The 243,793-nt window shown below is 39.6% G+C and overlaps 2 protein-coding genes across 3 annotated transcripts; one reads left to right on the top strand and one right to left on the bottom strand.

The window, feature by feature from the left end:
* Window positions 1-3,084: 3,084 nt before the first annotated feature.
* Window positions 3,085-73,490, top strand: dnah7 (dynein, axonemal, heavy chain 7). Its single transcript, XM_088353582.1, has 59 exons — window positions 3,085-3,224; window positions 3,284-3,463; window positions 5,060-5,323; window positions 5,427-5,554; window positions 5,797-5,875; window positions 7,462-7,686; window positions 7,758-7,904; window positions 9,145-9,324; window positions 9,391-9,531; window positions 11,148-11,518; window positions 11,580-11,766; window positions 13,425-13,618; window positions 14,055-14,253; window positions 14,328-14,468; window positions 14,604-14,816; window positions 15,158-15,267; window positions 15,410-15,578; window positions 15,669-15,771; window positions 15,873-16,000; window positions 18,655-18,867; window positions 20,063-20,161; window positions 20,270-20,518; window positions 24,180-24,329; window positions 26,216-26,398; window positions 26,883-27,059; window positions 27,143-27,274; window positions 29,821-30,042; window positions 30,121-30,318; window positions 30,382-30,537; window positions 30,606-30,774; window positions 30,857-30,983; window positions 31,156-31,375; window positions 31,461-32,087; window positions 32,372-32,617; window positions 32,685-32,914; window positions 33,360-33,510; window positions 33,617-33,796; window positions 35,876-36,219; window positions 37,522-37,702; window positions 37,781-37,966; window positions 38,584-38,747; window positions 38,859-39,013; window positions 41,825-42,015; window positions 42,773-42,906; window positions 42,989-43,324; window positions 43,390-43,516; window positions 45,243-45,437; window positions 50,679-50,771; window positions 50,870-51,046; window positions 51,189-51,350; window positions 51,429-51,629; window positions 53,248-53,409; window positions 54,791-54,976; window positions 59,938-60,075; window positions 66,780-67,010; window positions 67,928-68,080; window positions 69,182-69,359; window positions 69,448-69,551; window positions 72,279-73,490. The coding sequence occupies exons 1-59, from the start codon at window positions 3,111-3,113 to the stop codon at window positions 72,483-72,485; spliced, it is 11,007 nt and encodes a 3,668-aa protein (XP_088209708.1). The 5' UTR covers window positions 3,085-3,110; the 3' UTR covers window positions 72,486-73,490.
* Window positions 73,491-75,643: 2,153 nt separating this feature from the next.
* Window positions 75,644-123,661, bottom strand: slc39a10 (solute carrier family 39 member 10). 2 transcript variants are annotated; one of them, XM_088352953.1, is made up of 11 exons: window positions 123,607-123,661; window positions 111,766-111,847; window positions 106,512-107,791; window positions 105,804-105,981; window positions 98,905-99,080; window positions 95,879-96,049; window positions 93,318-93,426; window positions 91,230-91,481; window positions 89,294-89,374; window positions 81,333-81,523; window positions 75,644-80,262 (listed from the first exon to the last, which is right to left on the bottom strand). In XM_088352953.1, the coding sequence occupies exons 3-11, from the start codon at window positions 107,769-107,771 to the stop codon at window positions 80,116-80,118; spliced, it is 2,565 nt and encodes an 854-aa protein (XP_088209079.1). In that variant the 5' UTR covers window positions 107,772-107,791; window positions 111,766-111,847; window positions 123,607-123,661; the 3' UTR covers window positions 75,644-80,115. The 2 variants fall into 2 exon arrangements, with proteins under 2 accessions (XP_088209079.1, XP_088209080.1); XM_088352954.1 differs by lacking the exon at window positions 123,607-123,661 and adding an exon at window positions 115,472-115,510.
* Between the last annotated feature and the right edge of the window lie 120,132 nt (window positions 123,662-243,793).

Genomic DNA, 243,793 nt, shown 5'->3' with positions numbered 1-243,793 from the left:
CCTCTACAGCAACTCCGTGTTGTTGGAGGTCGCCCGCAACGACGTCGAGCCATCGAGTGCGGGGTTTCCCTCGTGGTCGTCTCCAGCCTGCGGCCTTTGGGTCAAACTGGAGAATGGCTCGTGTCGGATGGTCTGGTGGTAGACGAAGGACATGGCCAAACCAGCGGGTGCGGCGTTGTGCGACCAAGGAAGATGCTTGGGGCTGGCACGTGCGGGCTCTGAGCTCTTTATTGGAGACTCGCTGGGGCCACCTGATGTTCTCGATGGTTCTGAGAGCCCTGCTATCAAAACCATCGATTCTTGTGGCCAGGGTGTCGTTCAGGGGCCATGTTTCTGAGCCATAAAGCAGGATAGGGAGTACGACGAGGTTGTAAATGCGGAGCTTCGTCTTGCGTGCGATGGTCTGGTGCCGCCAGAGTGGTTTCCAGAGAGACTGCAGAGCAGATGCTGCCAGGGCTCTTCTGCGGAGAATCTCTGGTTTTAGGTCCCCATTGTCTGTCACCATGGACCCCAGATATACAAAGCTCTTGACAGGCTCTACGATGTCGCTACCAATTTGGATGGGAGGTGGATCTGGTCCATCACCGACATACATGAACTTGGTGCTATGATGACGAGACCATAAAATATAATGCAGGCACACAAGCTCTAACCGAACAAAACATGAAAGTAACAAAATTGAATACATTTGGACACAAACAAGCTCTAACTGAACAAAAAATAAAAGTGGATGACACAGGACTATATCCGAACACTAACTAAACAACATGTGAAATAACAGGACAAAACACAACACAGAATATATTGGACACTTAAATTGCTAATGATGTTTCATGTTAATTGATGACACTTTTATTAAATGTTGATTTTATTTTGAAAAATTGGTACAGGTTTTTTAATGGTTCTAAGAGCATGAACATAACATGTACTAGGAGGAACAAAACTCATCACAATGCCCAAATGTTGTTTTTTTTTTTTTAAATTGCGAAACTACGAGTTGGTCACAAAATCCATTTTCTGGTATTGCAGTGAAATATACGTTCAGTGACCAGGTGGAAACAGATGAAGACTCTGTGAAAGAACTTCCTCTTCACAGACTTGAGTACGTTCCCCTTAATCATCTATTTTGAAATCGTAACTGACTAAGAATCGAATGTCATTTTTGTTTTTCGACAAAGGTTGGTTTGGGTCCCCAAAGCATGGACCGATTCCTTTTTGTGGGCGCGAAAGAGGATCAATAAATGGCTGCATGCTTTTAACCCCACCATGCAACAGGTGCTTTATCTGTGGAACACCACCTACAGGTTGGTTGTCTCGGACATCACGATGACATCGAAAAACGACACGTTTTAAAAGTTTTCTTTTGCAGGGATTTGCGTTTGTTCGATACGTCCGAAATCCGGGAAAGAATTGAGTCCATGGAGTTGTCGGCGTTCCAGCAAAACGCCAACGGTCAGATCGGGAACGTTCGAGCGACGCTTCTGAACAAGTGAGCGACATATCCCAAACTTTAACGCTGCCAAACATGGAGCTAAAATGAGATTCAGTTCTAGTTACTTTCAGATTTTTTATTTTTTTTGGGGGGGGAAACTCGAGCTTTCTGGATCCAAATTTTTAATGCGGGCAATTTGGTACTAAAATGAGGTTCTGCTGTATGTACTTTTATAGTGGAAAACCCCCTTCGATGATTTCACATTATTCCTTTTAGAATGCAATTTTTTTAAGTCTCCAATGGATTGGAAATGCTCTACGGATCCTAAACTATAATGCTTTTGTGAGGGAAATTATAGTTTGAATGTGCTTTTGTATGATTTTATCCTTAAAAGTGCCTTTACAAGGACAAAGATTATATTCAGGTGCTGTTTGTCTTCTTGCAACAATTTTATCCTCTTGGGGCCCGCTAACAATTAATCAAGATGGCCTTTGCTTTGGTGCTGGGAAGTGCGTGGCAGAGTTTGCCTCCCTTTGTCATTGCTTTGATTTATCAGATAGGCATTGCACCTTTAGTGTTACAAAGTTTCACTATCCTTATTGTTCATTTATCATGCTCACACGCCACCTAGCGACCAGCATTATTCACTTCATTTAAACACGTGTTTTCTGTCTAAACCAAACAGATTTATTTCTTGCATTCATGTGACCTTGCTTAAGCCAATCAGATGTGTTGTTCTATGCTTGAGTTTTTCAATATACGAGTCTCTAGCCATAGGCGGAGCGTGATTCCTTCCTGAGCCGATCTTGGAAGCACGCGCCTCCGATTGAAGACCTAATTTCTGACTCAGAGTGTGCTCTTTTCTTCATCCTAATACAATCTCAAGGTTTAACCTTGACAGCTTCCAAATCAGAAACAAAAAAGAGCTTCTGCTGTAATTACTCTCCGATTGAAATATTCAATTCACAAGTGGAGTGGTAATGATCCCAAACTTTAAATCCGGACTTGGCAGCATTAAAAGTAGGTTCTCTTGTAATTACGTTTATATTGTAATTTTTCAATTCTCAAATCGAATGGGAATGCTTTCCGGATTACGAAACCTAAATGTCCAAACGACTTACCATTCCCGCCTGTCTTCATCCGACATGGAAGTGTCACAACCGCCTCGCTCGCTCCCGTTTTCCGTCAGTCCTCGGATCAAGCAAGCAAGCCTTACTCTCACTCTCTTTTCAATAAAAACTGAGACACGTATGCAATTGAGTCCTGTGTCCGTTCTGGTCGGTGACAAAATGCTGCCAAATCCAGAACTAAAACAAGTTTCTGCTGTAATTACTTCCAGATTACATTTTTCAACTCTCACAGTTTACTGGAAAAAAATCTAGATAGTTTTTTCTCACGTGACCTTTTTTGCATTTTGTTCCATTTTTTTTTTTTACTTTTTGAAAATTCCATAAATGCCAAAAATACAAGGAGTACAGACAAAAAAAATCATTGCGGTCCTGTGAAAAATAGTTCTCAATATTTAGACAAATATTTTTTTTTTTTTATGGGGACTGATGAGTTGCAGATGTGTGCCAGATCCTGACTAGTTTTCAATTTTTTATCTAGATGGCTTCCTGAAGTGCACAACATCTTCTACCATGGCAGCCGACGTAAACTGGTGCCTCCTCAAAATCAGATGGACAAGCTGCAGTCGTTTTTCAACTGCGCCGCCACACTCATGTCCATCCAGCTCCAGAACCTGGTTTTGGACTCCATGAGTGACTACACCAGGCTGGTCTGCCCCAATCCCGTAAGACCCATGAAATCTGTCAGTCTCTCGGCAGTTTCTGATGGACTCTTTTCTGACAGGACTCAGAGGACACCTTCGGCCACTCTGGATTTGTGCTGTTCCTGATCCTGGATGATCGGGATATCGTGTTGGAGCCGGATCTGAAATCCTTTGAGGATGTTTTGCTTAATGTGTATGAGTTCATGCTCAGGTCCGTCACCCTGTTGCCACGCGTGGAAACCAAGCTCTACGCCGAATGGGTCAGTGGGTTTTCCTTTTGTGTGCTATATGACGTGGGTCTCAAAGTGAAAGTACTCAAGGTAGCCAGGGTTAGTTTCTGGGTAAAGTTATCCTCAAGAAAAGACCTGATAAACACAGTCCAATGTTCTCAAATAAATATTTATTATTCTTCTTCTTCATAAATGTTGCCATGTTAAAAAAAACAATATTAAGAATTAGTGGGGCAAAAAATTATAAATCCATAATAAATAAATCAAACAATCATTTAGGAAATAAAGAATTAAGAAACTCATATTTGTGTAACACATTTAGGTTATTAATTATTCAAATTTAAATGTAAGTATTTACAATATTTAACCATCAGAAGACAAACTGTTCTGAACATGTTTTTTTGCCAATCATCCGTTGGAAGATTAAAATGAATAATTATGATTAAATGTTATCTGCAGACTTCTGTGACACATGACAACATGACTGAACCAAATTTTGTAAATGTGGTCACGCCGATAAAACACACTTGGCTCAAAGGCAGAAAACTCACGCAAAGTTAGGTGCAAGGTGAATCTACTGCCCTTTAAGCTTCAGTTCAATATCGATGATGGATGACGAAGCAAGTACGACCAACCTTTGTTTTTAAAAACGTGGTCAGCTGATGAAAAACTTTTAACATACTTGGCTTAAAGCAGAAACTGACGTCAAGTTACATGCAAGTTGAAATCACTGTTGTTCCATGTTTAGTTCAACATCGGTGATATATGACGACACGACTGTAACAAAAACAGCCATCTTGTGAACTATGACCAAAGTGCAACGGAAAAAACATTTAAAACACTTCATTCAGGTGTAGAAATACACATAACATTACAGACAAGTTCAATCCACTATCCTTTAAGCTTCAGTTCTACAGCGGTATACATCAATGCTGTGTTTCAGAACCGAAATCACGCAGACAACATCTTTCACACTTTTCTATGAGGTAGAAACTCATGTAAAGTTATGTATAGGTAAATTATCTGTCCTTTAAGCTAAGTTCAACAGCAGTGATGTAAAACAACACGATTAGCAAATATTAACGAGCATATAAAACATATTTAACAAACATGGCTCAGGGGCAGAAACTCATGTAAAGTTATGTGCAAGGTGCATCCACTGTCCATTTAAGCTTCAGTTCATAAGTGGTGACTATTTTTCTCCCCACCCAGTGGCCCTTTGTTCTGCGTTTTGACCAAAATGAATGGTTTAGGTATTGCACTGAAAAAAAGGAATTCGTTAATTTATCGAATCACCTAAGTTGTTGGATTCTATAGTCTGTGATGTGTAGTTGTGCATTCACATTATTCCCTGGGCAAACCAGAAAGTAGCTAGCCGATGTTGCTGCAGGCCAGACATAAACCGAACCAAAACGTTATTTCTCATCCTGTTTTTTGTGTTTGGCGATCCGAAACTGGATTGGTCCCAATTTCGAGCCCTACCTTCTCAACTATCACCGAGCTAGCATCCATATGAAAGGCTTCCATACTGTGCAGACTGCTACCAATGATTTTCTGGACTCTGTTGATGATTCTGTAAGGTTTCCCAAATAACTCCTCGTCATACTCTTCTCTTTTTTTTCTCAGGCAAGTAGTGATACTCTGAAACCAGTTATCCTACCGGAGATCATTAAGGTCCAGGAGGAGGAGGTCCGCAAGGTGGTCAACAACCAATATGTAAAACCTGTAGAATACATCCATGAGTACGACAAGTACACAACGTTAATAAACAAGGAGGCTGAGGAGGCCATGGAGCGTTTCCTGGGGGAGGAACACACCTTTCAGGAGCTCCTGGCGGAGGTGATCAACTACCAGCAGCTGATTGACCAGATCCAGTACACATCGCGTAAGGTGAGTTATAGACCATGATTGAGATTTTTTTCCAATGACGTGTAATACAGGGGTTCTAATGTACTGTACTTGATTACTTCACACCACCAATGTTCCGTTTTAGGTGGTGAAGCTGGGCATGTTTGAGGTCCAGGCTCACAAGCTGATCCAGGCTCTGGTGAAGCGTGCCACAGACTTGCAGCAAAAACTGGTCTCAAAGATGCTGGAGGGACATCAAGAGATCAATATTGCGTCAGTTGGTTTGGCAAAATTTAATCGAGCTGAGTCGTAGCCATTAGCTTTAGCATGCATACAATATGCTCAGATATGGTTTTTTTCACCAGGCAGCGACAATTTGATAGCTTTTTTAGTTACAAGTTATTTCACTAAGTAATTCTTATTTGTCTAGCCAGATACAAAACGTGAATATATGACTTAGAAAGTATAGTTTTTCATACTAAGTACAGGTACTGTGTGTTTTCTCGATTCCAAAGGCTATGCAATGAATTTGAGAAGATAGCAGATAGGGCCTTGAGCACCCCACCTGACACACATTCGCTGATGGAGTTGAAGGTATTTACAATAAAAAGCCTATATTATTATATTAGGGGTGCATGATAATGATATATATATATTCTATAAAACCAATAGGCCCAATAGGAAAAAAACGATAATCACTTATCACATATAATCAATCAACTGACAGTAAATGTTAAAAAGATTCTGTCAGGACCAGAACGGAAACATGACCCAATTGCGTAGCGTTTTATTGAAGGAAAGAGGAAGAGCTGCGCCCACGATCTGGTGTTCGCTGGACACGGGAAGCAAGTCGCTCTCGTACTCAGATAGTGATCCAAACACGGAAGTGGATCTTCTGTAGCGAGCGTTGGCGGTGTCAGGGATGGAAAAACTGGTCGGTAGCTGGGACCGGGAGAGCAAGTTGAGGTTGGGGTCGGAAACGAGTCGTAAGCCAGAACGGGAGAGTAGACGTAGTCGGGGACAAAAAGTGGTCGTCAGCCGGGATGGCAGGGCAGACGTGGTCAGGATCAAAACAGGTCGTAGCCGGAGACAGACGGGAGCAAAAAAACGGGACAGGTGGGAATCACGGTCGAAAAAGGCTTGCCTAGTATACACTGAGGTTCGCAGACGGACTGACAACAGGGGACAGACAGGACTGGGTACAAATAGTGACAGGGAGCCAATCAGAACCCGCAGCGGTTGCCGCCAAATGAGAGGGCACAGCTGAGTCACATCAGTAATCATGACGGATTCAAAGCATTACATTCCTTGTTTGAATATATTATAATTTCTAAAGAACTAGTTGCACAACTTGGTCGTGTCTCTTCTCTACCCCTTCGTAATCCACACGAAGCACCTGAGAGCTATTTGTTAAAAAGATTCAAAGGACAAATGTTCCTCATCAGTATTTATTTTGGTTTTCTGTAAAAGTAGCACAAGTTGGTTGTTTCTCATCTTGACCTCTTTATAATGTGCGAGAGGTACTGGAGAGCTCCGCCAAAACCAGTTGTGCGACTTGTAAGAAATATCCCTAGCATTATGTTCCATATTAGATTTTGATTTTCTATAGAAGTAATATGCAACTTGGTTTTGCCTCCTCTGAAGCGCTTCATAATGTGCGCAAGGCACTGGAGACTCATAATCAGTCGCATGGCTCAGAATTGTATGGGCTTCTGAACTTTAGCGAGTATTATATAGAAAAGTAGCGGCACAACTTGGTAGTGTCACCACTCTGCTTCTTCATAATGTGCACAAAGTACTGGAGAGCTTGGACATAATTAGTCGCATGGATTTGGAGGTGTTTGGGCTTTTGAAATTTTGCCAGTACATTGAGTTTAGTTTTTCTGGAATGTTGTTTCTTTTTTGTTGCACTCTTGTGTGTGTTTGTGCCGCTAATTGAATAAGATTGAGAGTTGATTAAAAATGACAAAGTACGTATGGATTGAGTCTCTCAAACACAAGTTTTGGAGACGTTTACAGGCGCATCTAAATGTAGCATGCAATTATCCGGTATCGGTCTCCAGAAGCAGGATTTTGTCCATTATCTTTAGGAATAAACAGTTATCGTGCACCCCCAATATATATTATACATAACTTATAATATCAACGCGTATCAACAAAAGTTATGGTCTTATTCCAAGGCTTTTGTGAATAAAGTGAAGACCACGGATCTGCCCCAGCTGGAGCAACGCTTATCAAACTCCAACATGCAACTCTGCTCTCTCATCGATTTTGTGTCACTCTCCACCTCCGACATGGACCTGAACCGAAAAACCATCCAGTGGCTTCGACGTCTTCCCAATATTTTCGAGGAGCACGAGCAGATCGTGGCCGAAAAGACAACACAATATCAGAACAGTCTCAAGGTGCCTTGCTTTCCGTTTGAACTACAAACAAAAATGAATTGTAAATATGTCAAAATATTTGACGGTTGCAGTTGTTTCGCGAGCTCTTCGAGGAGGAACTGGAGACCTACAGCGTCCAAGTAGAAGAGTTTGTGACTTTCGGTGATCTTGAAGATCTCAGCAAGTACCTGAAAAAGGCCCAAGCGCTCAATGGCAAACTGGATGCTGGGATTGAACGGGTAATTTAGGGTAGAACAAATTCCACGCCCACCTAATGATCAATTGCATCTAATTGAACTTGATAAATGTCAAGCAAATTGCTTGGAAGTTCAGAATTCAAGGCTGCAGTACACAAAAACCCTCAAGAGGGCAGCATTGGTTCGTCAATAAGTTCACTTGCGTGTGCTCCTTGTAGAGAACTTTGATTTATTTATTATTAGAAAATATGACATAAGATGTCTTCAGAAGTAAAAAATAGTTTTTATTTTATTTTTATGGTGTTGATACAATCAATTATCATGCACTCACGAATTCCTTTGCTTACCTTTGTCAGTTGAAAGGAAAGCCATTACTTATCTATTTATTTTAATTTACTAAAATAATATTACATTAGATAAAATATTGAAAATATTTTAAAAAAGGGAAGGCAAAACTATCATTCAGAGAATATTCATTATTATTGTTCAAACTCTGACAGCAACACACCCTTTATGCATCCTTCTCCAAATTCCTCTTTTGTCTCTCTGTCTGACTGTCTGACTGTCTGTGTCCGTCTGTGTGTCTGTCTCTGTGTCTGTCTGTGTTTCTGTCTGTGTCTGTCTGTGTGTCTGTCTGCCTGTCTGTCTGTCTGCCTGTCTGTCTGTCTGTTTGCCTGCCTGCCTGTAAGTCCTGTCTTTCCCGCTCTCTTTCTCACCCTCTCTCGCTCTCCCTTTCCCTTTTTTGCTCTCTTTCTCTTTCTTGCTCTTTTTCTCCCTCTCTTTCTCACTTTCTCTTCACTCTTTTACTTGTTCTTTCTAGCTGTCTTTTTTTCTCTCTCACTCTTTCTTTCTTGCTCTCTGTATCCATAAATGTATTCATCCATAAATCCTTTACGAATCCATCCATCTTTTAATCTATTTATCACCTTATCTATCCAAAAATGCTCAGTCAATTAATCTATCTATGAATAATATATCTATGAATTTATACGTTCATTGAACGTCCCTTCATTCACCTATCAATCCATGAACCCATCCCTCCATCTATGTAAACACAAACTAGATCTAAAAAAAACAAATCATGAAAGGAGAAAAACTCAGGATATGGTAGAATACCAACAAGTTATAACTGAAAAAAAAGAGGACACAGGGATAGAAAAACTACATCCCACTCTGCATTCTGGCAGCAGAAAGTGGATTTCATGAATGTTTCATCCATCCATCCATCCATGAATCAATGTATTTATCACTCCGTCCAACCATTTTCTTGCGCTTCAATCAGATCAACGAATTCAACCTGGAAGAAGAAGCCTTCGACTGGCCGTCCTCTCAGTACCCGCTTCGCAAAAAGACTCAGGACAAACTCACACCCTTCCTGCGTCTCTACGAGACCGCCAACGACTTCCTGACCAACTACGATCTGTGGCTCAACGGCCCGCTTTCTGGCGTCAATCCGGACAAGGTAAGCGACTTCTTCTTCTCGGTGGCACGGCACTCGAATCATTTCACAAAATTTTGTTTGTTTCAGATCGAAGGCGACGTCAGCAACTACTGGCGCTCTTTGTATAAACTGGAGAAAGGGTTCGGGGACGTGCCCAATGCTCTCAACATGGCGACCATCATGAAGGACAAAGTGGAGGTCTTTAAAAAGGACGTGCCCATGGTGCAGGTGAGGATAACCGAGGACAAGACCTTTAGAAAATGCCTTTGTTATTACCTTTTTAATGGATTTAGTTTCATAAATTCAAAGCACTCCTTTTATGCGAAACTGTAGAACCCCACGATACAACATGAATCCTTTCTTAAGTGGGTATTGCCAAGTGAAATTACCACATAGCGGGAATGGAAACCTATGCTAATTAGCTCTGAACCTCAGATAAAAACATTCAAATAACAAAATAGTATATGATAAATACTACTTATGTGTAATATATGTGTATCTGATCGAATAAGACAATAAATAAATATAAATGCAAAGGAAAAATGACATTGGATTTACCTTTGGTGTGGCGTGACTCCATCTGGTATAAAAGAGTAGGTGGGTGGATGCAGGGGGGGGCAGGAAAAGTAAGTTTTAAATTAAACTGAATTTACAATTAAAACTGCTCATAAACAATTTATTTACTTTAGTTGTCCCAATCATCATTTTTTACGGCCATATTTTTTAGCCAGGGTAACCATTTTCATAATTCTTGATAATCACAGTGCTCCCAAATCCTAAGAGTCTTCCGTAGTTTACTATGCCAGTCAAAATACTAAATAAGCATTTTCTTTGAAATCTAGATAGATAGATACTTTATTCATCCCCGCAGGGAAATTCACATTTCCAGCAGCATCCCTTCGCTGAGAACAATACAATAATAAAGCAAAAGGAATACAATATACAAATACCCAATGTGACGTGCTAATACCCACTGTAGCGTGTCGTATAGAGTATTTAAATAGTGCTACATAAAATACACACTGCAATAAAAGTACGGTAATATGCAATGTAGGGGGTGTGGTTTAATGTGAGCCTTTACTCCTCCGGGTGGAGTTAAAGAGCCTCATGGCATGAGGAAGAAAAGATCTTTTCAGTCTGTCCGTGGTACAAGTCAGTGGAATAAAGTAATTTTCATTTTTAGATTGAAAATGTGGAATTTTAAAAATATCTTGATTGGTTGAAAATTTGAAAGAGGAATGTTCATAAAAGAAAATTGTACAATAAAAGTATTAATTATTGCTACTATTTTGTTTTTAGTATTTTAAGTGATAAACACTATCTAGGATCTACTTTTAACTTGACCTCTTTATCTAATTTGAATTACGATTCTACTTGGCAGCTCTCGTCAAAAGCTTTGTTTCCATGGTTTTCATGATTTTGCTTCTTCTTTTAGCATCACTGTCGTGGGACCTATAGACAATATTGTATCAGTGACTTGCAAAGTCATATGAAGCGCAAAAGATTCTGAAACGAATGAAGAAAGAGAATGCATTGTAGGAGGTTGTTCAGCCAATATCATATCAGGTTGTTTATGATGCTGTGACACAAACCAATAGCAGACCAGCATTTCATTTGACGTCGAACAATAGCAGACAGGCATCTGAGAAATGTAACTTTACATACGCACAAACACTGCAAAGTTTTTGATCATGCAAAATACAGTGTTGAAAGAGAAAGCCACAGATTCTTTGTATAAGCGGCATGGTTTAAAAAAAACTAAGAAAAATGTAGCTCCTCATAGTGCACAATCGGGTAGCCTTGTTCTGGAGTCTAATGTACAAGAGTTGATGCGTTTGGTACAGGTTCTCTGCAATCCAGGTCTTCGTCCGCGCCATTGGGAGATCCTGAGTGAAATCTCAGGCAAAAACCTCTGCACGACAGACGAAGAATCCGCCTGCATGTCCCACTTCCTCTCGCTGAATATGGAGGAGCACCTGGCCGAGTTTGAAATGGTCAGCGAGGCCGCCAGCAAGGAGTATTCCCTGGAGAAGGCCTTGGAGAAAATGACCACCGAGTGGGCCGACATCACCTTTAAGCTCCTCCCTTACCGCGAGACAGGAACCTGCATCCTGTCTTCGGTAGACGAGATCCAGATGCTGCTGGATGACCACATCGTTAAGACACAGACGATGAAAGGCTCGCCCTACATCAAACCTTTCGAGACGGAGATCCGGTAAGTTTTTTCTTATCTTCTGGATCAGGGATGTTAAATGAACTTAATGCTGTCCTCGCAGAGAATGGGAGGGGACGTTGGTGCTCCTCCAGGAGATATTGGATGAGTGGTTGAAAGTTCAGGCTACATGGCTTTACCTGGAGCCCATCTTTAGCTCACCTGACATTATGGCTCAAATGCCCGAGGAGGGTAGGCGTTTCACCAACGTAGATAAAACCTGGAAGGACACCATGAAGCAAGTTGCCACGGTAGGTACTTGTGTCAGGATCGAGCTCTTTTTTTAGATCACAATCTTGTTCTATTCCCTTTTCGTGTTCTATGCTGATAATAAAATTAAGAAAAAACCTTTCGCATTGATCTGCTTTTTGTAACCTTAACGATAACTTCATCATTTAGTCCTTCGAGCCGGATTTCACACATTAGAGAATTGAAAAGAATTGTCTGATTACAAAATTGTCTACGTTGTTTACAAAATTAGATGTGTCACTCTAGGATAAACATATAACTTTCTCTGAAACTGTTCATCTTGTTTTATGGGACCGCTTGGGTCTGCCAGATGGCAGCAGGTCAAAGAGGTGGTAGCCGGGGTTAAAGGAGTCATTAATAATGTAGGGTTGTAACCAAAGATCTCTCCCTTTCACAGTGACCGCCGTGTCTCTTAGAAATAGGTCAAAAACCTGGGTCAATCGCTAGGGACTCAGTCCAGAACCAATGCTCCTCCGCCTTGACAGAATCCAGCCAAAGTGGCTCAGGCATCTGTCAAGAATGCCTTCTGGACCCTCTGGAGGTGTTTCAGGACAAAGTTGCTCGGGATAAGGAGGTTTTCCGTGCATGTTCCACTGGCAGGAGGCCATATTAATTCAAACTTGTGTTATTTTATTCATAACAATACAAATCTGATTCTTTTGTATGCATGGTCCGATGTAAGCACCATAATTACAATTTTTTTGCCGTTAGGAGATAGACAAAGTTCCCTGCTGATAAAGCGGCTCGGCAATTTCATTGTGCTTCACATCACACATTATCGTCCACGTGCGAACAGCGAGTGGAAAACCGGCAATTCATCACGGGCTCTATTGAGAGAGCCCCTATCAGTCTTTTAACAAACAATATGGCAGTCGGCAACTCATTAGGGTGTGGGGGAGCGGCGGAGCAAAATGACGGGCCACATTGTTAAAGCTAAACAGGTTCACGGTGAAAAAAATGGGATGTGCTCCCTATTATTACTTTGAATTGTCTATTCAGCGCTAGATAAATTGCACATTAGGAAAATGCAAAATGCTTTGTTATTGTATTCGCGCTAGTGTTAAGACATTGGAACAATGATTGACGATTATGTCTTGTTTAGTGTGACCTCATCTGACCACATGTTTCTTTTAAATTATTGTATTTACATTATTTTTGTCATTTGTAGTTTGCATCTTGGAAGTCACTTCTTAAGTCATCTTGAGTAAATAAAAAGAAAAAACAACCACCATAACAATTGTTTAAGGCAGGATTGGGCAAACTAATGGCTGAGGGCCATATATATTTTAATAACAGGAGACAGACAGACTCTTAGAGAAAGTCATTTACACTGCTCGTAAAATCATGGGCTGCTCTCTGCCCAGTCTGTAGGACATTGCTGAAAACATTATTTATGACTCCTCTCAACCTGGTCGGCACCTCTTCGATCTGCTGCTCTCTGGCAGATATTACAGTTCCCCTAAAACAAAGACTAAAAGGCTTAGGGACAGTTTTTCCCCTGGATCATCTCCAACGTAAACAAGCCTACAAAACTGTATAGAAAGATTTATATTCATCTTTTATTTCTTTATTCTTACTTTTGCACATTGATGTTGCTAATGCAATTGCACAATTTTCATTGCTGCCATGTCAAAATCATTTGGTGTTTTTCATCTGGTAGGACAAGCATGTGTTGGCCGTTATCCAAATCAATCAAATGCTGGATAGACAAAAGAAGTCCAATGAACATCTGGAGATGATACTCAAAGGGCTCAACAACTACCTGGAGAAGAAACGTCTCTACTTCCCTCGTTTTTTCTTCCTGTCCAACGAAGAGCTGCTGGAAATCCTTTCAGAGACCAAAGACCCCACCAGGTGAGCAAGGATTACACAGTTCTTTGGCAGTTTTTTTGTGCTTTTTAAGGGTGGTGATGACTGGGGAAGAAACTGGGTCAGGGCTTGTTAGTCTGTGTTCTAAAAGACCTTTAGCATCTGCCAGAGGGCAGCATTTTCTGGGCTATGTTGATGACTCTCTGTAAGGCTCTCCTGTCTGTTGCCGTGCACCCAGCCTACCACGCTGTGATGTCGTATGCACGTAGTCTGCAGCAATGTTATACAGACTGGGTAGAGTGCAGCTCATGATTTTCTGGGCTGTGTTGATATGTTTTTATAAAGTGATCCAGTCAGTGCCCTGCACCCAATATACCTCACCGTAATACTGTATGCCAATGGCTCTTTATAGCTTCTGAATTTGACATCTTCGATAAGATTATCATCACCTGGTAGTTGATGCTTTTCGGATTCTTTTCAGGGTCCAGCCTTTCTTGAAAAAGTGTTTTGAAGGCATCGCCAAGGTGACCTTCACTGAAGACCTGGACATCACTCACATGAGGAGCAGCGAGGGTGAAGAAGTCCAACTTGTAGACATCATTTGTACCCCCAACGCCCGAGGACAGGTGGAAAAGTGGCTTCTGGAACTGGAGAACGATATGCTTGCTTCCCTGCATAAGGTGCTGCATCGTTTCAAGTACTGTACTGATTTTTTCGTTGTCCAACTGAAGTCCATCCTGGGGTTCTTCTGCAGGTAGTCGGAGAAGCTATCATAGCATACCCCAAAGCCTTGAGGATCGATTGGGTGCGTTCATGGCCTGGGCAGGCGGTACTTTGCGTCTCACAAGTGTATTGGACTAAGGATATCCACGACGCCATTAAATCAGGACAAAAGGTAGTCATCTGGATGAGGTTTTAGGTTTTAGTGATCTTCGAAACCAGTAGTTTGTCTTTTTACATTTTGTCTTGAGTGTTCAGCGAACTTTTGGTAGATGTTTCGTCAAGTGACTGTCATTTGACGACTCCCCAGGCCCTGGACGCCTACTTGGCTCAAAACAACCGCCAGATTGATGACATCGTGGAGCTTGTGCGGGGTAAGTTGTCCAAACAGAACCGAGTCACCCTGGGAGCTCTGGTGGTACTGGATGTCCATGCCCGAGACGTGCTGGCCTTGCTGGTGCAAAAGGGAATCAGCGATGAGCACGACTTTTTGTGGCAAAGTCAGCTGCGCTACTACTGGGTGGTACGCAACGTACATGGGCAACGTCCGACTTAAGACTGGGATCAGTTCTGACCAACCGATTGTAAATCCAAGCCAATGACGCCATCAGCTTCAGAGACTGTATCTAGTTACCTCACTGAGTAACGTGGCGGATCGCTATGCCTGCTGGTCGCCAAAATTGCCGTATGTGTTGCCGGGCTATTATGAGCTATTTCCAGACATCACGTTTAGAAAAAAGTGCATTTTCTAGATGAAGTAAGCGCATTTCCTGGCCATGTCGTAAGTCGGACGTTACCTGTTTTGATGTCTTTATCCTGGATGTAATGAAATAGACCGTGGTTTAAATTGCATTGTGTCGGCAGGATAATGACCTCCAGACAAAGATGATCAATGCAGGTTTACCATATGGTTATGAGTACCTGGGCAACACCCCCCGTTTGGTCATTACCCCACTGACTGACCGCTGTTACCGGTAAGGGCACCTTTTACGGTTTTATTGGCTTAGCAGCGCTACCTCTTAGAAAATAGCCCAAGATACCGGTTTAATCAACTTGAAGTTAGTGGTTTGAACCATAAATGGTTCCTATTATTCATTATGACACATTATTTTTCAGCACCTTGTTTGGTGCCCTTCATCTCCATTTGGGCGGAGCCCCAGAAGGCCCGGCAGGCACAGGAAAAACAGAAACCACCAAAGATTTAGCCAAGGCAGTGGCCAAGCAGTGTGTGGTCTTCAACTGCTCCGATGGACTCGACTACATCGCCCTGGGGAAATTCTTCAAAGTGTGTCAGAGTTTCTGAGGGTTTCTTAGCGTATTCGAAGAGGACATTGTTTTGTCTAACGGGAATCATTTTGACTGAATATGTGATCAGGGTCTCTTGTCTTGTGGAGCCTGGGCCTGCTTTGATGAATTTAACAGAATTGACTTGGAAGTACTGTCCGTGGTGGCTCAACAAATTCTCACCATACAGAGAGGTGGATTTCTTTCATTCCATGTTATAGTTTTTCCAGCAACTAGACTTTGATTTGGAAATCATTCACTCTGTAATCACTGCTTTGTGTCATTACTATTTCAGGAATCGCAGCCCACGCTAAGCTGCTGATGTTTGAAGGAACCGAACTGTCCCTTGACCCATCTTGCGCCGTGTTCATTACCATGAACCCTGGTTACGCTGGCCGTTCCGAGCTCCCGGACAACCTTAAGGTATCTGGAGCTATTCTGATTGGCAAGTTACTAGTTTCAAGTCAAGTCAAGTCATTTTTATTTGTATAGCCCTAAATCACGAAGAGTCTCAAAGGGCTTCACAGATTATTACACTATATTACACAGACTATTTTTCAGCCGACAAGAAGAGTAGGTTATTATTCATATGCAATGGAGTAGAAGTGAGTTTTAAGTTTAGATTTAAACATTTCCACTGAGGTTGCAGATCGGATCTCAGGGGGAAGAGCATTCCACAGCACCGGTGCCCGGATGGAGAACGCTCTCGAACCAGCAGAACACTTCTTTGCTCTCGGGATCACCAGAAGACCGGCACTCTCAGATCGTAGGCTTCGTACCGGGACATAGGGGCAGATCAGATCTGAAAGATAAGAGGGAACAAGTCCATGTATGATTTTGTACAATACTAAGAGAACCTTGAAGTCACATCTTTGGCTAACTGGGAGCCAATGCAGGTGCCAAAATCGGTGTTATGTGATCGTACTTTTTTGTCCTAGTTAAAAGCCTCGCTGCGGCATTTTGTACTAGCTGAAGAGACTTGATTCTGGACTTCGGGAGACCGGAGAGTAGTGCATTACAGTAATCGAGACGGGAGGTAACAAATGCATGAATTATAGTTTCCGCATCAGACTGAGACAGTATTGAACGGATTTTAGCAATGTTACGAAGATGGAAGAAAGCGGTTCTAGTAATTTTCTTTACATGCATCTCAAAGGATAGATCAGGGTCAAATATGACACCTACATTTTTAATTGAGTCACTCTGTGTGATGTGACATTTGTCAATGTTCACAGCAGTTTTTGAGAATAAGTCACGGCATTTAGATGGACCAGTGACTAACATTTCGGTCTTTTCAGAGTTAAGACGCAAGAAATTGAGTGACATCCACTCTTTTATCTCAGTGAGGCAGGCCTCCAAATTTCCACAGTTTAGTGTGGAAGATTCCTCCAACGGAAGATATAGTTGAGTGTCGTCTGCGTAGCAGTGGAAGCTGATATTGTATTTGCGAATAATATCACCTAATGGAAGCATGTAAATGTTGAAAAGAAGGGGGCCAAGCACTGAACCCTGCGGAACACCGCAGGTAACATTAAAGGGCTCAGATGTCATTTCACCATATTTAACACAGTGCGTCCTATCTGAGAGGTAGGATCTGAACCACGAGAGGACGGTTCCTGAGAGACCAATCCATTTTTCCAACCGTTCTAGTAGGATATTGTGGTGCACTGTGTCAAAAGCAGCACTAAGATCCAGCAGCAGCAAAAGTGATGAAGCGCCAGAATCCATTGACATTAGGAGATCATTTGTTACCTTGATCAGAGCTGTCTCAGTAGAGTGGTTAGCCCTGAATCCTGATTGCATGGATTCAAAAAGGTTATTCTCGGATATGAAAGCATTCAGCTGCTGTGCCACTACTTTTTCGAGTACTTTAGAGAGGAAAGGTAGGTTTGACACAGGTCTGTAATTACTTAAGATTTCTGAATCAAGGTTGAGTCGTTTCAGTGTGGGTTTAATAACGGCGGACTTAAAAGCTGCTGGAACTACACCTGAGGAGAGTGATCTGTTCATAATATTTAGAACTGAAGGCCCAAGGACGCTAAAAAGACTTTTAATAAGTGAACCTGGGAGCGGGTCGAACTGGCAAGTTGTCGGTTTGGCCGCATTCACCACCTGTTTGAGATCATCAAGTGACAGTTCAGTAAAACCGGCCATTTTCCCAGGGCAGCCACCCTGTCTTGCATCTGTAAATTTCAGTCCTTTAATATGTGTGGTATTAATAATTTCTTTAGCAATTTCTTCCTGTATGCATTGAATCTTCTTAGTAAAGAAGACCATTAAGTCCTGAGCAGAGTGTGTCGAACTATCTGCGATAGTCTGTTGCCTAGTAAGCGATGCTACAGTGTCAAAAAGGGCTTTGGGGTTGTTCTTTTGAGACGCAATCACCTTCGAAAGGTAGGCCGATTTTGCAGAGGCAAGGGCCGCTTTATACTTTAACAGGCTGTCACACCAGGTTTGATGGAAAACCTCAAGCTTGGTAGCGCGCCATTTTCTTTCCAATTTCCTGCATTCTTGTTTAAGGGTTCTAGTTTCGTCAGTAAACCAAGGCGTGCGTCTTTTAGGACGTGATTTTAGTTTTATGGGCGCTATTGAATCCAGCACACTAGTCAGGGTGGTATTGAACTCATTCATGAGTGAGTCAATCGAGCCATTGTATGTAGGAAAGGACGCAACTGCTCCAGGAAGGAGTTCAAAGAGCTCAGAAACTGTGCCAGTGCTTATATTGCGTCCGCTAAATCCTTCAGCTTTTTTAACACTACATTTAGCTAGCACCTCAAATGTAACTAAATAATGATCCGAGATAACGGTAGTACACGGTAACACCATAATGTTTGAGGTTAAAACTCCTCGAGTCATAATCAAGTCTAGCGTGTTCCCATTTTTATGGGTTGGCAAATCAACCAGTTGATTAAAACCAAATGCATCAATTAGAGACCTAAAAGTTTAATTAAAGTTTTTTGAATGTTTCAACAGGAAATTCCACAGAAACAGTTTCTTCCCCGGAACGTTTGCAACCCTAAACAAGCATGAAATAACTATTTCATTCTAACACGTCACTGTCTTGCCCCTTATCGCAGGCACTCTTCAGGACGGTGGCTATGATGGTGCCAGACTACGCCTTGATTGCGGAGATCGTACTGTACTCATGTGGTTTTGTGACGGCTCGACCCCTCTCGGTAAAGATCGTGGCAACATATCGACTGTGCTCCGAACAGCTTTCCATGCAGCATCACTATGACTACGGGATGAGGGCCGTCAAATCTGTGCTGACTGCCGCCGGGAATCTCAAGGTACGGTTGTTTTGATCATGAACAATGTATGTTGTAGTAAAAACAACTTTTTATTCCATCTGGAATCTCAGATTTAATATTGTGTGACCAAAAGCTTGGTAATTTAGCATTTCCCTCTTATCCAAGAACTGATTTTGGCTAGTATCAGCAAAGGAATACTTTTTGCTTGATTACAAATCGAGCACTGTATTTCCCGGACTATAAGCGACACATAAAAACTCAAGCAATGCCAGAAATTCGAAAGTGCACCTTATATTCCAGTGCACCTAATAGACCAGTCAATACAATTGAAATGCATGATAACAATACAATTTTGGGAGGAAAGAACAAATCCAGACGGGCACACATGACACAAATTTGATCTCTCGGCCCACGGTCTTAGTAATAGTCGACTGGAGATAGTTGACTGCGGTCAACAAAGTGCAGTTCATTTTCTGTGACCGGAACCAAAAAAAAAGCACTCTAACGGCCTCTGCTCTCAGCAATGGTCTACTGGGGATAATGGATCGCTGCAACAACAGTGCAATGAATTTTAGCCAGGCCTTAATAATAATAATAATAATAATTTCCTTGTATTGTCATTCTGTGTAACAATGTACACAGAACGAAATGTCGATTGCACCTGACCCGTTGTAGCGAGCCGATGCAGCCGCAGCCAACAGAGGGCGCCGCCGACCACTTTTTAAGTCTTAGGAATGACTCGGCCGGGGCGCGAACCACCGACCTCCCAGTCTCAAAGCGGGCGCCTTACCATCTAGGCTACTGAGCTGGTATAATGGCACGCTAACCAACAAGAGTGTCTTCTGCCGGTCCGCAGCATAATGGGATTGGGGAATAATGGATTTTGGCTGTACTTGTGGTTCATTTTAGGAGACTATAACTTAAAAAAGAGCCTTCTGGCTCGATAAAAGTGCATAGGAAAATTGGATCGCTGCCCCACGAGTCCAGTCTACTATTTGCTGGACAGAACAGCAAAAATGAGCTGCCGAGCTGATAAAAATGAGTTGTGCTGGTCCCTGCTCACAGCAACCTGTGAACATATAGCTGAACACCTTTCAACCTACGATGCACTGAGGCTGAGGAGTAACAAAGTTTTAGAGTATTTATTGCCCATTATGTATATTTATATAGTCCTTTTGCTTGTATATTTCAAATTTATCATGATCTCTCTGTTGTTTTATTCCATTTTTTGCAGCTTGCTTTTCCTGATGAAAACGAAGACACGTTGCTACTAAGGTCCATTATTGATGTGAATTTGCCAAAGTTTCTGGCCCAGGACTTGCAACTGTTTGCGGTACATATGGAAAAAACTGGGATATTACTGGGATGTTATTTTCAATGTGCCAAAGCAGTTACAATAAAAGCATTCGTACAGTTATTATAGTTATATAATCCCATTTAGGGTATAACGTCGGATCTTTTCCCTGGCGTCACTCTCCCCAAACGAGACTATACCACGTTACTTGAGGCCGTCAAGGAGAACTGCGACGAGATGAACCTGCAGGTGACGGACTTCTTCATCGAGAAGATCCTTCAAGTGTACGAGATGATGATCGTCAGGCACGGATTCATGTTGGTGGGGGAACCCTTTGGAGGCAAGACCTGCGCCTACCGCGTACTCTCGGCAGCACTTCACGATGTCTGTGTCAAGGTAGGCACCACGTAAAAAAAAACATGATATTTTAGGGATGCACGATAATGATAAAATCCTGCTTCTGTATACCTATACCGATATGATTATGATTATGGGTCTATTCATGATGGCAAACTATGTCACCTCTAATCATTATACAAGTGCTCCTATCTTAAAGGGCACATATCCTTGGCTAAGAAAAATACATGACCCATTACTTTCTCATCTTAGCTGTACACAGTAGAAGATATTATAAGTAAAAATGGATTTACAAATGTTGATGCAGAGACTGGATAGTCAGGTCATGTTTATTTGGGCAAATGTTTACAGTGCCATGAAAAAGTATTTGCACTCTTTCTGAATTCTGTGTTTTTTGCATATTCATTTACAAAGGTTTTGGATGATCAAACTAGTTTTAATATCACACAGAGACAACCAAAGGCTAAGAAAATACAGTTTTGAAATGTTGATTCAATTCATTAAGGCACAAAAAATATATATGCCCATTTGGCCCTATGTGAAAAACTATTTTACACCCCCCCGTGTCAAATCACAAAGTAACTGTGACTAACCACTGATTTTGGAAAGCTGAGTTTAATTCCACAGGCCACACCCAAGACTGACTTCCAACACCTGTGTTGAAACAATTATTCACTTAAATTGAAGTAAATCTCAAGAACACAATTAACATGCCACGATCCAAAGAAAATCCAGAAGGAATTAGAAAAAAGTAATTCAAACTTTTTAGTCCAGAAAAGGTCACAAAGCCATTTTCAAGGCTGTTGGGCTTCAGTGAACCACTGTTAAGCTGTTATCCACAAATGGAGAAGATTGGGGACAGTGGCAAACCTTCCCTGGTGGTGATCAACCAATATTACTTCAAGAGTGCGACGACGGCTCACCCAGGTGGTTACAAAATAAAATCAAAAAACATCCAAGGAATTGCAGGCCTTGCTGGCCTCAGTTAAGGTCAGTGCTCATGACTCCACTTTAAAAATGACATGGGCCAAAAATGGCCTCCATGCGAGCGTTCCAAGGCAAACACCACTGCTGTCACTAAAGAACACTAAGAGTCGTCATATATTTGCCAAAAAGTGACTTGATTATCCTCAAAACTTTTGGAGAAACATTCTGTGGACTGGTGAGTCCAAAATATAACTTTTTGGAAGGTGTGCACTCCGTTACATCTGGTGTAGAAATAGCACAGCATTTGACAAAAATAAAGTGGTGGCAGTGTGATGGTCTGGGGATGCTTTTGCTGCGTCAGGACTAGGACAACTTGCTTTGCCTGATGGAATAATACATTCTGGTGTTTACCAGAAGATCCTGAAGGAGAACGTCTGTTTGTCAGTTTGTGCCCTCAAACTCAAGCGCTCTTGGATTCTGCAGCGGGAGAATATTCCAAAACACACCGGCAAGTCCACAAAATGAAGGTTCTGGAGTGGCCAAGTCAAAGTCCACATTTAAATCCTATTGAGATGCTTTGGTGTGACCTTAAACCCGCAGCTCATGTTACATATAGCAGATTTGAAAAAAAATTGCGAAGAATTGTGGACCAAAATTCCTCCACGGCGTTGTGAAAGACTCATTACCAAGTTCAGGTGACAATTACTTTTTCACATAGGGCCAGAAAGGTTTTATTTTTTGTGCCCTATTAAACGGAATTAACATTTCAAAACTGAAATTTGTATTTCTTTGGGCTTTCTCCATGTTTTATTAAAAATTGGTTTGATCATCTGAAACTTTTGTGAGTGATCAATATGCAAAAAACAGAAATCGGGAAAGGGGGCTGATACTTTTTCAATGCACTTCAATTATTTATTTTCTTTCTTGCTACAGTATGATGTTTTTGATATACCATCATTAATTATGCAATACAACTTTTTCTCACTGATAAGCAATAAATGAATAAAATCAGTTTTTTAACTGCTTTATATATTTACAAAAAAATAACACTTTATCAATTGATCGATCAAAACGTTGGCACGAATTACTATAATGACAAAAGGAAATCAACACATATTCTAATGACAAGCATGTTTAGAGTCTTTCTAACAGGTAGAGTCGAATGATAATGGACGAGCACTGCGGTGCCTCGCATGCATTAGGAAGAGTAAGAGAGGAATATTTTTCCAACGGACCAAAAGCTGAGATGTTTTATTTATCTGTTAACACCCCGATAATTATTGTACATCCCAAGTATATTTACACATAAATTGTGTCACAAACCACACACGCCTGGCCGGTGATTTATCGAATTTTTAGTTGAGAAGCGCTAGCAGCAGGTAGCGGGGGCAGGTTATTACTGCTTTTTCCCAGCGAGAAGACATGTGAAGGCCTGCTGATAGAACATCGGGAAAAGCCGAATTCATCACTGTCTTCCCCTTTACCGAACGTCCACTCATCATGTCAAAAACTAGCTTAGTTTTTCTTCCCTTGGAGAAACCTGTTCCGTCATGGTTTTGAGTTATTGTCTTGAAATCTTTCTTCTGGTTTCTTTTATCCTGACTTTTGATTTCAGTAGAGCGTACGTACTACCAGCGTATATATTTTTATAAGATGTCCCATTATAACTTTTTTCAAACAATACGATATAAACTGGAGATCTAAATTAGGGAACAGCTTATAAAAAATGGAATCGTTTTGAAATAACACTATCTTCACTGTTACTCCTCTACCTTTCAATGACTTTTTTAAACACTTTAGGTTTTGTCTTTTTCCAGTGTGTTGCCGAATATAATGGTTTCCATCAGACCCTAATAAATTAAATTTGCTTTCACAGCTGAACTTCTCCTCTTTCCACATAACATGCTCCTAAGCAAAGCTCATTTTAGCTTTTTATTATTATTATTTTCTTGCTAATGATAACTCTGGTCACTGCAGTGTGGGTCTTCAGTCCAAACGCTCTTTTGGACGGCGAGTCATTGTATAGCAGGACAGATCTTTACTATGTTCATCACGGAACTGTCGAGCAATTCCAGCTGCTTAAATGAGTTTGTAATTCGGTAAAGATACATTATGCTTGAAATCACAGATTTGAAACGATCAACTTGTCTTGCGATGGCTGACCCCTTTCGTTTTCATTGAGGCGACCTGGCGCCAGAGCCTTTCAGTTGCTTTGGAACAGCCCACCATTTTGCAAAGTCAATGAACTGGCAGTTAGAATGCCAAATAGATAAGGGTTGACAGAAATCAGCACCATGTGCTATATAGGCAACATTAAGTTGGAGGCACCTGAAAGTATTCTCTAATTTTGATCAGTGCATTTCTTGCAAAATACGTTTTTTTTTGGGAAATTCTTGATCAATTTTGTGAACATTTGTTGTAGTAGCATTGTATAGTCAACACAACATGACCTCAAACGGTTTTGCTGTGAACATGGCATTTGTTTTTGAGAATTATTCAATTTTGTATAAGTTGTTCCCTAATTTTGATCTCCATTGTAGATATCGTAGCCCACAGAGTTGTCTGATCCGGATACAATCCAAATTTATGTCGGTTACATATGTGCTGATGTTAGTTGTAATGATGGTGAATGTTTCCCATTTTTTATCATTATATGTTAATGACACTTAGGTCTTATATGTAACTATTTTTACAGGATTTTAGTTCTCTGGAATGCCTCCAGTTTGTTCTAAGCGTACATGTCTTTTTTATATTCTTTTGTGTATGACACTAGGGCCTGATGGAGGAAAACGAAGTGCAGATCACAGTCATCAATCCAAAATCCATCACCATGGGACAGCTCTATGGTCAATTCGACCCGGTTTCCCACGAATGGTCTGACGGCATCCTAGCTGTCAGCTATAGAAATTTTGCCTCTTCTCAGGTGAGACGATTCTACTGATCGATAACCAATCCATTCAACACGATCATGATTTACTCTTTCAACTGTAGATTTGGAAAGTATGACTAAAGTACTGGGAAGTTTGAACTTTAGTAAACACTCAAAATAAGAAGACAACACTTCAATGGATTTTGAACTTGCAAGGAGAACAGGGAGAGAAGTCTTCAGATAAAAACAACATACAACCTGTTCTAAAATCCCTCTCCTGAGCCCTTTCTTTTTATTGAATCCCCTAGGTTACAAATGCAGATCTGCCTTTAAACGGTATGGAATCAAAGAACAGCAACTATAGTGACAACGGTGTAATAGTCAAAATAATGAACAACAGTGCGCAATGATAGTCAGAATAGCAATCTGGCATCCTATAAAATCTGCTTTACAGGCGTATAATATCATAAGCAGAATAAACTTATTAAGTACCTATCGCCAAATATTTGCATACTACTACTGTGTTAACGCAGCTTTGGGTTTCCTCAAAGCTTCTTCCGCCACCTCAATTGTGCAACTCTGTCTTGTCTTGGTGACCTTCAAACAATGAAAAGACTTTGAGTCAATAGGGGCGTAGGGATTAAGGGATTTGGTCGAAAATACAGTTGGCTCCTCTTGAGCTCTTGAGTCTCTTTCTGTCTCATAGAGTCAACGCTCAAACATGGGTGGAAACAAAAGCAGGCAGCCGGTCCTTCTGTTCAGGCCTTGTTCAATCCAGAAAGAAAGACAACAAGCTTGATTTATTCATGCGGAAAGAGCAGCATCTCGCACTTACACTCACCCTCTGATTGCTGATTTCTCTGCATTTTATTGACAAAGTTTGAAGCACATTAAAATGATCATGAAATGTTTAGGGTCCACTCCTTTGTAGGGATTTGTCAAGTCATATTCCTGCTACTCTCTGAAAAGCACATTTTCCGTACATTATTAACCAAGTAACAAAATAAATTAGATTAGCTGACACAAGAAAGGGGTAAAAAATAATGAGGTCCATGGTAATGCTAGTACATGGAAGTGAGTGAATAAATGATATGTATATGTGTCACAAGACCCTGTATTATTCTGACACCAAAAGCCGACCCAAAAATAATGAAGTACATAGTGAAAATACGTTGTTTCCAAAGAATTTTAGCTTTTAAATATTAATAATTAATTATTATAATACATGTATGTATTTCCCTGTACTAACTCAGGACCAGATCATTTGTATGAAACAAATCACAAAAAAAGTAAATCTGCCAGAAGCTGTTACCCAAGCTATACTTTAACATGTTTGGCAGGAGCTGGATTACCGGATTGCACGTATACTGTCTCTCAGGTTGTGTACATATTGAACATTTGTCAAATAGTTTACATAATCATCTTGCTTGTGAATTTCTTGGTCAGATTTAGGAGATTAAAATCTTACGATCTTCACCATGAATACTTTATAATTTTATTTGCTTTAGCCATTTACTTGCTGTGATATTTACATCTTAATGGATATCCTTTGAAACACCCTATACACTATGTGTCATGCGCCATGCATGCCATGTGACACCAGAAGAAGGCCAACAAAATTAAGCCCCTAGTAATACTTGTAAATGAGTAAATATATAGCTATTACATGTGTAATGCACCCTGCTCATCTTGTGACACCACGAGGTGGCCAAAAAGAATCAAGCCCATAGTAATACTAAATGAGTAAATTTATAGCTACCTTCATCACATACTCTGCATGTCCTGTGACATCAGGAAGAAGCCAAAAATACTTCTTCTACCTATCAAAATTCAATAAAAATTACACTTTTATTCTTACAAATTAAGCAACATTTTTGTCAAGTCAGGTCATATTTACCCTTTAATATAAAAAATCTCAAAGGGCTGCATTTATTCTTCAGACCCCGGACAGAAAGTGGCTGATCTTTGACGGACCGGTAGACGCCGTCTGGATCGAGAACATGAACACGGTTCTGGACGACAATAAGAAACTGTGTCTGATGAGTGGCGAGATCATTCAGATGTCCCCTCAGATGAGTCTCATTTTCGAACCCATGGACTTGGAGGTGGCGTCTCCTGCAACAGTAAGTATTGAGTTTGTACTTCACCGGTGGATAGTAATGCACTGTATAAGGACTGTACACAATCTTGAGGTGCAGAATTTGTCATGCCTGTTCTAAAGGTTCTAAAGGTATTTATTCAAATTGCCATCAATTAAAAAAACTTGCAAAGTAATGTGGAAATATGTGGGTGGAAATTGAAAAAAATGAAAACTGGAGAGGATAATGCTTATCCTACCTGGGTGTATTTATCTAGACATGCTTAACTTCTCACACCCGACATTGTAAACCCACGCAAGCACGGGGAGAACATGCAAACTACACAGAGGAAGGTTCGATCTCATGACCTCAGCACTGTGCCGCACACGCGCTAACCACTGCATCACCGTGCTTCCCTCTGGCTGTAATTGATATGATAATTCTCAAGGCCACATCTCACTTCTGAATGAATTGAAAAATATTCCTGCTTAATTTCAAAATCACAACAACATGTAACAATTGTTTTCAGGTGTCCCGTTGCGGTATGATCTACATGGAGCCGCACATGCTAGGATGGCATCCCCTCATGTTGTCCTGGTTCAATGAACTGCCCGCCACGGTCACGGCAGCTCACAAAGAACTCATTGGGGGTCTTTTCGAACGCATCTTGCCGGCCACTCTGGAGCTCATTCGCAAAGCCACTACGGTATGGTAAAACCCGGTCTAATTTGTGTTGTGTTTTATCCAGATTCGGGTGAATCTGAAACACTTATTTCTAATTTTTTCCAGGAGTTGTCACCGACCTCTGACAGTAATTTGGTGAAGTCCCTGATGAATTTGATGGACTGCATGATGGAAGAGTTTCACGAAGCCAGCGTGATGAAGCGCATGAATGACAACGACGTCTGCTCTTGGTTGGAGGTTTGTATAAACAGCTTTTTTTGCGCCAATTGAAGGTCCAGTATTCATTATATAGCGAGCTTTAGTGGTGTAAAACACTTCAATAATTCCAATAAAACCCTGTTGATTCAAATAATGAGCAAAAACAAATGTACTATCTCATGAAAATGTTCTTATGTTCAGAAATTTTCAATGACACTACATAACTTGGAGAAACTGATATGTTTGTAATACTGAAGCCTGAAATGACCATTTTGCCAGGGTAGCTTGTCCCAATGTTGCTTTTGGCACACAACCTAGCCCTGCATCTAATATTTGCAGAGTCACGGGATTCAGACATCTGGTGCTTTTCCCCACTGTTTCTTTTTCTAGCCACTCATGCAAGCCACCTGTCTGCGGATTTTAGGGCTCGCCATTAGTCGCTATTTTTACCAACTCATGCTTTGTCCTTCAGTGTCACTCACCCTCCACTGCCGGTCTTGCAAGCGAACATCACAGAGTCCCGTGATTCATATATGTCTCTTCTTTTCCCAGTGTCTCGTTCTCTAGCCACTCATTAGCCTGTTGACTGCAAGGTATGGCTTGTCCCCTATTGTCATTGTTAGCCGCTCCTGCTTCGTCCTTCATGGACATTTGCCTACCACAGCTGCTCATGCAAGTGAACAATGCTGAGTCCTATTTTTCAGGCATTGGGCGTTTACACTCTTTTCCTGGCTATTTTAGGAAATTCTCCCACTGTCAAAAACTGTTTGCTGCTTACACCACCTCTGAAAAACTTCAGCTATTGAGCCTTTTCAGCTGCCTCAGATGTGTCTAGCTCGATTGGTCTTTTGTTGTCAGTCCAACAGCAGGGTTCACGCAAGAAAATCAGGAAGTAAATGTTCCGAATTGTGCCAAATTGTAATTTTGGGGCTTCTGTAGTCAGTCTTCTTGCGATGAACACGCTTAAGCTCCATTATAAGCTACAACAGGCTCTAGTGGTAAATTATTACACTGTATCACTTTAAAAAAAGACATGGTTCTTATTTTTCTAAGCACTCTATAAAGATGATATGTCTTGAAGCAGGTTTCCGGAAAATGAGCTGAATTTCTATTTGAAAAAAAGCATATTTTTAAGTTCAGCCACACTCCGAGTTACTATATTGGTAGCGCAATACAGAATTATATAATTTTTTTGTGGGGGTGGGATCCCACTATCATGTCTTTCAACCACTGCCGCTGGCCCCCACGGAGCCCGTCAGCGTAAAAAGCCAATCAGCGTTCTTCCCCCGGCTCCCCAGCTGGTCATTGTCATTAGAAGCATTCAATTAATCAACCTTTTAACAGCAGGAACTAACCCGGGACTCCAAAGTCATTTGCAATTCACGCAGAATTCCCGCTGTTTTTTTTCCCTCTGCACAACAAAGTCGTTTCTGCCGCTCGTAGGTTTTAATGACTGTGTACCGCTTGGAGCATTTATTCTACGTAGTACTGCAGTATACTCATTTGCACGGGGATAGTCCATTTTTACTGTATTGCAGCACTTAAGAAGTTTTGTGGTAGCTCGTTTGTGGATTTGTCTAAAATGTGACATTAAAACTACAGTAATTGTACTGTTTCATTTATCTGGAATGGTTTTTAGGAGTTACGATTGGTGGATGTGGACCTAGGGGAAGACACAAGTTTATAACGAGAATTTATTTAGAAGAACAGGAACAAAAAGTTAACTGGAAGGGGGAAAAAAACTATGAAAAAAAGTCCGGAGAAGTCCATAAACACAACTTACTGAATACAACTAATCCTGCCCAACCAAATAAAAATGTTGAAATTATAACAATTAATATAATGGTAAATAATGTCCGACTAATAAAAAAAATGTTCTTGCCCTTGTGTCCAGTTTCACTTTCTGTGCCTAATTATCTTTTCTGATTTGAGACCCTGCATCAAAAAAATCAATTATTTTTACTCCTGGCCACACTCTTCTGCTATTTTTTTTTCAACTCAATGTGGGGCAGGACTCAAAAGTTTGCCCATATCTGTTCTTGGGCGTGCCAAATTGGGGCTATTTTTTTCATGAAGGACCTTCGTAAATACCTAAAAAGGAGTGTAAGATGTAAATTTTCCTGTAATTTTCACGTACAATAGAATAGAATTGACAATAAAGTCATTCATATGATATAGTTTTTCACAGTTTTGTGTGCTTGTTTAGGTTGGTGATGGCTCTAGGAAAAACAATCTATGAGCCTGATAGTCTCTGTTTTAAGGTACCTGTAGCGTCTGCCAAAGGGCAGCAGGTCCAAGGGCCATCTGGGCAGGCCACGGGCATGCTGGATGGTGATGGAAGAAGGCTCAGTTACTCAGCGTAGTCCGATTGGAAGAATATATTATTAAAGATCAAGATTACGAACTTCTCAGAGCTTTTATATCTATCCTTCAGACTGGGAAAGAGCAGTCCTTGGTTTTCTGGACTGTGTTCATTACACTTTAAGATAGTCCTGTATGATAGTCCTGTCTGCTGGCATGCACCCAGCATAGTAGTAGGTTTGTGTTCAGGGTTATCGAGTTTTATTTTTTCACATCTCCTCCAGGGAATATTCCTCTTTTCCCTGGTGTGGTCGTTGGGTGCCAGCTGCAATGATGCAGGCCGCCTGAAATTTGACCACATGGTCCGAGAAATTCTGAGTGGTCCGCTTAGTGAAGAGACCCGCTCATCCCACGCCATCCTGACCAAGGTGGGACCACCAACAAAGCAGTTGACTGTGCCACCACCGGCCGAGGACACTCTCTATCAGTACCGGTTTGTTAAAGAGGTTTGTCTCTATCAGTAACGGTTTTGTCTCGTTTGGGTGGGTCATGACAGAATAACTAAACCGTCTTAAATTAATCAGGGTCCTGGGAGATGGGAACCATGGACAGAAGCGCTGAAGGCCGCTCCGCCTCTTTCCAAGGACATGCAGTTTAATGAGATCATTGTGCCCACTGAGAACACAGTGCGCTACATGACGCTAATGAAGCTCCTGGTCACCAACCAGAAACCCACCATCTTCATTGGCCCCACAGGGACTGGAAAAAGTGTTTACATTACTGTAAGTTCTGTCTCAACTTTGTGCTAATAGAACAATAATCATCTTACACCTCTCTCAACACAGGACTTTCTGCTGAATCACGTCGATAAGGAGGTGTACAACCCATTGTTTGTCAATTTCTCAGCCCAGACCACAGCTGCTCAGACTCAAAATATTATCATGTCAAAATTGGACAAGCGACGCAAAGGAGTCTTTGGTCCTCCTATGGGGCAGAAAATGGTGCAATTTAAAACAATTCTAATGCAATAAAATCACACATGTTCATTTTAATAATTGTGTTCGATCAGGTGGTATTTGTGGATGATGTGAACATGCCTGCTCGGGAAGTTTATGGTGCCCAACCTCCGGTGGAACTACTCCGCCAATGGCTTGACCACTGGAACTGGTACGATCTGAAGGACTGCTCCATGATAAAACTGGTGGACATTCAGGTCATGTGTGCCATGGGGCCACCTGGTGCGTAGTACTTTTAAACCAATCTGCAATTTGAATGTTTCATGTAGAAGCTTTGAATCTTTTTAAACTTGGTGATCTGCAGGTGGAGGACGAAACCCGGTCACCCCGCGTTACTTACGTCACTTCAACATGCTCACCATAAACGATTTTGACGAGAAAACCATGTATACCATCTTCTCCAGGATCATACACTGGCATTTTGCCATACGGTAAACAAACAATTTCGTTTTTCTGAGTAGTACAGGTAACATGATTGGAGTGTCTGAGCAGCACACGATACACGATTGGAGTGTCTTCTGATGTCTTGCTTTTTGATCCTAACTTGAACCAAGATGAAACAGTCCAGAAAAACATCATTTAAAGCAATATTTTCCTTTCCAGGTTTCCTTTCCCAAAGCCGTTTGCAAGCCTGACTAACCAAATTGTAAAAGGCACCATGTCTGTGTACATGGAGGCCACCAAAAACCTCTTGCCCACCCCACAAAAGTCCCACTACTTGTTTAACCTTCGTGACATTTCCCGCGTCATCCAGGGCGTCTGCTTGTCGCGCCCCGAAACTGCCGAAGACCCTTCCAGCATCAAACGACTGTGGGTCCATGAGGTAAGACCTGACTAGAAAACCAAAGATATAAAGTGAGTTGGTCTGGTCAGGTTTGGCTTATATTTACCTCTTTATTATCTCTCAGGTTTTGAGGGTGTACTATGATCGACTGGTCCAAGACGCAGACCGCTCCTGGCTTGTGGGCTATCTGCAAGAGGTGTTCAAAGTTTACATGGAAGTGAACTTCCATCAACTGTTCCAGAATCTAGACCAAGACCAGGACGGTGTGGTCACTGAGGACGATCTTCGCAGCCTGCTGTTTTGCGACTTCCACGACCCCAAAGGCGATGACCGCAGCTACCGTGAAGTTCTTGAGTTGGACCAACTTCGCCAGGTGGTAGAGTCCCACCTGGACGAGTACAACACCATCAGCAAAGCCCCAATGAAGCTGGTGCTGTTCCGCTTTGCCATCGAGCATGTTTCCCGAATCTCCAGAATCCTCAAGCAGCCTAGTGGACACGCCCTTCTGGTGGGCGTGGGCGGGAGCGGGCGGCAGTCCCTGACCCGCTTGGCAGCCCACATGGCAGAGGCAGAGCTCTTCCAAGTGGAGATCTCCAAGACCTATGGAATGGTGGAGTGGCACGATGATCTGAAGCTGATCATGACAAGGTCCACGTCAGGCGAAGCCCATGGCGTCTTCCTTTTCACTGACACCCAGATTAAAATGGAGTCCTTCTTGGAGGACATCGGAAACATGCTGAACACGGGCGAGGTAAATGGAAGTCTGCAGGATACCCGTTTGCTGTATACTATACAGTATTTGCAAGACTGTGTTCAAATGGATTGTTCTGATCCATTTGTTTGATTCTACCAGGTTCCCAATCTCTTTCTACAAAAGTATTGAACTAGCCTATTTAAACCAAGAGTGCCATCTGGAGACATAATTTCGTAATTTGTCATAAACTGTCCTACTAAACTACGAAAGATTCTTAGGAATTGCTAGCTCTGCAAATGTGGTTACTTGCAAAAAGTCCTGATCCCTTCTGTTGGTTCTAGGTGCCGAACCTGTTTGCAGTGGACGAGAAGCAAGAAGTGATCGAGAAAATGCGAGTTCTAGACCGCCAGCGCGAACGCGACAAACAAACAGATGGCAGCAACCTGGCTCTCTTTAACATGTTTGTGGAGCGTTGCCGCTCACAGATGCACATCGTTTTGGCCATGAGTCCGATCGGGGATGCCTTCAGGAACCGGCTCAGGCGCTTCCCTGCCCTCATCAACTGCTGCACCATTAACTGGTTCCAGGTAGGTGGGCGACAGGAAAGTAATCCTCTGTTTCGGATGTAAAAACCCTTGGTGTCTTGTGAACCAGACCTGGCCGGAGGACGCTCTTCAAGCGGTGGCCTGTCGGTTTTTGGAGGACGTGGAAATGTCAGATGAGCACCGGGAAGGTTGCATCGACATGTGCAAGACTTTCCACACCTCCACCATTGATCTGTCGTCTCGCTTTATGGACGAGCTGCAACGTCATAACTATGTCACCCCCACTTCTTACTTGGAGCTCATCTCCACCTTCAAGACTCTCTTGCAGGCCAAACGCGCGTGAGTCAGAAAATTTTGAGCGCATCCCAGGATACTTTTATTGAATGCAGTAGTCCCCTAGGATGTGACATGATTCTGAGGTGCTGAGTGCAAAGTAAAATTTCCCCGCTGTGCCTGATATTGAATTAAAAAAATAGACATCTGCCAGAAAAAAACAAGCATCTACTGTCTGTGGTTTAGGTCATGAAGTGGGGAAGGTGCGGGTAAAACAAGCTGAAAAAAAAAGTTTATTCCACACCATAAAGTGAAAATGTCTTAAGCCGCTGCATCCTGGGGGTCTACTGAACAATGGTGCCATCTGCTGCCGAGATTTTCTCTAGCTGTAGATGGCCGTGCTAGCTGGCAGTCAAACTTTTCGTGTGCGTTGCTGGGTTGCTACACATGGTGGTGCCAGATATCATTTCCTGAGGGTCTACATTTCAACATTTCCCATTTGACTCTCCAGTGAAGTGATGACTCAGAAAAGCCGCTACGTGGTTGGCTTGGAGAAACTGGAGTCGGCGGCGTCCCAGGTGGCCACCATGCAGGTAGAGCTGGAAGCGTTGCAACCTGAGTTGATCGAGACATGCAAGAGGGTGGATGAGATGGTGATCCAGGTATCTTTCTGATTTGTTTTACTTGCACTGAAAGGACAGGCCTCTCCAATTTTGTTCTACTGTTGTATAATGACAGTAAAGGCCATTCAATCATTCATTCATTCAGGTGGAGCGCGAGTCAGCGGAAGCAGCCGAGACAGAGAAGATTGTGATGATTGATGAGGCTATCACCAACGAGCAGGCCATGGCCGCCAAGGCCATCAAAGACGAATGCGAGAATGACCTCGCCGTCGCCATGCCCATCTTGGAGGCCGCGCTGTCGGCTCTGGATACGCTCACGCAGAACGTAAGCGATGACAAAAAAAAATATATTCGAATTATTATTCATCATTCAATGCAGAAATCTTAAACTCCATTCTCACGGGTGCTGGATTAGTACCATATTTTACAGACTTTCAGGTGCACCTAAAACACCAAATTGTCCAGATATTTAAGGTGCGCCTTATAACCCGGTCCGCCTTATATACAGCAAAAGACTGAATCTAAATTTGGAAATGCATACACTTTCTATACACTTGCGTTACTACACAAAGTTTCACAGTGCATAACGGTATTTGTGCAATGATTGATCTGTCGAAAATCATTGCTGACCAAAATCGTATGAGATTGTATGCAACGAGAATTAAACCTGGATCGCTGCGGTGACACCACTGACTCTAAACCACTAGACCACACTGATACGGGGGACCTGCGAAAAGTCATTAGATTTTGTCATTATCACACTATTTTTATGGTGCCAGAAACGAATGTTAGAGAATGGAGAAGACTGAAAATTGTCCTGAATTATACAAATGAACCGGTAGTGGTCAAGTCAAGTCAAGTCAAGTCATTTTTATTTGTATAGCCCTTAATCACAATTAGTCTCTAAGGGCTTCACAAGTTATTACATATAAGAAGATTAGGTTACTCGTATGCTATAGAGTAGAAGTGAGTTTTAAGCCTAGATTTAAACATTTCCACCGAGGTTGCAGATCGGATCTCAGGGGGAAGAGCATTCCACAACACCGGTGCCCGGATGGAGAACGCTCTCGAACCAGCGGAACACTTCTTGGCTCTTGGGATCACCAGGAGACCGGCGCTCTCGGAACGAAGGCTTCGGGCCGGGACATAAGGGCAGATCAGATCTGAAAGATATGAGGGGGAAAGTCCATGTATGATTTTGTATAGTAGTAGGAGAACCTTAAAATCGCATCTTAGGCTAACAGGGAGCCAATGCAGGTTAGCCAAAATTGGGGTGATGTGATCATACTTTTTTGTCCTTGTTAAAAGCCTCGCTGCAGCATTTTGTACCAGCTGAAGACTCTTGAGTCTGGTCATCGGAAGACCGGAAAGTAGTGCATTACAGTAGTCGAGACGGGAGGTAACAAACGCATGAATTATGATTTCCGCATCCGACTGAGAAGGTATAGGACGAATTTTAGCAATGTTACGGAGATGGAAGAAAGCGGTTCTAGTAATTTTCTTCACATGTGTTTGAAAGGACAGATCAGGGTCGAAAATGACACCTAAATTTTTAAGTGAGTCACTCTGTGTGATGTGGCAATTGTCCAAGTTCACTGCGGTTTTAGAGAATAAGTCACGGGACTTAGAAGGACCAATTACTAACATTTCAATCTTTTCAGGGTTAAGACGCAGGAAATTGAGTGACATCCAGTGGTATTCATAATCAAATACACCTAAGAGTTATTTTCCTTGTGCTTTTTTGCATCTTATTAAAAAAAAGCACAAATTCACGTTTGAAATAGTGAGACCATCTTTCAACTTAAGCAGTTAGCTATTATTTTCGTTATTCATCATATCTAGTGTTTTCTTTTGGGCTCTACTAGCACAACATTTGTACTAGAGTTGTTCAAGCAGCTAACATCTCAGACCCTCACACTATCTTTAGGGGTGGTTACCTACGACTAGAACAGTTTAGCAGCTAGCATTAGCTACTAGTATTTGCATCTTATTCAATTTAATGTTCATTTTATGGGGATCTTTAAATAAAAAAATGTGCATTTTGTGCCTATTGAAAATTAAAAATTACAGACCGAGCCATAAGAAAAAATGCTTTATTTATCTGATCATGTTGGAATATGTTTGTTTGGTTTTCAGTAAATTAAATTAGGTTCCCTTGACTATAAGCGTCTTTTGAAAGATTTTTAACTTCTTAAGTCTGGCCCTTGCTTTGATGCCCTTCTTCCATTAGTCTTCTACACCCCCTGTTTTGAAAACTCAAGTCATTTACAGACCAGCAGCAGATAAATTAACTCTTTTAGACCATGTCCCAATCAACTTATTTTGGATGTAAGTCCAGTCTGAACCTTTGCAGAGCCTTGGCTCCTAGATCCTAAACCCAAAAATATAATTCATTTGTCTTCAGGACATCACTTTGGTCAAGTCCATGAAAAGCCCGCCCAGCGGCGTCAAGCTAGTAATGGAGGCCATCTGCATTCTGAAAAAGATCAAAGCCGACCGTGTCACCGACCCCGGAAGTGGCAAAAAAGTAGAGGACTACTGGGGTCCAGCTAAGAAGCTGCTGGGTGACCTCAAGTTCCTGCAGAGCTTACGTGACTATGATAGGGACAATATCCCCTCCAACATCATGGCCGTCATTCGAGAAAGGTACATCAGCAACCCGGATTTCGTACCTGAGAAGATCCGGACGGCGTCCACTGCCGCCGAGGGCTTGTGCAAGTGGGTTTGCGCCATGGACAAGTATGACGGGTATGTTTAATGACACTTAACAGATCTGGTAGGAGAAACTTGTTTTACACTCAACAGGGTATTAATACAGGAGAACTGCCAGCTTTAGAAATTCTTGAATTAAACACACAATGTGAGACAAGACTCTTCAGATACATACCCCTGTACACAATCTGGCTCTGCTTCTAGACACCTCCTTTTTTATTCTTAGCATTTCAGACACACTATATGTTTCAAGGGAAAACACTCATAAATGAGTACAACAACAAACATACTTCAGGACCATATTATTAGGAAAATACAGCTGGTTTCTTCAGGCAAAGGTTGGGCGGTTGAGAGTGGCACTCCCCCAAAGGGTGATAACCTTATCTGGAGCAAGGACAATACTTTATTCAACTGTAGGGTCACTTGATGGTCAATAGGTTTCAGATCAGGTGATTATGTAACTGTGGCCTGTGCAGTCCTTAAAGACATTTTGTGATCAAGGGCTTAATTATTTTACTAAATGGGTGTTCCATAAGATGATTGTTAATCTATTATGCATTTACTAGAAAGTTAAGCATTAAACATTATAGGGATTTCACTGTTGAATAGAACATTATCCTATTGGAGGTGGCATTGTGATCATAGTGCTTGAAAACAAATTATAATAGTGCAACGAAAAATATTGCATCGTAACAATAGTGCAATGAAAAGTAGTGCAATACCATTTAGCAGCAACAAAAGATCCCAAATAAGACTGTGTTTGAGGTGTTTTTAATAAAGCAGGGGAGGTGTTGAAACGTTGGCCGGATGAGATTCAGGACTTGTTCTGATCTCTCATTGTGTATTCTATTCAAAAAAGTAAGGTGATAGTCCTAACAACTGTGTCCAAGGCCATTCTTACAACAAAATTAAACACAACTTAATTTACATCATTACAACAAAATAGATAACGAACATTTAAATAGAATAGAATAGAATATGCCTTTATTGTCATTGTTACAACATGGGATATGCTGTGACAACGAAATTGGACGACTCCAGGACCACATTTACAGTGAGGATAAGGAAATGACTGAAATAATAATGAAGAAGTTACAATGTAACAATTCTGACTAAATATCGTCCTGACATATTACAACAATTATGGGAACAGGATAGATCTGAGTTGGTTCAAATCAGGTCTCCCACCTCTTGGTGTGTTGCTGATTTTAAATATTTAATTTCTATGATTATGCTCCTCTCATCGGTACTTTTTTTTCACAGTTTTCTCCCCCTTTTTTTCTAGTCTTAGTATTACAGACTTGACATTTTAATCGAGACTCTTCACTTCTTTAATAGTGTGGCTAAAGTGGTAGCACCCAAGAAGGAGAAGTTGGCTCAGGCCGAATCAGAGCTGAAGGTGGCTATGGCAGTCCTCCAGAAAAAGCAAGCCGCCCTCAAAGAAGTCCAAGATGAAGTCTTTAACCTCAATCAGATCCTCAACGAACAAAAGAAGAAGAAAGTGGAACTGGAGGATCAGGTTCCTCGTATTTCTATACCAAATAGAAATCACATGCACATCTTAGGTACATAACCTAACTGTTCCTTTTTTATTCAGGTTGATCAATGCAAAAAGAAACTTGAGCGTGCCACGCAATTGATTGGCGGCCTTGGTGGCGAGAAAACCCGCTGGAACGAAATGGCGCTAAATCTCGGGAAACTGTACAACAACTTGACGGGAGATATTTTGATCTCGGCTGGGATTGTGGCCTACCTCGGAGCCTTCACCTCCAGCTTCAGACAGGTCAGTGGGCTTGCATATAACTTTTTGTGTGTGTGTGTGTGTGTATCCATTTATCTGCACCACTTATCCTCAGCTTTGAATAGATTAGTTAATTAACAACATCTTTCCTGTCCACTGGAGTCAAGCCAAATGTCTTCCTCTTTTCATTAACATTTAAGATACAATATTTTGCAATATTTGCCGTTTTTGGTAGGATTTAAACAGACTTTAAAACTTGAGTGGTCTAAACTTGTGACTTCAGAAAGACTTTGGTTGATGATTTAAATCATCAAAGAAGAGACTGTTGTAGAAAACACAGACTCATCTTTGTACAAACTTTGCAAAAGGTATTTGGAAAGGATGTTGTAATATAAAACAACTGAAGAAACTGTAACTCATTGATGTCTTGAAACCTTGATAGTCCAAATTTAGTTTGGTTGAAATATCCTCCTGCTGAAATGCCTATACAACCAGAGCTTGTATAGATTTGCTTTCTGCCAATAAAAAACGAGTTTGCTAATCACCCCAGCCAAGCCAACAGTATCTTCATGTGTTTCTTCTCATCAGCATTTAAGATACAATATTCTACAACACAGTGTGTTATAAAATGTGGTGCTCACATTTTATTTTTTGTCCAGGAGCAGACCAAAGAATGGACAGACCAGTGCAGGGACAAGGAGATCCCTTCCTCAGCCACCATATCTCTAACTACATCTCTGGGGGAACAAGTGAAAATTCGGGCCTGGACGATCGCCGGCCTCCCAACAGACGGCTTCTCCATTGATAACGGCATCATTATCTCGTGAGTATCAAAATGGGCTCCCCAATTAGGAGACAGGTCGCCTATTTTGAGAGAAGTTCATTTTTTGTTCTGTATCCATTATTTTACTATTCCACACATGTTTGTGTAAAGGAATGCCAGGCGGTGGCCTCTGATGATCGATCCGCAAGGCCAGGCCAACAAATGGGTGAAGAACATGGAGAAGGTCAACAGCCTGGCCATCATTAAGCTGAGCGATCCCGGCTTTGTTCGCACCCTGGAGAACTGCATTCAGTTTGGAACACCGGGTGAGCCAGCGTGACGGACGCCCTTAACCACTTTTGTGCTTCCGCTCTAGCTGTCATTGAAATGTATTATTTTTCTTTGCACATACAGTATTCCCTCAATTTTTGCAGTTAATCTGTCCATAACCACGTGTAAGTTCATTTCTGCAAGGTAGAAACTACATAATAGTCATACCGCTGTCTCGACCATAATCCTTTCGCGATCGGTGTTAGACTGCCGAATTGGTTGAGTACCTAAACTTTTTTCCCTTAGAAGGTTTTTATACTTTCCAACACATTCCAAAATACTTGAAATATGAATAAAAAGTGTGCCTGAACAACCATAAATACCCAAAATATGAATAAAACGTGTAACAAAAACTATAAATACCCCAAATATTAATAAAACATGTACTTAAATATGATTACTAATATAAACTGTTCATAAAAGATTTAACATAATAAAGATAGATATATAAAATCATTTTAAACCTTTTAATCTTACACTATTCTTGTATTTGGCAACCATATTCTTCTTCAACTCAGTTGTTATTCTCATCAGTTTTCTCTTTTACTTCCTCCTATCACTAACTTCTTGGAACTCTATAATATTGGCAAAAACAGGCATAAAAAACCTGAATTATAATGAGTTAACATGTGTTGTCGGACAAAACATCTTCCAAATGATGCTGGCCAACCTGGCAAGCGTCGCCAAGATGGCTGCTTATTTCTCCTTGGCTATGTTCAATTTCGGATGTTTTGTCTGAACACCGCAGCACAAATACAACGTACAGTATGTCCCTCCTCTGGGATATTTTTGGTTGATTTTTAAAGGGGCATTTCTGTTTTATTCTCTGCCCCACGGCGAAAATGCCATAGTTATATCCATCCAATGATAGTGTAAATCCATGATTCTGGCAAGTTACTGCAAGCACACATTGTAAACAATTGGAATGCAGCAATGAGGCACCCTTTTGAAACTCGCGAAAAAAGCCCTATGTGTATTTAGTAATTTCTCAGGGACATTTGTTTATCCCCCATGGTGAACATGCTACAGTTGTATCCATCCATTTAAGTCAATGCTTCTAGCAAGCATAGTACAAGCACACCTCGTAAACAAGACAGGATGGAGCAATGGAGCCCACTTTTGGAGCAAACAAGCACGGTACTTTGTTTTTTTTTTTATTTAATTTTTTAATCAACGTCTACTTGTGTCATGTGTTCACTTGTGCAAGCTTGGTTTGCTCTTGAACAGCACGTGTAAGCTGTTATTTGTTTGTCAGTGGTCTTGAAAACGATATTCTGATCGCTTCAGAGCGGCCAGGAAACAAAGGCAGTTCTCAGATTTGTTTGCGTATAAAAGTGCTTGTCAATTGATGCCGTAATTATGCAAATGTAAATCTAAATGTGATGAGTGTGGTGCATTAACATTGCAATAAAATGTATTTTGTTATTTGCATTGCAAAAGATACCGGATGAGGAATTTAACTCTGACAAATCTATGATGGAAAATTCACCTATATCCCTCTCCGCAATAGGCAGCCACAGACATCAAAGATCAATTTTAGCTAGGCTAGTAAATGAGTTACAAAAACAGAACAATGTGCTGACCTGTATTAAAAAAACAAAACAATCCAAGACTCATAAACTGTCCCGAAACCGCTTACGCCACACATATTTTCAGTTTTATGATTCACGGCCTTTTCTCTTACCGCTGATGAATCTTTATTTATTTTTTCAATATCTCCCGGTATTGCGGCTTTATAAGCAAGTTTATTAAACACACAAATGAAATATTAAAGACTGCTGCGCCAACTTGACTCTAGCCTTTGAATGCCACTTAAAAAGCTCGGCATTCCACCTTCAGGCATCTCAACGATTATAGAACGTCTTAATGTTCCCAACATGAGAACAGCATTATCATTTTTAATGGGGATGCGCATGAATATTCATGGAATGGGAAGCATTTGTAATAATTTATTTTCCCTAGCTGGTTTCTCATTACTGTGCCAGAATTTGAACGCAGGCAACAGAGACATGGCAGGCTAGACATCGTTGTTATGAGTTACGTAATTAAGACAAAAGAGGATGAAGTTTGATTTTGTTGGCCGGGTGACTCTAAACTAGAGAGAAAATATGCTATAGATGTATGTTTTGTTTCGTACCTTATCCTTGTCCATATGTGACTGGATCGTTTGAATGGTAAATGTTTATAGTTTTTAGGAGAGAACACACTAATTCATTTTGAACTTGCAAGGAGAACAAGGGAGAACTGTACAAAAGCCTCATGATCTACAATATCTGCCACTTCTAATATAGATATATTTGTATTAACAATGTTCTAGGTCACATAAAGTAATCCAACCATATTGGGTGTAGAAATACAAGAACAGCTATATGGTGCTATTATGGGTAGAGATCCACCTCAATGACAAACAGTGACCACAAGTAAAACAACCAATGGCATTGCAAGCATTCGACATGGCAAGAATTCAATGATCAAAATTGAATAACCATGGCGTGACATGTATTATTCGGGAATCCAAAGCACTGCTTTATTGCAAGCTTTTAATGTATAAAGTAAAACAACCATTTCATTCGAAGTACTGCCTGGGATTGCAAAGCACTTCTTCATTGCAAGCGTTTGATGATAAGGTTAAAAGAACCCTGGAATTACGAGCATTCTAGTCCCAGGCTGTTTAATGATTAAAATAAAACAACATTGGTATAAAAATTACCGTCCGGAAATGTAAAGCATTTCTTCATTGCAAGCGTTCTATAATAACAGCAACAAGTGGTACACTGATTTCGACAAATGTATAACATCTTTTGTAGTCCTGCTGGAGAATGTTGGAGAAGAATTGGACCCTATCTTGGAGCCTTTGCTGCTGCGGCAGACTTTTAAACAAGGTGGTGCCATCTGCATCCGACTGGGGGACAGCACCTTCGAGTATGCGCCCAACTTTCGCTTTTACATCACCACCAAGCTTCGCAACCCGCACTATTTGCCTGAGACCTCTGTCAAGGTGAACCGAGAATGTCTTGGATTGTTAAAAATTATCTTCTTGGTTTTGGAAAACATTGTCCTTGGAAGGAGGGACATTGATTCAAAATACATTTCTACGTCTGCCATTGAAACACAGTTTTGTGTGCTGATTTAGGAGGGTGATGGGTTTGTGTAAGATTTGGTGGCCATGTTGTTGGCTTTGCACTCCAAACTGGGAAGTTATCAGCCGACGATTTTCTGGGCCTGGTCTATGAATTCTTGTAAGTTCTGATGTGTATTGTCGGTAAGCGTGAGGAGCTGGTAGGCTGGCTATGATGTCGGAAGGATTAGTCAGATTGAAAGATGTTTTTGAAAATCAAGAATACAGGTGAAGCCATACTGAGGTCACTCACAAGGAAGCAGAGGAATGATTAGCTGTGAAGAAATTCTCAGGGTTTATGTATATTTTAGGACCACCCTCTTTTTGGGTCTTAGATTTTATTTAGGTACCTTCTCTCTTAGAGTTTTAAGATTGATTATTATCACCTTAGAAGTCAAGCAAAAGGTCCACACTTGTCAGTAGTAGCACCCAAGATTCTGATTGCCCACTTGATACGAAACTTTTAGTGAGGTAAAGTCAGCTCCGTAACAGCCATGTCATGTATTTTTATCTTCGCCTTAAACCATCCATTTGGATTTATAGCTATATACCTCGGATTCTTATGTATGCTGCTGTTCTCACAGGATACCACACTTTGATAGCACCAAATTGATCTTGGTTCTTCTTTACCGTGTAGGTGACCCTGCTAAACTTCATGATAACTCCAGAAGGCATTCAGGACCAGTTGCTGGGTATTGTGGTGGCCCGAGAAAGGCCTGACCTGGAGGAAGAGAAGCAGGCTCTGATCCTTCAAGGAGCTGAGAACAAAAGGTAGACCAACCAAAATTGCTCGCTTATTTTCTAATAGAAAATATAATTGGTTATTGTCTTCTTCCTTGCTATTTTTCTTTAGGCAACTTAAGGAAATTGAGGACAAAATCCTGCAGGTGCTGTCCTCTTCAGAGGGAAACATCCTAGAGGATGAAACCGCAGTGACCATCCTGTCCCAGTCCAAAGTCTTGGCCAACGAAATCACAGAGAAGCAAGCAGTGGCCGAGGTGACTGAAGTGAAGATCGACGAGACCCGTTTGGGCTACAAGCCCATAGCCATCCACTCGGCTATCCTGTTCTTTGCCATTGCCGACCTGGCCAATATAGAGCCCATGTACCAATACTCACTCACTTGGTTCATCAACCTCTTCATCCTCTCCATCGACAACTCGGACAAGAGCGACGACTTGGACGAGAGGTGAAGACCTGTCTTACTTAAAGTCGCGCCAAAAACTCAACGTTCTTGTTTCCCATTCATTCCAGGCTCATCATTCTTCGAGATCACTTTACCTACTCGCTCTACGTTAACGTGTGTCGCTCACTTTTTGAGAAAGACAAGCTGCTCTTCTCCTTCTGCCTCTGCGTCAGTCTGCTCATGCACAGGAAGCTCGTAAGAAAACGCCAATGATTTTATAACGTAAAATACACTTCTACACTTCTGCAACTTAAAAAGTTTCAATTACTGTATAAACTTGCACATAAACCTACATCACCTGTAAGCCGACCCCCTAAAGCTGCTTTAGAAATACGTACCTGAATCATTAATAAGAAGTGTACATCAACAACTATAATTATTCAAATTGGTATATGATAAAGATAAATATAAAGGTAATAAATATGGAAATAAACGAGTTTTTGACCATTTACTGTACCTTTAAGCAGTGCTTCAATGGCAGACCCTCGTACACCATTTTCGTATTTGATTGTTATTGCAACTGTTTCCATTTTTCTTTCTTGGGACCCATTATTATCAGCACAAAAAAGAAATAAAACACACTAGATCCAAATGAAATGAGATGCTGTCTCCTCAAACATAATCGGGATGCATCGACTGACTGAACAGAATAGATTGGTCGAGGGGCAGCATGAAGTCACCTCAACGCCGTGGTCCTCCAAGTGGCTATGCCTGTCTTGCACCTCCTTGTGTTAATCTTATTTAATGCACACATAAGCCGACCCCTTGGTTTCAATACTGTATTTTTTTTAATTTGCTTTATTTGGTAAGTATATGATACGCAATCGTTGATGTAACAAGCTAGAATCAGATTTTTTATCTTCTATTTAAACGCTGTACAATAGACCCCTTCTGTGGTGGGGAATCGCAAAGTAAAATTACGGAATAGTGGGGGAAAGAATAATGAGTGTGCCTTCTTCGTATCTTTTGATAATCGCAAGCTTTGTTTCCATGCTTATGATGTTTTTGATTCCCCCTTTGGCATCACTGCAAGTATGACGACCAATGAGAAAAAAATACAAAATTGTATTGCCGATTCGCTGAGTCTTTACGAAGCACACAATAGTCTAAAGTGAATAAATAGAAAATGACATTGTGGGAGATAGTTTAGCCAAAAGCATATTGGCATTTTCATGATGCAGGTAGACCGCGATCTAACGGTAGATCGCACATGTATTACTGGAGGATCACTGCATGACATTAAAACAAATATTGGGCTATTATTTTCATCCTGTCACCCAGCCAGTATAATAACAACCAAATTTGACATTCAAGTCTAACAAACAACGATTTTATGATGTTAGTCAATGAGCAATCCCAGTACTTGATTGGCTTACCAGTCAGATGGGGCAGAACTTTGACCTTTGAATCACCAATCATGCGCAAACAACAACACTAAGCTAATCTGCATAGGAGTTGAATCAATTGAACATTGTAAGCAATTCAAAAACGTTTCCTACATTTTAAGACCTGAAACACAAAAATGACAAAAAAAAATACCCTTTGCCACTTCAAAAATGCCATAAAACACATTCATTTCTTGTCGAAGCATCATAGTGAACTTTCTGTTGTCTTGCGATATCTTACTTTAAACTACGACAAACCAAAAATAATTACTTCCAAAATAATAGCATTTATGTAAAGACTACCAGCTTGGTTGCCTTGGGGCTCGTGTGCCTGCCCCGAGATCTGGAGATTGCTGGTTCAAGACTCGGCCGGGTCATACCTAAGACTTACAAAATTGGTACCGAAAATGTCACAAGGCTGCGGTCTACTGTACTCACCTCAAATGCAACTATTGTAACATCAACAGGAGTTGTTTCACAATCACAATTCAAAAGGTGGTTATGGGCAATTATTTCATAACAACCCGACGTTGCAGGTGAACGAGGAAGACTGGCACTTCCTGTTGACGGGCGGCGTGGGCTTGGACAACCCCTTTTCCAACCCTTGTACGTGGCTCCCCAAGAAGTCCTGGGACGAGTTTTGCCGTCTGGATGCTATGGAACCCTTTAAAGGCTTGCGAAGGGACATGGCCCAGAACAGGAATATGTGGAAGGAGGTTTACGATAGCACGGTGAGTGGGGGCAATACCTAACTTGAATTTGCAGGTTTTGTCCCACACTGATCGGCGTGCTAACAAACGCAGGAGTGTGATATAAAAAAAAAAAAGAAGAAGCTTAAGTTCAGAATCATGTACAATCAGAACAGTCTGAGCTATGCGCCTGAATCAGGCAAAATTCTCCAGTGCTTCAAGCACGTTATGAAGAAGTCGAGAGGATAAATGACCAAGTTGTACGATTACTTCTATCGAAAAGTAAAATATATTCTAATGAGGAACATAAATGCTTATAATCGTTCTAACAAGTAATATTGACTGATTATGGCTAAGCTCTCCGCTGCCTCGCGCACATTATTCAGGGGTAAAGAGAAGAGACAACCAAGTTGTGCAACTACTATAAAAAAATCCAGATACGGTATATTCTAATGAGGAACCTAAATGCTTTAAATCTTTCTTAAAAGTCATGTAGACTAATTATGTATAAGCTGTCCAGTGCCTTGCACACATTATGAAGAGGTAGAGAGGATAAACGACCAAGTTGTGCTACCTCTTCTATAATTTTTTTTAATCTATTCTAATGAAAAAAATGAAGGCTTCTAAAAGTTTTTCAGAAATGATGTCGACTAATTGTGGCCAAGCTCTCCAGTGCCTCACGTACATTATGAAGAGGTAGAGGGAATAAATGACCAATTTGTGCTGCTACTCCTATAGAAAATCAAAAAAAATTCTAATGAGGAACATAGCTAAGAATGTTTCTAACAAGTCGTGTCGACTGATTATGGCCAAGCTCTCTGGCGCCTTGCGCACGTTATGCAAAAGTAGAGAGGTGACACAATCAAGTTGTGCCACTACATCTCTATAAAATCAAACTATATATAATTATAACAAACATAAATGCTTAGAGTCTTTCTAACAAATCTTTTTGAATGCTTATTTCCGAGCTCTCCAGTGCTTCACGCAAACTATGAAGAGGTAGAGAAGATAGATAGATAGATACTTTATTCATCCCCGTTGGGAAATTCACACTTCCAGCAGTCTCCTTTGTTGTTTATTAACAGATTAAAAGGGATGCCCTCGGGGTGCTTGTTGTAGTTTAGCGGAGTGGATGATGTCACACGCTAGTCCAAAAGTTCGACATCCCTGCGGCAGATGGAAATCTTTGTGCCCAGGGATACACCACCTTGTGTTAGCGAGTCCACCTCCCCTCCGCTTCTCGCAGGCTTTCACGTCTCTGTCTAACAGAGCTGAAGCCGGGTAGCCGGATGGCTCCGGTCCAGGTAGCTCCGGGTGGCTCCACCTTGGCGTCCGGGATGCTGGACGTGAGCCACGTTTCCGTAAAACACAGCAAACTGCACTCCCTGTGCGCTTTGATGTTTTTCACCAGCATAGCCAGTTCGTCGGTCTTATTTGGTAGAGAGTTTACATTTACCATGATTACGGACGGTACCGAAGACTTATAACGCTGCTAGCCGCTTAGCTACCTCCGGCTCTCCATCCACCATAGGGCATCACGCCAGCACGAGAATTCTTCAGGGCAAGGAGTTGATTCCTCGAATAAACATATTTTTGTGCGTTAAAACCCATGTCCATAGGATAGAAAGTAGGCCAAATTGTAGTTGTCAAATGGGACGAAAAACACCAAAGATAGAAGCAGACAATAAAAACAATAAATCAATAAATCATACGGAGCTGCTGGAAAGGCTTCCGCTTGGGGCGGGATGACCAAGTTGTGTCACTTTTTCTATGGAAAATCCAATAAATTCTATTGAGGAATATCAATGCTTAGTCTTTCAAACAAGTCGTGTTGACTGATTATAGCCAAGCTTTCTGGTGGCTCGCGCACACTATGTAGGGATAACACAACCAAGTTGTGGTACAATTTTTAAATACAGTAATATACCAGCTCAGTACCCTAGATGGTAGTGTGCCCGCTTTGAGACTGGGAGTTCGCTGGTTCGCGCCTCGGCCGAGACATACCTAATTGGTATAATGGCGGCGCCCTCTGTTGGCTGCGGCTGCATCGACTCGCTACAACGGGTCAGGTGTATCGACATTTCGTTCTGTGTACATTGTTACAAAGAATGACAATACAAAGGAAATTATTATTATTATATTATTATTATCAAACTGTATTATGATGACAAATGTCAATGCCTAGAATCTTTCTGACAACTTGTTCAAAATGATTATGGCCAAGCTCTCCAGTGCCCCATGACCATTATGAAGAGGTCGAGAGGATAAATGACCAAAAATTTTGCGACTACTTCTATAGAAAATCAAAATATATTCTAAAGAAGAACTAAAATACATCAAATTCTTCCGACAAGTAGTATATGCTGATTGAATACAGCGTGGCGTCAAGTGACTAATTATCTTGTCTGTTTTCCGAAAAACCGATGTCATATTTGGCCATTATCAGTTCAATAACTACCAACTTGATAATTATGGCGCATTCCCAACAAACCTTGAAGAATAATCCAGACAATGGACGAAAAAACTTTTAAATCGGGTCGGCAACCTGTGGTTTGCGAGCAATATACTGTATGGCTCTTTTCATGAGTATCTATGGCTCGGAGACAACTTGGGCAATCACTTAATATGTTAATACGAATCGCGCCAGTCTACTTAAAATGAAGGCCAAGACTGTGCCTTCGGTCTAGTATACGGTGGAACCTCGGTTCTCGACCATAATCCATTCCCGAACCCTGTTCGAAAACCGATTTGTTCGATCACCGAAATCATTTTTCCCATTTAAAATAATTTAAATCGTTTTAATCCGTTCCAACACCCTGAATGTTTACCTTGAATGTTTAACGTAAACTTAAAGCTAACCCAGGCTAATCGTACGTTTGCGTTATTGTAATCTTCCGTACGAAAGATTACGCTAACATGAACGTGTAAAAATTAAAAAAATCAGGTCGTTTACAAGTCATTTAGCACCCGGGTCTCCACAACAAGTGGTTAGCGGTTCATTGCAAAGGGGGCTCCGTTCCAACACCCTCAATGTTGGTCTCCGTTCCAACACCCTGAATGTTTACTGAATGTTTAACGTAAACTTAAAGCTAACCCAAGCTAATCGTACGTTCGCGTTATCGCAAACTTCTGTACGAAAGATTACGCTAACACAAACGCGTAAAAATAAAAAAATAAAAATGATAAAGAAAAGAATTATGAACAGGATTTCTTACCTTTGTGGTGGTCAGCAGAAGGCACAGGTGGATGGTGGGGTAATCCCTTGCAAGATCAGCTCACCTTTTTCATATTTTGCTATTATTTCTTTCTTAAATGCAATAGTTGTACGCAATCCTTTGCTTTTTTCACCTGTAGCAACTTTGCTGCTTGCACTGACTTTCTTCAGAGGCATAATTAGGGGCTAAAAAACTTGTTACACCTATATTTAAAGCAAAAGCAAAACGAAGCACGTCCGCACGCGATAACAGTTGGTCACGAAAAGAGCGATCCACACCCGTACGCCGCTCAGCATCGCACCCTAGCGTACGCACTCACGCATTACCGGCGTTCGAACTCCGATTTTTTGACCGAACAGCGAAGCAAGAATTTCTTGAAATTTTTGGTCGGAATCCGATTTGTTTGAACTGAGAGGCGTTCGAAAACCGAGGTTCCACTGTATATCGGACACAATATTAACTACAGTTTACAGTAAAGTTGTCACACCAACAGACCCCTTCGTGACTGTAAATCGCTGAATAATCCTTAACATGGAAGCTCATTAAACAATCTATATTTATTGTTGAGACATTTTATAATGAAAAGCCACAAAACAAACTTCAAACCAAAACTAACTTTTTACCCAGAAGCGCTCTCAAAGCACTTAGAGCAATTTCATTGGGTGAGCAGTAGGAATGAGCAGAGCTATGCAGTATTTTGTGACATTATTACAAAAGAACTGTTTTGAAACCATTATTTAGGACAAATATGACAGTCAAAATGAGCCTTAACATTCTTAAGTAACTACGGGAGGGAGACACATTTTAAGTTGTATATTTATATCAATATAGATTTTATAGATTCTATCAAATCATCAAACATCATACAGTGAAAGAACATGGGCTAAAGAATGCACTCTTGTCTGAAGAGCGGTTTTGTGGTTTTATTGAATTTTGTCTTATAATATTTGATGCGGCTCTCAAGAAAAAAATTAAAATATTTTTGCTTTTATGGCTCTTTGGGTTAAAAAGGTTCCCTACCCCTGTTTCACCTAATTCTTTGTAAAGAAATAAGTTTAAAAAAACAGCAACACAGTGGCTTTTTCCAAAAAGAAAAGAAGTGCAATTCCATCTAATGAAATGTTTTTATTCCCCAGTTTGCTGGAAGCGTCTGTGCTATCTGGATGCACAAACAGCTGTTAAATAGATATGTGGTGCAAACACACATGCTGATTTCTAATCAACACACTCATCTGCTACACTTATAATTAAATGTAGTTTGTACCTACGAACCCCTAGAATCCCAGATAAAAACATTTAAATAACAAAACTATACATAGTGTAGTGAATATGGGTGGTCAATAGATAATTTGGACAAACAAACGATTGACCAATTGAATTGATGAGGAGAGTTTCAAACTTTTAGTTTGCACAGAAAATATCAATTTATGGTAACAACTGATATTCTTCATGTACAGTATTGTCTTTAGTTGCAGCCATACAGCATAGCGAGGCAGCAATTGTCCCTTCTTCATATTATGATGATCGCAAGCTTCCTATCTACAGTTGCTTCTCCCTTTAGCATCACTACAAGCCTTGGGACCCATAGCAAAAAAATGAATGCAGTACAAAAAATACAGCATAGTATCACCAACGTGATTTTTTTTTATAAAGGGCATGATATTTTGAACTGGATGAGGGGAAAGGCATTGTGGGAGGTAGTTCAGCCAGCAGCATATCCACATTTTTATGATGACATGACACGAACCAATAGTAGATCAGCATTTGATGACGTCAATCAGTGACACAAAGGCATGTAAAGATGGGACTTGTCACACAGAAAAACTGCAAAGTTCAAAATTGATATGTTTTGGGGTCAAGCAAAATACTTTTTTATTGATGTCATATAGTGGGGAAAATGCTGTAATGAGGTGTTTAAAAAACATGCTATTCCACACCGCAATGAGAAAATGTCTTAAGACAGTGTCGCCATGTCCCTGGGGTCGACTTACATGCAAAAAGGTTCCCATTTGATGTTTCTAAATGGACACACGCCTTGTTATTGTGGTCCTCTGTGCTTTCCCATCAGGACCCCCACCAGACTCCCCTCCCCAACGATTGGCAGGAGAAGCTGACTCAGTTTCAGAGAATGCTGGTGATTCGATGTCTCCGACCAGATAAGGTTTTGTTCTCCTTGAAATAAAATATGACTCAGATTTACTTGAGAAAAAACCAAATGGGACAAAAGGATTAAATGTTACGCGTCTCCATTACTTTCAGATTATTCCGATGGTGCAGGAATTTGTCTCTGACAGTCTGGGCCGGCCGTTTATCGAGGCCCCGCCCTTCAATCTGAGCAATGCTTTTGGCGATAGCAACTGTTGCGCACCTCTCATCTTTATCTTGTCTCCGGGCTCGGACCCCATGGCGGCTTTGCTTAAGTTTGGTCACGAAAAGGTATTGAAAATGACAAGAGCATGCAAAAAAACCTTTCAAACGTTGTCTTTCTACATTGTATGGCCCCTGTTTTTTTACCTGTTGGTGCTCAGTTCCTAGGTTCTCAAATCAGATGTTATAGATTATCTCGTTTTTCTTTCAGGGCTTTACAGGGGACAAGCTGACGTCCCTTTCTCTGGGCCAAGGCCAAGGTCCCATCGCCATGAAAATGATTGAAACTGGGATTGCGGACGGCACCTGGGTGGTCCTACAGAACTGTCACTTGGCCACGTCATGGATGTCCACCTTGGAGAGAGTCTGCGAGGTTAGATCTATATCAAAAATTGTTACTTCCACATCTATGGGACTTTGAACCATTTTGTGTCTTGGGTCCGATGATTAGGAACTTAACCCAGAGTCCACCCACCCTGAATTCCGTCTGTGGCTCACGAGCTACCCGTCTCCAACCTTCCCGGTAGCCGTGCTGCAGAACGGCGTCAAGATGACCAACGAAGCTCCCAAAGGTCTCCGGCCCAATATTGTGCGCTGCTTCTTGATGGACCCTATCTCAGACCCTAATTGGTTCGATGCCTCCAGCAAGCCGGTGGGTTACACAGGAAGGGCCTGAATGGGTCTTTGTCTTTGAATCGAAGCACGGATTTTGTTTGAAACAGAACAATCGCAGAAAAGACTATGACCCATAATTCATTGAAATATTTATCTCCAGCACATAGTTGAACCCCAGAATATAGCAACCCAGCCAAACTATGTGTTCACTTTAAATTTGTATTTATTATTTTTTATTCTCAGCAACAGATGATTTCATAATCCAGTAGATTCCCGTGATATGGCGTGCCCACCCTAAAGTTATTTTGCTGTGTCGGTGCTTATGACAACTCTCAGATGCCGATTTGTTATTGGTTTGTGTCACCACAACACAAAGATGCTGATATGCTATTGGCTGAACTCGCTCAATGCTTTTTTCTGTTCATTTTGGACAGGGGGCTTGACTAGGAAATGAATGGCATAAAAGGTGTGCCTTAACTCTGGTTGGGAATCTACCAGAGGCTCACAATGAAATCACAACCTTGATTCAGGGGTGTAAGACTCAAATTTAAAATGATTATGGAAGGGTTTTTTTTTCCTTCACTAAAATGGAATCACTTGCAGTGTTTTTTAACTGTGGATTTGTATAAAAACCGGAAACAACATTAGAATTCATTTTCACTACTGTTCATTTGAAGCCCCCAGTGTGTAATACCGTATTTGATTTTATTTGTCTATATTGTCTAACGCGAACAAAAACAAGTGCCAAACAGCAAAGCGTAGCAGCAATTTGCCAGACAAACAGGGTGGCGACCTTACTGAATTAAAGTTTTTGGACCATTGAGAGGCACTAAATATTACACACTGTCCCTTTAACTCAATGTTTACCGGTACATTAAAATGGTAACTTCGATGTTTGATTTATTTTTTTTTATATAAAGGAGCTACATATTTTTTTGAATTCTGCAAAGACACCCAGGTGCTATTTTTAAAAATAAATAAATGTGTATCTTTAATCCAGGTGCTAACCAATAATTTCCAGTCACTTGGAATAAAAAGCATAGTTGGTGGCAAATGTTGCGGTTAAGAGAGAAATCCACGCGAGAGTGCAATCGCCTTGCCTTAAAATGCTTGTCCGTGACCTTTGAAGTAAATTAACACCTGGACGGACGTTTCCTCAAATATTCTCTGGTTGATAAATGGTAGTAAGCAGAACGGCTACAGTGGGTTGTTTGTAGTGGAACTGGGATTTGGCGAAATCCAGCGGACATATTAAAAACTACAGGTCATTGTTTGTCTCATTTTTCTCCAGTGCTTCTCTGAGCATTGTCACGTGGGCGCGATTTTATCTGTTGGTGGGCCTCATGTTTGGCATTCTGTGCTGAAGAGGGAAGCAAAAACATGATTACCATCAAAACAAAACTTGGGATTACAAAACACTACGAAGAAGGCATCATGACTATTGCGGATTGCAAATAAATGCAGTGTGTTTAATCATTTCTTTCTCACTTTGTTACTGTATACACAAAAATCCAAGTGCTGCTGTCCTGGGGGCGTTTTATGCTATTCCAACCCTCTTTATGTAACTTCTGTTGTCATCTTCAGCTGTGGAAATATTAAAGCCGATTGATCTACATCCACACCTTATTCCTGACCGTTGTTTTGTTTTTTTGCAGGCTGTGTTCAAGAAACTGCTGTACGGCTTATGTTTCTTCCACGCCCTGACCCAGGAGAGGAGAAAGTTTGGGCCTCTGGGGTGGAACATACCGTACGAGTTCAATGAGACTGACCTTCGGATCTCCGTGCAGCAGTTGCAGATGTTTCTTGACCAACATCAGGTACATTTGTGGAAAAAGATTTATGTATTTTCACTCTCAAAAGCGGCACTTCAGAACATTAGATGTTTCTGTTGCTTTTTTTTTGGGCTACCCTTATCCTCACACTTGGTATGCTAATTTATTTACATGAGAAATATCCCCAAAAACCTTTTGACATTTTTGTACACTTCCGTCTCAAGGCCTCCCTTGTTACTATGGTGACATAAATGTATTATTTTAATGAGGTGACATTTCCATTCTCAAGTGCTCCCGAATTTTGAAGAGCCCGCTTCCAGAAAATGCCAAACGTGCAGCCTTTTCTTTACCCTTTTCTTATGTAAAGTAGACTTGAGAATACTCTGTACTCTGTCTAAAGCTCATCATTTTCCATATACCAGAAGATTATGGGGCTTATGAGTACAGTAGAGCCCCAGGATACGACTACAATCTGTTCTGAAGTGGGATCACAAAGTGAAATTGTTGTATAGTGAGGGATAGAAATCTGTTCTAATGAGCTAATTCCTTCCAAACCCCTGGTACTCCAGATAAAAACATCAAAAACAAAAAAATATTACATAGTGAGTATTACTTGTGTGTAAGTTACATATTTAGGGTTTAATTACATTATAGATAAATATACATTTAAAGAAAAATGTGAATTTTCTTTACCTTTGGTGTGAATTGACTTGAGCTGGTAGAGTGGAATTACTGGGTGGATGCAGAATGGGGAGGAGACGTTGGATTCAAATTCAAATTATTTTTGAAAACTTGTGAGGATTTTCATGCCTTCAAAAAATGTCTTTGCTTCAATGGCTTCCATTTGTGTGTCTTCTTCAGATTTCTTGATCATCATAAGCTTTGTTTGCATGGTTATCATTTTTTTGACTATCTCTTTATCATCACTGTACCCTTGGGACCAATAGCTATTAAATGCCATACAAATAATACAGTATCGCATTGCCGAAAATCTTTACGAAGCACACAAAATTCTGAAATAAATAAAGCATTTTATTTGACGTGGGCCAATAGCAGACAGGCATCTTGGAACTGTACTTACGTAGAAACACCACAAAGTTTGAATTTTCCAAGTTTTGGGGCGAAATAAATAATAAGTTGGGGGGAATAGCCTAAAGAAGGTCCGAAAAGGCAGGGTCACCACTCTACACGTACATAAAACAGCTTGTTGAATTTATGTTATGTACGTGTACATTAGGTTATCTAAGTTTCTCTAAAACCCATTATGGAACAATGATTGTAAAAAAATCATGGGTTTTTTCACTTCTGGGATTTCTATCGTGGGTTCTTTTTGGGTTCACAATACATCAGTTCCAATACTGTGTTCCTCAAAGAGCATTTTGTACGGATATCCAATATATCTCCAAACATGATCAAACCCCATCAGGAAGTTCCTTTCGACGCCCTCCGTTACATGACGGGCGAATGCAACTACGGCGGTCGCGTGACAGACGACTGGGACAGACGGACGCTACGTACAATCCTCGCCATCTTCTATGATCAGAAACTAGTGGAAGACCCCAACTACAAGTTCGATCCCAGCGGGCTCTACTTCGCACCGGTGGAAGGAGACGTAAGAGTTTTGCAAACAGTTGTTTTGAAAATGTGGTGTTACTTGTGATTGCACGTTGTTTAACACATAAAACATAAACCACTACCGCAACTTACACCACAAAATCATATTATTGAGGAATAAAAGACAACATATTACTCCGAAGCCACTGTAGACACAATTAGCCTAGCGTCCGCTCGGTGTTATCTTGGCATTGGCTGCGTACCCTTGCATACATTAAACATGAACAACTAGCTCAAACTACGACCATGTATGTATTGCTGGAAAAGAAACAAAATATCACTCAAAACTTTAACTGTTGTGTATTTGAAAGCCACCATAGTTAGCTTGGCGCTAGCTTAGAATTAGCTTAGCGTTAGCCGTGAACATTTACGTATATTAAACATAAACAACTAGCACAAACTAACACGGCGCAAATTGTATTATCGTAAAAGAATGAAACATAACAAATCACTCCTGTGTACATCACACCTTCGCCTACATTAAACATTGACCAGAAGCACAGACTAACAACATCCAGGTGTATTTATTACTGCAAAAGAAACAAAATACAACACTAACTGCATTGTACATGGAAGACACAGGTACCGTAGTTTTAGCCGCGCACGTTCGCGTACATCCAACATAAACCAATAAAAACACGCAAATGTTTTACTGAAAAAGAAAGAAACAAAAAGAGAACATTTCACTAACTGTTGTGTACGTCAAAGCCCCCATAGACACAATTAGCTTAGCGTTAGCATAACCACTAACTTTGCGCACTTTTGCATACATCAAAATTAAACCACTGACGTAAACTAAAACCAAGAAAGCGGTCTCTATACTTATGGGCAATCCAAGTTAAATTCAAATAAATTAATGAATAAAAATATGCTAGGTTTGCGAATAAAGCGCAGTCACAAAGGCAAACAATAAGTTTGAGCCTGAGTGTGTCTTTAGCAGTTTTAATGGCAGGCATTAGCACATTATCGACTAATGAGTAATCCAAGCTAAAAAATAGTACATATATAAAAGTAATTTAAAGTGGAACGCAATTTCTAAGGCTAATATTAGGTCTCACCTTGAATGTTTATTTGGCTTTTTAAACATTTAGCATTAGCTTTTAATCAACTTATAAGTACTCCAAGCTAAATCTAAACGGTAAACGATAAGTGAGACAGTGTGTCTTTGTTTTTTTTTAATTATTATTATTAATCTGTCAAGAGTAATCTAAGCTAAACCTAGATAAATATATATCACAAACTAAAACCACAGAAAACCTTTCTTTACTCTAATTGTTTTAAAGAAATGAATGAATAAAAAAATACGCTACGCTTGTGAGTAAAAAACAAAGGCTACCAATAAGTGTCAACAAGAGTGTCTCTGGCTCCTGCAATAGTTAGCAATAGCATGCTTTGGACTAATTGATCAATCTAGTCTTAATTTAATACATAAATGCATAAAACACAATTCAGAAAGGCAAATAATTAAGTGTGAGCCCGAGCGTGTCTTTGGCTTTTTTAAGGGTTAACATTAGCAAGTCATCGACTAATGAGAACCCAAGCTAAAAATAAATAAATAGATGCATCGAAATATACTACACTTGTAAATAAAACGCATTCTCAAAGGCTAATGATAAGTATCAGCTTGAGTGTGTCAGTATTTTCAAATGTTTAGCATTTGCATGTCTTAGACTAATTGAGCAATCTGGGTTAAATTTAATAAATAATTACATTAAACAAATGCTAAGCGTGGATGAATCACAATCAAAGGCAAACAATGAGTGTCAGGCTGTTTGTGTCTTTGGATTTTCAAAGAGTTAGCATTAGCATGTTATTATCTAAGGACCAATCCAAGCTAAAAATAAATTAATCCATAAAAATACTCGTGGCGTGGTAATAAATCGCAATCACAAAAGCAAACAATAAGCGTCAGGCTCATTGTGTCTGGCTTCTCAAATGTTTAGCATTAGCCCGTCATAGACTAATGAGCAAATCATGCTAAAAATGAAAAAATAACTATAAATACACAAAGTATGAGAATAAAACACATTCACACAAGCTAACGAGTGTCATTTTACAGTGTGTCTGGCTTTCCAAATCGTTAGCATTAGAATAATGAGTAATCCAGGCTAACAATAAATAAGTAGGTATAAGATTGGCTGCACTTGTGAATAAAACGCAATAACAACGTCTAACGATAAGTGTCAGCCTCAGTATGGGTTCGGCTTTTTTAAAGGTTAGCATTAGCCCGTATTCAAATAGTGAGTAATCCAATCTAAATATACTACATTTTTATGACCATAGGGTACACCATGTGAAAAGGCGCAGTGTCCATAGTTGGTTCTATTTCTGTTTTTAACAAATACATGGGGCGCACCTGACTATTGGGTGTGGGTGCCCAAACATACAAGTGTGCGTATTTAAAAATACAGTGGGAGAAAAACTTAGTTTGGTTGTGGTTTATGTGAGTATTCATTACAAAGTAAAATACACGGATACAAGAACATTTTAAAAAAGAGAACCGTAGCGATTCACACAATGGGGTCCGAAAAGTCTTCTTTTACTGTTGTGCTTTCCTCCATGATCCACTGCTTGTGTCTTTACTCCAACTCGGGCCACCTCACCTTATTTCCGCTTATCTGCGTATTGTTGACTTCAAAGCTTGTTTTTTAGCTTCCTCCTCTTGCAAACCATCGATTCATTATTCTTCAGTTCTCTCGCAGCTGCTCGGTTTCCATGTTCTTTCGCGTAGCGTCGAAATCAACAGACCGTGGCGGCCGAAAACAAGGAAAGCATTCAATGGAGGGAAAGTGAGGCTTTCGATTTAATTTATATTTGGGGGGACAACTCTGTTCAGCCTCCAATAGCACAATAAATTTCAAATGGCGAAGTATGCCACAGTCTTAGCATCCGGGAGTAATTTCTGCAAACAATTTGCGCATTGCGTGCAACATCGTGTGTCCTCTTCTATGCATGCTGGACTTTCATGCTATCCTCAGCTCCATCCGCCGCCTTACATCAACACACACTCAGGGCGCACTGCTCGATAGCCGCACAATTTTACGAAATTCTCAGAATTTTATGTGCGCCGTATGGTCATAGAAATACTGCAATTAAATGAATTAAAAATATGCTACACATGTGAATAAAACGCAATCTCAAAGGCTAGCAATAAGTATCAGCCAGATTGAGTTTGGCTTTTCCAACAGTTAGCATTAGCACATCAATTGAGCAATCCAAGCTTAATTTTATATACAAATATATAAATACATTAAATAGAATACAATAAATAAAAGGTTTTGTGTGTGGATTGTGAAATAAATATATTAAAAATGTGCCGTTAACTAAATTGTTCGAATTAGTTATCTGACTCCGTTAACCAAACACAACCTTCATTCACCTAACAATGCGTGCTCGTTTCTTGATGTGAAAAGACGGACAAGAGACCGGGATTTCCACACGGGGGCAGATTTAATTTTCTTAAATAATTTAACTAAGTGAACTCCATCGAATTAGCCGAATTAGTGTCGCTCGAGTCTCTGTCAAGCCTCCTCTCTCGATTCCCCCCCTCGATCTTCTTAATCTTCTGAAGTTCTTTTCTCGACCAACGTCTTTCCGCCAGCTGGTGTGCCGGCTCCTCCCATAGACGTGCCAGGAAAACCCCACGTGGGGTCCACCCCCTCGCCTCGATGTCTGAAAAACTCATAACAGCAGAAAGCTTATCAAAATAACTTCTCCAAACAATGCCTGCCTTCCTGCGTCAGAGTTGTTATCAACAGAACTAAACAAAACATTCTGCATTCGGATCAGCGTGACCTGTCATTGAACTTGAGCCTTCTCTGTGAAAATCTTCATTGCATTCAATAAATGTAACTTGTATTCAATCGTATTAACTCCCTTATAGTCAAATGTATAAAATCCTTTAGGATGAAATACAATCACAAAGGCAAACGATAATTGTCAGGCTGAATGTGTTTTGGGATTTTCAAACTGTTAGCATTAGCCCATTACTAAGGATAAATTATGGTAAAAATAAATAAATACATTAAAATACACTTGGCTAGTTAATGAAACTCTATTCTATAGGCTAACGATAAGTGTCAGCATGAGTGTGTCTGGCTTTTCCAACATTTAGCATTAGCACGTCTTTGAGTAATTGAGCAATCCAAGCTTAATTTTTATATACAATTATATAAGTACATTAAATAGAATAAAGTAAATTAAAAGTTATGTGTGTGGATAAAATACAATCACAAAGGCAAACAATAAGTGTCAGGCTAAATGTGTTTTTGGATTTTCAAACAGTTAGCATTAGCCCGTTACTCTTGACAAATTATGGTAAAAATAAATAAATAGGTATATTAAAATACACTTGGTTAGTTAATGAAACTCAATTCTAAAGGCTAATGATAAGTGTCAGCATGAGTGTGTCTGGCCTTTACAACATTTAGCATTAGCACGTCTTTGACTAATGGAGCAATTCGAGCTAAATTTAACGCAAAAATACGTTAAACAAAGCTACACATGTGGATAAAACACAATCACAAAGGCAAATAAGTGTGAACCTGAGTGTGTCTTTGGCTTTTATTAAATATTAGCATTAGAACATCATCAATAAATGATTAATCCAAGCTAAAACTAAAATAAATCAAATACATTTCGCGTGTTGATTGAATGCTATCACAAAGGCTAATGATAAGCGTCAGCTCAAGTGTGTCAAGCCTTATAACAGTTTAGCACTAGCCTGTCATTGACTAATGAGCGATCCAAGCTAAAGCTAAATCAACAACCGAATAAAAATGTGATACGCTTGTGCATAAAAGGCAATCACAAAGGCAAACAATAATTGTGTCGCGATCCTTTTGGTGCCGGCTTCCCGAGTGTGTCGGCCCCCGGCAGAGCACATCTTTTATTCATGGTGTCACATTAACATAGTCATTAGAACAAATGTCAGCCGTCTTATTTTTTTCTTGGTTTCAGTATGAAAGTTACATCGAATACACCAAGACGCTGCCCCTCAACCCTTCGCCGGAAATCTTCGGCATGAACTCCAACGCAGATATCACCAAGGACCAGTCCGAGACGCAATTGCTGTTTGATAGCATCTTGCTAACCCAGGTTAGCCAATAACACTACTTGAGTTTTTTTCGTTGTTCAAAATCCGCAATGTCTGACTTTTTCATGTTTTTTTTTTTGACTGGGCTGTTGGTTTTGTGTCCTATAGAGGCTTCTAAGGGTCACATGACTTTTTGAGTGGCAGCCATATTGGATTACAAGCGACAAGGGAAAAAGATGCAACTACAAATCAATTGGCGTACTTTATCAATTTAGTTAGGGTTTCGAGGACTATATATGAGAAAAGGTTGAGGGTAAATAAGGACATAGACGTTTATTTTATGAAAAGAAAGATAAGTTGTCATTGTATCGTGAAATTTTACCTTTGATTTCATACCCGAACATCGTAATCAACAACATAGACCATTACTTAAGATTCAGATTCAGATTCAGATCTACTTTATTGTCATTCTAGTACACGTGTATACAGAACGAAATGTCGATACATCTGACCCGCACAGTTTCCTTGAATGTACAGATATAAGTAAAAGTTGTATTGTATTATGGCTACGTATAGTATTTTACCATAGTGCCGATAGTGCAAGAGGAGTAGCTAACCGGATGTGCAAAATGGGCAGTCAGGTTAACAAGTCAGGTAAACAGTAACATTAACACTGTAACAATAACGCTGTAAGTACAATAGTGCAGAGAGCAAATGTGCAAGGAGTGGCAAGCTATAAAGAACTGCCAGTAGTGCAAAAAGTCAGATTAGCAGCCTTTTAGATTTAGGTTAACTATATGTTAGATTGACCATTTAACAGTCTAATGGCCAGGGGGACTAGACTACTGCGGAACCTGGTGGTCCTGCACCGCACACTGCAGTACCTCTTCCCAGAGGCTAGCAGAGTGAACAGTCCATGATGGGGGTGAGAGGGGTCCCCGATAACGTTCTTAGCATGGGATAGGCAGCGCTTCTGGCCAATGTCCTGAATGGAGGGAAGTGTAGTCCCGATTATTTTCTCTGCTGTCCTCGTTACCCTCCTCACACTACCCCAGTCGGTAGCGCTGCAGCCTCTGCTGTGCCCTCTTATCCAGTGATGCAGTGTTCACGGACCAGGTGAGTTTGTTTGTAATGTGCACCCCTAGGAACTTGATACTGCTGACGACCTCCACAGCCTTGTTGTTGATGCAAAGTGGGGCATGGTTGGGCTGGTTTTTCCTAAAGTCGACAATGATCTCTTTAGTTTTGTCAACATTCAGGACCAGGCTGTTGTCCCTGCACCAGTCCACCAAATGCTCCACCTCCTCTCTGTAGGCCAGGTCGTTGTCGTCCCTGATGAGGCCCACCACTGTTGTGTCGTCAGCATACTTCACGATGTGGTTTGTGGCGGACCTAGGGACGCAGTCGTGTGTCATCAAGGTGAACAGCAAGGGGCTCAGGACACAGCCTTGGGGGGAGCCCGTGCTGAGGTAGATGACATCTGAGATGTTCTGACCTATCCGCACTGATTGGGGTCTGTCACTGAGGAAGTCCAGCAGCCAGTTCCGCAGGGGGGTGTTGAAACCCAGGAGTCTCATTTTGTCTACCAGATGTTGTGGGATGATGGTGTTGAATGCTGAACTGAAGTCCAGGAACAGCATCCGCACATGGGTGTTCTTCTCCTCTAGGTGTGTCAGGCTCAGGTGAAGCGCAGAGGAGATGGCATCCCTGGTGGAGCGGTTTGTCCGGTAGGCAAACTGAAAGGGGTCGAATGAGGAGGGGAGACTGGAGGTGATGTGCCCTTTAACCAGTCTCTCAAAGCACTTCATTATGATAGGAGTCAGTGCAACGGGCCGGTAATCGTTGAATGATAAGATCTGGGGTTTCTTTGGCACAGGGATGATGTTGGCAATTTTGAAGCATGATGGTACTTTGGCTTGGTCTAGCGAGGTGTTGAAAATGTCTGTTAGTACACAAGCCAGCTGATCGGCGCACTCCCTAAGTATCCGCCCCGGAATGTTGTCCGGGCCTGGAGCCTTCCTTGTGGGGAAGGAAAGGAAAAAGAACCAATTGTTTTGCGATCCCGGAGTGTTATCTACTGTAAATAACTTCTTGAAGGAATAAGTTATTTATGTCAAATTAAGATAGGTGTGTATCTGTAAAGAAAATAAATACTTTTTTCATACTCGGACATCGTAAGTAATAACATACACCCGTTTGTCGTTAATCTTCAAACTAATCTTCCGTAATTATTTCTTCAACCTATGCACAAAAGGCAACGTCTTATGGTGGGGAAAATACCATAACAAGGTGCCAAAAAGGGTTCGTATTTCACACTATATCGTGAAAACATTGTAAATTATAGACACCATAACCCGGGGTGTACTGTAATTAAGTCTACTAATTTAAAGATTTAGTAATGCACAGTATTATCGAATTAGGATAAGAGAAACTACTTGCTGTTTATTTTTCCATTTTTGAATTGATATTCTGTACGCTCTGTGGACATATAAAGAAAACGATTACGAAGTTACACGTGTCAATTCCGGTTTTATAATTATCAACTTAAAACTCATTCACTTCTTTGTGTGGGTTCAATGATGAAGGAGTAAGGATTCCAAAATACATTAAAACCCCAGGATATTATGTTCATCGGTATGAGGTGCTGGAAAGATAGTGTGTTCCACATCATATTGCGAAAACATTGTAAACCATGGATGCCATAACCCAGAGTCTACTGTACTTAATTAGTCTGGCTCAAAGGACTAAGTCAGGTATGTCGAATTGAGATAAGTGTTTATCTGTAAAGAAAAAAAGTACTTATTTGTTCTTTTTTTGTTGTTCCTGAATTGATTTTATGTTTTGTCTGGTAATTCTGCTGGATGGTTAATCGAGATTATTTCCCTAATTAATCTCCAATAATTGATCCTTCAACCCATGCAGCACTAATGTTCAAAAAGATCAGATTCAACATCGTAAGGGGAAAGCATCGTAAGCTATGCATGCCATAACCTTGAGTCTACTGTTAATTCTGGCTCAAATGATGTTTTTATCAGTAAAGACAAAATGACTTTTTACTGTTTCCTTCAATTCACTGAGCATCGTTTTTTAAACTGCTCAAGAAACATTGTATTTCACATCCAAAAGTGAAAACACCGTAAGTTAGGTACACCCTAACACGGGGGTCTACTGTAATTAAGTCTGGCTCGAAAGACTAAATCCAGCGTGTCAAATTAGGATAAGTGTTTATCAATAAAGAGAAAACCACTTTTGCCGTTTTTCCCTTTTTGATTTGATACTTTTTACGTTTTGTACGGAAAACATCATATTGCACATCATGACATAAAAACATCATTAAGTAGGGACACCCTAACCTCGGGGTCTACTGTCGTTAATTTTTCTGGTTCAAAGTACAAAGTGTCAAATTTATCAGTGAAGAGAAAACCACTTTTCCTGTTTCCATCCATTCGCTGGGCACTGTTTTTGTATATATATTTTGTACAGAAAACATTGTATACTATATCGTAATGTGAAGGAACACCGTAACCCCTGGGGTCTACTTTAAGTAATTCCACCTTGAAGTAATAAAACAGGTTTGCCAAATTTAAATAAATGTTTATCAGTGAAGAGAAAACTACTTTTCCTGTGGTTTCCTTCCTTTTGCCAAGCATGGTTTTTGAACTGATACTAACTGATACTTTGTACGTTTCATATGAAAAATAATGTATCCCACATCGTAACGTGAAAATTTCGTAGGGTAGGGGCAGCATAACCCAGGGGTCGACTGTAATTAATTCTTCTGGCTCAAAGGACTAAGTATCAACCTAAGTGTTTATCAGTAAAGAGGAAACAATGTTTCCTGTTTCCTTCCATTCGCCAAACACAGTTTTTGATTTGATATTTATAAAAGTTTTGTACGAGTAAACATCGTATTCCACATCGGAACACAAGCAAGGTAACCTGGGGATCATATTGTTCATATCTCTTTTTGATTCTAATTAGAGCGCCCCTAGTTGTGGGAGAAATCCACAAAATAGCCGCATCTTTGTAAAAAAACGCACGGTTGAAAAAGTAGCGACAAATTTGAGGGTATTGCCAAACTTTCTTGGACGGCGTCCCGCTCCTTTCTTTTTTCAGGAAAAACTGGCATACAAAAAAGTCACAATCATCCACCGGAAGGTTCCCCGCCGTCTTTTTTTTATATCTTAACTTGCCAGGCCTGAATTTTTGATTACGCTGCATGCAAGATTGATTAAAAGCCAAAAGTAGGAATACATTTTTTAACGGTTTGTTGAAGGAGCTCCAAAAAGTCGATCTGGATTCTCCTTTGACGACAAGACCCCCGTCGTTAGCTGCCAAAATGAAAGCTTCGCCCCGTCAGATTATGTCTTATTCTGTCAGATTTAGAGCGAGACTCGTATACGTATTTTTCGTAAACATAGATTTCTTTTCGTTCTGGCTCAAAAGACTTATTGCGTCAATCGCAAGATTTTTGGGGGCCTTGAAAATATATGGAAACTCAGGCTACTCTTTTCCAATATAACTTTTACAATCCTGACTTTCTCGTCTCTTAATTTCATCACACGAAATCCTGGTTATAAATGTTTTTGTTGTTTTTTTGCTGTCAATTTTTAACATACGTCCACTGATGCAACTTGGACGTATCATCAGTGATGTTACCTGGGGCCACACACAGTTTCAGCTCTTTGAAAAATCATAAATTCTCACCCAGGCGGCCCAGCAGGGGTAGATCAGACCCCAATTTGTGTCCAGTTACATCACCCTTAATTCACCTCTCCTTAACTATAGCCACCTTGAGGCAACCTCTGCTGCCTCTTTGATGCCACTTTGTTTACCGGGCCCTGTGATACCCAGGATGTTACGCGCCCTGCAGAGACTGGCCAGCAAACTCTGCATCTGTCACGGTTGCCATGGCGCCCAGTTGGTCCCAGCCGGGTGGCGCCGGGTTCTGTCACGGTTGCCGCGGCGCCCAATTGGCCCTGCTCATGGACACCGGTTGAGACGCAGGGACTGATTGCTCCTTGGGAGTACTTAAACGCGGTCCTTTGAGCCGTTAGTTGTCTGAACGTTTGTGAGACTTCTGCAAGACTCCTGTTAAACTCTGTGTTAAATGCCTAGTTCTGTGAATCTGCCTGTGTTTGATCCTGTTTTATTTTTGGCCTGATTCGTTTGTTTTTGACAACTTTTCCTGTTCGGATTTGAATCCACTTCCGGGACCATCGATCCCCAGATCGAGTGTGCGCGCATTTTTCCTCTCCCTAATAAACTGTGAGTACGTTATGCTAATGGGTTCTAAATTCTGTTTCCTGCCCTGGTCCGTGACAGCATCCCAACTTAATAGGCTCGCACTGTGCTTTTCCACCCGTTGCTCCAGCACTCCTCTGCTAGCTCAGTTCTCTTCCTCTACGGTCCTCCCACAGTGAGTTCCAGGAGAACGATCTGCTTGGAGATAAGCAACAAGTCAGGTTACAGTGTTGTGGTGGCAATTGATTTGGGGAATTTCAGTTGCTTACCCAGGTCAAATTTCATCTCCCAGTCTAGTGCTGTTGCTAGCAAGCCAGGTGAGGTAACTCTAGCAGCTGATGGTGGCTTCTCCTGAGCCCAAAACTTCGCTCTGAAAATGCTGGTCTATTAGTGATCCCAAGAGCCAAGAAGAGATCCGCAAGTTCGAGAGTGTTCTCCATTCGGGTCCTGGTACTGTGGAATGCTCTGCTCCCAGAGATTCGATCTTCAATCTTGGTGGAACTGTTTAAATCCAAGCTTAAAACACACTTCTATTCCATACCTTATGAAGGACCTACATTTCATGTTGACAATATCTGTATATTATTGTTATTGCAACATCAGTTGCGGCCTCCTCATCCTGGAAGGGGGATGACCTCATGTGCGGTCCCTTCTCAAGTGTCCTTCATTTTCCTCATGTTGAGGTTTTTGAGTTTTTCCGTGCCCTCATGTTGGTTTAACATCAGGGGTACTGTAATAATAGTTTGTGGTTTGCAATAGTCTGTGGTCTGTGCAGCCCTTTTAGACTACTTGTGATTAAGGGCTATCCAAATAAACATGACTTGACGTGCAGACACAGGCAGAAAAGGGGTGGGGCGACTGTTTATCCAATCAGAATGCAGAACACTGCATGATACAAATCTCTGAAGAAGCAAAACAGGGAAAAGTAAACCACAATACAACGGGGTATCACTGTATACCAATTATCTGCTCATGAGCTAGTATGGTATGTGTCATAGCTTTTTGGTTGATTAAGCTGTTGAAAATAGCACTGAAAAATAAATCAAATAAAGTAATAATCTTGAATCTTGAATCTCGTGGATTTGTTCCATGTTTTAACCATGGTTTATATTTTTGGCATCTTGGTGTGATTTACTTGTTTTGATGCCCCTTTTCTGAAAACACATGTAGGGGGTGATGACGTTTTACATGACATCATACAAAGCACTAAAATCGCAGCATCCGTGTTGGCGTCATTTTTAAGCCGACTTTATCGTTTCATTTTTCTTTGTTTAATGTGTGGTCAGAGAAACATGGCAATAATTTCAAGCATTTTCAAGCACTTCACACAAAATTCTAGCAATTTTCTGACCGAGAAAACACAACATTACAATTTTAGCATTTTTCCGGATTTCAAGCACCAGGACGAACCCTGAATATAATATAATACTTTATCCAATCAAAATGCAGAACACAAATCTGGATGAAAATCGGCTAAGTGGCGAAACCGTGAAAAGTTTCTCTCGTTTCTGTCCCTGCCCAGTCTCGCTCGTCGGGTGGCGACGCCAAATCGTCGGACGACATGGTTTTTGAGGTGGCGGCCGACATCCTCAGCAAGCTTCCTCCCGACTTCGACTTGGAACTGGTCATGCTCAACTTCCCTACTAGCTACAACGAGAGCATGAACACCGTCCTGGTGCAGGAAATGGGGCGCTTCAATAACCTGCTCTCCATCATCCGAGACTCCTGCATCGACTTACAGAAGGCCATCAAGGTACTCTTGAAGCATTTAGACCAGGGGTGTCAAACAGGCGGCCCGTGGGCCAGACCAGGCCTGCTAGGGGATTGAGTCCGGCCCGCAAGACAACGCTCAGAAAACGCAAGAGAAAACGAGCTTAAGGTTGAAATATGTCCACTTGATGTTGCCAAAACCAGGTGCCTCTCACAAAGACGTTGTACTTGTATTTATCTCTCTCTCTTTCTTCCTCCTTTTTTCTCTCACTCTGTCTCTCTTTCACTCTCTGTGTTTTTCTCTTTCTTTCTTTGTTCCTCCTTGTCTCTACCCTTCTGTCTTTTTTTTCTCCTTCTCTCTTTCTATTTCTCTTTGGATTTCTTTCTTTCTCTCTTTCATTTCCCCCTCTCTCACTATTTCTCTTTTTATCTCTTTTGATTCTCACGTTTTGTCTCTCTCTCTCTCGCTTTCTACCTTTCTCTCTTTTGTTGTCCCACCCTCTCTACTTTTCTCTCCCTCTCTTTCTCTTAGTTCTTTCTCTCTTCTTTCTTTCTGTCTAATCTAGTAGTCTGCCCCCCGAGAGAATGCTTTGTCTATAGTGTGGCCCCCGAGTTAAAATGGGTTTAACACTATACTAACGAGAGCTGAGAGATCAAATCAGAATTTATTTGCATAGTACTTTTCAGGCAACTCAAAGGTATACATTTAATGTCCCAAAAATATCTTCCTCTAATGAGCAGTTCCTTTGAAATTAGGCACATTACGGAAGAACACTAGTTAGTTACAGTTACTCGTTACTTTGTCTAAACGTAATTCTGTTAACTCCTCGTCGTTTCCAATCTTTAATTCGATAACTTTCCTTCGTTCTAGCCAGATTCAAACAAACCCGCTGAGAACCGGTCAAATCAGTGTCTCATTCCTCAAAATAAAACATGGCCGTCATTGTGTGGTGAGCGCAGGGGCTGGTGGTGATGTCATCGGAGCTGGAGGAGGTGGTTAGCAGCATCCTTAAGGGGAAGATCCCTGGCATGTGGATGAAAAGGTCCTACCCCAGCCTCAAACCGCTGGGGAGCTACATCAACGACTTCTTGGAACGCCTTCAGTTCTTGCAGGTACTGAAAACGGAGATTTCTGGGCCATAAGGAACACCTGATCAAAAGCCTCAGGCCCCTAGACTGTAGAATAAGATAGATACCAAGAAAGAAGGTCCACAGAAAGAGTTTCCAAGAGTTTAATACCATACTGCACGTTTCGAAGGTGTGTCGTAACATGGAAGTTACACAGCACTAAAAGCCTTATGTTATGAAGGCTCGAATGAATAAAATTATGACTCACAACGCGTGGTAAGCTTTCTCTCCTGGCTTTGATCTCCGGCAAAACTAACATAAAATGCGACAGAAACAAAATGAAAATAAATCCAAACAGCTTGCCAACATCATTTTTGCCGTTCCATGTATTCCGTTACTCCCCAAGCCTGCACAAAATTGAGTCATTTTATTCATATCTAGTTTCTTTTGTTTTTTATTAGCATAATTGGTATTGGAGTAATCCAAAAGTAATTGAAAGTAATCAAGTTAAAGTAACCCTACCCAACCCTGGCTGTAAAGTATCAGTAACACGCCACTAAAAGCTCTGTGCAAAAATGTTTGTGAAGTTGTGCGCCCTCTGGTGGTCGATTTCTTGGGAACATTCCATCCGTAATAGGCATTTTTCCTAGCAGTTTTCAAGGTTTCGATTAGAAACGGTAGGTTTCCAAACGGTGCCTGAAACTTGGCAGTAACATGGCACTAGAAACTTGTTGGTCAAGTTATGTTTATTTGTAAAGCGCAAGTCTCAAGTGCTGTTGGCGTCCCATTTTAAACAGGCATGTTTTTGGCCACTTTTCGAAGTTTTAATCATATACCTGACCCTTCCAAACAGTGCCTGTGAGCTAGCACTTAAAGCCCTGTTATAAAAATATTTATATAGTTTAAGCCTCCTTGTGTGGTCAAGTTGATTGTTGTGTTCCATTTGTTACAGGCATGTTTTTGGCCACCTATAAATGTTTATTAAGCCCTACTTGATACCTAAAATGGCCACATAATCATATGATTAACGAAATGTACGATTTATAGTCCGGAAAATACGGTCAATAAAAAAACTCTGTTATTTAGATTCCATGACCGACCCTTGTAAGCTACGCTAACAACATTTTTTTGCGTTCCGACCGTCAGGATTGGTTCGACCTGGGCACGCCGGCTGTGTTTTGGGTGTCTGGCTTCTTTTTCACTCAGGCCTTCCTGACGGGCAGCCAGCAGAACTACGCCAGGAAGCATACCGTCCCCATCGACTTGCTGGGCTTCGATTTCGAGGTCCTGGAGGATGTCAAGTACAAGCGAGCTCCTGATGACGGTAAGAACGCGGCGTCGTAATAGGAAGTACTAAAAGAAGTAATAAATGAAGAAAGTACGAAGATAACGAGTATTTCTTCTACTTTCAGGCGTGTACATTCGCGGACTGTTCCTGGACGGCGCCCGCTGGTGCCGGAAGACCAAACTGCTGGCCGAATCCTACCCTAAAGTTCTTCATGACACCATGCCGGTGGTAGGTCTCGCAGGACTTCTGCCGAACTCTGTCAAAGATGTTTGTCTCAGAAGCATTCATTTAGCGTTAAAACCAAATCTTCATTGCGCAATTAAAGATTACCTGCTCGCTATTCTAACATTAATACATCAATAAGCGTGCCAAGAAATTAAAAATACACACTCACCGGATCATACCTGTCAAGCTCCACGACTCCATGCCCTTACAAAATGTTGTATTTTCCCTTACAAAATACAAAATAATCTTACACCATATTTTTTTTCAATCGTGTTTATTTATGTAGTTCAACATGTTATATTGTACATGTGTTTCATTATATCATATATATTGTTAATTAACATCTTGTTGTGAGATACTGAGTTGCTTTCACTACACAACTACCACGGAATGATGCTTGATGGGAAATCCCCAGGCGGCAGACACATACGCACAGTAGCATCAAACCGCTCGCTTCGTTTACAACAAAAAAAAAACGATACCGAGATAGAGGCTACCGAGGCGAACTCCTTTGACTTGATTGATTTGCCGTTTCGTGATAGTCGGTGTATACCGGATGGTACCCATCATTGACAAACTTGCGTTTTTCCGTACGGATTTTCTCGTACGTCGTACACGTTTTAAAATGCATAACAAACTTACTTTGTACGGCCAAAACATACAGGTTGACAGGTATGCCGGATAAATCAAAAGGTGGGTTGGCGTTAGCAATTAGCATCCTTCGAGATTGTTCACTTTCTAATCTATGTCTCGTGACGTATGGGGTCCATTTTCTAGCGTGAATGGCTAGGAACGGAAGAAGTTCGGTTTGATTCGTTCTTGTATCTTCCACGGACGGTGATGTTAAAGTAACAGTTGCATCGCGCAAACTACACTGATTTGAATTCAAGCGCACCACATCAAACAACCCATTAACTCCCCAATAAGAGCGAGGACATCACCAGTAGCTCAGCTGGTATGATACGCACACAGGCTTGTGGGTTTGATCCCTAATCAAGACTGCAAATTATTTGGGGTAAAGTTGGAGCCGTGGTTAGTAGGTTTTTGAGCTATGGTTAGGGATTTGGTTGAAGGTCGGGTTAGGCTTTGACAAGTCAGCCATTACTGGTAGCTAAACTGGTGAGTTGCCTGAATTCCCCACACAGGGTTATGAGTTTGATCCCCAGTCAAGCCAGTACAAATTCTAAGGTTATGGGTTTAGTGTTAGCGCTAGCATTTTGGTTGGAGCTAATCTTAGGGTTTTAGTTGAGCATTCTACATAACCAGTAGCTCACCAGTTAAGATGCTTGCTTTCCACACACATAAGTCAAGCGAACATAAATTTTGGGAGCCTAAGCTTAGTTTTGGAGCTATGTTTAGTGGGTTTGTGTTAGAGCAAGGTTTAGGGTCATGGTTGAAGCTTGGGTTAGTGTTTTGGTTGGAGTTACGCCAAGCGGTCGGAGCTAGGGTTAGGTTTGTGTTAGGGATAGGTTTAGGTTTGTGACCGAGCAAGGTTGACAGTTCCGGTTTTGAGCTTGGGTTAGTGTTTGTTGGAGCTAGGGTTAGGTTTGTGTCGGAGCGAGGTTGACAGTTCTGGTCTGAGCTTGGGTTAGTGTTTGTTGGAGCTAGTGTTAGGGTTTTGGTTGGAGCTAGGGTTAGGGTTGTAAGCATTCCACAATACTGTTAGTTCGACTGGTAAGATTCATGCTTTTCTTATACAGGGCGGCGGGTTTTTTGTCCGACTCAATCCAACACAAACCCTAGGGGTAGGGGCTTAGTTTTGTAGCCATGGTTATTGGGTTGGTGTTAGAACGAGGTTTAGGGTTATGGTTGAAGCTAGGGTTAGCGTTTCGATTGGAGCTAAGCTAAGCGTTTTGGTTGGAGCTTGGGTTAGGTTTGTGTTGTGACTTACCATTGCTCCGACCCTAGTTACAGCAAAAACCTTGACTTTAACCCTGTTTTTGTTTCTGAAAAGCCCAGTTAGCATGACATCATTTTTTTAAACCGGTGTTTGTTGAATTTTTTTTGTTTTGTTTTATTATGTAACACTTTGCTCTATTTTCGCTTCTGAATTAGCCTCACAAGTATTATGTGTTTTTCAATGTCTTTTCAAGCACTTTTCAATGCAGTTTACTCCTTTTTTCTTTCCGAATTAGCTAAGCTAAAGTTAAGTAGTAACATATTTTCAACCAGTTTTTGCTGGGTGTGGAATACAGTATAGTTTTTCGGATCATCAGTGTATTTTCCCATTTGTTTATTTAGAAGTTTCAACGTTTTCGTTTCCAAATTAGCTTAGCTTGCCCGATGCTTTTTTTAACATCTTTTCAACTCAATTTTGCTCGCTGTGTGGGATCCTTTTTCAGAACATCTGTTTTTATTTTGGTGATGTAGCTTTTACGCCGTTTTGCTTTCTGAATTAACTTAGCTGTCACGACATAGTCTTTTCAATTTCTTTTCAAGCAGTTTTCGCACGGTGTTCTTATTTATTACATAGCAGTTCGCGCCGCTTTTGTTTCCAAATTAGCCGAGCGAACGCGACGTAAACTCAAGAGAATTCAAAGTGCCGGCAGCGACTCCTCCGCAATTTCGGTGGCTTGTTTTTTCCACCTGCCGGTCGCCCCGAGTGCTCGTGAATAATGCAGGTGACATCATTAAAAAGGAGTTTATTATTATTTGCGACGAGCGCTAAACACAACAGAGACGTCTTTGAAATGCAAAAGAGGACCACGGCTTTCCTTTTTTCCCCCCCAGATGTGGCTGAAGCCGATAAAACGCATGGACATCCCCGAGCGTTTGTGCTATGTGTCGCCCGTCTACAAGACCAGCGAACGACGAGGCACTCTATCCACGACCGGCCACTCTACCAATTACGTCATCGCTATGATGCTCAGCACCGACATCAACCCCGAACACTGGATCCGCAGGGGAGTCGCCCTTCTTTGTCAACTCAGCTCATAGAAAGGAAACCTTTATGGCAGGGGTGTCAAACTCAGAGTATCATTGGGTTTCTCCAACGAAATTAAGGCTGCACTCCAGTTGGTAAAGTATACAATATAAAAAATATATACATAGAAAAGTGTAAAGTGTTCACATCTAATATAAAAACTATAGCTCAGGGTCCACTTGCTCAGAAACCCATTCTCATGGAACTGGACTAATAGATTGGAGAGAAAGAACGAGATAGGAAGATATCAAAAAGAGAAAGAAGAAAACGGAAAAAAGGGAAAGAAATACAGAAAGAGAGAAGGAAAGTCAGGAAGATATGAAAAAAAGAGAGAAAAAATGATAAATAGAACAAAAGAGAACAAAGAAAGAAGAAAAAATACAGAGAGAAGGAAAGCTAAGAAAGATATGAATAGAGAGAGAAAAGGGTGAGAAAGAGAGAGAATGAGAAAGAGACAAAGATAGAGAGGGAGATGAAGAGAGGGAAAGAAAGAAAAAGAAAGATAAAGTTAAAGAAAGGGGAAGTAAGAGAAAAGAGAGTGAAATAGATAAAGAAAAAGAGAGATAAAAAAGAAAGTGAGTCAGTGAAAAGGGGAAATAAAGTGAGAAAACGAAAACAAATGCAAGCGGAAGAGAGAAGACGAGAGACCCCCAGAAGGGGAAAGAGAAAGAAAGTGGCAGATAGAAGGAGTAAGAAAGAGAAAGAAAATGAGAGAAATAAAAGAGAAAAGGAAAAAAGAAAAGGAAAATGAGAGGAAAGATAGAGAATGAAAGAAAGTGATAAAAAAGAGGAATAAATACATCTCCGGTTTTGCGCTTCTCTCAGTGTTATCTCACAGGGGGTGCTAAAAACCATTGCCCATTTTACACCCCTGCTTTATAAGGTTTAATTGCATCTGAGGTTGTTTTTTGTTTCTTGTTTCGTTTGGGGGAGGGGCTTTTACAATTTGACAATTGAAATGTTTAACTTTTTGTAATGTCTAGTCGAATAAATTAAAACACGATGACGTTTCTAAAAAAGTCCCTTTTTATTTCAATGTCGTTTTATGGAAGAATGACTTGAGCTGTCAATCAAATCACAGGAGGCGGGGCCAAAAGTGAATTCTTTAAATATTGATTACATCATCCATTTTGGGTATTTTAGGAAGTGTCAACTTTCTTACCATGTTCCTTCATTTTAGAGCAGGGGTGTCAAACTCATTTTAACTCGGAGGCCACACAATAGAACAAACATTCTGTTGAGGGCCGGACTAGCAGATTAAAGAGAAATAAAAAGAGATAGAAATGAATAAGAGAAAGAGGGAGTGAAAGAGAGGGAGAGAGTGTGAGAAACAAAAGATAAAAAGTCGTGAGAGGGGGAAAAGAAAGGGAGAGGAGGAAAGGAATCCAAAGAGAAATAGAAAGACAGAAGGAGAGAAAAGAGAAAAGAAAGCGCGATGGGTATGGAGAAAGAGAAAAGAGAGGAAAGGAAAAAAGGAAGTTAGAGCAAAAGAGGTTAAAAGACACAAAGAGAGAGAGACAAAGAGCAACAAAGGAATAGAATAAGAGAGACACAGATGGTGAAAGAGACAGAGGGAGAAAAGGGGTGGAAAAGAAAGAGAAGGAGAGAGAGAGAGAGAGGAATAAATACAAGTACAGTGTCTTTGTGAGAGGCACCTGGGTTTGGCAACATCAAGTTGAGATATTTCAACCTGCAGCTTGTTTTTCTCTTGCGCTTCTCTGAGTGTTGTCTCGCGGGCCGGATTCAATCCCTTAGCGGGCCTGATCTGGCCCGTGGGCCGCCCGTTTGACACCTGTGTTTTAGAGTGTTTTTTTACAGAAAGAACGACTCGAGCTGTCAATCAAACCACAGGAGGCGGGGCTTCAGGAAAGACATGATCAATGTCCAGGAAAACCAAGCTATCCTAAAGATCCCTTGATTGACAGCTCAAGTCATTCTTCCGTTAAACGGATTTTTAAAATAAAATCAACATTAAAAAAAAAAATAAAAAAAAAAAATAAGAAAATTAACCCCTTAACGTTCCGAAGGCTAGTCGGACTTTTGATGAACAAATTCGTACGATGTCACCGGTCACTGAAATACGTCATGCCACATATCAGTCGAAAATGCAAACTCTTAGGATACAAGATATGATAACCATTTCAAAATGTACTCTTCAGAGAAACAACACCATCAGTCTGAAACAAGATACCCGAAAAGCTGGCGTAACACTCCAGTACGTCCCCTGGCCGTTTTAGTTGCAGTACATCTAAGACAATCCATAGAATCCGACCGTGTAAAATATTAACCCCAAAACACACGATATTGCCAGCAGATAAAAAAAAAAAAAAATCCGCCAAAAAGCATGTCTGCTTCTTGCATGTTTATTTTTAAAAGGTGGTTTTGGAGCAAAACAAACAAACTCGAAAAATGATTCCAGATATGGTAGTTACTTTCTTTCCATTGTTACCTTTCCAATAGCAGGCTTTTTTCACGGTCCACAGGACTGTTTGATAAAAGGGATATCGCCTCCAATAGGTCTGAATATCTTTAGCCAGTAGTAGGCAAATTGAATGATGATTGACACATTGGACGGCCAAGGACATTTCAAAAATAATTTGATGCCATTTTCCAGGTGTCGTGTTCAAATTAGAGCTGGAAATAACGTGCGCAAGGGGCACCATTGGTACGGGCAAGTGTGCACAATCATTGAATGATTTCTGTAAAGAGAAATCAAACATTTACAACTCTTTCACAATGTCTAAAAAATAAAATACTCAGTTGCAGAGGTTTTAGTGTTAAAATGTCTTTAAATGGACCCTTTTTGGAAACGCCTAAACCTACCCTTAGAAAAAAAGTACAATGTTTCGTTTTTAGATAGTGATCAAATTTGAAAAGGTACCAGGTAAGGCATCAGGCTGTTGTCTGAGCTAAGATGTCCATGCTACACTCATCTGCACTCATTTCATTGCAGAAACAAATTAAAGCGAGAATAAAAACCTTTTGTTTCTGCGTGTTCCAACTGAGATGACCCAATGTTAGTAGCATAGCAGTGATGACATTTGGAGTCTTACCTCTCAAAAGAGACCAAAACTGTCCATATTCTCCTAATCGTTCAAACACAGTATTCAAAACACCAACAGACTTGGTTGTCTTCCGGAGGGGGCATCTTTAGAAGTGAGAGACGGTCTAATCTTGTTGAAAAATCTTTTATTTTTTTGCCGCCCGTTTTTAAGGACGGCACAACAGCAAAGACATAAAGACATAGCGAAACAAAATGGCCGCCGTTCAATTATCTTTCCGTACAAACGATCGACTGAAAATTGGATTTCCGAAAATACAAGACAAAACGAGTACAGTAGTTGTGATGGAGACACTCGGTGGAGTGGAACGGTACATTAAATGTACTGTTTTTCTTCTGCTAGCAAGTTTTTAGGTCACATGGGAAGCTTTTCAAAAACAAAAACTTTTTTTGTTCAACCCTTCTGCTAGCATGTATTGATATTGTAGGTCACGGCACAAAAAAAACGTTAGCTTTCATGTTCGTTGAACTATTCTTTTGTTAGCTTCAATGCTAAATGCTATCGAAAGTCTGCTGGTATTAGAAATGGACTACAACACAAAACTAGGCACTCTAACGGATGAGATTCTGCAGTGGAACGTCGGTTACCATGGCGATAGCCATTCACGTAATAATGCTAACAAAAAAAGTAAAAAATTGGATTTCGGTTACAAAAACATAAAAAAATAAAATCTTGGCCTGCCCAAAAATGATCCAAATGACAAATGGAAGACTTGTGATTTTTCTTTCGGAAAAGAGCAACACGAGGGACTTTTTGGTATTTTTTGGGTCGTCATAGTAACGTTCAGACATGCGACAACAAGCTAATGTCGACACACTCGACGAGACGTGTGAAACGGACGAGACGTTAACGTGCGGTAGATGACTTCATAAATTTAAGAGGAAATAAACCTCGGCAAGTTCGCCTCAATGCTAACAGGGAAACAAGCCAAAGGTAGCACTTGGTGGAAAATAGAATCGACACAAAAACAAGACACTTCTAGAGGTTTCGGCCAAAAATGGCTCTTTTTGAGCGCTAACTTTTGTTGCGCAAATGCAGGATAAACCCGGGGGAACCCTTGTGAACATGCAAGCTTATGTCGACACACTCGAGACACGTAATAAGAAGAGACATTGACTTCTAAAAATAAACTCCAGCGAGTTAGCCTGAATGCTAACGTAGAAATGAGGCTCAAGTGGCAGGGACTAAAACAACATAGAAACGAGACCATTTTTTGTAGGGGGTTCTTGTCTCACGAGACATGCAACAAGAAAAGGATATGTTGTGCACTAAGCTGATTTACAAATATAATCTTCAACGAGTTAGCCTGAAAGTTAATGTGAAAATTAGCATTTGGTGAAGAATAAAACGACGCAGACACGGGACATGTTTTTGTAGAGGGTTCTTGTCTAATGATACAACAAGACACGCGTTTTCTAAAAATAAACTTTGAGTTAGCCCCACCGCTAGTTGCTAAATGGCTGCAACCTTTTGTAGCGCTTAAATCTTAGGGAATGGTTGTAAACATGCTACATCAAACTCATGTCGACACACACGAGACACGTAATAAGACGAGACTTCCTAGAAGAATGTTTGATGAATTAGCCTGAACGCTACGGTAAAAACGAAGCAAACGTAGCACTTGGCGAAAGCGAAAAATGACACAGAAGAGAGACAAAAGGTTTTTCTAGAGGTTTCTTGTTGCGGGTACCAAGACAAACTCTTTGGCGAGTTAGCCTAAATGCTAATGCAAAACCAAGCCGAAATTAGCACTTCTTGGAAATTAAATTGACACAGAAACGAGAGAAAGGGGTTTTTTTTGTCTCGATGATTTTCTGACTGCTAAATGGCTACTGTCTTGTAAACATGCCACATCGAGGCTATTTCAACGCACTTGACAAGACATGCGATACAACGAAACTTTATGACTTTACAAGTTAGCTTGAACGCTAACATAAAAATTAGGCTAAAGTAGCACTCGGTGGAAACGAAAAATGACACAGAATCAAGAGGGTTTTAGTGGGGGGTTCTTGTCTCGATCACGAAAATGGATAAGGCACAAAGCCCCTAAAAATAAACTAGTTAGTTGTTGGGTGGGGTTTCAAACGTTTTCACTGAAAAACTGAAAAAAATTAACTCTTTTTTTCCGCTAAATGCGTGCTAACTTTTGTCGCACAAAAACAAGATAAATTGAGGGGAATTTGTATAAACGTGCTAGCTCAAACTGATGTGGACACACTTGCGAGACATGCAAACGGACGAGACTTTATGATGTGCTCTCAGACGGTTTTCAAAAAATTAATTTTCAACCTGTGACAGGTTAGCCTTGATGCTAACATAAAAGTTGCTTGAAATTAGCGCTTGACAGGAACGTAATCGACAAACGAGACAAATTTTTTCTAGGGGTTTTATTGTCCAAATGATAAATAAGTTTGTCGAAAGTAACTTCTTATACTTTGTCAGAAAAAAAAAAAATCCCGAAAATGGATTTAACGGATAAACCTGGGGCAACGGTTGTAAACATGCCACATCAAGCTTGTGTCGACACACTCGACGAGACATGGTGAAATGTTGATGTTCGCTGAGTTAACTAATGAAAAGAAAATCACAATTTTAGAGGAAATACACTTTGGCGAGTTAGCTGCAGCGTTAGCATCACAAAAGTAACACTGAAACAGAAACAAGACAAAAAGTCTTCCTTCAAAGTTTTTCGAGGGATTTTTTGTTGCGATCACCGAGACCCAACATTCACAATCGTAAGACAAAATAATCTTTAACGAGTTAGCCTCAAAGCTAACGTGAAAATAGGGAAAATTAGCACTTAGCGGACACGAAAAACGACACGGAAATGAGACAAAGTTTTGCTAGGAGTCTCAAAGAGACACAAAATCTTTGACGAGTTAGCCTCAACTGTAATGTACCAACTAGGCTAAAGTAGCACATGGAGGAAATTGACATAAAACGAAACAAAAGGATTTTGTATTTTTTTGTCTCAATCACCGAGATGCCAAGCAAAATGTTACCACCAAAATTTGGAAAAGTTTGCTCTTTTTTGACTGCTAACTGGTTGCTAACTTTGTTGTTAACATGCTACAACCAGCTTATGTCGACACACATAACGAGACCTATAGCAAAGGAAAACATCGACTTCCAAAAATAAAATGCCTATGCTAAAGTAGCATTGGTGGAAACAAAGCTCGACAGAAACGGGACAAAAGGTCTTTTTTTATGGAGGTCTTGAAACAAGACTGAGGTGTGCACAGCCCGCTTCCAAAAATAATCTTCGACGAGTTAGCCTGAATGCTAACGTCAAAATGAGGCTAAAGTAACACTTGGTGGAAGCCAAACCGACACGATGCAACTAAAGGCTTTTTAGGTGGTCTTGTGTTGATCACGAAGACCCTAAACATAATTAAGTTTGTTTGAGGAGGGGCCTTCAAAACATTTTCACGAAAAAAACTGGAATGGTTGTAAACATGCTAGCTCAAGCTTATGTCGACACGCTTGCAAAAAGACCAGTGAGCATGCATGCTAATGTAAAAATGAGGCTAAAATAGCACTTCATGACACAGCAACGAAACAGTTTTCTTCAAAGGTTTCTAGTCGCAATCACCGACACACTGAATCCACAATTGTACGACAAAATATTCTTCGATGAGTTAGCCTCAATGCTAATGTAAAAATGAGGCTAAAGTAGCACTTGGCGGAAACGAGACAAAAGCATTTCATGGGGTTCTTGTCTTGATCACAAACATAAATAAGGCACCAAGACCCTAAAAATAAATACACTTTCTCACCAAAATGCTGAACTTTTTTTTTTTTGCTCGTGGCGGTTAACTTTTGTAGCGCAATTACAGACTAAACCTTAGGGAATAGTTGAAAACATCAAGCTACATTAAACTTATGTCGACACATTGGACGAAACATTGACAAGAGATGTTTACTTCCCCCCAAAAACTGACAAGGTTAGCCTCAATGCTAACATAAAAATGAGGCTTACGTAGCATCGGCGGATATGAAAATCGACTAAAAAACCGAGACAATACGTTTTTGTAAGGGTTTTCTTGTTTCACGAGACGCGCAACAAGAAAATTCACAGACGGATGCCAAGCCGACCTCCCGGAAAAATCATCTTTGACACGTTAGCCTGAACGCTAACGTGAAAATCAGGCTAAAGCAGCACTTGTTGGGAACTAAAACGACACAGAAACGAGACAAAAAGTTCTTCGCGGGGTTTTTGTTGCAATCACCAAGACTCTAAACCCAAATTTGTTGGACAAAATAATCTTCATTGAAGTTAGCCTCAAGGCTAACGTCAAAATGAGTATCACCAAGACTCTAAACATAAATAAGGCACGAAAAATAAATACCTTCGTGGATGGGGAGGGGGCTTCAAATACTTGACCACCAAAAATCCAAAATCTACTCGTGGCGGTTAACTTTTGTAGCGCAAATACAGGGAAAACCCATCGTAATTGTCGTAAACTTGACAACCGGGTCAGAAGAATACTGAAAAATCCACCTCTTATTTGGCTGAAGGGCGTGGCCTTGGAAATCAAAGAGGAGGGGCGTGGCTTCACAATCAAAGATAAGGGGCGTGGCCTCAGAAATCAAAGACGATTCTGTCCTCGAAGATAGCGATGAGCAGCATGATGGCGAAGCCGGTCAGCATTCCGAAGTTTTGCAGGACGAAATGTCCGACCTGGCAATGCTTGTGCGCCTCGCTGTCGCCGTGGAGCAACTCTGGCAACTGCCAATCAAAAAAGAGTAAATGTCGCTAATTGAACTTTTTGTGGGCGGGGCCCGACTCTTCATGTCCATTACGGGTGTCAAACTCAATTTAGCTCGCGGGCTACAAAGTAGATAAAACATTCTCATGAGGCCGGACTTGTAGATTTAAGAAAAAGGAAAAAAAAGACAGGGGGCGGGGGGGCAGTGGAGAAAGAAAGGGATAGAGAGAGAAAGAGTGAGAGAAAAAGAGAGAGGGAAACAGAAAGAAAGTGAGAAAGAGAAAGAAACTGAGAAATAAAGAAAGGAAAATAGAAAGAGGGAAATAACTAGATAAAGAGTGGGAGAAAAAGAAAAATCAAAAAAAGAAAAAGGAACAGAGAAAGAGAGACAGAGAAAAAAGATCTAAATTGAGAAAAGAGAGAGAGAGGAGGGGGGGACAAAGATTGAGACAGAGAATGACAATGGGAGAAAAAAAATAAAGATAGAGAAAGAGAGAAGAGAAAAATAAACAGAGAAGTAAAGAATGAGAGAAAGGGGGAGCAAAAAGAAGAAAAAGGATAGAGGCGGATAGAAAGACAAAAATAAAGCAAAAGAAAGAAAGACACAGAGGACAAAGAAAGAAAGAGGGGAAAAAAGAAAGAGAAGAGAGAGACAGAGAATTAGAGGGAGGAAAGGAGAAGAAAAGGAGAAAAAGATAAGAAGCACAGAAAGACAAAAAGAGAAAGAGGTGAACAAAGAAAGAGGGAACGAGGGAAAAGAGAAGAGAAGGAGAGAGAAACAGAAACAAAAGAAAAAGGGAGATAAAGAGAAGGAAAAAACAAGAAACAGATGGTAAGACATAAAGAGAGAGAGAGAGAGAAATAAACAGACAAAAAGCAAGTGAGAAAGTCCAGCTACATTTGCTTTGGGAGTGAACATTTTGGACTGCAACTCATTTTGCTTCTCTCTGTGTCATCCTGCGAGCCGGATTCGAACCCTCGGCGGGCCGCACGTTTGACACCCCTGACGCGGATGTTGCATTTGTGGGCGGGACTAAACCCACCACGTCCACAACACCGGCTGTATATTTGTGGGCGGGGCTTAACTCACCATGTCCACTAGCGCCACGTAGAGGAACATGCCGGCGGTGACGGCGAAGATCCAGCTGGTGACGTTGTGCGTAAACTGACCTAGGGCGGTGCCGATGACCATGCCCACGTAGGCCATGAGGGCCGACAGCAGGTTGTACACGATGGCCTGTTTGACTGACATGCCGGCTTTTAGCAGCACCGCAAAGTCGCCTGGCAACACAAACGGAAACACTCAATTGAGTTAGGGGCCTTGGAAGCTAGGGTCCGGGTGAGATTGGGCCACAAAAAACGCTGTTCTTAAAGGGACTGTGTTTTATATTTGTCCGCAAGATAAATCAGTCATATGCAGTGCAACCAAAAATGAGAATGGAAGCGAAGAAAAAAGCTGCCTTTATCCTCTAATTTTTACCCAGCCTCTCTTAAAAACTAAAAGAAAGGAAAATATTTCATTTGAAAAAAGAAATTTAAAAAAAAAACAGGGAAGAAGAAAAGGGGAAAAAGGCAAAAAGCAAAACACTAATAAAAAGAACAGTAAGGGAAAATAAAGCAAAAAGAGAATGAAAATGAAAAAAAAGAAAATTAAAGACATGTTGGTAAAAGCTAGGATCCGGGTGAGGCTGGGCCACATGGGGTCCTCCACAAAAACAGCTCTGAAAAAAAAAAACATTCTGCTGTTCTTAAAGGGACAGTGTTTTGTTTTTTGTTATTCTTTTTTCCGCCTTTTTTTCCTTGCTTTTTTCTTTTAATTTCCTTTTAATTTTTCTTCTTTTGTACCTTTTTTGTTTATTTTTGTTCTTTTCCCATCGCTTTTTTCTCTTTTTCTTTAGTCCCTTTTTCCTCTCAAGCTGTCTTCTTTCATTCTTTTTTTTTTTAATTTTAGACAACATTAGCCCCCACCCTATTTTCCCTTTCCTTCTCTGAAGGCCAGGCAAAAAAAAAAAAGGAAAAAAAAAAAGTGCGTTTTGGTGACTTCCAGTGTCTGTAGTTTATATTCTTTCTTGCGCGTCGTAGCGCTCGTTTTTGGTTCGTTACACAATGCAGCGACATATTGTAGTCAAATAATACAAGTGCAACCCACACCAGATGTCATGGAGTGCACACCTTCCAAAAAGTTCATCTCAACAGTCCACAGAATTTTTCTCCAAAAGTCTTGAGGATAATCAAGATGCTTTTTGGCAAAGGTAAGACGTCTCTTTGCGTTGACAGCAGTGGTTTTCACCTACAAGAGGACGGTTAAGGCTTCACCCCAAAAAAACTAAACCTAGCACAGAAAATGCACTTTTCTTTTAAAATCGAAAATGGCATCTTCTAAAAAAAAATAGTTTTCTTTCCCTAATTGTGCAGCCCTCATAAGTAGTACAAGTTCTTTTTTTTTTTGCAAAGCAGTGTTGAACAGCAGAAAGGCAGCTCCCCCCCATGACAAGTATCCCCTTTTCCTTAGCTAATTAGCAACGAGCGCCAACGCGCATTCATTCCCGTCAGCCGTCAATCAAAAGCGGAGCGCAAATTTCTGCTTCCCTCTGCGCCATTCAAAAGGAAGCTACGTCGCTAATTAGCTTCCCCTCGGGGGGTTGAGGATGGCGGCGGGCGACGCCTTTTGTTTTTCTCTGGGTGTTAGAAGAGCATCATGCTGGTTTCTTTTGTGCGAGATAGAAAGTTTCTGTCATTTTTAGTCTTTACAGTATGGAATATTTAGCCCGTCTTTACGACATTTCCCCATTATTTTCCGTGCCCGAAAACATAAAACTCACTTTGCAGTGACAACGACATGTTACATCTAGTGGCTGAACTACCTCCCACAATGTCTTTCACCGTCTTTGTTCAGTTATGTTTATTTGTATAGCCCTTAATCACAAGGAGTCTCTAAGAACTACACACAGATTATTGCAAACTACAGACTATTATTACACCAACTAATCTAAAACCTACATGAAGGAAAAACTCAAAAAACACAATAGTCCAGGAAGTACTTCACCCACTACAGCAGGGGTAGGGTACCTATGGCTCGGGAGCCATATATGGCTCTTTTCAGGAGTACGTATGGCTCCGAAATAAAATGTAACTATTGCACATCTCTCTGTGGCGTTCCAAAGTCAAGTGATTTCATCCCGATTTTGGTCCATATAAAGCCGAAGCAACTTCATGCAGAAGTTTGATAAACCATTTAAACTGATGAATAAAAACGCTGGCAAACGACTTTGATTGGGTGAGCGGTACAGGTGGGCGGATCCCTGCACACCGCGCAAGGCACTTCCTCAGTGCAGTCTACACTGAAAGTGAATATGACGATATGCTTATCGTTTGCAGTCATTTGTGACATTTTTACAAAAGAACTTTGCATGCACATTGTTTTGAAACTGTTATTAAGGACACATTTCATGGAAAAAAAATTGCCTCAACACTCTTAACTGAAGGTGAAAGACAAATTGTAAATCAAGTCACATTTATTTATATAGCTCTTAATCACAAAAATGGCATATTTACATTGATTTGGAACACATGATTTGGCATTATTATCATTTCACACGTTTGATTAAATCTTGTTTAAAGCTTGTTTTTGACTCTAAATACAGAAAAAGGCACGCAAATCAATACCTTCACTAAGAAATTATGGCTGGAACCAATTATTGATCTCTACAATCATCATGAAAATGCCAACGTGCCATTAGCTAAACTACCACTCCCACAATGCCTTTCTCTTTATTCAGTTCAGGAACCTGAGTGCTCGTAAAGACTGCAAGTTACCGTATTTTTTTGTAGTTTGTATTCCCGCCTTATGACTTTTCCCACTTTACAGTTGGGGATAACAATGTTTTCGGTCCCCCTTTATAGCATTTGCAACACAATTATCAACAACAAATTTAAGCCCAAGAAGTTGTACAATTAACAAAAGTTATAAAAATTAATAAACATGGAGCCGTAACAATCAATTTGTTTTGTTGAGGGTAGAGGAGAGTTAAACAGTAGACGCCTGGGATACGGCGACTTCAGCTTACATTTTCCCGCTGTACGCCATCAACAAAATGTACAAAATTCATTGATATGATGTATACTTCTCTATTGTTATTGGTAAACGCCATGTAAAATGCTTGTCTGCTATTGGTTTGCGCCACGGCATCTTGAAAAAGCCAGTATGATTATTAGCTGAACTACTTCCCACAATGCCTTTCTTTTTATAACACAATACCATATTTTTGATGCTGTATTTATTAGGTATGGGTCCAACGCTTGCAGTGATGCTAAGAGAAGAGGCTAAAACATGATAACTATGGAAATGAAACTTGTGGATATAGAGAAACACAAAAAAAGGCATGAATGGCTACCCTCTCTAAGATGCATAGCCGTAAGCAGTCAATGATTGGAACTATTATTAAGAGTAAGGATGTGATTAAAACGAGAGCATCTTCAAAGGCAGGGGTGTCCAAACTTTTCAGAAAGCAGGCCAGATTTTTAAGCTGAAAATGTGTGTGGGCTGACTATTTAGCCTGGCATTCTTTGAACAGTGGACAGCTTCCAGTTGCTTCACCTTTTCACAGTGTTCGTTAACAGTTAGCTCTTTGTAGTCAGCATGTTTCGTCTGGGAGTGCTTCTTGATATCATATTCTTTGAAAACAGCCACAGTCTCTTGGCAAATTAGGCATACACAGTTGTTTCGGATTTCGGTAATGAAATACTCCAATAGTCCTGGAAGCGGCAGCCCTCACAGTCAACTTTCATTTTTTTTTACATACAGCCACCATGTCGGAAATAGGGTGGGCTAAAATTCTCACAGAAAGGCCAAAGGGCCACTGCAATCACCTGGGAAAAAAGTATTATTTTTTTTTGTACACATTTATTTTATATTGCTGTCAATATTAATGGCAGGCCACATATTAATAATTTTATGACAGCGGTCACGGGCCAGTAAAAATTGATTGGGACCCTAACTGTTCATGAGGCAATCCTCGTAAGTGGATGTTTAAAATTTTTATTTTTTATTTTTAATATGATGTCTTCTCACCTCTGTGCATCCATCTGCTACTCCATTGTACCAACTCACATTACACCAAGGCTGAGTGAATACAATTTCATTTTTTCGTTACATTTCTTTATTCCTATACACACATATCACACATAGGTAGTACTTATACCAGGGATGTCAAACTCATTTTAATTCGGGGGCCACACGAAAGACAAACATTCTCTCAGGGACCGGACTAGTAATCTAGAGAGAAAGACGATGAGAAAGAAATAAGAGAAAGAGAGAGGGAATGTGAGAAAAAAAAGATAAAAAGAGAAATAGTGAGGGGGTAAGAAAGAGAGAGAAAAAGAAAGAGAAAGAGAGAAGGAGAGAAAATGGAAGGAGAGAAGGGAAAAAAGAGAGGGGGACTTCAAGGGAGAGAGAAAGAGAGAAGAGAGAGAGAAAATGAAAAAAAGGAAGAGAGAGCAAAAGAAGGCAAAAAGACACACAGAGAGAAATAGACAAAAAGGAACAAAGAAAGAGAAAAAGAGAGACATAGAGAGTGAAAGAAAGACGGAGTGAGAGAAAAAGAGTGAGAGAGATACAGTGCTTGTGAGAGGCACCTGGCTTTGGCGACATCAAGTGAACATATTTCAACCTGCAGCTCGTTTTTTTCTTGCGCCTCTCTCAGCGTTGTCTTAGGCAATGTAATTTTCGTATTCCGGGGTTCTACTGCATTTAGCTATGATACGTGTCGGTTTTCCAGTCGCTTTTGAAGGCCGACGTGTTGTACAAAACACAAATCGCGTTATGCGGTGGGCAACGTCAGATTTATGATTCATAAACAAGAAGTTGTCCGGTGATTTATTATTCATATTAAGCACGTTGCAGCTTTTCCAAGCCTCTCCTTTAATGAGGAGCCTCTTTGATGTTCTTGAAACCAGAAAAATATTCCTTGGCCCATTTGGCAACGTCAAAGGTAGAATACAAACTTGGAACCAGTGATGAAATTCTTTGACATCATTTAGTTTAGGATTTTTTGGAAGGAAAACTACACACTTCTACAGTATTACAAATAATAGTCAGTTAAGTATAATTCAAATATATTTTTCATAAGATAAATCCCATCTTCTCAAATAATTTAGCTTATTTCACTATAATATTCCTTATTTTATTACGTTTAATCCCTATCTTTTTCAGTATACTTTTTCTTATTTTACTATAAATAAATATTGCTTATTCTTAGTATAATCTTTATAATCTTATATTTTGACTCATTTTTCTAACTGCTATTTTACTGTATTTTTTTTTCAAGTAAAAATAAATGAATAAATCCCTAAAATGAAAATTAAAAAAAAGAAATGCCAAAGATGGTGTTGTAAGATTTTATGAAATATACTTTCTTATTTTAGTATATAATTTTTGTTTATTGGCAGAAAAAGTATTATTTGGCTTATTTTACCAGGAGAATAAATCTCACAAAAACCTGTACATTCATTTGTCGTATTTTGAGAATTCTATTTTAGTATTCTTGTATATGAATATCTTTTTTTGTATTTGCAAGAAAATAAAAGAAATAAATAAAAACATCCGAATTATTTGCCATATTTAAAGAATTATATATATTTTTATATTCTCATAAATAAATAAACTAGTCATAATTATTCTTTTCACTTTGAGAATTGTATTATATTATTTTGGGATATTTGAACTTTGTCTTATTTTATTAGTGATAATTATTTTAAATAAATAATGATACAAATAATTTTGCTCTAAAAGAAATTTTGTTTACCGTGTTTCCACAACCATAGGGTGCAGCGTGTTGAAAGGCGCAGCCTCTATAGCTGGTTCTATTTCTGTAACACTACATAGGGCGCACCGCTCGATAGGGTGCGGGTGCCCTGCTACAGCCATCTTACAACAACACAGACAAGCATACAAGTGTGCCTATTTCAAGAATACAACAGAAGAAAAAACGAGTTGTGGTTTATTTAAGTATTCATTATCAAGCAAAACACACGGATAAAGAAAAAAAAAAGTTTGATGCTCCCATTTTTCTTTTTACCAGTAATCCATAAGAAAACAAACTGTCGAAACCCTTGTTTCTAACCAGAACTGCTCTGTTAAATCTCGATTAAAAGGTTCACTTTTTTCACTTTGAGTCCCTTTCTGAAAGTTAGAACAACAGCCTCGACAGATACGTTAGTCCGAGCATCACAAAAAAACCCTCTTTTCATTATAATTCGCGCTACCTTAGTCTTAGTCCGGGTGGAAAAACGACAGTTTCATGAAAAAAAAAAAACAACAACATTATAACAATAACTTTCAAATTGCTAGATATGTTAGGGCATGGGTCAGGAACCTTTTTGACCCAAAATGCAAAAAAATGTTTTAAAATGAAATTAAGAGAGCCACATCATATATTTTCAGCAAAAATTGAAAAAAACTGCCAAACACACTCTCTAGACAAAAGCTTATTCTTCAGCACATTTTATTTCACTGTGTGTCATTTGATGACTTAATCAAATGTATGAAATGATAATAATGCCAAATCCCGTGTCCCAAATCAATGTAAATATGCCATTTACACTTTGTCTTCCACCTTCAGTTAAGAGTGTTGAGGCATTTTTTTTCCATGAAATGTGTCCTGAATAACGGTTTCAAAACAATGTGCATGCAAAGTTCTCTTGTAAAAATGTCACAAATGACTGCAAACGATAAGCATATCGTCATATTCACTTTCCGTGTAGACTGCACTGACTTTGGAACGCCACAGAGAGATGTGCAATGGTTACATTTTATTTCTGAGCCGTATGTACTCATGTAAAGAGCCATATATGGCTCCCGGGCCATAGGTTCCCTAGGGTCTTAGCAATTGTGAGCGCTTCACTGTCCTCTTCTGCTTGTGGGAAACTTGACGCCTTCACACGGGATATAATAGTAGCCGGAGATTGCACATTTTGTTAGAAATGTGAACAATCGCAAATAACATCAGATATTCCGGTGTTCTGCAGGGTTCAGTACTTGGCCCCCTTCTTTTCAGGATTTACATGCTTCCATTAGGGGATATTGTTCACAGGTATAATATCAGTTTCCATTGCTACGCAGATGACACTCAACTATATCTTCTGATGGAGGAATCTGCCACACTAAACTGTGGAAATTTGGAGGCTCGAGATAAAAGAATGGATGCCACTCAACTTCTCGCGCCTCAACTCTGAAAAGACCGAAATGTTCATTATTTGTCCCTCTAAATGCCGTGACTTGTTCTCAAAAACTGCTCTGAACATCGACAAATGTAATATCACCTACGGTGACTCAGTCAAAGTTTTTCCTTGCCCTCTTGCAAGTTTTAGATCAGGAGATTGTGTAATAATAGTCTGTGGTTTGCAATAATCTGTGGTCTGTGCAGCCCTTTGAAATTCTTTGTGATTAAGGGCGTCACAAATGAACATGACTTGACATATTACCCCCAAACTGTCTTGACTCTGCCAAGGCTCGGACCTATGACCTCCTAGTCTCAGGGGCGGGCATCACCGAGCTGATCTCAATGACACACAGGGTGCACCGCACAATAGGGGGCGCCGCACAATTGAAAGAAAATCTGAGACTTTTATTCCTTCTGGTTTTGAAAATACGGTATAATATATATTTCTTTCTTATTCTGTTATATTTCCGGGTTTTTTTTGTTGCCAGAATATTAGTTAATGTTAAGGATTATTTGTCTTATTTTCAATATTAAATTGGTCTAACCAAAATCATCAGAGTGACGAATAATCCTTGAGTTAATCAGAATTTTTTTCCAGATATATTTTTACTTGTTTTTCTATTTAAATAATTAAAATAATCCCTCAAATGAGCAGAAAATATTATTATTATTTGTTTAGGTTAAGAACTACTTTTTCTTACCTTTTTTGTATTTTCTGGGAGTATCTTAGCCTCTTTTTCTATCGAGAGCAAACTACTGAATGTGTTTCTTGAAGGATTATTTGTCCTTTTTTTTCTTCTGCTGTTTGCATTTGAAGTGCGCGGTTTCTTACCGAGTTCGTGAGGTAGCTCGTGGCAGAAAACGGCCACGGAAGTGCTGATTCCTCCCGTCAGGTTGGCACTAAACGCTGCGCCTGAAGACAGAAAAAGACAAAAAAACGTTTGACTGGAGTTCAGGTGTGGGCCATGCCCACCAGGGGACAAAACAACACAAAGCATTTTGTTGTTCTTATCTTGGGAAAGCAAACTTTTCCAGCGTGGAACTTTTAATGCTGCTCAATTGTCTGCAGGAGATTTTCAGGTTCTTTCAGGACATATACTTTTTTTTTTAAAAAGCATCATTTCAATGCAATACAAAACATTCGAGTCACATTAAAAAAAAAGGCAAATGTTTACAAAATATTCTTCTTATTATGTCTTGTTTTGACGACCAGACGTAAATACGACAAAAAGCCAAACATTTTTAAAATGACGTTACAAGCAGAGAGTCTTGAATTTCCCCCCAAACATGTCTCATTGACAGTAATTCATTGTTTATTACACTACTTTTCTTTTTTTTTTTGGTCTCCGATAAAATAAAAAATATGTAAAAGTGTCTTTGTTGTTTGATCCGGCAGATAAATGGAATGGTTTTAATCACTTTTCTCATCAAAATGATACTAAATATATTTTTAATTTTTATTCACAAGAAATAGCCTGCATTAAGTAAAGTTTTTCTTATTTTGGTAAAATTTGATGTTTGATTTTACTTGGAAATTGGAAAAAAAGAGCCACCACGCATGACACATATTTGCTCTCTGAGCCCCTGCTCTCAGGAAAAAAATGACAGCGGATCACGGCCAAAAGAGTGCAGTTTAATTGAGGTGAGCCCCAATGGTATGCTTAAGTGACTAAACTGAAAGAAATAAAAGCGCTCTGCCAGCCCTTGTTTTCAGCAATAACCGACCAGGGATAATGGATCGCGGATGCACGGATGCTGTTCATTTTAGGAGAGAACAGCAAAATAGGGCCATCATGCATTGCACAAATTTGCTCTCTAGGGCCCAAATTCCATCAATAGTCGATTGGAGGTAATGGACCGCAGACACTAGAGTGCAGTTAATTTTCAGCAGGCCACAATGGTATGCTTCAATGGCCTGAACCCCAAAGAAAACAGTGCTCTGCCGGCCCCTGCTTTCAGAAATATTCGACCGAGGATAATGCATCACAACCGCAACTGTGCAGAGAACCTCCTGTCTAAAGTGCATCATGCTGGTCTTCGCTCGGAGCAATATGGGTTTAGGGATAATTGATTGCTATCGTATGACCGCAGGTGGAAATACAGTAACAGCAGAAAAGAGCCACAAGGCCTGACAAAAGTGGGCTCTGCTGGTCCCCTCTTGCAACAATAGTCAACTGCAGATATCGGATCACATCCAAAGGTGCAGTTCACTTCAGGGTTTGAAATCTAAAAAAATGTTCTCTGCTGGCCCTTGCTCTGAGCAATAGTTGACTGTGGATAATGTATCCCGGCAACAACGGTGCATCCCATTTGAGGCAGGCCTTTTGACGTTTCCCACAGTCAGTAATATGGTATTGGTGATAATAGATCATGGCTACATGAGTGCAGTTGATATAAGGTGGAAATACAGAAATAGCAAGCAAAAAAAATCCCGTCCAAGCACACTTTTGTGGCAATATGAAATTAGGGATAATGGATCGTGGCTGGACAAGTGAAGTTCATTTTTTGGTTGACCCAACAGCAAAAAGGATCCACCAAACCCAAGAAAAATATGCTCCGCTGGCCCCCCTCTCACAGAAATATGCTACAGAGTATCATGGATTGTGTGATATTTTTCAACTTGTGATGTACTAAGACCACAAAGTACCAAGTATCTAGGCATTACAGAAATTCCCAGAAGCTTCACAAGGAGTATTGTTGAAAGTCTTCTTTTTCCATGAGCAGTTTCAAGAATAAGGAATGCGAGTGGATATAAATCTAAGCGTTACCGATGGCGAGTCCGTCGCTGAAGTTGTGCATTCCGTCTCCCATGATGACCATCCAGGCGATGCTGGCGATGCCCGCGTCCTTCATCTCCTGGTCAGAGTGGCAGTTGGCGGCGTGGCTGTGGCCGTGGTGGGAGTGGCCGTGATGCTTGACCTTGTGCCCGTTGACCTTGGCGGGCCTGGGCGAGTCAGGGAATTCCGTCAGTTGGGTGTCGTTGTGCTCGTCCTCGCAGGAAACGGCGCTAACGTCCGCGTCTGAAACACAAAGAGGACGTCAGCATTTGTTGGTAAAACGCATTGCACAGTAATGCGTTTCTTTGTAATGCAAATACCGTACTTCCCATACTAGAAGACGCACCTAAAAATTCCAAATGGGCCAGAAATTCGAAAGTGCGCCTCATTGACAGCAAAATATAGTGGATAAGATAGACATATTTGTGCAATGAACAATCGAAAAACCCTACAGACCATAATCACAAAGCATTATATCTGATCGTAATCAAACCCGGATCACAGTGGTGAGAGCGCTGACACTTAATCACTAGATCACCAGTGACACAGATAATATGCAAAAAGGTGTCATTTTATCTGGTTATCACACTATTTTTTACCCACAGTGCCAGAAAATAATGATTGAGAATGGAGTACACAGAACTTTTGCCCTGAAAGATATATGTAAATAAACGCAAAGTCCAATTCATCATCAGGTACAGTACACCAAAGAGTTGTTTTCCTTCCTTGTCGCCCTTTATGCCATTTGTTTATATCTTTAAAGAGGAGTTTCTGTTTTTGTCCATTCTCTAATATGGTCCAGTGACTAAAAATTAAAGGTCGACCGATTATCACGCGGGGCGATTATTGGCACCGATATTTAGAAAATTGACAGATATCAGTATCGGCTCCCCCGATTATCATTAAATCATAGATGCAGCCGCCTGAGACTTTGTTTCTATTGCTCCTACAAACCCTCTTCCTTCCACTTCCTCCCTTCTGATTGGATAAGCAACCAGGGGCGGAGCCGTAAAGCAGGAACAATAGAGCAATAGCTATGCCAACTTGCCCTGACATTTCTGTGTCGGCGATATTAAAACATGTTTGAGATTAAAGAAATGGCGTCAAAAATGTAGTTTACTTGTTTCGGAGAGGAACGTTCAGGTGGAGACTGATATATTAGCTCTTATCATAACAGTAGTTCGGTAATCAGGTGTGCGTGTTTGTGATTGGGAGCAGAAAAAGCATGCTAAATGGAAGTGTTTAGCTCTCTTACCATGACCATACATAAGTTTGTCAATCTGCCTTTAAACAGGAGAGCCCACACTTTTCCATTCACCAGCTTTGTTGAAATTCCCATGCACTTTTTTTAAGTTAATTTAAGTCATGTTGGTGATATTGGCATTTGTATTTGTTTATTGTAAAAAAGAGGGAGCTATTTAGGTTTTATGTACCTTTAGATGAGTTGCTGATGAGTGTAATTTTAATTCCTGCACGGTTAGTTTTTTTGGTTTAAGTGAAAGATTAGTCATGTTAGTTGTGTGGAAATTCCAATTTATATACTGTAAAAGGTTTCAGAGAACTATTAAAGTTTCATTTACATTTATAACAGATATCCTAATTCCTTATTCATTATTAAAATGCATCACACAAATTTTTAAGCATTTACGGAAAACGAATATCGGCTCCAAATATCGGTTATTGGCCTCCTCTTAATATTAAAAATCGGTATTGGTATAGTCCCTGAAAAACCCATATCGGTGGATCGCTACTAAAAATAGTGTGCTGATGAGATAAAACGTAATGGCTTTTTAAGGTTTTGTTTGCATCCGAAGTTGTCTAGTGAAAAGAATACAGTGCTCTACTTGCTGCAATCCTGGTTTGAATCCCGCAGCATCAGGGATATGTTCAAACTGGTTAAACAATGCACAAATATGGTACTCATTTATTTTTTTGTGCACCTATATCCCTTTACGGTAGTCTTAATAATTCCTTGCGCCTTATAGTCTGGTGCGCCTTATATATGGGAAATGTATAACAAAAACAGTTTTTGGAACACGCTTTATAGTAAGTTAACATTATAGTGCTGAAATTACTTACCGTCTCCCAGCGCCTTTAGGTGCACCCACTCAGCATCGGAGCGGCGGTTGAGTTGGTGGTCCGATAGTTTGCTGCCAATCTTGCCTTCTTCGTTGGCTTTTTTTGCAGCCTGCCAAGAAATAATAAAACAGTTTGATTAGTTTGATTATTATGAGTAAATAATTTATTTTGTCTTCAATTGCAAGCACGCAAGACGATTATTACTGTTATTTTTGGTAACTGAGTGGCTTAATTGTTTGTTTGTTTGTACATGATTCAAATTGAATCGTTTCTCCGGCGCCGTCACGAATGGCAGCCACTCCAGCAGCTCCCGTGTTATTTTCGATAATGGCAGCCACTCCAGCAGCTCCCGTGTTATTTTCGATTGTTCTCAGTTATTTTCGATTGTTCTCAGCTTAGGGATGCTGCTGGAAAAGTGAATTTCCCTTCGGGGATGAATAAAGTATCTATCTATCTATCTATCTATCTATCTATCTATCTATCTATCTATACCAGCTCAGTAGCCTAGATGGTAAGGCGCCCGCTTTGAGACTGGGAGGTCGGTGGTTCGCGCCCCGGCTGAGTCATTCCTAAGACTTAAAAAGTGGTCGGCGGCGCCCTCTGTTGGCTGCGGCTGCATCGGCTCGCTACAACGGGTCAGGTGCAATCGACATTTCGTTCTGTGTACATTGTTACACAGAATGACAATACAAGGAAATTATTATTATTATTATTATTATAAAGTAAAATGGCTTATTTCGACTTTTTTTTACCCAAACAGCCACCAGGGGGAGCTTGAGCAGAAAAAGTAAAAGTGAGACAGGTGGAATATATGATAGATAGATAGATAGATAGATAGATAGATAGATAGATAGATAGATAGATAGATACTTTGTTCATCCCCGAAGGGAAATTCACATTTCCAGCAGCATCCCTGAGCTGAGAACAATCGAGAACAATCGAAAATAACACGGGAGGTGCTGGAGTGGCTGCCATTCGTGACGGCGCCGGAAGAAAAGATTCAATTTGAATCATGTACAAACAAACAAACAATTGAATCATGTACAAACAAACAAACAAACAAAATATTCATGTTTCAATAAGTGGAGTGTTATATATATGTGCAGAGGAAGCAAGTTTTTTCAGCATGAGAATGATGATGCAGCTTTCAGTGCTGTGTTAGTGCCATGTTATGTCATTGCAATGAAATAAATGCAGTAATTGAAAAAAAGTTAAATATATATATTTTTTAAATCCAAGAAAATTGTTACTTACTTCAAGTTTGTTCCTAGTTTCAAGACATTTAACTTGTATTTCTAGTCAAATAAAAAAACGTATACTGAAATAACCAAACCATCTTATTTAGCTCATATTTGCATATTTTACGCGTTATTTTACTGACATGGGTAGAAAATATTACTTAAAATGTCCAAAATGTTCTATCCTGCGCCAAATAATTTTGCTTTACTTCAGGACGATTCATCTTATTTCAATATAGAAATAAGAAAATATATTAAGAAAAAAAATACTTAACATGAGTACAAATGACTGCCAATTGGGTAAAGTACACAAAATAAAAATAAAAAAGTTAATTTATTTTGCTCATTTAAAGCATTTTTTAAAATATATTTTAATATATTTTAAAATATCTTAAAAAAACAACCTCAAACAAGTAAAATGTACAGCCAATAGGGGAAGATTAAAAAAAAAGGTTTTTGCTCATTTCAAATGTATATACATATTTTAAAATATCATATAGAATAAAATGAACAAAATATGCACTTAAAATGTGTAAAACCTACTGCCAATGGGGTGAAGTAAAAAACAACATTTTGCTTATTATAAGGGTATATATTTTTTCTAATGTAAGATATTTTATTAGGGAAAAAACAGGAGGAAATAAACAAAATGATCTACAATCTGCTAGACAAAACATTCTTAACCTACTCAAAAACATTAATATCTGAATTTGTATTTAAGAAAAGAGATTAGAAAAACCTTCTACATGATCATAAATGATTAGGACTTACTGGCAATAGGATACACTGAGAAAGAAAGGCAGAAAATATAGCCCAGCATGTACGGATAGTTAAAACAATACATTTAAAACCTAAAATTTGCAAATCTTTCCTAGCTATTAAATTAAATTGTTTTGTTCATTCATTCGATCTGCAACCTCAGTGGAAATGTTTAAATCCAAGCTTAAAACACATTTCTATATCATATGAATAATCTATATTTTATGTTGACAATATCTGTGTATTATTTGCCCTCATGTAGGTTTTGGATCAGGGGATGGTTTCATAATAGTCTGTAGTTTGCAATTGTCTTTGATCTGTGCACCCCTTTGAGACTCTCTGTGACTATGGGCTATACAAATAAACATGACTTGACATGACATGACTTCATTTTAAGTATTATTTTTTAAAGTTGGAAGAACATATTTATTAAAATGAGAAAAATGATCGGCCATTTTCTCCATAAAATCTTTTTGCACATTTGATGGAAGAGGTTTTTTTTTAAAGGAGAAATAGGATTTGAAATAAAAAATGTATCATTGAGTGTACGGAAAATCGACTTACCCGTTGATCTTTGTAGTTCCTGAAGATGCCGATGCAATGCTCGAAAATGAAAAGGAGGTAAATGCCGGCCAGAGCTGTCAGGCCTTTCCACACACCGTCGTAGTTGCTGGACAAATCGCCATTGGCGTGACTACTGTGCCCGCCCTCGCTGTGGTCGTGCTGCCCTTGAGCCTGCTCACACAAAGAGTCCGTACTACATTTCAGTAGTCCGTAAAACCTTTCTGTAGCACCGAACGGTTTAATGTCTGATATTATTCTCATGGCCCAGCCCAACAATAATACAGACGCTCCCCTACTTACGACCATTCGACTTAAGCAAAAAATGGGATTTTTTTCAGAATGTCGAAAAATATCCGAACATTGCTGTAAGTTAGATTTTGTATAGTGTGCACCTTTTTCAGGACATTACTGTAGTGCTTATTTCCGCCGCTACCAGCGTGTGGCGCTGTGAGAGGTCACCCAGCATTCACCCGAAGAAGAAATCCGCTGCCTCTTCCCGGTTCGTCATACTGTACTGTATCTCCACTACGAACGTCAACGTTTTGAATATCGAATCTCTTGCATCCATCAAAATATGGTCGGTGAAAAGCAAAATGCTTCTACACAAAGTAAGGGTGGAAAAAAGAGGGGAGCCATTTTAGGCGAAAATAAGGAAGATTGATGAGGAAGTGAAAATGGTGGACGTCGCACTTGATTTCAACATGAATCGTTCGAAAATCAGTGCCATCTACAAAAACAGAGATCGCATAACGCAGCACCTGAAAGGTGTAATGCCGATCCAATCGACCATCATTTGCAAGAGAAGAGGGAAAATCTTAGATGAGATGGAGAAACTTCTCTCCCTTTGGCATGAGGATCAACAGCAACGGAGCATTCTTCTGAGCCTTATGCTCATTCAGGACAAACTCTTTTCGCTCATAGATAGAGCATCGCACTCTTCGAGCATAAAGGTTGCAAATCGAATGAATGATGCCAATACAGTGCTACCGCGTCATTTATGACAAGAAGAAGAAAACATGTGTGCAGTCATTGTTGGATCGCTTGTTTCGGCCACCACACCCTCCAAGGGAGATACAAAGCAACCCTCATCTTCTTGTTTCGGAGGAGGAAACTATTGAAGCTCATCTTCCAAAAGTAAGTTAAACATAATTATTTTATTAAATGTTATACTGTATGTTTATTTTTACTCTTACAGTGGTACTTCGGTCCTCAGCCATAATGCGTTCCTGGTTGTTGGTTGAGTACCGATTTGGTTGAGTACAGAATTATTTTTCCCCATAGGAAACAATAGTAAGTACTTTAATCCGTTCCACCCACAAAAAAATCCCTAAACCGTGTATCTAAACAACATTAAATACCATAAATGTCTCATCTCATCTCATTAGCCGTACCGCTTATCCTCATTAGGGTCGCGGGGGGGCTGGAGCCCATCCCAGCTATCTCCGGGCAGTGGGCAGGGGACACCCTGAACTGGTTGCCAGCCAATCGCACACCATAAATGTGTACATAATATATAATAAACATAAAGAAGAAATATCAGCTATTTTGTATCTGCTACATACCTTTGAACAGTGGTGAGATGGCATACAGAAATGAGTATGGAAAGGTTACTGCTTAGTCATCCTCTTCTCTTTTAACAAGAAACCTGTCCATTGCCAGGTGCTTCTTCCTCTTTTGCACTATTATTCCAAAGCGCGACATGACATTGTCATTAAAAATATTCCTTCCCTTTATCGCTGTTGTTCTTGGGAACCATGTTCAAAAGCAACACAAAAGCACAAAATGGGAAAAAAAGAACTTTGAAAATGACATACCCCTTCACTCATTGACGGTCTGGATAGAAGTAGCGCTAAAGCTAGGCTAACTCGCGCCGCCGAGTGGATCTAGGCTCCACTCGTTACACGCCAAATCTCATTCGATTCGACTATTTTCGGCTATTTTGACTCGGCTATTTTTGGTTGGGCACCCAATTCCGTGTCGAGCATCGAAACATTTCTTGCGCACATTTTTTGGTTGAACACCGATTTGGTTTAGCATTGAGGCAGTTGAGGACCGGGGTACCTCTGTACAAGCCTTAAACATACTTAAATAAGCCTTAAACACAATTTTATAAGCCTCAAATATAAATTCCATGCAAAATACAGCACTTGTGCGACTTACGAACGAATTCAACTTACAAACGAGCATCCGGAACGTATCTCGTTCGTAAGTCGGGGAGCGTCTGAATTACCAAAATTAACAATAAAATGGCAATAATCATAAGCCAAAATCTACAAGAGTGATCTAGGATGTGGCGTCACAAGACATAAGCTTCAGGGGGGGTTGCACACAGTGGGACAAATACGTATTCAGTCAACCACCAATTGTGTAAGTTTTCCTACTTGAAAAGACTAGAGAGGTCTGTAATTGCCAACGTGGGTAAACCAAATAAAGAGAGGAGAATCCTGTTGTTAGATCTTTAAATAATCTATTTCCAAGTTAGAGTGGAAAACATATTTGGTCTACAAACAAGCAAAAATCTAAACTGTATAAAGGAAAGAATAAGTGGGGTCACTTGTCGAGAGATTTTGAGTGGAAATCTCCTTCCATCAGCACGGGCATTGAAGATGAGCCGTGGCTGTGTTTTTCAGCATGACAATGATCCCAAATACACAGATAGGGCAAAAAAGGAGTGGCTTCCTAAGAAGCATTTCAAGGTCCTGGAGTGGCCTAGCCATTCTCCAGATTTCAACCCCATAGAAAATCTGTGGAGGGAGTTGAGAGTCTATGTTGCCTAACAACGGTCCCAAAACATTACTGCTCTGCATGGAAGAATGGGCCAAAATACCAGCAACAGTGTGTGAAAAGCCAGTGAAGAGTTACAAAAAAATAAATAAGAAAAAATATAAGAATTTTGGGGCTTCATGTGAAGTTTTTTTTATATTGTCTAGATTTCGTTCAAGTTTACGTGTTTGGTTTGATTAATCCTCGTAAAATAAATGATTTAATAATTTATGTTTCAATTGGGAAAATACTGGCCAACTTACATGAGGGAGGAGATGTAATAAGGCGTCTCCGCTGAGGGTCCCGACGGCAAGGGCCACCAAGAAGGTGAGCAGGAACTTAAAGCAGGACTGGTTGAGGATGGGCACCAGGACCACACCCAGCACCGAAAGCAGGCTGATGATAGTGATGGACACGAAGCCCCAAATCCACGTCCACACTGCCAAGCACAACAAGCGATTCAAGTTTAGTGACACCTCTACTTACAAATTTAATTGGTTCCAGCAGTGATGTATAATGAAATGGTTGTAAATCGAAACATATTTTTCCATTGAAATGAATGGAAACGGGATTAATCCGATCCAAGGTCATCAAATGCAACCAAACACCCATTAAAACAACTGTAACTGGCCTGGAGGTACACTAATGTTCAATAAGTGTCGATACATATACCACATAGTATAAATATAAACATGAAATAAGGTTAAAAAAAATCATACGATGAAGCTACTGTAAGAGTACAAAGCTTCATTAACACAGAACAGTTGGCACGCTTTTCCACTCACTGTGCAAAGATATCTTCTAAGGACATGACAATCCTCACAAGTGGAAGTTTTTATATCAGTTACAATTTGAATCGGGTGTCTCCTCCTTCCCTTTGCATTCACCCGCAACTTCATTGTACCAGCTTAAGTCACGTTGCACAAAAGGTAAATACACATTTATTCAAAATGCTATTCAATATTATAAATATATATTACAATCTACTATTGTCCTGTTTTTATAAAAGTACCAGGGATTTGAAGCTGATTAACATAGATTTTGATCCCCAGCTATACAGCAATTTTACTTCAGAACAGATTTTTGTCATATCCTGGGTGTGTACTGTAATCATGGCAAAATAAAATAGCCTACGTCCTGGAGTTGGCCTTTTACAGTTTTTTTTTAAACGTAACCCACACATCACACGAAGATTCACAGTACAGTCCTTGTGAGCTTTTTCAACCGCTTCACGTCACCTGGAACTTTTAAAAGCGCATTTCAGCAGAATTTTCAGTGTTTGACAGCGGATAAAAGCAGAAGCCGGGCTATCATTTCAGGTGTCAAAACAGCGCAAGGCCAAAGAGAAAGAGTGGAGGACTTTGTGGTCACAGAGGACAAGGCGCTTAATGTAGGATGAAATTCAATGTCACAGCAGCCGCTGCGGCACCGCCTGTTTGCTAAAGCGCACACGGATCCTTCAGCGCTGACATTTTGCCTCTCGCCTTTTATTGACTCAAACGCAGCGCGCCTGCAAACCACCGCGGAAAAAGCCGCGTTGGGCAAACAAAGGGGACCGCAAACTCCACTTTTTGTTCATTTTGTGAATCGCTTCATAAGAATAAATTGGAAGGTTATTCATGTATTTTGTTTGCTGGGCATATCAATACAAACCCGAAAATATTTTTTCGGGGTTACTTCAGATGTACAGTACTATATGGGAGAGGGGGGGAAGTGCAAGTGAGACTTTGATGCCTTATTGTGGTAGATGATGGTAATACATTGCATTTCTTTTATTTTTTTTTCCTGGATTTTTTTCTCTATCTTGTTCTTTCTTTCTTTATCTCTCTATCCCTCTATCTGTCTTTCTTGCAGTCTTTCTCCCTTGCTTTATTTTTTCCCCGCCTATCTTTCTCCCCCAATCTCTCTTGCTCTTTTTCTCTCTTTCACTTATTTCCTCTCTCTTTATCTCCCCCTCACTTTCCTTTTTCTGTCTCTTTCTCTGTTTCCCACTCTCACTCTCTTTCCCTGTTTCTTACCATCACTTTCTTTCTCCCTCTCTTACTTCATCTCTATTTCTCTTTCATGTTTTCTCTTTCGTTTTCTCTTTTGTCTTGCCCTCTTGCAGTTTTCAGATCCGGGGATTACGTAATGGTAGTCAGTACATCCCATTAAGATTTCTTGAGATTAGGGGCTATGCAAATGAATATGATGTGACTTCTTTCTCTCTCTTGCTTTCCTTTCTTTTTCTCTCTCATTTTCTCTGTCCTTGATTCTCTCTCTCTTTTTCTCTTTGAAAATTTCCCTTTCCTGTTGTTTCTTTCCCTCCTTTTCATTTTTTCTCCCTCTCTATTGTTCTCTTTCGTTCTCTATGTTTCTTTATTTGACCTGCTCTCTCTTTCCCCCATATTAATCCCAGTCTTTCTTTTCTTTGTCTTTCTCTCACATTTTGTCCCTATGTAATGTCTCATCTCATCTCATTAGCCGTACCGCTTATCCTCATTAGGGTCGCGGGGGGCTGAAGCCCATCCCAGCCATCTCCAGGCAGTGGGCAGGGGACACCCTGAACTGGTTGCCAGCCAATCGCAGGGCACCTATGTAATGTTTACAATGTAAAAATTATCTCCATAAAGTTTTCTTTTTTTTCTTGCCTTTACAGAATGTTTACATTGTAAACATCCTAAAAAACGCATTTTTTATTAATTTAGTATTTTTTTACTTTGTCTTTATAAAATACTAACACTGTAATCATCATATGCAAATATGCACTATAATTACAACTTCAGCCTGTTTACAAGATCTACCCTGTAAATATTTTTGACTATTTATCCTGACATTCTTTTCATTTATTTCATGTCGAATCTCGTTGCACACAAGGTCCACTACATTGTTATGGATGACGAAAGACAATCCCATTCTACGCATCTCAATTTTGTGGGCCACTTTTTACTCATTGTAAGGCAAAAAAATCAAAACCTTCAGTTGACTGCTCTAGTATCTATTAGGTGAGGGCTAAAGCAGCAACACGAATGTGAGCAGAGCTCATCTCCAGGGCCCATTACCTGCACGTGTGGGTGCCTTTATAAAGCACCAGCGTGTGAATGTGAATTTTTTTCCGGTGGGCATCTTCTCCCCAATTACGAGTCTCCCACGAGCGGCGTCTCAAGGAAAAATGGAGCGAGGTGTCACTTATGCGCGCCTAATTGGTGCTGCACCAAAAGAAAAGCATCGCGGGAGCTCACAGATAAAAACCTGCCAACCTTCCCAGCCGCCAGCGGGAGGTAAACGCAAAAAAATCTCCTGCAGTTGGCGCTGACGCCCGAGGATGAATCTGGTTGCTGCGTTCCGCCTGCTACGCTTACAAGGCGTTCGTTTTGCCCTTTTGGACAATTTGGTGACATTTTTTTTTACATTTTTTCCTAATTTATTTATGCAAGTAAAGTTATGTTAAAGGTCCTACTGAATAGACTGAAACCACAGGCTGAAAGCAGGTTTCAGGGAGGGAAGAAGCACCACAGAATGGATTTTTAATCACTGCATCTTAAGCGAGAGGTTAAACAACACCAGAGAAACCTCAATCACTTATGTGGCTGTATTTTATTCCTGCCAAATATCAGAGTCAGGATACAATTTTATTTTTCATGCACCAAAAAAGAATTAACGCTCAACATTCTCGTGGGCCTCTGAGAAAAAAACCTTACATGAATCCTTAAACTTGACTAATAAAAATATTTGCACATACTTCAGCCAGACTGTTTTTGAGATGTCCATTTTTTAAAATCATTTATTACTTATGTGACCCCCCCCCCCTTTTTTTTAGAACCAGGATTAAATGTTTTTGTATGCGCGGAAAACTTGCTGAAAGTCGTTCAACATGCCGTAACTAATTAACTCTCAGCATCTTCATTCTTGTGGGCCCCCGAGAGTAGTTTATAAAGTTGGACGAGGTGTAAAAACATACCCCGGACTGCGATGGCCGTTAACGGCTGTTAGGGGCTATTAGAAGCTCTGCAGTAAATGCAAAGAAAATGCACAAAATGCACGTTTCACAACACTCAGTAACAGTCATTTGTGTCCTATTAAACACTTTTAATTCAGCAATAAAGGACTGAAGAGCCCTGCATCTAAAAGGAATACTGTTAATGACTTTCAAAATAAAGTTTTCTTGTCTTTAAAGTGTGGCGATATTAACCGAAAATACACAATTAAGACACAAAGAAAAAAAATGAAAATAACGAACGATTTCCCACTTTCTTAAATAACTTCTTTTTTAGTTTACTTATCTTATTGCTTCCAATGCCAACGACGGCTATAGACATTTTTGGCATTTTATATATATATATATATATATATATATATATATATATATATATATATATATATATATACATATATACATACATACACATACACACACACACACACACTTTTTTTAACCTTTTTCACATTTTGAGATGGTTTGGACATATGAAAAGAATGGATGAAGACCGTTTCACTAATAAAGTATGTAGTGCAGAAGTAGTGGGAAATAGAAAGAGAGGAAGGCCCAAATATGGTTGGATGGATGTGGCAAAACGTGCTGTGGATCTCAGGTCGGTTAATTTAATGGATGCAAGAGCGTGTGCAACAGATAGAAGTGAATGGCGAAGGGTAGTTAAGAATGACTGATATCGACGCATATAATGTGGAGGGGGTAAACCAGTGTAAACTGTCGGGCCTTTCTGCTGACAAAAGGGTTGCATGGCACAGCAACTCACCACTTGTTGTGCTGGGGGCTTAATATTCAGTGTCAGGTTGGGAAGAGCAAAGAGGAATGAATGTGTAGCCACCTCCCACAAGGGGGGTATGGCTTTAGTATATAGATAAATAGATAGAAAGATTCACATATATTACCAATGTACATATATATAAATAATCAAACTTCGGAGCTAGCTTTAATATTTGGGGAGTTATTCAATACATATTATGTATTATGTATTTAAAGCTTAATAAAATCTAATATAACATGTACATGTAGATGTCTGCAAGTTAAATAATTCATAAATTCACAAGATAACGGATAGGTCGTTATTCCTTGTGTATTGCCAAGGTATCAGATGATTTAATATGGAGAAATTAATCTTCTGGCCACTCTGCCAAAATTTCTAACCCAATGCGTTTGCCCACACCTGACCTACATATAAATAAAAAAAGGACATAATATTTCATTTTATGACTCAACCAAAGTCTAACCATTGTTGTAAACCACACAAGAGGTTTGAGTGTGAGATAGTAATCAAGAGTGTTGGGACTATCGGGTTACAAAGCAATGCGTTCCTGCAATGCTCTTCTCTGTAATGAGTGCTGTAACGCGTTATTAATACAAACACGTAACTCCACTGTTGTTAATAAATAGTGTGTTATTCTGCTACCTATTGAATGCAGCCTATAAGCGCATATTTGAATGTGGTAAATGGGAGGCAGCATGTGGGGAGGGGAGATCAAAGAAGCAAAGGTGAGCTCAAATTTTACTGTAAAAGTGTGCTGAACTCTGGTCTTTTTATTTGTCAAATTATTTTTGCAATTCACCATTCCTGAAAAAAAAAGAAAATGAATATATTGGACAGTACCCAGAAACAGAGAAAGAGATCTTGGAGTGGTTTGAAGCCCAGAGACAAAATAGATATGGAGTGTCTTAGCTGTGTTCATTTGCAAACTCTCAAGATTGCACAGGCCAAAAGGTATACCGTCATTTGTAGCTAGCTACTTTCAGAGTTTGACACTATTATATTCCGGTCCGAAGCCTTCGCTCTGAAAATGCTAGTCTACTAGTGATTTCAAGAGCCAAGAAGAGAACCGCAGGTTCGAGAGCGTTCTCCATTCGGGCCGCGAAGTTGTGAAATGCTCTGCCCCCTGAGATTCGACCTCAGTGGAACTGTTTGAATCTAGGCTTAAAACACACTTCTATTCTATAGCTTATGAATGAACTGTATCTGTGTATTAATTGTTAGCTCAGGAGGTAGAGCGCTCGTCTTGGGATCAATGGATCCCAGTTCGAATCCCGGCTCGTCCGTGTTACATGTCGAAGTGTCCTTGGGTAAGACACTGAACCCCTAATACCCCTAATAAGCAGGTTAGCGTCTTACATAGCTGCAATACAAGGCCACTATTGGGAAATGTGGAGCACATTGTAAAGCGCTTTGGGAAGTCATTGACTTGAAAAGCGCAATATAAATGCAGATCATTTCATTTCATTGCAACATCCATTGCAGCCTCGTCATCCTGGAAGAGGGATGGACCTCATGTGCGGTCCCTTCTCGAGGGTTCTTTATTATCCTCATGTTGAGGTTTTGAGTTTTTTCTTGCCCTCATCTAGGTTTTAGTTCAGGGGATGGTGTAATAATAGTCTGTGGTATGCAATAATCTGGGCAGCACGGCGGCGCAGTGGTTAGCGCGTGTGCGGCACAGTTCTAAGGTCTTGGGAACCTCCTGAGTGGGTTCAAATCCAGCTACCAGACTTCCTGTGCGGAGTTTGTATGTTCTCCCTGTGCTTGGGTGGGTTTCCTCCAGGGACTCCGGTTTTCTCCCACAATCCAAAGACATGCATTTCAGGTGAATTGGCCGATCCAAATTGTCCCTAGGTGCGAATGAGCGAGCGAGTTGTCTGTCCCTGTGTGCCCTGCGATTGGCTGGCAACCAGTTCAGGGTGTCCCCTGCCCACTGCCTGATGATTGCTGGGATTGGCTCCAGCACCCCCGCGACCCTACTGAGGATAAGCGGTGCAGCTGATGAGAGATGACTTCACTTGACTTACTTTTTGGTGTCAGTAATCTGGGGGGGTAACTGAATTACTTTATAAATTAAGTAACGAGTAATTGTAACAACTTTACTGTTTTTACTAACAATACAACTAACTTAATAAAGCACCATAAAGGAGATTCTAACAGACGAAAAGCCAAATGTCACAGACAAAATCCGTAGCAAAGATGAAATAGATAAAAGCACTTGTGAGAACAAAGTAGCAAAGTCTGGTAGATGGAACTTCAAATCATTGGAGTGCCGTATGAAAGCAGACTTGTGTTAGTTGGTCCTCCTGATTCACAGTAAGTGCACTCCAAATAAAATTTCCGTCTCTCTCCGGGATTCCTCCGACCGGCTTAGCCATTACCGTATCGATGCCTAGCGGATAGATGGGGACGCTTACCAGAACTGACGTTTTCCAGGGCCTCCTGCTCCACGCCCGTCTGATGATAATGGCGAATGCAGAGGCGGCTGTCAATCTGGTAGAGGAGGGCGGGGCAAAGGTACGTGAACTGGGTGGAGGAGATAAGGGCGTCTGGGTTCAGGCCGTAGTCGTACAGGAGCTGGGTCAGGTTCAGACACTGTGCAGAGAAATAAAACCGAAGTTTATTTGCAAAAAAAATTTCATACACCGAAATGAAACTTGAAGTGATGGATGAATACATTAAAAAAAAGAACACAGACACCAAATGGGGTGAAAAATAAAAAAAAATAAAAAACATGATACCCCCAAAAAATCATGGTAAGTGAAAAGAATGTATCTCCTAAATTTGTTTTTCTCTGTTCAAGTTTACATAGTAAGTTTTCTGTCAAAATTAAATGTGTGTGACTTTTACATTAAAAAAAATCTCTAAATTATTCTGCGGGGATTAATGTTGTTTTGTCAGACCCCGGAAAACAAAACCAAATGTAATTAGGAGTTTTTTTCTGCAAAATTGGACTATTCTTAGCCCAAAATGGAAGTGATATAACTCAATCAACTGAAACAAATGTATAAAGCAATACAAACAGATTGCTCGATTGTTTCTTCCAACCAAAGCTAACATTTAAAATTAAAAAAGTTGAATAGTCATTCATTCCCGAGCACAAAAAAATTATCTTGAAGTCCTACCTCATCATGCTGGTGATTTAAACCACCCGGATGTCCTGGCAGAACTGATCCCGGCACCGTAGCGATGTTGCCTCCCCCATGCACTTCTCGTTTTTCTTTATGAGAATGTCCGTGATGGTGATCGTCTCCGTCTTTGTGCTCATGGTTGTCGGAAGCGGGAGACGAGATTGTTTTGTTTTGCTGTCCTTGGAGCTTTCCTAGTTTCCTTCTTCTCTTGGATTTGGTTCCTGCCGGTGTAGGGGAAGATTGCTGGTCTGTTTGGGGTACTGATGGATGATCTACCTTGGCCTGGGGCAAGTTTGTACTGTGGACCTCGTCGTGGGTGTGATTGTGATTGTGTATATCATCATGCTCTGGATCGAGATTATGTTCGTGCACGTGATCATGATTCTTGTCGAGATTGTGATTATTATCGTGGTCTTGCACGGGATCATGATTATGGTCGTGATCATGATTATGGTCGTGATCGTGATTATGATCGTGGTCCTCCCCACGATCCTGTTTCTGGGTGTGATCATGATTATGGTTGTGGATGTGATCCTGATTCCTGTCTAGATTGTGATTTTGACCGTGCACCTGATCGTGATCATGATTATGGTCATGCACTTGATCATTATTATGGTTGTGATCGTGTTTATGATCGTGATTATGGTCATGATGGTGTTTATGGTTATGTGCATGCTCTCTGGATGTGCCTGAAGGTGTGATGGCGGCTTTGTCTGGGCTGCATTGCGTGGGGCCTTCCTCGTGGTCGTGATGATCGTGGGTGTGATCATGATGATCGTGTGTGTGATCATGATGATCGTGATGCTCATGGCCATGAGCGTCTCCATGAGAATGGTGGCCCGCCTGCACATCCAGAATGTCCAAATGAGCCACGTGGTCGTGCCCCAGATCGTCATGTTCCAAGTCTACAATTTTGACCTGGCCTAGCCCCAAGCTAACCAGGAGACTTTGAAATCCGTAAAAGTCCAGCCGATCCTTCTTTCCATAGCGCCTGAACAACTGCTGGATGTAAAAGTCCTGCTCTTCCTTCAAGGACGCCTCCTTGTGATGTCCTGAACCTGTGGTAGGAGGGACCCTGCTGATGTAAGGAGCTTGGGAAATCTGCAAGCCGTTGTGGGCGTGCTCAGCGTGGTCGTCGTGGCGATGTCCGTGGTGCTGATGATGGTGGCTGTCGCCATGGCAGCGGCTAGGCTGATGGTAAATGAAGGTCAGCACGCAGAGGAAACAGAATCGGGTGTGCACGTGGACTCGCATGGCGGCCGACTTCTGGTACCCTGGAAAAAACATTTACTTCTGTTCATAATCAGGCAGCAGTTATGCTGGAGTTCAGTTATGATTACTGAGTACTTGTCTGAAATATTTGAAAACTCCATTCAACAATTTTGTTTCTCCTATCCAGGTTGCAGGTGCAACAGTCTCAGCAAGAAAAAAACAGACCTGCCTAACCCCAACCACTTTGTCCAACCCATCTGTAGGAACCCTGAGGTGTTCCCAGGCCAGCTTAGGGATGTAAGCTCTCCTGCGTGTCCTTAGTTGTCCTTAGTTGTCCCCAAGACCTCTCACCAGCGGGACCAGCCCACAACACCTCAACAGGAAAGCCTGGACCTTCCTATCCCCAGGCACTTTATCCAATTCATCCAACAGGATCCCGATGCGTTTCCAGGCAAGCACAGAGATGTATACATAGTCTTTAGGAGTGTAATGGTTCATCCCAAAAGCCTCCTGACACTTTGACATGCCCAGAACATTTTAATGTCCCCAGCCACTTCATCCAACTGATCAGACAGGATCCTGAGGTGCGTCCCAGGGGCCTAGTGTCGGAACATGTCAGGAACAGCTAACCAGGGAGGGGTCCAGGAGGCAATCGGAAAATATTCCTAAATCACCTCAACCGGTTCCTCTCAATGTGGAGGAGCAGTTTCAGGGCAGGTCACCAATAAAGCAAACACTTTGTTCGGAACACAAAAGATCATCCAAAATTCATTTATCGAACTCATTGTGGACATCCTTGAAAAAGCTCCAAGCAGAACAGTCAAATGATCCTCATAAGGTCTCTCATGAAGCCTGAGGGCCACAGACGTCCTTGCAGAATAGACCACATAAGTGAAAGGAAGCCATATATTGTGGACTCACATTTTTATAATTAAAGCTTCAGAATAGTTCATGTCTGCTAAGCATATTGTGACCGAAATAAATTCCCCGTATATATATATATATATTTTTTTTTTATTTATTTTTTTATTTTTTTTTATTATTATTATTATTATTATACGCTTGTTAGCTGGTCATCAGTTTTAGCATTAATTTCTCAAGCATTAATTTTATCTTACAATTAAAATATAAATAAAAATAAAACCAAAGACAGATTTATCGATTTGAATATTCATTGCACCTCTAAATTCTCGTTACGTGAATTTGTTTTTACCAATTAGGGCCAAATATTTTGCCATCTGAGAACATTTCTTAGTTCTATTATACAGAATAGTCAGTTTTGTAAACGTTTTTACCATATAAAGTAATTTAGGGAAACTTAAAAGCACCTTTGGCTTTCTTCAAAAGGAAATATTTACATTTTACAAGCGCTCAAGTGTGGAACTTATTTTGTCTTTTTTGGTAAGAAATCTTATTTTTGGAAACATTATTTTTTACATATAAACAAAATTGTTGTAAAAACTTAAAAACTGTTTTTATTTTGTATTTCCTCAAAAAGAAACATTTACATTATACTAATACATTTATTTCTTATCTATGTGTATGGTTAACCTGCCCATTTTCATTAATACAGTCAGTTATCTTGCAGCCCTTTACCTAACTCATTTTTCCCCTTTGATTCAATCAATTATATCAGATAAGAACACTGATTATGAAGCCGATGACATCAACAGTTTAGCAGTTACTCAGTATTGTCTCCATAATAACTTCATCTGACTAGTACAAATTATGTGTATAATAACGGAATAAACATTGTAAAATAAAAATGCTATGAATATAGTCATTTTTTTTTCTCAATTACCAATGAGTGGCAAAATATGAAGAATGAAAGTTACACTGCCTACCCCAAGGAGTTCATCCAGTTGAGAAAAATATTTCATTTAAAATATAACAATAATTTTTACAGGCTTTGACGTGGTTTCGAAAAATAGAATAATTAAAAAAAAAAAACAACAACAAAGAGGAGCAGCTTACCTCGTGTAAAGCTGCAGCAATCACGAGCCAAGGATCTCTGAGCAAAGGTTCCGCATTAAGTGAGCGTGAGACCTACTTTGTGGTTCGTCCACAGTGTTTATAAACATGAGACAGTGCTGACCTATGAACCTTGTTGCTGATAGGTTGAGACCGAGTCCCGTTTAAAGATCACACCCTCAAAGTTGCAACAATGCCCGACTGTGCTGGCTTGACTACAGCAATTTTGTGAGTTTTTTTGTTGTTGTTGTTGTTGTCAAAAACAGTAGGCCCCAGGGATACGATATGTATCTGTGCTGAGGTGGGGATCACAAAGTGAAATTGCTAAATGCCTGGTGATAGAAACCTATGCTAATTAGCACTGAACCCCTGGTACCCTAGATAAAAACATTAAAACAACAAAATTGTGTATAGTGAGTACTACACATGTATAATATGTGTGTATAGGAATAAATAAGTATAATGGAAAAATGAAAATGTATCTACATTCTGTGTGATGTGACTTAAACTGTTACAGTGGCGTAGTGGGTGGATGCACGGGGGAAAAGAAGGCGGATTGATAATGAAACCGAGAGTTGTTTAAATGGCCTCCTTATTCCCCAAAACTATTATGATCATTGCTTGGTTACAGGGCATATTCCTTTACGAGATTAACGATGCTTGGGCTTTCTTTGTGTTTCTTGATTCTATGATCTCAAGCATTTGTTATTATCTTGCTTCTCCCTTTAGCATCACCGCAATATTTGGACTAAAGGTAAGAGCTTCAGCCAAAATCACTCTTCCCCTTCTCGATTTCTCGCAAATAAAATTTGAAAATTAAGGTTTTGCCTCAGGCTTGGTCCCTCAAATCAAGTTAATTTGACGGACTCGGGCTGGGCCTGGCTATAACACCAGCGGGACGGATTTTTTTAGACACGATCTTACCTCTAATTTGAACCCATAGGCAATAAATACGGCACAAGTTACTTTTTAAGCATGGAAATTATTTTGTTATTGATTACGTCTAGTGGGGAAAATGCCATAAAGAGGGGCCAAAAACACCTTATTACACACCGTGAAGTGAAAAACTCATAAGCGAGGTGTTGCTGTATTCCAGGGGTCTACTGTACAGCAGGGATTCCACAACATCGATAAAATAGATTTAAATAAATTATTAAAAATGTTGGCAACAAATTTCATCAAAGATTTGTTGTGTCGCGCGATTCATGTGCCAGTCAGCACGTTATTTCAATGTAAATAAGAGTGGAGTTGAGAGGACATACTTGTAGTAGCATTTTTGTCTGGCAAAGGGTGCCTCGAGACTATTTTTATATACATATTTGCAGGTGTATAGCATACATTTGTAAGTATTTTTGGTAATCATTAAAGTATTTGAAAAACTCTTGGATTGCTTACTGTTTTTACTGTCATATTTTAGTATTTTATTTTTCTGTTTGTCTAAAACTTCAATATTTGAATAAAAAGAAGGAAATAAAAACCCTTTCAAATCATATTAATCGCCATGACAAACTGAATCATGCCATACCTGAATCATGCCATACCTGAATCATGCCATACCTTCACCGAAAACATCAGGCGCTGAAGAGTTCCTGCATTGTTCATGCATTAGTTCAGTGCTCTTGCAAAATTTTTTATTTTGCAGGCAAAGAGCCCTTGTGTTAATGGAAAGCATTGTTGGGATATTGGATGTATCACAAAAAAGTACCCAAGTAAAAGTTCTGCTTGAAATGCATCCTTTCACAAAAAGCCGTTTTTTTGAGAATATTTCTTGAAAACGAGTATTTTCAAGAAACTTAGCAATGTGCAACTGCGGTTTACTACACAATGGTAAAAGCTAGAAGCATACTGTTTTTTTAATGAAAGATGGGGGTTGAAGTTTTCTTTTGACATGTCCTATGCTTATATAGCTACAGAACTACATTTTCTATAGGCCTTTAAAAAATGAGTCAAAATGGGAAAAATTGGCTTCCCATTTGAGAAACGTCTGGCACTGAATGAGTTAAAATAATCGTTCGTTGTAGCCCTACTGTACAGTTAAAAACAATGATGTTCTTTTGCAACTTACGTGACTATATGTCCTCCTGCTTATGCCCCCTGGTGATGATGCTTCTATTTAAGGGTCTTCTTCGACTCTTCTGGCAATTGCACTGCAGGGGAAAAAAAGACACAAAAATAACTAATAAATGTACTTTATACAGCCCTGTACAGCAATCTCTTCGGTGTACCAAAGTGCTTTACAATAATAACAGAGAAACAATAGGTTAAAAACCAAACAAAAGAAAAAAATAAAACAATAAAAGACACTAAAAAACAATAAATACAATAGTATGAAATAAGGTAAAACCAAATTAAAGTGTCCTCGAACTACTGAGTATTAAAAACCATCCATAAGAAGCGCGGTTTTATCCTGGATATTAGGAGGCCCAGATCAGAAATAAGATGCAACTTAATTGGTAGTTCATTCCAGAGCCTGGGAGCAGCAACAGAAAAGGCTGTCACACCAGCATTTTTATTTTTACCTCAAAACTTACAGGACTGCGAATAATTAAAAGCTCAGAAAGATAACACGGGGAAAACCTGTTTAAAAACAAATATTAAAAGATTAAAATAAATCCTAAAATGTACGTTGAGCCAATGAAGAAAAGGAGCAATATGAGCACGTCGGCTGGTGTTGGTCAAAGGACTGGCAGCAGCGCTCTTTACAAGTTGAAGGCGATAATATATTACTTGGAGACAGAAATATTGCAAGTGCATTGCAATAATCTAACCCTGAGCTTAATAAGGCATGTATAACTTTCTCTAGGTCAGGACGGCTTAAAAACTAACTGACACAGCCGAAAGAAGCTCGTCCTGACAACATTGATAATATGTTTGTCAAACCTGAGGTGACTGTCAAAAGTCACACCCAGGCTTTCTGATGGATGAACTCAGCAAGACAGGGTGCCATGGCAGGCCGTCACGGTCAGGGTTGGGTAGGGTTACTTTAACTGGATTACTTTCAATTACTTTTTGATTACTCCAATACCAAATATGCTAATGAAACAAACAAAAGAAACTAAATATGAATAAAATGACTAAATTTTGTGCAGGCTTGGGGAGTAACGGAACACATGGAACGGCAAAAGTGATGTTGGCAAGCTGTTTGGATTTATTTTCATTTTGTTTCTGTCGCATTTTATGTTAGTTTTGCCGGAGATCAAAGACAGGAGAGAAAGCATACCACGTGTTGTGAGTCATAATTGTATTCATATTTAGTTTCTTTTGTCTTTTATTAGCATACTTGGTATTGGAGTAATCCAAAAGTAATTGAAAGTAATCCAGTTAAAGTAACCCTACCCAACCCTGGTCACGGTATCCTCAAACACCATAAATTTAGTTTAAATAAAGACAATTTTGGCCAAACCACTGCCTAATATTAAATATGCAATCAAACAAAAAACATTGATTGTTACTGTTTCGCTTTACTGACAGATTTGTACGTCTCCTGCATAACAATAAAAAAAGGGTTGTGACTGGCGATAATTGACCCAAGTGGTAGCATATACAACGAGAAGAATATAGGGCCAAGAATAGATCCTTGAGGAACACCACAGGAAAGAGGGGCCATGGAAGAGGACAGGTCACCAAGCATGACTTGTAGTCTTTTTTTTTGCTAGCACGCCAGGTCTCATATTGTGTTCAGCAGGCACTTTGTTCGGAACTTCGCAGGGAGTCAACAAAACAAACCAACTTTTGTGTCGTGTCCAAACCACTCATCAAATATTTCTAGGTCATGTTTCAACTCATAAAAACTTCAAAACCACTCAACTTTTTTCTTTTCTCTTTATTTAGCCCATTGAGAAACGCAACTGAACAGCTGTTTAAGAGCTGCACTTACAGACCGTTTAGCAGTTGATTTAACACCTCTTCAGGTGGTTAAACGTACAGCAGTAAAAAAATAACGTTTGCAACGCTACTTAAGAGCCTCGACGTTCATGCCCGTGTCAATTCCAGGTCAGCGATGACTGCTGGATTCCAATTATTTCTCTCATAAGGGAATAGCCGCCGTTTAAACCTTAAGCTGCTTCATATGATTCTCACATGACCGCTTCAGCTTTTTCTTGGGGCTAAAGGGAAAATGAGAAGGGAAACATACAATAGAAAAAAAAATCAGTGTGTGGTAAGGTTCCACATGACTCAAAATATCCTTTATAAGTGATTATAAACTAGTTTGAGACAATTCCACTATATTTCGTAAAAGTGTAGGTAGGTTATACTGTATACTATACGTTTAATGGTCTATTTTAATTGGTGGAAATCTTGTATCTGAAGCTAAGATCTAAAAATTAGTGTGAATCTAAAAATTAGCTATACTGCCTTCCTTCTCCATTTCAGCAAACAAAAACATTATGCAGTTCCAGTTTGTGAGTAATAATCGTTAAAAAAAGCACATGTTATGACCCAAAAAGTACTATTTACCAAAGGCACCAGAAATATTTTTTGTATGAGTGATTACAAACAAACCTAAGACATTTCAACCACATTTTTCTCAACGGTAGGTAGCTTATGACTTTAACTCGAACATACATTTTACAATCAATTCAAACAGGGTGGAAATCTTACGTCAGTAGCTAAAATCTAAAATTTGATCTAGCTTAACTGCCTTGAGCTACCTTTCTTCACCTTTGCCAAAAAATACTTCCACATAAATTTACTCATTTTCAAATAACATTGATTGGAAATACCTACCTAAATGAAACGTTACAAAATCGTTAATTAGTAAAATGCTCAGAAATAGTTTTTCAACTGCAACCAACACATCAACCAAACTAGAGTATACCTAATAAAATACAAAATTAAAAAGGAAAAAAGTTGAAAAATAATACACTTTTGTGTAATATAATTTACCAAGTTTTAAACTATACAAGATGCAAACATCGCATTAACTTTTTTTGTCCAGTATTGTGTTACATAAAGCAAAACAGAAAACAAAATATAAAAAAAATGGTTCAAAATATATTAAAAGCATGCCACAGTCGAGTCCAAACTACGCCTGCAATTAGTTGAATAGGGAAATAAATTTTGATGAGGTAAACACGACTACGACTATTTCATGATTAAAAATGTTCCACTTCGGATGAGCTAGATATAACCCGATTTTAGATGTCTATTTTAGGACTAAATCATGTCTTAAAAGAGACCAGACTAGATTTATCTTGAAATCTACCGTCCAAAAGACGTCTTCATTTGGTTGAAGACATTTGATAGACAACTTTGGGGGGTCAAATTTAGTTGGGGTATACAATGTCTATATTTACACAAAATTTGTCCACACAAGATGGACTAATAAACACATACCAATCTTGGGTGTCTATTTTGGGACTTAAAACATGTTTTAAACAAACCAGGTTGGTAAAAAAGAATTGGTAACAATAAATGTCAAGGTTAGTCTAAATTGTGACAGCTTTAGACAAACTAAATACAAAAAGGACTATTTTTGGACTACATTTGTTTTGCGTTGGATGGGCAAATCACAACAAAATTTGAGACATTCATTTTTGGACTAAATCAACTATAAACGGAATCAGATCAAATTTAGATCCAAATAGAATGGTTAAAAGACGTCTGGTACGAGGTGGGACCTAGCATCATCAAAGCACAAAAACTGTTCCTTACCCCTTAAAAAATCTTAAACAAATGCAACAATTGGAATACAGTAGTGGTCACTAGAAATCCAGTTAGGGGAAAACACATTTATATATTATCTTAAAGCTGCAAGAAAAGCTCCTTACCTCATCAAAACACCACAACCAAATACACGCCCAAAGAAATGCTTTCAAGTTGGGAGCTCAACTTATTTGTACAGGAGGTAGGGAGCCAAAGTGTGTGTGTGTCAGGTAAGTAACCAATTGTGTTCGGGTTGAAACACATGACCTGTTAAATAGGAAATTCTAAGCCCCAATATATCCCCAAAAACACTGAACGCCGACTTGTGGGACAACCAATCAGCTAATTTTAATTTGTCTGGTCAGGAACTGTCCAATATAAAAGTCCTTATAGTGTACTCCCTTGCTGTATCGCTATTTACTTTTCGTGGTTCCATTACTTCGCAGACATGATTCAATTGTTTGTTTGTACATGATTCAAATTGAATCGTTTCTCCGGCGCCGTCACGAATGGCAGCCACTCCAGCAGCTCCCGTGTTATTTTCGATTGTTCTCAGTTATTTTCGATTGTTCTCAGCTTAGGGATGCTGCTGGAAAAGTGAATTTCCCTTCGGGGATGAATAAAGTATCTATCTATCTATCTATCTATCTATTTTCATGAAACACAATGGACTGACAAGACTTTTATCGCCAACAGAGTTGGACTTCTTCACATGAAAAACAAGGGATTACTGCATATATATATATATATATATATATATATATATATATATATATATATATATATATATATATATATATATATATATATATATATATATATATACATACATACACAGCGATTCCTTTGCACTCAAATGACTATATTAAACAAATGGGTCGTCGACAAAATTTTATTTTTGGGTGTTTTAACGAAAAATCGCATCTCGAACACACCAGAACAATGCCACATGAGATGAGTGGCCATCTTTTCTATTCTTGCTCAGTTTACAAGCATCAATTTGAAAAATAGTCGCTTTGATAACATGTGTTGAGAATATATGAGCTTTAGTGGGTTTTATTGCCTTTTTTCGATGAAATTGTTATATAATATCATCTTTATTTAGTCCAATCTTTATTTTCTACAAATTCAAAAAACTAGCAAAGTTTAGGTATATTTTTATTTATATTTGGAGTGTTTGGTTTTTTAGGTAAGAACGTATTGAAATAAATACCAGTTGAAGCATTTTGAGATTTGAAATAATTTTTTCCTAGCAGCATTTAAGAACGCAATTTTAAGGTTGAAAAGGGTTCTTACACAATCTAATCACTAAAACAAATGCTATAATTATGGATTCCTTTACACAAGACACTTTGTTTAGAGATACACTAGAAATGTACTGAACTAGCCTTTGTATTTAATCTAAGCCCACCATCTAGAGGGGCAAGAATGAACTGTGCTCTGTTTTTCCGTAGTTTTATTTAAGATTTAAATTTAAAATGTAATCATTTGGTGTTAACTGGCATTGTAAACCTATCTTAGGTAGCTTTGGAATACCATTACTTTGTAGAGGAAAAATGTTTTGGTACTCGAACATTTTAGTAGCCAAACACCGGTACCGGTCCCAAAATAACATATCTCTAAAAAGTAGTGTTTGATATACTAAGGCTTGACTTTATCAATCAATTAATCAATACTTGTTTATTATTCATAACTTTGACGACAATATATTGTTTTGAGCATCAAAACACAGACATATAGATATTGCGGAAAGTGTAATGATTATGGGAGTCCATTCTGTGAAAGTACGTCACTTCTAAACATGATATACATTTTCCAATGTTCATACATGGCTTGGCAAAAAATAAAATAAAACATCACTCAATCTTATAAAGTGAAATTATAATAGCTGTACACAGCATTAGCTAGTAGCTAGAATCAATCACAGGAAAATAAACAAATGCTACATCATATTTTTCCCCAACCCAATTGTTACTTTCAAAACACAAACAACAAATGAAGGTCTGTAAGGTAGTAAAAAAGTAGCAAGGGAAGGAACAGAGAAAACTAATTAGGTTGTTATTGTCACATATGCATTATTGAGCACCGAAGCAACAGAATCGAGTTTTTGTGCTCTTTGGTTTACACAGGAAAAAACATAATTTTGCTTCTTTTGAAAATTAAAGCTTGACAGCCTGACAAGAGAACAATAATTACAACCTGACAGAATCATAATCAGCACCGAGACGTCTCGTTAATTAATCAGTTCAACTGTTTGTCGTAAATACAAAAGAGGAAAGGTAAAGGAATTGATTCTTCTTTTTTTGTCTTCCTTTTTTTTGAGCTATCTTTTTACAAGTGGTCATTGACATGTAAAAAAAACATCTCTGAAATTTGTTTCTTCCCCAGGATAAAAAACTCAAATAGCCCCTGAGAAATAGAGATTTGTTTTATGACATAAAAGCAACAATACTTTGAATAGTGACAGATTTAAAAAACAATCACCCTTAAATAACTCGTTAAAAGACAATTGAGGGACAATTTTGATCCAAGGGCAAAACAATCGGAGATTTGTTTTTATCACAGTAAAGAAATGTAAAATCCATACTTTGTATTCCGATGCTAATTTAAACTAATTTCTCATGGACGTTGTAATCCTTAACTGACTTGAAGTTAGCGAGCTCTGGGATGATTTGATCAAAAAGTTGCAAAGTGTGGGAAGGTTTTGACATGGGGCAGATTGCGGACGCTATGTGAAATATAATGAACGTGGCCGCCTGCTCTCTGTTTACTCGACAGCTAAGCCCTCGTGGCTGACCTTCGCTAGAGAGCTGCAAATGTTATGGCGCTTCCATTTATAAGTAGAATCAGCATTACCTTGCACCCCATCTGTGATTGTAATGTCATGAATCGAAAATAAATATATCGTATTTGTCATTGATACAAACGCAGTGCACATTGTTAACAACGTGATTGGAGTAAGCATGGAATTAACGCTTCAAATAAAACGTAAATAATATATAATATCATATAAATAATATCTCTGGCTACTAGCGAATAGTTGTTACATACGTTTAACATTTTAGTGAAAAAAGGCCTCACCAGGTGACTAAATCAAACCTCTCAGCAAAAACTGGTTGAAAATATGTTGTACACGCACCAAGGTTCCATTCAATCACTGTCGTTATTTGGTTCAAAAAAGTGAAAGTAGAAAATAATGTATTTTAGAGAGCTAAATTAGGACTGTCGGGGATAAGGTAAACACAACCAGTTCCAATAATAACTTACCAGCGATGGGTCATTTTGATTTTCTAAGAAATTTGACTTGTACTCTATTTTGACCTTTATGAATAATTTTAACCTGGTAATAAGATATTAGAGACAGTTATAATATTATTTAAGATAAATTAGTAGCCGTTCACACCAATTAGTGAAAAAAAGAATTCTCAGCTGTAAAAAAAATCAGTGATCCCTGGTATAGTGAACAGACACACAGACATATAGATAGATCGATCTATAGATCAATACAGTGGGACCTTGCTACTTCGCGCTTCGACGTTCGCGGATTCAGAGCTTCGCGGGCCTAAAAAACATAAAATATTAAATAAAATATTTGAGAATTTTTTTAATTTTTTTAAGCATTTTTGAAGGGGCGTCGCTACTTTGTGGTTCCATATTCGCGGGTTCAGAGCTTCGCAGGTCTAAAAAATAATAATGATAAAATAAAATAATTTAAAAAAAAAAAAAAAAAATTAAGCATTTTTGAAGGGGCGTCGCTACTTCGTGGTTCCACGTTCGCGGGTTCAGAGCTTCGCAGGTCTACAAAATAACAATAATAGAATGAAAAAATAAATAAAAAATTAAGCATTTTGGGATGGGCGTCGCCACTTCGCAGATTTTCACTTTTCGCGGGTGGTTTGGTCCCCATTAACCGGGTCTAAAAAATAATAATAAAATATTTATATTTTTTTTAAAGGTGCGCCGCTACTTCGCAGATTTTCACTTATCGCGGGTGGTTTTGGTCCCCATTAACCGCGATAACCGAGGTCCCAATGTACTTGATTCATCCCTGTAGGGAAATTCACATTTCCAGCAGTATCCTTGTGTTAAATAATAAGCAAGCATACCAAGTGAGGATTATTGAGTTCCACCTAACTATGCGTTTAGGACAAAATTGCTCGTTAGATACCGTATTTCCACAACCATGGGGCGCACTTAGAATTCTTAGATTTTCTCCAACTTGTGCGACGCGCCATTTCATGCAGTGCGCCTACTGTGTGTTTTAAGGCGGACGTAACAGACGACACCATGAGAATGCTTAAGGGTGAAGTGTGGAACTTCAACCGCTGGACCTTGTCAGTTCAAAGGCAGCGAGCACCGTGGGAGCGGTGGATGAGCGGAATGGGAAGGTGGCACTGGGCGGGTTGTGCCACAATTTGCAAATGGATGCTTGGGCCGACGTGTTTGCTGGTACTATTGTTGGAGCTTTCGCAAAAGCCAGGCTCATCTCAGAGGAGCCGCACGGCACGGAAAGCGACTCTTGACAGTGAAGAAAGTGAACCTGGCATGTTTGATGGGGGTTTAGCGCAGAAACAGGGGATGAGGACTTTGCTGGGTTTGACCGATTACAATTGTTAGTAAACAAAATGTAACAAACTGAAAATGAGTTTTGTTTTTGTGATTTAGCGGGCCTGCACCTATCGACTTTGTAATAAATTCTTAAATAAACTCAACCGAGCTCAGTTTTACTCTTGCTGTATTCGTAATTACGCACACTTGTATGTGTTATTGTAAGACGGACATAGTGTAGCCGCAGAAAGTGAGGCGCGGTTGGCTGACGTTAGCAGGTCGATGAATGTTGCGAGAGATCAAGTTCAGTGTTGCGTTTTCAATAAACAAGTCCCAACTATTCTCTCTCAAAGAAAGCTGTAACGTGTTTGTTTGGATTTTTTCTTTAACGATAAGCTACAGTAGCACAGGACACCCGTGCCCAATAATCAAGTGCGCCAAATGTTTGTGTAGAAAGAGAAGCAGCGACTGAGACTGCACATTTTAATATGGTGTGCACTATGATCGTGAAAATAAGTACTTTAGATATATATATACACACAATATATATATATGCCTGCTTATATTTCATACAAATATTCATAGTCTCCTCTATCATATTGATTATATTATCATGCGTTTACTTTTCACATGGTCTCACATAATCTTGTCAGTGTTACGTCATGATATTTGTTCCAAATTTCCTTTGCTTGACTGCCAAACTTCTGCCTGATCGAAAATTGTGGAAACCACCCAGCAACGGAAGTCTTTTGGATGATTTGATTTTGGGCTATATCTAGCTTGGCCTGTTTTTAGTCATGATTTAGTCAAAATTAGATAATTATTGTCTATAATGTCAGTGATTACAACATAGTCGACATGGTTTATGGCAGGATTAGATTAGGGCGTGATATTAAACATGTAATAAAATTAAACATGAAAAATGAATAGAGTAGCTAAATCCATCAAACTTGAAAAAAAATGTTCCAGAAATAGTTGTTTGCCGTATCCAATAGGGTCCAAAACTTAGTCCCCAAAATATTGTTTGAGTAAGTCTTGAAAGGCATTTTTGTTTTCAACAGTCGCTTTTTAATCCAATAGAAATGTGTTTAAAACCGGGGCTTGTCATGGAGTGTCTTTTAAACTGTTTTTCAGGTTATGCTGTGTGTGTTTCATTTTTATGTTTTTAAATTTACAAGTACATGGATATTCACAGTTCCCATATCCAATAACCACCTAGATATTTTTGTAGGAGAAACATTACAAGTTGGCATTGCAAAGGGAAAATCAAAACAAAATAAATAAATAACAAAATGGGCTTCTCGACACATAGTGCATAAGGCAGGGAGGAAAAGTGACTTCACGCGCATGCTGGCAATTTTTCGTAAATACTTTTCTTTTAAATGATTTGGTGAGCATTGTAACGAAACTCAATGTTTCATGATATTTAGGAAGACCAAATGCCCAGTTAGTTGATTACATCTTTTCCAGGCCACCCCCAAAAAAGCTTGGGAAATAACATTAAAAGACGCTAATGTTCTGTCTAATACATTGAAAAGGTACTACTACATCAGAAGAGGTAACCACCATGATGCATACATAGAACTTATTCTTTGTCTTTATAACGTGTTTATTCTGGATTGCCACTTCAAATTACGTTGTTAACAATGTACCCTACGTTATAATCAATGACAGTACAAAAAATATTCTAGTCCATTAGTTTTTGTAAGACATTGACTAAAATTTCAGAAGATAAACATAGTAGCTATCTTGGAACTATATTTGGCTCATGTTGGATGGGATGAACAAAATCCAATTATAGGCATCCATATAGCCTTAATCCGGTCTAAAATGGACCAGACCACATATAGCCCAAAATTTAACACCAAAAAGATGTCTGGTGCACAATATGTTTCTTTTATCAGCATAATAAAGTGATTAAGTTAATAATACAGTGAACCCTTGTTTATGGCAGGACTTACATTAAAAAAAAAACATGAAAATCAAAGTAGAAACATCTTTACAAATATTATAGGATCACTCTATTAAACACAACAAAATGAACAAACCCTTTTTGCAGGCTCAGGCATTTGTTTAACAAATATTAATACCGTATGTAGGATTTACAAATCGTTTGGATCCCTTAAACACTAGGGTTTAAAAAAATGTTCCAGAAAGTTGTTTGCCCTATCCAATAGGGTCCAAAATATCGTTTGAGTAAGTCTTGAAAGGCATTTTTGTTTTCAACAGTCGCTTTTTAATCCAATAGAAATGTGTTTAAAATTAGTAATATTTACACGGTAGTGGTGGTAGGCTGGTTTAAGTTGTATGTATGCGGCAGTGGCTCAGTAGGTAGAGCGCTCATCTTTTGATCAAGAGATCGCAGTTCGAATCAGTGTTACATGTCCTTGGGTAAGACACTGAACCCTTAATACCCCCAATAAGCAGGTTAGCGCCTTACATGGCTGCACGGCCGCTATTGGGAAACGTGAAGCACACTGTAAAGTGCTTTGGGAAGTCTTGACTTGAAAAGCGCTATATAAATGCAGATCATTTCATTTCATAGGGTCGTAAGGGTACCATTTCCTGCGGTGTGTCTTAGGCAAGTACAGTCTAGTGGCACACATCCCTCTCCAGGGCAACAGGTAACTACTGAACTAAAAAAAAAAAAATCAGATCATGAGGCACGAAGCAATGAGAATAGTCAAATGCTGTAGTTAAAATCTGACTTGACCAAATTAGCAATGATAAAAAAAGCGTATGTATGTGTGTATATATATATATATATATATACACATATATATACCTCTTTAATGTTAGTGAGAAGCTGCCGATCAGCTCCCTAAAATATCTGTTGGGAGTCCTTTCATCGCAAGTTGGTAATACAGTGAACCCTTGTTTTTCACTGGGGTTACATTACAAAAATAATCCATTAAGTAGAAACCTTTAATTCCCCAATTATAAGATAAATACTCTTATTATACAAATCAATCAAAGAACCACATTTGTACAACCAAAGCAATTGTTTAAAAGTGTACACAGTGCTTCTATTTGTTAGAGTAATAACTTCCGTACCACTCAACCAACTTTCGAGTCATAAGTGGAGAGATTGTTTAGCCAATCAGAATGGAGGACATTGCTAATCAGGGAAGAACGGAGACCGTGTTAAGTGAACCGCGTTAGGGCGAGGGTTAACTGTAAATCTAGCCCCGAAATAGCCCAGTGGGATTAGTTAAGGTGCCAGACACTTGACTACTTTCCATCAATAAAACGATTAATTTTCTTCGTTATGATATCAAATAACGTGTTAAAATTAACGAAAATAACAACAAACAGTTCCTTTAGATCAACTCCCCTCGCCGCACAAGGCTCCGACAACGATAGACGCTTCGAACGAAACCTAGAATAATCAGAATAGCAACGTAATAAAATAAAATAAATGAATCAAAAATCTAAAATAACTCCAATTAGCTTCGTTGTTGACGTTAGCAAGAAACAACCGACTAGCTAGCTTAAAACGCTTCGTAAAACGCGAAAGAAAGCTAGCGAGACGACCACACGCGGAAACCAGTCCAGGGGGAGAAAAACCTCAAAACGACACGTTAATAAATCGAAATATTTATTCGATAAAGATTGAATTTAGGACAGAACTCGCGGAGCAACGAAGCATGGCACTCGTGTCCGTGTTGTGGGAGTGAATGAAGAGTAAATGCGTTTTTTTTGATGGCGTTACCTCACTCGAGTGCCGTGTGCATCTTCTCTCCGCTCGGTACCAAAAAGGAAAAAAAATCGGCGTAAATGACGTAGGGCAAGTGAAGGGACAGAGATTCTTCAATTGTTTTTACGCGAGATTTGAGAAGGCGCACGAGATATGTGAGGGGTTGTTACGCAGATGACGTAAAATCGGGAAGGGAAGGGCGCCATGATAGATCACTGCAGCAGGCCGGGAGCACAAAGGCGGAACTACAACTGGGGTTGATTTCAACTATTACTTTAATTATTTTCTCTATATAACTAAACATAAAAGCGAACACATAATCGAACAAACAAAGATGGTAGAAACACATTAAAAGTAAATGTTGGATTGGAAAATAATTTTAGTCAAGTCATATTTATTTGTATAGCCCTTAATCACAGAGTCTCATGGGGCTGCACATACCACTGACCATTGCAAAAAAAGACTATTATTACACCACAGAATCAAAGGGATGCACAGACCACAGAGTATTGCAAACTACAGACTATTATTACACCATCTCCTGATCTAAAACCTACATGAAAGCAAGGAAAAACAAAAAAAAACCTCAGCAAGAGGGAAAATCAAGAAACTTTGATCGAGGACATGAAGTAATCCCTCTTCCAGGATGACCATGCCGCAATGGATGTTGCAATAACAGACAATACAATAAAAAATACAATAAAAAATAATTTAAATATACTATTAAAAAAATCTAATCAAAAGGATGACCAGGTTGCAAGTAGCATTAACAAACAATACATAGATATTGTCAACATAAAATATATATCGTTCATAAGCTATAGGATATAAGTGTGTTTGAAAATGTGGCGAATTTTAAAGTGACAGTGGTTATTATTTGAACACTAGATTTCACTGTATTGTGTTATGCGACCAAAAATGACTGCAAAAAGCACGAATAATACAAAGTACAGAAAGAAAAGTGACCAAACTGCACCATATTTTTCTCATTTTTTTTAGAATTGAATTGTATTTTTTGTCATTTACATCAACGTTGTAAAAACATTGTGTGCAACGCGATTAGATGTGACACTCCAGGGTAAAGATGTAATAAAGACTTTAATGCTCCGTTGTACTATATTTGATGACTAGATGGCACTGTTATCTAATGAGAACAAAAACCAGTGCGAAAACAAAGTTAATTTTATTTGACAATTTCTCAAAAAGGGGGCAGCAGGGCTGCTGGGTTGTTGGTGCAGAGCCCAGCTACCGCAGCCTCCCCATGTGGTGTTTGCATGTTCTCCCCGTACTTGCGTGGGTTTCCTTCGGGTTCTCCGGTTTCCTACCGCATTCAAAAAACATGCATGTCAGGTAATTTACGGGGCTCAAATTGTCCCTAAGTCTGAATGAGCGAATGAGTTGTCTGTCCCTGTGTGCCCTGCGACTGGCTAGCAACCAGTTCAGGGTGTTCCCATCCCACTGCCCGAAGACAGCTGAGATGGGCTCCAGCATCCCTGCCACCCTTCAGAGGATAAGCGGTGCAGATAATGGATGGATGGATGAATTTCTCAAATGTTCTTGACTTACAAAAAACAAAATTCAATTCCCCACTCTTCCATGCGCAGACAATTCACAATAATAAAGTGCAAATGCACAAAACAGGCCTAAACCTAAAATAATACTCAATAAAAGTGTCTTTACAGCTAACACTGAAAAACAACTGACATAAGACACGACATACAATAAAATGTTCAAAGAAGCAGCAAATAGTGACAGCGATATAAATAGCAGTAAAAGTGTAAAAGGTAAAAGATGAAAAAGGTCAAAATAAAAAAATACAATCAGCAGGCATGCAAGGTGGTGTGCAGTCATGAGTGATACCGGGTGTGGTGAGGGTTCAGTTGTCTCACTGTCTGAGGGAAGAAGCTTTTTGAGTCTAGTACAAACACTCCCCTCCTTACAACCATTAGGCTTACGTAAAACGTTAGATACGAACATTTTTTTCGGGATGTCGAAAAAACATCCGGACATTGCTGTAAATTAGATTTTGTATTGTGTGCACCTTTTTCCGAGTGGAGGACAGTACTGTAGTGCTTCTTTCCGCCACTACCAGCGTGTGGTGGCGCTGTGAGATCTCACCCAGCATCCACCCCGAAGAAGAAATCCGCTTCCTGTTACTAGTTTGTGTGTAAAAATTATATTCTGTATCTCCAGCGCGCTAAGAACTTTGACATTTTTATTGTTTAATATCTTGTGAATCCATTCAATATGGTTGGTCTAAAGCAGTGTTTTTCAACCTTTTTTGAGCCAGGGCATGTTTTTTACATTTGAAAAATTTTGCGGCACACCACTAACCAAAAATGTTACAAAATGACACTGAACAGTATGCTTAATTACAATATATTTTATAACAGCCCCAGTTTTACAGCACAGACACTTGACAATGACATAATTTTTGCAGAAAATGATTCATAAATATTTAATTAAATTTTAAATTTCAAAAAGTGACATTGGATAATTTCTCACGGCACACCTGGCGATCTCTCACGGCACACTCGTGTGTCGCGGCACAGTGGTTGAAAATCACTGGTCTAAAGTGTAAACAAGAGCCGAGCCGTTTCTTTTGAAATGAAAGTGGAATAAAAAAGCTTGAAGTGGTTGAGAAAACGGTAGGACCGCTTTTTTGGTCCACTTTCTACTACGGAGGAGGAAGTCGCCTAACTGTTGAAGCCCATCTTCCAAAAGTAAGTCAAACTTAACTCTATTTATCTTTGTAGAGCATATTATTTTATTAGATGTTTATTTTTCGGTACAGAACAATTCTGGTTACTTATAAAAGCCTTAATCATGCTTAGATCAACCTTAAACATTTAAAGTATAGCACTGAGGCAACTTATGAACAAATTCAAATTACGAACGATCAATCTCTTTTGTAAGTAGGGCAGCGTCTGTAGTGCTGGAGCAGAGGCTTCGGTATCTTTTTCCAGAGGACATGAGGCGAAAGAGAAAGTGTGCTGGATGGGTTGAGTTGTTGGAGATGGAGATGGCTTTGCGGGTGAGGCAGGTGTAGATAACTTGCAGGCAAGGAAGTGATACTCCAATTATAAATTTCGCTTTCCTTACAATGCTGTAGGGCCTTCCTGGTATAGTCTGTGCAACTGCCACCCCACACAACAATGCAGCTGGAAAGGATTTTTCGATGGTTCCTCTGTAGAATGTGGTCAGGTGGATGGTGGATCCCTTGCCTGCTTGAGTTTGCACAGGAAGTAAAAGCGTTGTTGTACTTTCTTGGTTAATGATGTGGTGTTGATGGTCCAGGAGAGGGCTTCACTGATGTGCACCCCCAGGAGTTTGGTGCTGCTCACTCTTTCTACACCCGGGCTGTCGATGGTCAGTGGGGTTTGGCCTCTCTTGAAATTGATGATAACTTCCTTGGTCTTGGGCGGCATTAGCTCAGGAGGTAGAGCGCTCGTCTTGGGATCAAGAGATCACAGGTTTGATTCCCGGCTCCTCCGTGTTATATGTCTAAGTGTCCTTGGGCAAGACACTGAATCCCTATTGCCCCCAATAAGCAGGTCGGCGCCTTGCATGGCTGCATGGCAGCTATTGGTGTGTGAGTGTGTGTGTGTGAATGGGTAAGTGTGAAGCACATTGTAAAGTGCTTTGTGAGGTCCTCATTGACTTGAGAAGCGCTATATAACCATTTAGCATTTTACAGTCTTGCTGACATTTAGCTAGTAGTTATTGTCTTTACGCCGCATGGTTAGGAGCTCAACCTTGCCCTTGGTAATTCATTTTACGAATATCTCAAAAAATACCCCAAAATAAAGAGTACTTCAAATGAGACAAAGCATCTGGCATTTGCTATATTTAAACATATTTTATATTTTTGCTCATTTGAAGTATTTGTTTTTGACTGGTCAATGTTTTTTGGAAGACACATTTATAACCAACTGTTATTTATGTCATAGAATTGAAAATGTAATACTTTTTCGAAGAATTCTCCTTGAAAAAGGTTCATTTTTGGTTCTGTTTGCCTGACTCGATTCAGTCAATCACGATATATTGGAATTTTATTGCTTTAAAGTTTAATCAGGCAATTTCCCAAACGACGGCCTCCGATGGCTGAATATTTTCATACAGTAATAATGAATCTTCAATTTCCCCCCCCCCCATAAAAAACAAGATTATTATCCAATTACAAATTCGTCGTGAAGAAAACGTTCCTCGTGCGTCCCAAAAACATTTGAGCCCGGCTCGCAATGTCCATAGGAGGAATAAAAACAACCAGATTAGCATAACATTCCAGAACAGCGGCTTACGTGCCGGCTTAGGCCCCGGGGCCGATTTTCTCCGTCGGAATAAGAAAAAACGTGATAAAAGAAAAGTGCGAAAAGTCCTCAAGCACGACAATGTTCTTCAGAGGATCTTATGATACGGGATGACATTTAGAGAATCGCGTATGAGTTTTATTACGAGCAAGTTGACGGTGAAAAGTGGAGGCGGAGGGCAGCCTAGGGTTCTTTTAAGTTCAAGTGCTTTTCGTGCAAAAAGGAGGTCGATTTTGCCTGTGCAATCGAAAGCCCCTGCAGTTGCTGTTTGCAGCCCCTGGCTATACAAAACACAAGAGACTTAAAGTTACATAACAGTCGGAGACGATTCACATAGAATGTTTTTTTTTTACGCTGAGTGTTTGGCTTTTATGTGGGGCTGTGAAAGAACATCAAACAAGTCGTCTAGTTTTCTGCTGTGCTCGTCTTCGTTAGGCGTTTGAAACAACTGCAATGTGGGTGCGAAAAATAGATATTTTTCGTTTTTCACACGTGACAGGAATTGTTCATTTCCTTCAGAATTGTGAAATAGACATAGTACAAGGCACACCTGACTATCGGTTGCACTCACCACATGTAAATATGTTGCAATGGCCCACGTTGTACTATACATATACAGAAGACCCCTAGAATACAGCGGCCCCGCCATTCGACATTTTCCCTGTGAAATAAGATGTTTTGGGGCTCTTCTTTACGGAATTTGAGCTACCATATGACATCGATCTAAATCTTGAATATAAATCCCGATTTGTGTTTGTGTGTGTGTTTTGTGTATTGGTATGTAACTTATAGGCTCCAAAACCGCCGAACTGATTTTTCAAGAACATTTCCACAGTGGTTTTTAAGGCCTCTGTGAGCGTTTTTAGCTACGTTTCGTGTCAAGGCACCCCCAATAAATACCAACACAATCGATAAACGTGGTGTTAAGCCACCCCTCTGCCAAGACCGGGGTCCCTGTTCCTCCCCCATACCGCTGGGCCATCTTTCCACCTCAGCCAGCACAGGTAAAGAGGATCACAAACAACCCAGCTGTAGCCGTCTCCAAACAAGACTGCACCCTTCAAAACTGCTGGAGACAGGCAAACAGTGCTTGAACTATGACCATTTGTGGTAGGTCGAAGCCGGTCCATGTTTGGCACGTCAAATTTGTCTTCTTGATTTCATCTCCCAGTTTTGTCTGAATGTCCTGCTAACCCCTTGCCTCTCCTCTTGCTCCTAGACTCCGACATTGCTGAAGACCAGTGTCTCCAGCCCCACACTCGCCCCACGTTCACCACCCCCTTTGTCAGATCCCAGAAGACTTCCTTGGGACTTTGGCTTCCCCATCCACAGTTACACTTGGTATCATTATTTCAATAAATCCTGTCTGTTTGCATTACAATTGGCAATCAGACTGAGCCTTTGAGCGTATAGGCATCACTCATTGGTGGTAAGAGCTGGTGAGGCGTGGGCATTCTTTAAAATTTTGTAGCCATTCGCTCCGGGCAGTGCTCCTCTGACAGCGGCGAGAGAAGCCGTACTTCTGCAAGCTGTTACCAGGAGGGATACGAGTGTCAGGTAGGAGGGCTTGTTCGGCTCGCGAGTTAGTTACGCTGAGTCCTTTTCGGTAGAGCGATTAGTGATGGAATTCGTCTCTTTTTCAGGAAGCGGCACAACCCCAACAACCTCGCCGAAGGAGAATTCCCAGCAACGCAGGGGCCATTATGCTTGTCAGGAACAAAGTAGAAGGGCTGTTTGCCAAAACAGTAACAACCATTTTGAGACGTGAAAGGATTTTTGGGTAGCTTGTCCCTTTTTGGGAAGATCATTCACCTCTAGGGTGACTTACCTGTTTGCTTGTGAAAGATTGTGGTCCTGGGCCAACTTGTTCTGGCCTGAGAGAGTAAAATATCTTTTTGGGAAAAATGCTCAGTCAGCTTTCACATCTGGGGTAACCTGACAGCCAGTATTGGTGTTGATAATCAATGTCGCCCTGGCCCGGGGGGGTGGAATGAAAAAATTCTGAGTAAACAAAACCAGAAGTGCGGAGTCGGTTTTCAGGGGTATTTTTCCCATCTAGGGTAACCTACCTTACTGCTTATGAAATATGGTGGGTTGAAAACATTATCACCACCCTCGCTTTGCTCGAGTGTGATAATTATTTTTCATGCCCAAAATCAACGACCATCGCCAGCAGATACAATCTTCTTCTAGCAGATGCTCATTTTATTATATCAATATCTGGCATCGCAGTGCGTAGCAGCCCGGCAATGCGTATGACAATTTTGGCAGCTAGCTGGTACAGCACAGAAATCTACAACTACACTCAGTAAGTAGATGGTCTCCCCAGCAGTGTGCGTCATTGTACTGTAGAACCCTAGGCGTGTTCAGGAGAGTGATCAGACATGTAGTCTCTTGATAATCGCTTGCCGCGCACTGCTGAACGTTTTGTAATCGCTCACTGTGATTGCCTTACTGATCCAAAATGGCCGACGACAGTACAATGGATTTCGTTCTACAGCTTGCTTTGAGCGAGTTGGCTGATATGAGCGACAGTTCGCATATTGACACAGTTAAGGTTATCCTAAACGCAGTGGAAGGGTCATACCTGTCTTGCATTGTTCACAAACATTACCAGGCAATGTAAGACGATATATTACATCGCCAACAGCATTCGTCAGGGCGAGATCCTCCATCTTCTGCACTGTCGACGCCATGTTGGAAATCAAAGTAAGCGGTCTTTCTCCCGTGATTACTCGGGCACGCGAGCGCTCAATAATCACTGGCCGTTCAGAAGCTAGCGATAGCTCGCGATAGCAATCACTCACTCTCCTGAACACGCCTCCTGTGATACAGCATCCCTGCCTTGTGCCATTTTCACTTTAAGATGTGGAATACGATGTTGTTCGGCCACCCATAACAGAAATTTCCCTACTATACAGCATCAACAACAACTTATCTCGCGTACCCAAAACCTTACAGAATCTGTGGTCTCCATGTGTAAGACAAGTTAAGTCTAAGATTTGTCTGCTATTGATCAATGTCATATCAAATGCTGGTCTGCTATTTGTTGGCTTAATAAAAATGGCGATAAGCTATTGGCTGCACTACCTCCAACAATGCATTTCTCTCTCTTCATTCAAAATCTCACGTGCTTTGTAAAGATTTGTGAAGTTGGTGATACAATACAGTTTTTATAAACTGTATTCATTAGCTCCAGGTAATAGAACTTGCACTGATGCTAAAGGGAGAGCCAAAAAGATGATAACCATGGAAATGAAGCTTGCAATTATCAAGAACTATGAAGCAGGGACATGAATCACTACCTGTTACCAATCAACCTTCGGGACTATTATCAAAAATAACAAAGTGAGCAAAGCAAGGAAATCTTCTAACGTCATGACAATTCTCACAAGTGGACGTTTTAAAATATATTCAATTTCAATTCGCGTTTCCCCTCCTCCTCTGCATCCACCTAGTAACTCTATCGTACCAGCTCAAGTCACATCACACTAAAGGTAAATTAAATGTCCTATATTTATTTTGGATGATATTTGATCATATACTGTACACGTACCTGCACATACTATCTGTATAGTTGTTCGATTGGTTGGATGGATCCCTTAACCACACGGGTCGTAATTTTTTTATCTGGAGTACAAGCGGTTTTGGAGCTAATTAGCATAGATTTCTTTCCCACGCTATATGTCAATTTCACTTTGCGATCTCTACCCTAGATTAAATTCATGTTTTATCCCGGGGCTCTAATGTATTTACAAAGAAATGTTGTAAACAATTGTAAATGATATACATAAAGGGTCTGCATCATGTTAAAAGCCGCATGGTTCAAAACCTGCGGAAAAAAAGGATTCCACTTTGTTCTTTTGACTGTGATCAGACGTGAATGAATATTCAAAAAAAGAAACCCACGCATCTTGAGTTTGATAAATGAGGATTCCAGATAGAGATGTACTTTATTTATTATACATAAACAAAGTTTGGCAAAGAATAGCTGGAGCGTGTCTCCTGTGAAAAGAGCTAGCGCGGCGCTAACCCACTTGCATCGCGCCTTGGGGGGATAGCTGCTTTCTGCGCTGATTGTGGAACCGTTTCGGGCCGTGAAAATGAATAAATCATGGAACACGAATACGAGCACGAGCAGCCGGCTGAATATTTTATTCTCGCCGGCCGGCGTCTTAATTTCTGACGGCAACAAAAGAGGCCATTCGGCGACGCGGTGAAAGTTCGTTACTGTATAAAAGTCTTATTTGAAACAAGGACCTTAAACTACGTTGTCATGGTAACTGCCGGTGGCTGGGAGGAAGAAAATTGAAATACATAGCTGTTGTACTTAAAGTTTGCCATAAAAAAAGTAATAAAAAAAGAAGCATATATTTACAGTAATAAACGGTTCGGTCTTTTCTTTGCTTCTGCAGTAGACCGCAAGGATACGGCAACGCCCGGTTTATGACTTTTTTGCTTAACGTATTGGAATACGAGGTTTCATCGCCCCCAACTGTCACGAACTAGGATAGGAAACAGAACCCAATCGCGTAACGTTACTTACAGTTCATTGAGGAGAAGAGGAATGAGCGCACACTCGATCTGGAGATCGTTGGTCGTGGAAGTAGATTGATCGGAAAGAGGAAGTGGTCAAAATCAAACGGATTGGGGTGAGAACAAAACAGGAGCCAAAACACAGGCAAAAACGGATATTCACAGGGCTTGGGAAAACGAGAGCAAAAACACAGGCAAAACGGGGATTCACAGGGTTTGCCAAAACAAGAGCAAAAACACAGGCAAAAAGGGGGATTCACAGGGCTTGGCAAAACAAGAGCAAAAACACAGGCAAAAATGGGGATTCACGGGGCTTGACTTATCACAACAGAGTTTAAGAGGAGTTTTGCAGACGCTTCGACAACAAACAGCTCAAAGGACAGCGTTTAAGTACTCCCAGGGAGCAATCTGTCAACGCGTTTCAGCTGGTGACCATGGGCGGGGCCAATTGAGCGCCGTGGCAACCGTGACAGAACCTGGCGCCACACGGCGGGGACCAATTGGGCGCCATGGCAACCATGACAGAACCTGGTGCCACACAGTGGTGACCAATTGGGCGCCATGGCAACTGTGACACCAACATTATAAACAACTTTTTTGTGTGCCCAAAAATCTTAGAAAGCACGACAGTAGCCCCCCTAAGATACCCCACCTTACAAGGTTTTCACTTGACGGTGTGGAATAAAAAGTTTCTTCGGACCCTCCAAAATTTTCAAAACTATCACCAAAATATCAAATTCCAATTTTGCTGTCAAAAAAAGCTACACTAGACCCCAGGATACAGTGAGCCCACCTTATGAAGGTTTCCACTTAACAGTGTGCAATAAGATGTTTTTCAACTCCTCTGGTATTTTCACCACTATACCACATCAACAACAAATTATTTAGAGTGCCAAAAACTATCAAATTCGAACTTCTCGGGTTACGGCGACCCCCACCTTGTGACATTTTTACTTCACAGAGTGGAATAAGATGTTGTATACTAGGAGCATTTTCAGTATTGTCAACAACAAAATATTTCTTGTGCCTGAAATATGATCACATTTAAACTTTACGATGTTTGGAGGATTAATAAAATACTACGGTAGCCCCCAGGATAAAGCAACCCCACCTTACAACATTTTAATGGGTTGTAGTCAAAGATGTTTTTTCAATGCCTTTCTGCTATTGGTTGACGTCAAAAATGCTATGGGTTTGCATCATGACATCATGAAAATAATATCAACAGAACTCCTTCCCACGATGCTTTTCTTTTCATTCAGCTCAGAATTTGGTTGGCTTAGTAAAGACTTTTCAAGTCATCTGTACGATCTGGCATTTCTTTGTAATGTACTTTTGCTCTATGGGTCCAAGCCTTGCAGTAATGCTAAAGGGAGAAGCAAAACATGATGACATTTGGACTATTATTGGAATAAGGTAATTAAAGCAAGGAAATCACCAATCGTCGATCGGGACTATTATTAAAAATAAAGCCAATTAAAAGTGTTGTAAAATATTGTATTTTAAATGCTAATGAAAGAAAGACTAATCAAGAGACTTTTGGCTTGATTTCAGTGACCAGGAAAGGCGTCTTTTTTTATATTGGCAGAAAGCTAATCTTATCGACAACACCAAATTTGAATAATCAGGGCATCAAGGCCCCTCGTCTGTCAGGGGTATAACAATAAAGCAAGGAATTATTCTTGGGGAATGAAAATGCTTGCAAATGGAAGTTTTAAAATCAGTTTCAATTTGAATCTGACGTCTCCTCCCACTTCGGCATTTACCCGCTACTCCATTGTACCAGCTCAAGTTATGGCATACCAAAGGTTGTTAAAATGCTATTTTCCCCTTACATTTATTCTATACATGTAGAGTACAACTTTGTACTACAAACTTGGTATTATTTGAATGTTTTTATCTGGGGCACTATGGGTTTGGAGGTAATTACCATGGGTGGTATGATGATGGGAGGGTCTATAGTTTCTAATGCCCACTATACGGCAATTTCAGTTTTTAAACCCCACTCAGAATGGATTCATGTTGTTGGTCTCTACTGTATACTAGACCTGGATCGGATTTCCTGTCATAAGCAGGAACAGCGCAGGATGAACGACTTCCACTGTCGATTCAATGGCCGATTTTGTTTAGCGCCGAGTTCAATTCTTTAATGAAGTCGCCAGCCGAGGAAAATCGTCCGGGAAAGCGACAGTGAGGATATGTGTTCAAATCATAAACTTTTATAAGCAGTCTTCCCCAAGGTTCCTCGTCCCTTCGACATGATTGAAGGACCACTTAAAAGACTGCGGGAAAAACCGTTAACCCGCATTTTATGTTTGAGCACGTATACTCTTTGTTGGGAGGACTGGATTTAGTTCATTATTTTAAAGAGATAAGCAAGATATCTCAGGCTTTAATTGTTGGGAGGTTTAACCGGTATAAAGACAACTGACAGCGATAGGTAAAAATATTGCATTTACTGTAAATTTTAAGACAAGGGTTCTTAAACTCAAGGCCTGCAGGATATCTATGTTGGGGTAGTTTAAGATTCTCACCGTAGTTGAATGAATGAATGTATAAAACTTCGAACATGAGCAAACCAATTTGAAACAAAACAAGTCAAAGAAACGAAAACAATGTTAACGTAACAGGAACAGGATGGGGCATTAGCTTATTTAATCCTACCCCAGATTTCCTTAAAAATTGTGTCGTACATCCAAATCTCTTGTGTATCTACATGTCAAAAACACTGCATGAATATACGTACAGTGGCTTGCGAAACTATTTGCCCCCCTAGTACTTTGTGACCTTTTGCCACATTTCAGACTTCAAACATAAAGATATCTCATCTCATCAGCCGTACCGCTTATCCTCAGTAGGGTCGCGGGGGGGCTGGAGCCCATCCCAGCCATCTCCGGGCAGTGGGCAGGGGACACCCTGAACTGGGTGCCAGCCAATCGCAAGGCACACGAGGACAGACAACTCACTCGCTCAGTCACACCTAGGGACAATTTGGACCGGCCAATTCAACTGAAATGCATGTTTTTGGAATGTGGGAGGAAACTGGAGTGCCCGGAGGAAACCCACGCAAGAACATACAAACTCCGCACAGGAAGTCTGGAGCTGGATTTGAACCCACGCAGGAGGTTCCCATGACATGAACTGTGCCGCACATGCGCTAACCACTGCGCCGCCGTGCTGCCCCACATAAAGATATAAAACTGAAATTTCTTGTGAAGCATCAACAAAAAGTGGGACACAATCATAAAGTGGAACACACTTTATTGGATATTTTAAACCTTTTTAACAAAAAAAAAAGAAAAAGTGGGTGTGCAAAATTATTCAGCCCCTTTCAGTGCAGAAAACTGTCCAGAAGTTCAGTGAGGATCTCTGAATGATTCAATGTTGATCTAAATGACTAACGATGATAACTGGAATCCACCTGTGTGTAATCAAGTCTATAAATGCACCTGCACTGTGTTAGTCTCAGAGGTCTGTTTAAAGCGCAGAGAGCATCATGAAGAACGAGGAACACACCAGGCAGGTCCGAGATACCGTTGTGGAGAAGTTTAAATCTGGATTTGGATGCAAGAAGATTTCCCAAGCTTTAAACATCCCAAGGAGCACTCTACAAGCAATAATATTGAAATGGAAGGAGTATCAGACCACTGTAAAGCTACCAAGATCGGGCCGTCCCCCTAAACTTTCACCTCATACAAGGACAAAACTGATCCGAGATGCAGCCAAGAGGCCCATAATCACTCTGGATGAACTGCAGAGGTCTACAGCTGAGGTGGGAGAATCTGTCCATAGGGCAACAATCAGTCGTATACTGCACAAATCTGGCCTTTATGGAAGAGTGGCAAGAAGGAAGCCATTTCATAAAAAGTGTCGTTTAAAGTTTGTCACAAGCCACCTGGGAGACACACCCAACATGTGGAAGAAGGTGCGTTGGTCAGATGAGACCACTATAAGTTTTTATAATTAAATCAAAAAACATTTTACCTTAATTGAGGTGCCACAGTGGGCAAGGCATGTAAGGAAGTCATCTTTTCTGTTGAACAGAAGCTTAAAGGACAGTGGGTGCATCTCGCACAAAACAAAGTTTTTTTTTGTAATTCATTTTAAAAAAATGACTTAAATTGAGGTGCTGCAGGGTCAGGGCGAGAAAGATGATCCTCGCCGCTGTTGAACTGAAGCTTAAAGGATTTGGGATGCAAAGAGAATATGATCCTTTTTCTTAAACATATTTCATTATTTCATTATCTTATTTTGTGTGGGAAAAAAGATAACCTGACCCAGTAAAAGTTCTTATTCAAATTAAACAAACAAAAAGGTCATCAGAATTTAAAAGCTGGTGCCCCGAGCGAGGACAAATTGTACAAAACACAGACGGCTGGTTGCAATCCCGTGATCATTTTTGTCCTCAACGGAAGAAATGTTTGTAGCTAAATGTGGGAATTGCACCATCAACATATTAATAGTCTCTCTTGCAAACAGAAACACTTCAATCCAATTCCTTGCACTAATGAAGCCATTATTTTTGGCGGTATCAGATTTGGTTGGTGTGAGGTTAATGGCTTCATTAGGCAACAAATCGCCACCCAGGGCTCGTGTAATGCGCTTTGCCTGCGCTATATTTCATCATTTGCCTCCTATGAATGTATTCAATTACTGCAAAATAGATTAACTTTGCTGGGCTTTTATTGCGGAATTCCGAGCGGCGCTTTAGATCTGAAAATGTGATAATAAATTACCACCTGATGGGCGGGATTCGGTTTGAGATATAAAAATGTAGACATTATTAAAAGTAGGGACATATACTGAAACACTGCGTTTGGAGTGGGGGGTTATTAAATCTCGCCCACGTTTTTTAATCCTTCTAATTTCTGTTACACAATGAGTTATATCTGTTTCCAGCTAGCTATTTCTTCTACCACAACAGGAATTTAAAGCAAACAGATTATTATGGGGGTTTTCTCCACCTTGCAAAAAAACAGATCCTGGAAATGATGCACCCAGGTATCACTGATCTACTATGGGTCTTTAGTTGAGTACCCTGAACTGTAGGCGGACAGTACTGGGTTACGAAATTATTTTGGGTGTGTTTTCCAGCCCAAAAATATCCGTTCCTGGGAAAGACACACCCAGCTGCCTTTGGAGTACCCCCTATCAACTAAGGCAGCCATGTCCAAAGTCTGGCCTGGCGGCCAGTAACGGCCCGTGATCAAATTTTTGCTGTGGCCTTTGTCATGAAATTAATAATATGTGGCCCCACCAGTTAAACCAATTTTTACAAAAAAAAAAAAAAGATAAAAACAAAAACATTTCACCTTTAGCCTACCCCATTTCTGACATGGCGACTGTAAATAAAAAAGGAAAGTTGACTGTGTGAGCCGCAGCTACCAGGACAAGTTGATATTGGATTATTTTTTTGACAAAATCCAAAATAACGGCATCTGCCTAATTTACCAAGAGACTGTGGCTGTTTTCAAACAAAATTATATCGATAGGGTCTTCCAGACGAAACACGCCTAGCTAACTGGAAACGAACAATGTGAAAAGGTGAAGCAACCGAAAGCTGTTTTAATGTACAGCAGCGCTTTTTCACAAGACCTCGCAAGTCAAATGAAAATGCTCCAAAGGTGAGCTACAAAGTTGGAACGCTGGTCGCCAAGCAATGCAGACCTTTTTCAGAGGGTCAATTTATTAACGACTGTTCAAAAAATGCCGGGCTGAATAGTCGGCCCTTACATATTTTCAGCTTACCAAATCTGGCCCGCTCTCTGAAAGGTTTAGACACCCCTGCGCTAAGGTCTTCTGTTGAGCATGTTAGGGAAAAAACTATTACAAAATGTAGCGTTTACCAAATTATTCTAATTAGTGATCTGACTCCATTAACCAAACATAACCTTCATTCTCCCAACAACAAATGCTCTTTTCTTAATTTAGGGAAAATATTGACTAGAGACCGGCATTTCCACACAGGGGCAGATTTATTTTCTTCAAGTATTTAACTAAGTAGGGCAGCACGGCGGCGCAGTGGTTAGCGCGTGTGCGGCACAGTTCTAAGGTCTTGGGAACCTCCTGTGTGGGTTCAAATCCAGCTACCGGACTTCCTGTGCGGAGTTTGTATGTTCTCCCCGTGCTTGCGTGGGTTTCCTCCGGGCACTCTGGTGCCTCCCACATTCCAAAGACATGCATTTCAGGTGGATGGCGGTTTGTCCCTAGGTGTGAATGAGCGAGCGAGTTGTCTGTCCCTGTGTGCCCTGCGATTGGCTGGCAACCAGTTCAGGGTGTCCCCTGCCCACTGCCCGATGATTGCTGGGATGGGCTCCAGCACCCCCGCGACCCTACTTAGGATAAGCGGTGCAGCTAATAAGATGAGATGAGATTTAACTAAGTGAATTCCATCGAATTTAGCCGAATTATTGTCGAATTAGTCTAATTAGTCTTTGTCGAGCCTCCCTCTCATTCTCGATCTGATCTCTTCTTCCTTCTTCTTCTGTCTTCTGAAGTTCTTTTCACAAGTAGGCGTGTTGGCCACCCCCCATGGGGCGTGCTGACTCCTCACGTGGCCTCCACCTAGTCGCCACTTCATCTGACCGGTGCGTCATGAAGGCCCCTCCCATGGGGCGGGTCAGGTGCCAGCTTCACCACCTCCTCGCTGAAAGGCGCCGCCAAATCTATAAAACTCACAACAAAAAAAGCCTATCAGAACAACTTCTACAAACAATGTCTCCTTTCCCACGTCACAGGCTCCTCCGGCGTCTGCCCTTGACCCAGTTCTTGCTGTTTTCTGTAAACCTCATTCTTGTCTAGGCCGCACTGACCCCAAGCCTTCCCTCTGAAAAATCCCCACTGCATTCAACAAACGTAACCTGCTAAAATTGTATAAAATCCCTTATAGTCAAATAAATAAAATATAAAATCCTTCAAGTACAATGATCTTTTCAAAGTGGGAAAGGCTGGCAGCACTAGGGTACATAATTATTTTTTACGTTTTTTCCAACCAAGTTCCATTCCTGGTATGGATCCAGGTGCCTTTGGAGTATCACCAATCAACTAGGGTCTTCAACTGGGGAACTTTGAACTGTTCATGTGGGGAAGGTTGGCAGTGCCAGGGTTTGTATTATTTTGTTTTCCACCCCAAAAAAAACATTTCGGAAACAAGACCCAGGTGCCTTTCAGGTATAATCTATTTACTATTCACAGTCAACTTTCCTTTTTTTATTTGCAGTCGCCATGCCGGAAATGGGGTGGGCTCCAATTCTCGAAATTGTATTATTATTTTTTTAATTTTGTTTTTGTACAAATTTATTTTATACTGCAGTCAACATTACTGGCGGCCACATATCATTTATTTTATGACAAAGGCTGCGAGCCAGTAAAATTGGATTATAGGCGGTAACTATCCCTCAGGCTGGATTTTAAATAGGCCTCTACTAGGGTCTTCTGTTGGACACCCTGAACCGTCCATGGGGGAAAGGCTGGCAGTATCAGGGTACATACATTTTTCAGACCAGTATTGAAATTTGAATGTGATGTTAAATTTTCAAGGAACAGTGCAATTTTTGTGCTAGCTTTGTTTTTGTTAGTACTTCACACTTGGATGCATGACCTACCAGTTCTTCCATGAGTTGGGTCGATAATTAGTGAGGAGAAAAATAAAAATACTAATGGCATACGCCTGTTTTATGAGCAATACTTGGAATATGACAATATTACAACTTTTTATTTTTAAAGATTTAAAAAAATTAGAAACCCATGCGGTCACTGTTGAAAATAACTGCAACAAATAAAAATCAAGTGAGAATAAAAGCCTACTATTTGTGTGTGTTCCAACTTAGATTGCTCATGCTAGTAGCACTTGCAGTGATTATTTCTCTTTTTGACAAAACTTTAGTGTTACCTTTCAAAACAACCAATTTTTATCCTCCAAAAACGTCCAATTAGAACCATACACAGGGTAGGATATCAGGATCATACTAATATTTTACTCCTGCAGTCCAAATTATTAAAATTGGATTATTAGATAACATTTTCCACTTCCCAACTGCTATTTAAGGTCAACAAAAACACAGTGCCAGAAAACATCCAAAAATGATTCACTCGGAAAGAGGGAAGTTATAACTTAAGGGGCTGTAGCAAATTCAAAATCCCAAAGGTGAGAACCACCAGGAAAAGTATGTGTGTGTCGGTGTGTGGAGTCAAATTTAGGAAGAATTTGCAAGACGAGATAAAACAATGTCCAAATATTCACGTGTTAAGATTTAAATACAAAAAAAAAACATGACTGGCAGAATACAGAGATGAAGAAAAGGGGGTATGAGTGATACTAGGGATTGGAAATACTGCGTAGCAAATGGATGGTTTACAACTATCGTTAACCTTGATGTTATTTTTACTATTATCATATAACGATAATAATGATAATAATGATAAACGTTATTATCATTGGTGTCACAATGATATTTATTGACTAGTAGCATTATAACATTAATAGATGGGTACTACTTTATAATGGTACTAATGTCTATGTTCTTGCACATGTCGACTGCACTACGTTTACTGCTCACCTTGCACAATGTCTGACCATTTCCTTTTTTCTGCACTATGTTGTCTATGTTTGCACCAATGCATATGCTGACTATTTTTTGCACTATGATGACTTTGCACCAAATGCAATATTGCACAACCCTTACGATACCAACGGTATCACGACAACACTGTATGTAACATCCCACATGCCGACATTTCTTGTGTAAATACCATGTAAATTATAACTATAGCCTTATCCCCCTTGTTTTATAACCTTATCTTCTCTGTTCCTTTATCTTCTTGGCTCATACCTCATTGTGAATGTGTAAAACTGGAGTGTCATGCCCAATTTCGTTGTCACAATATGTTAACCCATTTTGTAACAATGACAATAAAGGTATATTCTATTCTATTCTATTCTATTCTATTCTATTCTACTACGAGATTAGTATACAAAATTCGTGACTAATGTTATCATTATAACAATTGATATCCGACCTATGCAATATGTATATCCGTGAGATTGTATTATATTTAGACACAAAAGAGGAGCTATCTGTAAGAAGTAATTAATAAGGAAGATGAAAGGGTAGGGAAAAAAGCGTCTGCTTCTTACTGCCCCTTTTCAAACATTTTATGTCAACATTATTTTTTTTGTTGAGTCATTGTTTTTGTCCTGTTTTTATTTTATAATGTTCGAAATAAAGTTTTTATTCATTCATCCATTCAAAAGAGACCAAAACTGTCATGATTGCCAAAGTGAACACACCTGTGGCAATCGTTTGGCGCGCTGGAACGCGCTCTCTGATTTGCTGACGTTCACTTCTTAAGCGGTCAGCATCCAGACAAGGCCGTCCGATCGTACTCCTGTGTTCCTGTGTGTTTCGCCAGATTAGCAAGTACCAAAGACTACTCTCCTGTTTTGATTCCTGCCTTCGGTTCCGAGCTGTTTCTGCCCCGCGTTTACGAGCTACTCTCCTGCCCTGGCCATCGACCTGTCCGCTAAGACGTATTGATTCCGCCTACCTGTCACGGGACTGCTGTCCGTCCGATCGCTGCGAACCTTCAGCTGACCGCTAAGAGAAGTGCCACTTCCGCGTCACGGGCGACCTGCTCCCCACAATCAACGATGACTGGATCGTGGGTGCCAGCTTACATCTCCTTTCAAATAAAACCAAGAAATTAACGCAATTGGGTTATCGTCTCCATTCCTGGTTCCTGACAAAAACCATCCAAAATTTGGTTCAACAACAGTATTCAATTTACTTTGGGTGCATTTTGGATCGAGTTTTAGGTGAATTTTACAGGTTTATTGAGAGGTGAAATTTAAGTAAACAGCACCCTCCTATGGGGAGCTTTGGTAAGGTTTGCTGTCTGTAAATATTTGTTATTACAAAATTCATTGCACCCTGGTCGTCCTTGAACGGGGATTACCTTATGTGCGGTCCCTTCTCAAGGTTTCTTCATTTTCCTCATGTTGAGGTTTTTGAGTTTTTCCGTTTCCTCATGTAGGTTTTAGATCAGGGCATGACGTAACAATAGTCTGTAGTTTGCAACAGTCTGTGACTTGTGGTTGAGTCTCCTTGTGATTAAGGGCTATAAAAATAAACAGGACTTAAGTTGAAATTTCGGCTAAACATGCAGCCCTAAATGGCGGGGTCTTACCGCAAGTAGCCCGTGGGCTTCCAGTTTGACACCCCTGCCCTAACCAAAATAAAATAAACCGTTTTTGTTCCGCAGTTGTTTTTAATTCGTATTATTTCAGTGTATCCTCATTTGGGCGGGGGGCACACATTTTAACCATTGTGTCCCTCGTCAGTATATCACATATTTCGGGTTGTTGGGTGGGGATTCGATTTGAAAAGACATAGAACATGACGCAGTTTGTCTGTCGGGTTCTGTCTTCGAGTACGAGGATCTTAGATCACACAAAATCTCATATTAAAACGCTATACCGTCACTCGGTATAACCTTGAAGTGAAAACGTTTACCCAGCGACTGCAGCGAGATGTTTAATTCATGCGTCTGATTCCAATTTCCGGACTATTGCCGAGTGGAGTTGGTGGGAGGGCCGCTGGCAATAAAAATGATAATGAAACGTGAGACGGGGCTACACGGGCAAAATAGCCGGCGGAGGAACCAAAAGCTGACATCAGACTCTAGTGACCGGCTTTCTTCGGGTTGTGATTGGGTGTTAAATGAAAGTAAGGTTTGCGTTTGGTCCCAGGTGACCACCGTTGTCTTGCTCGCTTCGAACCACAGTGTTGGAACGTTGGATTGGGACCACTTTTCTTAATTGTTTTTGCTGAAATTAGACATTTATTTACTATATTGTAGCGCCTAAAAACCCCAAATTGGCCAGAAATTCAAAGGTTTGCCTTATTATCCATAAAACACAGTGGATATGTACGGTTACAATTAAATGATACTGCATACAGTAACTCAGGGGTCAAATTCGTTTAATGTCAGGGGACACATGGGAGAAGAGTAATCTCACAGGGGCTGGACTAGTGGTTTAAAGAAGAGGAGAGAGAGAAAGAGAGAGTGAGAGAGAGAGAGAGAGAGAGAGAGAGAGAGAGAGAGACAAAGAGAGATAGAGAGACATACAAAGAGGGGGCCGGACTAGTAGATTAAAGAAGAGGAATAAGAGAGAGGGATAGAGCAAGAGAGAGCGAGAGAGACAGAGGGAGCAAAAGAGAGCAACAAAGAGAAAGAGAGCAACAAAGAGAGAGAGAGAGAGAGAGAGAGAGAGAGAGAGAGAGAGTGAGAGTTGTACAAATAGGGGGATGAACTAGTGGATTAAAGAAGAGGAGAGAGAGAGAGAGCGAGAGCAATAGAGAGCGAGAGAGACAGAGAGAGCAAAAGAGAGCAAGATAGACAGAGAGAGAGAGAGAGAGAGAGCGAGCAACAAAGAGAGAGAGATGTGCAAATAGGGGGCAGACCTAGTGGATTAAAGAAGAGGGGAGAGAGAGAGCAAGAGAGAGAGAGGGAGAGAGAAGGGTTGGATTGGTGAATTAAAGAGGAGGATGAGCGAGAGAAAGTGACCGAAAGACAGTGTCAACAGAGAAATAGAGAATGGGATAGGGAGAGCTAAAGATATAAAATAAAGCTTGAGTGAAACAGTTACGCCTCTGGGTCCACCCTTTGTTTGGCTTCTGACAACTCCAGTACCAGTAAAAGAAGAAATCCGGTGTGAATGATCCGTTTTCCAGGGAAACAAATACATACGTGATTTATATGTGTTCTTTTAATCTTACGGGTGCATTTATGAAGACATATGATTGATAGATTTTGAGTAAATTGTGAATATATGGGTTTTCTGAGACAAAACTCTCCCCATAGAGGTAAAAATGACAATAATATGTAGCTTATATTTTCAGTTGTAGGAGTTTTTTGTCATTCTAATTTACCACTGGGAAGCGCTACCTTAGTTTCATGCATGGCCCATAATAAATGTCCATAATTGATACATAATCCTTTCACTAATACACGTTTCATACTGCCCTGTTTAGGTATAGCATGGACCTGTCCTCTTGGGTGTGACCCGTAGGGGGGTGTTGATGCTTCTTTGGACAACGCCACACAAACTAATGCCAGGTGCCGGATATCACGAGAGAAAACGATATGCAATGGCAAAGCAAAGGCACCATGTCAAGTCAAGTCATGTTTATTTGTATTGCCCTTAATCACAAGGAGTCTCAAAGGGCTGCACAGACCACATATTATTGCAAACCACAGACTATTATGACACCATCCCCTGATCTAAAACCTACAAGAGGGCAAATAAAACACAGATATTGTCAACATAAAATATAGCTTATTCATATGGTATAGAAAAGAAGCGTGTTTTAAGCTTAGATTTAAACATTTCCATTGAGGTTGCAGATCGAATCTCAGGGGGAAGAAACATGCAAATTCCACACAAGAGGTTCGGGCTCATGACCTCAGAACTGTGCCGCGGATGCGCTAACCACTGCGCCGCCGTGCAGCCTGGAAGCCAATGCAGGTTAGCTAAAATCGGGGTAATGTGATCAAACTTTCTTGTCTTAGTTAAAAGCCTCGCTGCAGCATTTTGTACTAGCTGAAGGCTCTTGATTTTGGACTTGGGGAGACCGGAGAGTAGTGCATTACAGTAATCGGGACGGGAGGTAACAAACGCATGAATTATAATCCCTGCATCCGACTGAGACAGCATAGGGCGAATTTTAGCAATGTTGCGAAGATGGAAAAAAGCTGTTCTAGTAAAATTCTTAATGTGTGTTTGAAAGGACAGATTGGGATCAAATATGACACCTGATTTTTTGACTGAGTCACTTTTAAAATGACTGAGTCATTTTTAAAAATTCTTTTTTTTACTTTTTTCTTGCAGACACACAACGTGGACTCAAGATTTTTGAGCTAATTTTTGCTCTTTTTTTCTTTGCTCAATTTTTCGAAACAAAATGATCAAACAATTATCAAGGCAACTTCTTATGGGTACCAAAAAGGCACTGACACATGACATGTGCCTTTTCCTATTCCTTTTTGGACATGTTACGATAACATGGTTATTATTTTTTTCGTTTTTGGAACTGTTGTTTTGTTTTTATATAGTTCGAAATAAAGTTTCCATGATACATTCATTCAAGACTTTTTGAAAAATATGGCAACAAATTTCAAGTATTTAAAAGCATTTCACTGAAAAAGTCAAGCACTTTTTAATCCTCAGAAACACAACATTAAAATTCACGCATTTTCAAGGATTTCAACGAACCCTGAAAGTTCCCGTGCCGGCTTGAACTCGCGTCACTCGGGGCTAATGTTTTCCTAACGGATACTCGACGGGCAATCGAATGAAGGAACATTGCATCGCGTTTTAATTGAATCGCGTTTCAGGTACCGAGCGGCGAAAGCAGAGTAAGCTTGACAAATAATGTCGCCGTTGAAAAAAAAGAATGATTCATCGGGAAATAACCGTCACTTGGCACTGATGGATTGCGAGGAGTACTTGTGGGAGATGAATGAGGTTAATAAAGATGTAATGTCTATAAATTTATGTTAGCCTTTTATTGATTACATACATTCAACTCTCATGAAATCCAGGGAGCGGTTTTTAGAGAGCTAACTAGCAAAAATAGGACAATGAAATGAAATGATCTGCATTTATATAGCGCTTTTCAAGTCAAGACTTCCCAAAGCGCTTTACATTGTGCTTCACATTTCCCAATAGCGGCCATGCAGCCATGTGAGGCGCTAACCTGCTTATTGGGGGTATAAGGGGTTCAGTGTCTTACCCAGGGACACTTCGACATGTAACACAGAGGAGCCGGGATTCGAACTGCGACCTCTTGATCCCAAGACGAGCGCTCTACCTCCTGAACCACTGCCGCCCCACGGCAAAAAACTATCTATCTATCTATCTATCTATCTATCTATCTATCTATCTATCTATCTATCTATCTATCTATCTATCTATCTATCTATCTATCTATCTATCTATCTATCTATCTATCTATCTATCTATCTATCTATCTATCTATCTATCTATCTATCTATCTATCTATCTATCTATCTATCTATCTATCTATCTATCTATCTATCTACTCTGGTTATATCTCTTGAGAGGGGTGACTGACAGCAAGACAAACACATACAAAAACAGAGAAAATTAAAAAAAAAGGGGGAAAGTAACAAAAACACACACAAAAATATTTGGACCATGGCCAACCCAAATGCCCAAACCCCCAAACAAGTTAGACACCTCGGCACCTGAGTTGGTCTCGCTTTCGTGCCTCCAGATGAGACGGGACACAAGAAAGCGGCCATGTCACTCGGGTCAGGGTGACACAACACACTCTTCTGTTCAACAGCAGGGCCTGACAGCTTTCACTGGTTTACCCCTGCTGCATCATACGGGTGCCCTGCCCATCCCTTAGAACACGTCTAAACATCCCACTATCCACCCATCCCACAGCGTCTCTTGCTTACCATCTTTTCACTTTTCGGTGGTGTGGAGTACAATGTTTTTTGAAAACCTTTTACAGCATTTTCCCTACAAATTATTTAGCCAGGCCATAATCGTACAATGTGAAAATTGGTGCTTAAACTAATGACAAATTACAGCTCTAAGAAGCCTGTCTGCTATTGTTTGGCATCGTATCAACAATATGCTGGTCTGCTATTGGAGTCATGCCGTCATTAAAATGTCAATATGCTTTTGGCTGAACTACTTCCCACAATGCCTTTATCTTTTGTCAGTTCAGAATCTTGAGGAACTTTGCAAGTCGGCGATACAGATACTGTATTTTTTTTCACTGTATTACCAATGGGTCCCCAGGCTAGCAGTGATGCTAAAGAGAGACATGAGAACACGATGACCGTGAAAAAGAAGCTTGCGACTATCAAATATAAAAACACATATCTGTCTATCTACCCTGACTATGTTGCATGTCCATAACCAATCTATGATCAGGAGAATTAAGAATGAGAAGGTAAGTTTAAAATCAATTTCATTTATGATCCGCTACTCCCCTTCTTTGCATTCACCAGCGACTTCATTGTACCAACTCAAGTCAAGTCAAACAAAAGATAAATAAGATATTGTTATAAGGAGTTAATATCAAGGGGATCTTCTAAGCGCATGACAATCTTTGCAAGTATGATTAGTAAAATCAGTTTTAATTGAACCCGCAGTCTCCTTGCCCTCTGCATCCAACTGCTACCCAACCCACCTCAAGTCACATCACAGATTACACCTTTACATGTTTATTTATTTAGAATGGTTATTTAGTCTGATTCACATATGTGATAAGTAGAACTTGCTACATAGTGTTTTGTTGTTTGCTTTTATATGGGGGTTCCAAACTTATTAGCATCCCCCACTATATGGCAATTTCATTTCCAATCCCTAGATTAGATCAGATTCATGTCGTATCCTGGGGAGTGTACTGTATAGATTATAATTCTCCATAGTAGCATTTTCTCATGTCTAGTTCTGTTTTTCATAGTCATTTATGAGCACGTTTACGGTTCACGGAACAATTTCTCTGATATTGACGGTTCCTGGCCTGAGTTTGGGTCATGGCAATTGATTGATGTAGTCGGCCTACTTCTTGTTGTTGGCCTAGTTCTTTTTCTCTCTTTTTCTTCCTCCGCCCCCTTGGACTGTACCCTGGAGAATGATCTTGGCCAGTCTTGATGATCTTGTGATGAGACCATACCATTGAAATTTTTGACTGCACAGTTGACAACAGTTGATCGTAAGTTCCCTCTGATGGTATGGCAATGGGCTATGTCGAGGCCTAGGTAATTCCTATAGCGCCGCAACTCCATGGCCTGGATTTTCTTTTCCAGCTTTGCTGTGAGAGTCCATGTCTCGCAAGCGTAGAGGAAGATGGAATCAGCGCTCGCATGAGTCCGATCTTTGATCTTTTATGCAGCCTTGTCTTGAAACCACACTTCAATGGTAACATTGATCAGTAACGCACTGCTGGCATTGGCTTACAGCTGAAATAATTTTTGGCCCATGTTGTACTTCCACATTGTGGCCCACAAGGCGGTTCGCCATATTCTGTCGAACCCTTTTTTCAAATCCAAGAAATCTGATGTTGTTGGTGTTGTGCTCCTTCACTCCCTGAAACCTGCCTGTTCTTTAGGTAGGATTTTTTAAGCTTTTGGTTTCAGTCTGTTGAGTAGGACCTTTAACACAATTTTCCCAGCATGTCACAAGCCAGAAAAGGAGACAGGACCCAGTAGTGTTTGTTTACTCAGTTTTATTGATCGTGGAAGCAGGGCTTGCTTCCATGATCAGAGGACGGACACGGGCAGCAGGAGGCTGGAACGCAGAAGTATCACTTCCGTGTTGAGCGAGGATAATCGTAGACTGCGGGGATACTGGTCACTAGCCGGGATGGGAGAGCAAGGGCGCTATCGAGTTCAGAAAAGAGGTCGGCAAACGGGTTGGATGTCGGGATGGCAGATCAGGGCAGAAACGGGTCCAAAACAGGTCCAGAAACAGGTCGGCAACAGGTAATCAGGCAGGAGAAAATAGAGCAGGAGATTGTCAGACGGAATGAGCTTGCCTAGCTGAGAGCAAAGGTTCGCAACGATCTGACGGCTTCCTCTTGAAAGCCAGGGGTTTAAAATGAGTCTCTTAGCCAATCAGCTCCCAGGGCTGTTGGCGCCAATTGGGTTGTTACAGGTGCCTTGAATCAGCAATCATGACACTGCATGGCTAATAAGACTTATGGTTCTGTAGATAGAGCATGGCTGGTGGTTTCCTTTCTTTGGTAGCATAATAAGCGGTAATTTTGTCTATGCAGATGGTTACTGTCCTGCTTGCCATATCTTTTTGCAAATCTTTGTCAAGATTTCTAGAGTTAGTTAACAAGATTTTCGTATAAGTTCTGATGTTGTCAATCTTTGGAGACTTTCCATTCTTCAGCGAGGTAATTGCTGCCTCTACTTCTTATCAGATGATAGGGAAGTTGTCACTTTCCCCTCGGCCGGAATTGGTAAGGACCAGTTTGGAGCAGTATTCTGTCCTTCTATTCATGATCTCTTTTTATCATCATAGGCTATTGCGTGCGTCATCCTGAATGCTGCTGACATGTTTTTGGTTTGTTTGTGCAAGGTATTTTACGATCTGAAAGTTTTTTTTTGAATTTTTCTTGTTGTCTTCTACCTCCATGCATTGGTCTTCGATCTACTTCTTCTTTGCCTCTCTTAAGCTTTTCCTTATTTCCTAGTTGGCTGCGCTTACTGCCACTCCAGGGCTGTTTGTTTTTTTCTTGAATTCTCGCCTCGTGTGCACTGTTGGAAACATATGTTTAAAACCCCCGTCTTTATATTCTTCTCGTCATGATCAGGTATGCCACTCACCCCAAGGGCCCCAACCAGGTTTTGAACTGGACATACCAGTGCCCAATCTCCCCATGCCTGACGGAGATTGCCCGGGGACGGGTCATTGCCATCTCCACACCACTTCTATCTTGTCTTCTGTCAACATGTCAGATTTAGTTTTTGTTTTTGGTTTGGACACTTTTCTATATGTCTTGCTGATAAATACCATCCTTTGTTGAGCACACCTGTATCCATTCGGGATTCCCTGCATTTGGGGTCACCAATGCAAATGTGACACATATTTCTACGATTTCTTTTGCTGCGTCAGTCATTGTCTCTGAGAACTTTATTTGCAGTAAAAAATACGGTTTCACATGCATGTGTAAACCCAAACAAGCAAGGTCATCAGAACTGGAAACGGAAATTGGTACCCCAAGCGGGGGCAAGGGGGTACAAAGGACAGACTCACATGAAAAATATTCAGTGATTCAGAATTTGAGGACCCCATCCCCATGTGACAAACGTCTCCGGATCGCTGATAAAAGACCGATCCTCCTCCGCCGTCCGAATCAATCTTCGACGTCGTTAGCGCCATATAAAAAGCGCAAGCTGTAAAAGTAAATGATTTATTTGGGCAAGAAGAAGCTGATGTTTTCACAGTTGATCATCTCCTCGGCTCCCCCTAGCCCCCCATTAAGATTTCTGCTCCCGTCTCGGAATAATGATCTCCTAGGAGGCCCAGATATGACTGGAGACAGCCGATTACAGAGAAAAAGCTACAATCGATGGATAATGAATGCCAATGAATCTCTGGCAGGAGGACAGGGGGAGGCAGAGCGGCTGGGGGCCACAGAAGGCCGCCGGGCTTTGATTAATGTCTGGCGGTGCATGGAAACCGGGACATCCCACAATGCATTGCGCTGTCTAGAGACTTCATTTTCGTCGTCTTCAATCCCCCTGCCGACTGCGGCTTTGTCCTCCCGTGTTTTTTCTTCCCGACGTCTCCCAGCTGACCGAGGCGCTAATGGGACCATTAAGAAATTTGCGGCGGTCATTAATCAACCGCAGTCAAACCCTGAAATGCCGTCGCAAATAATTTGCACGGGAGTCTTCGTTGGCCTCGTTTATGCTAGCACGTGCTCGGAAGGGATTTTAGCCCGTGTGCAAAGTAAACTGACACGGATTAAGAACTTTCTACTGTTGTTTGGGCATTGTGACCTGTTTTCCTCACATTTTTTAAACTTGAAAGGGAACCAAATAAATACAGTAGACCCTCCGGGATACAACATTAATCCATTCTGAGGCAGGTATTGCAAGGGGAAGTTGTATGTGTTAAATAACATTCTTTGCTAATTAGCTATTGCCTATAAAAACTTCAGATGAACCATTCAAATAACGAAATAGTAAATAGTAAGAACTACTTTCATGTAATATATGTGTATATGATAAAATAACATAATAACAGAAAAATGAAATGTTATTTATATTTGGTGTGAAGTGACTGAAACTGGTACAGAGGAGTAGCAGGTAGATGCAGAGGGTGGAGGAGACTGCAAAATCTGAATGAATACTAACACTTAAATGATTCCCTTGCTACTTATTCCTCATAATACTGTAGTCCCAATCTTCGTTTGGACATGGCCATGGAATTTAGTAAGGGTAGCCATTTGTGTGTCTTCTTTTATTTGTTGATCATCACAAGCATCTGTTACCATTGTTATTGTTATTATGTTTTTACTTCTCCCTTTAGCATCCATGCCAGTTTTGGGACCCATAGCTGATAAATACAGTTCGGTATCGCACTAACTCACAAAGTCTCTCTGAAGAAAACGAGATTTAGAACTAAAGAAAGAGATAGAAATGCATTGTGGGAATAAGTTCAGCCAAGAATATATTAGCATCCTCAAGGCACTGTGGGACAGACCAATAGCAGACCAGCATCTTGTATGATGAGCACCAATAGTAAACCGGTATCTTAGATACGTAACTGGATATTTGAGCATGCTGGTTTAAGATCAGGTAATTGTGTAATTTTGTAATTGTAATCCTGCGCAGTCCTTTGAGACATTTTTGTGATTAAGGGCTATATAAATAAATGTGACTTGACTTGACTTGATGAATAACTTTTTTTGATGTTATACAGTGGGGGAAAAAGCTGTAAAAACATTGTTTATAACTTTTAGCACCACATTAGCATTACAACTTGATGATTTATTGAGATGGCTACCTTAGTTTTAGCAGTCAAGGGTAAATATTTTGACTGCTAATGCTAGTATCACGGACCTGAACTACTAATGCTAGCATTGGGGAGACAGTTAATAGCTGCCAATGCTAGCGTTTTGTTCTTACAGAAGCTTTAAGCGCCAAGTTATCATTACACTTTGTTTACATTTTTAGGTGGCTAGCTTTGTTTTAGCCACTAGCATCACTTTAGCAGTCAATGCTAATACATTTAGGTGCTCAGGCTAATTTCACAGTCCTTAACGATTAATGCTAGCATTGGGGGCATGATTAATATAACTTTTAGCGCCACGTTAGCATTACGACTTGATTTTTTTTTTTTTCAGTTCACTCGCTTTGTTTTAGTTGCTAGCATCACTTTAGCAGTGAATGGTAAATAATTTAGCAGCTCATGCTAATATCACGGACCTTAACTATTAATGCTAGCAATAGGGACATGGTTAATAGTTGCTAATGCTCATGTTTTTTTGTTCCAGATGCTGTTTCCAAAACGTTAATAACATTAAGCGCCACATTAGCATCACAGCTTTTTAAAATTTCTTTATGTGGCTAGTTTCGTTTTAGCTAGCTTCACTTAAGCAATCAATGGTTGATAACTTAACTGATAATGCTAGTACCACAGACCCTTACTACTAATGCTAGCATTGGAGACACAGTTGATAGTTTCTAATGCTAGTGTTCCTTTCTTTCAGAAGCTAGCTCCGAATCGTTTATAACCTTTAGCACCACATTGGAATTGCAGCTTGTGGATTTATTTAGGTGTGTATCTTCGTTTTAGCTACTTGCCTCATTTTAGCAGTCAATGGTGAATAATTTAAAAGCTAATGATAGTATCACGGACCTTAACTACTAATGCTAGCATTGGGGACACAAGTGATAGCTGCTAAAGCTAGCGTTTCGTTTTTACAAAAGCTGGCTCCAAACGGTTTATAACTTTTAGCACCACATTAGCATTACAACTTGATTTTATTTAGGTGGGTATCTTAGCTGCTTGCCTCATTTTAGCAGTCAGTGGTGAATAATTTAAGACCTAATGCTAGTATCACATACCTTAATCACAATGGCTAGTTAATGCTAGTAGTTTGTCCTCACAGAAGCAAAAAAATATATATATTGTGAGATTTTCCTCCCATAATAACACGTTTCAGTTTCAGTTCAAGCCTCCTGAAGTTCCCCCTCCTTACATCAACACCATATATCAAGCTAATGGCAAACCGGGAGGGAAATGTGTTTAAAACCATATTTGACGGACAAATGACAGGAGCGGATAAAAGGTTTAAATGTAAAGCTCTGGGAATTGAGAGAATAGATCATTCGAAGTGGTTTTTATTGGGCCGGGGAGGTCACGCCGAGTGCATGCAAGCCACGGGGAATGGCGGCTATCAATATCAAGCTAACGTCGTTTGCTAGCGCATCCCGTTCGTTAGCGGGGGCCGCAAAAAGTGCTCCCCCGCTTGCCCTAATGACTGCCATGTCAGGAAAACTTATGTTATTACACGGCGATATTAGATAGAGCGGTTATTGACATTGGAGACTAGAGCAGTCGGGTGATTTCTCACGGATTGCGTACATTTTCACGTAGCTTTCTTTATCTTTCTGCACAGCTCGTTCTTTTCAATGAATCAAAGTGGTCTAAATAGGGCTGCAACAACTAATGAAATCAATGATTAAAAGCGTTGTCAACTAATTAGATGATCGATTTGTTGTATTATATGATTTATGAGCCACTAAGTACCAATGCAAATAAGAGTGCATATAATCCAGTTGTGAGAGTTGTAGTCCCACTTTGGTCCGGCAGAGGGCGCTAAGGCTGTTTTTAGAAAAATGCTATCTTCCTTTTTTTTTAATTGAAAATGACAATTTACAAATAAAATTGGATTGAAAGTTTCAACTTTGTAGCGGTTAACAATTTTCAAGGGAACGGAAAGTGCTGCTGAAGTACAGAGAAAAAAAAAATCAGAAAATAAATAAACAAAATAAATAAGGTAAAAAGAAAAATAATAATAACAACATTTTTTAACTCGACACAAGGGGCAGATTCTAAAGCAAATTAAATATCATTTTAATATGGGGAATGTTTATTATATTCAAATATTTGATCTTTGGATAAGCGGATATGAAAAGATTATCTTAGACATTTTCAGGTGTATAGCATATATTTGTATGTATTTTTGTTTATTGTCAAGTTAATTGACAAACACTTTTTTATTGTTTTATTTTACAGAATATTCTGTTATTTTGTGCACTATTTTTCCATCTGCCCAATACTTCAATAATTGAATCAAGAGAATGAAATTAAACATTTCTTTTGGAAATCCTATTCATCGATTAATCGAAAAAATAATGGACCGATTCATCAACTATGGAAATAATCATTAGTTTCAGCCCGAGTTTTGATGACATACAGTGCATTGGCAGTTTGACTGTTTAGTCAACCCCTAGCCTATATCAGGCAGGTTTAGTCAACCCCTCGAGTTTAGTCTAGTACAGTATCCTGTCTGGTTTAGTCACATTGAGTTAATTTATAGACCAGTCTGAACCAGCTTTATTCAGTCCATAGACTGAATAAAAGTTGATCTTTTGAGGGTTGATAACTCACAAATTCCTTGGTCAATCCAAAATCTGCTATAGTCAAATATGGCTTCCAGTTGGTTTAGTCTCATTGAGATAATCTATACTCCAGTCTGATCTGATCAAATTGAATTGCCTAGTCAACTCCAAGCCTAGTAAAGCCTAACATGGTATCAAGCCTGGTTTAGTCTCATTAAGTTTATTTATAGTCCAGTCTGGTCCAATCAAGTTTTTTTGCTTAGTCAACCCCAATTCTAATATCGTTTAATACATATCAAGTCTGGTTTAGTCTCATTAAGGTAATCTATGGTCCAGTCTGGTCCAATCCAGTACGAACGATTGTTTTTCAGTCGATTGATTTAGTCTCATTGAGTCAGACATGGGGACTTGAGACTTAGTGACTTGGACTCGAGTCGACTCGAGTCGCTGTTTTTATGACTTGTGACTTGACTTGGACTTGGCAATCTAAGACTCGGGACTTGACTTGTGACTTGACTTGCCCAAGAAAAAAATACTTGGGACTTACTTGGGACTTGAAGGTGAAGACTTGAGACTTACTTGAGACTTGCACATGTGTGACTTGGTCCCATGTCTGCATTGAGTTAAAATATAGTCCAGCCCGATTCGATCAAATTTAATTGCCTAGTCAACCCAAAGTCTAGTAAAGTCTAATACAGTATCAAGTCTGATTTAGTCTCATTGAGTTAGTATGTAGTCCAGTTTGGTCCAATCAAGTTGAATTGCCTAGTCAAACACAATTTTAATGTAGCCTAATACAGTATCAAGTCTGGTTTAGTTTTATTGAGTTAATCTATAGTCTAGTCTGGTCCAATCCAGTCTGAACGATTGTTATTCAGTCGATTGACTTATTCTCATTGAGTTAATATATAGTCCAGTCTGGTCCAATCAAGTTTAATTGCATGGTCAACCCCAAGCCTAGTATAATCTAATACAGTATCAAGTATGGTTTAGACTCATTGAGTTAATCTATTGTCCAGTCTGGTCCAATTCAGTCTGAACGATTGTTATTCAGTCGATTGACTTAATCTCATTGAGTTAATATACAGTCCAGTCTGGTCCAATCAAGTTTAATTGCATGGTCAACCCCAAGCCTAGCATAATCTAATACAGTATCAAGTATGGTTTAGACTCATTGAGTTAATCTATAGTCCAGTCTGGTCCAGTCTAGTCCGAACAATTGTTATCCAGTCGATTGACTTACTCTCATTGAGTTAATATATACAGTTCAGTCTGATCCAATTAAATTGAATTGCCTAGTCAACCCAAAGTCTAGTAAAGTCTAATACAGTATCAAGTCTGGTTTAGTCTCATTGAGTTAGTATGTCGTCCAGTTTGGTCCAATCAAGTTTAATTGCCTAGTCAACCCTAAGCCTTGTATAATCGAATACAGTATCAAGTACGGTTTAGACTCATTGAGTTAATCTATAGTCCAGTCTGGTCCAATCTAGTCTGAACAATTGCTATTCAGTCAATTGACTTAGTCTCATTGAGTTACTATATAGTCTATTCTGGTCCAATCAAGTTTAATTGCCTAGTCAACCCCTAGCCTAGTATAGTGTAATACAGTATCAAGTCTGGTTTAGTCAAATTTGATCAATCTATAGATAACTCTGGTTGGATCCAATCGGAACCAACCTTGTTTGGTCTATTGACCAGGAACAGGTTTCAGTTCTGAGCTAATGCTTGGTAACGTAGCAATGTCGCTAAGATCGCTATCTAGCGTTTTCATCACGACCCAACGAACGCCGTTAGCGTTGTGTTCGGATCGCAACGGCAGCAGCAACCTTTGGGGATTCTCAAACCGCCAAAAGAACCAAAAGAAAAAAATGAATCAAGCAGAAGATGGAAGTCGCCGAGGGACGTTTGATTGATGGCGAAGTTGTAGAACACCGGCGGGCCGGCCAGGCGAGTTGGACTGTAGTTCACTTTGACGGGAACGGTTTCAGGCTCGGGATTTTACAAAGTGCTCTGAAAAGGTCCTTTCACTTGTGCTAGATCATGCCTAACAAATTTAGCATTTCAATATGATTAATTTAACAACCTCCTACTGAGCACCAAGTGTTTTTTTTGATGTTGAAATTTGGTCTAAATCTGGTGTGGACAGTTCTGGACTTGAGTCCAAAAATTGTCCAACTAAAAGTGGGTTATGTTTAACATATACAACGTGGATCACATTTACTTCAAATATAGCGGCTGTTTTATTTTTCAAGAAATAAACACTCACATTTTTTGGGTTCCGGTGCGCCCTTTTACCCCGGCATTACTAGTTCCAGTCTGCAACACTAAAATTAGCTGCTGAATCATTCAGCATTAACTGGTAAATTAATGTTGGTGGCGAAATTGAAGATAGCCACTAAGAAAATGCTATTTGCTAACACTGAGTAAACATATGACCTAAAATCTAGGCCAGGGACAGCTGGAACAAGATAGGATATCACGGTCTTTTAATTTTTTTTTTGGGATCACGATCTTGTTTCACTGCGATTGGCTGGCGACCAGTTCAGGGTGTCCCCTGCCCACTGCCCGATGATTGCTGGGATGGGCTCCAGCACCCCCGCGACCCTACTGAGGATTAGCGGTGCAGCTGATGAGATGAGTGATGAGATGAGATCTTGTTTCGTGTTGAAAGTTACCATCGGTTTTAAACTGTTGAGAACAGGCCGAGTTAACATCAAAACACTAGCATTAGCAGCTATAAATCGTAGTCTGCATGTCATGATTACTGATTCGGGGCTACTGCAGCTGCCCCGTTGGCGCCAACAGCCACAGGACCTGATTGGCTGTTGGACTCTTTTTAAACTCCCGTCTTCCGAAAGGAACCCGTCAGACCGTCTGCGAACCTATGCTCTCAGCTAGGCAAGCTTTTGTACTCTCCGACACTATCCTTCCCTGTTTCCTACCTGATACCCGTTGCTGACCTCTTTTCTGGACCTGTTTCTGTTTTTGCTCCTCCGCCCCGGCCATCGACCTGTTTTCTTGCTGCCAACGACTACCCTCGCTCGGCACGGAAGTGCCACTTCCAGTGACCGACGATCATCGGATCGTGGATGCAAGCACTGTTCTCTTTCTTAATAAAAACTGAGTAAAACGCACGCTATTGGGTCCCGTCTCCGTTCCTGGTGTGTGACACTGCACACATTAGTAATTAAGGTCCTCGACACTAGCATGAGATGCTAAAATATTTAGCATTGACTGCTAAAGGAATGTTAACTGCTAAAGTAAAGCTACCCCCCAAATTAATGCCATAGGCTTTGGGAGCCAAAACTAGTGCTCTCAAAAAAAAACATTTTATTTGCCAAAGCGGTTCGCAAGGACCGATAAACCTGTTGAGGACTTATCCCTAATGCAAGCATTAGTAGTTAAATTGTCGGAACCAGAACAGGAGGAGGACCCAGATGCGCAACGTTTACTCACAAGTTTATTGAGATATAGAGGAAAAACAAACATTAGCGATCCGGTGCTCGCTGGATGAGGGAAGCAAGCCGCTCACGGGATCAGAGCGTGTTCGCAATGCGGAAGTGGATCTTCCGCAGCGGGAGATCGTAGCGTGGTCTAACGGGAAAAATATGTCGCTAGCCGGAGCGGGGGATCAAAGCGTGGTCGGTAGTCAAAAACGGGTCGTTAGCCTGGACGGGAGATCAGAACGTGGTCGGTGGTCAAAAACGGGTCGTTAGCCAGGACGGGAAATCAGAACGTGGTCGGTGTTCAAAGACGGGTCGTAGCCGGAGACAAACGAGGAATCAGGAACAGACGAGTGAGATACGGATGAAAAAATGGGAACGACGGCAGTCAGAGTCAGAGTGCTTGCCTTGTGTTAACAGAGGTTCGCTGACGGACTGACAAAGGGGGAGTGAGTGCACTGAGTTTGAATAGGAGGGTCAACCAATGCGGTGACCAGCATCAGCTTGCGTCAAACGAGCGGGCACAGGTGAGTGCAATGAGTAATCATGACATAAATTCCTTGGCACCAACATTAGCCGCTAAATTAGTTAGCATTGACTGCTAAAGCGATGCTAGTGGCTAAAGCGAAGCCAGCCACTATATAATGCCATTTCCTAGAGCATCTAGCACAGCAGTAGCAAAAATTCAAATAAGTAAAATCTAAGCCACGCCCACAAATCGTTTCTGTGTCTCAATAACCGTAAGAGCATTTCAAGGAATCAAGCAGCCGTGACGCTAACACAGCGTTAAAAAGTTAAGCGCTACATTCCTCTTTTGCCATCTGAGCTCAACATCTGCTTCCGAAAACATAAACAGATCGCGTTAAACGCTTCAAACGCTTTTCTTTTTTCTCCGGCACTCTCGGCGGGTGATATCTGTATTCGCAGCTAGCGTCGAGTGCAGCAAAGCGCTTTGGCATTGCCGGCACGTCTACGCCACTGCTGTCGTCCCGAGTTATATAGTGCCATAACCGGCTTTCGGCCCACTGAGTGCGAAGAAATGAGCATCAATTCCAGACTATTATAACTCAAGATGATGTTCAAGCTGTTGCTTTAACTTAACGCCGCTGTTGTTTTTTTTTTTTTTTTTTTTTTTGTGCTGACACGACTTGCTAGCTAAATGAATAGTCGGTGGCGCAAGGGCTTTTAGTTTGAGTGGAAGTGGAAACGATGGACCGGTTGCAAAAAATGTACACCTGTGTTGTCATTTGCTGCCACTGACGGCTTCAGTGGCATTAAAATAATCAGTTCATAACCCTCATTGGTATTGGATGAGTCAATGAGATCGTCTTCTTTTGCAGCAGTCACTGGACTGGATTTAGCCTGAAATTTTGCTAATGCTATTATATCTGCTTCAGCAGATAACATCTATTGGCTGGCTTCCCTTTAATATCACTTAAGCAGTTGATGCTGAATAATTTAGCATGGAGGGAAGAACGAATGAGAAAGAAAGAAAGACAGACAGAAAGTTGTTCATGCAAGAAAGAATGAAGGAAGGAAGGATGGAAAGAAGAAAAAAAGAAGAAAAGAAAGAAAGAAAGAACGAAAGAAAGAAAGAAAGAAAGAAAGGAGGAAAAGTCAAGAGAAGAAAAAAAGACAGCATTTAAAAGATGAAATAAAGAGATGTCAGGAGAAGAATTAATTATAAGTCAAGAGGAGAAGAGAAGGAGGACAGACAACAGAGAAAAGAGAGAGGGGGGAAATATTAATAGATACCAAAAAAGGAGGACAGAAGATAAAAAAAGTAAAAAGAGAAGACAAAAAAGAAGAAAAGAAAGCAAAATGAAGGAAGAAAGAGAAAGAATGAAACAAAGAGAAAGAAAATCAAAAAAGAAAGAGACAAAAGAAAGTAGGAAAGAAAACAGGTGAAAGAAGGAAAAAAGACAAAGGAAGAAAAAAAAGATATAAGGAATGAACATAGAAGGAATTAGCAAAGAAGACAAAATAAAGAAAAGAAAGACGAGAAAGAAGGAAGACAGAAGAAAGAAGGAAAAAAGACAAAAGGCAGAAGAAAAACGAGAAAAGATAGAAGAAATGAAATCATAAGGAGGGAGCAAAGAAGACACAAGAAAGAAGGAACGAAGAGAAACAAATGACACAAAAATGAAGGAAATAACACAAAAGGAGGAAATAAGAAAACATCAAGAAGGTAAGAATACAGAACAAAAAAAAGGCAATATAAATAAGGAAAGATGACAAATGAAGTGAAGAAAGAATTAAGAAAAAAAAGGAAGACATTGAGAGAGAAATTAATTTTCTTTTATTGTCATTGATGTCAAAATTGTGAGGAAGGAAAAGAGAGAGAAATATTTAGCATTGACTGCTAAAGTGATGCTAGCAGCTAGAGCAAAACCAGCTATCAAAACTACACTATTTGCTAAGAAAGCAAGCGTTAGTGAAAATTCCCTTTTACTCAAGTAGTCGCGTAAACAAAAACCCGGCAGACGCAAAAATCGTAAAGAAACGTCGTCCGTCTCCCGAAGATGAAACAGCTGAGAAAATACAGTAAGACGGGTGTCTCATTATCCGACGAGAGGCCGATCCGACCGGCGAGGTTTCCTTTCTTGACGTCGGCCTTTGAAATATCTCGCCGTTAGTAATTAGCGAACAAGGACGCCGCGCAAAAAGTCCTAATGATGCTTTCGACTTTGTTCCTTTTCTTTCTTCCCGCGGTGGTTTCTCGTGCCAGGTAAAAGGTCGCAAAACATCAGAAAGGATTCTTCCCGAGAATTGCTGCTACTCTGCTTTTAAATGCCGGGAAAAGAAGAAAAAAAGAAGAGAGTGTGGGTGGGGAGGGTTTGGTATTAGGGAATCTTTATCAGATAAGGAGAAAATTGCGGCGCACAAAAGGCTTTCGATCTTCAGATTAAAGTTGATTTAATCCTATTTTTAATAACGATGTCATATCATAGTAATAACATGATAAATTGTTATTTGAGAATTTCAAATAAACAATTTCCAGTTCATGGGACTCATGGATACAAAAAAATATATTCAAGTATTGATAATTATCATAAAGTAATTAATTAAGAAAATTGAATGTGAATCTATTTGTGTAATAAACAAATGTATTTATACATATCTTTTTCATTTTGCAGGAAATACAACAAACTAAATTCAAGTTATGGGTTTTATAAAGTGATTGGGGAAAACATTTTTTTAGATAGCTGTGTGGCTACCTTGTAGCTTTGAAGCTAGCTATTTTCCTACCTTTTTAGCTATTTAGCAAGCTATCCAGCTGGATTTTTACAATTTAGGCATTCTAGCTAGCTAACGTTTTACCTATATTTTGGCCTCCTTTCTAGCTAGCTATCTAACTTGCTATCTGGCTATTAAGATGTTTTTTTACTCTTTGAGCTAGCTATCCATCTTCTTTTTCATATTTTACCTTTTTAGATAACTACCAGGCTACCTTTTAACGATTTAGCAAGCTATCTGGCTAGACTTTTGCATTTTTGTGCATGCTAGCTAGCTAACATTTGACCGTTTTTTGCTAGTTGTCATGCTAAATTTTGGCCTCTTTTCCAGATGGCTATCTAGCTTTCGATGTAGTTATTTAGATGGTTTTTACTCTTATAGCTAGCTATCTAGCTCCCTTTTAGTTATTGACCAGTTTAGCTTTTTAGCTACTGCCAAGTTACCTTTTCTAACTATTTAGCAAGCTATATGAGTAAATTCTTGCATTTCTCTGCATGCTAGCCAGCTAACTTTTGACCTTTTTTGCTAGTTGTCAAGCTAAATGTTTTTGGGGGTAATTTTTCACATCATTTAAGGTTTACTAACATGGATTACATTTTAAAACCGTAAAAACACAATTTAATTTATAATGCAATGTAAATTGAATGTTTTTGAGGCAAAAAGCACTATTCGATTCTCTAATTCGATTGTTATTGACAGGAAAGTTTCAATGTGTTTCATAACTTTCTAATTTTTCTTTTAAAAACCTTTTATGAATAAATAATTCATTGTCATCTCATATCTCATCTGATGGCTCCACATGCGACTTTGCATCAATAATTCATATTCTCATGCTGCGATATTTGTGCATTATTAAACGTGCTGTGTAAAGTCATACGAAGATTAAAAAATAAATAAGTAAATACATAAAAAAGAACGAGTGGGGCTCCTGCGAGTATGACGTCATGCGCAATTCCCCCACCCGCCTGTAGAGAACGCACTGATTATTTTTAATTTCCTGTCTTGTAACTTGGATTCATTTAAGCATGACTTCGGTTTAAATAACCCAAACCTGAACTCGTTGAACATGATTTAAAGCTTGTAGTCACAGTAGCACCACCAAAATGTCCTAGCGGTTTTTAGAGAGCTAACTAGCAAAAATAGGACAATGAAATGAAATGATCTGCATTTATATAGCGCTTTTCAAGTCAAGACTTCCCAAAGCGCTTTACATTGTGCTTCACATTTCCCAATAGCGGCCATGCAGCCATGTGAGGCGCTAACCTGCTTATTGGGGGTATAAGGGGTTCAGTGTCTTACCCAGGGACACTTCGACATGTAACACAGAGGAGCCGGGATTCGAACTGCGACCTCTTGATCCCAAGACGAGCGCTCTACCTCCTGAACCACTGCCGCCCCACGGCAAAAAACTATCTATCTATCTATCTATCTATCTATCTATCTATCTATCTATCTATCTATCTATCTATCTATCTATCTATCTATCTATCTATCTATCTATCTATCTATCTATCTATCTATCTATCTATCTATCTATCTATCTATCTATCTATCTATCTATCTATCTATCTATCTATCTATCTATCTATCTATCTATCTATCTATCTATTTTACAAATCCTCCTTTCCTCTTATTTCTAATATAACGAAATCTCATGGATATACTTATTACATAGGTCAGATATCAATAATTATAATAATTACAATAATAACACATTTTACACACTAATCTTCGCAATACCCATCCCTCAACGTCATAATGCGCCTAGTTACCGAATGTCACTGCGGCACCAATGATAATAACAACAATTAAAATAAACATAATATTTATAATAACAGTTATGATATAATAATAGCAACAATAATAACAAGTTAACCATAGTTTTAAACACAGTATTTCCAATCTCCCTCATATCCCATTTTCTTCATCCCTGTATTTCGCCAGTAATGTTTTTTTGTATTTACATTTGAACACATGGATAGTTGTTTGATCTCATCATGTAAATTATTCCAAAGTTTGACTCCACACACAGACACACACCTACTTTTCCTGGTGGTTCTCACCTTTGGGATTATGAATTCACTACAGCCCCTCAAGTTATAATTTCCCTCTATCCGAGTGAATAATTTTTGAATGTTTTCTGGCACTATGTTTTTGTTGACCTCAAATAAATTTGTTAAGTGAAAATTTTTATTAAATCATCCAATTTTAATAATTTGGACTGCATGAATAAAATATTGGTATGATCCCGATATTCTACCCTGTGTATGGTTCTAATTGCACGTTTTTGGAGGATAAAAAGGGGCTGAAGTGAACTTTTGTAATTATTGCCCCAGACTTCTGCACAATATGTTTAATATGGCAGAACTAGAGAACAATAAAATAAATACAATGCATTATAATTGAAAAGAAATTTGGCTTTATTAATTATTGAAATGTTTTTAGATACCTTAGTTTGTATGTGTCTGATGTGTGTTTTCCAACTTATTTTATTGTCTATTATGACCCCTAAAAACTTAATTTCTGATGCAATGTCTATTGCAACACCATCCATCTTTACTTCTAAATCTTGATTTGCCTTACGATTACCAAAGAATATTACTTTGGTTTTGCTTAAAATCAAAGATAATTTATCTATATCTATCCATACTTTTAGGTTAATTAGTTCACAATTAATACAGGTTACCAAATCAATATAGTTATCATTTGAATTGAAAATGTTACATTACGACCACCGACATGTCATACTGAGGACTACTACGATATTAAATTTAAAAAATGCATTTTCTAGATCATTGCTGTACCCCAAACTTGGTGTTACTTATACCTGAACTCTAAAACCACATTTTAACCCTAAGAAACTGACTTTAGTCACATTAGGACCACCAAAATGTCTTACAAAGGACTTTTAAGACATTCAATTAACTCAATGCATTTCCTAGCCTCTTATCTGAACTGATTATTTAAACTTAACCCTTAACCTGACCCAATATAGGTGTAACTTAAACCTAGACTCCAAAAGCAGATTCTAACCCTAAAAGATGTCGTCTAGCCAGCTAAGAACCAACAAAATGTCCTAATGAGGAAAAAATAAATATAAATAAAAAAATACTGAAAATACCTAAACCCATCTTCAACATAAGTGCAACTTAAACCCAAACTCTAAGAAAAGGTTCTAACTCTAAAAACAGGTTTCAGTCACAATAGAACCACAAAAATGTCATAATAACAATTAGTCCCCAAAATAAAAAATCCTGAAAATACCTAAACCCATCTCCAACATTAGTGTAACTTAAACCCAAACTCTAAGACCAGGTTCTAACTCTAAAAACAGGTTTCAGTCACAATAAACTGCAAAAATGTCGTAATAACAACAATTAGTCCCCAAAATAAAAAAATCCTGAAAATACCTAAACCCATCTCTTACATAATTGCAACTTAAACCCATACTCTAAGACCAGCTTCTAACTCTAAAAACAAGTTTCAGCCACAATTCAACCACAAACATGTCGTGATAAAAACAATTAGTCCACATGATGAAAAGTCCTAAAAATGCATACATCTTACCCTTAACCTAACGCCAACCTTAAATATAACCCTCCAAAAAACAGGTTTTAGCTACAGTAGATCAACTAAAATGTCCTATGAAAGACTATCTTTCCCCATAATAATGATAAAAATCCTGAAACTGATCCAACGTATGTCACAAATATGAGTACAGTACACACAGAGTTTTCCAAGTCTCTTATCCAAACCCTTAACCTCGCCCCAACCAAAGCATAATTTATGCCCAAAACCATGTTTTAACCCTTAAAAACGAGTTTTAGCCACACTAAAACCACAAACATGTCCAAACAAAGACAATTGGTCCCTTAAATGATCCAAACAATCCGGAAAATGGTCATAAGTACACAGGATGACCAGGGTGCAATAGATTTAGCATTGGGTAACAGAACACAAAACATAGTGCTCAATAAAAAACAAAAACAAAGGTAATATTTTTAAAAGTTGTCCAGAAAGTGCATGACAGCAAGCAGGAACAACTTATAACCAAAACCAGGTTTAAAAACAGGTTTTAGCCACACTTGCAACCCCCAAAATGTCCTATTTGTGAAACCCATGTTAATGAGTGCATGAGGTGAGTAGGTGCTTGAAAGAGGGAACACTGCCAGTCACGTTATTCCATTTATATGTTCACATTTGTTTGTTGATGTTGTCTCGTTTGTTGCACTTAAATTATTTAACACTTGTCTGTTAGTTTTGACAAGTTTTTGGACATTTAGTAACGTTTTTATGATCAGGCGCCAGGGGCAGCTGTGGGGTCCTGAAAGTGAGCGTGTGAGTCTGTGCGAGTTGTATATTGTGAGAGATGGAATGAGAGACGGGCGGCACGGCGGCTGAGTGGTTAGCGTGTCCTCGGCACAGTTCTGAGGTCATGGGATCAAATCCAGCTCCCGGCATTCCTTAGCTGAGTTTGCATGTTCTCCCCGTGCTTGCGTTGGTTTCCTTCCGGCTCTCTGGTTTACAAAAACATGCATGTCAGTTTAATTGGCCAGTCCAAATTGTCCCTAGGTGTGAATTAGCGAGTGAGTTGTCTGTCTCTGTGTGCCCTGCGACTGGCAGGCAACCAGTTCAGGGTGTCCCCCTCCTACTGCCAGAAGTCACTTGGGATGGGCTCCAGCATCCCCGTGACCCTATTGAAGATAAACGGTGCAGATGGATGGATGGATGAATGGAATGAGAGACGAACGAGAGAACAAGCAAAGGCAAAGGACAACAAAGCTGTTGCAAATGAAAAGGATTAAAAACAAGAGTTACAACCAATGCACACTGGAGTCATCATTGTCCCCCAGAAGTGTGCAACATATCAAAGACTATTAGTCCTCCAAATATTGATAAAAACCCAGAAAATGGTCCTTGCAAGGTCACAAATACGAGCAAAGAATCCCAGGGAAGCAGAGCACTCTTTTTTCCCACTAGCGCGTCTCCATTTGTCAGCGTAAACGCAAGGTGAACAGTGCAACTGCGGCTCAAAGTGCTTTGTTGCGTTCAGGGACTCGTCGGTTCTTTCCACCCCGCAGGACGTCAGCGTTCGTCCCGGATTCCATCACTCGTTGGCGGCTTCGACCTTTTTTCTTTTTTCTTGCGTACCCCGGGGAAGTACAAAAATAAACAAAGTCGTCTCTGGTGTTTTGTGGCCGATCGGCACACAACCGTACCACGAGGCACTCGATCGCCAAGGAAGCGCAAGGCAGCCCGAGTAGAAAAATGTCACGTTCATAAATTATTTGCGCTTGTTTTTCGATTGAGGTCTGAGGAGAAGGTCATGGGCATTTTCTAGACCGTACTAGAAGGGATAAATCTAGCCTAGACGGGCACGGATTTGACGTTTTAGCACTTAGCGTCGAGAAAATTGGCCGGGGCACGTCCCGAAGGATGAGACGACAGGACTCCGATTTGCCCGAGCGAGGTTGAAACGTTCCGGCACAACAAGATTTTTTCCAGACTATCTTCAAAAATGAATACAAAAAAAACCCCAACAAGAAATGACTAAGGACTAGATGGCAAAAATATAAAAATAAAAGTATAATCACCCATTGCACACGCGTGACCTAACCGCTCTACGACACCATGACGGACGGCGGTAAACTGTAGTAAACAGTGGGTGAGGCAAGTAAACAATAGACAACAACAAAAAAAGCTAAAGTATTCAACACCGTTGGCAATGACTAGTCACTAGTCAAACTAATATTGTGCAGCTGTCAGATGAGGTGGCTCACCTCATTGAAAAGCACAAAGAGTGGTATTTGGAGGAAATTAGCAGGGCTAGCTATCGACCCATACAGTCTTTCTCCTTTCAAATTCACAGGTCTAAACGATTTCCTCAAGTCTGCCTAACCTCAGTCCACACAATCGGCACCACTATATTGTAAATGGAGTATCCGCATACACCAGTGCTGTTCTAAAAGCATATGAAGGTCTGGATGCTTACCAGTTCTTCATAGCTGGTATATGTTGCTGTGTTTTGTTGTGCTAAAAAATGCACCCTGTGCGTTAAATGTCCTCGCGCAAACGTTACTTTAAATGACTTTGTATCAGATTTTTTTTTAGGAATGTATTAAAACAGTGAAGCACAGGATATTCTTACCTTGTATAGAAATCACTTTTGAGCATGTTGAAAATACTTACTTTGGCACAATGACGCCTTATCTTCTGAACAATTGTTTTAGAGAATTAGATATTCCGATTCAGTGTAATAAACTTGATGGAAGAGCACATCACAATTTTCAATACATGTGATATTCAGAGGATTACTTCTTTGAATTTAAAAGCAGCTCATTTATGTGATAAGAATTGGCAATGGTAAAACACTAACATAGCTAGTTGGCATTAGCTAACCTATTATATTGAATGTCTATGAGGTGACTTCTACTCACAGTATTTAACATCCAGTTGCTCAGAAATACACCAAATGTACCTTGTAAAATATGCTCGCTGCAAATCCTACAAAAAGTTCTAAACATATTACATAAATCAGTGAAATCCGTCGAAGACAATATAAATGTCTGTACTATAACTACTTTAAATAATGTGGGAACGTACAATATAGAAAAAAATATAGAGAGCGTGAGAAAGAGAGACAAAAACGAGATGGATAGAAACAGAGAAAAGGGATGGAGGGACAAGGGAAAGAAAGAGTAAAGACAGAGAGAAAGAAAAAGAAAAGGGGTGGCAGAAAGAGAAAGAAAGAGAGAAAAAGAGAGAGAAACAGAAAGAGAGAAAGGGAAGGAGAGAGAGAAAGAGAAAGAGAGAAAGGGAGGGAGAAAGAGAAAGAGAGAAGGAAAAAGAAAAAGAGAGAGAGGTAAAGAGAGAATAGGAGAACGAAAGAAAGTAAAGGGAAGACGTGAAAGAGAAAAGACAGAGAGCAAGAATCAGAGACAGAGAGAGCGTGAGAGAGAGGGAGATGGGCAAAACTGATAGAAAAAGATAGAGAACTAAAAATATTTAGATATAGAGAAAGAGAGATAGAAAGCAAGTGAGAAAGAGAGAGAAAAAATAGATAGTGAAATATAGAGAAAGAGAGACAGAAAGAGAATGACAAACAGAGAGAGAAAAAAGATAGATTTAGAGAAATATAAAGCGAAAGAGAGAAAAATAAAAATGATAGAACTCGCGATAGAAATAGTGTAAGAAGGGAAAAAAGACAGAAAGAGAGAGACGGAGAGATAAAATGAGAGAAAGAGAGAGAGAGGGGGAAAGATAGAGAACCAGAAAAAGGGAAAGATGGATAGAAACAGAGAAAGAGAAATAGATAGAATAATAGAAACAGAAAAATAAAGAGGGACAGAGATATAGAGAATGAGGGAGAATTAGAGAGAATAAGAAAGAGAAATAGAAAGATGATAGATGAGAAAAGGAGAGAGAAAGAAAAAGTATGAGAGAAAGAAAAAGTAAGAGAGAAAGAGAGATAGAAAGCAAAAGAAAGTGAGTTTCAAAGGGAGAGGCCTCATTATTGACGGGGAGCCGGCTCACTGTTGCCTTCTGACGGTGCCTTGGCAACGTCCTCACGATATCAATGAAGAAAATTGACAAAACCTTGTTTGCGCTAATGGGAATTACTGGGGCATGTCGCGTAGATAATGCGGCGTGGCCGCGGCCAACTAACGCCGTCCCCTCGTCCCCCTCCCGCACCCGAGACTCGTAAACGTCCCGTTCGGTGGCCTCTTACGAGCCGCAATAGAGCCTCCCTGGACCCCGGGGGCCATCAACCGGGGAACGGATAACCGGAGCCGCTTGGCTAACGTCGCTACATTTAGCGGACGCAGCCCCGCTCTCGGTGCCGACCGTCAGGGGGGGCTGGTGGGGGGGGGGGGGGGGGGGGGGTAATTCTGCGATAAAAGCCATCCGTTTTCACGGACCGGAGACCTCCCACGCTACTCTCCGAGCCATTAATTCCGCCCTTTGCCAATGGACGTTCGCCGAGGTGCCCGTAATCCCTCCGCGTACCTTTACCTGACCTTCAAACGCTCGTCGGAAGACAGAGGAGTACGTAACAACTGGAAAAATATCAAAAATAACACACATAAAACACTGCAGGGGCTAAGAAAGCATTGAGTGTAAACAACGCTATTGCTAATTTCGTTTGAGAGGCGTTAGTTACCTGGCCACAAAGGATACAGGTCACTTTTCTGTTTTTAGCTAATCCTCTCATGTAGACATTACATACCTGTCAAGCTCCCTGGGCTCCATTCCCTTACAAACTGTCGTATTTTCCCTTACAAGATACAAAATAATCTTACACCATATTTTTTTTAAAGGTGTTTATTTATGTAGTTTAACATGTTGTACATGTGTTTCGTTATATCATATATATTGTAAATTAACATTTTGTTGTGAGATCCTGAGTTGCTCGACATGAATCAGGTTTGTTATAAAAAAAAGTTCAAAAATGAAGTAGCTTGGACGTTCACTGTAGAAGGAAAAAATACATGCAAATATAATTAAGTAGAATAATACTTCTTTTTATTCAAATTATGAATTCATTTTCTGCATTATTGTTGGTAATATACTGATTAAAGGGATAACCACAAACCTGTCTTTTTTCATTTTCTCCTTTTATACTTCCTTTTTTCTTAACTTCTTTATACAACATAATAATTCGTAATATAATGCATCAAAGCAAGTGAGCCGTTTGAGAGGCGGCTCTCTTTAATGAGTTGGGCTGAAAAAGCCGGTTCTCTAAAAAGAGACGGACTTCCTATTACTACACAACTACCACATGAAATCCGAGGCGGCAGATGCATGCGCACAGTAGCATCAAACCGCTTGCTTCGTTTGCAATGAAAAAAAAATGATACCGAGATAGAGGCTACCGCGGCGAACTCGTTTGACTTGATTAATTTGGCGTTTCGTGATAGTCGGTGTACCCATAATTGACAAATTTGCGTTTTTCCGTACAGATTTTCTTGTATGTCGTACACGTCTTAAAATGCATAATAAACATACTTTGTACGTCAAAAACGTACAGGTTGACAGGTATGGCATTATCATATGAGCGAGCACTATATCATTAAGCCGTCAGATTCAAATAAAGTTTGACATTTACTAACACGAACCATTTATCTTATATTAGGAAAATGGAGTAGGAATCAATGTCAAACACCAAGGTATTAAAAAAGCTTTTGAACTAGCAGCAAAGAACCATAATGCTAACGTCTCTAGCTAATCTTACTTGGAAAACAGGAAAATGATTCATATAAAACACAGCAAGGTCAAAAACCTCTTTGAGTTTAACAATAAACAATGCCGGGTAAAAATGGTAGAAGGAAAGCATTTATACAGTGCTTTTCAAGTCACTGAAGACTTCCCAAAGCGCTTTACAACTTACCCTTTCACACACACACACTCACACACCAATACCAATCTTAGAGACTGCGGATCTTTTGCTTGTTTTACTTATTTTTATTTTTATTTTTAGTATATTTTTCAGCGGATCTGTCAAAAAAAGGTTAAAATATGATTTTAATTTGTTTTTTTTTTTGCATTTTATTATTATTTTGTGTTTTTCTTGACTTCATGCCAGTCCAGTGTGTAAAAAGCTAAAATTGTGTTGAATTTTACAAAAAGAATTGGTGGATCTGTGAATATTTCGATGTATTTTTTATATGTTTTTCAGGGCCCCAGAAAAAAACATGGAATTACTAATGACTACATAACTTGGAGCGTAATGTTTTATTATTATTGATAATACATTGTTGTAAAAGGATAGTGGGATGTTTGGGCGCCTGTATGATGCGGCAGGGGTAAACCAGTGAAAGCTGTTGAACAAAAGAGTGTGTTGTGTCACCCTGACCCGAGTGACATGGTCGCTTTCTTGTGTCCTGTTTTCATCTGGAGGGACGAAAAACATGACCAACTTAGGTGCTGAGGTACCTAACTTGTTTGTGTGTTTGGGCATTTGGGTACCAAAAATTTTTATGTGTGTTTTTTGCTATTTTTACCCTTTTCATTTCTGTGTTATTGTATGTGTCTGTCACCCTCTTGAGGGATATGACCAAGGTAGGTAGGTAGGTCGGCAGATAGATAGATAGATAGATAGATAGATAGATAGATAGATCGATAGATAGATAATATATGTTATAAAAAAAAAAAAAAAGAGGAGACGCTTGGGAGCTCCTCTCAGTGAGCTGAGCCCCAAAAAACGAAACGGTTTTCTAAATAGAGCTGTCCTCTCGGGTTCGGCCAGCAGGGCGCGGTGGCGCTTCACATGAAAATGCCATAATGACAGAGAACAGGCGGTTTGGTGTCAATTTTACTAACTTAAAAAAATAAATAAATCTTTATTTATTGCGTGGTCTATAAAGTCAGACTGACAAAAAGCATGGCGATGGCAACAATTACAAGCATTTTCAAGCATTTTACCCAAAATGCAAGCGTTTTCTGACCTTAAAAACACAGCAAAAGCATTTTCAAGGGTTTCAAGCACCCGTACGAACCCTGAACACAGCAAGGACTAAAAAAAAAGCTAAGACTTTACACAATAAACAACGCTAATGCTATTAAGTTACGTCTTTACGCCTTGTTACCAGGCCACAACGGATACAAGTCTTTTTTTTTTCATTTTGTAGCTAAAACAATTTCTTGTTGTTGCGGTCTGGTGGGGACAAAAAACACACCTTATTCAACACTATAAAAAGAAATTGTCATATCCCGGGGGTCTTCTATCATGTATTTTCACCCCTCTGAACCCCCCCAATATTTAGAGATAACAAGAGAGACTTATTCTAATCAAACCTGACTTTTTTCCACTCCCAAGGTCTAAAAGTGGAGCAGGGTCGTTTGTCGGGAAGAAAAACATTCTTTTATGTACAGTGGAAGTCAAAATGAAGGTGAAGGACGAGGACGCCCCGGAGGCCGACTCGCTGATGAAGATAATCCCCAGTTGAAGACAAATCAATCCTGAGACAGACAAAAAGACCGACCGGATAAAAAAAGAGAAAATAAGTCAAATGAGGTCAAACTCTATGAAGAGATTCTGTCAGACTTTAGCGGAGACGTTCTGTCTTTTATTGTAAATGTAACCTCTTAAAGTTCCTGTAAAATTCGCCTAAAATCCCAAACCAAGACGTACCCAAAGTAAATTGAAAGCTGTTTTTGAACAGTCTGGAGAATATGGACGTAATAAAACGTGACATAAACAACTCGAAGGAAAGCCAGTTTGTGAAGTCATGCCGCAATTGCCGTTCTGCAGCCCAAATAACGCACCGCTTTTCTCTCAGAACAGTAACGGCAATGCCAATAACCAACGCTAATGAGCTACATATTTAGCCAATGTTACCTGCAATGACAGATGCAAGTCATTTTTTTCTGTTTTGATTTATTTCTCCAATAAAAGCATTTGCAGATACTGACGATCCCCGACTTATGAACATTCGACTTAAGGATTCCGGCAGATACCGTCATTTTTTTTCGGGATGGCGAAAAATATCCAGACAGAGCTGTAAATTAGATTTTGTATTGTGTGCACCCTTTTTGGAAAGTATTTCTGATTTGCGCTAGTCAAATGCATTTTTAGAAAATTTCTTTGAACAAAAGTGCATTTTTTTTTAGTTTAAACTTTTTTTCTCACGGTTTCCTTCTCTAGCCACACACAGCCACTTGGCTGCAGACTTCAACTTGCTGCTAGGCGCTATTATTACTATTGTTGTTAGCTGCTCCTGTTTGTCCTACGGTGTCACGCGCCTTACATAGCCGAATGGCATGATTCCGGTGTCTTAAACTTTTTTCCCCCGACTGTTTCCTTCTCTAGCCACTCTTTTTAGTCAATTGGCTGCAGGAAATGCCTCACTGCCAGCTGGTTTTGTTATTGTTAGCTGCTCCTGCTGTGTACTTCGGTGTCACTTGCATTTCAAGACTGAATCCCATGATTTTGGCGTCTTCAACTATTTTCTCCACTGTTTCCTTCTCTAGCTACTCATGTTAGCCACTTGGCTAAAGGTTTATGGCTCATAGCCAGCTGCTACTGTTAGCTTCTCCTGGTTTGTCTTTCAGAGTCGCTCGCCTTCCACAGTCAAGTCCCTTGCTTCCGGCACCCTCAACTATTTTGCCACTGTATCCTTCTCTAGCCACTCATGTCTGTTACTTGGCTACAGCCAATGACTCGCCGCCAGACGGTTTTGTTATTATTAGCTGCTCCTGTGTACTTTGGTGTCACTCGCCTTCCACAGCCAAATACCATGATTCTGTTAACTTCAACTTATTTTCCCACTGTTATCTTCTCTAGTCATTCTCGTTAACCACTTGGCTGCATGTAATGGCTTGACGCAAGTCGTTATTGATCGCTGTTACTGCTTCATACTTCAGTGTTACTCGCCTCCACCAGCTGCTCATGCAAGCGAACGTCACCAAGTCCCATCATTCTGGTATCTTCTGCGTTTTTTTCCCCCAGTTTCCTTCTCGAGCAATTCGTTAACCACTCACAACAATATATATATAGTTAGCTTCTCTGAGTAAATGAAGCTTGCCTCTTTTTTGAGAAAATGCAGAAATAAAAAAAAACTGCCTTTTTATTTTAGACTTATTGTATATACCCGAAGCCTCATTGACAAAAATGAGGCACTCTACACACTTGTACGACTTTAACTACTGATTGCCTATATGCTTTAATAAACACCCAAAGACAAAAATAACTCACCAGTGATGGGCCAATGTGATTTTCTAGAAAATGTGTTTTCTAACTGTTATGTTGTCTAAGTGGTTCAACGAGCCTTTTACAAGCCTACTCTCAATAATCACGACATGGTAATAATATAATTTTAAAGATCTATCTATCTATCTATCTATCTATCTATCTATCTATCTATCTATCTATCTATCTATCTATCTATCTATCTATCTATCTATCTATCTATCTATCTATCTATCTATCTATCTATCTATCTATCTATCTATCTATCTATCTATCTATCTATCTATCTATCTATCTATCTATCTATCTATCTATCTATCTATCTATCTATCTATCTATCTATCTATCTATCTATCTATCTATCTATCTATCTATCTATCTATCTATCTATCTATCTATCTATCTATCTATCTATCTATCTATCTATCTATCTATCTATCTATCTATCTATCCATCTATCTATCAAAGAGCGCCAAGTGGAGGACCCGACACCTGTTCCTAATCACCGGCACCCTAATAAGGAATCCAGTATTTAAGGACTGTGTCGACAGTAAAAGCTGTCAGATGGTTGTATGCCCTTGATCTTCCCGATCTCCCGCTCGGGAGTTTTTGACGGCTTGTGAGTTTTGTAAATCGTTTTCCGCTTTTATTAATGCTTTTGGACTCTTGTCAGCGTGTGTGTCTGCGTTTGGTTCCACCTTGCCAAAACATTATAATAATGACATTTTTATTTTGCAACCACATATCAAACTGTTAGCCTTTCATGCTAATATGTAACAAAAAATGAACTCAGAAAAGTGGAAGATCCCTCATATAAATAGGAAGTATAACGCAAGAAACCGGATTTTAGATTCGGATGCAGGAGATCCCTTGCTTACATTTCCTCCATTATTCCATTAAGTTGTCACCAGTGGCAAAAATTGAATGTATTTACAACGATTAATCGTTTCAGCCTAAAGCCGAAATGCCTTTTTTGTCCTCTATTCACTTCGCCTCTGTAAAGCCCGATGATATTTGCTACAGAGCTTTCCACATAAAAACGCTTCATTATGTTATCGCGAGTGGGAGTGAAAGCCACCTGAATACAATGAGCTAGCAGATCAAAACAAGTGGGCATTTTGTGTGTTGGGGGCTTAAACGGGTGCACCGAGACCCGTGGGGGTCTTAGACTTTTCATAAACTATCCCGCCATCTGCTCGTCTTTGCAAATTGCCAAAAATTCCGACGAGTGCCAGCACCTTTGTGACTGGACGACAGCCATCTGCACCTGCTAATGGGAAAGGGGTAGAAGCTAATTTCCTGCTAAATAACTGAGCGGGGAAACTTGAGCACACCATACCAGTTTAATATATATTTTTTTTAAAACGGACAATGTGTATTATTTAGCCCCACGTTGTGATTAAAAAAAGCAAAAATATATCAGCGATCATGTAAACTTGTTTGTTACCTCCAACAGATGGGTTGACTTGGCTAGAACTACAATCTCCTTACAACCTGCTTGAGCTGAGTCAACGACGCCTTCTTTCATCTACAGCGTGTTCGATTTCCTTTCGGAGGGCATCTCACCTACTTTTGCTATGCATCAAAATACATTACAGTTTCACTGAAATACCAATTTTTGTGTAAACTAAAAACCACATTTAGCGCCATCTAGTGGTAAAGAAAGGTAATTCTTGAAACAGAACAATTTTGATTGGGATAATACGCAAAAAAATGTAATGGTATGAACTACCATACCAATGTGCAATTTCTTTTAAATACCGTAAATTCCGGACTATAAAGCGCACCTGATTATAAGCCGCACCCACCACATTTTAAGAGGATAACAGATTTTGTACTTACACAAGCTGCACCTGAATATAAGCTGCATGCGCCAACATTAAAAAAATGTAACACAAACACAAAATTAACCCAAACCTGACTTTTAGTCCCGCGATTGAAACTGAATGTCCTTCATAAAAGTTTACAGTCCAAAAATCACAGCCGGCAAAATGAACGGAAAATGATACCGGTACTTAAGGTTTGATGCAGACCTGCAGAGTCCGGGTCCGGGCAAAACATATCAGAATAAGTGTCTGAAATAAATACATTACAAAAATATACAGTTGCAAATACATATTATACATGATTACACATATTTACAAAAAAAGACGGTACACCAAGAGAGTTTTTGAAGCTTGAATAAAAATAATATAACTTTCATCCCAAACGATGCCTGTGACAGGGCAGTTAATGGTAGCAACACGCTAGCAACACGCTTGCAACTGTCTGTTAAAAAAACATACCGTACTTGTAAAAATCATGGTAAACCGTCCTCATCTTCCTCCTTAGAACTGAAGCCATCAAAGTCGTCTTCCTCAGTGTCGGAAAGAAACTATGTCATATAGACGTCGTCCCACGCTCCCTTGTTCCAAAACACGCTAGCAACACGCTCGCTCCTTCTTTATTGGACTGCTCGATTGCTTTTAGCTTGCGTCATGTGCCTTTCTTTTTGCATTTTGCATGATGAGGGTATGTTTACGCTAATTTAATTTATGCACAAGCCAAGAAGTTACAGTCTTCCTCGGCGCATATATTTTACCGGTCTAAATCTTACTTTTTGTACTCGAGCGCCGCTGGTGGCCGTTAGAAAAATTACATAAATTGGCCGCATCACTGAATAAGCCGCAGGGTTGAACATTTGGGAAAAAAGTAGCGGCTTAAAGTCCTGTATTGATGAGTGGAGAAATCTGAGGCTCAACTATAGGGAACTGACATGATTGTTTGACATCTTGCTACTAACAGTACCCAAAAAAAATCAAAACCTTATGAAAGGCTGGAGAAAAAAACTGGACAAAAAATACAGCTGGTTGTTCATTTTGAGTCGCAGTAGTTTGTATCCTTTATTGTGCTTTGTAGCATTGTTTTCTGTTGCACTACAGCTGATAAGTTTATTATGTTTTCAATATTGGACACTTCTTTTTAGTTCAAATATAAATTTTACTTTCCAAAGACTTTCCAAAGTTGGATTTAAGACATTTTAATGCCAATTAAGGCCTTATTTTTAGAATATTGAATTTAATACCATTTAAGACTTTTCAAGGAGTCGCGGGAACCCTGACTTACACTCCACCATCATTTGTGGATAAATCCTTTACAAATCAAGCAATTTGTTCTTTCTCAAGTTTTCACGTAATGAGTGCAAAAGTAGCGTCGGGTTTTGCGGCATGGAAAGAGACAAGATGACAAAAATCTCCTGAAGCCCCCTCGAATCCGCCTTGATCATCGGCATCAATTTGCGTCGGATTGCAAGCAAGAATTAATCTGTAAACACAGATTACCTTGACGTGTTTTGACAGCACTCAAAGCGGACCGGAGGTTATCTGCTAAAGCCGAGACGCTAATAACGGCGCTGCGGCGAGAACTGTTTACAAAGTGATGAAAAGCGGGATCGCTTTGAAAGGACGCTATAAGAAAATCAAAGAGGTGATGGACGTGTCGATTTATTCCTCAAGATTAATGCAAAGTTGTTGTATAAATCCGGAATTACATGAAAAAGAGATGAACATCAAGCATCCAAACGATGCACCTAGCACGGGGTCATAAAAGTTTTGTATTCCAGCAGGTTTTAGGAAATGGATCTTAGTTGAATCGAAATATATGTGTAATTATTCTGCAAAGGCACTTAGGTAAACGAAATGAGTACAAATAACATCCACGGTAAATATTTTTTACTTTTGTTGGGAACTAAATATCAAAATGTAGCGTTTACCAAATTGTTCGAATTAGTTATCAGACTCCATTAACCAAACACAACCCACATTCACCCAACAATTTATGCGCGCTCGTTTCTTGAGGGAACAATGAACAGGAAAGCCGATGTTTCACACGGGGCAGATTTATTTTCCCTAACAAATTAACTAAGTGTTCTCCATCTAAAACGGCTAAATTAGTGACGTTGGAGTCTCTGGGAAGCCTTCTTGTGAAGTCCTTTAACTTTCTCCTATTGGCCATCTTCTCCCCGCATAATGGCGTGCCGACTCCTCCCATGGGCACGCCAAGGAAGCCCCCTGGGCTTCACCATCTCATAGAAGAGCGTCCCGATGCCGGGGTACTCAAAACGACGCCTGCGTCAACAACGTCTGGATGTGCTGATTATCTTATCAGCAGTACGTCCTGTAAACAATCTTTTCCACCACTTATGCCTGCCCTGAACTTTCACTGCTCTACCTAGAGGAAAACAGGCTTGTGTTTCTTCCTGTTAGCCCTTCCTCTTAGGCTAGTTGAGTAATGGGACAGTCTAGTGGGGTGTTTCTTCCAGCTGCTCAATTATTTGAGAAGGGCAGGACTAAGAAGAAGTTTGGTGTTTGTTCACTCTGACTTACCTAAAGGAAAAAGAGGCTTGTGTTTTTTTCTCTTACCCCTTCTCTAGGCTTTTTGAGTAATGGGACAACCTAGTGGGGTGTTTCTTCCAGCTGCTCAATAATCTGAAAAGGGCAGGACAAGGGAGAATTTTGGTGTTTGGTCACTCGGACCTACCTTGTGGAAAGAGGGCTTGTGTTACCTCCTCTTACCCCTTAGGCTTGCTGAGTAATGGGACAGTCTAGTGGGGTGATTTGTGGAATTTCTTACAGCTGCTTAATAATAAAGGGCATAAATAGGGAGTGTTTTCCACAATTGCTTCCAGGAGCAGTTTGGTCACTCCCGATCAATTTATAAGAAAGAAAGTCTTGTCGTTCCTTTATCTTACCCCCTACTCTATGCTTTCTGTAGTGATGAGACAGTCTATAGGGGAAGGAGGTGAAATGGGTTCGACCTTTACTGGCCCCCAAGAACCAGAAAGTACTGGTTGACTTAAACAGCTCGTATTTGAGTAGCAAGTGCTCCTCTGTTTCAAACAAGGGCTTTCCACCGGGCCAGTGTTGAGTTAATCAACGGAATCGTGTCTTAATTTGAATTTGCACCACCGACACATACCCCCTCAATCTACACTCCTCTCTGGTTTAGGAGATTTCTTGTAAGCGGATAGTAATCTGTCATATTCAAAGTGACACTCAATTAGTTGTGCGAGGACGAGCGCGAGCCACAAAGCCCTACAACGTCTTAAGAGTCTCGCAACGCAGATTCTTGTCGTTAATGAACTGCACTCTGCTGCCTGATGGATCAAATAAATCAAACTGGCAGCTCAGACAACGGCCCGCGGCTACGTTAGCCGCTAGTCGCTTTGGAATGGGCGGCTTCCATTTCACGTTTCTGTTCGTTTCGTATATCGGCACGATAGGGCAGGTCTTACTTTTAGAAATTAGTGAGAAATCAAAGTTCTTGAACGACTTCTTCATTTTGGAGTTTTCTCTGTGCAATATTTGTCATTTCTGTCTGGTCTTTGAATGCACCATGAGTCTAGTGAAGAACCTCCAGGTAGGACCTACTATAGATAGGCGATAAAACGATAATCAATTGTGAAAGACTTGAACCAAATCCGAAAAAATGAAATATTGGCAGTCATTATCCCGGATTTACTTCATATTTTCGCTGACACAACTGCTGCCTGCCTTAAACAAATAGCATTCTTTGGTGATTAGCTTTAAATTAACCGATAGCACCGCTTTGGTGGCTAGCTTCAATTTAACTGCTGACGTGGCTTTAGCAGTCAATACTAATTTGTCTCAAGGGCTGTTCCGACAGACGGATTTAACACATATTTTTGCTAATTCGACTGCTCCCCTCCTTAGAAAATAGCACGGAATTGGTGGCTAGCTTTATCTTAGTCACTACCATTGCTTTGGTGGCTAGTTTCACTTTAGCCGCTAGCATCGCTTTAGCAGATATTGGAAATTAGTCTCCATGGCTGTTCCAGCAGTCCGCAGCACAATTTTAGTGCATATCTTCACTGACAGAACTGCTCCCTGCCTTAAAACATAGCATCAGTTTGGTGGCTAGATTCAATTCAGCCACTAGCATCCCTTCAGAAGGTGATTCTAATTTGTCTCCCGGGTGTCCCTGGCCCAGATTTTGTACATAATTGTGCTACCTCAACCACTACCTGTCTTAACAAATAGCATAACTTTAGTAGCTAGCCTCAATTACGGTGCTAGCATTGCTTTGGCAGTTCATTTCAATTACTTGAGCACCTAATACTATAGTTGTCACAAATCATTATTATCACGTTTTATTTTTTTATCTTGTAGGACGTTGAGAGTGTGTCTAACTTTAAACTAGGGGACTATTATGAAAAAATAAAAATACAAATTCTGAAATGTTATTAAATGACAGCGACAAACGCTAGGTAATAATGCTAGGCAACTAGCTGCTAATGCAAATTTCTTAGCATTTCTGCCTATTGTATTGAACATTTTGATAATGCTAGAATTGTGGACGAGGCCACTTCCATCGAATGCTAATGTTTTTTCAATATCGCTGAATTTTTAATCATTATAAAATTGGGTAAAAAAATTGCAATTTAAATGAAACCCGGTTTAAAAATTAGCTACATTTCAAGTAAATTGAACAGAAAAAAAATCAGGATTATGCTAATCAGTTAAAAAAATTGACAATTGTGATCTAATCGTGATGCGATATTTTCGCCGCAAAGCCTACCTTTACGTTGAAAATAAGCTATAATCAAATTAACGCCTAAGTTTACTGCAAGAGAACTCCAAATCAAAGTCGACTCGTCTTTTGTAATCTAGGGTCCGTCTCGTCCTCCGCTAGCGTCTCGGTTTGTGGTCTCGCCCGTCCGTCACTTATGGGGCGCGCCCGAGGCGTTCTTGTCAAACTGTTATTGCAAAAGCGCCGCTGCCGGCTGCCTCATTAACGCCGTCCATTTTCACTGAGCGAGATGGACGACCTCAACGACGCCCGACACTTTATAGCGGCCGGACGTGCTAGCGTGCTACGCGGTAAACAACTGGTCATCTTTTCTATCACACTGGGATTGCCCAAATATTTAGTTTTTCAGCATTTGTTTGCATGTTAACTAGCTGACTTGGGGTTGCTAATCAAGCTAATTAGATTACCATAATCAAACCAGCATAAATGAGTTAAAGTACACTGAAAACAACCTTAAAAATGTCAAAAGATTTGGTTGCAAAGTGAATTCTATAAAAATGCTTTTTCAAGACTTCAACATACAAATTTTTGGTAGCTCTATTCGGATGTGTGACGATAAATTTGGATTCACAACTGTCGTTTACGAAAACAAAATTGACGACAAGTTTGAAGGACCTTGCTAAAATTCGTCCTATGCTGTCTCAGTCGGATGCAGGGATTATAATTCACGCGTTTGTTACCTCCCGTCTCGATTACTGTAATGCACTACTCTCCGGTCTCCCGAAGTCCAGAATCAAGAGTTTTCAGCTGGTACAAAATGCCCCAGCGAGGCTTTTAACTAGGACAAAAAAGTCCAATCACATCACGCCGATTTTCAAGGTTCTCTTAGTATTTTACAAAATCATACATGGACTTGCTCCCTCATATCTTTCAGATCTGATCTCCCCCTATGTTCCGGTCCGAAGCCTTCGTTCTGAGAGTGCCGGTCTTTTGGTGATCCCAAGAATTGTTCCACTGGTTCGAGAGCGTCCTCCATCCGGGCACCGGTGCTGTGGAATTCTTTTTCCCCTGAGATCCGATCTGCAACCCCAGTGGAAATGTTTAAATCTAAGCTTAAAACTAACTTCTACTCTATAACATATTAGCATATAAATAACCTATACTTTTCGTGGACAATATCTCTGTATTATTTGTGATTGCAACATCCTTTGCTGTCTGGTTATCCTGGAAGGGGGATACCACATGTGCGGTCCCTTCTCAAGGTTTCTTCATTTTCCTCATGTTGAGGTTTTTTTGACTTTTTCCTTGCCCTCATGTTGGTTCCAGATCAGGGGATGGTGTAATAATAGTCTGAAAAAATAATCTGTGTAACAACCTGTGAAGCCCTTTGAGACTCTTTGTGATTAAGGGATATACAAATAAAAATAACTTGACTTCATGGTGGGGTTGGAATGGATACTGTGTATGGTATGTGTGTGTGTGTGCAACACGTTGTGAGCAACGTAATTAAGCAGATACTAATCCCGAGTCAAGGTTGTTGTCATATAAATTTGAAGACGCGGTACATTTTTTTCCAAGCAGTAAGCATTTCTAAGGGGCAAAAAGCGATTGTTCAACATCTAAAGCAGTAGTGTTGGCAGGTATGTGTACCTCATAAGTTGCGCGTTACAATAACCTCCTGTAAACCATTGAAGAGGAACCACTATCTTGTCATGGCTGTCATCACAAAAGCATGGGTGCTGATATTTAATACTGTAATTTACCAAACCACCAATATGAGTATGTATTACATTTAATCAAATTCAAAACTCATTTGATTTGGTCTGTTAACTCACCGATACATTAAAATAGTACAGCATTAACATCGGAACAACACTAAATATTTTGTCTAATTAGATGACAAGGAGATCAATTTTTGCATTGAACTCCTGTCTCGTTTACCATGCTTTGTGAGTGTCACTTGTTTGCTGTGTCATTGCCTTTTATACCTAGCGTATTTATGATTCACTAGCTAAAAAGGGCACACATCCATTATAGATCTAGCATTCTTATTTATTCTTTGATTAATGTGTTCAAATTTAAAAAGTACAAACTGTTCTTATGAGGGAGCATGCACCCCACCAAGGAAGACACTGTTGATCTTGTCACAGACCAGAAACAGACACGGGACCCAATAGCGCTCGTTTACTCAGTCTTATTAATAAAGAGGGAGAGTAGGGCTTGCTTTCACAATCCGATGGTTGACGGACAAGGGGTAGCAGGTGGCTGGAGACGCGGAAGTGGCACTTCCTTGTCGAGCGAGAATGGTCGTAGATTTGCAGGATTACTAGTTGTTAGCCGGGACGGGAGAGTAAGGGCGGTATCAAGTTCAGAAACAAGGTCGGCAACAGGTGTCAGGCAGGTAGTGGGGTAAAACAGGTCGGATATCGGGGAGGCACAACAGGGCAGAGTCAGGTCCGGAAACAGGTTGGCAACGGATATCAGGCAGAGAAAAGTGTCTGAAAGTGAGAGCTTGCCGAGCTGGGAGCATCAGTTCGCAACGATCAGACAGGGTTCTCTTAAAAGACGGGGGTTTAAAAGGAGTCTATAAGCCAATCAGCTCACAGGGCTGTTGGCGCCAATTGTGCAGTAACAGGTGCCTTGAATCGGCAATCATGACAGATCTAGTCAGAAATTGGCATTGAATCATTCTGCTTAGCTAAAAAAAACAATACAAATAAGTCAAGTAAATAAAAAGAATGAAAATATATATTTTAATATGAATTTATGTCAATTCTTCAAGGATTTCTAGACCATAAATTGCCTCAAGGATTCTCTAACGGTGCTGGTAAACGTCACTCCTGTCATCTTCAATCATGTCCAAGGTAACGGATACGGTGGAGAAAACATGCCTTTCTTTCAGAGACCTGGTCGGAACGAAGCTAAACGAGCAAATTGTGGAACGTTATTCACATGTTTTGCATGCTTTCTTCATATTTCTGGATAATCGCAAGCTTTGTTTCCATGTTTATCATGTTTTTACTTCTCCCTTTAGGATCACTTAAAGCCTAGGGACCCATATTGAATGAATACGGCATACAAATACAGTACTTTATCACTGCAAATATTCTGACCAGAATTAAAATAAAGAACGGCATAGTGGGAGGTAATTCAACATAAATAATATCTGCATTTTCATGACGCTGTGATGCAAACCAGTTGCAGATCAACATTATATATTACGCCATTCACTAGCAGACAGGCAATCTTAAAAAAGGAACCTGTCATACAACATCTTTCATACCTAATGTATTTATGAGGGTACACGTTGATCATAGATCTAGCTTTCTTATTTTGGTTTAAAATGCACAGGATCAATGTGTTTGACTTTAAAATGTACAACATTTTGCATTATATAATTTTGATTTGCTAAAAAAAGCGATACAAATAATTCATTTAGATAAAAAGAATGAAAATATATACTTTAATATGAATTCATGTCCGGGCAGCACGGCGACGCAGTGGTTAGCGCGTGTGCGGCATAGTTCTGAGGTCGTGGGAACCTCCTGAGTGGGTTCAAATCCAGCTACTGGACTTACTGTGCGGAGTTTGTAGGTTCTCCCCGTGCTTGCGTGGGTTTCCTCCGGGCACTCCGGTTTCCTCCCACATTCCAAAAACATGCATTTCAGGTGAATTGGCCGGTCCAAATTGTCCCTAGGTGTGACTGAGCGAGTGAGTTGTCTGTCCCCGTGTGCCCTGCGATTGGCTGGCAACCAGTCCAGGGTGTCCCCTGCCCACTGCCCGATGATTGCTGGGATGGGCTCCAGCATCCCCGCGACCCTACTGAGGATAAGCGGTGCAGCTGATGAGATGAGATGAGATGAATTCATGTCAATTCTTCAAGGATTTCTACACCATAAATTGCCTCGAGGATTCTTTAACGGTGCTGGTAAACGTTACGTCACTCCTAGCATCTTCAATCATGTCCAAGGCAACGGATACGGTGGAGAAAACACGCCTTTCTTTCAGGGACCTGGTCGGAACGCAGCTAAACGAGCAAATTATGGAACGTTATTGACGTATTTTGCGAGCCGACTGTAGCGGCTTATTAGCATTCCGAGCGTGCCGCGGACGTCGATACACGCTTTGGCTAACTAATGACGCCGATTCGAGTGTTGATAGCTCGCGAAGCTAGCATATCGACCGAGAGTCATGCAAAGAATTGTGGGCGGAATCGTCTCCTGTGTTCAAATAACAATAAACATAAATATCGACGAGCTTCAAAGGGAGCTTGCGTGTGAATATGTGGAATGTTCCGCAAAAGGATCGTTTCTAAGGTCGATTGGAATGCGTGGAAAAAGTCCTGTACACAAAAAAAGCACAAAGAAAGGAGAAAAAATATTGACTAAAATGTACGTCCTCTTTCGATTACTTGGCTGTTCAATGAAGAAGCAAAAACATATCATATGTAATTGTAAGGCAGACAGAAAGTGTTGGCTCACCTCACCACCTGACAAATAAAAGCATAATAATTAGCATTAGCTCACCTTCTCTGCTACTAAAAGTTTTTTTTCCCTATAATATTGCTAAGCAAACTAAATATTACAAAATATATATCCACCTGAAAATGGTTCCAACAGCTTTGTGAAGTACACTCACATTTACAAAACCAATGGCCAGCATTACTTCACAATTGTGCTACCACACTGTAGCTTTCTCAATTACACATAGAGATACCATAAAACGAAGCTAACGGTAGCTTAGATATCAAAATGTGTCCCCTTACCTTTGTTACGACCAGTTGGATAAGAAGAAAAAATTGGTAAATAAAGACAGCAACAAATGTGAGCTAATGCTAGTAATTTGGGAACTTAAATCAGGATAGCTAAGCTTGCAAATCTTACAAGCCAATGCTAGCATAAGTTCAACTTCTATGCTATCACAATGTAGCTTTGTAAATTAAACAGAAAACAAAAAAAAGGTAGCTTAGTTATCAAAATATGCCCCCTTACTTTTGTTACTACCAGTTGGATAAGCATTAAAAGTGAGCTAATGCTAGCAATTAAAATATAGCTTGAAATTGTTACAGGCCAATGCCAGTATTATTTCAAATTCTATGCTATCACAATGTAGCTTTGTGAATTACAAAGAGATAACATAAAAACAAGCTAATGTTATCTTAGTTGTCAAAATATGTCCCTTTAGCTTTATTCCAACCACTTGGATATAAGATTTCCATAAAGAAAGCATTAAATGAGAGCTCAATAGCATTGTATGCCATCAAAAAGTAGTTTTGTAACTCACACAAGGAGATAATTAGGCTAGCATTAGCTTGTTTTTGATATTGGACACGTGTAGTTGACAAAAAAAAACAGTGAAAAGTGCAAAACACAAACAAAGTTTTGGAGGCTTCAACTTTGAAAGGGCAAAGAAGCGTCTGGCCTAGCAATGAGCTAGCACCGGAGATGACAAAGAAATCGGACGTTTTTTTTTTACTCAAAAGCCTGTGGGGAAGATATGCTGGAAAAATAGTAAAAATTCTACTTTTTATTCGTTTATTTTGAGTACATGTAAGAATAAAACCGGTAAGGGTAACGGGTCAAAAATGATTACAGTAGATGTCTGGTATACCACAATAATCCATTCTTAGGTGGGGAGCATACAAACAAATTGCGTATGGTGAGGGATGGAAACCAATGCTATTTAACTCCAAGACCGTAGCCAAGTAGCTAACATGCGTGGCAAGAATAGGAAATAGTGAAAACAAGTGGTAGAGTTATGGGTTCCAAAGTAAAATATCTAAGTATAAAAACCAATGACAATTAGCTAATGAGTACACACCCACACTACCCAAAGTCAAAACAATAAAATAATGATATAATATAAAGTAAGCACAATTTAGGTGTCATACACATGCATTTGATTAGGATTAAAAAAAAAAAATTTACGTAAAGGAAAAGGGACATTTAATTTACCTTGGGTGTGACATGATTTGAGCTGGTGGAGTGGATTTACGGGTGGATGCACACGAGAAAAAGATTGCAGACTGCAGACTAAAATCAAAACCTAATTTAAAAGTTTCAAAACTTTCTTAGCTTTGTTCCCATGGTTATCAGGTTTTTGCTTCTAACTTTATGATCACTTCAAGATTTGGGGCCCATATTAAATGAATACAGTATTGGAAATACAGTTAATAAAGTATTGTACCACTGCAAAGATTCTGAACTGTTTGAATAAAAGGTATTGTGGGAGGTAATTCAACAAAAAGCTTAGCTGCAATTTCATGACGCCGTAATTTAAACCAATTGCAGACCAACATTTTATATGATGTCGGCTACTAGCAGACAGCCAATTTTAGAAATGTAACCTGTTAAACACACAAACACAGAATTTTATTATTGTATTCGACGTTATGTAACGGGCAAAATACTGTAAAGAGGGGTAGAAAACCATCTTTCAAACCATACAGTAAAAACGTCATAAAATAGGGTTGCTGTATCCTGGGATCTACGGTATTAATTAACTATTAATCAAAAATGTGTTTGGAGTCGTGTTCAAAATCTTATATTAACATTGTGTCAAAACAGGACCCAGGAAATTAATACTTAAAAACTACTACAAAAACATTACTTCAGTAATACTATAATAAAACAATATTATTAAAGATACTCCAGAAATTACTACTACAAAATACTGTACTATCAAAAAAATACTAAAGATACAAATATTAAAGGAATACTACAAAAATACAGATAAGGAAATACTACAAAATAATACTGCAGAAGTAACACTAAAATATTACAGAAACACAACAGAAATAAGATAAACGATACTAATATGGAAATACCAAAAAACACTACATCAGAAGTACTACGTACACCAAAATAATACAAAAGTATTACTAAGGAAACTGTACCAAAATACTACAAAAGTAATATTTTAATACAAAAAAAACTACTACAGTAATACTACAAAAATATAATTACAGAAATCCAACAAGAGTAGTAATATGTAAATACTACAAAAATATTACATTAATACTTTAATACAGAAATACTACTACGGAAATACTGCTCCCAAAATACTGCTCCAATACCACTACAGAAATACTACAAAAATAATACTGCAGAAGTAACACGAACAAAATTGCTATAGATTATATTGATGTATATATATATATATATATATATATATATATATATATATATATATTAAAGTAATACTACCAAAATACTACAAAAGTACTACTATGTAAACTGTACGAAAATATAACTGCAGTAATACTTTAATATGAAAAATTACAACAGAGATACTACAAAAATAGTACTTTGTAAATACTACAAAAATAATACAGTAATACTATATCACAGAAATACTACTATAAAAATACTGTTCCAATACTACTACGGAAATACTACAAAAACCTTACAGAATTACTACAAAAAACAAGAAAAAAATACCCAAAAAAATATTGCAGAAGTAACAATATTATACTACAAAAACACAACAAAAATACTATAAATTATATTAATATGTAAATACTAAAAAATACAAATACAAAAGTATTTCAAAATCATATCCACAGTAATATTACCAAAATACTATGAAACCACTCCAAGGAAACGGTACCAAAATACAACCGTAGTAATACTTTTTATACAAAAAAAATACTATATAAATAATACACAAATACTCTTACAGAAAAAAATAAAAGAATAATAATATATGAATACTACAAAAATACTACAGTACTAAAATGCAGAAATACTGCTACAGGTACTGCTCCAAAAATACTGTTCCAATACTACTACAGAAATACTACAAAAACCCTACAGAAATACCAAAAAAAACCATTGCAGAAGTAACACTAAAATACTACAGAAACCCAACAAAAATACTAAAAATGATACTAATATGGAAATGTTAAAAAAAATACTACAGTAATACTACCAAAATACTACAAAAGTACAACGATGGAAACTGTACCAAAATGCTAAATAAGTAACAGTTTAATACAAAAAATACTACAGAAATACTACAAGAATAGTACTATGTAAACACTACATAAATACTACAGTAATACTATAATATTGAAATACTACTACCAAAATACTTCTATGAAAATAGTGCTCCAATACTACTACAGAAATACTACAATAATCCAACAGAATTACTACAAAAACTCTACGAAAATACTAAAAAAAATCGCAGAAGTAACAATAAAATACTACAGAAACAAAAATACTATAAATTATATTAATATCGAAATATGAAAAAAAATACAAGTACAAAAGTATTTCAAAACTATATCTACCGCAATACTACCAAAATACTATGAAAACACTCCATGGAAACTGTACCAAAATAAAACTGAAGCAATACTTTATTACAAAAAAATACTACATAAATATTACACAAATACAACTACAGTTATACAATAATAAAGAAATACTACTAAAGATTCTGCTCCCAAAATTTTGTTCCAATACTACTGCAGAAACACGACAAAAAGCTAGAATTTCCCTAAAAGAGAGTCGGCTATTTTGTTCTGGAAGGAATTTTGATCAATTACAACAAAATATCTCTTTTCTTGATTTTGAATGATACTAGTAACGCCGCTCGACCGTTAAAAACAGACACCATGATTACATAATTCAAGACTTCTAAAAGGGGGCTCTCTTCCGGATCTCATCACACGAGCTAACGCTAACAGCGGATGCTAGTCGGAATCTCCTGGGATTTGTGAGTTGACGGCGTCCTTTGTTTTTCTCGCCTTAAATAATGATGCAATCCGCTACAAAGGGCCGACACGACATCATTGCATCAGTCGTCTACTTGGATTAAAGAAGATGAATCTTTCAAGTGCCGGAATGGAAAATGAATGCCGCGTGTTCAACAGGACCAAGGGGAACGAAATTTACGCCAAACATTGGATGCAATGGGAATAGAACCCGGGTCGCGGCTGTGAGAGCACCAAATACTAACCGCTAGGACACTAGTGATATCGATATTTCACAGAAAGCTTCTTATCAAACAATTTTTACTCACAGTACCAGAGATGATTGTTAGAGAACGGAGAAAACAATGAAGTCCTGAATGATATAAATAAACGCAAACAAAATTTGACAAAAAAAATATGATGCTAACAGTAAAGGCATTGCGGTGGCAGTGGGTGGTCTGGGGCTATTTGGCTGCCTCAGGACAAGGACAACTTGCTGCGGTTGACAGTATAATGAATTCTGGTGTTTACCAGAAGATCCTAAAGGAGAACGTCCAGCCATAAGCGCGTGCCCTCAAACTCAAGAACTTTTGGATCATGTGAAAGGACAACAATCCGAAAAACACCAACAAGTCCACTTCTGAATGGCTCAAAAACCAAACAAAATGAAGGTTCTGGAGTGGAGTGGTTTATTTGAACTATTATTTAGTGCTTTCATATAGTTTGCAACATTGTCAATGTTCCTTATATTACTCGTGACTGAGTTTTTTTTGACTATTGAAAGAAAGCTTGGATGCCAGGGTAGGTTTATTTCAATGATTGAACGCTTGCATAGAAAATGCTCATTCTTTAAGGGTTGGTTGTCACGACCAGAACGGAATCAGGACCCAATTGCGTAATGTTAACCACAACTTTTATTGATAGAAAGAGGAAGGGCAGCGTCCGCGATCCGGTGCTCGCTAGACGCGAGAACCAACTCGCTCTCGCAATCGGATTGTGATCCGAATACGGAAATGGATCTTCCGTAGCGGGAGATGTCGGTGTCAAGGACGGAAAAACAGGTCGATAGCCGGGACAGGAGAGCAAAAATGTGGTCGGGATCACAAACGGGTCGTGAGCCAGGACGGGAGAGTAGACGTGGTCGGAATCAAAAAACAGGTTGTAGCCGGAGACCAACGGGGAGATCAGCAACGGACACGTGGAAAAACGGGTATACTTGTGATAGATAGCCAGGGTTGTTCTATTGGTTTACATCATTCCATCCATGATTTTGCAAGGAGCAAATCATGCTGCGGTTCCTTGATTCCCACACTCGTTAGAGTCGCTTTACTTTATATAATCTAGGAGGTTCTAAATGAAAACATTTAGGACAGGCTGGTTATTGTACATCCTGAAGGTTTTGTACAGTCCTCTCCTGTTCTCCTTACTAAAACGTATGTAGTTTCTTTCTGTTCTTTTCATTTGTCCTGGTTTGACTTTGGCTAATCCTTTCGCATTTTCTTCTTTTTTGGGGGTCGGGGGCTTGATGGTGGAGGGTCGGGGGCAATCCAAAAGGTCCCAGCCTGACCAGGACTCGGTTAACCCCGACTAAGCCGGCTTGTGCTTTATCACCTGGAGGAGGTGCAACTTTTGACAAACTCATTAAAGTTGCTTGGCTGGCTGCAGAAATCGGTGAGGGGGGATTAACGAATGTCGGAATGAGGCCCGTCTCTCTGCACGCTTAATCAAGAAGTCCTGATATGCAAAAAAAAAAAAGAAAAAAAAGAAATGGTGCTCATTATCGTACGACGTGGCGCTCTAACACTAGCAAAGTACAACTAGTTGGAGTTTTGCAGAAGACTTTTCTCTTTGGCTTTCTTTTTTTCAAAATGGATGTACAAAATGTTCGTGTTAGAAAACTAATGTTAGCAGTATGAAATTATTTAAAAAAAAAGTAAAAGAAAATATAAATAGAAAAAGGTTATAATAAAATATAATTAAAACAATAGGTCAAATGAGAGGAGGGGAAGTGGTATGTCATAAGAAAGCAAAAATATTTTATTTTCTCATTAGAAATATACTCCCCGAATTGCGTAGAGAGCCCAAAATTATCTATTTTCTTAAATTTTTTTATCGAAAAATATAATCACAACAAGGAAATGCTGGTTTATTTGTGATCCCAAGAGCTAAGAAGAGATCCACAGATTTGAGAGCGTTCTCCATACGGGCTCTGGTGCTGTGGAATGCCCTTTTCTTCCTAATCAAAAAAACAAAAAAAAACATCATTAACAAGAGTACAGAAAATCTTAATATAATTTTTTGATTTTCTTCTAAAAAAAAACAAAAAATAATAATATCAGCAAAAAAGTAGTAAAACGAATACAGCAATGAGAGCCATAAATCAATTATTTTCCTATATTATTTCCTAATTAATAACAAACAAAAGTTCATTCAAATAAAAGAGTGTAATAAACGTATTTATTTTATTTTAATATTAAAGAGAATAACGTATCGCAAACAAGAATAAGTATTGGTATTTCATTAAAACAGCACAGAAAATATTTATTATTCTATATATTTCTCTCATTAAAAACAATAAAAATTTAACAAAAGAGCAAAGTAGTACATGAAAGCATCAATTTACCTGCTTACATAAATATATCACAAAAAAGAAAAGTAATATGAAAAATGAGCCCCGAAAATTATTATTTATTTTAAATTTAAAAAAAGTTAAAAAAATAAAATTAATCCAAAAATAAAGTGCAAAGACATTTTCTTATTTGATTTTCAATTTTAAAAATGTGTATAAAAACAAGTCAAGTCAAGTCATGTTTATTTGTATAGCTCTTAATCACAAAGAGTCTCAAAGGGCTGCACAGACTACAGATCCTTTCTAAACTAAAACTAATAGGAAACAAAAGCAGACCTAAAGGGAGTCGAAATCAAAGGGGAGCAACATTACTGGCCGATAGTAACATTGACATAGAGTGCATCGCAGTCAAAATAATGAACAGGTACCCGAAGCAACCCCCTTTGCGTAAGTCCAGTAGAGAAGTACAGAACAGAAGAGACTTATTAAGTACCATTTCAAAATTCTCTGACTATTGTATGTTTGATTGAAGTACCACTAATCTAGTGTAGACTATTTTAATTGCATAATATATATAAACGGCTGAACCAATTTTCGTTCAAATGTACACAGTAGTACTTTAGGCTTCTGGGAGCAAGGTTTCTAGTCAAGGCACCCCAACAAATACCAACAAAATTGATAAATTATCTGCTTTCATGTACAAGCTGCTCTGGAGATGCATGCTCTTAGACACTCCTTAGTGGCTCCCCGATACTTTTTCCTCAAACAATAGCCCCAACGACCTCTCTCAAGTAGATTGCCCAACAGAAGCCAACCCCCGCAACAAAAAAAAAGTACCGTAATTTAAAAAAAAGAACATAGTTTTTTTTTTTCACAAAAAACAAAACAATAGAATATCACCAAAAAAGGAAATAAGAAATATGAGACCTTCTTTTGATTCTTCTGATTAAAAACAATGAAAATATCACAAAAAAAGTGAGAGTAATGAATAAATGAACGACCTCTATTGTCATTATACAAATATAATGAAATTGGAGTGTTTATCCTTTCAGTGCAAGTGAAACAAATTCAAATAAATAAATAAAAAATAACAATTGAGAGCAAAAAAATATGTTAAATAAGTAGAGTAAAATAATATGTTATATGTATACCATGACTATACATAGGTATATATTAAGTAATTAAGCTCCTAAGTAATTAACAAATAACATCATTAAATAATTAAATGCATAAAAAAGCTATTAAATTATCACAAATATAGAAAATAGTACGTACTATGAGAATTTTTCTTTTATGCAACAAAAATAAACAATAAATATATAACTAAAAAGTAGTATAATCAAATAAAAAATGTTTCAAAAACTCACAAAGAGGGAAGGTAGTACCTAATATGAATTCTTATTTTACTTTGGTAAAAGAAAAAAAAAGAAAAAACATCACAAATACGGAAAGTTTAGAAAAAATAGTAGTTTACTAGTAAAAAGTAAACAGTATAAAACTACTCTAAATAAGCGAATCATAAATAATTAAACTCCTAATTAATTAGCAAAGAGCACTTAATTAATAATAACAAAATTAATATCTAAAAATAAGCTAGAGAAGTAGAACATCTATCAACAAAATATAAAGTCATATTAAATGCAGACTCACGAGTTTTATAAAACCACGGAAATAATACCTAGTAAACGCCCAACCGAAACGTTGAATAATTTCCTCACATCTGAGGACACCCTTCTTTTTCCAGATAAAACATTCTTTTCGGATGAGAAGCCCTACGCTTTTTTTTTCTTGGTTTCCAATGCCGGCGGCAAGACAGACAGAGCAGTTTGAAAGGTGAATCTAACTCAGAACCCCCTTCACGTGTTTACATATCACAAGATGACTTCAACACATTTTTTGCTTGCGACCTTATTAAAAAAAAGCTCAACTGCTGCCCGGGAGCCCTGGTTTTTTTTATCTATTTCTTTTTTACGGGTAACGATGGCGTTCTAGAATTTTCGCAGGAAAAGGCCTTTAGCCACATCTGATAGCCGCCGCGCTATCGAGTATTTCTGCACATTTTCGCCCCGGGATTGGGAATTCACGCCGAGACTCGAGAGAAAAGTGTTGCTGACGCTGAAAAAGAAAATGAAAAGTGCCTACTTGATATAAACTGGCGGAAAAACAAGAGTTGCTATCGCTACCCTTAGCTACTGCTAATTAATCGCTAAGGAAAGCTTAAAGGGTCAATTTGTAGTAAGTTAATTTGAAATCCGGTTTCGTCGTCGTCATATAACAAATAAAATGATTAAATGAATAATAACAACGTTTATGATTACTACATCATTTTCAAATTAAGATGAATTTGATTAAAAAATTCCATGACAGTAATCCCTTGTATTTCACAGGGATTGAGTTCCAAAAATGAGCAAGCAGTCATAGTCAAAACATATTAAAGTATTTATTTATATATGATTAAATACTGTTTCGGGGTCTAACATTCCTCCCACAACCAGAGGGCCCCAACTAGCGTTTTTAACTGGGCACAGGTGTGTCCAACATCACACAAACATTTAAAAGGAAATTTTCGTTCATCAGACTCTGTCGGGTCATTTTTAGTTCTCCAGTCATCCTCCTTGCGTCATTTTCACCACCATGCCAGTTTTTTAAAATGTTTTTTAGGTTACTTTTCTACTTGCATTTTCCGGTTCCAGGTTAACTATTGATTTATCTCGTTTTGACCCACCTTAAGTGAAATTCATGGTCGTGGCTGCAATCCATTAGCCCCGGTCGACTATTGCTGAAAGAAGGGCCAAGAGAGCAAATTTGTGTCACTTTTTCCCGTTTTTTCCACGAACTTCAACCGTGGGGCCAAAATCTATTATCTTCAGTCGACTGTTCCTGAGAGTGAGGGCCGACAGAGTGCATTTCTGTCTGGTTCAGTGGCTATTTTTTGTTGTTTTGTCAACATAACTAGGATTGCACTCATGCGGCTGCATTTCATACTTGTTGAGTATTGCTGCAAGCGGGATCAGGTAGAGTGCATTTCTGTCAGGCCTGGCGGCTATTTTTTACTGATTGTCCACTAAAATGTGAACTGAAAATGTGCAGCCGCGATCCCTTATATTACCCCTTTCAATTATTGCGGCCAGGCTGCATTGCTGTCAAGTCTGGCGGTTATTTTTTCTGTTCTGTCCACTAAGAAGTGAACTGAACCTGTGCAGCTGTAATCCATTATCCCAGGCCACATATTGCTCTAAATTGGGGATGGTCGAGCGCCCTTTTGTCAGACTTGGGTGGGTGCGCTTTTTTACTGTTCTGCACACCAAAAAGTGAACTGCACTCATGCAGCCATGGTCCATTATCCCTATTGAGCTGCAAGCGGGGGGCAAAAGGACTGCATTTCTGTTGGGCCTGGTGGTATTTTTTAGCCATCCTATCCACCCAAAAGTAAGACGCACTCGTGCGGCTGCAATCCATTATCCCCATGTCTATATTTCAGTGTAACAGCAGTTGAAAAACTAAATTAGATAGTATTAGATTTACTACTTTCTTGTCAGTCATGTGAGTCATTGCCTAACTGCATCTTTAATACGAGCAAAGTGGCCTCGACGACGAATTCTGGCGAGTTTGGCTTTGAAAACGGTGCAGGCCTCGCCAATTCGTCCTTGACGGACGTCTGCAAAAAGGTTTTTGGAGACGTTTTCCGAGGACTATCCGACGGCGCGTATAATGGAGCTTGTCTGAAATCCGAGAGCGACCGATCGTTTCTAGCGGCGATGTTGCGAGATCTCGTTAAATATTCCTCGCGGATGATTGGACATTCTGACGCCGTCAGACGGCAAATTTTCTTCAATCTTTGAACGCAAGGTCACCACTCGCAAATAAATGTGAGCAAATGTCGGAAAACTATTCTTCAGACGAGCTAGGCGTGCTTCTCATGTTTAGACGATCTTGAGTCTGTAAAACACAAACTGAACCACAACTTTAGTTTTTTTTTCTGTGTTGCTACTCTGTTTCTCCTGTGTTACACACTCAAAGACATTTTTTTCCCTGGGGCTACCACCACCCTAAACAAGCGCACAAAACTAAAAATGATATATTTTGCCTATGTATAGAAAAATGTATAGAAATTTTTTATTTGTGGACTTATTTGGGAATTTATGTTGCTGCTAAATTGTATTTCACTGTTTTTTGTTGCATTATTTTTGTAACACAAGTCTGTCTCCAAGCACTAACTTCTAAATATTTATACATTTTATCCTGATATTTGTTTATATTGTCAAGGTTAAAATTTGAAATTGTATTAGAATGAAGAATAGAACACACTCTGAGTCGGGGATTTAGGTTTTTGATAGCCCTTCCATCAGAGGCACGTGCTTCCAGGATCGGATCAGGAAGGAATCGTGCTCCCCTATGGCTAGAGACTCATTTATTGGAAAACAGGAGAACGAAACAACACATTTGATTGGTTTAAACGAGCTTATATGAACACAGGAAACAAATCTGATTGGTTTGGACAGGAATCACATGTTTAAATGCAGTGCATAATGTTGGTCGCTAGATGGCGTGCGAGTACAATAGATGAGCAATAAGGATAGTGAAACTTTGTAACACAATGCGTCTCTTTAGATGTAGGGAGGCAAGCTCTCGAGTGGGCTTGGAATGTTGGGAGGCAAGCTGTCGAGTGGGCTTCCCGGCACTAAAAACGAACGCCATCTTGATATATAGTAAGCAGGCCCCAAGAGGATACAATTGTTGCAAGAATACAAACAGCACCTGCATAAAATCTTTGGCCTCTTTAAGCCACTTTTGAGGATAATATCATATGAAGGCACATTCAAGCTATAATCAAACTATAATTTCACTTACACATATTACACATTACTTATTTTCTCTTTTAAGTCTTTATTACGTGTTTATCCTAGAGTGCCGTATCTAATCTTATTGCATACGTTTTATCGCGTTGTTATCAACGACAATAAAAACAGTTCAAGTCAACATATTATACCTCTAACTTTTTATTTCTATTTTTTAAATGTTTTTTTATGGAAAAAGATAAGAAGTCTTTTTTCGTATTTTGAGTATTTATTCTTATAATCCTGGTAGAAAATACTTTTTTTGAATTGACCAAATTTGGCTAAGAATCTGTTTAATAGTTTGATGGATGATGTTTCTGATTTTGAGAAATAAAAAAAATTAAAAATGAGGAAAATAGACTTTTTTTCTTTGTGTTGCTGCTTTGTTACAGCTATGTTGTAGGACCTAAATTTACCATTTTTAAGTAAGATAATCTTTTTTTTTCTTGGTAAAATAGATGAGATCTTGTTTTTCTGTTCACTCTCAAATTGAAAAGATTTTTCGAAATGGGCAAACTATACACCCCACAAACTATGCACTCCACCTTTAAGTATTGTATTTTATTGTTCTAAATTCAACTAATATGCGAGCATATACAGCAAAACTGAAACTATACCTTTAGATGCCAAATTTATATTTCTTCAAAAACACAATTCTAATATAATTTTTTTATGGAATAAATTGAAATTATTTCTTTTTCCACTCATTTGAAAAGATAAATATATTTTGGGCTCTAACTGGTACTGAAAACAATAAGGCACAATTATATTTTATCTAATATTACTATCAGCAAAAAAAACAGCAATAAAACCAACTAAATCACAATAAAATGAGATGTGGTCCCTATCACACTCACAGCCAATTGACTGAACAGGAAGAAGAGATTGGGTGAGGGCAGTGCATACGTGCATGAGGAAACGGCACGGCTCGTCTTGCGCCCCCTTGTGTTCATTTTGTTTTATACGCATATGAACCGACACACGATTTCAGTATTGTATTTTGATGTTCTAAATTCAGCTTTTATGTGAGTTAATACGGAATTATTTATTTGCGTAAAAGAAAAAACAAGATAAAAGGATTAATCCTTTATATCCAGATTTTGTGGTTCTTGCACAAACTTCATAGCAATTTTAAAAGAAGAGATTGAAACGTTAACCCTTTTTCCAGTTGTTCAAAAAATAAAAACATTCTCGGCTTTAAGATGGGACCAAAAACGACGAGGCGCAATTCTCTCGCGGGTTAACTCTACCGCTGAAACGAGTGTCCTAGTTTTTGAACCGGCGTAACATTCGGGCAAGCCTAGCGTGCCGCAGGAAAAGCTTTCACGCGGCGTCCGCCTCTCACCTTTTTCAATGAAAGGAAATGAGACTTCCATTAGCGTTAGCGCCGCCACCTGCTGCTAGCGCCGCTGCAGTAATCCGCAGATGTCAACAACTGACGCCTCAATCACGTTCGCCATCTCCCCGAGAAAATTGCCCCGGCCACCCCGCAAAAGCTCCTAGAAAGATTCCTTTTTTGTTACCGTCGAGCTATTTTGCACCCCCTTAATGCTATGGTGCATTCAGAGCCCGTGGAGTTCAGCACTATGCAATTTCAGGTCATTAGGAGATAGTCGAGTCAAGTCAGATAGGCCCTAATTCAAATATCTTCACGGCATTCGAAGTTTTCTTAAGAAAGACGTTTTGGTGCAAAGAAAAAAGAGACAATTAGCTATGTACTATTGGACTGTGCCCACAGCAAAAGCTGTCTGATTGTTGTTTGTTGTTCCCTTACTCCAGCCTGAGTATACTTGTCAGTGATCTATTCTTCTTAATTGTAAGATCATATTTTCATTATGTTACGAGAAAAAGGAGGTGTATGGATTAAAGTATATAACTAATTGTAAAAATTGTACATTTTGTATGTTTTGGTGCAAGGAAAAATGCTAAAATTAGCGATGAAGCATTTTAATACATGTATCGAAAACTGATACACCTAAATAGATAAATTGAGAAAGGGCTCCCCCTATTTTAGCTCTCATGTTTACATGGTCATAAATCTGGCATCAATCTTTTTTTTTTGTCTCTTTAATTGGTTATTTTTTCTTTCTTTTTTTTTCCTATCGAGCTATTCTGCCTTGATGCTGGTGCATTCAGAGCCTCGTGGAGTTCAGCACTTTACAATTTCAGGTCATTAGGAGATAGGCCCTAATTCAAACAACTTCACTGGAATTTTTGAAGTTTTCTTCTGAAAGACGTTCTGGTGCGAAGAAAAATGATAAAATTAGCGATGTACTATCGGACTATGCCCACAGTGAAAGCTGTCAGATTCTTGTTTGTTGTTCCTTAATTAAACAAAGGACTGCCCATATTCATAGCATCAAACCTTTTTTTGTCTGTTTTAGTTATTCATTTTTCTTTTTTGTTTTGCTAACGAGCTATTTTGCGCCAGCTTAATACTATGGTGCAATTAAAAGATTCCTATGACATTTTGGTGCAAAGAAAAATGCTAAAATTAACGATTTAGTTCAATGCATAGGTATCGGAAACCGGCACACCCAAAAAGATGAAATAAACAAATGACTCCTTCCTATTTCAGCTATCATGGAATTGTTTCTCATTAGTCATAAATCTCGCATCGACCATTTTTTGGACTCTTTTAGTCGCTTTATTTTTTCTTTTGAGCAAATTTGCGTGAGCTTATTGCTATGGTGACGCATTCAGGGCCCCGTGGAGTCGGCACTTCACAATTTTATGTCACTAGGGGATTGGCCCTAATTAAAATATCTTCATCGGAGTGTAATTTCTCTTCTTTAATGGCGTTTCAGAGCCAAAAAAATAAAGCTAAGATTAGCTAAAATTAACCACGTAGCATCTGGCATTTGTATCACAAACCGGCACAACCCAAAAACATACAGAAGCTGCAATAAACAAAGGACTACTCCCTATTTGAGCTAATATGTAATTGTTGACATGGTCATAAATCTGGCAAAATAGAGATACTGATTACTGAGAGTGTAATATATATTGTAAAAATTAAGTACTTCTTATTACTTGACTACATAAAGACATATTTTTTAAAACATTTATAAAAATTAGCCATTGGCATACAATTGTAGAAATATTAAGTATGACGTTTTTTTTCTTATTTTACTCGTAAAAAGAAGCATAGAATAAAAATTATATACAGTATGAAATTAATTTTGATAAATAGATTAGTTTGATCACTTGACTAGATAGACATATTAAAAAAATGGAAAAAGGAGATTCAAAAGTACAGAATATATTGAGTAAATAATATATATTGAATAAAGAATAAAACAATTTTTGACTATTTAAAAACATAATATTAAAAAAAATATATATTAAATTTATATATATATATATGTAAGTATGTATGTATGTATGTATGTATGTATGTAGGTATGTATGTATGTATGTAGGTATGTATGTGTGTATATATACAGTATATATATATATATATATATATATATATATATATATATGTATACAGTAAATACATATATATATATATATATATATATATATATATATATATATATATGTATACAGTAAATACATATATATATATATATATATATATATATATATATATATGTATGTATGTATGTATGTAGGTATGTATGTGTGTATGTATGTGTGTGTGTATATATATACAGTATATATATATATATATGTGTATATATATATATATATATATATATATATATATATATATATATATATATATATGTATATATATATATATGTATATATATATATATATATATATATATATATATATATATATATATATATATATATATATATATATATATATATATATATATATATATATATATATATATATATATATATATATATATGTATACAGTATATATAGATTCATAATAGAATATAATAGATTAGACCATGCAAAAGACTACAGACTTACTAGATAGGTGCCGGACGATGGTTGGTAAGCTGTATATGTTCGTAAGTTTCTTCAGTGCTATATTTTGTATGTTTGAGGTTTATTTAAGTAACCTGTATCATTTTGTACCAAAAAAAATCATAAACTAATATGCTCTATAAAGATGAATAAAGTAAAGTGTAACCTTTTTTTGGAAGATGGGCTTTAAGAGCTCCTCTGCCATGTTAGAGAGTGGGCGAAAAAAAGCGATCCAACCATTTTTTCAACCGCATTAAGCTTTCTTATCCACTCTCATTTCAAAAGAAACGACTCGCTTCGTCTATACACTCTACACCAACCGTATTGAATGGATGCACGAGATATTTAACAATAATAATGTTCTTAGCGTGCTGGAGATACAGTATAGTATGTTTACACATGAACTAGGAAGTAGAAGCTGGACTTCTTCTTCAGTGTGGATGCTGGGTCTCACAGCGCCACACGGTGGTAGTGGCGGAAATCATCACCACAGTGCTGTCCTGTACTCGGAAAAACGTGCACACGATACAAAATTTAACTTACAGCAATGCCTGGATATTTTTCCACATCCTAAAAAATTTGTTCGTATCTACCGTTTTTCGTAAGTCGAATGATCGTAAGTAGGAGAGCGTCTGTATATATTTGTCTTATTTTACTCAAAAAGCCAGCATAAAATATATACACTTTTTAGTATATTTATTAAATATAGTTTATTATTTTACTTGACTAAATAAAGACATAATATCAGATTATGCAAATGAAGCCCACTGAACTGCTATTAGTCGTTCCTTCCGGAAACGTCTCCACCGGTTCTTAATAATTCATGAACGCTAATGCTAACCGCTGATAAATGGTACCGTGACAAAGTCATTATTATTATAATATTAGCTTGAATTGAAAAGACGTGTATAATTTAGGTAGCTTTCTATTTTTAGCACATTTATTTCATCCGTATTCAGAGGGAATTGTTTCGTTCCATGTTAAATCTCCGTGGTTACGCTAACAAACTCCCGCAGAGGGCTTTGTATTATTTTGCGTCGTCCTCGCCTAAAGATCACGTCTGGACTAATGAGGCCAAGGAGAGATTTCCATTCTTTATTCAGAGCTGAAGACGTCTTCTGATTTAAGAAAATCGATTCAGAACATTGGGGAGTAACAAATGACCTTTTAAACAAGGAGTGTCAAAACTCATTTTAGGCAGGGCCCACGTGCTAGAAGAAAAAAATCTCACAGGGGCCGGACTAGTAGATTTAAGAGAACGAGAGAAAGACTGAGACAAAGGGAAACAGAAAGGGATAAAAAGAGAGAAAACAAGGGACACAGAGTAAGAGAGCGAGAAAGAGAGAAAAACAGAGAAAAAGTGAAAGAAATAGAGGGAGAGAGAGAGACAGAAAGCGTGAGTGAGAGAGAGAGAGTGAGCGAGATAAAGAAAGAGTTAAAGAGAGAGAAAGAGATAAAGAGATTGTTAAATGAATGAGAGAACAAAAAATGACAGAAAAAGAGCATGAGTAAGAGAGTGAGAGAGTGAGAAAAAAAAGACAAAAAAAAATGATAAGGAGCAAAAGAGAGAAAGAAAGAAAGAGTGAGAAAGAAATGGAAAAAAAGCTATGACATTTGTTTTTCGATTTTAAAAGATCTAATGAGCGGGCGGCAGTGGCTCAGGAGGTAGAGTGCTCATCTTGGGATCAAGAGATCGCAGTTCGAATCCCGGCTCCTCCGTGTTACATGTCAAAGTGTCCTTGGGTAAGACACTGAACCCCTAATACCCCCAATAAGCAGGTTAGCGCCTTACATGGCTGCACGGCCGCCATTGGGAAATGTGAAGCACACTGTAAAGCGCTTTGGGAAGTTTTGACTTGAAAAGCGCTGTGTAAATGCAGATCATTTAATTTCATGATATTTTATGGACCTTTGGTGTGACAGGACCTGAGCTGGTAGAGTGGAGTAGCAGGTGGATACATTGGGGTGGGGAGACTGCAGATTCAAATTTAAACACATTTTAATTTTTTTGATTAAAGTCATCTTATTTCACTCTAAAAAATATGTTTGAAATATTGTTTCGTCAAAAATGACACGTCCAATTTGGATAGTGTGAGACCCAAGACGAGGACTGCATAAAAAGCTCCACATCCGGATCATCACTTCATTTGGCTCCTCTGCCTAGGTAAGTGCGTGATTAAGCTAATTCTGAAATTCGATAAGTTAGATTTTGTATTGCGTGCACCTTTTCCCAGAGTACAGGACAGTACTGTAGTGCTTCTTTCCGCAACTGTGTGGCGCTGTGAGAGTTCACCCAGCATCCACACCGAGGAAGAAATCCACTTCCTCTCCCTAGTTTGTGCGTATACACGCTGCACTGTATCTCTAGCACGCTATGAACTTTGACTGTTAAATAACTTGTGCATTCATTAAATATGGCTGGTTTAAAGTGTAAAGAAGAGGCGAGCCATTTCTGTTGAAATGACAGTGGAATAAGAAAGCTTGATGCGGTTGAGAAGAAGGTCGTAACATGGCTAAATTTAGCTAATCTTAGATTTATTTTTGGCCCTGAAATGTCATTAAAGAAGAGAAATTACACTCCAATGAAGATATTCTAATTGGGGCCCATTCCCTAATGACATAAATTTGTGAAGTGACGAACGACTCCACGGGGCCCTGAATGCGTCACCACAGCAATAAGCCCACGCAAATTTGCCCAAAAGAAATTAAAAAAGCGACTAAAAGAGTCCAAAAAATGGTCGATGCAAGATTTATGACCAATGATAAACAATTCCATAATAGCTGAAATAGGGAGGAGTCATTTGTTTATTTCATCTTTTTGGGTGTGCTGGTATCCGATACCTATGCATTGAACTAAATCGCTAATTTTAGCATTTTTCTTTGCAACAAAATGTCATAGGAATCTTTTAATTGCACCATAGTATTAAGCTGGCGCAAAATAGCTCGATAGTAAAACAAAAAAGAAAACTGAATAACTAAAAGAGACAAAAAAGGTTTGATGCTATGACCGTGTAAACATAAGAGCTAAAATATGGGCAGTCTTTTGTTTAATTAAGAAACAACAAACAAGAATCTGACTGTCGCCTGGATCTTTAAGCGCATATTCCAAAAGTAAGTTAAATTTACTTTTATTATCTTTATAGAGCATATTATTTTAAGAAATGTTCATTTTTTGGTACAAAACAATACTGGTTACTTATACAAACCTTAAACATGCAAAATATAACACTGAAGCAACTTACGAACAAATTCAACTTACGAACGTTTGTAAGTAGGGCAGCATCTGTATTTTGTCCTTGCTCCGTCTTAGCCTTGGTAAATTCTCTCCTGTTAACATCTTTGTCTCCTCACGTCACTTTTCGAGTGTCAAGTGTATCAAAGAGAAGCCATCAGAGTTCAAACGCTATTTCATCTCTCCTCCAGCTCGGGGGCCCCGGGCCCCCCAATCGATTGATCCGTCATACACCAGACGCGACATTTGCTCTGATCTAGAAAAGTTGACTTCTGAGACGATGGTGTCTTGTGGCGTCTCCGTGACAAAAACTTGTCTCGCTGGTGAGAAAAGTTGACAAACTCAGAGTACGAATCTCAGGGCAGATTTCTGGGGACCAAAATGGACGTCCAAGCCTTCTTTTCCTATTGTGAGGCTAAAAAGAACTTTCTTTAGAATAGAATAAAACTCCTTGGTTGTCATTACATATAGTGTCAATGAAATTCTAAGCTGCCCCATTTAGTGCACATATACATATGTAATTTAAAGTGTTAACATTTTTATTTCAAGAATTTAAACTTTCAACATATGAACCCATTTTTTACCATAAATTCCAGTAGTAGCGAGATAATAAGTACTGCTCATGTATAATGGTCATAAATTAGAGGTAAGGCCTATAAAAATCAATCCCAACTTGACCCAGGCCCGCAGGTATTAAAGCCCGACCCAGCCCAAGCCCAACCAATTAACTTGATTTGAAGGACCGAGCCCAAAGAAGACCCAAATATTTAGATTTTTTTGGTGAGGGCCTGGCCGAGCTTCTCTCTCTGATTTTAAAACAAAATTCCATCCGTCATTGTTCTTTGTTTCTTTTCTTTATGTAAGATCCAATCCCCCTCTCACGCAGCGCAGAGTGCCTCACTCACACATCCTTCACCGCGCAACACACAGAAAGAAAAAACCAAAGAATAACGATGAGTGGAAAATCTTTTTAACGAGTCAGCAGGATAGAAGCCCGGCCCTTACCCAAAACTAATGATTGACATTTTGGGCTTGAGGCGTGCTTGGACTCTCACTTCTTGTATGAAAGGTGTAACGTGACTTGAGCCGTTACACTGGAGTAGCAGGTGGAAGCAGGGAAGAGGAGGAGATGTTGGAATCAAATTAAAGCAATGTGGTAAGGCAGGGATGTTGTATCCTGGGATTCTTCTGCATTAAAATTCTGGTTTATAGGGTACACATTATTTAGGAAGTAACTGGTTTTGTGACAAAACGGTAGGAATGGAATGGAACGTCTGTTTTTTGTCATGTTTTAGGACTGGAATTTCCTGGACACTAAAGTTTCGACATAACTGGAGCTCAAACATACAGTAGCCCCCTGCGATACAGCGACATTTTCACTTTACGGTGTAAAAAACATGCTTTTTTTTTCTTGACCCTCACTAGCGCATTTTCCCCACTATACAACATCAATCACAAATGATTTAGTTGTATTAATATTTGGTTTCCTCTCTATCACTATATCATGTGTACAAAGGATGGGAGGGCTTAAGATCAGTTGCATGGCTCTGCATGTGTATAGGCTATTGTGATGGTGCGGCCTTGTGATTTTAAGTCAGGACATAGAGTTTTATGATGAGAATATATTCGTTGCACTCCTGACCGCTGCACTAATTGAATAAGATTGACGGCTGTGGACACAGTACACAAACGAGTGTCCTTAATTGCGGCACAATTTGTTACTTTTCTCAGACATTTCCCCGGAGATTTTTGCCAAGATCGCATTCTTTATCCATAAGGACAGTGGGAATCTTGTTCACCCATTGTTTTGTCTTGCTAATTAGAGGACGAACCATTTGGCTGCTGAAGGAGTTCTTAGTTACTCCCATCATTTACCTGCGCTTCATTGAATTCCTTCACGTTGACATTAAGAGCACTTGGCAGAAATCCAGATGCTGTGTCTTAATTAAACCTCTGCTCCTAAATTAATTGGCACAGCTTTCTATCCTCTGCTATACGGCAAATCTCACCGTGCAATCCACACATAAGAACATATTCAAGCCGTATCCCGGGTTTTGTAGATACGTAGATACCGTCATAGCAAATAAAGCGAATCTTAAAGAGTTAATTTGCAATTTGTTAGCGAATTGTCTTCTGCACGCTATTCCCGTCTCCTCCGTCGTCACTTTTCAGGACTCGGCATGCCGATCTGTCCCCCTCGGACGGAAGGAGACGATAGGAGAGGACAAGCGTGAGCTTAATGAACCCGAGTAAATGGCCGAGAGTCTCCGGCCGCGGGTGGACTCTGACGTGGTCGGCCGCTATAAATACATACAGGTTGTCAACTTGTTTTTGTTTCACTTGATGGAACTCGAGCTCGCGTTTCGACGTCCGTGGCGGCCGCCGTGCGTTTTCTGCCTCGTCGGCACGCATCTCGTCCACGGCCGGTGTCAGCAATGCATGAATGATATGGCCGCCCCCGGCGATCACCGGCGGCATGAGTCTCTCTTCTCCAAAAGACAAAAGCAATCAAGTTTTTGTGATATGACGGACCGCACGTTGGACCGAAGCGGAAAAAAAACTGATGAAATTAAAAAATAAAACCAAACACTAAAACTATATATGAATATGTGATACATGGATTAGTGCTACTGTAAACTCTCGTTTATCACGGTTAATGTAGACCAGTGCGATATGCAAAATTCAGCAAGATAGCCTGACAATTTTTAACATCCGCTAGCAGCAATATTCGACTGGGGATAATGAATCACACCTGCACTGTTGCTCTTCATGGTAGAGGAGAATGAACAGAAAAAGAGCTCTCACGCATAACACAAATTTGGTCTCTCTAACCCCGCAGGGGACTGGTGATAATGATTTGTGGCCAAAACAGTGCACTTCATTCTAGGCAGACAACAATTGCATGCTTCAGGGGCCAAAACCGAAAATGAAAAAATAGGATGTCGGCCACTGCTTTCAGCAACAGTTGATCGGGGTTAATGGATCGGGGCCAAAACTGTCCATTTTATTTTAAGCGAGCCAGAACTTTTGACGAAGGTGCCTTATTCCCAGCTCGCAAAAACGTAGGACTGGGGATAATGGATAGCAGTCACACTATTATGGTTCGCGTTTTGGTGGAAAGAATACAACTGAAAAGAAGAACTGACATGGAGTGTTACCTCTGAAACTAAATTCAAAAAAACATTTAATAATAAAAATGACCAGGAACAGGACCCCTTGCAAAAGCCCTATAAAGCCACAAAGTGCCCCATCCCTTATTTTTAACATGCGCTCTGCTGGACCCCACTCGCTGCAAACGTCGACCCGGATAATGGACTTCAACCGCAGAGTTGCTGTTCATTTCATTGGGAATGAATGGTAACAAATAGATGGAAAAAAGTGAATGAAAATGAGAGAGAGAAAACCAACAAGAGAGTGAACGAGAGAGAGAAAGAAAGGAGTAAAAAACAAATGAGAAAATGAAAGAGAACTAAAGCGGAGAGAGAGAGAAAACAATTGAGAGAAGGATAGAGAACAAGAAAAAAAGAGAGAGAAAAAGAGAGGGGGAGAGAGAGAGCGAAATGAAAAAAAGGGAAAAAGAAAGGGAGGGATGAAAACAGAAAGAAAGTAAAAAAAGAAATAGAAAGAAACAGATGGATAGAGAAAGAGAAAGAGAAAAGAGAAGAGGAGAAAAGAAAAGTAAGAGAGTTAGCGAATGTAAGAGAGAAGAGAAAAAGAGAGTGAGGGACAAGAGAAAAAAAGAGATAGAAAGAAACAGAGAGACAGAGAAATGGGAAATAAACTAAGAGGAAAAGAGACTAAAAAGAAAGAGAGAAAGACAAAGAGGGATAGAAAAAAACAGAGAGAGAGAGAGAGGGATAGGGAGAGAAAGAGAGAGAGAGAGAGAGAGAGAGAGAAAAGAGAAAGAAATTCCAACTCCGGTTGCTTTGCGAGTGGCTTAGCCTGCATTTGGCGACATCAAGTGGACTAATTTAAAACAGCAGCTCATTTTTGTCTTGCACTTCTTTCGGTGTTGTCTCGCGGGCGGGCCCGACCTGGCCAGCGGGCCTCGAGTTTGAAACCCCTGCTCAAGACAAAAACGAAAGATAGCGACAATTTGAAGCAAACTCATGATGACATTCTTCATTCGCCCTCCCGACGGCTTCATTACGACTTGGTTATGAGATCCAGGACGGGGCAAGAGTCGTCCGGGGGAGCGGGCGGGGGCACTCTACCCCGGCGGAATAACAAACGGCCCCCGGCCCCCGCAAGTGAGTAAGTAGAACGTGAAGGACACAGTGAATTAGAGAAGCGATAAAGACAAGTGGGAGCTTCTCGCCGATGGTACGAAAGTTCCCGTCTGTCGACAATCGCAGAAATGTTGCCGCGGCCGTTAACTGAAAACAACACGGAGCTTCGCTCGGGGCGACTGGAGACGCCTGATAAATGGGAGGGGGACGCCCGACAAGAGCCGGAAAATTGGATTCTATGCAAAGCGACTGAGCCGGCTTGTGTCCCGGGTCAGGCTTCTGTCTTTTTTGGCTTGGTGTTTGGGGTTGCGGGAGGCGAATCACTCGATGATGTTGGGAGAGTTGGATCAAAATAGAAGGACAAAAACCGATTCGTCCACAACTAAGTTTGTGAGGAAAAATAATATGAAAAATAGGTAACGTTGTGCCAATGAAGCTTACTGTTAGCTTAGCTTCATTCGATTATACAAGAGACACTGGGATACGACTTTGCTGTATAGCACGGGATAGACACCTTTGCTCATTCGCCAATAATAATGAAAACTTACTTTATGTGTGTACATATGATGATATAACATAAATATAAGGGAAAAAATAGATTTGATTTACTTTAGTGTGACATGGTAGAATGGAGTTGCGGGTGGATGCAGAGGGGCGAGGACACAGTGGTTTCAAATTCAAACAATTTTAATACGATTATTTAATTGCAATTTGAAAAAAGTTTGGAACGTGGCAAAATCAAATTTGTAATTTTTCTCTGTTTAATAGGTAAAAAAGGCAAAGAAAAGAAGCAAAGAAAAAAAAAATATATAAAGATTAACTAAAATGTTCAAATGGCTCCAGCTATGTTTGCTAGCAAAGGCAACCATTGCTGTAATTCTCTAGAAGCATGGTTTCCATGGTTATCACATTTTTGCTTCTCCCTTTAGCATCACTGCAAGCTTTGGGACCCATAACGAATGAATACAAAACGAAAATACAATATTGTGAATAAAAACATCTACACTTTAGATACGTTTAGACCCCCAGGATACAACATTAATCAATTCTGGGGTGCATTGTGAAATTACAAAAAAAAAACAAAAAAAACGATGGTAATTAGTTCCAAACCCCGGTAAAAAACAAAATACAGTATATAGTAAGAATTACTTATGTGTAATGTGTGACTCTGATCAAATTATTAATGAATATACATTTAAAGACAAAATGACATTTTATTTTCTTCATATGTGACCTAGCGTTTTGTGTGCCATCTTCATATTTCTTGATAATCACAAGCTTTTTTCCCATGGTTATCATAGTTTTGCTTCTCCCTTTAGCATCGCTGCAAGCCTTGGGACTTATAGCTAATAAATACAGTACAAAGAAAGTGCGGTACTGTCGACACAAAGCACCCAGATTTTGAACTTAATAAAGAGAACGGCATTGTGGGAGTGAGTTCAACCAATAGCATATTGGGATTTTAAAGATGTCTTGACCAAACCAATACGACATTGATTAATAGCAGTTTCACAAAGTCATATCCAAAATCATCAGAATTTGTGTGCCTTCTTAATATTTTTGGATTAACACAAGCTTTGTTTCCATGGTTATCATATTTTGCTTCTCCCTTTAGTATCATTGCTTACAAGGCACAAGAGCTTCTGAACCGAATGATGCAAAAGGCATCGTGGGAGAGTTCAGCTAATAGCACATTCGCATTTTTATAATGTTATAACCAAAACTAACAGCAGACAAATATTTCTTATGATTTAGAACAATTGCAGACTTGCATAATCTTAGGCAAAAACATTGGAGGTCTGTGTTCTTGGGCAGGCAAAAGAAATTAATTGTCGACGTTGTACGGTGGGAAAAATGCTGTAATGAGGGGATGAAAAAACATTGGATTTAACATCGTAACATTTGAACATCGTAAGCAAGGGATGCTGTAACCAGGGGGTATACTGTCCACCTAAAAGTAAGATCGGGCCTAAGGAATTCAGCCCGACCTGACCCGAATCACAGGTATACAAACCGAACCCGCCCCAAAAAAACAGAGAGAGAGAGAAGCCCAGCATTTTAAGCCCGAAGCCCGTATTTCGGGCCAGTTTTTGGTTGGGTATGTACAGCTAACACTCTACTTGATCCCTAAATTGGACTAAGCATTCTGTGACTAAAATGTAGCAGTTTATGGAAACACCGAACCGTGTTCGTGTTCTTATTCTGTGCCATTTTCTTCCAAAAATGTCACGGCCGTGCCCCCCGGGCTTTAACATTTTGGTTTTCTTGGCCACCGAGCAAGCTCCATCTGCAAATGGCGTGTGGCTTAATAAATCGGTGTAAAGGTTAGCATCTGGCTGCCTTGATTGCGTCCCGTTAGCGCGTGCTGACAAACCTTACAAACATCATAAGGCTTGTTTGTTTTTACAGTGCGCTCGTTTAGCGCTTTTCTCTGAGACAATTATGCTTTTCCGGACAAAACAAACCGAGCACGACGACCGAGATCGGCCACAAATTAAAGCCCAGTCTTGGTAGGTTGGCTCTAATGAGTGTTTTGCTGCTAGCGTAGGCTGTAGAGGTGGTTAGAGATGTGGAAACAATGTTCTAGGAGTTTCTGTTTACAGTGTCTTGCAAATGAACCTCTGGACATATTACCAGGCTTTAAACTTTGAGATAAAAATTAAATCTTTTTTAAGCACGACAACACATGAGACACAATCATGAAAATAAACCAAATTTATTCAATATTTGACTTTGCAAAACTAACGGCCCCAAAGTTAATTCATTGTTAATACATTGTAAAATCTTCTGTTGGAAGCACAGCCACAAGTCATTTTAGGTATGTCTGTATAATCTTTGCACATCTTGAACTACTCCATTTTCCCGTTCTACCTTACAAAACAGCTCAAGTTCCTTAAAGTTTGATGGTGATCCTTGTGCACAGCATTTATCAGATCTTTCCATATTGAGGTCTGGACTTTGCCTTGGCCGGAAAAATAACTTCATATTGTTAGTTTTCAATTAAATTAGATTTTGCTTGATGTTAAGAGTCATCGTTCTTTTGGAAGGGGAACCTGCGTCCCATTCTCAAGTCTCTTGCAGACTCCAATACATTTTCTGCCAAAATGGTCCTGTATATGGCTCCATCCATCTTCCCATCAACTCCAACAATTTTACTAGTCCATGCTAAATAAATGCAACCCCACAGCATGATGCTGCCACCGCAATGTGTGACAGTGGGCACGGTGAAGTGTTACTGTCATGCCAAAGGCTTTGCATTCAGCCCAATAAGTTCCACTTTTGGTCTCATCTGACCGGAGCACCTTGTTCACTTGTTAATTGACACTCATGTGGCCTTTTTATATAATTATATCAGAAGGGGCTTTCTTCTTGCCACTCTCCCATTAAAGGCAGAATTATGCAGAGTATGACAAATAGTTGTCTTATGCACAAGATTGTTCCACCTCAGCTATGTATGTCTGCAGTTCATCTTATGTGATCATGGGTCTCTTGGTCGCTTATCTGATTAGTTTTCTGATTGTCTGGGTTAAATACTTTTTGTGGACAATATCTCTGTATTATTCGTGATTGCAACATTCTTTGCTGTCTGGTAATCCTGAAAGGGGGATGCTACATGTGCTTTCCCTTCTCAAGGTTTCTTCATTTTCCTCATGTTGAGGTTTTTGAGTTTTTCCTTGCCCTCATGTTGGTTCCAGATCAGGGAATGATGTAATAATAGTCTGTATAATGACCTGTGCAGCCCTTTGAGACTATTTGTGATTAAGAGTTATACAAATAAAAATGACTTGACTTGACTTAAGGGTTTATAGGGACGACCGGGACTTGATAAGTTTGCAGTTGTTTTAAGCACTAATTTTGTCGTTGTAAATATAATACAAAATGTTGAAGTAATTTGCATGTTTTGCCTTATTTTTATGACAGTGTCTGTTTTTGGAAGATTATTTAAATGGTTTAGATTCTACATGTTTTATTGGGTATTATTGTATTCCATATCTCTTATTTTATTTTATTTTATTTTTAACATGAGGATACTGCTGGAAATGTGAATTTCCCTACGGGATGAATAAAGTATCTTTCTCTCTCTCTCTCTCTCTCTCTCTCTCTCTCTCTCTCTCTCTCTCTCTCTCTCTCTCTCTCTCTCTCTCTCTCTCTCTCTCTCTCTCTCTCTCTCTCTCTCTCTCTCTATCTCTCTATCTATCTATCTATCTATCTATCTATCTAACTTGGTTTCTACTTCCCGATTGTGTCTCATACTTTAATTTTTAGAAAATGTTTTCAGTTTTTTAGCTTAAGTTTGAAGCCTTAAATGTGGCACAAAAACTTCATGGGGGGGCAATACTTTTACTAGGCACTGAAGCCCTCTCGCTAATTGTCTATTTTACGCTAGCGCTTTGTTTCTCGTTCCTCCCCCAAATGATTGTCGTGCTTCAAAGACTTGGTTATTTTCCCGTCTTGTTTTTCTTTTTTTCTATCTCAGAGTAAATATCATACACTCGAAACGATTGGTAGATTGATTCTAGGAGAGTCAATAAAATCAAAATTCTTTAGGTATCATTTTATATATGAGGTCCAGTTATGTTTTTTTTTTTCTTTACAAATGTAATCGGTGCGACCAATAAAGCATATGCGCCTTATAGACCAGAATTTACGGTACACAATCTGTTATGTAAGAGTCGACCTGCAAATCGATAACGACCAAAAGGTTTTTCCCTTCACAAAAGTAATGGGTGCGACTTATACACACTTTCGCTCATTCGCTTTATAAAACCCATAAATTGGAATTTACTTTGTTGTATTTCCTGTAAAATAAATATGAATAATATAAGTATGTTTGTTTAATACCCTAATAGATTCTTATTCTATTCTCTTAATTAATTGCTTCAAAATAATCATCAATACTTGAAGAGATTTCTTTGGTCCATAAAGCCCGTGAACTGCAATGTATTTATTTGAATTTCTAAAATAACACATTGTCATGTTATTACTATGTTGTTACTATGATACCAGGTAAATGATTAGAAATGGTGTTAGACTACTAGAAAATATTAATTTACTTAGCACTGGTGAGCTATTTTCAGAACAGATCCGCGGGCACCTCAATTGTCCTTGGGGGGCACTCTGTCGTCCGCGGGCACCACGTTGGAAACCCCTGTCCTAGATGTATATACTGTAGCTACAGAACAACATAATCTGTAGGCCTTTAAAAATGGAAACAATTGGCTTGCATCTTCCTTTTGGGAGGAACCGGCTGGCATTGAATGAGTACATATACTAACGGGTGCGGCTTATAATCAGGCGGACCTCATCGAACCGAATATCCCACCATTTGCAAAAAAAATAATGAACAGAAAACAGCAAAACCGGCACGATTACAGAACATATTCCCGCTTCCCGCATTACCATTTGCAGTCGTCGTTTTGGCATAAGTGCTAGGGAAGAGCATCCTTGGGGGAAGGGGGGGTGTAGGGGTTATCTCGGAGCTGATTAGGGATCGCTTCAGAAATCCCAGAAAACAAGAAGGGCAAACAAAGAGCGCACAACAAACAGCGCTTGATTTATTTCCGAGTGTTTGAGGAAGAGAAAATCAACTGAAAATGATTTGCTGCCTGTTTACTTGAAAATGATCTTGACGGGTTTTGTCGTCCTTGGCAGTGAATGAGTTAAAGATCATTTCGGGTGGTTAAAACAAGCACTGCGCGTCTTTATGTAAAGGTGACTTCATCAAATTGATTATCAAAAACTGTTTTCATTTTCTATGTATCAAATAACTATAAAATGATAATAATCATATCAATGCTTTTATTACAAAATGTTCAATAATAATTAGAAAGGTCAATGGCTGTATAAGAAGAAAGTTTGCAATAATAATGGCTGACCATTACTTTTATACTAGAAAGGCGGTCCCTGAGTAAAAACGGAACTAATAGAATGGAATTTTCCAGTGGAAAGAGGCCGATTTGCTCAAACTGATTTTTAACAGGATGAATGAAACTTCTATTTGGAACATGAAAAAAGTAAAAATAAAACAACAATTTGAAAAAATGTTCATTAATATTGGAAAATTATAGGTCAATGGCTGTATACCTACAATGTGTGCAATCATAATGGCTGACCATTACTTTTATACTAGAAAGGCGGTTCCTGTGTAACAACAGAACTAGGAGGATGGCATTTTTCAGTGGAAAGAGAGCGATTTGCTCAAACCGATTTTAACAGGATGAATGAAACTTCTATTTGGAACATGAAAAAAGTAAAAATAAAACAACAATTTGAAAAAATGTTCATTAATATTGGAAAATTATAGGTCAATGGCTGTATACCTACAATGTGTGCAATCATAATGGCTGACCATTACTTTTATACTAGAAAGGCGGTTCCTGTGTAACAACAGAACTAGGAGGATGGCATTTTTCAGTGGAAAGAGAGCGATTTGCTCAAACCGATTTTAACAGGACGAATGAAACTTCTATTTGGAACATGCCAAAAGCAAAAATAAAACAACAATTTGAAAAAAATATATGATAATACTATAATTATTTTGAATAACTATAAAATAGGTATAATTATATGATGATATAATAATGAGTAAATTAAAATATAAAAGTCAAGTCAAGTCAAGTCATTTTTATTTGTATAGCCCTAAATCACGAAGAGTCTCAAAGGGCTTCACAGATTGTTACACTATATTACACAAACTATTTTCAACCGACAAGAGGAGTAGGTTATTCGTATGCAATGGAGTAGAAGTGAGTTTTGAGTCTGACGCTGCTATGCATGGAAGTGATGTATGCCCTGATTTACCTGACGCGGTTGAAGACAGTGATGTCCGTACAGTAAACTGGGTGATACAGGCAGGTGAAGAGCAAGTTCATCCAGAGGTAGAGGATAACTCACTAGACAGCAGATCTGATGCCCAGTCCGACTCTCGCAGTGTTGATACATCCAGCCGAGGAAGTCAGCACATCCCCGAACAAGATGTTGACCATACTTCAAGTGACAATACGGAAAGCCCATCACAGTGCTCTGAAAACATGATCCCTTTGGGTATGGGTCTCCCAGACGAGACCCCATTGAACACTGACCATCTGGACGCAGACTCCCCTGATACTGACTGTTTAGACTTGACTGCCCCAGACCTTCAAGCTCAGGTTATTTGTGCTCAACCTAACCGTTATGGTCTTAGGGTCCGCCAGTCCATCAGGCCTCCTAGTCGTCTTATTTGTCAGATGAATGACCATGTGGTAGGTGACAATCATCTGTCCGCAATATCTGCAAGTTCCTAGTTTAAGTTCAGTAGAGATGCATGTTGTGTATGTAGTCGGGTTGCGGTCGGATTCAGAGACAGGCACGGACGGTACAGTCATAGAGTGTTTACTCAACCTCTTCTTCGGTAGTTCTCTAGCACAAGTACAAGGCTGCGCATAAGTATACAGTGACACCGCAGGAAGGGGAGTGTATTACACGACACCACATATTCCCTTTTTGTTAGCATAGGACACAACAGTAGCATTAATCTAAAATACGCAATAACTCTTCGGTAAGTATGAGCTTGTAGAAAACATACATTTCAATATTCATTACCAGATTAGAGGTAAATATTTATCAGAGGTAAGCAATAACGTAAGGAACTATACTGTCAATATCGGTAAGCAAAAGTGTGTAAACCTTGTAAACTTAAGCAGACTGTATGAAGATCACATCATAAACAAACATGACAATTTTTTTAACAATGAACATTCATCATGTCTTTTTTTTTTTTTTTTTTTACATCATCACATCTTTTCTGTATTTTTTTTTTTTTTTTTAAGTCACATAATCTTGAAGCCATGCAGGAGCATGTCGTATTCTCGGTGCACTAGGAGAGGGATGTGTTGAGGGCACAGTTTCAGTTTCGGGTGGCTCAGCAACTTGGTCGCTTGGCAGGAGGCAAGCATCATTATCAGGAGGCTGTGGCGCTGAAACAGCAGCACAGGTGGAAGAATGGGCAAGGTGGAAAGCATTCCACACCTTTCCATCAGACAGCAGATACTTTTGGGCTACCACTGTCAGTGGCTTGGTGAACCTTGAGTGTCCTTTCGCAATGATTCCAGGTTTGCGGATGCGAACCGCAGAGCCAATCTGGAAGCTGGGTGATTTTGCACCGCGACGTTTGTCGGTGTATCGTTTGGACTTCCGTTGTTTGTTTTGTATGTTTTGTAGCATGTTGCCTTTGTCAGCAGTGGGACGCATGGAGTGAAGACCTGTGATGTGAAGCTTTGTATTCAGTGGTCTACCATGCAACAGTTCAGCGGGGGATACTGAAGTCACAGCATGTGGTGTGGCTCTGTAAGTCTGTAAAAACTCAGTGAAGAAGGCTTTCAGTGGTTTACCTTCGATGTTGGCTGTTTGTAGACAGTCCTTGAAGACTCTGTTGAAACGCTCAATTTCACCGTTGGCTTGGGGGTAGTACACAGAGCTGCGACGGTGTGTGATGTTCCTGTCACTAAGGAATGCTTCAAACTCGGTCGACACGAACTGAGGGCCATTGTCAGTAACAATTTCCTGTGGATTACCTTCTCTGCTAAACACAATGGAAAGAAAAGTCATAACAGAGGCAGAAGTAACATTTGAGCAGAAGGCAATCTCAGGCCATCGGCTGTAATAGTCAATGAGGGTGATGGCGAAGCGGCAATCAGCAGGCGCAGAGTGAATAGGACCAACAATGTCCACAGCAACTTTTTCCCAGGCAGCAGTTGGGGTAGGCACAGGCTGTAATGGTGCAGTACGCGTGGTTGCGGTTTTGTCATGCTGCAAGCAGGTGGTGCATGATTTGATGGCGAGCTCAACGTGAGAATCCATTCCAGGCCACCAGTACAAGTCTCTCAGTCTTTGTTTTGTGCGAACTATCCCTTGGTGTGTAGCATGAGCAAGTTGGATCATTTTTCCCTGTAGCTGTTGTGGTATCACAACACGATGAGTGCCACGCACAATGACACTGTTCTGCAAGGCAAGCTCATTTTGCACACGGAAGTATGGCACGATGAGGGGGTCAAGGCCTTTTGCAGTACGAGGCCATCCCTTCTGCATGTACTGTCGCACCTTCTGTAGCACTGGACATTCCTCACATGCACTGGAGAGCTCATCAGCAGTGACTGCAGCAAAATCAGGAGACACAGCAGCCACCATCTCCAACTCCATCTCCTCGTGGTCGTCTGTGATGGGTAGAGGCAAACGTGACAAGCAATCTGCAGTAACATTCTCATGTCCCGGTTTGTATTCGATTGTGTAGTTAAAACACAGCAGTCGGGCAGACCAGCGAGCTACCCTCATACCTGCACGTCCAAGGCCTTTGGATGTGAGTAGAGTGGTCAAAGGGCTATGATCAGTCCGTAAAGTGAAGTGATGGCCCCAGAGGTAAGTACGCCACTTTTCAGTCGCCCAGACGCATGCCAAAGCCTCTTTTTCGACTGTTGAGTAATTTCGCTCGCATGCAGTCAGCGTCCTGGAAGCAAATGCAATGGTCTGCTCTATGTCACCTTTCATTTGTGTCAACGCAGCACCGATGCCATAGTCTGATGCATCTGTTGTCACGACAGTTGGCAGGGAAGGGTCGAACAAGGCGAGTGCAGAGCTAGTAGCGATGATCTCCTTCACTTTGGAAAAGTTTGCTTGCACCTCTTCAGACCAGTGAAATGTAGCAGACTGTCTGAGTAGAGCACGGAGGGGTTCCACAAGCATGGCGTAGTTGGGGATGAACTTTGAGTACCACGCAGTCAGGCCTAGGAAAGATCGCAGAGATTGAGCGTCGTGTGGAGGTGGAGCTTCAACCACAGCCCGTACATGGCCAGGATCTGGATGTATACCAGAGGCAGAGATGAGATGCCCAAGGAAGGACAACTCTGTTTTCCTGAAGTGGCATTTTGCAGCATTGAGCTTCAGCCCACTCTCCTGTAAACGTTTGAGGACATCGTTCAATCTGGCGTCATGTATTTCAGGCGTCTCCCCACTAACAATGATGTCGTCCAAATAGCACTGTACACCCTTTTGACCAGCCAGGATCTGAGACATCATGCGTTGAAAGGCACTGGGTGCTGATGCCAGGCCGAAAGGCACTCGCGTGAAACGAAACAGTCCATCTTGTGTTATAAACGCTGTAAGATCTCTGCTGCTTGGATGTAGCTGCACTTGGTGGTATGCATTTTGTAGGTCAATCGTGGAAAACATTGTAGCGCCACGGAGCTCAGTGAACACTTCCTCAATGTGTGGCAGCGGATGACTGTCGATCACCACAGCCTTGTTTGGTTCACGTAAGTCCACACACACACGAAGGCCACCTGTTTTCTTGCTCACGACCACCAGAGGCGACACCCAGGCAGACGCGTCGACTCTCTCGATGATGCCATCATTTTCCAGTTTTCCCAGCTCCTCCGACACCTTGTCACGCACGGCATATGGGAGTCTGCGTAGCTTTTGCTGGACTGGAGGGACGTCTGCACGCACTTTAACTTTGTGTATAAAACCTGTAGCAACGCCTAGAGCATTTGTAGTGTTGACAGTGTAACTCATCTCCGATGCGGCAGGTGTTGCAATCTGCCCATCTTGTATGTGGAGGCGAAGTGCAGTGAACAGGTCCATTCCCAGTAGTGGAGTACCGTCAGGAACTATGTAGAAGTCAGTATGTGCACTCTGGTTGCAGTATGTAGCAGTAAGTTGAAGACAGCCCAACACTGGAATTGGCTTCTTCATGTAGGTCACCAGACGCACAGTAGGCTTTGAGAGAGGCAAGTGCATGAATGACTGTCTGTAAATTCTCTCTGGCAGAATTGAAACTGCTGAACCAGTGTCCACAAGCAGGTCAGTAGTAATTGACTGTTCATCATTCGCATGGAGAGCAACTGTACACGTAAGGCGCTTTGGGACTGCAGCTGTAGGGGCTACATGACACACAGTAAGTTCTGGGACAGTAACTTCTCTTACTGATCGAGTAGGAATTGCGCTGCGGCACACTTTACTAAAATGTCCAATTTTCCCACATTGGTTGCATTTTGCATTTTTAGCAGGGCATTTGGGGTCATTTGCTAGATGAGAGTTGGATCCACAACGGTAGCAGGTTTTGTGTTGATTCCTTTTATCTCTCGAGCGCTGTGTATGTGTACTGCTCTGATTCCTTTTCTCTCTTTGTTGCACAAACTTCACAGGAGTGTCGGACACGTGCACATGAGTAATAGCATTAGCTTCTGAAATAGCAGATTCGACTTGTGTAGCAATAGCGATCGCTTTGTCAAGCTTTAAGTCCGTTTCCAGCAGCAAGCGCTCTCTGATTCTCGAAGAGGACATCTTCTCAATGAATTGATCCCTGATCATATCATCAGCAAACGTGCCAAAGTCACAGTTAGCAATTAATTCCCTCAATGCGGCAATGAACTGAGCAGTGGTCTCGCCCGGTCTCTGAGCACGCTGACGGAACTTGGTACGCTGAGCAACGACATTAGTCTTCGGTACAAAGAAAATTTCTAGCGCATCACAGGCGGATTTGTAAGAAGTGCCAGTGTCAGGAAGGGAAAGAAAAATTCTCTGCCCTTCTGTGCCTAAACAGTGCAGCAGTAGTGCGCGCTTTCGTTTGTCCGGCATTTCGTTAGCAGTCAATGCTAGCAGGTAATTTTCGAACATCTGAATCCACGTGGAGTACAACATCGTAGGCTCACCCGGGGTTTCAAGCAAAGCAGGGGGTTGTGAAATTCCGATCCAAGTCATCCTCGTCGCCAATATGTTGTGTATGTAGTCGGGTTGCGGTCGGATTCAGAGACAGGCACGGACGGTACAGTCATAGAGTGTTTACTCAACCTCTTCTTCGGTAGTTCTCTAGCACAAGTACAAGGCTGCGCATAAGTATACAGTGACACCGCAGGAAGGGGAGTGTATTACACGACACCACAATGCACTTTCAGTTTGAGTAACAAAGCTTGAGTAAGAAACAAGAATTGTGCCTATGTGAGCACTTACAACTACAGGAACAATGTTTGATATTTCAGAGATGTAACAGGCATCTTTGAGTCTGTGCTTAGTTAGGAGTTTGATCGCCTCCTTTCTTTTCACACTCCTTTTTGGGAGAGTTTTAGAACTGACATGCACTTCAGTTTGTTCCTTGTAATACTGTACCAGTTTTCGTGTCCTCTTTTTCATCAGTATTTGCCTTTTTGGCATGTGATTTTTTTTCTGTTTAGTGTAGCACACCCATATTTAGCAGAATTTCAGGGGGGTGTATGTAACGGGTGTAATAATAACTTTTATTTTATTGAAATTCCTGCTAAAATATGTGTATAGTTTTTGGTAAATGTCCTGCAATGCTGAGTCCAACAGTGCCCTCTGCTGGTATGGGGTGGGGTTTGGTTTTGGCTTCTAACATGTGACCAGGAGGCGGGGTTTTGTCAGTTTAACCAGAGTACTACAAAGAGATCAAAGAGATCAAACCCAGCAGAAAAAGCTAATGTTGTGACTCATCCATTTGCAGAAACTGTAATAATAAAAACCTCATCATCCAGTCCAGCGTGAATGTGGATCTTTGGTGGGACACGTACACCGCGGTTACATATGATCTCAGATGCATAATACTTTTTCAGTAAAATAAAGTCTGGAATAATAATAATAAACCATAATAGTTATTTATTGGTTAATTCTATTTTAATAAAATATATATTTAATTTATTAAATTCATATAATAAAATATGATGTGACTTCTAGTGCATTGTATTTATTCAGTAAAACAAGGTCTATATTAATAATAACAATTATTGTTGTATGAAATAAAATGGTTATGTATACATCTGTGATTAATCATTAAAAAAAATAGTGTAATTTAAAAATTAAAAAATATTTAATTTTACATTAAATTGAAACGATTGTAAATAAAAATTCAAACTTTGTGACAACAGTTCAAATAAAACTAAAATCAAAATAAAATCATAAATAATTCCTCATTAAAAATATGTTATTATTTTTGAAAATAATATAATTTGTATGAATTTTTTTTTCAAAATCAATAAAAATTGTAAATAATGATAATAAAATGGATTTAATTATTTTATTTATTCAACTAATTGAATTGAATTGATCTGAATAAAAAAAAAATTCAAAACATGTATAAAACAATGAATAAATTATTTATAACTATTCAAAGGCATTTCCTTTTTCGGATAGTTTAATTACTTTGATTAATTAGAATTTAACAAAATTACAGAATAAATCATTATATTATTTTGAACAGCAATGTGTATTTAGATTTTCTGGTTTAATTTAATCAATTTAAATAAAAAATAATCATAAAATAAATGTTAACATAAAAAAATTATTTACAATTAATAATACGTATTTTTTTGGGATAATTTAGTACTATGGATTTAACACAACATGCAATTAATATTTCATAGATGAGGATACCTTTCATGTTTTGTCTCTATTTAATCATTGGTCTTGACAAATATATTATATAATATTTTAAAAATCATTAGATGATTTATTGCTTGAGTCTCTTTATTCCCTTTGAACCAAGTAATAAGTACAGTAATAAAGAAACTTAAAACTCTATTCAATTTATTGCAGTCTTTGTACAAATGAGACAATAAAAATCCCCCGCCAAAGTAAAAGCCTGACTTCAGCACTTTAACTATTAGCTCCTTTAATGGCCGTTATTGAGATGCTTGATTACGGAAGGTAATTGTCTCTTTCCGAGCCTCCCGGCCGGATCGTTTGAGGCAAATTCACCTTAATTGGCGAAAACTTGCTGAATTTGGGATAAACTCTTTCCCAATGATTATTTCTAAAAAAACGCACCCCGGCGCATTAAAAATATTAAAAATACACGTTATTGTATGCCGTTGTGGACATTGTGGCCGGGCAAATGAACCCAAAAATCGATATTATCAATACTGGCCAAGTACTTGGATCAGATCGATACTATTGTCTTGGGAGTTTTCCCCGCTTTAATTAGTACCAAAATAATGTAGGATTTAAAATTATACATTCCTAATAACCTTTAAATTGAATCCAATTGCATTTACGCTTTATTTGCACGACTGACTTTATTTTTCAAATATTTTACAATGGAAGGTATTTTAGTTGTCTTCATTCTTATACAGTATTTGTTCTCTGTTAGGTTGTGGAGCTTGTAAATGCTGGCTTGTTTACAGCGCTATTGCTAGTTTTGCATTACTAAGACTGCAATACGATAAATGAACCTGAAACAAATAATCTTTAAAACAATTGCCGATAACTTAAGCTAACACACCAAGCAGATACCGCTTGATTGTACAGCTAAAGCTACCTTTACACTGGTTTGTTTACTGACGCTAAAGCTATTTTAGTATTGCTTGGACTGCAATCGAAATAGTTAATCAGGAATAAGTTATACTAGCACAGCTGGTAAATCGCTAAAGCTAGTTTATATGAAATGAAAATGAAATGATCTGCATTTATACAGCGCATTTCAAGTCAAGACTTCCCAAAGCGCTTTACAGTGTGCTTCACATTTCCCAATAGCGGCCGTGCAGCCATGTAAGGCGCTAACCTGCTTATTGGGGGTATTAGGGGTTCAGTGTCTTACCCAAGGACACTTTGACATGTTACACGGAGGAGCCGGGATTCAAACTGCGATCTTTTGATCCCAAGACGAGCGCTCTACCTCCTGAGCCGCTGCTATGTCAATTAAGAATACATTATGCTAGCACAAAATGCAAATACTAGTTAGTTTACAGTGCTAAATCTAGTTAAAATGAATCATGACTAAGTTATGCAATCAAAGCTAGTAAATCTTGGCTTGTTTACAGCTCTAATGCTAATTTAAAACTGCTAACACTGCAAAAAAAATAAATCAGTCAGATACAACTTATACAGCTTTTATTAGCAGGGCTGGTAAACGCTGGCTTGTTTACACAGCTATTGCTAGCTTTGTATTGCTAACAATACAATACAATAAATGGACCAGAAACTAATCTTTTCTGAAACAATCGCCGATAAGTTAAGCTAACACATCAAGTATATACTGGCTTGACTGATAAAGTTACCTTTGTGTTTCTAGCATTAAATAGACACTGGTTTGTTTCCTGACGCTAACGCTATTTTAGTATTGCCGGCACTGCAATAAAAATAGTTAATCAGGAATAAGTTATACTAGCACAGCTGGTAAATCCTGACTTGTTTACAGCGCTGAAGCTAGGTTATATATCCATCAGGAACACATTATGCTAGCACGAAATGCAAATACAAACGCTGCCCTAATAAAAAACGAGATCGTTGGTAAGTTGAATTTGTTCGTAAGTTGCTTCAGTGCTATATTTTGTATGTTTAAGATTTATATAAGTATGTTTAAGCCTTGTATAAGTATCCTGTATAGAAGGAATAAGTTATACTTTTCGGGCTTTTAGCTACTAGCTTGTTTACTTTACCCATAGTAGTTTAGCATCAGTTGCAATGCTATTGGATATATTATTTAGGAATAAATCATGCTACAGCAGCTAGCCAATGCTGGCTTGTTTACAGTGATAATTCTAGTTTAATATAGTTAGCACTGTAAAAAAATAAGTTATGCTAGCAGGACCTGAAATGGTGGTTTATTGACAGCGCTAATACTAGTTAAGGAAACAATTTATGCTCGTGCAACTGCCAAATGCTGGCTTGTTCGCAACATTAATGCTAGATTACTATTGCTTGCACTGCAATAACATACATTAATCACGAATAAGTTAAACTAACAGGGCTATCTTGGGTTCTATAACACAACAGGGCTGGTATGTTTACAGCATGAATTTTAGTTTAGTATTGCTAGCAACAATTTATTGGGAATATGGTGTTGTTGGCACGGCTAGCAGATGCTTGCTTGTTTGGAGTGCTAATTGTGATTAAGTATTGAGAGGAATGAAAAAAAAAACATGAATATGGAATTAATTATGTTAGAACAGCTAGCAAACACTAGCTCTTTTGAAGTGCTAATGCTAGCTTAGTATTTCTGGGATGGCTTTTTTGTAGAGGCTGGAGTGAAGATTTATCACAGGTTCGCACTTTCTCACAGGGAAGACAGTTATTACGGTTTTAACAAGTCGGTAGAGCGGACGCTATTCCAATCTTTCTCATTAGCATCTTTTCAAAGGAAAGGTCGAGGATATTAATAGGCGCTGCTCTGAAAATATGATTTTATCACCCTTACAACCACGCAAAAAAGCGTTTTCATCCGATAACAACTGCAATCTTGGGAGTCCAGAATTGGATTGGGAGGCCGGGATGGTCGCGATAAGCAGTCGGACAAATGCGCACGACGTAGCGTGTTATTACCTCCCAAACGGCTAAGAAGCTAATCAGCGCTATCGCGTTTGTTTCTGTCGGCCCACACGGATGGGTAACCGCATTTTTTTTAATGAATTCGACGTGCTGCAGACCTCACTCCCCATCTCCTTTTCGATTTTCTGTTTCCTCCTGCGACGGAAAATTGAACTATGACGAGGCAGAAACAGTCAAGGTGACTTTGAGAAGCTTTCCGATTGCTAGCTGTCAATCGCTACTTCTGAAAAAGCTGACCTGACCTGTAAAAAAGAGCCAACAAAATTTTTATCGGAAATTCCATCCCTATAACCTTTCGAAAAAGTTTGCACCAAACCAGAGAGTAGCTTCGGCCACGCCCACAAAACATTTTTCAACTATTCATTGTCTTTCGGTTTCTACTTGTCGAGCACTACACCAGAAAATGTTGTCGGAGTGGTCAAAAAACGTAGAGTGGCATTGGCCGAGGCCACAGCCAATTATTCGGAAATTCGATGCTCTCCAGTTCCTACTTTGGAAGCGCTACTTTCCCAAAAACTTGTCAGGACTTGCGTAAAACATGACATTGGCTTTGGCCACGCCCACGAAATATGCATCAGAAATTCAATGCCTCTCCGTTTCTATTTGTGAAGCTCTACTTCCGAAAAAGTTGGCGTAGTGGTTCAAAAACGTATAGTGGATTTGGCTGAGGCCACAGCAAATTTATCGGAAATTCGATGATCCGTATACTACTTTTAAAGCCCTACTCTCCCAAAAACTTGCCAGGACTTACGTAAAACGGGACGGTGGCTTTGGCCACACCCACGAAATATTTATCAGAAATTCAATGCCTATGTGTTCCTACTTTTCAAGCTCTACTTCCGAAAAAGTCATCGTAGTTGCTCAAAAACGTAGAATGGCTTTGGCTAGGCCACAGCAAATTTATCGGAAATTCGATGCTCCACTTCCTACTTTTGAAGCCCTACTCTCCCAAAAACTTGTCGCAACTTACGTAAAACGGGACGGTGGCTTTGGCCACACCCACGAAATATTTATCGGAAATTCAATGCCTATGTGTTCCTACTTGTCAAGCTCTACTTCCGCAAAAGTTGTCGTAGTTGCTCAAAAACGTAGAATGGCTTTGGCTGAGGCCACAGCAAATTTATCGGAAATACGATGCTCCACTTCCTACTTTTGAAGCGCTACGCTCCCAAAAACTTGTCAGGACTTACGTAAAACTCTTTCGGAAGTAGAGCTTGACTAACAGGAATGGATACGCATTGACTTTCCGATGAATATTTCTTGGGAAGGGCCAAAATTCAATGCCTCTCCATTCCTATTTGTCAAGCTCTAAATCCGAAAAAGTTGTTGTAGTGGCTCAAAAACGTAGAGTAGCTCTGGCCGAGGCCACAGGAAATTTATCGGAAATTCGATGCTTTCTGATTCTTACTTTTGAAGCACTACTCCTCCAAAAAACATGTTGGGACGTAAAACAGAATGGTGGCTTTGGCACCACCCACGTATTATTCATCGGAAATTCAACGCCTTCCTGTTCCTGCTTTTGCTACTTTTAAAAATGTTTGCACAAAAATGAGAGAGTAGCTTTGGCCATGCCCACAAAACAATGACCAGATATTCAATGCCTGATCGGAAATTCGATGGTTTCAGGTTCCTACCTCTCGAGGACTTCGTCTGAAATAGTTGTCAGACTTCCGAAAACAAAATATTGGCTTTGGCCACGCCCGTAGAAAAATTTCGGAAATCCGATGCCTCCTGGTTCCCGCTTGTCAAGCACTTCTTACGAAAAATATTTCAGACTTTCACAAAACTGAAACGTGGCATCGGCAATCCCCACGAAAAATTGATCGGAAATTTGATTGGTTCAAGTTCCGACTTTTGAAGCGTTATTTTTGAAAAAAGTTGTCGGACTTGCAAGAAACCGAAGAGTGGCCTTTGCCCCGATGATAAAAAAAATAATTGGAAATTCAACGGGTGGCTTTGGCCCTTTCCACAAAATATTAATTCAAATACAACAGTATTATGCCCCACCCAGAAAAATGTACTGGAAATTCAAACATATTGTTCCCCATCCACGAAAGTTTAACGGAAATTTACAAATATGGTACCGCTCTACTAAAAAAAATCATTGTGAATTCAACAATATTTTGCTCCGCCTACAATAATAATAATAATAATAATTTCCTTTGTATTGTCATTCTGTGTAACAATGTACACAGAACGAAATGTCGATACACCTGACCCGTTGTAGCGAGCCGATGCAGCCGCAGCCAACAGAGGGCGCCGCCATTTTAAAACATTGATCAAAAAAGTTTATCGCTATGGTAACAATAACACACCGTTGCTTAAAGTTCCATCTACTGTAAAATACAACGCAACAACAGTTTTCTATCCTCAAGGTGCCAGCCAAAACTTCTTTGTTTTTGTCTTTTTATTGTGTTAACTTTTGTTTTGGGTTCTATTAAACTTTATTCTGTAAATGATTATTACAAAAAAATCCTTTAATCCTTAGATAATTGGAATGAAATTAGATAAATATTTTTCATTTCATTTTTTTCATTTTAAGTAATATTCTCATACGACAAAAAAATAAAATAAACAAAAACTAAAATAAATTATAACTTAAAATAAAACTAAAAATAAGTTGATAATAACACAACACAAAAAATAACAACAAAAAACAAAATGTAAAAATAAAGTAAATGAAATAAAATAAAAAGTAAAGTATTAAAAAATGTAAAAAAAAACAACAAGATAAAATAACAATAAAACAAAAGTCAAGTCAAGTCATGTTTATTTGTATAGCCCTTAATCACAAAGAGTCTCAAAGGGCTGCGCAGATCAAAGACTATTGCAAACTACAGACTATTATGACACCATCCCCTAATATTGGCAACATAAAATATAGATTATTCATATGCTATAGAATAAAAGTGTGTTTTAAGCTTAGATTTAAACAAGAAATATAAATAAAATAAAAATGAGAAAAAAACCTAAATTAAAATAAAGTGATTAAAAAAATAATAAAGTAAAATATAAATAAAATGGTGGGCAGCACGGCGGCGCAGTGGTTAGCGCATGTGCGGCATAGTTCATGTCTTGGGAACCTCCTGTGTGGGTTCGAATCCAGCTCCAGACTTCCTGTGCGGAGTTTGTATGTTCTCCCCGTGCTTGCGTGGGTTTCTTCCGGGCACTCCGGTTACCTCCCACATTCCAAAAACATGCGTTTCAGGTGAATTGGCCGGTCCAAATTGTCCCTAGGTGTGAATGACCGAGCGAGTTGTCTGTCCCTGTGTGCCCTGCGACTGGCTGGCAACCGGTTCAGGGTGTCCCCTGCCCACTGCCTGATTATTGCTGGAATGGGCTCCAGCACCCCCGCGACCCTACTGAGGATAAGCGGTGTAGCTAACGAGATGAGATAAATAAAATGAAAATAATAAATGCATTAAACAAAAATGATAAATAAACACAACAACCCCCAAAAAACAAAAAAAAAACAATGTAAATAAAGACAAAATGAGTAAAGTAAACAAGTAAAGCAAGATTTTTTTCCCGCATACACAATATCGTTATTTTAAAACAATGCAATCGTAATCAGGATTTGGGGTTATACGAGGCAAATCGGAGGCGAAACGTCGGCACTCTCCAATGAATCGTGGAAGACGACCGAAAGTGCTCTCGATATCGAGCGCTGCCGCCACCAGAAAGCATGCGCTCCATTTCCATGTCGGAAAGGTGTGAAAATATGCCACGAGTACCTGTAAAAAGCCACTCAGCGCTTTTTATGCCTGCTCGACTGGAGGATATATCTATCTATATATATATATATATATATATATATATATGCCAGCTCTCGCTATATGTCAGCAGGCATTAAAGACTTACTTGAAGGACATATTCAGCTTCAAGAGATTCTTCATGTTCTCTTCGAAAATGTCTGTCTCAGGGAACGACGATGAAAGACTAAATACAGTAACCCCCAGGATACGGCCTTACCACGTTTTCAGATTACGACGGGGGTGGGCAAACTACGGCCCACAGGACGCACGAGGCTTTTTCCTCCAACTCGCCAAATAATAACAGTTTAAAACCTAATGACAATATTCCTGAGAGTTAATGAAATACCACTAAGAAAAAATTTTTTTAGGTGCCAACTTTGTTACCATTGTCCATTTGAGTGTCTACAATCTAGGGCAAATAAGCGCAGCACAAAATATACTTCCTAGTAACTCAGAACTTTGGAACGGATTGAACGACTGCGTCCCCTTTTGGACAGTTCCCGAAGGTAGCAATTCACCACTTATCACAATGAAATCTGATAACATGAAGTTTGAATGTAATTAAAACATCCAAGGCTATATATTGATAAATAATGGAGGGGCAGTCTCTAGTACAGAACATTACGCAAATTTCCCACTTCTTTGGCTTTCTAACAAGTTTAGCAATTTCAATAACTTTCTTTTGAATTCTGGTGGTCTCAGATGTCTATGACCCCGCCTAAAGAGACATGACTTGGTCAAGCGTGCCTGGTCCATTTGTAAAGGGAATCCGATCGATAGCTCGCTCTCTTTTTCTCCTCCTTGCTTCATCGCAAGTTGACCACTTGACACAGTCATGAGGGCCTGCACTGTGACCTTGAGATGCACGTGTGCTATCCGTTGTGACCATACTGAAGGATAGTATACATTTGACTATAAGGGATTTTGTAAGATCAAATACAAATTACATTTAATGTAAAAGATATTCACTGGCTGGGCTGTGGGGTAGGTCATTGCAACCTAGTAGAGGATGATGTTTACAGTAAACAGCAGGAACTGGGACCAAGTGCTGATATGATAATCAGTGCTTCCCGACGCAAGAGGGGCCTTTGTGACGCAGGAACGCTCGGGTTCCAGACATCGAGGCGAGGAGGTAGAGCCCACGTGGGGATTCTCTGGCCCGCCCATGGGAGGAGCCGGCACACCAGCTGGCGGAGGGACGTGGGTCGAGAGAAGAACTTCAGGAGATCGGAGAAGAATCGAGAGCAGGCTTGACGGAGACTCGAGCGACACTAATTCAGCTAATTCGATGGAGTTCACTTCGTTAAATTATTTAAGAAATTAAATCTGCCTCGTGTGGAAATGCCGGTCTCTTGTCTGTCTTTTCACATCAAGAAAAGAGCGCGCATTGTTAGGAGAATGCAGGTTGTGTTTGGTTAATGGAGTCAGATAACTAATTCGAACAATTTGGTAAACGCTACATTTTAATATATTAAAATCTAACAATACGGAGCACAAGATTAAATCCCTCCGCAACAACAAGTACGAGGACGGTTTCAAATGTAACACCATGTTTGCTAGTTCTTGGGAATACCTTCTTTTTGTGCTAGTAACTTTCAGCGGTCGAAAACTCCCATATTCCCCCCCTCTCCTTTTCTTCCAACATTAATTCTCTGTGTTATAAATTGTGTGTGTGCTACTTTAATCGGCCTGGTTAATTGAATCAATTTCCTTGGGTTTAGTAATTTATATCAGAACTCAAAAGAACTTAGTGATAACGTAAGTTAAATTTTTTATCAGTGTAGGAAATTCTAGCGGAGTAAAAAAGATTATGGTGGAGCCAGGCAACACCTAGAGATAAATTCGTTTACTGGATGCAGTAAAGAGTAATTTCAATCCTAGCGATTTTCAAAATTAAAGCTCGAAAAATCCCTACAACAGCAATGGCTCTACTACAGAAGAAGTACACAAAAGTTAATGTCAAACGTAGTGCTTAAAAACAGGGAACTAATGCATCATTTTTTTTCATTATGAAAAGAAGAAAATACTATATGAATATTCTAAAAATACTAATACAGCAATGTTTCGCGTATCATATAAAAACCTTATTTGGTCCCCGCCAGGGTTCGGTAGAAAGGCATGATCTCCAGGAACGGCCATCACGATGGAAACTTGAGTGGTGTTGCGTTATTGGACTTTAGTGCCTGTCATGGCTTGTCCATACAAAAATCAACCCATCCATCCATTATCTCCTCCGCTTATCCTCAGTAGGGTCTGACACGCATGTTTTTGGAATGTGGGAGGAAACCGGAGTGCCCGCAGGAAACCCACGCAAGCACGGGGAGAACATGCAAACTCCACACAGGAGGTTCGATTTCATGACCTCAGAACTGTGCTGCACATGCGCTAACCACTGCGCAGCCGTGCTGACCCCATACAAAAGTACAACTACATAAATATTACAAAATAAAATCGACAAAAAAATTAAAAAAACAAAACGCAGCTATAGTAATACTACAAAAATATAGCTCGAGTAATACGACACAATGTATACTATGGAAATCAAATATTACAAAAATACAGCAAATATAATACTATGAAAATACAACAGAAATACGCTAAAAATATCACTACAGTAATACTAAAAAATACCAAAACAGAAATATTACAACATATACTTAAAAAATACAACTATGGTAATTATACAAAATACTACACACATACTACAAAAATTATCCCATGGAAATACTAAAAATATACTCCAGGAATACAACTATTGAAATACGGCAAAAAAATACTACTGCAGAAGTAATACAAAAATAATACAAAAATACAACAACGGTATTACTACAAAACCAAATATAAAATTGAGTGCTTAACTGGAACCAAATATATTATTGTCCTTTGATGATGAGATATTTAAATCTTAAAATTTTGATGAAACTATTTAAAAACAGAAATATGTACATGTCACCGTCTTTATTTAATCATTAATGAAATAAATTGGATAGGTCTCAAGGAAGGACAATTTTTTTTGACCCAATGCTGCACTTGACTCTAAATAGTTGCCCACCCCGACATCTGTCACAGATAATACACACTGTCCCTTTAAGGAAGGAATCAATTTCTTTATTTACAAATGATATTCCTCTTTCTCAATATTGTATTTTCTTTTTATGATACAGTATACTAGGGGTGTCAAACATTCAGTCTGATGGCACGCCTGTGATGACGCTGAGAGAAGTGCAAGAGAAAAACAAGGTGCAGTTTTACATATGTCCACTTTATGTCACCAAAGCCTGATGCCACTTGCAAAGACACTGGAGCTTCTCTCTCTCTCTCTCTCTCTCTCTCTCTCTCTCTCTCTCTCTCTCTCTCTCTCTCTCTCTTTCTCTCTCTCTTTCTCTCTCTCTCTCTCTCATTCTCTCTCTTTCTCTTTTTCCTCTCTTCTTCAGTTCTTTTCTTTCTTCCTCTCCCTTTTTTTCTCTATCTCCCGTTTTTTTCTCCTTTCTCTCTTTTCTCGTTTTTTTTGTTCTTCCGCTCTCTCTTTTTCTCCACCCCTCTTTCTCGTTCTCCCTCTCTCCGTCTCTTTCACTCTTGATTTCTTCTCCTTTGTCTTTCTTTCTCTCTTTTTCTCTCTATGTATTTTCTCTGTCTTTCACTCTCTCTTTTCCATGTCTCTCATTCTCTTTCTTTCTCTATCTTTATCTTTTCTCCCTCACACTCCCTTTAATGGTCTTTCTCCCTATTTCTCTTTTTTCCTTTCTCTTTTTTACTTTCTCCCTTTGTCTTTTTTTCATGTCTCTCAATTTTTCTCGCTCTCTTCCTTTCTTTCTTTCTTTTTAATCTTCAAGTTCAGCCCCCAAGAGGTTTTTTTTCCTATCTTGTGGCCCCGAGCTCCAATGAGTTTGACACCCCTGTATTATACGTTCAACCTATCAAAAAGTGAAACCACTCTGTCGGATTCCAAGTGAGCAAAAAATGCCATCAGGCGCTATTTTCTGGTATCGATTTGACTTCAAGCCGGTAAAAGCTTCGTTTTAATCTAAGTTGGAGGCGGGGTTACCATGGCGACGGGCGACCGAGGGAGAGTATCCTTTTCGGAGACGCGCCACTCGTCGCCGCACTCGCCGTTATCTCCGGTTGTCTCTCGCCGTTATCTCTTTTCCCTTGTACTGTCTCAACCGGACGCCAAACATACTGTGCGATTAAGTAAGCTTTTCCGACAACCGCCTAGCGCAAATTTTGTTTTCATTTCAATTTATGATGGCGCTCATAATTTAGCAGGGAGAGATCGTCTACGGTAAAGAAATTAGCGAGCTCCGCCCACATAAGGGACAACGGTCGACTGCTACAAAATTGAAATTTTCCAAACTAAAAGTTGATTTAGTGCTTGAATTAATGCTTCAATTAGCGTTTAAATTAGCGCTTTATTTAGAGTTGTCATAGCGCTTGGATTAGCGCTTGGGTTACCACGTGAATGAGTGCTGAGTTAGTGCTTGAAATAGCGCTCTAATTAATGCTGGAATTAGCGCTAGAATTAACGCTTGAAATAGCGCTCGCATTGGCGCTCAAATTAGCAGTCAAATTAACGCTCAGATTAGCTCAAATTTTGGATAAGCGCTTGAATAAGTGCTTGGATTAGAGCTTGAATCAACGTTTGAACTAGCACTTGAATTAATGCTTCAATTAACGCTTGAATTAACGCTTGGGTTAATGCTTGAATCAGCGTTTGGATCAGTGTTTGAATTAGTGATTGGATTAACGTTTGAAATAGCGCTCGGATACGCGCTCAAATATGCGGTCAAATTAACGTTTAGATTTGTCCTTAGATCAGATTTTGGATTTGCTTGAATTAAGGCTGTAATTAACGCAGGACTTAGCCCTTAAATTAACACCTGAATTAATGCTTCAATTAACGCTTGAATTAACGCTTGGGTTAATGCTTGGAATAATGCTTGGAATAATGCTTGGATTAGCACTTGGATTAGTGCGTGTACTAGCGCGTAAAATAGTGCTTGAATTGGGGTTTGAAATAGCGCTTTGAATCAACGCTTGAATTAGTGCTCAAATTTGTGCTCAAATTCGTGCTTAAATAAGCGTTTGAATCCGTGTTTCAATTAGCGATTGAATTAACGTTTGAAATCGCGCTCAGATACGCGCTCAAAGAAGCGGTCAAATTAATGCTCGGATTAGCGCTAAAATCAGATTTTGGATAAACACTTTAATTAGTGCTTGAATTAACGCTGGAATTAGCGCAGTAATTAGCGTTTGAATTAACACTTGAATTAATTCTTCAATTTACGCTTGCATTAACGCTTGGGTTAATGCTTGGAATAATGCTTGGAATAATGCTTGGAATAATGCTTGGATTAGCACTTGGATTAGTGCGTGTACTAGCGAGTAAATTAGTGCTTGAATTAGGGTTTGAAGTAGCGCTTTGAATCAACGCTTGAATTAGTGCTCGAATTTGTGCTTAAATCAGCATTTGAATCAGTGTATGAATTAGCTATTGGATTAACGTTTGAAATCGCGCCCGGATACGCCCTCACATTAGCGGTCAAATTAACGCTCAGATTAGCGTTTAGATTCGATTTTGGATAAACGCTTGAATTAGTGCTTGAATTAACGCTTTAATTAGCGGTGGAATTAGTTCTTGAATTAACACTTGAACTATTGCTTGAATAAACGCTTGGATTAACACTTAGCGTGTGAAATAGCGTGTGATTGGATTAGCGCTTTAAATGACTCCCTTTTTATCACAGGGACACAACTTTACGATATTTATTAATATTTATTAACAAAAGTCGCCTTAACCAGTTCCCACATTTTTGTAGGTTGTAAACATAACTTCCAAATATTTGTGTTACCACTAGCAATAGTCTCCGCAACCAGTTTCCATATTATCGTAATTTGTGAACACAACTTTCAAACATTTGTGTCCTCTCTATCAGTAGTCGCCTCAACGACTTTCCAAATTTTCTTAAATTGTTAACGTAACTTCCGAATATTTGCGTTACCACTTGCAATACTTTCTGCAACCAGTTTCCACATTATCGTAAGTTGTGGACACAACTTTAAAAAATGTGTGTCTTCTATATCGATAGTCGTCTCAACCACTTTCCATATTTTCGTAAATTCCGAATATTTTTGTTACCACTAGCAAAAGTCTCCGCAGCCCCATATGACATTTTCATTACTTGAGTCCAAATTTCCAACATTTGAGTCACTTCGAGTAGTAGGCGCCTCAACCACGTTCCACATTTTCGTAAGTTGTGAACGTAACTTCCTACTATCTGTGTTCCCGCTAGCAAAAATCTACTCAACCACTTCTGACAGTTTAGCTGCGTAATATCACGTTTTTTTTCGTCTTTTGACGGAAACCCGCCTCTTCCCATACCTCCCACCCTCCTAACCTCGGTGAGTAACGAGACTCGGGTGAGAGGCCCCTGACGAGTAATTATTTCCATTTGGTTGACAGCGCGGGCTTCCTTGGCCTATTGTGACAGTTCGCTATCTCCCGCCGACGGTAATAGGCGGCAGCTTCTCGTTATACGGCACGGCGCTAGCATGGCAAGACAGCTTGGAAATAACCGGAACGTTCCGCTAGCCACGCGTGCTAGAAGAACTCTGAATAAATAAAGACCGGCACTGGTCAGGAAAAGTTTACTCTGTGAGAATCTGATCTTTGTTTTGATGAGTTCAGTGCTAACAGTTAGCATTTACGGAAAAAATGGTAGAATAAACGTGCAAATTTAGTGTTGCACATACCGAAAGGTTCTTCAAATTTATTGATCTCCCTCGTACATTTCCTAAACATTTGAAGATAAACGAAGAAAATTTGTATTCGTACTGTCAAAAGTCTTATCAACCACTTCCCAAGTTTTTGTAAGTTGTGAACGTAACTTCCAAACATTTGTGTTCCCGCTAGCAAAAGTCGCTTCAACTACATCCTACCTGATCCTAATGTTTGGACATAGATTTCATTTTATTTCCGGTAGCAAGAGTTGCCTCAACCACTTTCCACATTTTTGTAAGTTATGAACGTAACTTTCGAACATTTGTGTTTCCGCTAGCAAAAGTTGCTCTAACTACTTCTTACCTTATCCTAACGTTTGAACATAAGTTCCAGACATTTTTATTTCCGCTAGCAAAAGTTGCCTCAACCATTTACTCCATTTTCGCAACGTTTGAATGTAAAATTCAGAACATTTGTTCCGGTCAGGAAAAGTTTCCTCTGTGAGAATCTGACCTTAGTTTTGATTAGCTCAGCGTTAACAGTTAGCAGGCACAAAAAGTGTCAAAATAATATTTTTCTAGTTTCTCAATATTTATGGTCCAAATTACTTCATAAATTAATAAGTTGTGAAATTAAGGAATCAGGGTGTTAATACTGGCAGGACGACGGGACAAAATCTGCTAGCGAAAATAAGTACAAATACAATCTCCTTTTTAATAGCACACGTACTGAAAAAAATTAACCGGATTTAATGAACGACCCATGTACATTTCCGAAACATTTGAAAATGAATTTTGAACATTTGCACTCACGCAAGAAAAAGTCTTCTTGCACATTTTCTGAAGTTGTGAAGGTAACTTCCGAATATTTTCTTTATCGCTACTAAAAGTATCAACCCCTTTCCACATTTTCGGAAGTTGTGAAGGTAACTTCCTAAAATTTGTGTTCACGCTAGCAAAAGTCTCTCCAACTACTTCCTACATTTTCCTTCCATTTTTCTTTTGAACGTGAATTCCGATTTTTTTTTTTATTACCGCTAGCGAAAGTCGCTTAAACTACTTTGCACATTCTTGTAACACTTTAACGGTAACTTCCGGACATTTTAGTTATCGGTAGCAAAAGTCGTCTTAACCACTTTCCACAATTCCGGAAGTTGCCTGCGTAACTTCCCCCCAAAATTTTCACGCTAGCAAAAGTCGTTTAAACTACTTCTTACATTTTCCTCACGTTTGAACATGAATTCCGATACAATTTTTTCCCGCGAGCAAAAGTCGCGTCAACTACTTCACCCAATTTGGGGAGAAGTGTAACTTCCGAACATTTTTGTCATCGCTGCTAAAAGTCTCAACCACTTTACACATTTTTGGAAGTTGTGAAGGTAACTTACCGCCAGCAAAAGTCACCTAAACTACTATTACATTTTTGAATTTTTATAATGTTTAATTGTTACTTGCGAACATTTTTGTTATCGCTACCAAAGTTCGTCTCAACCACTTTCAACAAATCCAGAAGTTGTGTACGTAACTTCCAAAATTTTGTGTTCATGCTAGCAAAACCCGCTGCAACAACTTCACACATTTTTTTGTAGCTTTTAAGTGTAACTTACAAACATTTTTTGTTATTGCTACCAAACGTTGTCCCAACCACTTTCCAAATTTCCGGAAGTTATGAACAGAACTTCCAAAATTTTGCGTTCACGTTACATTTTCAGAAGTTGTAATGGTACCTTCCAAAAAATTGTGTTCACGCTCAACTACTTCATTCATATTTGTAACTTTTGAACAATTTTGTTATCGCTAGCAAAATTAGTCTCAACCACTTCCTACATTTTCATAAAATGTAAACGTAAATTTTGAGAAACTGTTCTGGTCAGGGAAAAGTTTCCTCTGTGAGAATCTAAACTTAGTATTTATTAGCACAGCGCTAACGGCTAACATGCACAAAAAGTGCCAGAAGAACAAAACTTCTGTTTCAAGTTGAATTTAAAACTAAAAGGTCCAAATTACCTAAAAAAAAAAGTGTTTCTTTATTGAGTAGCGATGTACCGTATTCTCTGCACTGAATTATAAGACAAGTACTGTGATCTATTTTTCATATGTAAGGCGCACTGGACTACAAGGCGCATGGAATTAAAACTACAGTAAGAGCTAGGGCTTGCATACAAAAATAAATATAAATCAGAAAAATGTATTTCATGGGACATAACTTAACATTATGTCATCTGGTTTCACCACTAAAATTAATTTTAGCATCAAACAATTGAGCTGAGCATAAGGGGGGACAGGAAGACCACTCTATGTTTCCCAAAGACAGACTTTGTGCACTATAATTGCATTGTAACTATGCATTTCCAATTGTGTAGTAAAACTGGGTTAATTTGGAATCGGTTTATCCATAACTTCGCGAAATCCGGATAAAAAGTTTGGTCCGGATGATTTTGAATGGATTTCTCACGAAAAATCTATGCATATTCCGGATTTTATAATCCAGATCTTCAGCTATTCCGTATCAAAATCTTAATAATTTTGATCCCTTCTAATGCATTTTGCCACGTCTATTCTGGAGTGGTATTCCAGATCGACCTGCCGTCTCTGATGTCTTCTTCCCGGAAAGTGTTTGCCATCCTCTTGGCCATAAACAAACGGAGTTCTCTATGCGTTTGTCTTTGTGGGACATCTTCCAAGTCATCACTGACTGACTCTATCTCATTGTGATTTCATTCATGTTGTGTCACATCATGGCGTCAGTGAAGAAGGAGAGTCTTGAGGACAGGGCATTAGAAGAAAAATTAAAGATCATACAATACTGTAACAACCACCCTGGCATAAGGAAGAATAATATCGAGTCTTATTTTCACATGAAACCTCAAACATTGTCAGATCTTCTGAAAAACCCAGTATGTATGTTTCATTAATATTCTGTAGTGGGTTTATATAATTCACCCACGGAACACTGTTGTTGAGTAGAGAGTTCCAGTGGGACAGGTTAGGAAGTTGCACTGTCCTTTCTTCAGGTTAGAGAGATAGCAACGTGTTTTTGTTGTTGTTCCGTGTTTTGAAGAGCTATGACAATAAAGCTCCCGTTTTCTCTGCCATTTATCATTCCGCCTCGGACTCCTGTTTTTACATGCTACAATTCTCATTTTGTCTGTGTGAATAGAAACTGTTAGGGAAAAAACTATAAAAAAATGTAGTGTTTACCAAATTGTTCAAATTAGTTATCTGACTCCATTAACCAAACACAAACTTCACTCTCCTAACAATGCATGCTCGTTTCTTAATTTAGGGAAAATATTGACAAGAGACCGGCATTTCCACACGGGGGCAGATTTATTTTCTTAAAGTATTTAACCAAGTGAATTTTATCAAATTAGCCGAATTTTTGTCGCTCGAGGCTTCCTGGAGCCTCCTTTTTCGATTGTCCCTCTCATTCCCCGATCTGATCTCCCATCTCTCTCCCGTCTTCCGTCTTCTGTACTCTGCCCACGTCTTTTAAAAAGCCGGCGCGCACCCCAGAGTCAAATAGTGCTTGCCTTGCATGTGCGGAGGTTTGCTGACGGACTGACAATGAGTGAAAGGAAGCGTTGAGTTTAAATAGGAGGTGAACCAATCAGGCAACGAGCAGCAGTTGGCGCCAAACAAGCGGGCACAGGTGGGGGCAATGTGCAAACATGACATTGCCAACAAATAAGCTATTGTGGTCAGGTAGCTTTTGGACGGTGCCCTCTGCCAGAAATTGTAATTACATGCAGTAACAAGCCCCGTTTTATTTTTGATGTTTCCTTTTTTGAAGATATTTGGGGGTTGGTAATGGTCCCAAAGCTAAATTAGAGACGATTAATAGTTTAATTAGTTGTGTTTTTCTTGTCTGCAGACTGTGGGATGCACTTTCGAAAGCAATGTCATCGTTAGCTTAATAGATCCCAAAGCTACAGTTAGCGTAGGTCCGGAAACTCCATTTTGAGAGGCGTTTAATTTGTTTTGTTTTTTGTGTAATAATATTAAGCGGTCTAATTTAAATCAGAAGATCTTTCTTGTTGGTCTTGCCATGCTTCTTCTCTTTCCTCTCCTTCATCCGTGTCTTATTCTAGCTCTCTCATTTTTTTCTCCTCTTTATCTTCTTCTTTCCCTCCCTCTGGTCTTACACTATTTATCCTCCTCACACTTCTCTGTCTTCTCCTTCTTCCACTGCTTTCTCCTCTCTTTCTTAAGATTCCTCTTCTTCTCAAACTTCTTTTTCTTATTGTAATAATTTTCCTTCTTTCTCTACTTTTTTCTTTTGTCTTCTCACCCCCTACTCCTTTTTCCCCCATTCTAATCAATCTTCCTACTCCTCTATCTCCTTTTTGCTCCTAATTTACCTCTTCTTAATCTGTCTCCTTCCCCTATTTTACTCCTTTTCCTCATTCTAATTCTTCTTCTACTTATTTTTTTCTTTGGTATCCTTCTTTTTCGTCCTCCACTAACTCATCTTTTTGTCCTACTCCTTCTCTGTCTTCTCCTCATCCCCTACTACTCCTAATTCCCCCTTTCCAATCATTCTTCTTATTCCTCTCTACTCCACCTTCTCATCTCCTTCTACTCCTTCTTTAACTTCTTGTAATCTATTCCTCTATTTTACTCTTCTTCCTCATTGGAGTCCTTCTTCCTCTACTTCTCATTTTCCTCATTGAGATCTTTCCACTTCCCTAACTTCCCCTCTATGTCCTTTACATCCCCTTCTTTTCTTCCTCCTTCTCCTTCTTGGTCTTCTACTCATTCCCCACTCCTTCTCTCGCCCTTTTGATAATTCTTCTTGTGCCCCTCTACCTCTTTCTTCTACTTCCTTACCAACTTGCAAAACTCTCCTTCCTCTATTTTACTACTTTTCCTTATTTTAATCCGTCTGATTCTTCATCGACTTCTCTCCTCTCTTACAGCATCCATTTTCCTCTGTCTTCTACTCCCCCTTCTGATCAACCTAGTTCTTCCTCTCAGCCTCCTTCTTCTACTCATCTCCTTCACCTTCTTGTCATTTTCTTATTCCTTATTTTCCTTCTTGTTATTCTTCTCTTTGTTCTCCCTCTACTCCTTCTCCCTCTTCTCATCTCCTCTGTCTTTTCTTCTCATTCCTTTGTCTTTTGATTATTCTCCTTGGCATCTCCTTATTATTCCCATTCCAACCCATAACTTCCTTTTCATTCTCCTACTCCTTCTTTTCTTTCATGTAATAGTCTCTCTCTTCTCCCTCTACCCTTTCTCATCTAGTGCTCCTTCTTTTCCACATTTTATTCTCCTTGTCCTTCTTTTCCTCCTTGTAATCCTTCTTTTTCTTCTCCCTTTACTCCTTCCCATTGTTCTTCTCTGTATTCTCCTTGTCTTTCTTTTCTTTCGTGTAATCCTTCTTTTCTGCTTTCCAGTCCATGGCCTTCTTGTCATTCTTCTACTTGCTCTTTTGCTTTTTGTTATCCTTCTTCTCCCTCTCTGTCCTTTTCTTCTCCTCCTCATTTTTATTTTCTGTCTTTTCCTTCTCATTTCCTACTCCTCCTTCGTTCACCTCTTGTAATTCTTATTATTCTCTCTGTATTCCTTTCTTCTTTCAAATCCTTCACTTTTGTCATGATTACTGACGCGGGGCACCTGAGTCTGCTCTGTTGGCACCAACAGCCATGGACGCTGATTGGCTGCTGACCTCTTTGTAAACCCCCGCCTTCCTGTCAACAATTGGCAGTTCGTCTGCAAACCTCAGCTTCACGCTAGGCAAGCCCTTTTTGACTCCTGACTCAATCCTGCCCTGTTTCCCGTCTGATTCTTGGTGCCGACCTCTTTTCTGAACCCGTTTACGTTTTTGCTCCTCCGTCCCGGCCATCGACCTGTTTTTTCCTCGCTCTCGACACTGCCTTCGTTCGACACGGAAGTGCCACTTCCGCGTCTAAGCGATCTGCTACCCGTGACCGACGATCACCGGATCGTGGGTGCAAGCCCTTTCCTCCTTCTAAATAAAGCTGAGTAAATGAACACAATGTTCCTGGTTTCTGACAACTTTTTCGTCTCGTTCTACTTCTTTTCCTACTTCCAATTCTTCACTTTCTTTTCAATCTCTTACTCCTTCTTTCTCTCCTTGTAATAATTTTCTCTATTCACCCGCTACTCCTTCTTTTTCTTCTTGTAATTTTTCTTTTTCACCCCTCTACTCCTTCTCATTCTACTTCTGTTTTCTTCTGTTCCTCTTTGCAATCCTTCTCTCTACACTTCTTCCCCTTCTCTGTCTTTTCATCTCCAACTCCTTTTTTTACCCCTTGTAATTTTTCATATTTTCTAATCCTCCTCTTTATTACTCTCCTACTCCCTTTACTTTTCGTATTCTCCCTCTCACCCTTCTCAAATTCAGTCTACTTATTCTCCTATTCTATCTTATTCACATTGTCCTACGCCTTCTTCTTCTCCCTCCGCCTTCCTCCTTCTTCTTCTCCCCCAACTTCTGGAGGCAAAATGTCATTCGTCAATTGCAGCTAATGCCCCCCGGACTTTGGTGGCTAAAGTACCCTTAAAGGTGTATAGAAAAAATAAACCCCCCATTATGCTAATGCTAATCTTGCTGTGGGGTGGAAAGAATGCCCCCACACTTTCTCACCTGTTATTATCGGCCTTGCATGTCATGAAGGAAGGAAAGCAGAATCTCTTTCATGCAACCTGAGCCTTTGCACAGGATTCCATAATGGATTCTGAGTGGGGGTGGGGTCGGGTGGGGGGGGTCCACTTTCGCCTTGACATCTCTTTCATGCTGTCAAGAAGGCGCACAGGCGGGATATCATATATTGGCCTGACACGTGCTACTGCATGCAAGCATCACCGTACATTGAAAAGAGAACAAGAACGGCCACAATGAAGTCAATCCACACGTCGGTATTTGGAGTAATGAATACTTTCTCTTTATTTTTACACTGCTAATTTGATAGTTGGTTGAAGTGGCCAATGACTGGCGCTATGGCACTTCATCAGGGTTGGGTAGAGTTACTTTAACTTGATTACTTTCAATTACTTTTTGGATTACTCCAATACCAAATAGTAACGGAATACATGGAATGGCAAAAATGATGTTGGCAAGCTGTTTCGATTTATTTTCATTTTGTTTCTGTCGCATTTTATGTTAGTTTTGCCGGAGATCAAAGCCAGGAGAGAAAGCTTAACACTTGTTGTGAGTCATCATTTTATTTATATTTAATTTCTTTTGTCTTTTATTAGCATATTTGGTATTGGAGTAATCCAAAAGTAATTGAAAGTAATCCAGTTAAAGTAACCCTACCCAACCCTGCACTTCATACAGTAGACCCCAGGATAAGGCAATCCATTCCAAAGTGGAGATCACAAAGCGAAGTTGCCTCATAGAGGGGTATATAAACCTAGGCTAATGCATAGAAAATGTGTTCCAAACTTCTGGTTGCCAGGTAAGAATATGTCGGTAGAGGTAAGATCTTTGGCCCAAACGCGACCAGAATTTCTTAAAATGTCAATCATTAAGTCGGGCTGGCCGAGCTTCTTTCTCGTGGTTTTTTTCTCTATTTTTTTCCCTTTTGGGGGGATTTGCACAACATGCAATTACTTTTGCTTAAGTCAATATTTAGATCGATATAATGCTTACCAATTGCTTATCAGTTTAACTCAAAATCACTATATCCAAATACATTTTCCTCCTTGGTGTTAGGGTAAAAGATGCGCGGGTTCCTTCTTCAACCTCCCTCACGTCAGACATCATTTTCGCTTCTTGCCGATAGCTTAAGAACTTTCTGCTTTTGGGACAAATTATTTACTAGTTTCAGCTTGTAATCTGCAGAATTAGATTTTTTTTTCAGGGCCATTTTGTTCGGTTTCACTTTCGTTCACTGGACGTTGCCAAGATGCGCACATACGAGCCAAACCGTTCATTTAGGGTGGCCAACCCCGTCCTCAAATTTTTGGAGTTTCTCTGGTCAAATACAGTTGAGACCGAACACCTTTTAGGCCTGATCTTACATCTAGTTGTCAGGTATTGTACTTGGGTGAGGTTATTGTGGTCGGGGTTTGTTGAAAGGGCCAGGGAGCCACTAGGGAGCGGCAAAGAGCCGCATAGCGCCAGAACCGCTTGAACACGAAAGCAGATGTTATTGATTTAATTGGTATTTATTGCGAATGACTGGGCACAAAACCTAGCTAAAGACAGTCACAGAAGCCTAAAGTATAACTGTGTATATTTTCACAAAAAATCGGTTCAGCCATTTCGGGGCCTTTATGTCACGTACAAACAAACAAAAATCGGGATTTATAAAGTAGTGGCGATAGCTAGATTATATATTTAGAATAGATTTTGATAGATTAGATTATATAGATTAAATAGATGGATTACATGTGGAATATAATGTCATTGTAAAATCCACTATTGTTATCACACTACAGTAATCCTTCACTGTGTTTACTTTCCGTGTGTTGGCTATTTCGCAGATTTTCATCCTGTATTGTGTTCTGTATTCTGAGTGGCTAAACAGTCATGCGCCTTTGTCGTATTTCTTGATAATAGCAATCCTCGTTTCCATGGATATCCTTTAGCCTCACTGAAAGCGTAGGACCCATGGTGAATACAGTACAAAATACAGTATTGTATTGCTGACTTGCAACGAGAGAGATTCCGAACTGAATGAAAAGACGGAAAGGCATTGTGGGAGGTATTTTATCCAATAAAATGTTTGCAGTGATTTAAACCAATAGCAGACCAGGATCTTATGTAATGTTGACCGAGAGCCGACAGGAGTCTTAAAGACCAAACTAAATTTGAATTTGATAGATTTCATGTGAAACGGCTTGCTTGATGTCGTATAGTAAGGAAAATGCCAAAAAGAGTGGACGAAAAAAAACCCATCTCATTCCACATTGTGAAGTGAAAACGTCTTAAAGTGGGAACATCATATCCCAAGGGTCTACTGTAATAGAACTGCTTTTTGTTGTCCTCCAGGATGTTTCCTCGACCCATCACTCATCTTGTTATGTTTCCCACTGTTGGTCAAAGGTTTTATGTCCCTTGGTTGGGTTGTAACTATAT

This window comes from Urocampus carinirostris, chromosome 14 (assembly GCF_059441175.1).
Source record: "Urocampus carinirostris isolate Australia breed hairy pipefish chromosome 14, RoL_Ucar_1.0, whole genome shotgun sequence".
Lineage (NCBI taxonomy): Eukaryota > Metazoa > Chordata > Actinopteri > Syngnathiformes > Syngnathidae > Urocampus > Urocampus carinirostris.
This window is presented reverse-complemented; position numbering and strand designations above follow the sequence as displayed.

What these genes read in the sequence shown, in the direction of transcription:
- dnah7 (XM_088353582.1), top strand. Translation starts at nt 3,111, where the DNA reads ATGGACAAGCTGCAGTCGTTTTTCAACTGCGCCGCCACACTCATGTCC. An exon ending in AGTACCGGTTTGTTAAAGAG is followed by an intron (nt 30,043 to 30,120) that starts GTTTGTCTCTAT and finishes TAAATTAATCAG; the next exon opens with GGTCCTGGGAGATGGGAACC. An exon ending in GATAACGGCATCATTATCTC is followed by an intron (nt 38,748 to 38,858) that starts GTGAGTATCAAA and finishes GTTTGTGTAAAG; the next exon opens with GAATGCCAGGCGGTGGCCTC.
- slc39a10 (XM_088352953.1), bottom strand. Translation starts at nt 107,771, where the DNA reads ATGCGAGTCCACGTGCACACCCGATTCTGTTTCCTCTGCGTGCTGACC. An exon ending in TATTACATCTCCTCCCTCAT is followed by an intron (nt 96,050 to 98,904) that starts GTAAGTTGGCCA and finishes TTGTGTGAGCAG; the next exon opens with GCTCAAGGGCAGCACGACCA. An exon ending in ACGTGGCGCTAGTGGACATG is followed by an intron (nt 80,263 to 81,332) that starts GTGAGTTAAGCC and finishes TTTGATTGGCAG; the next exon opens with TTGCCAGAGTTGCTCCACGG.